The 288,358-nt window shown below is 42.5% G+C and overlaps 1 protein-coding gene and 1 long non-coding RNA gene across 3 annotated transcripts; one reads left to right on the forward strand and one right to left on the reverse strand.

The window, feature by feature from the left end:
• Positions 1–53,793: 53,793 nt before the first annotated feature.
• On the reverse strand, positions 53,794–102,927 carry LOC125630582 (uncharacterized). Its single transcript, XR_007354706.2, has 3 exons — positions 102,771–102,927; positions 98,497–98,558; positions 53,794–54,233 (listed from the first exon to the last, which is right to left on the reverse strand). It is a non-coding gene; the product is annotated as an uncharacterized LOC125630582 (long non-coding RNA).
• A 36-nt stretch (positions 102,928–102,963) lies between these two features.
• Positions 102,964–191,536, forward strand: KITLG (KIT ligand). 2 transcript variants are annotated; one of them, XM_048835630.2, is made up of 10 exons: positions 102,969–103,403; positions 133,331–133,444; positions 152,417–152,479; positions 162,119–162,289; positions 165,301–165,463; positions 167,583–167,666; positions 176,655–176,764; positions 182,502–182,578; positions 185,701–185,781; positions 186,902–191,536. In XM_048835630.2, the coding sequence occupies exons 1-9, from the start codon at positions 103,389–103,391 to the stop codon at positions 185,738–185,740; spliced, it is 837 nt and encodes a 278-aa protein (XP_048691587.2). In that variant the 5' UTR covers positions 102,969–103,388; the 3' UTR covers positions 185,741–185,781; positions 186,902–191,536. The 2 variants fall into 2 exon arrangements, with proteins under 2 accessions (XP_074980398.1, XP_048691587.2); XM_075124297.1 differs by lacking the exons at positions 185,701–185,781; positions 186,902–191,536 and adding an exon at positions 184,310–185,220 and having other exon boundaries at positions 102,964–103,403.
• The last annotated feature ends 96,822 nt before the right edge of the window (positions 191,537–288,358 follow it).

Raw genomic sequence — 288,358 nt, forward strand, 5'->3', positions numbered from 1 at the left:
AATGCAGTAATTTACAAATATTCCATACAGTCTAAACACTAAATATATTCTTATAATTCTAAAACCTATTTTAACCATATTAACACACAGGTGAGCCAGACTGAGTCCAGCTATGTATTTGTCAGTATTCAATTGAGGCATGGGGGCCTTGCCTGAGCTAACAACTGGTTTCTTCCGTATGCTTTTTCCAGGGTTCTGTCAGATACCTTTACAAGAGGATATATTATTCTCACAACGCAGTCAATGTCAGTGAATTATTTTGGAGTTTCCAAAACTATTTCAATTTTTCAATCTATGCCTTATCCTTACGGAAATAATAATATTGCTAGGTTCCCCCAGAAAAGCTGTGTAATTATGGAGAAGAAGAATGGGCTGAATCTGGAGAACAAGTGCTAGTGGTGAAGAGTTTGGCTTACCAGATATGGGTCTGGAATTGTGATGAGGACTTGTCATTTTCTGAATGTTTACAAATGCCATTCTGGTATGAGAAACCTGCAACTTCACAGGTAAGAAATTTAAAGTGTCAGTTTTGTACAAATCATGGTCCCTAAGAACACAAATATCTGCACAATTGTACTAACATAAGTAGTGCCCCTGGAGTCAGACGATTCATGTAAGTAAAGTTATGCAAGTGCACAAATGTTTGTGGGATCATTGCCATAGAGATTTTGTAACCACCACTTGTGCATTTAATTAGCAGGGAGTTACTCTGAGTCATATTTTGGTCCCTACTTCTCCCTTACTTTTTTCTTATTTTGTCTGCACACAGCTCACTTCTCCATTTGAGTTGACCTGATCTTAATTTGCTCCTCACCTGTGTGGAAAGGGGAGCAGCAGCCCTTTAACAGAGGCTGCTCTCCTCTCTATGCACCGGTTGGCAACATGAGTAACCCAGGCAGGGAAGTAAGGGTGCACGCTGATCCCCTGCATGAGCGCGTAAGGTTGTTCACAGTTGAGCACTGCATTTCAAGGTAGATAAACACAATACAATTTTAGGGCCTACTCCTGCTGCTACTGACTTCAAGAGGGGCAAGATTTGGGACCTTTTTTTGTATTGCATCTTCATAGTGTTTTCAGATGAGATTTGAAAATTGATGGAGAGCTTGGTGAGACAGAGTATTCACAAGGTGGCTAGCCACAGTAAATGAAGCAGGTCAAGACCTCCTGTGCAGGAAAAGCTGCTCTGATCTGGCCAATTAAGAGGGTGATGCGGGGCAGCATGTGTCTTTCGACTATAAAAGATCAGGGAGCGTGTGAATAGGATAGAGTCATTGAGAGACAGAGAGCTGGGGTGGATGAAAATGAAAGTGAGACTAAGACCTGGAGCATAGCGACCTCCCCACCTCTGGTGAGATAGGGCTGCCACAGACTAGAGGAGGTCTCTGAGAAAAGCTGCCAAGAACAGAAAGTTTTCCACAGGCGCTTCATAGAAAGAGGACGGAGTTATCAGGAAGCTAGTGGAGAGGTTAATCTGATGATTTTCAGAAGCCAAAGCCAATGCTGGGAGGTGAGAAAGGGATGAGAGTTCGGAAGCTAGTAGAAGGGCTACACAGCTGTCCTTCCAGAGCCAGGGGACCATAGCTGGAGATGTCTGAAGGCTGAAGAGCCTGGATGTAGCAAGGGATGCTGGGGCCGTGCTGGACTATTGCTATGGGACTTGACATTGGGACTTATTTCTTATGGTTTATGTGCAGGGGGACTTTATTTTGTAATAAACTGTTTGTACTCAGACTCTTTGGACTATTTCGGGGGACTATGAAGAAGGGAAACTGAGGCAGATATACCTATCGTGCTGCAGCCTGCCACAGGTTGGTAGTCCAGCCGGGCTACCGTATGGCAGTTATATAAGAAGGGAGAGACAACAGTTGGGGACTTATTTGTTAGCCACTTATTTGTAAATCTACACTTTTCAGTGAATCCAGCTCATAGCTGGCATTGTTAGAATTGCCTATTCCTCTTAAGTGCCTGTCAAGGTTCCTCCCCCACTCTGAACTCTAGGGTACAGATGTGGGGACCTGCATGAAAAACCTCCTAAGCTTATCTTTACCAGCTTAGGTCAAAACTTCCCCAAGGTACAAAATATTCCACCCGTTGTCCTTGGACTGGCCGCTACCACCACCAAACTAATACTGGTTACTGGGGAAGAGCTGTTTGGACGCGTCCTTCCCCCCAAAATACTTCCCAAAACCTTGCACCCCACTTCCTGGACAAGGTTTGGTAAAAAGCCTCACCAATTTGCCTAGGTGACTACAGACCCAGACCCTTGGATCTTAAGAACAATGAATAATCCTCCCAACACTTGCACCCCCCTTTCCTGGGAAATGTTGGATAAAAAGCCTCACCAATTTGCATAGGTGACCACAGACCCAAACCCTTGGATCTGAGAACAATGAAAAAGCATTCAGTTTCTTACAAGAAGACTTTTAATAAAAATAGAAGTAAATAGAAATGAAGAAATCCCCCCTGTAAAATCAGGATGGTAGATATCTTACAGGGTAATTAGATTCAAAAACATAGAGAACCCCTCTAGGCAAAACCTTAAGTTACAAAAAAGATACACAGACAGAAATAGTTATTCTATTCAGCACAATTCTTTTCTCAGCCATTTAAAGAAATCATAATCTAACACGTACCTAGCTAGATTACTTACTAAAAGTTCTAAGAGTCCATTCCTGGTCTATCCCCGACAAAGACCAGCATATAGACAGACACACAGGCCCTTTGTTTCTCTCCCTCCTCCCAGCTTTTGAAAGTATCTTGTCTCCTCATTGGTCATTTTGGTCAGGTGCCAGCGAGGTTACCTTTAGCTTCTTAACCCTTTACAGGTGAGAGGAGCTTTCCCCTGGCCAGGAGGGATTTCAAAGGGGTTTACCCTTCCCTTTATATTTATGACAGTGCCAATGCTCCTTTATGGAAGACAAGCTGTATTTTGAAATGTCTAATTATTTTCAGTGAAGCTGAAGGTTTTTTGTGTTTTTTTAACATGCACGTTAATTTCATTTTAAATTTACAGTGCTTTTTTAAAACAAATCAGGAAAAACTGATAAATACCAGAACACTTGGCAGGCAAAGAACAGGCAGAAGTTTTCTTCTAAGGAGAAGCAGTGACAGCCTGTTTTCCTATTGATCAAATTATCATTTAGAACACAGACTTTGAACTATTCCATAGACTTTGTAAATGTGTAGTATGGGGGTGGGGGGTAATAGGTGCCTATATAAGAAAAAGCCCCAAATATCAGGACTGTCCCTATAAAATTGGGACATCTGGTCACCCTCGCTTCTGTAGACAGTGGTAATAATTCCTAGAGGCTACTATTACTATTTAACAGTTATAGGGTGGTAGCATGTAAGTGCCACAGCCTGGTTGGGCCCCTTTGTATGAAGAACTCTACAAACATACAAAATCAGTCCCTGCCTCAACGAGCTTAGAGCTCAGAGCTCCTTACTCACAATACTGACGTCAAAGGGGTTACTCATACGAGTACCTGTTGGTCAGTGTCAGCAGGGGAAGATTGAGTCACAATCTGGCCCCAAATGTTATGGTAACTCATCCGTTTCCAGAGAAAGATTGTTTTGTTTATTCTTAATTCTTGAAGACTTTCAATCTAGAAAGCAGAATCCTCTGGGAAAAATAGTATGCAGTCATGTAATTAAAAACTCTATCATAATGTATATGCAGAAAGGAGAGAGTTAAACTGCATGCGCAATCTTAACTCTGGGATTTCCTAACTTTTTGAGAACTTGACTTTGCAACCTTGCAGTTATCTTAACACAGTTTTTATTTAATTATTAATACAACTGAAACCCAACAGCCACGGCAAACAACAGAAATGATCTGTGAGCAATTAATAGTTTTTTCAGGCATGACTAAGTGGCCTTTAAAAAAAGACCATTGCTTCCTGTGTACACAAGGAAGACTTGTTAAGGCGCTCATCTTCTTTGTTGTTGCCATGCATCACTGCTCTGGTTTCCTTAACATCTACATTGCCATTCAAAACACAGCTGCTAAGATAAATTTCATGACATTTTGACCATGCCATACCTGTTCTAAATCCCTCCACTGATTCCTCCTTTACTACTGTACAGTATAAAATTCAGGCTTCTTGTCCTGACCATTAAGGCCTTTCCAGTTCTTCTCCCTACTTATCCTCTCAGCTCAGGGCACCCTCCTTCTGCTCTGTCAACAATGCTACCTTTGACTACAACTGTCTTTGCACCTTCTTCCATCTGATCTTCTATGCATGGAGCACCCTCCTGAATTGACAGGTAAAGCCACTACCCACTCCTCCTTTGAATCCCTGTGTAAGATCCCCTTCTATGACACCTACAAGAAACTGATCAGCTACTAAGGGAGGGAAGGAAGGGTACTCAATTACAGTTCATGTATTTTTAAAATGCATACCATGTAATAATGTATGTAATGTACACTATCCATTGTACAGAAGTGTAAATACAAGTATACATATATTTAGTGTGAGTCTTTTCCCTAGCTTTTGTATATTGCTTGTCTTCTGGATTGCAAATGTCTGAAGACAGACTATGCATGTAGACTCCAGCTACCTACCAGAATACAAGTAAAATATAAGTATTTGACTGTAGGAATAGACAGCACATAGGAATAGACAGCATAGTCATGGTTGCTATGTTTGCTATGTCTGAACTACAGAGTTTTGTCGACAAAAGTTATGCCACTTTAATTAAACCACTGTTGCATGTCCACACTATACTCCTTGTGTGGGCAGAGTGTATCCGCACTAGCAGCTCTTGCATTGACACAGAAAGCAGGGCACGGTGGGTAGCTATCCCACTATGCAATTGGCCACAGGATGCTTTGGCAAGGGTTTGCAATGCCTCATGGGGCAGGTACAGCATCACATGATGCAGGTTTCTCAATCACATCATTCTAGATTGCCAGTTGCTTTTCAACTGAAGTGGGAGTGCAGGGGGGAGAGTGTGTGACACGGAGAGTGTGTGTGGGGGGAGAGACAGAAACAGTGTGTGTATTGGAGAAGTGTGTGTGTTGTGGGAGACTGTGTCAACATGCTGTCTCTTTAAGTTCAGGCAGCAGCTTGAGCAGTCTCTCCACCCACCCCACCGGCACAGCAGCAGCTGGCTCTGTCTGCCTGCCGGGAAGAGCAACATTCCACATTAATGGTTCTGATTCCCTCCGAATTCTCCCACAGCCTCAGCTGCCTGGAGAAGCATTCTCAGCAGCTCCACGTGAAAGTTTCCCAGAGCTTTGAAAGGGGAGGGCCACATGCTTGAGTTGCTAGATGTAGGGCTGTTAAGTTCAAAACAGTGAACAGAGCAGTGAGCATTGTGGGATACTGTGGGAGGCCGGTTATGTCGACATAACGAATGGCAGCGTGTACATTGACACTTTGTCACTTTAACTTTGCTGCAAAAAGGTTTATGCCTCTCGTCGAGGTGGTTTTATTTTGTTGGCAAAACAGTAGAGTTTTGCTACCAAAAGTAGCTTTCTAGTGTGTATACCTCCCCTGTTTTGTTGGCAAAGGCATTTGCCGACAAAACTGTGTAGTGTAGACAGGGCCTTAGTCTCAAAGTATGCTCCTTCCAATACATGTCAGGGTACAAGAAACTAGCCCTGCTATTCTGGTGAAAGTTGCATGCTGGTACATAGCACTTAATAACAGCACAGTGCTTTACGAAATAACATTTTAAATGACCATCTATTTTTGTTTGTGTAAATGCCAGAGCACATTTCCTGTGGTATTTATATTTTGAAATATAAAATAGGCATCAAGTAAGCAACATTTATGCAGTGTTTTTATTTTACAGCCTAAAAATACTCTTCTAACTGAATCTCATAATCCTAAAAATTAAGCACACAGAGATATTTTAGATGATCATAGAATCATGGAATCATAGACTTTAAGGTCAGAAGGGCCCATTATTATTGTCTAGTCTGACTTCCTGCACAATGCAGGCCACAGAATCTCACCCACCCACTCCTCTAACAAACCCCTAACATATGTCTGAGCTATTGAAGTCCTCAAATCATGGTTTAAAGACTTTGAGGTGGAGAGAATCCTCCAACAAGTGACCCATGCCCCACATTACAGAGGAAGGCGAAAACCCCCCAGGGCCTCTGCCAATCTGCTCTGGAGGAAAATTCCTTCCCGACCCCAGATATGGCAATCAGCTAAACCCTGAGCATGTGGGCAAGACTCACCAGTCAGACACCCAGGAAAGAATTCTCTGTAGTAACTCAGATCCCACCCCATCTAACATCCCATCACAGGCCATTGGGCATACCTACCGTTAATAGTTGAAGATCTATCCCATCATATCATCCCTTCCATAAATTTATCAAGCTTAGTCTTGAAGCCAGATATGTCTTTTGCCCCCACTGCTTCCCTTGGAAGGCTGTTCCAGAACTTCATGCCTCTGATGGTTAGAAACCTTCATCTAATTTTAAGTCTAAACTTTCTGATGGCCAGTTTATATCCATTTGTGCTTGTGTCCACATTGGTACTGAGCTTAAATAATTCATCTTCCTCCGTGGTATTTATCCTTCTGATATATTTATAGAGAGCAATCATATCTCCTCTCAGCCTTCTTTTAGTTAGGCTAAACAAGCCGAGCTCTTTGAGTCTCCTTTCATAAGACAGGTTTTTCATTCCTTGAATCATCCTAGTAGCCCTTCTCTGTACCTGTTCCAGTTTGAATTCATCTTTCTTAAACATGGGAGACCAGAACTGCACACAATATTCCAGATGAGGTCTCACCAGTGCCTTGTATAACGGTACTAACACCTCCTTATCTCTACTGGAAATACCTCTCCTGATGCATCCCAAGACCTCATTAGCTTTTTTCACGGCCATATCACATTGGTGGCTCATAATCATCCTGTGATCAACCAATACTCCGAGGTCCTTCTCCTCCTCTGTTACTTCCAAGTGATGCATCCCCCGTTTGTTATTAATCCCTAAATGCATGACCTTGCACTTTTCACTATTAAATTTCATACTATTACTAAAAAGAAAAGGAGTACTTGTGGCACCTTAGAGACTAACCAATTTAAATTGGTTAGTCTCTAAGGTGCCACAAGTACTCCTTTTCTTTTTGCGAATACAGACTAACACGGCTGTTCCTCTGAAACCATACTATTACTATTACTCCAGTTTACAAGGTCATCCAGATCTTCCCATATGATATCCCGGTCCTTCTCTGTATTGGCAATACTTCCCATCTTTGTGTCATCCGCAAACTTTATTAGCACATTCCCACTTTTTGTGCCAAGGTCAGTAATAAAAAGATTAAATAAGATTGGTCCCAAAACCGATCCCTGAGGAACTCCACTAGTAACCTCCTTCCAGCCTGACAGTTCACCTTTCAGTGTGACCCGTTGTAGTCTCCCCTTTAACCAGTTCCTTATCCACCTTTCAATTTTCATATTGTTCCCATCTTTTCCAATTTAGCTAATAATTCCACATGTGGAACTGTACCAAATGCCTTACTGAAATCAAGGTAAATTAGATCCACTGTGTTTCCTTTGTCTAAAAAATCTGTTACCTTCTCAAAGAAGGAGATCAGGTTGGTTTGACACGATCTACCTTTTCTAAAACCATGTTGTATTTTGTCCCAATTACCATTAACCTCAATGTCCTTAACTACTTTCTCCTTCAAATTTTTTTCCAAGACCTTGCATACTACAGATGTCAAACTAACTGACCTGTAGTTACCTGGATCACTTTTTTTTTCTTTTCTTAAAAATAGGAACTATGTTAGCAATTCTCCAGTCCATACAGATTCATTAAACATTTTTGCTTATGGGCTTGCAACTTCATGTGCCAGTTCCTTTAATATTCTTGGATGAAGATTGTCTGGGTCCCCCAATTTAGTCCCATTAAGCTGTTCACGTTTAGCTTCTACCTTGGATGTGGTAATATCTACCTCCATATCCTCATTCCCATTTGTCGTCCTACCATTATCCCTAAGCTCCTCATTAGCCTCATTAAAGACTGAGGCAAAGTATTTGTTTAGATATTAGGCCATGCCTAGATTATCGTTAACCTCCACTCCATCCTCCACTCCATCCCTCTCTGTCAATGCAGGTTTATTCTGTACAATGCATCTTCTAATGATTTGTTTCTGCTAGTTTCCATGGTCCCTAGCAATGGGGTTTCCACTGGTTCTCTTGGGAGACTTTTCAACTATTTAACAGTTTCTACCATTATTCTCTGATATTAAATTTCCCTTTTTCCTTTTCACTTTATTACTCATAATTATAGAATATCAGGGTTGGAAGGGACCTCAGGAGATCATCTAGTCCAACCCCCCTGCTCAAAGCAGGCACAATCCCCAATTTTTTTTTTTTTTTGCCCCAGATCCCTAAATGGCCCCCTCAAGGATTGAACTCACAACCCTGGGTTTAGCAGGCCAATGCTCAAACCACTGAGCTATTATGTCCCCTTGTAAATAATTTCTTTCCATTTTTGTAGCTGAATCCTCTACTGATATAAATCAGCATAGAATCATAGAATTGTAGGACTAGCAGGGACCCCAAAAGGTCATCTAGTCCAGTCCCCTGCACTCAAGGCAGGACTAAGTATTATCTAGACCATCCCTGAAAGGTGTTTATCTAATCTGCTCTTAAAAATCTCCAGTGATGCAGATTCCACAGTCTCCCTAGGCAATTTGTTCCAGTGCTTAACCACTCTAACAGTTAGGAAATTTTTCCTAATGTCCATCCTAAACCACTCTTGCTGAAATTTAAGCCCATTGCTTCTTGTCCTATCATCCAAGGTCAAGGAGAATAATTTTTCTCCCTCCTCCTTGTAACCTTTTATGTATTTGAAAACTGTTATCATTTTCCCTCTCAGTCTTTTCTTTTCCAGACTAAACAAACACAATTTTTTCAATCTTCCCTCCTAGGTCACCTTTTCTAGACATTTAATCATTTTTGTTGCTCTTCTCTGGATTTTCTCCTATTTGGCCACATCTTTCCTGAAATGTGGAGCCCAGAACTGGCCACAATACTCCAGTTGAGGCCAAAGCAGCACGGAGTAGAGCGGAAGAATTACTTCTCCTCTCTTGCTTACAACACTCCTGCTAATACATCTCAGAATGATGTTTGCTTTTTTTGCAACAGTGTTATACTGTTCACTCATATTTAGCTTGTGATCCATCATGACCATCAAATCCATTTCTGCAGTACTTCTTCCTAGACAGTCATTTCCCATTTTGTTTGTGTGCAACTGATTGTTCCTTCCTAAACTGAGTACTTTGCATTTGTCCATATTGAATTTCATCCTATTTACTTCAGACCATTTCTCCAATTTGTCCAGATCATTTTGAATTTTAATCCTATTCTCCAAAGCATGTGCAACCCCTCTCAGCTTGGTATTGTTCAAAAACTTTATAAGTGTATCTCTATGCCATTATTTAAATCATTGATGAAGATATTGAACACAACCAGACCTGATCCCTGCAAGACTCCTTTTGTTATGCCCTTCCAGCATGACTTTGAACCACTAATAACTACTCTGGGAATGGTTTTCAAGCCAGTTTTGCACCCATCTTATAGTAGCTCCTTCTTGGTTGTATTTCTCTAGGTTTTTTTATGAGAAGGTCATGTGAGAGAGTATCAAAAGCCTAGCTAAAGTCAATATATACCACATCTACTATTCCTCCCATCCCATCCTCAAGGCTTGTTACCGTGTCAAAGAAAGCTATCAGGCTGGTTTGCCATGATTTGTCCTTGACAAATCCATGCTGACTGTTATTTATCACCTTATTATCTTCTATGTGTTTACAAATTGATTGCTTAATTATTTGCTCCATTATCTTTATAGGCACTGAGGTTAAGATGACTAGTCTCTGTCATAAATATAAAGGGACAGGTAACCACCTTTCTGTATACAGTGCTATAAAATCCCTCCTGGCCAGAGGCAAAATCCTTTCACCTGTAAAGCGTTAAGAAGCTAAGGTAACACCTGACCCAAAATGGCACCTGACCCAAAATGACCAATGAGGGGACAAGATACTTTCAAATCTGGAGGGGGGAAAAAGGCTTTTGTCTGTCAGTGTGTATACCTTTGCCGGAATAGAGCAAGGATGCAAGCCCTCCAACTCCTGTAAAGTTAGTAAGTAATCTAGCTAGAAAATGCATTAGGTTTTCTTTGTTTTGGCTTGTAAATTCACTGTGCTGGAGGGAATGTATATTCCTGGTTTTGTGTCTTTTTGTAACTTAAGGTTTTGCCTTGAGGGATTCTCTGTGTTTTGAATCTGACTGCCTTGTGAGATTATCTTCCACGCTAATCTTACAGAGTGTTTCTTTTATCTTTGTTTTGTTTTTGTAATAAAGTTCTGTTTTTTAAGAATCTGATTGGGTTCTTAGGATCCTAAGAAACCCAAGCTGGTCTGTGCTCAACTTGTTTATTCTCAAGCCTCCCCAGGAAAGGGGGTGTAAGGGCTTGGGGGGATAGCTGGGGGGAAAGGAACTTCAAGTGGTCCTTTTCCCTGGTTCTTTGTTTAAAGTGCTTGGTGGTGGCAGCATACCCTACTCCAAGGGAAAAAAATTGTGCCTTGGGGAAGTTTTTAACCTAAGTTGGTAGAAATAAGCTTAGGGGTCTTTCATACGGGTCCCCACATCTGTACCCCAGAGTTCAGAGTGGGGAAGGAACCTTGACAGTCTGTAATTCCCTGGGTTGTTCTTATTCCGTTTTTTATTGATTGGTGCTATGTTTGCCCTTTTCCTGTCCTCTGGACACTCCCCCATCTTCCATGACATTTTGAAGATAATTGCTAATGACTCTGATATCTCCTCAGTAAATCTCTGAATATTCTAGGATGCATTCTTCAGGCCCATGTGACTACTTAGACAAGTTAGATGTCTTCAAATTTTTAAGTTGTGCTTTCCCTATTTTAGCCTCTTTTGATCCTACCTCATTTTCACTGGCATCTATGAAGGTAGATGTCGTATCGCTACTAAACTTTTTGGTGAAAACTGAAACCAAAATGTCATTTAGCAATTTGGCCATTTATACATTTTCTATTATTGTTCCCCCCTACACACCTTTGAGTAATGGGCCTACTCTGTCCTTGGTGTTCCTCTTGCTTCCAATCTATTTGTAGAATGTTTTCTTGTTACCCTTTATGTCTCTAGCTAGTTTAATCTCATTTTGTGCCTTGGCCTTTCTAATTTTGACCCTACATAATTGTGTTATTTGTTTATATTCATCCTTTGTAATTTGAGCTTGTTTCTACTTTTTGTCTACTCTTTTTTGAGTTTCAGATCACTGACGATCTCCTGGTTAAGCCAGGGTGGTCTCTTGCCATAGTTCCTATCTTTCCTACGCATTGGGATAGTTTGCTTTTATGCCCCTTAATAATGTCTCTCTGAAAAACTGCTAACTCTCTTAAACTGTTTTTTCCCCTCAGACTTGCTTTCCATGGGATCTTACCTACCAACTCCCTGAGTTTGCTAAAGTCTGCCTTCTTGAAATCCATTATCTTTAGAGTGGTATTTTCCCTCCTACCATTCCTTAGAACAGAGGTGGGCAAACTACGGCCAGTGAGCCACATCCGGCCCGTGGACCATCCTGGCTGGCCCCTGAGCTACTAGCTGGGGAGGCTAGACCCCAGCCCCTCCTCTGCTTTCCCCCCCTCCCCTGCAGCCATGCAGGCAGTGCTCTGGCCCTCCGCTCCTACCAGGCAGCACAGGGAGCGCAGCTGGCTCCAGCTGGGCAGCATGGCTGCAAGCTCCTGCTGCTCTGAGCAGCATGGTAAGGGGGCGCGGGATTCCAGGGGGCAGTCAGGGAGCAGGGGGAAGTTGGATGGGGCAGAGGTTCTGCAGGGGCAGTCAGGGGATGGGGAACAGGGAGGGTTGGGAGTGGGAGTCCCGGAGAGCCTGTCGGGGGCAGGGGTGTGGATAGGGGTCTGGGCAATCAGGGGACAGGGAGCAGGGGGGGTTGGATAAGGGGGTGGGATCCTGGGGGGAAGTTAGGGACAGAGGGCCCTGGGAGGGGGCAGTCATGGGACGAGGAGCAGAGGGCAGTTGGATAGGGGGTGGGAGTCATGGGGGGGCTGTCAGGGGGTGGGGGTGTGGATAGGGGTCAGGGCAGTCAGGGAACAGGGAGTGGGGAGGGGTTGGATGGGGGTGGGGTCCTGGGGGGTGGTTAGGGGACAAGGGGAAGGGGTGGTTGGATGGGTTGGAGGTTCTGAGGGGGGCAGTCAGGGGGAGAGAAGTGGGAGGGGGTGGATAGGGGGCAGGGGCCAGGCTGTTTAGGGAAGCACAGCCTTCCCTACCTGGCCCTCCATACAGTTTTGCAACCCTGATGTGGCCCTCAGGCCAAAAAGCTTGCCCACCCCTGCCTTAGAATCATGAACTTTGCCATTTCATGATCACTTTCACCTAAACTGCATTCTTCTTTCCAAATCTCAACCAGTTCCTCCCTATTTGTCTAAATCAAATCAGGGGACCGCAAACGGGAGTTTGAGAGGGAGAGAAGGCGATTCCCCACTGAACAAACATTGTACAAATACTAATCTAGGGGTGAGTGAGTTTGTTTGTGAAGGGTTCATGCAGGGTTCATGCACCTGAAAACATTCAGGGCACACCCTGAGTGTTGTGTAGGAGCCGTGCACACACTGCTCCTTCCAAGGACATGGACCATGGGAAGTCGCCCAGAGGACATGAACCATGGGAAGCTTCCTTGGACTGGGCTCAAGGCCTGAGAGCAAGGACTGTAGTAGATAGAGGCTGGTAAATAAGAATATTAATCAAAGTCATATTATTTCCTTTGTTGTTTCCTTTTGCGGGTGGAGTATGTAATGCGCAGGGGGGAGAGAAATAAAAGAGAGGGTGGAAAGCTGACAGGCAGCAGCCCGTCAGCAGACCAGCCTGCTTGCTTGCTTAAAGCCTTGTCCTGTCTTGTATTTGAACAGCAACAACTGGTGCCCAAACGTGGGGCCCTCAGCACTCACCTCGCCCAGCAAGGGTTTCAGACGCGTCACTCATCTGCCTCGCGGATCCCGGTGAGTATTTTTCATTGTGGTAAGTATGGGAAGCTCCCTCTCTGCTTTGCAAGTGCAACACCGCAATGAGCTACAGTATTTGCTGCGTAAGGCTCAGCATGACTGCCCCACTTGAGAACTCACTCTCCTGCTACAGGAGGTGAGTGCCCAGTGCCCGTGGTACCCTGAAGCTGGAACCCTTAAGCTAGCGGACTGGGAGCGGTTGGGCCAGACATTGCACAAAGAGCCTCTGGCGCCCGTGCAGGCTTTACATGCCTGGCACCTCAGCCGCGATGCGATACAGTGTGTCGCCTCGGAAAGACCCTCTCCCGCACCAATAGAGGGGCTGCTGATCTCGCCACCCCCGTCTGCTCCTGCAGCCATCCCTCCCTCTGCTTCGCCCCCAGCGCCTCAATTACCACCGCCTCCCCTGTCTTCCCCACTGGAGCCGGTGTGTGATCCCCTTCCCCCCGTGGGGCCCCATGCTCCGGGGCCCCCCGGGGGGTCGTCCGCGTCTGCTCAGGGGCTTTCGCTGGTGCAACAAATGGTTCACAAAGCGAAGACTCGCTCAGATCTTACAGCAGAGGAGCTGGCTGATCTGGTCTCAGTTTGTCCGGTGACCTGGCAGGATAATGGCCAGGGCAACCAGCTTGCAAACTGGGTCAGTTTCCCTTACTCGGTGATCCGAGAGGTAAAGAAAGCGATTCGCGAGTTCGGCCTGACTAGCACGTATGTACGTGGTCTCATTGAAGGGCTCGGTACTGGGTACACCCTGGTCCCTGAAGACTGGAAAGCGCTGTTGCGCATGATGCTGACACCCAGTCAGTATGTTATTTAGCTTAGTGAGTATCGGCAGATGGCAGAACGCCAAGCCCAGGTATATAGAGAGCAAGGTGTCTTTATGAGCACTTGGCAGGGAGGGCCAGTTTGCTACCGTTCAGATGCAGTCTCAACTCCCTCAGGCCGTCTTCCCTATTATTTCCACCTGCGCTCAGCATGCCTTCCGGAAGGTCCCGGATTCAGGCAGGCCTACTAAAAGTTTTGCCAGTATCCGTCAGGGTGCATCAGAGTCCTTTATGGATTTTACCAACAGATTGCAGGAGGCTATCCTCCGACAGGTGGATAGCTCTGCAGCAGCTCAGGAGATCCTGTTAAAAATGGCAGTTGAGAATGCGAACGAGGATTGCCGCCGTGCTCTCCAGGCGGCACAAGCCTCTGGAATTCTAGAGCTGTTGGACATGCTGCGGGCGTGCCAAAACTTCGGAACCCAAGCACATAAAGCTGGAGTTCTGGCCGCCACCCTGCGGAAAAGGCAGAAAGGAGGGGAAGCGTTGTTACCGCTGTGGTAAGGAGGGTCACTTTCAGTGGGAGTGCCGCTCCTCGACGGCGCGCACTCGCCCCTCAAAGAAGTGCCCCAAGTGTTGGAAGGGCTATCACTGGGCTAATCAGTGTCGTAGCGGGTCGGGAAACCACATGACAGGTTCCCCCCGAACCCAGGGCCAAACGGGGGTGTTTCCCACTCAGAAAACTGTTCCTCTGCCTTAAAATCCATAGACTCCATGAGGGCGGCGACTGCCGGAAGTGCAGGGCTTGATTTGATTATGCAGGAGGACACTGATATTCGGTTGCCGGGGGAGGTTTGCGCCATACCTACACAGGTGACAGGACCTCTCCCTGCCGGATTTGTGAGTCTGGTTCTCCCTCGCTCACATGCTGGGAAACAGGGTTTTTTTGTCATCCCAGGGGTCATTGACGCCGATTACACCGGCGTTATTAAGGTTCAGGTGTGGACCCATCTTCCGCAGTCGCTCCCGTGTGGATGGTCAATTGCACAATTGATTTTAGTCCCCTATCAGGTGCCAGCCGCAGAGGATCAAGCCCGGGGCGGAGGCAGCTTTGGATAAACGCTGTCTCAGTTAACATCTCACAACACGTCCTCTCCACTTGTTGCTCTAACAATGTCAGTCTGCCCCTCGAAACCTCAGTTAACACTTCTCTTAAATAATGTTCCTTTTACAGGGCTGGTGGACACTGGAGCTGACGTATCGGTGATTCGTGATCTGGAGTGGCCGGTCAGTTGGCCAACAGTTCCCTCTTAAGAGTTGTGGGGGATCGGGGGTAGCAAACCCGGGCGCCAAAGCGTGGGGAAGCCACTCCCAAAGTTATTCACCATTTGCTAGCCTGTTTTGCTGTTATGGGTCGCCCGAGCCAAATAAAAATGGATAATGCCCCAGCCTATTGCTCCACAGCCCTCTCCACCTTTTGTGCCCAATGGGACATCCGTCTCAAACACGGGATCCCTTATAATTCCACGGGCCAAGCCATTGTTGAACGTGCAAATCGCACGCTAAAAACCTTGCTCAACAAACAATTAAAACAAGGGGAGCTGCGTCTCTGAACCCTAGGAGACATTCAGAAACAATTGCATATCCTTTTGTTTACTTTAAATAATTTAACGCTGAACGCAGATCAGCAGACCCGCGCGGATCGGCATTTTCACAAATCCGAGGTACTGGAAAGTCCGTGTGACTATTACTGTCAGCTGCCCGATCCGCAATGGCTTGTCCCAGTGCCTTTAATCACATGGGGTCGGGGATATGCCGCTGTGTATCTCCCTGCAGGACCATTGTGGGTTCTGGCCCGATGTGTGTGACCAGCACTGAAACAGCATGGCATGGCACCAGGGGCTATTGAACCCCATACCGGAGTTTCAGCTGACCTTGGAGGAGAACGCAGTGCCTCCCGGGTCGACAACGGCGGGACGGAAACGGAGGAGGCGTAGCGTCCCAAGTCAGCCCGTGACATGGGGAGCAGTAAAAGCATTGGTCGCCGCGGCTCAATGAAGACTGGCAGCAAACCAACAGCCAGAGACTCCTGAGACTCTGTTTGTGGCGATTCTCGCCCAAATTACTGCTAATTCTGTATTGATTGTATGCCTTTTGTGCCTGCTATTTCCTGTAGGGGTTGGCTCGGGAGCGCTTCCTCCGTTACGGGCCCGAATGACATATAACCTATGGGAAAGATTGGCTTCAATAGCAAATGTTACCCGCTTTTGTTTATCTGATTCTGTAGCAGCCGGAGAACTGTTAGGTACATGCCTCATTCCAGTATGTCATCACCCTGAGGAAATAGGGAATGAGACGATGCTCGCTGCTTACGCAAATCTCTCTTCCCTGTATTCTGGCATGGCTAATTGGGGCCCGGCCAACTATACTTTGCCTCAAACGGCCGTATCCTTCCACACACCATATCCGGCTGGGGCCAACAATGTCACCTGTGCGCGTGTGGTCAATTGCACTAGTACAAAGGTGCCCTTAGGCTGTCGGCAAATTTCTCAACCTTTTTTAAATTGTTCCCATGCCGTGAATGTTTCGTACAATTATGACCATATCATCCTACCATCAGGGTGGTTTTTTACTTGCGGCTCACATTCCTTTAGTTATATTCCCGCAAATTTAAGCGATGGCATCTTTTGTTGCCTCAGTAGAATGACACTCATTTTGCCTTTTGCCGGCCAAAAGCTCAGTAAAAGAAGTACACCCCTTTCAGAAGATTGTGTCGCAGATGTCAATCTTCTCAGAGTATACCGCCTTAGCGGCCTCTATTGTTGGGGTCCCCAGGCTCGCCACTTATACAGCAAGAACTTTAAATGCCCTGGCGTGTTTTGCGGCAAAGGCAATTAATACAACATCCCAGGCAATTGCCCTACTTAACACAGAGCAACACGAATTAAGGGATGCGATTTTGGATAACAGAGCAGCCATTGATTTTCTGCTCTTGAAACATCATCTAGGCTGTTCCACGTTTCAGCATATGTGTTGTTTTAATTTAACTGATAATAGTCATTCCATAGAAACTAGACTGGCCGAATTGGCCAATCTTACGGCACACATACGCCAGGATCTGGGGTTTGAGGGCTTTTGGAATTGGCTTACAGGTTGGCTGCCCTCTCTAGGATGGCTGCAACAATTTTTTGGTTATGCTGTATTTGTGATTGTTGGGCTTATTTTTTGCTGCTTCTGTGTACAATGTATTCCCTCTTTGTTAAGGCTTTGTAGAGACCCGCCCTGGCAGGCTCCCCGAGTTATGTCCTTGTCTGTCCGGGAGTTAAATTGCTTGCAAAAGCAAATTGAAGGCTACCATGAGATGGCCGAGCACAAATAAACAAAAAAGGAGGGGATGAAGGGTTCATGCAGGGTTCATGCCCGTGGAAACATTCAGGGCACGCCCTGAGTGTTGTGTAGGAGCCATGCACACACTGCTCCTTCCAAGGACATGGACCATGGGAAGTTGCCCAGAGGACATGAACCATGGGAAGCTTCCTTGGACTGGGCTCAAGGCCTAAGAGCAAGGACTGTAGTAGATAGAGGCTGGTAAATAAGAATATTAATCAAAGTCATATTATTTCCTTTGTTGTTTCCTTTTGTGGGTGGAGTATGTAATGCGCAGGGGGAGAGAAATAAAAGAGAGGGTGGAAAGCTGACAGGCAGCAGCCCGTCGGCAGACCAGCCTGCTTGCTTGCTTAAAGCCTGGTCCTGTCTTGTATTTGAACAGCAACATGTTTGGCTGTTTGGTTTTTGGCTGTTTGTGTTTTCTTTCTCTTCCAAGTTATTTAAAGGTACAGGGTCAGTTGGGATTGTGTGTTTGGGGACTGTTTGAGCCTTTGTTCCCTGGATCATCTTGGATCATCTTTGATCACCCTTAATCAGCCTTGTGAGCATCCTCCCCATTTGTGATTAACAAGGGGGTAGGGCTGACCAAGGAGAGAAGCATAGCTACACTGATTTCAAGGGAGCTACAATGACTGTACATCGCTGAGGGTCTGTTTCTTCATGTTTACACCGTTCACATAGATTATTATAATTTTGTGTCTTAGCCATCTCTTAAGTAGGCTCATTGAGTCTTTTCTCATGTGTGTCCCTCCAACCGCCTAATCATGTGTGTGGGGGGGGTGATCCCTGAATTCCCTCCAATTTCTCTGCTTTTCTGTTTGTGAAGTGCTGCTTTGTCTCTACAAAGTGCAAATTGGTCTCCATATTGGAAGAGAAGTTTCAAGGTCTGGAGAAACAAGTATTGACCCTGCATTGCATAAGAGAAACTGAAGACTAGTGACAGAGGATGTGGAAAAAGCTAATGTACTCAATGCTTTTTTTGCCTCTGTCTTCACAAACAAGGGCAGCTCCCAGACTCCTGCACTGGGCAGCACAGCATGGGGAGGAGGTGACCAGCCCTCTGTGGAGAAAGAAGTGGTTCGGGACTATTTAGAAAAGCTGGATGAGCACAAGTCCATGGGGCCGGATGCGCTGCATCTGAGAGTGCTAAAGCAGTTGGCGGATGTGAAAACTCATGGCAATCGGTGGAAGTCCCGGAAGACTGGAAAAAGGCTAATGTAGTGCCCATCTTTAAAAAAGGGAAGAAGGAGGATCCTGGGAATGACAGGCCAGTCAGCCTTGCCTCAGACCCTGGAAAAATCATGGAGCAGGTCCTCAAGGAATCAATTCTGAAGCACTTAGAGGAGAGGAAAGTGATCAGGAACAGTGAGCATGGATTCACGAAGGGCAAGTCATGCCTGACTAATCTAATTGCCTTCTATGATGAGATAACTGGCTCTGTGGATGAGGGGAAAGCAGTGGACGTTTTGTTCCTTGACTTTAGCAAAGCTTTTGACACGGTCTCCCACAGTATTCTTGCCAGCAAGTTAAAGAAGTATGGGCTAGATCAATGGACTACAAGGTAGATAGAAAGCTGGCTAGATTGTCGAGCTCAACGGGTAGTGATCAATGGCTTCATGTCTAGTTGGCAGCCGGTATCAAGTGGAGTGCACAAAAGGTCGGTCCTCGGGCTGGTTTTCTTCAATATCTTCATAAATGATCTGGAGGATGGTGTGGATTGCACCCTCAGCAAGTTTGCAGATGACACTAAACTGGGAGGAGAGGTAGATACACTGGAGAGTAGGGATAGGATACAGAGGGACTTAAACAAATTAGAGGATTGGGCCAAAAGAAATCTGATGAGGTTCAACAAGGACCAGTGCAGAGTCCTGCACTTAGGACAGAAGAATCCCATGCACCGCTACAGACTAGGGACCGAATGGCCAGGCAGCAGTTCCGCAGAAAAGGACCTGGGGTTACAGTGGACAGGAAGCTGGATATGAGTCTACAGTGTGCCCTTGTTGCCAAGAAGGCCAATGGTATTTTGGGATGTATATGTAGGGGCACTGCCAGCAGATCGAGGGACGTGATCTTTCCCCTCTATTCGACATTGGTGAGGCCTCATCTGGAGTACTGTGTCCAGTTTTGGACTCCACACTACAAGAAGGATGTGGAAAAATTGGAAAATGTGCAGCGGAGGGCAACAACAATGATTAGGGGACTGAAACGCATGACTTATGAGGAGAGGCTGAGGGAACTGGGATTGTTTAGTCTGCGGAAGAGAAGAATGAGGGGGGATTTGATGGCTGCTTTCAACTACCTGAAAGGGGGTTCCAAAGAGGATGGATCTAGATTGTTCTCAGTGGTAGCTGATGACAGAACAAGGATCAATGGTCTCAAGTTGCAGTGGGGGAGGTTTAGGTTGGATATTAGGAAAAACTTTTTCACTAGGAGGGTGGTGAAACACTGGAATGCATTATCTAGGGAGGTGGTGGAATCTCCTTCCTTAGATATTTTTAAGGTCAGGCTTGACAAAGCCCTGGCTGGGATGATTTAGTTGGGGATTGGTCCTGCTTTGAGCAGGGGGTTGGACTAGATGACCTTCTGGGGACCTTTCCAACCCTGATATTCTATGATTCTATGATTCTAAGATTTCCTGGACAGATGTCAGGATATGCTTCTATGGACACAATGTTCTGAAGATTCAGAGTAGGCTGCGCAGCGGGGACAGAAGAACAGTGAAGAAATTTGGCAGCATGTGACCTCCAGAAGAAGAAAGGGGAGCGTCCATGTACCAGCAACGCAGATACAGATAAGCAACCGTTTTCGTGTTCTCTCCACAGGTACTAATGTGGAGAGTGGACGAGATGATACATCTGAGGGATGGGAACAGAAGGAGACTCTGCCGATTGGAAGGATGAGATGCACTGTCATAGGGATGCCCCGGGGGTTCCATGACCTCCCCTCCCAAGAGAAGGAGGCAGGTGGTGGTGGTTGGCGATGCTCTCCTCAGGGGGACTAAGTCATCTATCTGCCACCCCGACCGGGAAAACCGAGACGTCTGCTGCTTGACCAGGAGCTAGGATTCACAATGTAACGGAGAGACTGCCGAGACTCATCAAGCCCTCGGATCGCTACCCCTTCCTGCTTCTCCACGTGGGCATCAATGATACTGCCAAGAATGACCTTCAGCGGATCACTGCAGACTACGTGGCTCTGGGAAGAAGGATAAAGGAGTTTGAGGTGCAAGTGGTGTTCTCGTCCATCCTCACCGTGGAAGGAAAAGGCCTGGGTAGAGACTGTCGAATCGTGGAAGTCAACGAATGGCTACGGAGGTGGTGTCGGATAGAAGGCTTTGGATTCTTTGACCATGGGATGGTGTTCCAAGAAGAAGGATTGCTAGGCAGAGATGGACTCCACCTAACAAAGAGAGGGAAGAGCATCTTCACAAGCAGGCTGGCTAACCTAGTGAGGAGGGCTTTAAACTAGGTTCACCGGGGGATTGAGACCAAAGACCTGAGGTACGTGGGGACGTGGGATACCGGGAGGAAGCACGAGCAGGAGAGTACGAGAGGGGAGAGCTCCTGCCTCATACTAAGAAAGCAGGACAAACAGCAAGTTATCTCAAGTGCCTGTACACAAATGCAAGAAGCCTGGGAAACAAGCAGGGAGAACTGGAAGTCCTGGCACAGTCAAGGAATTATGATGTGATTGGAATAACGGAGACTTGGTGGGATAACTCACATGACTGAAGTACTGTCATGGATGGATATAAACTGTTCAGGAAGGACAGGCAGGGCAGAAAAGGTGGGGGAGTTGCATTGTATGTAAGAGAGCAGTATGACTGCTCAGAGCTCCGGTATGAAACTGCAGAAAAACCTGAGAGTCTCTGGATTAAGTTTAGAAGTGTGAGCAACAAGGGTGATGTCGTGATGGGAGTCTGCTATAGACCACCAGACAAGGGGGATGAGGTGGACAAGGCTTTTTTCCAGCAACTCACGGAAGTTACTAGATCGCAGGCCCTGGTTCTCATGGGAGACTTCAATCACCCTGATATCTGCTGGAAGAGCAATACACCGGTGCACAGACAAGCCAGGAAGTTTTTGGAAAGTGTAGGGGACAATTTCCTGGTGGAAGTGCTGGAGGAACCAACTAGGGGCAGAGCTCTTCTTGAACCTGCTGCTCAGAAACCAGGAAGAATTAGTAGGGGAAGCAAAAGTGGATGGGAACTTGGGAGGCAGTGACCATGAGATGATCGATTTCAGGATCCTGACACAAGGAAGAAAAGAGAGCAGCAGAATACGGACCCTGGACTTTAGAAAAGCAGACTTTGACTCCCTCCGGGAACTGATGGGCAGGATCCCCTGGGAGAATAACTTGAGGGGGAAAGGAGTCCAGGAGAGCTGGCTATATTTTAAAGAATCCTTATTCAGGTTACAGGGACAAACCATCCCAATGTGTAGAAAGAATAGTAAATATGGCAGGCGACCAGCTTGCTTAACAATGAAATCCTTGCTGATCTTAAATACAAAAAAGAAGCTCACAAGGAGTGGAAGACTGGACAAATGACCAGGGAGGAGTATAAAAATATTGCTCGGGGATGCAGGAGTGCCCAAATGGTCGGTCCTCGGGCTGGTTTTGTTCAATATCTTCACTAATGATCTGGAGGATGGCGTGGATTGCACTCTCAGCAAGTTTGCAGATGACACTAAACTGGGAGGAGAGGTAGATATGCTGGAGGGTAGGGATAGGAAACAGAGGGACTTAGACAAATTAGAGGATTGGGCCAAAAGAAATCTGATGAGGTTCAACAAGGACAAGTGCAAAGTCCTACACTTAGGACAGAAGAATCCCATGCACCGCTACAGACTAGGGACTGAATGGCCAGGCAGCAGTTCCGCAGAAAAGGTCCTGGGGTTACAGTGGACGAGAAGCTGGATATGAGTCAACAGTGTGCCCTTGTTGCCAAGAAGGCCAATGGCATTTTGGGATGTATATGTAGGGGCACTGCCAGCAGACCGAGGGACGTGATTGTTCCCCTCTATTCGACATTGGTGAGGCCTCATCTGGAGTACTGTGTCCAGTTTTGGGCTCCACACTACAAGAAGGATGTGGAAAAATTAGAAAACGTCCACCGGAGGGCAACAACAATGATTAGGGTACTGGAAGACATGACTTACGAGGAGAGGCTGAGGGAACTGGGATTGTTTAGCTTGCAGAAGAGAAGAATGAGGGGGGATTTGATAGCTGCTTTCAACTACCTGAGAGGTGGTTCCAGAGAAGATGGTTCTAGACTATTCTCAGTGGTAGAAGAGGACAGGACAAGGAGTAATGGTCTCAAGTTGCAGTGGGGGAGGTTTAGGTTGGATATTAGGAAAAACTTTTTCACTAGGAGGGTAGTGAAGCACTGGAATGCGTTACCTAGGGAGGTGGTGGAATCTCCTTCCTTAGAAGTTTTAAAGTCAGGCTTGACAAAGCCCTGGCTGGGATGATTTAGTTGGGGATTGGTCCTGCTTTGAGCAGGGGGTTGGACTAGATGACCTCCTGAGATCGCTTCCAACCCTGATATTCTATGATTCTAAGAACTGAACACTCTTCCAGATGTAGTTTCACGAGAATCATAAAGAAAGGCACTATTACCTCCCTGCTGGGTCAATAAATTCTTTTCTGTTTGCTGACCATCTTTGTTGCCAAATTTTTCATGTTTAACTTGTTGTTCCAGGTGTCTTTCAGCATTACTGCCTCCCAGGTTTCTGCTTCCTGTTGATTATCTATTATTTAGATTGTTTCCCCCTAGATTTATTATAGTAGCTTGCATTTTTCCAGACTGAGCCTCATTTCAAACCAGATTTCAATATCCTTACTCAGGCTGAGTAGAATCTTACTCCATGAATAGTTCCATTGACTATAATGGGGACACTTGTAGAGTAAGATGCTATTCAATGCAAGTATCCAAATCTGGCCTTTTGTTATATTATCTCCACATATCTAGCCTTTCTAGCTCCTTGTGTTCTTCCACTCTCCTCATTTCCGTGTGCAGCACCTCCCAAATTATTGCAGAAATTGGAAGGTTCATAGTTAATGAGGCAGGGGACTGCAGGAAGATAGAAGTCTCATGGTTAAGGCAGCTGAATGCTGCCCTGGAGAACTGGATTCTATCCCTGCCTCTGCTGCAGAGCTTCTCTGTGATGGTAGTCAAGTCTCTTAAACTAAACATTTCACAGGCAGTCACTAACTATGTGTTTCTCATTTTCTGACTGCCTAATTTGATACCCCAGGGTCAGATTTACAGAAGTTGAGTGCTCAGAAGTGAATTCAATGGGAAGTTTGCTCAAAATACAAGCAACCTTACTTCTGGCATTTTCTAATTGTTGAGTGTATGACACCCTTAATATTTTAGCATAAATTTTGTGTGTAATATACATGTTTTCTACAATCTTAGATACACATTTATAAAATCTTGTGTAAGCCACATAATCAGAATCATCAACAGATGATTAAAACAGACTGTTGCTGAACTGTCTTCACTGAACTCTTGGCCAGAGTACGAAAAAAGTATATGAAATGATTTCTATTTTGGCTTACTTGTAGCAGCACAATATATTTCCTCCCCTGCCTTGGTGGGCATAAATATTAGTATTTCTCCACAAGATCTCCGATAGGGTTGCTTTATAGTGCACAGCTGTATATGAACAAAGAGAAATATACTAACAAAGGTGGAACTATAAATTATAGTAATCTCTTTTAGGATTGGGAAAGAGTTCCACACAACTGTACATTGTCTGACCACCAAAGTAATTTCCAGGATGGGAAAACTGAAAACAAATATGTTTCCCTTCACTCTTCTAATAGGTGTAACTTCCTTCTCCCCTGATTAGCTGGAGGGATATGCACTATATTTATCATTCCTCTACTTCCCCCAACTTAGGAGGAAGGAACTGAAGTAATTCCTTACACTGATGACATCAACAGTCTCACAGAGCCCACCCCCACCAAAAGAGAATTGGGAGAGTAGCTATTAAAATCCTCCTTGAACAGTTAATGCTAAGATAACACTGTAGAGATTTAAATATGGGGAAATAAGGAGCTTTGCTCTCAGAAGTAAGTTTCCTCCCTGGAAAGCCAGTATAAAAATGGTATCATGGGGTTTCCATTTTATTCTCTCATATTTGTTCAGTTTACAAGTAATAAGATGGTTTTTCTAACTGCCAGTCCTGCAAACTCACCCGTAGATTTGGAAATCATATTCCTTCACACATCAAGGAACTGTTTTAAAGCCATTTGATGTCAACAGACCAGTCCAGTCCATCCACTTCAGTAGGTTTTCACCAGGTCTCAACACCAGCAGAAAAGATTCTGATGGCTAAATTTAAAACTGCACAACTTTAATTAATAGCAGAATTTGGCTGTGTTGCTTGAACAGAATGCAAATGTTTATTGATGCTTAAGACAAATATTAAATATTTATGTAACTGTAGTGCCCAAATCAGAATAAAGGTCCCACTGTGCTAGGCAATGTATGAGCACTTCAGTTCTTGTCCTGAAGTGTTTATAATCTAAACTAAGGCATGAATATGAAAGGTAATGGGAAAGGGAGACAAATCTATGCATACTTCATATTTTCACCTTTGTGTTTTTAGAATCCAGCTGCTAATCCAGCATCTTTAGTACAATATATGATCAACCCTCCTGTATGGATGTGAGAGCTGGACACTTAAAAAATATGACTTGAACACTCAAAGTTTTGGTGTTACAAAGGAATGTTAAAAATTAGCTGGATAACCAAAACTAAGAATGATGAGGTGATAAGGATGAATTTTAAAAGAGCACAATTACTTGAGATCCTAGGTAAGAGAATAACATCTCTCTGCGGACACATTGCTAATTGACTAAGTGCTGAAATGGAGTTGTTTCGAATGCGATCAGACAAGATCACAGGCAAACTAGTAAGAGGAAGAAAGAGAGCCAGCTATGTTGGAAACATCAGCAGATGTATTGGTATCCAAAGGTGGAGTAGAAGTTCTACCACTCTATTGCAACTGTGAAAGATGGAAAGTGGTGGTTGACAACCACAGTACCAGAGATGTCACTTGAAGTGTGAACAAAATTATAAAAGGAAAAAAACACAGTAAAATCTTGTTTTGCCACTAAAGTAAAGAAAGGAATACACACAGAGGTCAGATGTCATGAGTAAAAAGGTGACATTTCAGTTCCAATCTGAATATAAATCCTTCCAACTACCTGGATGGTTTCCCAACCTGTTTAGTGCAACTTTAAGATTAAGAAATCATGTACTCCGAAGTCAGGAAATGCAGAACTAATGTTTCAAGCGCAACCACAGCTATGTCCTGTAGATGTATATTTGTAAAATACAACACATTTACATATTATTTACATTTGAGTTTTATTTTCACATTGCTTTGTATGTTCATGTTTATTCAGTGTCATGTAATATTTAATAAAAGGTGCAAAGATAAAGACTTTGTCAAAACAGTTTTTGATGGAAAATTGAGTTTGACTTTTCATGAAAAGTGTGTGCTTTCTGCAGAAAACACTGCCTTTGTCAAAAAGTTAAACAGCCAAAAACATGTTTGGCTGAAAACGAAAAGTGAATTAGAAATACTGCCATATTAGTGGGACTGGTAGTTGAGGTGCCTCACGCTCCTGTTCACCTCTTCAGGGGTAGGATCACCAGCTTAACTATATCTTCCTGGAACTCCTGTGAGGCACTATAAGGGGGTCTATGGTGCAATCATCAGAGATGTAGCCAATCAAGGGGCCTGCCTGACTTGGAGCAGGGACTTGGAATACAGGTGTCCCACAATTGTGAGCGAGTGCTCTCACCACCATGGGTGAGGCTTACTTAATCTCTCCTGTTTGAGTTGTTCTACTATGTATAAATAATTACAAATTTATTAGTGCTGGAATTTGAATTTAGGTCTCCCCCATCCCAAGTGAGTTCCCAAACCACTAAGCCCGTGGTTCTCAAACTTCTTTTTTTGTGGACCACTTGAAAATTGCTGAGGGTCTCAGTGGACCACATAATGATCTTTCCAAATGTTGTTTGTACTGTTAGCTAACTATTGTAATGTGCTTTGGATAAAAGCGCTATATTAAAAAAAATTTTTTTGTTCAACAAATAAAAGCACACAACTCATTTTAATATCAGTAGTCTTACCTTTTTAATGCAATGTATGTGCCTTCTCTCCCACACCGTGGCAGCTGGGGCTGGGAAGGAGGGGGGTCTCTCCCCAGCAGCCGCAGACCTGGAGCTGGGGAAAGTCACCTCTTTCTCTGGCCTCTGCAGCCCTGCACATCCCAAATTCCCCCACCCTATCTTCTCACCCCACTGCCCCGCTCCCACCTAACTCCTATCCCCCCAAGGCCACCACCTCACCTTACCTGTGCATCTTCTCAGGGGCCAGGCACCTAATTAGTGGAGCCATGCCTGTGCAGCTCCACTAATTAGGTAGGTGGACCTTCATTCTCTCGTGCGTGGCCACCCAGGTGCGCACTGAAACACCTGTGCATCTTTTGGAATCAAACCCTTGGTCCTCACACAGATCTTTCATTGCATGAATGGAAGTTTTGCCAGAGTAAGGACTAAGTGAAAGTTGAGTAAGGACTTCAAGGGTTTGTCCTATTTAAGTTTGCATTTGAAACTGACACGGAAACTCCTTTGAAGTCAAGAGACTCATGAATTGCCTTCTAAAGATCAGTGCTAAGCCTCCCCAAACCTCCACTAATACTCCCCGTGCTGCAGCCCCAGGGCCAGGCCATGGCGGGGCTCACAGCTCCTCTTGGTGCCCTGGTATCAGGGCTCATCCCTGGCTGGCCAGCTGGGGCTCAAGGCTCCTCTGGAATACTCCAGGCACCAGTGGGCCAGCCAGGGTTTGGGGGTGTTCTGGGTGCTGGCAGGCCTGCTGGGAATTGAGGCTACTCTTGGCATTGGGGGGCTGGCCGGGGCTGCTTTCTTGGGGGAATGAGTTAGATACATGCCTTGTTCCATAATTACAGCAGGAGGAGGAAGCGGTGCTGCCACCCATCTTATAACTTTTAGTTGTTAGAGCTCTTGCCTAGAATGTGAGAGACCCAGGTTCAATAGCATGGGGGAGAAGGGTCAACATAAAGCAAGGTTTTCAAAAGTGCCTTGAATTCAGTTGTGTGTGTGTTACTTATTTGCTTAGTAATATTAAAATTTAAATTTCTCCAAAGCCTAGCTAGAACTAATACACTTAGTGAGGCCAATGTTCTCTCCCATGCTGGTGCTGCCATATTGGAGGAGACATTTTAGATATTTCTGGGTGAAGAAGCTGACAGTGCATTCATTTACTTTATGATATTTTTACCAAAAAAAAAAAAAAAATTAAATGAAAGCTCAGGATCTCTGAGAACCACCAAAAACTGCACAGTTCCTATGATAGTGGGAGCTTCAATTTTTTGCCAATGATATATCCAGTATGCCAGGTCAGGCCCATTTCACCATATTATAGCTCCCATATTCATCATGGAGTATGGTCTCTAATTAATTTCAGGTAATGAAGAAACACCTAGGCATTAGGATAACTAGCATTTCAGAAATGCTGATAGATAAGATACTAAGACTTAACAGGTAAGAACTTAACAAGAGCAATTCTCCTTTACTTCTATCCTCTTCTCCACATGGGCACCAAATGATACTGCCAAGAATGACCTTGAGTGGATCACTGCAGACTACGTGGCTCTGGGAAGAAGGATAAAGGAGTTTGAGGAGCAAGTGGTGTTCTCGTCCATCCTCACCGTGGAAGGAAAAGGCCTCAGTAGAGACCGTCGAATCATCGAAGTCAATGAATGGCTATGCAGCTGGTGTCGGAGAGAAAGCTTTGGATTCTTTGACCATGGGATGGTGTTCCAAGAAGAAGGATTGCTAGGCAGAGACGGGCTCCACCTAACAAAGAGAGGGAAGAGCATCTTCGCAAGCAGGCTGGCTAACCTAGTGAGGAGGGCTTTAAACTAGGTTCACCGGGGGAAGGAGACCAAAGACCTGAGGTACGTGGGGACGTGGGATACCGGGAGGAAGCACGAGCAGGAGAGTACGAGAGGGGAGAGCTCCTGCCTCATACTAAGAAAGCAGGACAAACAGCAAGTTATCTCAAGTGCCTGTACACAAATGCAAGAAGCCTGGGAAACAAGCAGGGAGAACTGGAAGTCCTGGCACAGTCAAGGAATTATGATGTGATTGGAATAACGGAGACTTGGTGGGATAACTCACATGATTGAAGTACTGTCATGGATGGATATAAACTGTTCAGGAAGGACAGGCAGGGCAGAAAAGGTGGGGGAGTTGCATTGTATGTAAGAGAGCAATATGACTGCTCAGAGCTCCGGTATGAAACTGCAGAAAAACCTGAGAGTCTCTGGATTAAGTTTAGAAGTGTGAGCAACAAGGGTGATGTCGTGGTGGGAGTCTGCTATGGACCACCAGACAAGGGGGATGAGGTGGACAAGGCTTTTTTCCAGCAACTCACGGAAGTTACTAGATCGCAGGCCCTGGTTCTCATGGGAGACTTCAATCACCCTGATATCTGCTGGGACAGCAATAGAGTGGTGCACAGACAATCCAGAAAGTTTTTGGAAAGTGTAGGGGACAATTTCCTGGTGGAAGTGCTGGAGGAACCAACTAGGGGCAGAGCTCTTCTTGACCTGCTGCTCAGAAACCAGGAAGAATTAGTAGGGGAAGCAAAAGTGGATGGGAACTTGGGAGGCAGTGACCATGAGATGATCGATTTCAGGATCCTGACACAAGGAAGAAAAGAGAGCAGCAGAATACAGACCCTGAACTTCAGAAAAGCAGACTTTGACTCCCTCCGGGAACTGATGGGCAGGATCCCCTGGGAGAATAACTTGAGGGGGAAAGGAGTCCAGGAGAGCTGGCTATATTTTAAAGAATCCTTATTCAGGTTACAGGAACAAACCATCCCGATGTGTAGAAAGAATATTAAATATGGCAGGTGACCAGCTTGGCTTAACAGTAAAATCCTTGCTGATCTTAAACACAAAAAAGAAGCTTACAAGGAGTGGAAGACTGGACAAATGACCAGAGAAGAGTATAAAAATATTGCTCAGGGATGCAGGAGTGAAATCAGGAAGGCCAAATCACACCTGGAGTTGCAGCTAGCAAGAGATGTTAAGAGTAACAAGAAGGGTTTCTTCAGGTATGTTAGCAACAAGAAGAAAGTCAAGGAAAGTGTGGGCCCCTTACTGAATGAGGGAGGCAACCTAGTGACAGAGGATGTGGAAAAAGCTAATGTACTCAATGCTTTTTTTGCCTCTGCCTTCACGACCAAGGGCAGCTCTCAGCCTACTGCCCTGTGCAGCACAGCATGGGGAGGAGGTGACCAGCCCTCTGTGGAGAAAGAAGTGGTTTGGGACTATTTAGAAAAGCTGGACGTGCACAAGTCCATGGGGCCGGATGTGCTGCATCCGAGAGTGCTAAAGGAGTTGGTGGATGTGATTGCAGAGCCATTGGCCATTATCTTTGAAAACTCATGGCGATCGGGGGAGGTCCCGGATGACTGGAAAAAGGCTAATGTAGTGCCCATCTTTAAAAAAGGGAAGAAGGAGGATCCTGGGAATGACAGGCCAGTCAGCCTTGCCTCAGACCCTGGAAAAATCATGGAGCAGGTCCTCAAGGAATCAATTCTGAAGCACTTAGAGGAGAGGAAAATGATTAGGAACAGTGAGCATGGATTCACGAAGGGCAAGTCATGCCTGACTAATCTAATTGCCTTCTATGATGAGATAACTGGCTCTGTGGATGAGGGGAAAGCAGTGGACGTGTTGTTCCTTGACTTTAGCAAAGCTTTTGACACTGTCTCCCACAGTATTGTTGCCAGCAAGTTAAAGAAGTATGGGCCAGATCAATGGACTATTAGGTGGATAGAAAGCTGGCTAGATTGTCGGGCTCAATGGGTAGTGATCAATGGCTCCATGTCTAGTTGGCAGCCGGTATGAAGTGGAGTGTCCAAAGGGTCGGTCCTCGGGCTGGTTTTGTTCAATATCTTCACTAATGATCTGGAGGATGGCGTGGATTGCACCCTCAGCAAGTTTGCAGATGACACTTGTCATAAATATAAAGGGAAGGGTAAACACCTTTAAAATCTCTCCTGGCCAGAGGAAAAATCCTTTCACCTGTAAAGGGTTAAGAAGCTAGGATAACCTCGGTGGCACCTGACCAAAATGACCAATGAGGAGACAAGATACTTTCAAAAGCTGGGAATGAGGGAGAAAAACAAAGGGTCTATGTCTGTCTGTGTGATGCTTTTGCCGGGGACAGAACAGGAATGGAGTCTTAGAATTTAGTAAGTAATCTAGCTAGATATGCGTTAGATTATGATTTCTTTAAATGGCTGAGAAATTAAACTGTGCTGAATAGAAGGGATATTCCTGTGTGTGTGTCGTTTTGTAACTTAAGGTTTTGCCTAGAGGGATTCTCTATGTTTTGAATCTAGTTACCCTGTAAGGTATTTACCATCCTGATTTTACAGAGGTGATTCTTTTTTACTTTTTACTTCTATTAAAATCCTTCTTTTCAGAAACTGAATGCTTATTCATTGTTCTTAAGATCCAAGCGTTTGGATCTGTGTTCACCTCTGCAAATTGGTGAGGATTTTTACCAAATCTTCCCCAGGAAGTGGGGTGCAAGGGTTGGGAGGATTTTGCGGGGCAAGACGTTTCCAAACAACGCTTTCCTAATAAATAAACCCAGATAAACGTTTGGTGGTGGTAGTGGAACTCCAAGGGCAAAGGGTAAAATAGTTTGTACCTTGGGGAAGTTTTAACCTAAGCTGGTAAAAGTAAGCTTAGGAGGTTTTCATACAGGACCCCACATCTGTACCCTAGAGTTCAGAGTGGGGAAGGAACCTTGACAACACTGAACTAGGAGGACAGGTAGATACGCTGGAGGGTAGGGATAGGATACAGAGGGACCTAGACAAATTAGAGGATTGGGCCAAAAGAAATATGATGAGGTTCAACAAGGACAAGTGCAGAGTCCTGGACTTAGGATGGACGAATCCCATGCACCGCTACAGACTAGGGACCGAATGGCCGGGCAGCAGTTCCGCAGAAACGGACCTGGGGTTACAGTGGACAGGAAGCTGGATATGAGTCAACAGTGTGCCCTTGTTGCCAAGAAGGCCAATGGCATTTTGGGATGTATATGTAGGGGCACTGCCAGCAAATTGAGGGATGTGATTGTTCCCCTCTATTCGACATTGGTGAGGCCTCATCTGGAGTACTGTGTCCAGTTTTGGGCCCCACACTACAAGAAGGATGTGGAAAAACTGGAAAATGTGCAGCGGAGGGCAACAAAAATGATTAGGGGACTGGAAGACATGACTTATGAGGAGAGGCTGAGGGAACTGGGATTGTTTAGTCTGCGGAAGAGAAGAATGAGGGGGGATTTGATAGCTGCTTTCAACTACCTGAAAGGGCGTTCCAAAGAGGATGGATCTAGACTGTTCTCCATGGTAGCAGATGACAGAATGAGGAGTAATGGTCTCAAGTTGCAGTGGGAGAGGTTTAGATTGGATATTAGGAAAAACTTTTTCACTACGAGGGTGGTGAAGCACTGGAATGCGTTACCTAGGGAGGTGGTGGAATCTCCTTCCTTAGAAGTTTTTAAGGTCAAGCTTGACAAAGCCCTGGCTGGGATGATTTAGTTGGGGATTGGTCCTGCTTTGAGCAGGGGGTTGGACTAGATGACCTCCTGAGGTCCCTTCCAACCCTGATATTCTATGATTCTATGATATTAATCATTATTATTGGGACAGGCAAACTTTGCATTCCACCTCATTTTTAGTTCTTATGAAAGTCCTTCACTTCCCCCACCACTTTTTTTAACAAACAAAACAAAATAAGTAACCAAACATTTCACATCCCCACTTCTAGTGACTAAGACACAAAGATGATTAGAGCCTACTGCTGCTACTACCCAACATTTGTTATTTTTTAGCTCAAGTGGTGCTTTGGTGATGAAAGTCATAGGTTCATCCCCGATGATGAGCCTTGGAGGGCATCAATAAGCTTTCACCAATGGAAAGCCTGAAAGCTATCTGTGTAGAACATAATAGATGGATAATTTGGGCAGACAAACAAATTTAATAATTGAATATCATATGATGATGCGTAACAAAGGGAAAAGGAGGTGGAGTAGTACAAGGGGTAGTTGAATAGATAAATGATTTGGATGTGAAATAGACTTTTAGGAAAAGAAATGGAAGGAGGAAGAGGCCTGGAAACAAAATCTTTACTCTGAAGCGCTAATCTTTCAAAACAGAGCAGGAGTTAAATGTGTAGGTAGTAAGTTTTGTGTCAACAAGATGTAGATTGAAGCTATGCTTCCACTGGGTTTCAGCAATGCGTTCAAGCTTAGCAAGGGGATAGTCTGAAAAATGATTTGGTCTTATCATGATTCATTATCTCTGTTCACTACCACAACCTAAGACATTTCCAGAAGAGCATGGTGGAGTCATTAAGTGTTCTGTTGGATCAGAGAATTTATGAAGCAAGGTGCATGAACCTTGCCTCACTAAAGACCATATTCTGATTCTCTTACTCACAGTGAATAGTACCTTGCATCTAAATGGTCCTGTTGAGATCAGTGGAACCATTCCTGGAATAAAGTGTTATTCGATGAGTAATGGTATCAAAATATGGCCTTCAGTAACCATATTGTATGACACAACATTCCAGTGTGGACTACCAAAGCAAATTTTTATTTACTTGTAACCTCAGAAATTCCATCCAAAATCTATTTAAGAGAAAGTTAAAGCTTCACATTTAAACGCAATGCAAGTAAAAAAACTCCCCCAATTATGGTTGTATATGCAACTTTAGCTTTGTCCTAGAGCTAGGCAAAAATTTTCAGATGAATAGTTTATTCCATAAAAAGTGCAATTTCAGATGGCCCAGAACTATTCATAATTTGCCAAGGCTATAGAGATGTTTTCACACTCTTGCCCAGTGAACATTGAAGTATTTCATACAAAGAGGGCTGGGAGCTGAGGAGCAAATTCAACCCCAGGCATGAGAAGCAGAAGGGGAAATGCCACAGCTGCCCACTCCATGGCACCACCAGCCAGAGGAGCAGCTGCCCCTCACTGCCTGGCTGTGTCTTCCTGCCTAGGATCTGGCCAGAGGGTAGGACCTTAGGGGGGCTGAGGGAGAAGAGGAAGTGGGGGGAGGGGAGAGTTGCCCCCAGGACTACCCCACTCTAGATAAGACCATGCAGTTTGGGGAACAACATCCTTGTACCCCCTCAACTCTGCCCATGGGCTCAAGGTTTCTGGCTTCAGGGGGACGATGGTGGGGAGCCTCAGCCCCGCACAGCTACCGGTTGCAGGGAGGTTGGGAGGCTGGGGTTTTAGCCCCACTCTGCTCCTGGTTTCAGACCCATAGGGGGGTACAGGGGCTTGCGGCTTTAGCCCTGCACTGCTCCCCACTTCAGCCCCATGCAAAGGGAGGGGGGTACGCGGGCACTGGGTTTCAGCAGCAGGGCTCCGAGGACCCCTGAAGGGGTCCTGCAGGGGGATGCGGATCCCTGGTTGAGAACTGCTGCTCTAGTCTATCACACACTTTTCTGCTTCACTTAGGGCTGGGTCTTATGTTCGCTTTTTCCCCTTTTCCCTGCTGCCATAACTCCTTGAAAAGGTGAGGGAAAACTGAGGGAACATAATCTTGACAGGCCTAATTTAGTCTCAATAGATGTGGTATTCAGATTTTCTTCCTCTGACAAAACTGCTTCTCCTATTTTTCCAGCATCATCATCCTTCTCAGCAGGGGAGATCAAATTTGTAGCCGGATTAACAACTGCTTTACCTAGCAGCCTGTATCTTGAAAATTTAACTGATGAAGATTTTAGTTCATTGGACAAAGTCAAGCAGGTCATGCTGGAGATGTTCAATCTGCTCATTAGGAAATCTCATGGCTTGAAGTGGAAATATGTTCTGTAGAGGAATATGGCATCTACAGTTTGCCTGGTTCCTATAATTTTAGAATACTTGCTATACTTTGTGAAATCTGGCTTGTCTTTTTCCACCATTAATATGCTGCTCATTGTCAATTTACAAGTTTTTTTCATAAATTCAAGGTGGCGTTTCTTCCTCAAGCAAATCCTTAAGATACTGTTGGAATTCCCTCTAAACTGACCTCTCTGAAGGCTTGTAGTGTGCCTTATGAGACCTGATTACTTAAAATGGCCACAAAAAGAGCCATTAGCTATGACCTGAATAGAATCAAGCCCATTTTGAAACCATCCTGGTTTTCCATTTCATTTGGGAACAAATCCAAAGGGGCAAGGGATTCACTGATATCTGGGGTGGTAAATTTCAGCTGGCCTGGCCAGTTCAGTGTACCACAACCCCCACTTTCATAATCTGTATCAGAAAAGTTTCAGAGTAGCAGCCGTGTTAGTCTGTATCCACAAAAAGAAAAGGAGTACTTGTGGCACCTTAGACACTACATCTGATGAAGTGAGCTGTAGCTCACGAAAGCTTATGCTCAAATAAATTTGTTAGTCTCTAAGGTGCCACAAGTACTCCTTTTCTTTTTGTATCAGAAAAGTGTCATGTAAGATATCAATGGAAAGCTAGCAACATATGGATCATTAATATTATTGTCTGGGTGTACGCATGGAGGACAAATTCGAAACAGATATCACAATTTCCAATATGTTTGTAAAGTGTGTCTGCCAGACAGGATTAAAGTTAATCCAACCTAGATAAAGGAATGTGGTTTGGAAATCTGGAAGGTATTTCCAAGGAACATTAAGAGACAATTGGAATGCAAATTATATGGGAAGTAAACAGGACCATCAACCCAAAAAGGGAAGGAGATTGCAGGAAACAGATCAGTTTGCATTTTAGCAAACACCAGGAGGGAAGAAACAGCATGAAAATTCTTTCACCAGAAGGTTCTATATTGCCTTCCTCATAGCTTCAATTAACTTTTCTTTGGCGGGTAACCTTCAGAGGAATCCATTTCAAAGGTTCACTGGACTATAAAGAGAGGAGCATAGATCCCCAATTTATCTTTCACCTAAGAACACAAAGGAACTGAGTACTTTGAACTCTGTGGGAGATCCTGACCAGAGGGACTGGTCAGCCATCTGGCTGGAAGGTAGATTGATAAATTCACCAAGGGCAAGTCATGCCTGACCAAACTGATTGCCTTCCATGATGAGATAACTGGCTCTGTGGATATGTGAAAGCAGTGGACGTGATATATCTTGACTTTAGCAAAGTTTTGATACAGTCTCCCACAGTATTCTTGCCAGCAAGTTAAAAAAGCATGGATTGGATGAATGACTATAAAGTGGATAGAAAGCTAGCTAGATCGTCGGGCATCAACGGCTCGATTTCTAATTGGCAGATGGTATCAAGCAGAGTGCCCCAGGGGTCTGTCCTGGGGCCGGTTTTGTTCAACATCTTCATTAATGATCTGGATGATGGGATGGATTGCACCCTCAGCCAGTTCGCAGATGAGACTAAACTGGGGGGAGAGGTAGATATGTTGGAGGGTAGGGATAAGGTCCAGAGTGACCTAGACAAATTGGAGGATTGGACCAAAAGAAATCTGATGAGGATCAACAACAAGTGCAGAGTCCTGTACTTAGGACAGAAGAATCCCATGCACTGCTACAGGCTGGGGACTGACTGGCTAGGCAGCAGTTCTGCAGACCTGGGGATTACAGTGGATGAGAACCTGGATCTGAGTCAACAGTGTGCCCTTGTTGCCAAGAAGGCTAATGGCATATTGGGCTGCAGTAGTAGGAGCGTTGCCAGCAGATCAAGGGAAGTGATTATTCCCCTCTATTTGGCACTGGTGACGCCACATCTGGAGTATTGTGTCCAGTTTTGGGCTCCCCACTACAGAAAGGATGTGGTCAAAATTGGAGCAAGTACAGCGTAGGGCAACGAAAATGTTTAGGGACTGAGGCACATGACTTATGAGGAGAGGCTGAGGGAACTGGGCTTATTTAGTCTGCAGAAGAGAAGAGTGAGGGGGGATTTGATAGCAGCCTTCAACTACCTGAAACGGGGTTCCAAAGAGGATCGAGCTAATCTGTTCAAAGTGGTGGCAGATGACAGAACAAGGAGAAATGGTCTCAAGTTGCAGTGGGGGAGGTCTAGGTTGGATATTAGGAAACACTATTTCACTAGGAGGGTGGTGAAGCAATGGAATGGGTTACCTAGGGAGGTGGTGGAATCTCCATCCTTAGAGGTTTTCAAGGCCCGGCTACACAAAGCCCTGGCTGGGATGATTTAGTTGGAGTTGGTCCTGCTTTGAGCAGGGGGTTGGACTAGATGACCTGCTGAGGTGTCTTCCAACCTTAATCTTCTATGATTCTATGGAAATGACCTTGAACAAAGGCTGTAGCCTGTTAAGCTTTAGCCTCTATAACGTGTTTTTCGTTTGTATTTGCTTGTAAGCATTTCTAACCTTTATACCTGAACTCACTTAAGATCCTATCTCCTTTTGTTAATAAACTTGCCTTATTTTTAATCTAAATCGAATACAGCACTGGGCTAGTTTAAAATGAATGTTAACTCCAGTTCATGTGGCAAGCTGCTGGGTGTTATATCTTTAATGGAACAAATGAATCTGATATCTCTCTGAATGGTCCAGAAGCGAGCTGAACATTACGGAGCACACCGTTTTGGGGAAATTGGGAGTAGGGAGCAAAAGGATCATCTTACCAGGTATAACCAGAGGGCTGTTGTGTGGTAGGCAGGCTGCCGGCGTCAGAGCTCGGAACCAGGGCTTACACCCAGACACTCAGTGCATTTTTATATGATGGCTGGAAGCCTCCAGTCAAGAGCATTGCAGCAGCAGAGCATTTTGAGGCACCCAGGGTTACAAGGCATGAAGTGGCTGTACCTCTTACAGGTCTGGATTGCACACTAGAACATGGCAGAAGTGAACTGTTCAGAGACTGTCTAATCAGATTGTACAATGTACTTGAACCTCCAATAAAAAGCAGGGCTCCAATACCAGAGTAACTCAGGATTTGTTCTACAGGAGCCATAACACCTTCTAATTTGTCTCTGTGTGGTTCTATCCCCCAAATTTCCTGTAAAAATACAATACAGTATTTCAAAATAATAGTACAAAATATTACATCTCACAGTATCAGAGAGTGGGTAATGAGTATAGTATTTTATACGAGTTGTAAGGCTGCTATGTGAGTTTCATATAAACAGATTTACTCAGCACAACTCTATTGTGGAGTAAGATCAGATGCTCCATTCACGACACAGCCCTGACATCAGGGTCAATCAATCAGTATAAAATTGAAATTGCCTTTACTTTATTTGCACACTGTAGTCTTATTGGTCAAAAAGATGTAATTCATATCAGTACCATCAGAGCCACGTAATAAGATCTTTAGTGGTAATCACTAAGATGAGACTTATTTCATTAACTGACAGGGGATTTTTGTTCATATATGTTTTACTTAAATATAGTATTTGTTAAAATACCAAATGTCTTCTATATGTATAATTGACTACTACTGTGTTTCAGTTTGTAGAGTTTATAGTCTATGAAATTATTTGCCCTGATTACATTTGCCAGGTAAGGCGTAAACACTGTAAGTACTTGTAATAAACCCTTAAGTGGAAAACAAGAAAAAACTTATCTCACCGATGTCAGGCAAGTACTGATCTGATTGGTTTCAGAGTAACAGCCGTGTTAGTCTGTATTCGCAAAAAGAAAAGGAGGACTTGTGGCACCTTAGAGACTAACCAATTTATTTGATCATGAGTTTTCGTGAGCTACAGCTCACTTCATCGGATTGTAACTCAACTTATGTAACTCAACTGAACTCAATAGGAATGGAAAGCACTCAGCATCTCCTAGCGTAGAGCCCAACCTGTAAGGTTTTCATACTTGATCTCCGATCCTGCACCACTGAAATCAATAAAAACAATGAGGAGTCCTTGTAGTACCTTAGAGACTAACAAATTTATTTGGGCATAAGCTTTCGTGAGCTAAAACCCACTTCATCAGATGCATGGAGTTGAAAATACAGTAGAGAGGTATAAATACACAGCATATGAAAAGATGGGAGTTGCCTTATCAAGTGGGTGGGGGGTCAATGCTAATGAGCCAATTGAATTAAGGTGGAAGTGGGCTATTCTCAACAGTTGAAAAGAAGGGAGGAAAAATCACTTTTGTAATGCTAATGAGTTCAGTGTAATCAATGTGGCCCATTTTAAACAGCTGACAAGAAGTGTGAGTATCAGCAGGGGGAAAATTAGTTTTTGTAATAACCCATCCACTCCCAGTCTTTATTCAGGCCTAATTTGGTGGTGTCCAGTTTTGCAAATTAATTCCAGTTCAACAGTTTCTCGTTGGAGTCTGTTTTTGAAGTTTTTTTGTTGAAGAATTGCCACTTTTAAGTCTGTTATTGAGTGTCCAGGGAGACTGAAGTGTTCTCCTACTGGTTTTTGAATGTTATAATTCTTGATGTCAGATTTGTGTCCATTTATTCTTTTATGTAGAGACTGTCTGGTTTGGCCAATGTACATGGCAGAGGGATATTGCTGGCACATGAATGCATATATCACATTGGTAGATGTGCAGGTGAATGAGCCCCTGATGGTGTGGCTGATGTGGTTAGGTCCTATGATGGTGTCCCTTGAATAGATATATGGTCAGAGTTGGCAACGGGGTTTGTTGCAGGGTTTGGTTCCTGGGTTATTGTTTTTGTTGTGTAGTGTGTAGTTGCTGGTGAGTATTTGCTTCAGACTGGGGGGCTGTTTGTAAGCAAGGACTGGCCTGTCTTCCAACGTCTGTGAGAGGGAGGGATCGTCCTTCAGAATAGGTTGTAGATCCTTGATGATGAGCTGGAGAGGTTTTAGTGGGGGGGGGGGGCTGTAATAGATGGCTAGTGGCGTTCTGTTACTGTCTTTGTTGGGCCTGTCCTGTAGTAGGTGACTTCTGGGTACCCTTCCGGCTCTGTCAATGTTTCTTCACTTCACCAGGTGGGTATTGTAGTTTTAAGAACACTTTATAGAGATCCTGTAGATGTCTCTGTCTGAGGGATTGGATCAAATGCAGTTGTATCTTAGGGCTTAGCTGTGGTGGGGCGAGGACTCACCGGTGCAGGGCCTCCTACTGGTTGTCCAGGGAATTAGCTCTTTCCAGCCCTGGAGCGCCCTCTGCCGGCTGATGTTTTGCCTGCTGCTGGCCCCCGTATCCCTCCCGGACCCTGGTGCCCTTTACCCAGGGGTTCTGCCCACCACAGCAACCCACAATCTGGGTCTCCCCACTCCGGGGAACCCCCAAACCCCTAATCCCACCTCGCCTCAGTGGCTACTGCCAGTCATAATCTAGCCCCCACTCACTGGGGCACACCGCAGTCTGTAAAGGCCACTCATCATTGGCGAGGGGGGTTTGGACCTGCTGCCTCTGCCTATCTCTGGGCTGCACCTCTGCAGCCCCAGTACCCTTTGTGGGCCCTTATCTCAGTCTGCAGCCTGGGGTTTTGCTAGGCTGGAGCTTCCAGCTCCCTCTGCCCTTCCCCAGCACTACTCCACACTAGGTACCCTTCTCTGCTTCCCAGGCAGCCAGGTCCTTCCCTCTCTAGAGCCAGAGAGAGAGTGTCTAAGTCCTTCTGGCCCACCGCCCTCTTATAAGGGTCAGCTGGGCCCTGATGGCACTGGCTACAGCTGTGGCTGCTTTCCCAATTAGCCCAGCTTTCCTCGCTGCAGCCCTCTCCGAGCTGCTTTATCCCCTTCTGGCAGGAGCGGGGTTATCACCCCACTACATTGGCTATAGACAATGGATTGTGTGATGTGGTCTGAATGAAAGCTGGAGGTCTGGAGGTAAGTATAGTTGTCAGTGGGTTTCCAGTATAGGGTGGTGTTTATGTGGCCATCGCTTATTAGCACTGTAGTGTCCAGGAAGTGGATCTCTTGTGTGTACTGGTCTAGGCTGAGGTTGATGGTGGGATGGAAATTGTTGAAATCATGGTGGAATTCCTCAAGGGCCTCCTTCCCATGGGTCCAGATGATGAAGATGTCATCAATGTAGCGCAAGTAGAGTAGGGACGTTAGGGACAAGAGCTGAGGAAGCGTTGTTCTAAGTCATCCATAAAAAATGTTGGCATACTGTGGGGCCATGCGGGTACCCATAGCAGTCCCACTGACTTGAAGGTATAAATTTTCCCCAAATCTGAAATAGTTGTGAGTGAGGACAAAGTTCAGCCAAAAAGGCTAACAAAGGAGGTGCTGTAGTTATCATGAATAGGTCGGAATATGAACAAGAGGCTGCTAGGCAACTCTCTGACACCACATTCTACAGGCCATTACCCTCTAATCCCACTGAGGGTTACCAAAAGAAACTACACCATCTGCTCAAGAAACTCCCTGAAGAAGCACAGGAACAAATCCACACAGACACATCCCTAGAGCCCCAACGGGGGGTATTCTATCTGTTACCCAAGATTCATAAACCTGGAAATCCTGGATGCCCCATCATCTCAGGCATTGGCACCCTGACAGCAGATTGTCTGGCTATGTAGACTCCCTCCTCAGGCCCTAATCAGCCAGCACTCCCAGCTATCTTCGAGACACCACTGACTTCCTGAGGAAACTACAATCCATTGGCAATATTCCAGAAAACACCATCCTAGCCACTATGGATATAGAAGCTCTCTGCACTAACATTCCACACAAAGATGAACTACAAGCTGTGAGGAAATTGGCAGTGTCTGTTGTGCACAGAAACCTGACATCTTTAGCTTTACCATTTCCCCCGTCAAAAATGAATGATAGTCTCTTAGAGTCAGTCATGCATCTAGAGTCTACAGCTGTATCATACATTCAAGTATATTATTAAATTTAACCATATATAAAATCTCATATTTAAACCTACACATGGGAAAAATAAATGATTACATGCTCTGAAGAAAATTATGGAGAAGAAAGGTTGAATCACACACACACACACGTGTGATATTAAATCCTTATTATCCTCTGTATACTGACAGAAGAAGTGACTCTGAACCAAAATATCAGATGCCCCAATATTCAGATTAATTTTTAATCGCAGAAAACACAAATTTTAGAAAGAAACAACCCCTTAAGAACACTGAGGGCCAGATTAGGACATTCTTACTTATGTTGAATAACACCAAGAGTAGTCCTAATGAAGTCAAAGGGAACACTCATGAAATAAGATGCTATTCAACGCAAGTAAGGGTATCACAACCTGGACCTAAATTAATTAATTTGAACCCAGCCACAGAAAATAAGCATAATCATAGAATGGCTGGAAGATGAAGTTAGCAAAGTTCAAACTGGAAAAAGATGCAATTATTTAATTCTAAAAGTAATTAACCATTGGAAAAGATTACAAAATTTTCCATCAATTATAATTTTTTAATTAATATCTGACATCTTTCTTCAAGAGATGCTTTAGTGCAAGCACAGATTAGGCTAGATACATTTCATTGGGTTAAATTCAATGTTGTGTTACACAAAAGATCAGATTAGGGATCAGCAACCTTTAGCACACATCTCGCCAGGGTAGGTGCCCTAGCAGGCCGGGCTGGTTTGTTTACCTGCCAAGTCCACAGGTTCGGCCGATCGTGGCTCCCACTGCCCGCAGTTTGTCGCGGCCTGCCAGGGGGCTTACCCTGGCAGGCCATGGGCCAAAGGTTGCTGATCCCTGGATCAGATAATCCATTCTGGCCTCAAGAATCTATACAATCTATTAAAATACTAGACATTAGAAACCTAGGGCAGAGATAGAGATAAAATAACAATCAAATATAGCAAAGATATGCCTAAAAAAAGTACAAAACTATATGGGAAACAAGCAAGAAGATTCTGATAATATCTGGAATGCATTTACTTGAACGCAGTGGAAAATAACATACACAACAACACAAACAAATTAAAACTAAAAATAATTAGGCATACTGGTTTATTTTTCTTTTTATCTGGTTTTCTTCATTATGTAGGATATGAAAGTTGCATTTTATGAAATACTTACCCTGTGCACATGGCGAAACAAAAATTTGTACAAAAGCACAATTTGCACAGAAGAAATTTTTTGCACACACGGCCTGTCAAAAATTAGAGGGAACATTGGTCTGCATCTATTTTATAATTCTTCAATGATAAAATACATATGGAAAGGAAAAGAGCACTAGTGTTATTACAATACATACCCAGAACTGGATTTGATCAAGCACTAGAATTTTGTTAGCCAGACAGTCCAAATTAAGATTTTCTTCTTAGAATTTCTTTCTCTCCTTTATTCTCTGAAAACTGGATCACTACAACATCATCATGCTGAGCTCAGTCTTGAAATGAGGTTAAAAGGAACATTGTCTTTACCCCTTAGCTCTTTATGCCCCTGGACACCACAAGGACTGATCAAGACTAAGCCTACTAGTGATGTTAGCCAAAGCAGTGTGCCCAGGAGAGGACAAAGCCATAGCCCCAATCCAAATAAGCTAACAGAGCTCTCCCCATATAAGGGGAGTACTTGTGGTACCCTGTGGGCTAACTCCCTCTAAATTACTGGAAGCACTGTGCATGCGCAAAACACAACCTCTCTGGAAGTTTCCACTAAGGGAGTCACAGGCTGCCACTGTCACAGACTATTCACCTTTTTCTTCCTGCAGCCATCTTGATGAGTGTTACTACAGGCTGCTGCTAGAGATGCAATGAAGACTAGATTGTGGGCATGGTTAAACATTAAGGCAGGTCTGCTAACAGGAGAGACATCAGATAAGATAAAAACTAGGGGAGGGAAATATTTCTGGGTTATGGGGCAATTTATAGGGCAGTTAATTTCTCATGGTGGAAGAAACATACAGTAGTCACACATTTTGATTAAAATCTAAAATTTTATTTAAAAATAATTGCTGCGATTAAACTAATTATTTTTCCATACCAACTGTGCCTTATTTAGACACTAATAGGAAGAGTAACTCTGCAAACTCCTTACACAAAACTGGCATAACATTAGACTTACTCTATTTTCCAAGATAAAAAATAACTTCATACCCCCATCAAAGTGCTTAACACTAACTATTTTGAAAGCAAAAAGAAAAGGAGGACTTGTGGAACCTTAGAGACTAACAAATTTATTTGAGCATGCACTTTTGTGAGCTACAGCTCACTTCATCTCATAAAGCTTATGCTCAAATAAATTTGTTAGTCTCTAAGGTGCCACAAGTACTCCTTTTCTTTTTGCGAATACAGACTAACATGGCTGCTACTCTGAAACCGATTTTTAAAGCAGTTAAGTATGAGACTAATAAGGGATTAAGAACAAACACGGGCATTTTACTTCATCCTTGTGTGAACATAATTTGAAAGGTCAACTGCAAAAAAATGTGGTCCCTCAAAAAGCTTTATGTTTTTGAAAGTTAAAGATTTTGGACCAGACCCCCAGGTTGTGTAAATCATCATACATCCATTACAGGCGATGGAGCCTGCCAATTTACAGTAGCTGAGGGTCTGGCCCCTTGATTACAAAATTCCAAAAGAGGAAGAAAGCATATGGCTGTTTCTTTTTTAAAGAACATCTGGAAATAAGAGCTTCAGATTTCCTGGTTAGAGTCTTTCAGAGTAACAGCCGTGTTAGTCTGTATTCGCAAAAAGAAAAGGAGTACTTGTGGCACCTTAGAGACTAACCAATTTATTTGAGCATAAGCTTTCGTGAGCTACAGCTCACTTCATCGGATGCATACCGTGGAAAATACAGAAGATGTTCTTATACATACAAACCATGAAAAAATGGATGTTTACCACTACAAAAGGTTTTCTCTCCCCCCACCCCACTCTCCTGCTGGTAATAGCTTATCTAAAGTGATCACTCTCCTTACAATGTGTATGATAATCAAGTTGGGCCATTTCCAGCACAAATCCAGGTTTTCTCCCCACCCTCCCCAACAAAGCCACTCTCCTGTTGGTAATAGCTTATCTAAAGTGATCACTCTCCTTACAATGTGTATGATAATCAAGGTGGGCCATTTCCAGCACAAATCCAGGGTTTAACAAGAACGTCTGAGGACCGGGGGGGTGGGGGGGTAGGAAAAAACAAGGGGAAATAGGTTACCTTGCATAATGACTTAGCCACTCCCAGTCTCTATTCAAGCCTAGGTTAATTGTATCCAATTTGCAAATGAATTCCAATTCAACAGTCTCTTGCTGGAGTCTGGTTTTGAAGTTTTTCTGTTGTAATATCGCAACTTTCATGTCTGTAATCGCATGACCAGAGAGATCGAAGTGTTCTCCGACTGGTTTATGAATGTTATAATTCTTGACATCTGATTTGTGTCCATTTATTCTTTTACGTAGAGACTGTCCAGTTTGACCAATGTACATGGCAGAGGGGCATTGCTGGCACATGAAGGCATATATCACATTGGTAGATGTGCAGGTGAACGAGCCTCTGATAGTGTGGCTGATGTTATTAGGCCCTGTCATTATGCAAGGTAACCTATTTCCCCTTGTTTTTTCCTACCCCCCCTCCCCCTCCCCGTTCCTCAGACGTTCTTGTTAAACCCTGGATTTGTGCTGGAAATGGCCCACCTTGATTATCATACACATTGTAAGGAGAGTGATCACTTTAGATAAGCTATTACCAACAGGAGAGGGGGTGCGGGGAGAGAAAACCTTTTGTAGTGGTAAACACCCATTTTTTCATGGTTTGTATGTATAAGAACATCTTCTGTATTTTCCACAGTATGCATCCAATGAAGTGAGCTGTAGCTCACGAAAGCTTATGCTCAAATAAATTGGTTAGTCTCTAAGGTGCCACAAGTACTCCTTTTCTTTTTGGTTAGAGTCTGACTCACCAGAGTGAGTGAAGTCACAAGTACCATAAAATAAGGCAATTACAATAGGCAATTAGAATGAAACAGTTCTTTTCAGGGTATGTGCTCAGTCCCTTTATGTCTGAAGCAGGAAGCTCAGCTATGAATGACTCTGGGCAGCGGCTTTAGGAGTACAATAGATTTAGGGATAATACTGCTTTGTTTATTCCAATAAAGTTCCTTGTTTATTGTTAAAAGAAAGTGAATCTTACCCTGTCATGAGAGTTCTTTTAAATAACCTTTAACAGTCCTTGTGATGTCACTTTGACAGAGAAACTAGGAAGTCTGCAGTTCAGAATTCTCAGCCACTTAAGGAGGAGGTAATTGTTTAAAACTGGGATTAAAATACAATGCCAATTACATAAGAACATAAGAGCTGCCACATTGGGTCAGACTATGATCCATCTTGCCCAATATCACGTCTCTGACAATGGCCTGAACCAGAGCTTCAGGGAAAGTGCACAGAACAGGTCAATTATTCCATGATCCATCCGTCTTCCTCTCCCTGCTTCTGGCCACTCTGAACATGGAGTTGAGTCCCTGGCCATCTTGGCTAATAGCCATTGATGGATTTATCCTCCATGAATGTATTCAGTTCTTTTTTTAACCGAGTTATACTTTTGACCACCACAACAACCCATGAAAATGAGTTCCACAGGTTAGCTGTGTATTGTGTGAAAAAGTATCTCCTCTTGTTCATATTAAATCTGCTGCCTAGTAATTTCATCAGGTGTCCCCTGATTTTTGTATTACATTTTTTAAACAATGAGTATAAACATTTTTCCTCTTTTAGAATCTTACAAAAGAATTTTATGGATTTAAAAAACTTACAGGCCACCTTTAAAATTTGAAATTGTCTCTTTTTTTCAATGTTCAGGTTTTATTTGTTTTTATTTTAATATGCATAAAATGTAAATGTTTCAAACACATTATTCAACATATACATGCTTTGGACAAAGAGAAAAAGTACCATTTATCTCAGAATTATGAAGTGGTTATCAAGCACTAAAGGGATGAAATTCAGCTAACCCCTTCATGATGAGTAGTTGCTGCACACTTAGTCTCATTGATTTACCACTATAAAAACAAGTCTAGCACCAACTATCCATATATTCATAGTTTTTTTAAATGAATTTGTCATTTTCTATTTTAGTCTCACCAAAAAACAACTAGCTTCCAGTGTTCTCACTTGTGTAAATGCACTCATTCTTTTACGCTCTTGTGGTGTGGGGTGAGGCACTCTAGTGATTACAGCAAAGGACTAGAGACAGATTCTTGAGGTCTGTTCCCAGATCTGCAATTGACTTGCTGTAAGGCTTGTGCCAAAGCCCGATGAAAACCCTTAATATATTTTATGCATGAGGAAACTAAATCAATGAGGTTATCAGCCTAATCCTGCTCCCATTGAGGTCAATGGTCAATTTGCCACTGATTTCAGTAGGAGCATGATTAGGCCATTGGGCTTTGGCTCAGCTGCTAACAGGAAAACTTCCATTCACTTTAGTGGGAGCAGCATTCAGCCAATGAGCTCTTAATTTAGGATATATCTACATTGCTTTACAGTGTGTTTGTTTGCAGCACGTGTAGACATACTTGAGCTAGCTAGTTTGGGTGCCAACAGCAGCGAAGCTGCAGCCGTACAGACTTCAGCACAGGCTAAATCCCTAAGTACTCAAGGGTCCCAGGTGGTTGTACAGCCAGTGTTGCTGCAACTTCACTGCTGTTAGTACACATGCTACCTAGATTAAATCTAGCTTGCATATGTCTACGCATTCTATAATCACACATCCAATTGCAGTGTAGACATTGTAACAGAAATTGCCATCGCATGTAGTATTTTGGGGGGAACATACTGTATTATGTTTATGTATCACTGTAGGCCAGGAATTGTATGCAACTCCAGGAGAGGAGGCTTTAGTTTTTGGCAGAGATTTGGCAAAGCAGTGTGTGGGGGGTGACTAAGGTGAATCAGCTAGATTATAAACTCCCAAGAGGTACTGAGAGGCTTGCATATACTGGTTCAAACTGCTGGTTTTTTTCCTCCAGAAGCCAACAAAGAAAGGACCTTTGTAGTTCAAAGGCTGGATTTTAACTGAGTCAGGGCCTTTTTTCTGAGCCAGCAAAAACAGGACCCTCTCTCCAAGAGGGAGGGAACCCAACCCTTGTGGAAGGATTAGAAAGGCTTTGTCCTAGTAGGACCTCGTAACACTGATGACTCCTGGTATATTCAGTGAATTTAAATCTATTTACTGTTTTCATTACGTTTTCTCTAATGCTTTTACCTCAAAAATAAATGTGCTTGCTTAGAAAGAGTTGCATGGTAACTTAACTGCTGGTGAGACACGGTTCATAGCACTCAGAGAGAATGCAAAGCACAGGCACTGGCCTTTAGGCAGACTGGCTTGCTGGGAATACCAGAGTGGAAAGCAGAGAGCCGTGCAGTCCTAAAACTACCAGTCTGAAGGGAGAGATACGTGGATAGAGACCCCTGAGAGCTGACAGCTGGGGCCAGAAACCTTCCAGGACTGCCCTTGAGGGAGCACAGAGGGATGATACAGGTTCAGTTATTCTAAAACTGTGACAGACATACCCTTAATTTTCTCATGCATAAAATGTCTGACAAGACTTAATTATCATCAAGGTGACTTGCATCTTACTCCATAAACTGTGCCATAGGAAGTCATTTGTGGATCTGGGAACAGAATCCAAAGCTATGATCCCTTTCCCACCTTCCAATCTGGTGCTGTAATCAGTGCACTACATTATACAACACCACAAGAGATTGAGAAAAGAAGTGCATTGATGCAAGTGAGAACATTGAACACAAATGCTGTCTGGGGAAACCAAATAGAAAATGTCAAATTTGTTGCAATAAAAGCTCTCTCCTTTCTAAATACAGACAAGTAGGCTTGTTGGAATCTAATTGTATGGCAAATTTTAGGAAAGTAAAAGGATTATGGTGAAAAGATCAAGAGTCGTGGAACTAAAGTAAAAAAAAAAAGTAATGTGCATTCTCATTTATAAGAAGACAGAAGACAGAAAATATCATATTGCCTCTATATAAATCCATGGTACGCCTACAACTTGAATAATGTGTGCAGTTGTGGTCACCCCATCTCAAAAAAGATATATTGGAAAGGGTTCAGAAAAGGGAAACAAAAATGATTAGGGGTATGGAACGGCTTCTGTATGAGGAGAGATTAATAACGCCAGGACTTTTCAGCTTGGAAAAGAGACGACTAAGGGGGGATATGGTAGAGGTCTATAAAATCATGACTGGTGTGGAGAAAGTAAATAAGAAGGTATTATTTATTCCTTCTGATAACACAAGAACTAGGGGGTCACCAAATGAAATTAATAGGCAGCAGGTTTAAAACAAAGAAAAGGAAGTATTTTTTCACACAACACACAGTCAACCTGTGGAATTCCTTGCCAGAGGATGTTGTGAAGGCCAAGACTATAACAGGGTTCAAAAAAGAACTAGATAAATTCATGGAGGATAGGTCCAACAATCGCTATTAGCCAGGATGGGCAGGGATGGTGTCCCTAGCCTCTGTTTGCCAGAAGCTAGGAATGAGCAACAGAGAATGGATCACTTTATGATTACCTGTTCATTCGCTCTGGGGCACCTGGCATTGGCCACTGTTGGAAGACAGGATACTGGGCTAGATGGACCTTTGGTCTGACCCAGTATGGCCGTTCTTATGTTATTTCTCAAATAACTTTTAGTGCTACATTTCAATGAAAATCATTAATAGTTGGGTTGTGCTGGGATGACAGTAAATATTTTAACATACTTCTATACCAGAGATGATCTTTGTCAACCCAACCTAAAGGCTGTATGCTGCAAACACTTATGCAAATAACCCATTGAACTCAGTGGACATACTTGTGTAAATAAAGATTACGTCCATGACTAAAGGTCAGAAGAACTGGGATGTAAGGCCAATATTTAAAATCTGGGTGCCTGGTAGGTTCCTAAATCCATGTCTAAGCAGAGAAGTGACCTGATTTTTAAAAATGCCAGTTGACTTCATTGTGACCATTATTTTATGCTCTGCACTTCTAAAAAGCAGCTTACTTCTATACAGGAATCTAAATATGGATTTAAGAGGCAAATTTTAGACCCTCCAATTTGAATATTTTGGCCTAAGAGGAAGAATCCTTACCATCCTTTGACAAAATTTTAACTAATTGGTCTGCTACTGCTTTTAATTACCCTCCCATTCAATTAGGTGTTATCTTGTAAATTTTCAAGGTCCTCAGTGAAAATGATTCAACTGTTTACTGCAGTGTCCCTTCATTTCCTCACAAAAATCCCCAAACACTTTTTTTTAAAACATGAAAATCATGAAATAAGACAGCAGTGCCAAAAATGCAGTCCTAAAATGCATAAGTCCAGTCTTTGTGCATAATAAAATAGCATCCCCCAGGACCAGCCTCAAGTGCCTCTGCAGAGACATCACTCCGAAGACTTGAAATGCATGTGGTTTTCATATCTTCCACAGGCTGACTCTTTTGATAAGACTTAATGGTTATAACCTATTTAGGAAGGATCAAATAGGCAAAAGGGGAGGAGTGACGCTCTATGTCAAAAATGGCATTACTTGTTTCCCAGCCACAGATAACTCAGAAGAAAGTGATCTTGAATGCATATGGATCAATATCCTAACAGATAAAGCACTCAATGGGGGTGCTATTTGGTGTCTCCTTCAGACCACCAAATCACACAAGGGAATGGGATATATAATGTGTAGGAGGAAAAAAAGCTGCGTGAGCATGGAGGTCCTCAATTAGAGAGACATATGCTAGAGATTGCATGTGGCCAGTACTAAAACATCCTTGGAATTTCTAAACAGAATAGATAGGTTTGGCAGGATTAATTTTTGGTTGCTGTTTTGTTTTGAGAGAAACTTTCTTTTTAAAGCATTTTTTCAATTTTTATCAATTAAAATGTTCAGAGTCACAGATTATGGGAGCTCAGACAATTATTTAATGACAATAGTCGATGCTGATTTCAAAAAGTTTAAGCTTTATTACAGTTAACACAAATTGTAAACTTATCAAAATATACAAATTAAGCATTCTTAAATCAAACTCTATTAAGTTCTCAAGCAGGATTTTTCTTACTTGCTGATCTGTAAATTTTTATCATAATCGATAGAAAAGATTTTTTTCCAATTGGTTTGTGCTTGTACAATGAAATTGATATTTATCTACATTTACGAATAAAAAATTCTAATCCTTCCAATTACATATTATATTTTCCTAACTCAAAATGTTGCGTCCAACAATGAATTCTATTTTAGACCTTGTCTTGACAGATGAAGAGGAAGATCAGAGAACTAAAAATTATTGGTAACTTAGTTACAAGTGATCATGACGATCACATTTATAACACGGAAACAAAATCAAATCCACTTCAGTGAGAAAATATATATTGTTAAAAGGGACAATTTTACAATGCTGAAAACAATTATGAGTCAAATCAGCTGTGAGGAAGAATTTAAGCAGAAAAATTTGAATGATAATTGGGAATTCTTTAAGAACTCTTTTCTTTTAGCTGAGGACCTTGCTGGGCCGTTAATGTTGATTTGTATTATAGATCCTGAAACACTGGGAAACATCCTGAAGACCGAAAGAAAGTCAATGTTGTGCCAATATTTAAAAAGGGTAAACAGGATCAACTGGACAATTATAGGCCTGTCATTCTGACATCGATCCTGGGCAAGTCAATGGAGAGGATGACCCAGGATTTGATTAATAAAGAATTAAAGGAGGGAAATATAATTAATGCCAATCAATATGGGTTTATGGAAAATAGATCCTGTCAAACTAACTTTTTTTTTATATGAGATTAGACGTTTGGATGATAAAGGTAATTGTGTTGATGTAATATACTTCAACTAGAAACTAGAAAAATAAAAAAATAACAGTACACCCCTAAATGGATTAAACCCCTAAATGGATTACATGATGACTAACTGATAGGTCTCAAGATGCAATTGTAAACAGGGAATCATCAAGTGGGTGTGTTTTAGGGGTCCACACAGGGGTTGGTTGTTGGCCTTATGCTGGATAATATTTTTATTAATGATCTGGAAGAAAATAAAAATAATCACTGAAAGTTTGCAGATGACACAAAATATGGGGGAGTGGTAAATAATGAAGAGGGCAAGTCACTGATACAGAGTGATATGGATCACTTGGTAAATGGGGTACAAGCAAATAATACATGTTTTAATATGTTTAAATGGAAATGTATACATCTAGGAACTAAACGTAGGCCATATTTACACACGCAGGGACTATCCTGGGAAGCAATGTATCCGGAAAAAAACCTGGGGGGGTAGTGGTGAATAATCAGCTGAATATGAGCTCCCACTGAGTTGTCATGGTCCAAAAGGGCTAGTGCAATCCTTGGATGCATAAACTGGGGAATCTCAAGATGGAATAGAAAGGTTATTTTACCTCTGTATTTAGCACCGGTGTGAACACAGGTGGAATACTGTGTCTGGTTCTGGTGCCTACAATTCAAGAAGAATGTTGATCATTTGGAGAGGATTCAGAGAAAAGGCATGAGAACAACTGAAATATTAGAAAACATGCCTCATGAGACTTGAGTAGCTGAGTTTATTTATCTTAACAAAGAGAAGGTTAAGATATTACTTGATTACAGGCTATAGGTACCTATGTGGGGAACAAATATTTAATAATGGGCACTTCAATCTAACAGAGAAAGGTAATAACATGATCCAATGGCTCAAAGTTGAAGCTAGACAAATTCAGACTGGAAATAAGGTGAAAACTTTTGGCAGTGAGAGTAATTAACCATAGACACACCTTACATAGGTTCACGGTAGATTCTCCATCACTGACAATTATTAAATCAAGATTGTATATTTTTATTTTTCTAAAAAGATATGCTCCAGAAATTATTCTGGAGAAGTTCTATGACCTGTGTTATACACAAGGTTTAGACTAGATGATCAAAGGTCTCTTCTGGCCTTGGAATCTATGTATCGATGATGTTCAGAAGGGGGTCATAAACAATTACAGAAGCCCTGGAACCCATTTTGGTCCAATGAGCCTCTATCACCTTCTACCTTGTAATAATACATCTGGGAAGTATGCTGCTTTTTGCAAACCTAATAAAATGCTGAATCCTAGCTCTGCTTCCTAAATAATGCCCATTTAAAAAAATATTATTCTCTTCTCCTCCTTTTCCTTTATGCAGTGACATGAATAACTCACTTGTGTGATTTTTATTTTGCTTTTATGCCATTTTTAGTGAGTGATTCCCAGGTCTATAAGTGGGTATTTTGGGGGAGGGGATTGTTTTTTTCTTTACTATGTATTTATTTTGCAAAATATGTATTATTTCAGCTCTCACACAACACAGGAATAATCAGGCATTATTTATGAAAGACCAAGGAGCATGCGTTGTTAAGTCATTTTTGCAGACCATGGAGTTGCAATGACATCCCTTCAGGGCAGGGCTGTCCCTACCCATATGCAAACTACGCAGCTGCGTAGGGCACCAGGAAATTTGGGGCACCATGTTTAGGGCAGCTACATATTGCTCCAGCGGCCAGCTCGATCCCACGACCAGCTGAGCCGGTCAGGAAAGCTGCCCCCGCTCCCGCCCACTCCACTCCTTCCCTAAAGCCCCCACCCCTGCTCCATCCCCTCCCCACCTCTTCCCAAACCTGCTCTATCCCAGCCCTGCCCCCACCCCACCCCCTGAGCTACATCCCGGGGGACTGCAGCAGGAGTCGGGTGCGCCCTGCACTCACCGGGCAACAGGAAGTGGAGTGACCCAGCCCGCTCCCAGCCGTGCCACTGGCTTGTGCTGGGGGGGGCAGTTTCCCCTTGCCCCCCAAGTCCCAAGGCTGGGTTTAGGTAGCAAAGGCAAGCACTGAAGTGTTAGGAAATGCCAAATTTACAGTTGGTCATGCAACCTTAATTCTACCCTCGTGCATCCATCCTGTGCACTGAATGAATCAGGTTGTTTGAGGAAAAAACTAGTATGTGATCATGTAATTAATTACAGATTGTACTTAATGCATGTGCACAAGGGAGCAAAATAGATTACACAGGAAAATAATCCGGAATTTCTTCACTTTCAAGTGCTTGACTTTATGACAATGTTCTTTTTACAGTTTAATAGGTAATTTCCTAATTTTTTTCTAAAAGAAGAATAAACGTCTATTATATCTAAGTGTAACAGCAGCTGCATTACAAACAATGTTTGAACCCAAACCTTCAGCACAGCTCACAGACTTCTACCACTTGCACTACAGGACTTATTTCTTATTACATTGCCTGCCAGCAGGAGAAGGCTAATATCTTAGAACAGAGGTGTAACGACGTGGCCTGTGGCGGGACACTACTGAGAGTATCAATTCAGGACAATTACTTAGAGCAGGGCAGTCACAGCCCAAGGCTGGGTGTCCTTTGCACACCAAACCAACCAAACAGAGAGGACTTTGGTTTTACCGCACTGGCGAACCAGAAGTCATACAAGCAATTCCCGTTGACACTCCAGTTTCCCAGTATCACCACCAGCACCACTCCTTATGGGGATGAATGATTATGAAAACCAATACCCCAGTACAAGCAAAAAGGTTCTCCCAATCCCAAAGGGCCAAGCCCCAGACCCAGGTCAATATACCAGTTAGATCTTACCCACAAATCACGCTGTTGCCAATCCTTTAGAATCTAAAAATCTAAAAGTTTATTTATAAAAAGAAAGAAATATAGATGAGTTAAAATTGGTCGAAGTAATCAATTACATACAGCAATGGCAAAGTTCTTGGTTCAGACTTGTAGCAGTGATGGAATAAACTGCAGGCTCAAATCAAGTCTCTGGACTACATCCACAGCTTGGATGGGTCATTCAGTCCTTTGTTCAGAGCTTCAGTTTGTAGCAAAGTGACTCCAGAGGTAAGAAGCAGGACTGAAGACAAGATGGAGGAGATGCAGCTGCCTTTTATAGTCTCTTGCTATGTGGCCTGTGCTTCCTTTGTTCCAAATACAAGCTTCCAGCACATGGCTTGAAAGCCTTAGAGTCCTCTTCGTAGGCATGCCCCTGCATGCCTTGCTGGATCATAAGGTGTATCTGCTTTCTCTCAGTGGGTCAGTTGTACAGCTGATGGTCCTTAATGGGCCATCAAGCAGGCTAGGCAGTGCTGATGCCAAACTGTCTGGGGTGTCACCTAGAAGCATAGCACAAGTTTGATATACATACAGTATTATAAGCCAATACTTATAACTTTAAATACAAAAATGATGCATGCATACAGATAGCATAGTCATAACCAACAAATCACAACCTTTTCATAGATACCCAACTTGACCTCCTTTGTACAAGATTTGGTGCCACTATAGGACCTTGGTTGTGGCAGCAGCATGGATATAATCTTAAAATGTTCATGTTCAGTTATTCTGGCTGTCAGTCAATTTCATGAGATGAAGAAAAGTCACTTCTATAGCTTGAAGCCTTTCTTCTTGCTGTATTTCAAAGGGTTGTTACAAACAATGAATACGGCTGTAAGAGGTTGACAGTTTTTTGATTCAAAAGTTGCGGCCACAGTTAACACTGCAGTTCCATTTTTGCAGCATGTGGCATTGCAATACCAAATTTGGGGCAGCCACCTCTCTGTCATGATGGCAATTTGCAGCAACTACAAGTTGCAGCATGTATTAAACGTTGCAGTTTCCACAACACAATTGTGTCCTTTCCCCCATGGGTGGCAGGTATAATAGGCCAGGGGAGGCTCAGCGTCCCCTGGCACTGCTGCCGGACCCCCGCTGCCGGGTTTGGTAGGGGGGAGTTTTTGCTTTATTATGCCCCATGCAGGTTCCAGGGCAGCTGAGGAGGCACTATGTACTATTCAGCTTCCTGGGTTCATCAGTAATCACTCTGAATTCCAGGGAGATTACTGATGAACCCAGGAAGCTGAGTAGCAAATACCACCTCTTCATCCGCCCCGGAACCTGCATGGGGCATATCAAAAGCTTCTTCCAGATCAGAGGTTTTCCCCCCAAGGCGGCTTGGGGTCTGGGGAGGGGAGAAACAGCTGCAGCTGACCTGGGGCACCTCCGCGGGGGCGGGGAGGTGCTTCGGCCTCCGGCTAGCCTGGGGCTCCTCTGGCTGAGGGGGTGGGTGGGGGGAAGCACTCGGGGTTCCTCCGGGTGTGGGGAGGGGCGCATGGCTCCAGTCATGGGAGGAGGGGAGGGGCCTGGGCAGAAAGGGCAGAGCCAGGGGCTAGCCTTGCTGAAGGGGGGTTCCACCCACCACCCATGCTCTTCCCCCCCCCCCAAAAAGCAAAGAAAGTGTTAGGCAACCTAAATATAAGGGCAGCTAGCACCTGCACCTATAAATTATGCATAAAGCTGTTCCCACTCACGTCCCTACCTTCAACCTATTTGGAAACAGAGTGGAGCCTCCTAGAATAGCCCACCCCTGCTTATTCTTTTTCCTCACCAGGAGAATAGCAGGGGTTTATGAGGCCCACCACACTTTGGTGAATGTTATCTTTTGTCTCTTTCTAATTATCATGCATTTTTCCTTTGTGCTTTGAATGGAGGGAAGATTAACAGCTTTTTTGTTTAAAAATCAACTCCATAGCACTGTTACTAGCAACAAACATAACAGCTAATTTTATCATACTCTGATCTTTACTTGTGTTCCGGAATCATCTGCTAACATCAGCAGGGCTCTTGAAACAACATACATGTTACATTGTTTATAGAATCAGGAGACGAAAAGCTAAACAGTGGACTGGATTCTGACTGTTCACATTTGTGTAACTCAAGAATATCTCAATTGACTAAAATTATATTAATCAGGATTTGCCCCTGGATGACCAAAACCAGAATCTGGTCCTTTGCTTATCATGGCACCCCCAGATGCAGTGACTAACTTAAAAAAAAAGTTTCCTATTGATAAAACAGACTTTTTAAAAAGAAAGGAAAGGGAAACAGAATACACAGGCATACTCCCATCAAATCATTATTGTACCATACAGCAGAATCCAATATACAGCCTAAACTATTTGAACGTTCTGTTAAAACCCCACACAAAAAATTAAGCATTGTTTTCTCTACAGTTAATAAAAACAAAACCACAAAATATCTGCATGTTCAAAAACAAGATGGCACAACACTTTGTTGAAAGTTTACTAAAGACTTTAAGAATTAAATCATTCTCACTGTATGTTAAATTTAATATTATTCATGGGGGCAATAAAGTCTAACAGCACACTCAGAAATGTTACCTGAAGCTACAGTCTGAAGAGAATTTATTGACAAAGGAAATATAATTTTTTTTTACATATTTTCTATGGCAGACTTGCTGTCTGGCCAAACTGGCACCATTACTATTCTAATGGCTGTAAACAATGTGAGATAGGAATTAGCTTAGTAGGGAAGCTTATTAAAATACTGTTTTTGTTTTATTTATTTAAGAAGTGTACAAAGTGATAATCTGTGTTTTAACTTGTTTTGTGACTGCATCTACTACTACTTTGGTGTTTTATGAGTTTTAAGACTACATATTCTCATTGACTTCAGTGGGCTTTGGATCAGGCCCTCATTGCAGAAATTAAACAAAAATACATATAGGGACACATTTTAAAGCAGGCCTCAAATTTTGTGTCCACAGTCACATGATCAGGTTTAGATCGCTGATTGTGACCATTAGTCAGGTAGCTAGTTTTTTTAATCCTATCATTTGTACCTGCAATCAATTGTAGGTTCAAGATAGTGAACAAAAAGCAGGCTGAGATGAGGACCATTTAAAAATCTGGCCCATAATATTTTCCCATCTCATAATGTTTTTGATTCAAAAATAGGATGTAGTCCCAAGAGCATACTCAGATTCCTATTTCCAATATCCTTCCACCCACTCAGTGGCTTGAAATAAGGCAAAGCTCCCAGGGAATTGCTGAACAAAGACATCCTATATCTGAGACTTGTCATTGTTCACTGAAACCAAAGCACAGAGGAAATGGGTTTTAAACTGTTAAGGATCTGGCTTAGTTCACAGCACCACTGAAGGATCAGTTTGTGTGTAAAATATATATTTCACCTTGGAAGCACACAGGACAGCTGACAGTTGGACATTATACTTTCCTTTACTTCAGACATTCAAGTGGGCAAGAGAAGCATAGAGATGGGGTTGCTACACCAATTGTGAACTAGAGAACAATTACTTCAGTGAACAGGCTGGAAACTGGTCTCTGAGTAGATTGTAAGAGCAAGATTTATTACTGCCTATCATATATGGATAACTGATCTGCTGTTGTGCACCAACAGAAATAGGAGATTTTTATCAAAGCATCAGGATAGAATTGTAGATTAGATTCCTGATAACGAAATGATTGTGATCATGGGAGATATAAATGCAAAGGTCAGTAGCAGACATAGTAAGCAAATGATTTGTGTTGGACCACGTGGCATCAGGATGGCATAATAATAGTGGGGAAAGCTTAAGAATTAGTGAGATGCACAATCTGATTATTAGCGGTTCTTGGTTTCCTCACAAAAACATTCACAAGGTTACATGGAACTCAGAGGGTCAGACTAAACACCAGATTGACTACATTAATCAAAAGACAGTCACTGCTGGCTTTTATAGTCTATAGAAGTTCCAGATGTGCTAGTGATCATGAACTACTAATGGGAAAGATTAAAAACCAAGAAAAAAAATGGGTGCAACTGGAGCCACATTTGACCCTGATAAGGTAAAGGATTGCTCTGTCAGAGAGGCAAACAAACAGAGTGATGCTTGGAGGGTGTTTCAGGCCATTAATTTGTGACGATGAATAAATATCACTCCAAACCAGATGGGAAATATTCAAGGAAGTGATCCAATAGTTTCCTCAACTGTGCTTATGCCTTACAAAGTAAACAAGGGCAAGCAATGAAACAAGAATGTTACAGGAAAAGTGTAAACAAACTGAGACTAAATGTTACTGGGAAAGCAGAAAAATAAAAGCATTACACAAAGTGGTGAAGAAAAAAAATCTCAAAGATTGGACATACAAATGTTTTGGAAAGAAGAGGCTCAACAACTAGAAGAGGCATCAAGAAAAGATATACAAAAAGGTTAAGTTGTATGAACACAAAATCAGGCCAATTACGCAAGCGGTAAAAATGGCTTTTGGTGAACTGACAAATGCCAAAGAGGTGTTGGAAACATGGAAGTGGCATTTTACAAAGTGCTAAGCCCTGAAGTTCATCCAGGTGCAAGCACTCTGGACACGCTAGACAAACAGAGCAGTTTTAAAAGTAAAATGAATGACCATCTGAAGAAATCACCATCAGAAGAAACAAAGAGCAGAGATGCACTTAAAAAATGGGAAAGCTACAGAAATACACAATATAGCAGATGAGCTGCTAAAAGACAGCAGGACTGTCACTAAGCACTGTCAGAGCATTAGAAAAAATATACAAGAAGCTCTGGGAGCAAGAGTAGATACCAGACTGGCTAAAGAAAATAGTTATATCAGTCTTGAAGAAAGGAGAGCCTGCCAATCTCTGAATAATTATAGAAGTATAAGCTCAGTGCCAGGAAAAATCATGATGAAAGTAAACAACAGATTAAGGCCAGTTTTAGAGGAAGTAGTTGGTGAGGAACTGTGCAACTTCAGGCCAAAGTTGCATTAATCAGACATTCATGCTCCAACAGGTGATTCACAAAAAGTGAGAATGGGGACTAAAGAGGTTTCCAGTTTTCATCAACATTATGGTTTGTAGTGGTTCCTCTCTCTCAAGTGAGGAGGGAAGCCACTCCGCCTTGCTGTGTCAGGTAACAGCATTCAGGCTCAGGTCCCGCTGGTGGGGCCAAGCACTAAGTAGTCTATAGCTCTGTAGCCACCTAGCAGAGGCAAAACAACCAGTAACAGTCTGGTGCTCTAGCCCTCTCAGGCGGGGCAGAGCAGTAAGCAGTCTTTAGCCTAAGCCTCCTGACTAAGGCAGCCAGAAAACACACAGTCTAGGGCTAACCATCTCCTGATGGGGGAAAGCCACAAGCCAAGTACAGGCATTCTGACCTAGGAGTGCACAGGCTGCCACCCCAGGGGTGGAGTTGGCAGCTGGGTGGCTAGGAAGACCCAGGCCCACCCGACTCCACTGGGTCCAAGCCCTGGGCCCTAACTTTGGTGGAGTGTTCCACCACTGAGTCAGTGGGGAATCTAGCTGCAACATACTGACCTCTGCTCTGGCAACATAACCAGACTAAAGTCTGGTTTCCCTGGGCTACTTCCTACCACAGTCTGGGGGGGGGGGGGTTCCATAGTCCAAGAGTCCTCTTTCTCCTCAGTGTATACTGCGGATGTGTAGTGAGGAGATGTGGCCTCCCTCAGAGGCGGAAGCGGAGAAGATGCGGAGGTGGGTGGAACCAGGAAGACCACACCCCGCATGCTGGAAGCAGAGGGGCAGGACAGCAAGGGGAAGTATAAAAGGCTGGCCTAGCAGCTCAGAACAGGGGGAGCTGCCAAAGGAGACAAATGCTCCTTCTCTGCTGCTGGAATGGGAAGCCAGGGAGAACTGCTTCCGCCCTGAAGACCAGCCTGAGCTTCCAGAATGCCAAGGATAGTGGTAGCAGTTCCTCAGTGTCGGAAATGGCAAGGCTGAGTATCCCGGGGAGACTGAGGATGACACCCGGATGCAGGTACACCCGAGGGGGAGAACAGAATATGTACCTCAGCCTCTATAGTGCTAGTTCACATAAAAGGATGACAACTGTGGAGGTACTACTGTGGAGCAGGATTTGGAAGAGCCCTCTGAGGGAAGGTATCAGAAGGAGACCCCAATCGGCCAGAAGGCATGGAATGCATTGTCCTAGGGATGGGGGTTCCATGACAACCACTCCCAAGAGGAGGAGATGAGTGGTGGTGGTCGGGGACTCCCTCTTAAGGGGGATGGAGTCATCCATCTGCCGACCAGACCGGGGGACTTGAGAAGTGGGCTGCTTGCCTGGAGTTAGAATCCAGGGATTTAACAGGAGTGTTTGCCAAGATTGATCAAGACCTCAGACTGCTACCCTTCCTACTTCTCCATGTGGGCAGCAATGATACTGTCAAGAATGACCGAGCAGATAACTGCAGACTATACAGCTCTGGGAAGAAGGATAAAGGAGTTTGAGGCGCAAGTCATGTTCTCATCCATCCTCCCTGTTGAAGGAAAAGGCCCAGGTAGGGACTGTCAAATTGTGGAGGTGAATCCGTGGTTATGCAGGTGGTGTCGGAGAGAGGACTTTGGATTCTTCAACCATGGGATGTTGTTCCGGGAAGAAGGATTGCTAGGAAGAGATGGGATCCACGTAACAAAAGAGAGGGAAGAGCATCTTCACATGCAGGCTTGCTAACCTAGTGAGGAGGGCTTTGAACTAGGTTCACTGTGGGATGGTGACCTAAACCCAGAGGTAAGTGGGGGAGTGGGATACCAGGAGGACCACCAGGAGGAGGGTACAAGATGGGAAGCCTTCTGATTCATACTGAGAAAGTAGGGCAATAGGCTAGTTATCTTAGGTGCATGTACATGAACACAAGAAGCCTGGGAAATAAGCAGGAAGAATTGGAAGTCCTGGTACAATCAAGGAACTATGACGTGATTGGAACAACAGAAACTTGGTGGGGCAGTTCACATGACTGGAGCACTGTCATGGATGGATAAAAACTGTTCAGGAAGGACAGGTATGGTAGAAAAAGTGGAGAAGTTGCATTGTACGTAAGAGAGCGGTATGATTGCTCAGAGCTCCAGTTTGAAACTGGAGAAAAACCTGTTGAGAGTCTTTGGGTTGAGTTTAGAGGTAAGAGCAACAAGGGTGATGTTGTGGTGAGCATGTGCTATAGACCACCAGATCAGAAGGATGAGGCTTTCTTCGGACAATTAACTGAAGTGTCCAGATCACAGGCATGGAGGCATTCAGTGTTAGAGGCTAGGAAAGCATTAAGTGAGGGCAAAGAGCAGAGGCAGAAGCACGAAGAGCAGAGGCAGGTGGTTATGTTAAGGCTAATGGGGGAGCAAACTGACATGATGAAGCATCTGGTGCAGCTGCAGGAAAGCCAACAAGAGCACAGGCCCCCGCTGCATCCATTGTACAACAGCGTGACCTCCTCCCCAAGTTCCATATCCTCCTCACCCAGACACCCAAGAACGCGGGTGGGGGAGGCTCCGGGCACCCAGCCACTCCACTCCAGAGGATGGCCCAAGCAACAGAAGGCTGTCATTCAAACAGTTTGATTTGTAGTGTGGCTACAATAAGCAATGTGGCCTTGTCCTTCCCTCCTCCCCCACCCCACCCCACCCCACCCAGGCTACCTTGTTAGTTATCTCCTTTTTAAAAAAAAAAAAAATAAGAAAGAAGGCATGGTTTCAAAACAATAGTTACTTTATTTCAAAGGGAGGGGGAGGATAGTTGGCTTACAGGGAATTAAAATAAACTAAGGGGGAGGGTTTGCATCAAGGAGAAATACACACAACTGTCATACCAAAGCCTGGTCAGTAGGGAAACTGGTTTTCAAAGCTTCTGATGCGCAGCACGCCTTTCTGTGCTCTTCTAATCGCCCTGGTGTCTGGCTGCTCAAAAATCAGACGCCAGGCGATTTGCCTCAATCTCCCATCCCACCATAAATGTCTCCCATAATATCTGTGAGAGTAAGAGGAGCACACAGCAAGCAGCAATAACAATGGGAATGTTGGTTCCACTGAAGTTTGACCTAGTCAGCAAACAGCACCAGCGAGCTTTTAAACATTCAAAGACACAGTCTACCACCATACTGCACTTGCTCAACCTATAGTTGAACTGCTCCTCACTACTGTCCAGGCTACCTTTGTATGGCTTCATGAGCCATGGGAGCAAGAGGTAGGCTGGGTTATCCTTGGGGACAACTATTGGCATTTCAACATCCCGAATGGTAATTTTCTGGTCTGGGAAATAAGTCCCTTCTTGCAGCAGCTTGAACAGCCCAGAGTTTCTAAAGATGCGGGCATCATGCACCTTTCTTGGCATCACACGTTGATGTCGGTGAAACGTCCCTTGTGATCCACCAGTGCTTGCAGCATCGAGACGTACCCCTTGCGGTTTACAGTACTGGTTGGCAAGGTGGTCTGGTGCCAAGATAGGGATATGCGTCCTATCGCCCCACCACAGTTAGGGAAACCCACTGCAGCAAAGCCATCCACTACGACCTGCACATTTCCCAGAGTCACTATCCTTGATAACAGAACTTCAATGATTGCATTGGGTACCTGGATCACAGCAGCCCCCACCAGTAGATTTGCCCACTCCAAATTGATTCCCAACTGACCGGTAGCAGTCAGGCCTAGCAAGCTTCCACGGGGCTATTGCCACTTGCTTCTCAACTCTCAGGGCAGCTCTCATCCTGGTATTCCTGTGCTTCAGGGTGGGGGAAGGCAACTCAGAGTTCCAGGAAAGTGGCCTTGTGCATGCGAAAGTTTAGCAGTCACTGTGAATCATCCCATACCTGCAACACTATGCGGTCCCACCAGTCTGTGCTTGTTTGCTGGGCTCAGAATCAGTGTTCCACTCCATCAATGAACCCCACTGCCACCATGATGTCCCAATTGCCACAGCCTGTGCTTTCAGCAACGTCTGTGTCCATGTCCTCAACAAAATAGTCCTCGTGCTGGCGTCTCTTAGCCCAGTTCTGCATATACTCCAGGATAACGCGTGAGGAGTTTACAATGCTCACAACAGCAGTGGTGAGCTGAGCAGGCTCCATGCTTGCCATGGTATGCCATCTGCAGGAGATCAGAGTTGCAGCGGAAGCGGTGGATGACGACAACATGGAGAAATTTGCTATTGAGACTGAGCTCATTTACAAGAGCAGAAGAGCAGAGTTGCAGTGGAAGTGGTGGATGGTGACCGTTAGCAGTCGTACTGCACCATCTGCTGACAGCAGCAGCCAGGACAGCAGCAGTGATGGTGAGCTGAGCTGAGCGGGTTCCATGCTTGTCGTGGTATGACGTCTGCACGGAAAAAAGGCGCAAAACGATTGTCTGTTGTTGCTTTCATGGAGGGATGGGCGACTGACGACATGTACCCAAAACTACCCACGACAAGGTTTTTGCCCCATCAGGCATTGGGAGCTTAACTTAGAATTTCAATGGGCAGCAGAGACTGAGGGAACTGTGGGATAGCTACCCATGGTGCACCATTCCGTAAGTAAATGTTAGCCATGGTAGTGAGGACACACTCTTCCAATTTAATGCGTTTAGTGTGGATATACGCAATCAACTGTATAAAATCGATTTCTAAAAATTGACTTCTATAAAATTGACCTAATTTCATAGTGTAGACATACCCCTAGACTCCTTTAGGAAACTGAGGGGCAGGATTCCCTGGGAAGCTAATATGAGGGGACAAGGAGTCCAGGAGAGCAGGCTGTATTTTAAAGAAGCCTTATTGAGGGAGCAGGAACAAACCATCCCGAAGTGCAGAAATAATAGCAAATATGGTAGGCAACCAGCTTGGCTTAACAGGGAAATCTTTGGTAAGCTTAAACTCAAACAGGAAGCTTACAAGAAGTGGAAATTTGGACAGATGACTTAGGAGGAGTATAAAAATATTGCTAGAGCATGCAAGGGTGTAATCAGGAAGGACAAGGCACAATTGGAGTTGCAGCTAGCAAGGGATGTGAAGGGTAACAAGAAGGGTTTCTACAGGTACGTTAGCAACAAGAAGGTGGTCAGGGAAAGTGTGGGACCCTTACTGAATGGGGGAGGCAACACAGTGACAGATGATGTGGAAAAAGCTGAAGTACTCAATGCTTTTTTTGCCTCCGTCTTCACAGACAAGGTCAGCTTCCACACTGCTGCACTAGGCAACAGTAGGGGGAGGAAGTGAGCAGACCTCAGTGGTGAAAGAGCAGGTTAAGGACTATTTAGAAAAGCTGGATGTGCACAGGTCCATGGGTCCAGCTTTAATGCATCCAAGGGTGCTGAGGGAGTTGGCTGATGTGATTGCAGAGACACTGGCCATTATCTTTGAAAATTCATGGCAATCAGGGGAGGTCCCAGATGATTGGAAAACAGCAAATATAGTGCCCATATTTTAAAAAGAGAAGAAGAGAACCTGGGGAACTACAGACTAGTCAGCCTCACTTCATTCCCCAGCAAAATCAAGGAATCCATTTTGAAGCATTTGGAGAAGAGGAAGGTGATCAGAAACAGTCAACATGGATTCACCAAGGGCAAGTCACGCCTGACCAACCTGATTGCCTTCTATGGTGAGATAATGGGCTCTGTGGATATGGGGAAAGCGGTAGATATGATATATCTTGATTTTAGCAAAGCTTTTGATATGGTCTCCCACAGTATTCTTGCCAGCAAGTTTAAAAGGTATAGATTGGATGAATGGACTCTAAAGTGGACAGAAAGCTGGCTAGATTGTTGGGCTCAATGGGTAGTGCCCCAGGGGTCGGTCCTGTGGCCAGTTTTGTTCAACATCTTTATCAATGATCGGGATGATGGGATGGATTGCACCCTCAGAAAGTTTGAGGATGACACTAAGATGGGGGAAGAGGTAGATACATTGGAGGGTAGGGTTAGGGTTCAGAGTGACCGAGACAAATTGGAGGATTGGGCCAAAAGAAATCTGATGAGGTTCAACAAGGACAAGTGCAGAGTCTTGCACTTAGGAAGGAAGAATCCCATACACAGCTACAGGCTGGGGCCCAACTGGTTGAGCAGCAGTTCTGCAGAAAAGGACCTGGGGATTACAGTGGACGAGAAGCTGGATATAAGTCAACAGTGTGTCCTTGAAGGCTAACGGCATATCGGGCTGCATTAGTAGGAGCATTACCAGCAGATCAAGGGAAGTGATTATTCCTCTCTATTCGGCACTGGTGAGGCCACACCTGGAGTATTGTGTCCAGTTTTGGTCCCCCCACTACAGAAGGGATGTGGACAAATTGGAGAGAGTCCAGCGGAGGGCAACAAAAATGATTCGAGGGCTGGGGCACATGACTTATGAGGAGAGGCTGAGGGAATTCGGCTTATTTAGTCTGCAAGATAGAAGAATGAGAGGGGATTTGATAGCAGCCTTCAACTACCTGAAGGGAGGTTAAGAGGATGGAGCTTGGCTGTTCTCAGTGGTGGCAGACAACAGAACAAGGAGCAATGGTCTCAAGTTGCAGTGGAGGAGGTTTAGGTTGGATATTAGGAAACACTATTTCACTAGGAGGGTAGTGAAACCCTTGGAAGGGTAACAGATTTGGTAGACCAGCCAGGAGTGATTGAGAGGAAGAGTATGATTGATACTACCAGAATCCAGCAGTAAGTGGAAGGATAGGAACTAGGGTCACCACCTTAGGTGTATTACCTGGCTCAGTGGACAAAATAAGGAAGGATAACACAAAAGGGAGAGTTAAGTAGTGATGACACTTGGGAAATGATGCTGGGAGAAGGGTTAGAGGAGTTTGTTTTAAAAATTGGAATGAGTCCTTGGAATCCCCTGATACCTTTGTTGGACTTGGTGCAGCATATAGATAATTGTGTAACCAAATGGGATCAGTGGGTGAAGCCTGAGAAAACAGGGATCCTTTCAGGAGCTCCACACAAGAAGATGAAAAGAAAGAGCTGCTCTACAGGGCTCACAAATGGTAGTTGTGATCCTAGATGAAGTACTGGAGAGCCTGAGGATGCAGATACAGGAATTAGAAGTGGAAAAATTAGTAAGAGAAAAGAAATCAGAAGAGGAAAAGTTAGTGAAAGAAAAGGAGTTGATTAACTTGAAGGTAGAGGCTGACACTCTGAGAACCACTGCCTTGCCACAATCAGCTCAAATTGTAGTCATGCAGAAAGAGGCAAGTGATGCACAGATAAACCAAAGCAAGTTGAGGCAGGAAGAGGCAGAGTAGAAAAATAAAGCGTTAGGTGGGCAAGCCGCAGTGAGAGCTGTGCTCAGAGATGTAGGGGGAAAAAATGAAGTCATCCACGAGGCCTGTCAGCGCAAGATATGTGCTCTGATAAGTGAATTGAGAGCAAGAAAAGGGGTGATAGCAGCAATAACAGGGCCAGAGGGGAGAAACTGGAATGCTGATTTCTCTGATTTGTACTATGAGAGGGATAGCCCTGAGTTGCTCCCCCAGAGACCTTACAATCTTCTTAGAGAGTCATAGCAAAACTGCAGTGACCCCCTTCCATGGCTCCAATAATAACCATCACTGTCACCTAACACAGTTGTGCAGGGTAATCACAGTGGACAGGAGGAAAGACTCTACATTCCAAAACAAATTGGGTAAATCTATGGGTCCCTTAAATAAGTGACTAAGGCATCTAGTATGCCTGGGATAACAGGGACAGAGAGTGTATGGGTTCAGAAATTTTCTGGACTCCCCTATTGAGACAACATTAATAACGCAGAAAGGGAAGCGTAGCGGTGCAGGACTCACCCCTGTGGCGCTTCCTGCTGGTCTCTCAGGGAATTAGCTCATCCAACCTCCGGAGCGCCCTCTGCAGGCCGGTGTCCTGCTTGCCCCCGTGTCCCTCCCAGACCCTGGTGCCCCTTTTACCCAGGGTGCTACCCCCTGGCAGTACCTCCACAGTATCTGGGTCTCCCCTCCCCGGGGAACCCACACCCACTCTCCCCACCTCACCTCAGTATATGGCTACTGCCCAGTCACCATCTAGCCCTCGTTCACTAGGGCAGACTGCAGTATATAAGCCAATCATCACAGGCAAGGGGGGTTTGGACCTGCTGCCACTGCCTACCCGTAGGCTGCCCTCTGCAATCTGAGTACCTATCTTAGGCCATCTGCTAGGCCTGTAAGCTGGATCCTCCCAGCTCCTTTGGCCTTCCCCAGCCCTGTTTCACCTTAGGTACCCAGGTACACTCCCCAGCAGCCAGGCCCTTCTCCCTCTAAAGGCAGAGAGAGACTCTCTGCTCCTAGCCCACTGCCCTCTTATAAGGGCCAGCTAAGCCCTGATTGGGGCATGGCCACAGCTGAGCCTGCTTCCCCCAATCAGCCCAGGAACTGCTTGCTCCCAGCCACAGTCCTCTCCTGGGGTGTTTTAAGCCCTTTAAGGCCAGAGTGGGTGACCACCCCTGTCAAGGTTCCTCCCCCACTCTGAACCCTAGGGTACAGATGTGGGGACCTGCATGAAAAACCTCCTAAGCTTATCTTTACCAGCTTAGGTCAAAACTTCCCCAAGGTACAAAATATTCCACCCGTTGTCCTTGGACTGGCCGCTACCACCACCAAACTAATACTGGTTACTGGGGAAGAGCTGTTTGGACGCGTCCTTCCCCCCAAAATACTTCCCAAAACCTTGCACCCCACTTCCTGGACAAGGTTTGGTAAAAAGCCTCACCAATTTGCCTAGGTGACTACAGACCCAGACCCTTGGATCTTAAGAACAATGAATAATCCTCCCAACACTTGCACCCCCCCTTTCCTGGGAAATGTTGGATAAAAAGCCTCACCAATTTGCATAGGTGACCACAGACCCAAACCCTTGGATCTGAGAACAATGAAAAAACATTCAGTTTCTTACAAGAAGACTTTTAATAAAAATAGAAGTAAATAGAAATGAAGAAATCCCCCCTGTAAAATCAGGATGGTAGATATCTTACAGGGTAATTAGATTCAAAAACATAGAGAAACCCTCTAGGCAAAACCTTAAGTTACAAAAAAGATACACAGACAGAAATAGTTATTCTATTCAGCACAATTCTTTTCTCAGCCATTTAAAGAAATCATAATCTAACACATACCTAGCTAGATTACTTACTAAAAGTTCTAAGACTCCATTCCTGGTCTATCCCCGACAGACACACAGACCCTTTGTTTCTCTCCCTCATTCCCAGCTTTTGAAAGTATCTTGTCTCCTCATTGGTCATTTTGGTCAGGTGCCAGCGAGGTTACCTTTAGCTTCTTAACCCTTTACAGGTGAGAGGAGCTTTCCCCTGGCCAGGAGGGATTTCAAAGGGGTTTACCCTTCCCTTTATATTTATGACAACCCCCGCTACAGGAAGTGTTGAAGTTTTTCTTTCTAAATGAAGGTCTTCTAATTTGGTTTCACAGAGAACAACAGCATCTAGGGGAAAGACCAGACTGTACATGAGATACAAAAAGATACATTTCCACCCTCAAGATAAAAAAAGCCTGAGAAGGTATTGGTGGTAACCTTCTCTGATAATGGTCCTCGGGAAGCTATTGAGGTCGACAAGATGGGGAGGGTGGTAGGAATAAAGTACAGAGGAGGATTCCCAAGCTATAGAGAAATTGGCAAACCATGCAAGGAATCTATTTCCTCCTCTCAAGAAGAATATGTGCAAGCACAAAATCTCGCTGGCTTGGTGGCACATTGAACACAAGATACTTGTGGGAGACCCACAGTGTATGTGGTTTTTGAATGAGGGGTGTTTGGTCAAAATATTCTAATAGACACAGGTGCCACCTATTCATTGATCAGTACTAATAATCAGGATTTAATGAGGCAGAGAGTGAAGGCCCATTTAGCTCTTTGCTTCAATTTCAGGTAGAAACAAAAAGGGTACAGAAAATACAGATAGGAAAAGTAAAGTCTCATAAGCACAATAAAAATAGCCTTAAGGAAGATAGTAAACCAATAGGATAAGGACTGGGATCAAAAACTCTGGCTGATTTTAATGGCTATTAATGGAGCAGTGACATCACATGGAATAACCCCTTTTTAAGCCATGACCAGGGGGAACATGTGCTTACCTCAGCAATGGTGGTCAGGAGTACCCCCAGATGGCCTGCAACCCTGGGTAATAACAGACCAATGGATGCAGCAGCTTCTAAAATCAGTTTCTAGTACGCAAAGACAGATGCCTCTTGTGCTAAAAGCCAATATTAAGAGACTGGATGAGAGTGGACCAATTCTATACCCATAAGAATGGCAAATGGGTGAAATACTCAGAGAAAAAGCTCATGTCCTTAGTCCAGTGTGGGTGGGACCTGTCTGGATTGTAAATAAAGCCAGCCCCACTGTGTATCAGTTAAATACCCAACAAGGAAAAAGGAGAATCTCAAAATGGTTCCACTCTTTACAACTGAAACAATGGAAGGAGGATCCAGAAAAAGGGTTGCAAAAATAAATCATGTATATAGTTGTTTAATACTCCCGCTATAAAGGGGAAAAAGGTTTTTCTGTTGTTTATAGAGATAAAGAAAACATGACCCAGATGACTGAAGATAAGGTCCTATTCATTCTGGCTCTTTTGGGCATCTGTACCTACTGGATTCTGGTATGGTGGTGTGAGTTCGGAAGCTGTTGTGCTAACAAGGAAGACCCAAACAAAAATACAATGGAAGGAATCTATTTTGACTGCTTTTGTCTATAACAACATCAGCTGCCTCTTTTCTTTCACTAAACTTTCACTAAACTTGACAGACAAAATGTATAGAAACTGGGTCATTGAGGCCACAATGGACATTAGGGCTCAATATTAATAATAGCATCATGCAGCCAATAGAGCATAGGCTATGGGCCATGAGCAAAACCTCTATGTGGAAAACAGTAGAACTTTAAGCTAGCGTGGAAGAATGTGGGGTTGGGTACATTTGTAATAATGATGCTGTACAACTATATGATAGTTGCTTGAATTCAGAAAAAGGAAAATGCCACCATCAGTTGAATCTTTTTTTGTATAATGGGTCTGTGGTCATGTATATAGGTAACAAGTGTGTGTATATTAGAAGTTGGTGTAACTCTTTATTCTAATGAGAACCAATGTTTGTGTCAAGAAATTGCAGTAAACTGGTGTGATTTTAACTTTGAGTTACCTAGCATAACAAAAGAAGAACTTAAAATTCAATATCAAATGTATAAAAGTATTAACCCAGTGCCACTGGGAATGAATGTAAGCTTAGTCAAACAATTGTTACAGCATGCTAATTTCAAAAGTAACTGCAAAAAGCTCAGGAAAATGCACACAGAGTCATGATCACTGTACATCAATCAGCTAATGAAATTGAACAAGTTGTGGAGCGAGTGAAAAGGGATTCAGAACATAAATGGTGGAAAGTGTTTTTGGGATGGTCACCTATAGTAACAGGATTCTTTAATATAATTCTGCATCCTGCCGTGGTGATCTTGGTATTCTAGGTACTGGTGGTAATCATGATTGTTCTTTGGTCTGCTGGATCAAAAGCAAGTTTAAGCAGTTCCAGCATATGCATTTTAAATGCACTGGAGTAACTTGCAAAGAAGAATATGCAGCCCTGATAGGGCAAGGTTGGGGGTAGTGAGGTATCGTGCCGACAAGAAGAAATATCTGCTCGGTCCCTATGAGAGCCTTGAGCCAATGCTGGACAAAGCCAAACACCCACTGAACTCACTAGTAGGTGATGGTTGAGTAAATGTAAATATAATCAACCATCAAGAAGGGGACTGATAGAGGAAAGCAAGAGTTATTCCATTTTTAAACCCTTACCACCATTAACTAAAAGCGGGCAGATCATATAGACATCAAGTTGGAGCAGAAAAACAACAATTTCTGCGAAAAATAACGGTGATAAGGCAGCAGGTCATGAAATTGAGTGCAGCAGCAAGTGCTTAACCACAGTGTTGGCACACGTCCAAAGTCTTATCTATAAAGATAAACAAGAGCAAGGAAACGAGAGAGAGAGAGAGAGAGAGAGAGAGAGAAGATGCAGTTTAAGAACTGCTAGCAAGAGCTGCTGTCACAAATCATTCTCCCAAGATGATCCATGGACGATTGGCCATTGGAAGTGGAATGGTCATGCTGCCCATTCAGCATCACCTCTGATTGTATATAATTGTGATTTGCTTCTAGCTTACTGCAATAAGGATTCTTGTGTTAATAAAAGGCATTGTGTGTTTGAACTACTTGTGGCAATCACTTATCAGATGGAGATGCCCTTCCCACAGGGAATTCCTGAGAACACCCTACCATAGTGAATCCCTTGGAAGGGTAACAGTTGTGTTGTGTGTACTTTGTTATTGCTACCAAAATAGCAGCAATTTTATTTTGATTAACTTTTTGTTTCAATCTATAAGTCAACAGTTTGCTGACTTTTCACACGATTCCCAATAATCCTTCTTTAAGCAAAATAGGGGAAATTTTGCCCTCTCCATCTGATGCTTATTGACCTTGTATTTTAAGGAGTAAGGGTCTGCAGTTCCTCTGGGGAGGATACTCCTCAAGAGCTTTGATTTCTGCTGCTAAGGAATCTTTAAAAAATGAAGATATGCAATAATACATCCATGAATGGTGGTATTCCACAGAAGAGAAAGTTACTCCCCCCATACAGTAACTGAGGTTCTTTGAGATGGGTGTCCCTGTGGGTGCTCCACTTCAGGTGAATGTGCGTCCTTGCACCTTTGATTGGAGAATTTCAGCAGCAGTGCTCGTATGGGTTGCGCATGCACTCTCCTCGGGTCTTGCACTGCGTGACCAGACCCACCTCAGTTCCTTCTCTATGACAGAGTCTGTAGACTGAACTCCAAAGTAGAAAGGAGGAGGCTGGGTAGTGGAGCACCCACAGGGACACCCATCTTGAAGAATCTCAGTTACTACACAGGGTGAGTAACCTTCTCTTCTTTGAGGAGTGTTCCTGTGGGCACTCCGCTTTAAGTGACTAGAACAGTGCCCCTTGGTGGACGGAAGAGGCTTTGGAGGTTGCATGAATGACTGATGATAATACCGTTTGTCCTAACAACAGGTCCAATCTTGAGCCCCAGACAATTGCCTGTGTTCTGTGAACATGTGTGCTGACGCCCAGGTAGCAACTTTGCATATGTCCATGATCAGTACTTTGTTTAGAAAGGCTATTGAAGTTTACAAGGGTCTGGTGGAGTGGGTTCAAATCCCTGTTGGGGGTTGTAGATCCTTCTGATGGTAACAAAGGTTGATGCACCCAGAAATCTATTTAGATAGTCTGTTTGGATATAGCGGAACCATTAAATCATTCAGAGGTTGAAATAAAGAGCCTTGGTGACTTCCTGAAGGGTTTAGTTCTTTCAAGGTAGAACACTAGTGTATGTCTGATGTCTAGAGCATGTAGTATTGAGTCCCATTTTCTCCCATGAGGTTTAGGGAAGAACAAGGGAAGGGGGATTGGTTGGTTCAAGTGGAAAGAAGGTATTTTGGATAAAAATTTAGGATGAGGTCTTAGGGTGACCTTGTTCTTGAAAAAGATGGTATATGGTGGATGTGACATAAGGGCCTCTAGCTCGCCCATTCGGCAGGCAGACATGATAGTGACGAGGAAGGCCACCTTTACTGAGAGATATATCAGAGAGCAGTTGCTAATAGTTCGAATGGAGGCCTAGTAAAACAGTGTAGTACCAGGTTCAAGTCCCAAGGTAAGGGACTTGTATTTTGGGATAGATGTTTCTGATACCCTTAAGAAAGTGTTTCATGATATGATGGGCAAATATAGATATTCCATCCACCTTGTGATGAAAAGTGGTAATAGCTGTTTAGTGGACTCTGATTGAGCTAAGTGATAGGCTAGATTTCTTCAACTCCAAAATGTATTCTAATATTATTGGTAAGTAGGCGGTAATGGCCCTGGCTTGTTTGTTCTAGCAGTGAATCTCTTCCATTTATGCAATGTGACAAAGTTCCTCCTCTGCCTTGGTGTGTCCTGCACTTATTGGCGGATTTGCTCGCCTCAGAGATTAACAGCAGCCCTCAGTTTGGCCACTTTGGCTAGTGGCTCAAACCTGCTCTTCACTCAGCTAATCTCATCACTGGCCAGCATGGGGAGAAGAGAAGAGAACAATCCCTGCAGTCTCTGTTGATCCACCTAGTGGGTCGGGGACATGGCAGGAACCTTCCCCTCTGGTGCAACCCACAGTCCAGGTCAACTCCTCTTGTACCCAATGAGGGGGCGGGATGGGGGGAACCTGGGTCTGCCCTCTACTCCGGGTTCCAGCCCAGGGCCCTGTGGATCAGAGCTGTCTACAGTGTTTCCTGTAACAGCTGTGTAACAGCTACAACTCCCTGGGCTACTTTCTCATGGCCTCCTCACAACACCTTCTTTATCCTCACCACAGGACCTTCCTCCTGATGCCAGATAGCATTTGTATTCCTCAGTCCTCCAGCAGCACACACTCTCACTTCCCACTCCTTGCGCGCCCCTCACTGACTGAAGTGAGGTCCTTTTTAAACCAGGTGCACTGATTAGCCTGCCTGTCTTAATTGATTCTAGCAGCTTCTTAATTGGTTCCAGGTGTCCTAATTAGTCTGCCTGCCTTAATTGGTTCCAGCAAGTTCCTGATTGTTCTGGAACCACCTGTTACTTTACCCAGGGAAAAGGGACCTGCTTAATCTGGGGCTAATATATCTGCCTTCCATCACTCTCCTGTAGCCATCTGGCCTGACCCTGTCACAGCAAGCAAGCATTATGTGTGGTTGTCCTTCTGCTGTTTAATAATATGTCTTTCACATCTTCCGAGCAGGTCATTTTGTCATGATGGAACCATGGTGGAGCCATGCTCTCAGGTGAAGCCTCTCCAGGTTTGGGTGTTAAACCTCTCTGGCATCCTATGACAGAAGGTTTGGCAGAAGGGGAAGAATGCACAGTGTACATACCACCATCCTCAACAGGTACGAGTACCAAGTTAGCCTGGGCCACGTGGGGCTACCAAGATGACTTAGAACACAAGAACAGCCATGCTGGGTCAGACTAAAGGTACATCTAGCCCAGTATCCCGTCTTCTGACAGTGGCCAAAGCCAGGTGCTTCAGAGGGAATGAACAGAACAGATAAGCATCAAGTGATCCATCCTCTGTTGCCCATTCCCAGATTTTGGCAAACAGAGACAAGGAACACCATGCCAGCCTGAATGCAGCACATGTGAAGCCTTGTATGTCATACCACTATATGATCTAACAGTTGCAGACAGGTCCTTGCAGATATCTGTGAGCTGTTCAGTACTGTTGAGATCAGATTGACTACTGTGATTAATCTGTTTGGTGGTAGTGATGCTTTGGCCTCCAGGGCATCGAGCTGGACCCCAATGAAGTCCAGTTTCATATGGGTGTCAGCGTTTATTTTTGTACATTTATTTGCAGTCCCAGCCATGAAAATATGGAGATTGGCTTGTGAGTAATATCCAGGGCATCTTCCTGGGTGGGGACCTTTAGTAGATAATCATCCAGATAGGGAAATATTATTACCCCCTGCTTGTGGAGGTATGTTGTCCCTACTGCAAAAATATTGGAGAACATCTGCAGTGCTGTCAAAAAACTGAAATGTTCTGTCCCCAGAGTAAATCTGAGGAAGCTCCTGTGAGCGGGATGTATGGTTACATGGAAATAGGTATCTTGAAGATCGAGGGCCTAGAACCAGTCTCCCCTGTTCCAGTGCTGGTATTTTTGTTGCTAATGTGACCATCCTGAACCACTGGACTCTTATGAATTTATTGAGTTTTCTGAGGTTGAGAATAGGTCTCCCATCCTCCATACTTTTTCTGGGTTCAGAAGCAGTGAGAATAAAAACCCTTCCCTCTGTGTTGTGATGGTACAGGTTCCAAAGCGCTCAAATGTAAGAAGTGGTTTACTTCTTGCTGTAGAAGGTGCTCATGAGAGGGGTCCCTGAAGAGGGACAGGGAGGGAGGATGGAGGTGAACGGTATCAAAGAACCCATTTGTCCATGGTGATGGTCTTCCACATTGAGTAGAAAAGGGTCAGATGGTGTCCAAAATGGGGGATGATCAGTAATGGTGTCAGCATTGAGGAATGGGGGAGGTCTCTTGGGTCTTTGATGAAACCCTCAAAATTGTTGCTTTGCAGAGGGTTGCTGGGATGCCAGTGATTGAGCCGAAAGTGGTTGATGCCTTGGAGGTCTCTGTCTGTGCTTTGTGTATCATATTGTCTCTATTGTTGGGCATATGGAACAGATCTTGCACACTGGGTTGAAGAGTATTTCTGTTTTTTTCTCTGTGCAGGTGTGAATATGACAAGGGAGCGAAGGGTCGCCCTAGAGGCCTTCAAGGTGTAAAGGGACTTGTTGGTCTTGACAGCAAACAACTTCTGAGAGTTAAAGGGGAGATCCTCCACAGTCGATTGTACCTCTCTTGGGGAGCTGGATAGGTGAAGCCACGAAGCCCGACACATAACTATGGCTGTAGCCGGGGAACATTCCGCCATGTCTGCCGCATCTAGAGATGCCTGTAAGGCAGTTCTAGCTAGGAGATGGCCCTCCACGATGATCTCTTTGAATTGTTCCCTTTTGTCCTCTGGTATGTGTTCAATAAAGTCTGACAGTTTAGAATAATTTATATAGTCATATTTCACCATCAGTGCAGCATAAATGGGAATCAGAAATTGAAAAGCATCCGATGAATAGGCTTTGCAGCCAAAGAGGGCTAACCATTTCCACTCTTTGTCATAGGGGGTGGATCTGGAGTGGTGTTGTCTGCCTTGTTCACTGATGGTGTCAACCACTAATACGTTTGGTGCAGGGTAAGAAAATAAAAAGTCCATCCCCTTTGAGGAGATGTAATATTTTTTTGTCTGCTCTCTTGCAAGTAAGTGGCTCAGTCTAGCTACTGCCAGGATCTGCCATATGTTTTTAGCCAGTTCCATAAGTGGTTTATTTACTGGAAGTGCCATCTTTGATGAAGATGATGTTTGCAGATTTTCAGAATGTCTAGTAATTTATGTTGGGACTCTGGAACCTCCTCTAGGGAATCAGCAATTCTTTTGAACAGCTCCTGGAAGTGTTTGAAATCATTTGCAATTGTGGGTGGTGGAGGCATTATGGCCTCATCTGGGGAAGAAGAGGAAATGTTGTTTGCTGGGGTAGTTTCTTGTACCAGGGTCTCTTTCTGTTCTTCAAAACTCTCCTCAGGGGGCTTTGATGGTGCAGCCACAGAGGGTGGTGGGAGAGATCTATTCCTCACTCTGTAGGAGCTCAGGGGCCTGGGTATTGTCTCCTGTATGCCCTCCAGGGGTCCCAGTAGGGAATGGTGTAATCCATAGTTGCCCATACCATGTCAGGGTGTCAGCCCTGTGGTGATATTTGGGCTGTACAGGTGGACCTAATGTCCAACTAGTTTGGATGGGAGAGAAGTGGTGTGGTGAGTAAGCACCCTCCTTGTCATCATCTTCATCCTTGCTGGAAATGGAGGGGACAGAGACAAGGTGGGTTGACATGGTACTGTGCATACTGGAATAACACTGGTGCCGAAGAGTGGTGAGTCTGGTGTTGATGACACAAGTAAGTCTTTGTGGTGAAGGAACTGGAGGCGATCAGTGCTGATGGTGCCGTTGTAATTGTAGGCATTGGTGCTAACGTCTGAGCACTCTCAGCTATGAGAGCTGAAGGTGGCGTTGTAGCCTGTGGAGAGTCCATCAGTGCCACATGTTTAGGTGGCTCCGTCAGTACCGTGGTGGAGATAGGCTTCCCTTTGGCTCTCAACTCCAAGCCTGCCTGCTTGGGGTCATTAGCTTTCTCGGTACGCATGGTACCGGAGGATCCCGGTGCCTTGTATGTACTTCGTGTGGCACAGTTGGTACCAAGGACATAGAATGAGCTGGAGACATTCTTTTTTGGTGGCTCTTTCAGAGGAGAAGGTGATGCCCATTTCCTTGCTGCTTTTCTAGAGGATGGAGCCTTCCTCTGTGAGGAGGGGAAATCTGTTTTTCAGAAGGGGTCATCGGAGACCAGTGTCCAGAGGAAGTTGGCTGTCTGGGGTCGGATGCCAAGTGCAATGATTTCTCCATTAGAAGACGTCTGAGTTTCAGTTCTCTGACTTTCCTGGCACGGGCCTTTAAGTTGCGGCAGTGAGAGAAATTTTGTGGGACGCGTATCTCACCAAGGAACCGGACACACTGGGAGTGTCCATCAAAGATAGGACCAGACCCTTCTCTGTTCCTTCTCAACTGTCTTTGGCCTGAGATGGAGCTCCCAGCAGCGTTACACTTGATAGTTAGCTTTAGTGTTAGAATAGCCTATTTAGTACTCTTGTTAGATTTAGTTAATCCTTTCTCCTCTTAATTTTTTCCCTGCTCTTTACCCACATTTGATTACCATTTAGATAGTGTCTGTTCACCCTTATGGCAGACTCGCTACAGTTCAAACCATGGCCAGTTCACCAGGCTTTAAGCGCTGCCTTTCCTGCTGGGAGGTGATCCGTGTAGTGCTAGATAGGCACTGACAACGGCTTGAGATGGGGAGAGCGCATGCGTGACCCAGACGAGCACTGCTACTGAAATTCTCCAATTAAAGGCACTGGGACACACATTCACCTGAAGTGGAGCACTCACAGGAACACTCCTTGAAGGAGAACTGAGACATGGGGAATAGTTGGAGCATTAGTCTCAAAATTTTCAAGTTCTTTTTTGTAGGTATGCTAAAAATGCAGGATCAGAGAGTAAAGAGGTACTTAACTTGGTAAGAGGAGTATGCCCAATGAGGGCCAAAGAAATAAGTACATGTGCATGATCTTGCAGCAGTTCTTCCAATGCTGTAATCCAAATTAATCATGGGTTACTATAAAGCAACCTAGTTGAGACCAGCTGGACTATACTGTAGAAAAGAAAGAATAATCTCTGGCTGTGGGATTACACAGCATGCAAATTTCATGCAGACTCAAATCTGGATCACCTGACACATTCTGGAATTCCTACCGTGAGAGAGAGAGGGAAATGTATGCTGATTGGTCCAGAATTGGATCCACTACTTCACTGAAATCAACAGCAATGACAAAGGTGCAATGTCCCACATCATTCAGGTCAGCAAGACAGACATGGAAAGTATTAGGTTTGTCACAATTAGGGCGTATAGGTAATAGCTAAAACAACTGTTGAATTCTCAGTTCAGTCTTCAATATTAGATCTACCATTTTATCTGTCCTAGTATCAGTATCCTTGGAGTTATATCAGCTAGGGGCTGTTGCCCAACCTAGTCTCTTTGCAGTTTAGCAACCTCAGTCTCTATCAAATGTGTCTCTGCTGGGAGCATGACCAATTCAATCTGATCTCTTTTAAGCATCAAGTATATTTTTACCCCTCTCTTAAATGGACTATTTAGTCCCCTCTCATTCCAGAAGACACGCTTAATTGTCAGAATAATTGACTACTTAGCACTAGAACAGACTGTGCACAAGGGTATTTTATACAGTTAAAAAGTTATAAGAGAACAGTGGAAAGATAACCTTCACCAGTCCTCCCCCTCCACAGCACCCCTGAGACGAAAATAACCCCAAGATTCAGTTGTAATGTTCAAGTATTAGTCCAACAACCAGGGTACTTGAAGGTTGACAATCTTAATATTTTGCCTGGGCCAGCCCACTGATATACACCATAGTATCAAGCACAACAAGTCCTCAGCCAGGTAGGCAAGGATTGAGACAACAATACCTGCAGGGTATCCTTTAACAGAGAGAAGTTCAGCAGATACATGGACCAGGCCATATACACAATCCCAACTATACGCAAACCAAACTATAACACTTATTAAAAAAGATTCAGTGGATATACTTGCAGTTCTTTGAGTCCAGTGTATACCTCATACATATTTTGTTAACATCTGACATTTTATCAACACTGGCTTGTAAGCAACTCAATGGGGGAAGGAAGAAAGGAGAGGTGGGTGATACAGGGGAAAGCGGTCAAGTTTAAATACCATGCAGAGCATAGAAGACAGACATTCAGCTGTATGCACAGAAAGTCACTGAATGCATTCTACATTATGACTAGTTGATCAAACCATTTCAAACAGCACTGTCAGGAAATAAGTATACCCAAAGAATCTGTTCTTTCAACCAATGTGACCACACCAGAGTTTCACTGCAACCCTCTGTATTGGCCAGGGAATGGGGCTGTGGCTATAGCACCAATGAAGAAAGATCAGACACTAATAATCCATTATGTTCACAATGTGCACAATCCATTTAAAAAACCTTACTCCAGGATCCTGGTAGTACTCAGTCTAGCTACTGCGAAATTCCGGCATAATCTGTGTTGGATTTTACATTGCGGGAGCTGGGCTTCCTGACAATGATGAAGCAGCTGAAGATCAAGAATCTCAAATCTTCCTCCTTAGGTAGCGAGCCAATATAATTTAAACAGGGTGTTTTAGCCACTGAGGAGTACTCAAAGGGTAAGATGTCTTGAATTGGATTATGGCACCTAATGGATTGTCCCTGAAGAGAGCTAGAAAAGAACAGGATGCAATCTTGGCCAGATGTTGATCTGCTGTGCTCTCTCTTTGGTAAGGTAAATTGCAGTACTTTCCCCCCATGGGTTGGCAAATTAGAGCACATTAGACATTTAGAATTCTAGGAGCCCAACAGAAAAAAGGAAATAGGGAGAGAAATTGAATCCACAGGCCATTAGTTCCAGATAGTTAAATTTGTTAGGAGTTCATTAGAGATCACAAATGTAGTTTGTTTGTTTTAAACACAAGCATGTAGTGAGAAGAGGCTGCTAATCTTGTTGTAGCCCATTAAACAAGTTTTCTACCTTTTGAGACTTTTACCAATCATGGTCTCCTCTCAGTGCTTTACATGAGACATAGTTGAAAACTCCATATAATAAGTATTTAAGGCCTTTTTGCCATGTTTCTTGAATTATTAAAGGCAGTCCTGCACTCAACATCTCTAGTGAGAGTCTGAAAAATCATGATCTTAGCATTCAAAGCACCCCACAGTGTTTTCCCCAGGAATTGAAATTAGGAGGGGGGGTGTTCAAATTTACAAGGGGGGGGGGTCAAGCCGATGCGGGGTGAGACCGTGAGGGTGAAGGTGGGCTGTATGGCACCATAGTAAAAACTGAAAAATGTTTCATGACCATTTTATTAGATTTTAAAATCATCACAAATTAAAGTTGGCTACTTAAGCCTTCTATGAAGCACTACATCTACATCCTTCTTGGTTTCTTGTTATAATTTTGCGCAACTCTGTTAATGAACTTCTTGAATGCAATGCATTCATCTTTGGTGGCTTCTCATGTGTCCGGTACTTCCATTCCTTCAACTGATATGCTCATTAGTTCGTTCACATGATCAGGCAGAAGGCAACTTCTTTCAAAACACAAAATTCTATTCAATGATGAAAAAGAACGCTCAACTGTAGCTGTTGTGACTGGGAGTAGCAAGAGATGAATTCCAACTTCTTTCATTTCAGCCCAGGAAACATAGCATAAAGATCGGGTTGAGCCACTGGTGATGATAAAAAATAAGTTGAAGTCAAACCTTCATTCATTCGTCGTATGATATTCCACTCTGTGTTCAAATTCTCTATTCTGTCCTGAGCACATGGCAGTCCCATTGCTGATAGTACCTCACTCCACTCAACTGTCGGTGTTTTATAAAAGACAGGCATCTGTAAAAGCTACGTAGAGGTTGAGTAGAATCTAGAAGTCAGTGTTGTAGATTTTTAAGAATCAAGTCTGTGTACTTTTTCAGTTGTCTTAACAAACACTTCTTGTCCTCTTCACTTAAGGATTCAATATAAATGCCTTCATTAGTCAACTTCTGGACTGAAGTCTTTGCTTCTTCCAGTACTTTTTCAATGGATAGCTCTCTGATTGATCCAAATGTAGCTTCTATTGCTGGACAAAGATCTACTACTGTTGTAGCAGATGCCTAGATGGTATTGTTTAATGACCCAAGTGGTTTCAACAGTAGACTTACAAGACAGAGGTTGGCAATAGTCTTTTCTGAATGTAGTAGCAAAAGTAATCCACCAGCCTCACTACTTAGATCCATCCCATCTTGGTAAAAAAAAAAGGAGTTATTGTGGCAACTTGAGACTAACAAATTTATTTGAGAATAAGCTTTCGAATGCATCCGATGAAGTGAGCTGTAGCTCATGAAAGCTTATGCTCAAATAAATTTGTTCATCTCTAAGGTGCCACAAGTACTCCTTTTCTTTTTGCGGATACAGACTAACATGGCTGCTTCTCTGAAACCCATCTTGGTAGATACTTTCCAAAGCCAGTAATAATGGCTGGAATAATTTTAAGAAAACAGCCAAGGATCGCTCATGAGAAAGTCAAAGGGTTTTCCCAGGTTGAACTACTTTGAACTTCAGTCCCAGTGTATCTTCTATATTTTCCAAGATATTCAGTCTTTTTTGACTCTTGCTGAAAAAAGAATATAATAAAGACATTACATTTATAGCTTTTTAAATGTCTTTTGAAGAGTCTGCAGCTCGTACTAGCGCTAGTTGGAGTAGATGGCCTCTGCAGTGTGTATAGGAGAGATTAAGGTTACACTTTTCTCTGAGCAAAGCTTGTGCTCCACCATGTCTTCCGGAGAAGTTTGCAGCTCCATCAAATGCACAAGCAACCATCTGTTTGGGGTCCAATTGACAAGCATTTAACTCTTCTAAGATGTGGGTTGTCACAGATGCAATCAATCTGTCTTCTATAACTTGAACATCTAGAAATGCATGTACTGGCCTACCACTGACATCAAGATAGCATACACAATGGCTTAATACTTTATGACCATTTGCACTGGTGCATTCATCAGCCATGTATGCAAATTTTCTGAATGCGGTGAGAGAGCTCTTCACTTTTTCAACTGTTGAGTCTTTCACTGTTGCACCACATGCTTGTAGCCAGTCAGTTGAGTTTCTTGCAGTGACAGTGAGCATTTGCTGGTTCGGAACCAGTGTCCAGTGTTCAACTTCAGGATGAACAAGTGACAATGCACTTAACATTGGCCTCCAGTTTGTAATGTGTGGTATTTCTTGCCTAAATAGAAAGGATAATGCCACAGCCATGTTTGTTCGCATGAACTGTGTTGTGTAACAGCTTCATTAACACTCACCGGTGTAGTCCTTGGTCAGTGGAGACCCAGAGTTCAGAGATGTTTTCACATAAGTTCACCTCCCAGGTGGGGAGCAAGAAGACACCCTGTTCGTTCCTCCAGCTGCTCACTGTTCATTCTGGCCACTGTTGTTTGTGGTGCCACCGTTCACTCCATCGCTCTGTTGCCAATGGCCCTGCGCCGTCACCTTCTGCTGCCACCTGCCACTGTGACCTCTGCGAGTTGGTCTCTTGAGGTTCCACCCAGCTCTCAGTGATTTCAGCTGAGTGGAGGAACCTGGCTGCTAGTGCAGGCTGGGCCGTCTCTTCCACAGAAACACTGTCCCACAGCAGGTCTAAGCACTTAGACCTGATTTCAGCTGTAGTGGTCACTTAACAGAACAAAAGACTATTCACGAAGCCTAACCAGTTTTGTCTTTAAACAGTGGAGAGGGGCAGGTCAAATAGTATCTGTGACTCAGGCAGACCATCAAGCAAAACACCTGTCCCCACCCTCTCTCTTGATGCCCTCAATTAGCACACTAAGTACAATTCTACTGCCCTTTACTCATACAATAAGAATAACAACATTTCATTACCCCCCACATTCAAGTGATTTGTAAGCCAACCCCAGCCAAAATCTATCACTTGGGCAACACAGCTCTATTTGCTGGATACCTAGGTAGATTAGGTGTGAATGTAAATACAATCTGGTCCTGAAGGCTTTCCCCCCAGCCCATCACTGGCTGTCAGGGAGAGCTCATTTAGACTTTGCTTACAAATCATAATTTGAAATTATTAGGTTGGCCAACATTACCAAAATGAATGCATTGACATGGTCATAAAAACAACAGCTGTATAAGGAAGCTAGTCTATGTTCATACTTTTAAAATCTATTATACTTTTTCAGATACACGTATTTTATGGTACACTTTATATGCTTTTAAAGTGTGTATTAATGTTTCAATTTCAATTCAAATTTCCAAACAATCACTAAATTGGCAACACTGCATGTAACTAGTTCACAAAACTGGGGGGGGGGGGGGTTTGGGGGAAATTCAGGGGGGATAAACACACCCATAGGAGGGGTGTAGGAAAATCCCTGCCCACCACAGTTCTCTCCTCTCTCTAGCTTTCTGCGTAACAAGCTCACTAACAATAAATTTCAGGAAATTGACAATACTAGCTCTTGGTTTATCCCCGGGGCACACCTACAGGCATAATCTACAATTCTACAAAGGCATAATCCTCTGGAAAGTCCAGAATCCCTGTGAGAAACCAGGGTGTGAATTCCAGGGGTTTGCCCCTCTCAGCTCCCACCAGAAACCCCAAATTCTCAGATTATTATGACAATCTTTTTTCAAAGTTCGCACTCTTGCAGAATTAGGCCTAACAGTCTACCTGCTTGTTCCCTGAGGTCATTCTCTATTGGTCTTCTGACATGTACTACTTTTAAACTGAAATTCTAGAGAAGCCGTGTTTGGAGTGGTTTTGTTCTTTGAATTAGAAGCTGGCAAGCCTCTGAAAGTAATGAGTCTTGTTCCCTCACTGTCATTCCTGATGCTCTATGAGGAAATTCCTAAATAGCACTGAACTCCCTCAACTTCCACTGATGTTAATGGGCCAAACTTTGAGGTGCTGAGTATCTTCAACTCCCATTGACTTTACTGAGAGTTGATGATGCTAAAGACCTTGTGTAGATTTGAAAGATCAAATATGCAACATCTAGGCTGAATTAAATGGGAAAACCAGAAGTGTATACCCTGAGTGACCACTGTCTTTTTTAACTTAAAAAACATTTGAAGCTCCTCATCAAGTTGACATATTAGCCTGTGAGCCTAGTTGGGGCCACAGCTGAACACGAGCACTCTGAAAAAAGAGCCTTGCTTCATCCTTGGGACAATTCACTCGTGTTAATTTCTTTCTCTGTTTGCTGACAACCCCCAAAGGAGTAGACTGTTCAGCCTCTTATGACTGCACCGGCCTGGTGGAACACCTGGACATCGCAGAGCAGATGTCTAGGTGAGTGCAAGGGCCTAGCCCGGGAACACCCTTGGAAAAGAATCCAGTGACTGAGGCATCTGCAGAAAGTTTCAACTTTTGCAAGGTCAGGCATTAGTCCATTTCAGGGTGGATAAAAATCAATGATTTAAAAAAAAAATCAGATGTTTTAAATTTAAATTGGATTTTTTTTGATAAAATGCTTTTTGAGGAAAAAAACTATCTAAAGATAGCTTTAATTAAGATACATTGCAACTCAAAGATATCTGATCATGGAATAGGGGTTATAAATTCTAATTCTATATTATGAGACAATATATTCATGTAATGTTTAAGAAAAGTTTTGTAAATGAGTTCCAATAGTTTACGGATCAGAGACCCAATCTTATGGGGTTCCAGGGGCTTCTGTATAGATTATTTAGGTTAATCTGTCTATCTACCCATTGGGACTCAGTGCTTAGTCTAGAAGATATCATCAGAGATGTTTAGTTTTGCAGTTCTCAAACTGTGGATTTGTGTCTCCAGAGATGACAAGCCTGTTAACAGCATACATGTTTTTAAATAAATAAATAAATAAATAAATAATATGTAGAGGTGAGAAATAACAGACCTCAGCCCTATAGTCCCTCTGCAAATTTGTGTACACAGAGTCAATCCCTTACCTCTCTCTAAAAGTGCAAAGTTTCAATAAGTTCAATTAATAGAAGATTGTTGGGGGTGGAATACATACAGGGAGAATACAGGGAATACAGACAGGGAGAAGAAGTCTGGAGATAAATGTGAGAAGGGAGGGACAGGCAGTAGAAACAAAAGTGAAACTGTTTGAGCAGCATATTCCAAAAGTCTTGAGGTCTTTCTGAGTATAGCCTTCATTGATTTGAGATCTACCATACCATTCTCTCACTGGAAGGGAAAACCTATAATGGCAGCAGGCCATAAAAGAGACCTAGTTTGGAAATATTTTAATGAAGTTCCTCTACCTCTGGGTAAAACAGGGATGTGTGCAAAATGCAAACAGTGCAACAAAGAAATGCAAGGCCTGATTGACCGAATGAAACAACATCATGAGAAGTGTTCCTTGTCAGGAGGAAGCTACATTGAAGATGATGAAAGGAACATGTCTGAACATGCAGGATCTTCAGGTTAGTAAACTTTTTTATTTCATACTTCTTTCTTAAGGATTGCCTGTCTTCCTTCTGGACTATTCTTGAATTCTCATGTTTGAGCAAAAAATATAGTTGTTACTCTATAGTACTATCATTTTAGATGCAGTTGTGATAATAAATAGCTAAATTAGCAGATCTTCCTTTTACAATTTCACCTTTGAAGTAGTACTGAGTGTCAATGAGTAATACTAAATGATACTAAATACTAAACTATTGTGGTAATAATAATTAAATAACTGCATTGACTTATTTTGTTTAGGAGAAATCATCCTCAACATCCAGGATTCGGAAGACTATCCACCCTCAAGATCACCATCATTTTCTATAGTTTCAGAGTTATCTGCCAATGATAGTGTTTCAGTCACATCATGTATAGCCACGGGATATCACCTGTAGCAAAAAGAAAAAAAAATCTCCATCATCCAGAAACAACCATAATTAAGTTTGTGATAAGAACCAGCAGATAACAAAAAACGGTACCTGATGAAAAAATTGCCCAGTTTGTTTATGCAACAAACTCTCCTTTCCATATGATTGAGAAACCACACTTCATTAACATGGTTCAGTCATTAATACCAGGATTCAGCCCACCCAACAGAGCAGATGTCACAGGCAAATTGCTGGATAAAGTGTATGAAAGAGACATTGAGCAGTGTGCAAAAGGTCTAGAGGGTAAAATTGTTAACCTGAGTTTTGATGGGTGGAGCAATGTCCACAATGATCCTGTTGTATGTGCTTGTGTGACAGAAGAAGGAGGAAATGTCTTTCTTACAGAAACAATTGATACATCAGAAAATGCATACACAGCAGAATACTTACAAGCAGTAGCAGTAAAAGCTATAACAAAATGTGAAAAAAAATTCAAATGTCTAGTACGCAGCTTGGTCACAGGCAATGCTGCAAATGTATCCAAGATGAGAAGAAATTATTTAGAAGAGAGTGAAGAGAGTCCCAAGCTAATAACATACAGCTGCAGTGCTCATTTGATGCATCTCCTAGCAAAAGACTTTAGTGTTCCAGAAATAAAGGTTAATGTTGTTGAAATTGCAAAATACTTCTGTAACAAGCACTTTACAGCAGCTGCTCTGACAAAAGTGGGAGGAACCAAGCTAACTTTCCCACAAGACGTGCGATGGAACTCAGTAGTGAACTGTTTTGAGCACTATATCAGGAACTGGCCTAATCTAATGACAGTTTGTGAACAAAATTGTGAAAAAATATATGGCACTGTCACAGCCAAAGTTCTCAACATTGGGCTTAAGAGAAACGTTGAACACATGCTGAGTACCCTAAAGCTTATTTCTGTAGTCTTGAACAAAATGTGGGGAGCAGAGGGTTGGACTAGATGATTTGCTGAGGTCCTTTCCAACTCTGATATCCTATGATTCTATGATTCTAAATAGCTGTTTTATTGCTGACACTGTTGAAATTTGGAAGGAACTGAGTGAGATCTTAAAAAGAGAAATATGCAATGACAGAGTTAAATTACGAGCATTAAAAAAACAAATGGGACAAGCACTATCTCCAGCTCATTTTCTTGCAAATATTCTCAATACTTGGTACCAGGGTCAAACCTTAACTGCTGAAGAAGAAGAGTTGGCTATGAAATGGACATCCAGCAATCAGCCCTCCATAATGCCAACTATAATAAAATTCAGAGCTAAGGGTGAACCATTCAAGAAATATATGTTTGCTGCTGATGTTTTAAAGAAAGTCACACCAGTGAAGTGGTGGAAGTCACTTAAGCACTTGGATTCAGAGACTGTTGAAGTGATAATCTCACTTTTAACAGCAGAAGCTTCTTCTGCCGATGTAGAAAGAATATTTTCTTCCTTTGGACTAATTCATTCCAAATTGAGAAATTGTTTGGGACCTGAAAAAGCAGGAAAGCTTGTTTTTCTTTTCCAAATTATGAATAAACAGAAAAATGAAGGTGAAGACCACTGAGTTAGCTGCAGAAGCCAATATTTTAAAGTTTCACATATTGACCTGGCTGACATAGTTGATTTAATTTTTTTTTAATATTTCATTTAATGATTTTAGTTAAAAATAATTTTAACAAAAACAAACCTGTTTTTAAAAAACTTGAACGTTTAACTAAATTCAAAAATGCATATGCTTGTTTTGTTAAAATATTATACGTTTGCTGTTGAAGAAAAAAATCCAGAATACATAACATTGTTGTTTTAGTTAAATAAAACAATTTAAATGTCTGTCTGGTGATGTTCTCCTCCTAATACAGCATGGCCAGAAATTCCTCCAAATATTAATGATTAACCTGTTGAACTGGAGATGGTTCATCTCCCAATGACTTCATAAATATCTGCTTCAATTACCTTTGGTAAAAGAAATAACCAAACAATCATTCATTTTCTGATATACTTGTTAAACTAATTTGAAACATTTTCAAAATAAATCACTTTAAAAATGTCTAGTGTGTACCTTCTAAAAATAAAACCTACATCTATCTCTGAGTTATGAAGAATATGCATTAAGGTTATAACAGCCAACAAGAATGCACTTTTATGTAGAAATCTATGATTAAACTGAGTCTTCCTGGTTAGTGATTTAAATCATGACTTAAATAATTTTGATTTAAATCAAATCCATCCTGGTCCATTTAATCTCTCTTTTATGCTTTCAATATCATTTAATAGCTTTGTTAGGTAGAGACCACTCTTTAGCAGCCACCTATCGCTGAATATCACTCCTGAGTTATAGCTACAAACTCTGGGAGCAGATGATCGTACAAAGATCTACACCCATGACAGAATCACTTTTGAGTGATATGCAGGCAGGTTTTCAACCAAACTGAAGCACCTGTGATCAAATGTTAACACTTACTACATACACTGAGAATGGATTTCAAAAGAAGAAAATTGGAGCTGTCATTTTTGACTTTTCAGCAGCCTTTGACAACATCTGGAATACTGGCACGCTGTATAAGATGTCAAGAGTTTTTCTTAAATGAGTTGTCGTGGCAACTGGACTGCTGCTCTGAGGTAGGCGTTTTCAGGTGGCTCTGGGCCAAAAACCAGCACCTGGAGATTCCAGGAAAACAGACTCCCACAAGACTCGGTTCTGGCACCAATTTTATTTCATATATTCATCAATGACTTACCGAACAGCATCCGCAAGTGGTTCATGTGATAGCTGCTTGACCTCAACGGACTGACTTCCAAAAGGCTGAAGAGAACCAGAACAATGATACGACTGCCTTCTGTGACTGTTTCAAGAAAGGGAGACTGAAACCAAGTGCATCAAAGATCATATCAACATCCTTCCACTTACATCATGCTCAGAGCCAACCTGAGAATAACGTCTTTTTGAATGGTCAGTGGGCTAGCACATGATTCAAAGCCAGTATATCTAGATTGCATCCTCACATACAAATACTATCTCATTAAAGGTTTCAGAGTAGCAGCCGTGTTAGTCTGTGTTCGCAAAAAGAAAAGGAGTACTTGTGACACCTTAGAGACTCACCAATTTATTTGAGCATAAGCTTTCGTGAGCTACAGCTCACTTCATCCGATGCATCCGATGAAGTGAGCTGTAGCTCACGAAAGCTTATGCTCAAATAAATTGGTTAGTCTCTAAGGTGCCACAAGTACTCCTTTTCTTTTTATCTCATTAAAGTATCCCAAGAGATCAAGAACTGAAACTGTCTCCTGAACAAACTGTTCTTATGCTCCTGGGGACCCAGTGAGCAAACACTGAGTAGTTTGGGACTCTTTCTGATACGCAGTGGCAAATACAGTGTCCCAGTTAGGTTAAACTCTGCCCACATTGGACTAGTAGACACAGCTTAATCATACCATGAGAATCATTGAAGAATTGAAGCCATCAGAACTTGTAGTTACCAGTCCTAGCCAATATTTCTCCACCTAACATCCAGCATCAGAATGCAGCCAACAAACAGATCTTTAAGGTACAACAATTGTCACAATTGCCACTGTTCAGAAATACATAGAATGCATTCCACCACTGACTGTGTAGCAGAAATCTTAACTGAACAGTGCTGCACACTGTCCATCCAGCTGATACTATCAGACCACTATGGCAGAGAGAATGGGAAGAGCCTCTGCCACTACCTGGAACTCCTACATCATCATCAGGTTGGATGAACAGCTCCCTGGCTTTGGGCTCCCATGCCACCTCTGAATCCAGTTTAACAGATTCAGGTGTGGTGTGGTGGGCTGTACTAAGGCCAGCCATGCCTGGGGCATCCAGGGCAATCCACTGTGCATCTGTGGGGCTGTGGAAGATGCTACATACAAACTGGATGGTTGCTCTTTTTGTAGTGAGCTCCCCAGAGATCTTCTAAAGTTGAACACTGCTGATTCAGAGGCCATTTATTAGCTTGAGATCATTTAAGCTGTTTGTTTGCGTTTGTTGTGCCCACATAGAATCACTAGATATAATAAATTTAAGAGTATTCCCTTTTTATCCACAATTGTTTGCTCACTGCGGTGAGGTCTACAGTAAGCCAGCAGCTAGAGTCGTCAGAATTTTAAAATCAAACAGACTTAGAAAAATTACAAAAATAAGTTGACTGTATTGGAGTGCTATAGTTTTACTTGGATATGAAAAGAAAAAATGCTTGTAAGATGAGCAGCGTGGATTCAACAATATCTCATTTTGCTGTGAGTTGGGACCATTGCCAAGGGACAAAGATTAAGTGTTGTAAAACTACTGAAAACTGACATCATTAACATTCAATATAAAAATATTGCAGTAAATTAAGTGACACTCATACACTGAAGCTCCAGTTTAATTAAACTTAATAGCAAACAAATAATTTGGCCAACCTGTACAAATCGAGATGTTTACTGGTCCTGAAACCAAGCACTGGTCTTAGAAATATATTTTTTCTGATGATTTGTCCATCTCCAAGTTTCAACCCCATCAACCAACCTGATCCTAGCAACTGAAAGCCACAACTGTGCCAATCATCCCCTCCTCCCCCATCAGTATCTGAAGCCTATGCTTGCAGCATGTCATCTTGGCTTGTGGCCTAGCTTATCTACCTCCCTGGTTCTCTGACTAGTAGATCAAGTGCTCTCTGGATGTGCTTTCACTCACTGTACTACTCCTGATAATGTTAAAGCACCGGGGTGGGATAAAAATCAATGATTTTTTTAAAAATGTGTTTGGTTATTTTTGTTTAAAATAAAATTGGTTTTAATTTAATACAGGTTCACTTTTTCAAACTAAAGCCATTTAAAATTCAATTTGAAAGTGACAACCTATAGTATGACCGAAACTTATTATAATCTATTAAAGTCATTTAAATGCAGCAATTATATACTGATTAATATATTTTTGTAAGTTTTAAAGAAAGTCAAACAACTGAACTGCTGGAAGTCACTGGCTAAGCACCTGCAACCAGAGTTTGAAGTGCTTAACCAGCTTTTGACAGCAATAGCCTTTTCTGAAGGTACAGAAAGAATATTTTCTTCATTTCAGTTTATTCAGCTACAGTAGAACCTCAGAGTTATGAACACTAGAGTTACGAACTGACCAGTCAACCACACACATCATTTGGAACCGAAACCGAAAGTACACAAGCAGGCAGCAGCAACAGAGGAGGGGAAAAAAGCAAATACAGTATGTGTACTGTGCTATATGTAAACTACTAAACAAATAAAGGGAAAGCAGCATTTTTCTTAGTTAAGTTTCAAAGCTGTACTAAGTCAATGTTCAGTTGTAAACTTTTGACAGAACCATACAATTTTGTTCAGAGTTATGAACATTTCAAAGTTACAACCAACCTCCATTCCCAAGGTGTTTGTAACTCTGAGGTTCTACTGTAGTTCAATATAATAACTGGTACATTCAAAGTTAAGAAACCAACCGGTAGTTGAAAAAGCAGGCAAGTTTGTTTCCTACTTCTAACCTTTGAACAAAAATTAGGTGTGAGGATCAGACCTACTAATTCTAGAGTTTTGATGGACACGGTGACCAGAAATAATTAGTTCACTTCATTAATCAAAGAAAATGCTTCATTTGTTTAATAAATGGGTTAGTTTTAAATGTAACATGTTTTGATAAACTTTTTTATTAAGTATCTAGCACTTTTAGGGACAGTTTATTAATAAAATTAAAATGCTGGTTTTGTTTATTTAATTGAATTTTAATCCAAACAGCACTTGACACAAAGAACAAGTAAAAATTGATCATTTAGTAAGAAATGCATCTGTAAGTAGTATCTGAATGAACTACCCCTGACAGCTAGTTCAGGAGGGGAAAGACTTCAGGAGCAAACTGTATTTACATGAACACACCTACTCTTCATAAGTATCTAGCAGACAGGAATTGTGTAGCTCCAAGTGATCAACTTTGGCTGGTGTTGGGTTACAAATCATTTTAGTATTGAATGCACGGGGAGTAAAATGTTGTTATCTTCACTGTATGACTAAAGAGGAGCAGAACTGTGCTGACCTTGTCCCAATTGAGGGGTCACCCGAAGCTGAAAGGAACTTGCTAAGCCAAGGGCTCGAATGCCAGACCCCTGTGAAAGTGTGGGGCAGGGCAGGACAGGTGCCCCAGGAGGTGTGGACTCTCCCCAAGGGTCCCCAGTCTGGTTTGACCTGTTCCTCCCCACTGTTCAAAGACAGAGATAAATAGGCTTCATTAGGAGCCTTTTGTTATGTTAAAGTGTTCAAATGAGAGCTGAAATGACTTGTGGTAGGGCAGTGTTTCTGCCCAGTCTACAAAGAGCTGAAAATCACTAAGAGATTGATGTGCAGCGGTCACAGCAGAGAGGCAGGTGGCAGCAGAAGATGACTGACAGTCGGCTGGCGAACGAGTGACTGACGAGGTGGTAAGCAAAATGAGCAGCTGGCCAGCAGAGAGGAATTGCGGCTAGCGGGGGTGGTCAGCGGAGAGGAACCATGGGTGGTGGGGTAGACAGACAGAGCAAGTGCTCAAGCAAGGTGCCTTCTTCTCCGGGTGGGAGGAAAACTCACACAGATGCACCTCTGAACCCCAGGTCCTCACAGACCAAGGACAACCACTCTGAGTGGGGTATGGTGAGGGAGCAGAAAGGGGCACAGAATAGGAACTGTTGGTTGTAGAGCTCAAGAAGATGAGGCAGAAGGCACTGCCCCACACGTTGGGGTGGGTGTCCTGCTCACAGTTTTATGATTATGAATCCCACTTGTGGCATTTTCTCTAATTGGGTGACTTCCCTCCTTTCCTTAAAAGTTTCTTTTCTACACTCAGATTCTGTATTTGTGAGTGGGGAAGTATTGCCTCTCAGAGGCGCCCAGGGATGGTGTGTAATTTTCCAAGGTCACTGGATGGGGGCTTGAGCTCGTTCTGTGTTGTATTGTTGAAAAGGAACCCCTACATATTGAACCCGGCCCTGGTTGCTGTCGGCTCCATCGGGCAGAAGGGTTACACATCATTCACCATTTGCTAAGATAATTTAAAAAGTAAAAATTAAGAATCTGAATAAATGCAAGCAAAGCTACAGAACTGCTTAAATCTATGTGTATAAATATATTGTATCCTCTATATTAGCTAAAAGAAGCAAAAAAATGTAAAGACTGTATTTAGTTACAAACATGTTTTATTGGTTACTCATGAATGAGAATCAATTTTTCTTTAGGAAAGTAACTAAAAAGTACAAATACAAAACATTATCAAAACTGACAATTTGAATCAAGGTTTCCTGCTTACTGATTTAAACCAGGATTAAAAACAGTGATTTAAATAGCTGATTTAAACCAATCCACTCTGTAAAGCACTCTGAGAAGGAGCAGAAATGGCTTTTCCCCTGACTGCAGTCAAACTTTAAACACAGCCGAACAGTGCTACTAAAGTAAAGGTCACTCACACTAATGTGTTTTAACCCTATCAGGAGTGGCACTGTACAGCACAAAGCTATAGAAACCACATATAGAAAAAAATACCTCTTCCAGTGCTTATACTTCTTTCCCATGTGTTCAGCAACAGGATGTTAGAAAGGAATGGAAGATGAGACAGAAAAAAAAGAGAGAGGAATAATGCATATAAATTGTCCAACAAGCCCCCACCTCCACCCAATCTCCCTATCCCTCCCCCCCACCCCACCCCACACCAGTATTTGAATTATGCTCAGTAAATGTTAGATCATATCACTTGCAACACTGTCAGGCAACACAAATCCTCCAGTTCAAACTCATAAATTATAACCAATCCTCAACAATAGATGTTTCTGTCTGGAGTTTTACTGATTAGCCTTTATTATAATTTATGAGTCTGGCCTGGAGGTTTTGTGGCCTGACCTTTATTTTGCTGGTTTGGTTTAGTCTTTTTATCTGGGATTATTAAATCATGTACATATTTAATCTGAATACTGTATTTAGTAGAAAGTAAACACAGAATCAGTTATTTTCAGTGAAATCAAAATTGAGGATGTGATAATGTGCATGGTCCTGCATAATTATGTATAACAAAAATAATACTTAGCACTCATATAGCACCTGAGGAACTCAAACCAATGTATAAAATGGACTAGTACTATTAACTTTATTTTACAAGTGAGGAAACAGTCACAGAAAAGCTGTGTTCAAAGTCATGCCTCAAGTAAGTGTCAGTGTCTGTGGAATTAAGCATTATGCTCAGCACTATTCCCATTAATAACAATTTTTTCAGGATTTGTCCCTACGTATGTAATACAGAGTGTATTGCAGAAAACGTAATATAAACTCTGTTGCATATGTTCATTTAAATATAATGTGAATCAGAAATCATTCTGAGGGACAGAAACTATTCAAATCACAGAATCTAATTACACATTTTAAAAGACACTACTTCAAGTGAGACCACTATGTGTTACAGTAATTTAGAATGAAGTTCAATTCTGTCATGTAAAAGGAGGCTGGATTGGGCTGAAGAGGATATAGGGCGATCTTTTCTCCCCCACCCCCATAATTTAGCTATTTTTTTACATGTGTAAGACCACAAGATATGTCCCACCTTCCATTCCTTGCAGCCTTGATAATGAATTAAAAACACCACTAATATAAACCAGAGAAGGAGCAGCAGCAGCAATCCCATAAAATACAATAAAAATTAAATGAGCCACAAATTGCAGCAAAAATACCCCACCTGTTGTTAAACATCGCCGTACAAACAGCCTTTCCCTCCCTAAAAGGTCCCTTAAAAGATGAGCCTTGCAGTATACCCTCAAGGTCAACACATTCAGGCTATTTCAGACAGGGGATGCCATGCGGGGAACAGCACATTCCAAAGGACAGGCATCCTAGCAGAGAACACTGCCAGCAGCCCCCTTCTGTTTTCAGTTTGAGCCCCTCAGTTCTCAGCTGCAGCAATATGACACCAGGAGAGAGGCAGTCTTTCAAGTAGATAGATAAACCATCTACAGATTGTATAGGTCAATACCAGCACTGTAAACTCAACCTGGAAATTCATAGGCAGGTAGTATAGATCCTGCAGCAGGGATGCTGGAACAATTTGTATAGTGGGGATGCTGAGACCCATTGAACCAAACTGTAAACCCTGTATTGATGAAAAGCACTCCTACTTCTAACACCTATGTCCTAGTGCAGGGGTGGGCACATACGGCCCGAGGGACCGTCCTGCCTAGCCCTTGTGCTCCCGGCTGGGGAGGCTAGCCCCGGCCCCTCCCCTGCTATCCCCCCACCCCCACAGCCTCAGCTTGCCGTGCCACCAGCGCTCTGGGCGGTGGGGCTGCAAGCTCCTGCCAGGCAGCGCGGCTGCGAGAGCCGCCAGCCTGCCCAGTGCTCTAGACTGCGTGGCGGTGTGGCTGAGGACATTCCATACCCTGTCCCCATGAGGGACAACCGGTTCTAAAAGGGCTTCTAAATTTAACAACTGGCCAAAAGTGGCACCATAGCGCTGACTCTTTGGGTGCTCCGGGGCTGGAGCACCCATGGGGAAAATTTGGTGGGTGCAGAGCACCCATCGGCAGCTCCTCGCCCCGCGCCCGGCCCCAGCTTACCTCTGCTCCGCCTCCGCCTCCGCCTCCTCCCCTGAACATGCTGCCCCACTCTGCTTCCCCCCCCTCCCAGGTTTCCTGCAAATCAGCTGTTCGTGCGGGAAGCCTGGGAGGGCTGAGAAGCAAGCTGCGGCTTCGCACTCAGGCCCAGGGAGGCGGAGGAGGAGCAGAGGTGAGCTCGGGCCAGGCGCAGGGCGGGGAGCTGCTGGTGGGTGCTCTGCACCCACCAAATTTTCCCTGTCAGTGCTCCAGGGCTTGAGTACTCACAGAGTCAGCACCTAAGGCGCCACTTTTGATGTGATCAGTGGAGGGAGCAGCCGCTCCCCCTGCTCCTCCGCTAGCTACGCTACCCCGTCCCTAGGAGCCAGAGGAACCTGCCGGATGCTTCCTGGGAGCTGCCCCAGGTAAGCACCACCGGGACTCCCCACCTCGCCCCCTGGCAGGTCCCTCTGGCTCTTAGGGTAAGGGTGGGCACCCACTACGGTGGCCCACAAGACCCTCCTGCCCAGTTCTGGGGGCAGTCAGGGGACAGGGGAGGGGGATGGATGGGGCTCTAGCCGGAGCATGCACCACAGGACTGGGGCTGGGAGCAAGGGAAGTACCTGGACCTAGTATTGCCTTTTAAACCCTTCAGGCCCAGTATGAAGTTTGTGTATTCCATCACACTCCCCACCCTTGAGACCTCAGACCACCAGGGACTGCTGTTTTATCAACAATACCTGATGGCCAATGGTATCAAAGGCAATTGAAAGACTCATCATAATCAGTCACGGTAGTTTTTTATTATCCATTAGTATATGGAGGTCAATCACTACATTAAGGCTGTTTCAGTATCATGAGACAGTCTAAAGACTGACTGAAATGTTTCAGAATAAACTGATAAGTCCAGAGCCATAGGATTGTTTTGTGACTATCAATCATAGATATTCAAAAGTATTCATAGATTCACAGGCCAGAAGAGTTCATGGTTATCATCTGGTCTGACCTCCTTTATAACATAGTCCACAGAACTTCCTCAAAATAATTCCTGGAGCATATCTTTTTAGAAAACTATCCAATCTTGTATAATAATAGTCAGTGATGGAGAATCCATTGTGAACCTTGGTAAGTTGTCTCAATGCTTAATTACTCTCACTGCTAAAAGTTTTCACCTTATTTACAGTCTGAATTTGTCTAGCTTTAACTTCCAGCCATTGGGTCATGTTATACCTTTTTCTGATAGACTGAAGAATATAGGTTCCTATATAGATACTTAGAGATTGTAAGGTCACCCCTTAACCCTCTCTATCTTAAGCTAAATAGACTGGTTTCTTGAGTCTATCACTATAAGGCAGGTTTTCTAATACTTTAAGCATTATAGTGGCTCTTCTCTGAATCTTCTCCTATTTTTCAACATCCTTCTTGAATTGTGGTCCCCAGACCTGGACACAGTATTCCAGGAGTGGTCGCACCAGTGCCAAATACAGAGGCAAAATAACCTCTCTACTCAAACTCAAGATTCTCCTGTTTTTGTAACTAAGGATTGCATTAGTTCTTTGGGGCACACCATCCCACTGCAAGGTCATGTTCAGCTGATGATCCACCATGACCCCCAAATCCTTTTCAGAGTCACTGCTTCCCAGGATAATGTCCCCCGTAGTGCAAGGGCTTGTCTACATTTACAGTGCTGTAGCTCCATCGGTGTGGCTGCTCCACTGTAGTGCTGTCAAGGTTCCTCCCCCACTCTGAACTCTAGGGTACAGATGTGGGGACCTGCATGAAAAACCTCCTAAGCTTATCTTTACCAGCTTAGGTCAAAACTTCCCCAAGGTACAAAATATTCCACCCGTTGTCCTTGGACTGGCCGCTACCACCACCAAACTAATACTGGTTACTGGGGAAGAGCTGTTTGGACGCGTCCTTCCCCCCAAAATACTTCCCAAAACCTTGCACCCCACTTCCTGGACAAGGTTTGGTAAAAAGCCTCACCAATTTGCCTAGGTGACTACAGACCCAGACCCTTGGATCTTAAGAACAATGAATAATCCTCCCAACACTTGCACCCCCCCTTTCCTGGGAAATGTTGGATAAAAAGCCTCACCAATTTGCATAGGTGACCACAGACCCAAACCCTTGGATCTGAGAACAATGAAAAAGCATTCAGTTTCTTACAAGAAGACTTTTAATAAAAATAGAAGTAAATAGAAATGAAGAAATCCCCCCTGTAAAATCAGGATGGTAGATATCTTACAGGGTAATTAGATTCAAAAACATAGAGAATCCCTCTAGGCAAAACCTTAAGTTACAAAAAAGATACACAGACAGAAATAGTTATTCTATTCAGCACAATTCTTTTCTCAGCCATTTAAAGAAATCATAATCTAACACATACCTAGCTAGATTACTTACTAAAAGTTCTAAGACTCCATTCCTGGTCTATCCCCGGCAGAAACCAGCATATAGACAGACACACAGACCCTTTGTTTCTCTCCCTCCTCCCAGCTTTTGAAAGTATCTTGTCTCCTCATTGGTCATTTTGGTCAGGTGCCAGCGAGGTTACCTTTAGCTTCTTAACCCTTTACAGGTGAGAGGAGCTTTCCCCTGGCCAGGAGGGATTTCAAAGGGGTTTACCCTTCCCTTTATATTTATGACAAGTGCTTAGTGAAGACATTGCCTACGCTAATGTGAAAGCTTCTCCCATTGGCATAGACGCACCACCTCCCGAAGAGGCAGCAGTTATGTTGATGGGAGAAGCCTTTCTGTTGACATAGCTCTGCCTACACCGGGGTGATTGGGGGGGGGGGGGTTAATCTGATATGATTATGTTGCTCAGGGTGTGGATTTCAAAACCCCTCAGTGACATAGTTACACCAACATAAGATTATAGTGGAGCCCAAGGCTCAGTATGGCCTACACTCTTTGTTCCTAGATATAGAGATTAATCTACTCAACAGATATAGAGATTAGATCTACTCAACAGAAGAAAGGCTTCAGATTTTGAAGAGTGGTTTTTTTTTCAAGACTTTTCACACCATGGTATCATTCTGGAACATTCAACTTCTTCACTGATTTCCAGTTTCTTAGTATAGCCCTTTGTCCACTTCAGGAATTTGTTTTTTTATCAGATAGCATGACATGAACTATTAGCAATGTGTTCACTGAAAAATTTTGCTTTATCTCTCCACTTTTGCCTTCACAAAACAAGAAGAAAAATGACATTACTTTACATTGTCTTTAGTGCTGATTTTCCCCCAGGGAGATCTGAATAAAGCGTAAATAGACAATTATAGTGACTCTTACAATTATTATAATGGTTAAGTGAAAATTAAATATCAAAATGGAAAAGTGTAGACTGCTGCACTTCAGCTGCCAAGGTGCCTGGCTACCTAGCCAAACAAATATTAGCATATATGTTATTTTACAAACACTTAAGGATTACAATCCTAAATACCCACAGCTTGCCACAACCTTAAAACTACTGCACTGACAATCCCAGGATTTCAAGATGAAAAAAATCCTATATTCCTGGTCCCCAAATCTGCAATCCCACAATGAGAGTAATGAATTTCAGATAGTTGAATTGGGGATCCAGAAATTGTGAGGCTGAAGAATTGTTTAGGGGTCGCTTACCTTAACCCAGATGGTGTTCATGTATGCTATGTCCATTAAGAGTCTGTTCTGAAAAACGAGTTCTGCAGGGGTCAAAAGAACAAGATTGAAATCTGATAACATGTTATAAGGTAATCATTATGGTTAACCTACCCAGCTTTAATGAGGAGTATCATGCTGTTCACTCACAAATAGATGACAGTTAGTATTACATTTCATTTTTCCTACACAGTGGAGGTCTGGGTCAAAGAAAACACAGCTGATTTTAGTTTTTTCTTATAATTTCATAATGTAAATGCATTCATAGGTTCATAGAGTTTAAGGACAGAAGGGGCCATGACATCATCTAGTCTGCCCTGCAGTATATCACAGTCCTTTAAATTTCACCCAGTTACAACTGTATTGAACCCAGTAACTTGTTTTTGACTAAATATATCTTTCTAAAAGGCAGAAGGGATGGAGTGGTGAGAAGTGACAAGGACAGGAGGGCAACAGTGCAAGGGGAGAGGCCCTAGGACCACCAGGTCCTCACTACCCCCTGTCTAAATCTAGAATCCTTTCCCTCCCCCCCAGTGCACAAAATCAATGTTGTTATAGAGTTGTAAAGCTGGTGTGGAAGCAAAGTTTGGCCAGTTGTCTCCAAAGGGCAAGGTTTGAATTTACACCCATAGAAAATTTGGCCCACAAAAATTCTAAGTGGGAAAGATCTGCCCTTCTCCTTGTGGGCAGGATTGGTCTTTAAACATATTGTCAACTGCTTCTCTTGGGCTGCTTTTGAAATGACTTCCTGACAGAGCTGAGTAGCCCCAATTTTCATAGCTCTATCTGGGTACTTATATAGCTCCCGTCACCACAGTGCTCAGGGAAGCTGCACGAACATTAATGAATGTATCCTTGCAATACTTTTCAGGTGGGAAACAAAAGTTACACAGGGAGTTTGTGGAATAGATAGAGTTCTCCTGAGTTCCAGGCCAGTACCTGAACCACAAGATGCGGAAGGCACACAAAATAAATACAGTACAGCAGAACATGTTTTTCCTAACCTTGTCAGCTCAGAATCACCTGGGAGCATGTGGATGACTCCACTGCAACATGGTAGTTCATGGTTTTTCCTCCTTTAGTAGCTCTATCTAGGTACTGACAAGGTCCCCATCATCACAGACTCATACATTCCAAGGCCAGAAGAGACCATTGTGATAACACAGGCCATAGAACTTCCCCGAAATAGTTCCTAGAGCATCTTTTTTTGAAAAACCTCTAATCTTGATCTAAAAATGGTCAGTGATGGAGAATCCACCATGATGCGTGGCAAACTGTTCTTACCGTTGAAATACTTTCTCTGTTAAAAAATGTACGCCTTATTTCCATTCCGAACTTGTCTAGCTTCAGCTTTCAGCCAGTGGATCATATTATACCTTCTCTGCTAGATTAATGAGCCCATTATTAAATATTTGTTCCCATGTAGATACTTATAGATTGTAATCGAGTCACCCCTTACCCTTCTCTTCATTATGTTTAACAGACTGGGCAACTTGAGTTTATCACTGTAAGGCAGGTAACACCATACTATCCCAGTGCCTCCCAGGTATTTTGAAACAACCCTGCCAGGTAAGAGAAACATCTTGATTAATTTAGAAGGGAGGAGGTGTTATATGTTTTGTGTAAGAGATCTATGTTGTTTACACTGAAATCTTGGAGAGTGGTGTCTTCACCACACTTTTGTTTTTTAATCCCAACCTCTAGTTCTAAAAACTAAATTATGCCCTCTGATATACTGATGGAGCTTTCATTGGTTTCAATGGGAGCAACATCTGAGTAAATCTCCCCTGAAACATTTCCTGCACAGTCACACACACATTCTCTCTCTCTCTCTCTCTCTCTCCCTCTCTCTCTCTCTCTCTCCTTGGGTATGTCTACATTTTAAGCTGAGGGTGTAGCCATGACAGCATGAGTGGCGAGATGAGCTAGCTACCCTGAGTACATGTCTAGGGTCTCAGATGGGCTAGCCCATCCCTCTACTCATGGTACACACTATTTTTAGCGTACTAGGTTGATCAGAGCTAGTATGGGTATGTCTCCTCAAGCTGGGACTTACATCCCCAACTCAAAGTGTAGACATACCCTTAAAAACTGAAATCCTGCCGACATGGAAGTTAATGGCAAAACTCCTGTCAACTTCAGTGGGGCCAGAATTTCTCCCTAAGTGTTTCAAAAAGAACAAAACTACTATAGTAAGAGCTAATCTAACACTCAAAGGTCATTCAGGTCATCTTAATTACTCCCTTTCTTCTGTCCTAAGTCTGAAATGTAGTAATTTTCCTGCCTTCCACTCTTCCAACTTCCCGGCTTGCAACATGCAATTCTAGGTTGTTTGTTCCTCTCACCATGTCACTCTGGTCAATCTTAGCTCATTCACCTGTCTGCTGTGCATCTGGTACAATACTGTAGCTGAAGCTCACAAACTTGCCATTTCCAGAAGTGACAGCTAAGGATCTTATAGCCTTTGTTTCTCTCCTTCTCTGGCTTCCGGAACTCCACATACAAGAATTGTTTTTTCCTGTGTAGAAATACAGTAACACCACAATCCAAAAGTTTGTCCTTTCTAATTATTTTTTCTTTGCAGTTCTCTATAAGGTCTTAGTGCTAGATTTCTCTGTACCAAATCCCCAGGGTTTTTAATTCTTTTTTTAATTTTTTACAAGTGTGCAGTTCATGGGTTTTAAGGTTACATGTTATGCTACGACCTTAAGGAAGAAGCACTGGCAACTATTTCTCAAGATGCAGGTATATTATTTTCCCCTTCTTTTGCCTGACCCCTTGGCTGAAATGGAACTCTTCTTAGCACCACTGAGGCAAGGGAGGAAAGAGGGCAACTATGACTATAAGCGATCTTTGCACTCCCTCACTCTTCAGGGCTGCCTGGGGCTGCTTCAGCCGACAGCATGATTTAAAGGAGCCTTAGGGTTGCTCTAATTTATACTAACTTGTAACAGCTTCTCAGCACCAATAAGCCACATGGCGACTGCCAGAGTGTAGTAAAGACCCTGTTTATCGTTGCCCCCAAACCCTGTGTGCAAAAGTGGACGTAAAAGGCTCCCACTCTGATCTGTCAGCACCCTGCACTGACTGTCAGCACCCTGCACTGCACCAAGCACAGCACAACAGTACACACCCACTGCTGGAACATAGGGGCTGGAACAATTTGGATAGTGGGGGTGCTGAGAGCCACTGAACCAAACTATAAACCCTGAACAGGATGGAAAGCATGTTGGATCATATTAAAGAAGTTCTGTACTAAAATCACAAATAAGTTTGATTCCCCATAGTTTAAATTCCAGGGTATTACTATTTAAGAGGTCTCTTGGTTTTTGGTACTGTTTCTCTCCCTCTCTGTGTGAAACTTGCAAGCTGCTAATTGTGTTAGTACATTCTAAGACAGAGTCTGCTCTCAGAGCAATTCTTTGTAACAACAACTACTCACACAGAGAGAGACTCAAAGCAATACTCTGTAACAATAGAAACAGCACCCAGACACTCCCTGCCCTTTTGTTGTATTCATCTCGCTTTGTTAACAATTGTGATTAAAATAGAGATAGAAGATGTATGTGGATGGATGCTTGGTGTGGCTAACAACTGAATGATCAGGGAGGTGCCAGCCTAAGAATCCAGTGTCCATCGGCTGAAGAAGGCGTCAAGTGGAAATAACCAGAGGACCCCCGGAGGGCAGACTGGAATCCACCCAACAGCCTCAAGAATGGGAGAACCAAAGAACAAGATAACATCTGGCAGCACAGAGCCATCAGGAATGTGCCATCTGCTGATTGATTCAGCAACAGCATGGTGAAGCAATTCCCATAGACTGGCATAAGAAGAAATTCCTATAAAAATGGACTCTAGAAAGTGAGAACTTTGGGGGTCTGATTCTGCAAACCAACTTCCAGGAGCATCAGATGAGCATCTGACAAGGCCCTGCTCCCTCCTCATGTCCAGGCCACCTGGCCAGTGGCTTGGCATGAGCAGCTCTAAGGCTGTTAACTATGATAACAACCTTGCAGAACCTGTGTGTGTGTATGAATGAATATGAGACTGAATGGAATGTTATAGCTATAACTAACTGCTTACTATGATTCTTTCTGTATTCACAATAAATGTGGTATTTTGCCTTTTCCTCTTTAATAAGATCCTGCTGGTTTTTATTTTATTGGTATAACAAGCACATCAGGCCAGCACCTAGGTCTGGGAATTAAACCCAACCCCCACTCCCTTTGCCCCATATGCTTGAGTCTCTCTCTTACTTGGCCTGCGCCAGCACCGTGGTGGGGCTTCGGGCAGGCCACAGCCCAGGGCAGGGCAGGACGCAGCCGCAGCCCCCAGCTTTGCTTCCTGAGGTGCTGCTTCCAGAGGCTTGGCACACACTCCCCAGGGGGCAGCCTGCGAGCCGGCCCAGCTCTCCCCAGGGCACGGACCGGCAGGGTCGGCTGCCCCCAAGGGGAGGTCGGATTTCCCGCCCGTGGTGGGAGCGGGCAAGCCCGGCGTGTTAAACTTCGCTCCCTGTTGGCGCTGCCTCTGCTCCCCATTCCCGGAGGCTGTGGGAGGAGAGGGAGGGGAAAGGCGTGTCTCGCCCCGGCTCAGCGGCTGCCGCGGCTCTCACTGCGCCTGCTGCCGGAGACACGGCGGCGCTATAAAAGAGCTGGCCCCGCGCCGGCTCCGGCCTCAGTCAGCGGCTCGCCTCACGCCGTGGAGACAGCGAGCAGCGCGGCTTGCGAGCCAAGGGGACGGGGAGAGAGTGGGCGCTCGCTCTGGGCAACCCCAATGCGTGGACTATCCGCCGCTGCACTATGCTGGAGCCACAGTGCCGCTGAACGGAGACTGCACGCGGCCGGCTGGGCTGGATTGCAGCGCTGTCTTTCCTTATGAAGAAGACACAAGTGAGTACATAGACCCCGCGCACGTCAGGAGGCAGGGAGCGTCCGAGGTGCTGGGGGGGATGCCGAGCTGAAGGAGGCGCACCGCTCAGTGGGAACTTTTCTAAAAATCATCATCATAATCATGTTGCATGCTGGGGACGAATCTGTTCACTGGCCAGATGCACGCAAAGAAAAGCGTTCAAGATGCAGGGGCTAGAGGTGGTTTGGGAGCCAGCTTGCCTTACCTGCCTGTGTAAATGGCTTTAGGTTAGACCAGCTGCTGTCCGGTAAGATCTGCTTCAGGCTCTGGAGTATTAAAGGACGTAGTTTATTAAAGTCTGGGTAATTGGAGAGACTCCTAGCTTCTGACACATGGATTTGGGTGGAATAGAAATGTAAACCCCTTTTCCACCACCTAAGCCTCAGCAGGTTGGCTGCTTCAGTTTCAGCTGTCAGTTTCAGCTAGCATGGGAGGCCGGAGGTTCTGGACGCCTTGCAAGGGCAGATCGGTTCCAATGATTAATAATAACATTGCTATTTTACTGGGGTCGGGGGTTTGAAGAATTCCTTCCTACTAGCATTGTCCCATATACCAAGCAATTTGTGGAAAAGTTCCAAGATAGGTCTGAAGTAAAGATCTAATCATAACAGTTCTCAGAAGTCAGCTGGGAAAATGACCTCAATAAATAAGTTACATATGGTCACTAGCTTCATTCAAGTAGCTTGTACTATATAGCATGTCAGATACATTTTAGATGGCTATTTGGCATTCTTCCCCTTGCCCTTTCCCACCCCAGTAATAAAGAATTGCTCTGTACATTTGGTGGATTATGTGCCATTATTTCTCCAAATTCTATGTGAGATTACAATTACTGTACTGTTTACATTTTAAAAGGGGATGAGGGAAGGCACGGTTGGTCAGAAGGCAGCAGGAAAATAATCTAATTTAAAAATCACCAGAAACTGTTTGTTAAAGGCAAGAGTTTAGGGCCTGATCCTGCAAGGTGCTGAATACCCTCAACTCCCACTGACATCAGAGAGAGCCAAGGGTACCTCAGAAGATCCTGCTGTTGGAGAGGGGGAAGGAATAGTGGAACTCATGCCCTACTCTCACTGCTCTCTTTGGCGAGCAGCTGCTACCCTTCTGGTGACTGCTGGTTCCCCCTTCTCCTTTTCTGGAGTCTCCCCACCCACTTTGCTACTCTCTTCTCTCTCGGTGACTGCTGCATACACGTGGTCCCTTTCCCTGATAGATCATTTAGAGTCTTGGTGTACATCTAGGACTAATGGGCTACAGTTAAAATAAAAATTAAAAAATTCTCGTTGAAAAAAATCAGGAAAAATTTCCTACCTGTGATCTACTAAGCGGCTAATAGTCTCCCAAGAGAAGTGGTGGAACAGGAAGCCCCCATCACTTGGAATGTTTAAAACTGGCCCGGAGATGGCTGTAGAAAATATATTGTGTAGGGAACTTCCCTGCAGTAGCTCTAGGTGTCAGCACTAATTAATCTTTTCCATCTTTAATTTCAGTGAAATCTAACCACATGTTTATACTAAAATGATCAACTTTGTAAATTGTCATGTCCAACATTCACTTGAGCTGAATGGCGGTGGCTGACACCTCCAAACTATTGTTTCAAAGCTTGTGAGCAAACAATGCAGCAGTGAACATATTATTCACTAGTGTTGCTTTGCTATAATCTTTGTTTATACTTTCGTTTAAAATGGGTTGGATGCCAGAAGAGAGCCAGCATGTTGTGCTAACCCATACCAGCTTACTTTTAAACTTGTTTATGCGGAAGAGAATGAAATTGTTCAGGAAGTAGTTAAGAATTATGCTAAAGTAACTTACAGTCCTAGTGAAAGGAAATGTTCAACTTTTTTAAATATCAAAACATTTTTCCAAATTCACAAATACAGAGCAAAGCAGGCATAATGGATCCCACCCATTCAGCTAGGAAAAGAAGGAAGGCATAGCATATGGCTTAGCTGCGGGGTTTTCAAATTGTGGTTTAATTTTGTGGAACTGCTTCTGTCACTGCTGTGCAGCAACTTGTCAGCCTTCAAGCAGTTGTGCTCCCCCTCCCCCTAACAAGCCACCAAACCACACAATAATTTGCATCCTGCAGAGCTTTTGTGTGTTCTTTTCTGAATTCAACCTGTTATCTAAGGTGATAGGTTAGCAAATAGACAGGAGGACAAAAGCAAACCAATAATCATCCTGAAGAGATCAAAGCAGAGGGAACTGTAAGCTGAAAGATTTGTTCACTACAAATATCCATTTCTACATACAGAGAAAGAAAACTAATAACAGATACAAAAATGGGATGTTTAACCAAATAGTGGAATTGCATAGAAGTGAGTTAGTGTTGCCTTGTTACTCCTTTTTTACATAAACATCCCTTATGATTGCTGCAGAGAAAAGGAGGGGGATTGGAAGGCTGGGAAGGAAGTTGTTCGCTAGATCTGTGTTAAGAAAGGTCAAGCTGGGCAGGATCAAACTGCCTTGAAAAACTACTTTAATAGGAAAAAAAAAATCTCGGTTTCTTACGTTTAAGATAATGTTATACAAGATAAGGTGTTTAACCATTTCAGATAAGGGGCTAGTTGAGGGATACGACTACAAGTAAAGTGCTGATGGACAGTGGAAAAAAATGTGCTGTTAAAAACTAAACTTGGTACAATAGAACATGATCAAGTTTATCATTTTATTTGCAGCAGTCATATAGTCTGTGACCTGACAAAATTAGAGATATTGCAAAGAATTGGTTCATCAATAATTTAAATGCTGAAACTACTTCTTCAAAAACTCTGCATTTTGGTTAAAAAAAAAAAACTTTTTTAAACGCACCAACAGCTCCTGGCTATGTCAAAAAATGATGATAGTAATTCTATTTTTAACATATGATTTAACATTTAGGGTCCAATCCTGCAAATTTTTACTATGTGAATAGTCCTATTGAAGTAATCTAATTGAAGGATTACTCTCATGAGAGGATTTACAGGATTATGCCCTTAGTAATTAAACATTAATACTGGAAGTGAGTCTATATTCTATTGCATACTAATATTAAAACAAACAAAATATCACTTATAGCAAGACAACCTTTTAAATGTGAGGAAATATGGTGAGTAATGATGCTATAATACAGTTTACTAGAATATTTAGTAAATCTCTTGACTTTCTTATTCTTTGTTTAATTAAAGGATAATCTAAATTGGTTCAAATTCATTTAAGAAACAGTACAGAAAGGGATCATCACACAGAGCTAACTAGAAAAACTGGAGCTAGTGATAGTGGCACCATTATTGAAATGGCTAAATGTTTCAGAATTTTGACCTGCAGCATCAGGCTAGACACAACCTCTTGGAGACCTTAGTAGTGGAAAAGAGCTTAAGGCAAAATGAAGCTTTTCACTGTTGAATGGGTGCATTCATTGCCAGTGGTTACATGACCTTCTGGGCTCCGTTCAAGGGACAGTCCTAGCTTTACTACATTCTTTGCCACTGGAGAGGAAGCCTGTGTATTAGTATGAAGTACAATCAAACTATATAAGAAGGAAGCTGGCAGAAAGCAGAGAAGCAAATTATATATTTCTATCTTGAATAATAGCATGCTAAAAAGCAAAAACAAAAAAAAGGAAAATATGGATCCAGTGCAAAACAATGCATTGTGAGAGCATTCAGAGGCATTCCCAACAAACAAAGGCTGAACTTCTGCTAAGTCTCTCCTGCCCTGCACAGTTGTTCAAGAGGAGAAAGAGAGCTATACACTGCCGGCGATTTGAGGTCCACACAAGTAAAGTATGGATCTCCACAAGTTCTGCTTGGGAGACAGAACAAGAATGTCTAGGAGCTAGGAGGATGCCATACCATAACCAGTCCTCAAAGAACTGAGCTGATAGACCAGATAGGGTTCTCTCCCCATCCAGTTTTGATTCTTTCTCTAGAAGACCAGTTTATCTAGTTTGTTGTGAACAATGCACTATGAACACTCTGAAGGAAGGCTGATGAAGAAACATCTGTGGGATGGTCTAAAAGACTGCTGTCTTTCTGGGTGTGCTTTTGGAGATTAATATGATGATTTGCTCTGCCTGCTTGCATTTCATGTCCATGGGTTTGTGTGCCTGTAATCTGTGATCCAGCATAGGGGGCAATTTCTTGTATAATATGAAATATGTCCCAATAATCTACTTCTGACACGTAAGTCTGACTTTATTACTGAAATTCATGTTGTCCTCTTGTTCAACAAATTAAAATTTAGATGCTAGCTAAAGTTACCGCTGTCCTATCAGTTTGATGTTATGTGGCTTAATGGTACACTGGCTCATGTAATCACTGTATGGTGTGAAAGTTCAGTGTTGGCAAAATGTTCACTTTGGCTTAGAGAAGGCAATGCTAAGTATGTAGCATGTAAACATAGCACCCATTTATTTAAAGCAAAGCATGAAAAATATCCCTCTACGCAATTCCATTTGAGTGGTGTGGGAGCTGACAGATGAAAATGGAAGAGTTTATTCTATATTTGGTCTTTGGTATGCCAAACACCAGATTAGTTAACCTTCCAAATACACTGCAAACCGATCTGTTTTTCCTGGGATTTGGGATGAGGGAGATGGAAGAATATAACATGAATGGAGAGAGGAAGGTTCACTTTTTTAACTTTTATTTGCTGGTAATTATCTGAGCTGCGGCAGTGTATTTAATTGTATTCATGAATTTTTATTTTGTGAGTTTTTAATATATGAACACACATTTAATTAGTAAATAAATTCTTGTATACAGCATATATTGATTGTGGTGGGAGGTTTTAATTATTATTACCAGACATAAGTGTAAATATTATCAGATGTTTATCTGTTTAAGAATGCACATGGAAAACATAATACACTTAGGAGCTGCCAGGAAAAAATAAAATTCTGAGTCAAGTGTTTTAATCATAGATTCATAGATTCATAGATATTTAGGCCAGAAGGGACCATTATGATCATCTAGTCTGACCTCCTGCACAATGCAGGCCACAGAATTTCACCCACCACTCCTAAAAAATATCAAAAATATTTGACCCAGAATTTTATTCTTCCTGGCACCTCCTAAGTGTTTCCTCACAGTTTCTGGACATGCAAGAACTATAAGATTTGGCTCCTTCTCTCTGACCCCATCTACTTTTCAGAAACTACTTGAGTCTCCTGACATAATTAAAGCAAAGTTCATACTTGGAAATGCATACAGTGGGGACAGGGGGAGGGATAGCTCAGTGGTTTGAGCATTGGCCTGTTAAACCCAGGGTTGTGAGTTCAATCCTTGAGGGGGCCATTTAGGGATCTGGGCCAAAAATTGGGGATTGGTCCTGGGTTGGACTAGATGACCTCCTGAGGTCCCTTTCAACTCTGATATTCTATGATTCTATGACTAAACTGTGTTGCCAGATCATTCTATCTGCTGAAGTCAAGACTCTGTAGCATAGATCAGGAACATGGTTTTTGTTCTATTGACAGTGCAAGACTGACCATATTTTAACCCTGTTAATGAGCAATCATCACTGTAGTATCTGAGCATTTTACAATCTTTTACTGTATGGATCCTCACAAGGTCTTGTGAGGGATGGAAATACTATTATTATATTACACATGGGAAACTGAGTCACAGAGAGACTAAGGCCCAGAATTGTAAAGGCATTGCAAGGCCTAAGTGACTTAGAGTGTAATCCCATTTTCAGTAGTGACTTAGGCACTTAGGCTCTTAAGTCTCATTGAAAGTCAATTACTTATCTCTAAAATGGGAGCCTAAGTGAATCACACAGGGTATGCAGTGGAGCAGGGAATTAAACCCTTATCTCCTGGATTACAGGCTAGCGCCCCAAACATTGAACCATCTTTCCCCACTATTGAGGAAACTCCTGTAGTTTCTTCAGTATGAAAAAGACCTCTTACTTATTAAGTTAATGTTGCATACACCGGAATAGTTAAAATGTTGTATTTTTTAACTTGATTCAAATTAAGGGCCTGATTTCGCCACCCTTACTCACATCTAGTAGTACTTCACTCCAAGAGTAGTCTCATTGATTTTTAGTAAGATATTGCACATTGTGAGTAAGGGTAGCAGAATCTGTCTCTAATAATTTAGATATGTTAGACCTATGACTTTTTTTTTTTAATTTGAGAGTTTTCTGTTACAGTTTAATTGAACAGTAATTTAAATGTGTTGCCTAAAGAACATACTGTTTCTTCCAAATATAATTTTAATTGTTTTTAAATTATGTGACCTAACATAGTAACTTCCCCAGATATATATTTAATTGAAATGTATATAACTGGTGTTAATGATGGATATCTCTAAAGGTTTGGAAACTTGTAATAGATGCTTATCTAATTATCTGATTAGTTTGTGAATTTTTCTAGCTCCCTTTATTTTACAATCTCACTTCTTGTCTCCAACATTCCTTACTTGTTATATTGATCTCTTATTAGGAGAATGGACCCAGATCAATACCCAGTGTCCTCTCCAGAAATTATTCTTCCAATTGTGGGCTTATAGATCTCGCTGTTTGTGAAAGTTTGAAGGTCTTTACAACTTATATCCTTATAAAAATTAGGGCTGTCAAGTGATTAAAAAAATTAACTGTGATTAATTGCGCAATTTAAAAAATTAATCTCGAAATTAAAAAAATTAATCACGATTAATCACGCCATTAAACGCACTGTTAAACAATAATAGAATACCATTTATTTAAATATTTTTGAATGTTTTCTACATTTTCAATATATTGATTTCAATTATAACACGGAATACAAATGCTCACTTTATGTTTATTTTTTATTACAAATATTTGCACCGTAAAAAACAAAAGAAATAGTATTTTTCAATTCACCTAATACAAGTACTATAGTGCAATCACTTTATCACGAAAGTTGAACTTATAAATGTAGAATTAAGTACAAAAAAATAACGACATTCAAAAATAAAACAATATAAAACTTTAGACCAGTGGTGGGCAACCTGTGGCCCATGGGTCTCATGCGTTTCATCAGGGTAATCCACTGGCGGGCCACGGGACAGTTTCTTTACATTGACCGTCTGCAGTGACCGCGATTCGCCATTCCCGGCCAATTGAAGCTGCGGGCGGCCATGTCTGCGGACGGTCAATGTAAACAAACTGCCTCGTGGCCCTCCAGGAGATTACCCTGACAGGCCGTGTGTGGCCAGTGGGCCGCAGATTGCCCACCACTGCTTTAGAGGCTACAAGTCTACTCAGTCCTATTTCTTATTCAGCCAGTTGCTCAGACAGACAAGGTTGTTTACATTTGCAGGAGATAATGCTGCCCACTTCTTGTTTACAATGTCACCTGAAAGTGAGAATGGGTGTTCACATGGCACGGTTGTAGCCGGTGTCGCAAGATATTTACGTGCAAGTTGCGCTAAAGATTCATATGTCCCTTCATGCTTCAACCACCATTCCAGAGGACATGCGTCCATGCCAATTACAGGTTCTGCTCGATAACGATCTAAAGCAGAGCGGACGAACGCATGTTCATTTTCATCATCTGAGTCAGATGCCACCAGCAGAAGGTTGATTTTCTTTTTTGGTGGTTCAGGTTCTGTAGTTTCCACATCAGAGTGTTGCTCTTTTAAGACTTCTGAAAGCATGCTCCACACCTCATCCCTCTGATATTTTGGAAGGCACTTCAGATTCTTAAATCTTGGGTCGAGTGCTGTAGCTATCTTTAGAAAATCTCACATTGGTGCCTTCTTTGTGTTTTGTCAAATCTGCAGTGAAAGTGCTCTTAAAATGAACATATGCTGAGTCCTTATCTGAGACTACTATAACATGAAATATATGGCAGAATGCGGGTAAAATAGAGCCAGAGCCATACAATTCTCCCTCAAGGAGTTCAGTCACAAATTTAATTAACACTTTTTTTTTTTTAACGAGCATCATCAGCATGGAAGCATGTCCTCTGGAATGGTGTCCGAAACATGAAGGGACATATGAATGTTGAGCATATCTGGCACATACATACCTTGCAATGCCAGTTACAAAAGTCCCATTCGAATGCCTGTTCTCACTTTCTGGTGACATTGTAAATAAAAAGTGGGCAGCATTATCTCCCGTAAATGTAAACAAACTTGTTTGTCTTAGCGTTTGGCTGAACGAGAAGCAGGACTGAGTGGACTTGTGGACTCTAAAGTTTTGCATTGTTTTGTTTTTGAGTGCAGTTATGTAACAAAAAATCTACATTTGTAAGTTGCACTTTCAGGATAAAGAGATTGCACTACAGTACTTGTATGAGGTGAACTGAAAAGTACTGTTTCTCTTGTTTATCATTTTTACAGTGCAAATGTTTGTAATAAAAATAATATAAAGTGAGCACTGTACACTTTATATTCTGTGTTGTAATTGAAATCAATATATTTGAAAATGTAGAAAAACGTCCGAATATTTAATACATTTCAATTGGTATTCTGTTGTTTAACAGTGTGATTAAAACTGAAAATAATTTTTTGAGTTAATCATATGAGTTAACTGTGATTAATTGACAGCCCTAATAAAAATTTCAAAGGGTGTTAGATCACTGCCTTCACGTGAACCATTTTTTGAGATATGAAGAAAGGATCTCCATACCCTTGAATTTTACAATCCTGTGGCTCAGTGAAGAGCCTTTTAAAGTATATGAGATAAGCCTGTCTGACAGAGATTTTCCTGCAATGGGTCATACCTAAAGAGACTCTCACATGGAGAAACACAAGAAAGCAGGATGCTGGGCCATTATTTATTGCCTGCCTTTACATTACTGTTCAGTAGCAATATCTTTCACTTCTGAAGATGTCATTGTCAAAGAACTGATACCGATTTTATTTTTGGCATATATTTCAGGTAATCTTTCTTGCTTCTCCACTTACGATTTTTCCAACTATTCTGAATTAAGGAGTGTTTGCTGCATTGGAAAGAAGCGTCGCAACGCTTCTCAGCAGCATTTTGGCGGCGGGGTGTCCTGCGGGCGCACAAAAATGCTCCTGCAGGCACCATGGCACCCATGGGTACCGCATTGGGGACACCTGCATTACGAACTCTACACAAATTGTGTCAAAAACCACTTTGTGACAGTAGTTAAGTACAAATAGGAGGGAATTACACTAGTGTAAAACAGGAATAATGCACTGGTGCATCAGGCCCAGTGTTTCAAACTGTAGGTGCCATGAGTATGGAGATTTCCGTGTGTGTGTGTTTGTGACTTGTGCAGAGCTCATTTTTATGTTTAAAATAGGACTAAGATGTCATGATGTCATCATAAGATGTCATCATAAGATGTCATCAACTAACACTGACTTTTATGGCCTAACTTTAATGGACTGTGGTAACATTGATGGGTCAGGTTTGATCTATTTAAATTAATAATGTGCTGCATATCTTCAAAGTAATTCAACAGGTGAAGAGAGGTGCTTGGAAACTTACAGGAGCTAAAATTGAAACATGTGAATGGTTTATTTTTTCTATGCCTTAAATTCCATTCCCTAGTCACTAATTATAAATTAAAGGATGGTTTGTGTCATGCATTCAGTTATGCCATTATTTAATGCAAGTTTATTCACCAATCCTTTTTAAACAGTTACAGATCTGGATGTCCACTCCCATTTGAACTGAAGTGCAAGCGGACAGATTTTATTTTTTTTTTAAATTCAAGTTTGAGTCATGTGGGATTATAAACAATAGGCAACCAATTTAATTTAGAAAACTTGTATAATGCTACTTGGCACTCTCCTCTGGGTAATATCTAAGCTTCCAATACGTAATACTGGACAGAATTCCTAGGTTTGGACAATTTTAGAAAGACAAATAGTATCCCTAACCTTCAGAATTGCTACCTATTTCAAATGATTAAATTTGAGTCATATATAGCAGTCCTTTCTCCAGCACAAAAACTGCCAGCACAAATTAGACCCAAATCTAATTGAGTCATAAAAATAGTGTTTTCTTGTACATGCATGCTTGGCTCTTTTATGGTCAAGGATATGTGGGCCAAAGCCTGTCTATGCTTTTAAACGGAGCATATTTATATTTGGTTTGGTCCTGTCCTAATCACAATAAAATAACATGCCCCAGGTTTGACTTCTAGCCATTAAAGCTCAGAGGTTTTCAACCTGGCTATACCATGATTTGTCCCAAACATTGTTGACTGGCTGTTTCCAAATTGATATAATGCTGGACACTGAAGCTCCAATCTTGATTCAATTAGCCCATGAAACTCTTGCAGTTGTCTTCAATGAGAGCAGGACTGGGCCCTCCAATCATAGTTAATCTTGTATTTAGCAACTGCTAGCAATTCTCTTCTTTTCCCAGCATATCTTGTCTATTACTAGCTCCTTTTGCTTTTTTCTTTTATAATATCACTAAAATTCCTTCATTCTCTATCCCCATGGTGTAAGCCTTTGTCTCAGATTGATCATCTCTCATTCAATTGCTAGAACATTCTTCTTCCTGGCATCTCCCTATCCATTTATACAAAAAAGCCATTACAAAAATTATTTTCCTCTCTTGCTGTTCCTACACTATCACCCCCAGCTTTCTTGAATCCTTTCTCTGGCTTCTACCACATCCAGTACAAGTTTCTCATCTTCACTTGCATCTCTGCACCTCTTCTGGCAAATACTCTTTATTATTCTCTTCATTCCTCTCACTTTTAGCTTTATGCCTTTATTTGTGCTGCCTACTATACTTACAGTAGTCTGCCAATGACTTTCTCTCCTTCAAATTCCTCCTTTCAATCCCAATTCCATGAATTGCTCCTATACTGATTTCTTTATCAATGAACTCTCAATATGTACATCAACAGAATTGTTGTCTTTCCTGTGTAAAATTAAGCTCTTCAGGGCAGGAATGATTCCTATGTTTTGTAGAACACTGCACATTACAGAACCATGTGCGTAATAAATAATGTATTATTTAGTGCACTTATATTGTGCTCATTACATAGTATCTGGATGCTATTTCAGTAGCTGACTTATTTCTTATCTTTATTTTTTACATAATACCGCATGCTACATTCCAAAGAGTCAATCATTTGCTAACGAAACACAAAAGTCTTCTAAGAGTATTGTATCATCCTGCTGTATGTTATACAGTGAAGCTCAGAGATTCTACAAACGATGGATTCATTTTTTTTTCACACTATGGTTGAATCTACTAGAGTTAATTGCTTATTTTCCTAAGGCTAACTTTTCCTCACCATATTCTTTAAAATCTCTTCTCACAAACTAGCTCTAGTGATGTCTTGGAAACTTACCAGTAGTAACCAGACTGCAGCCTATACTTCTGAACATTTCTGACTATGCACAGGACACATAGGTGAGTAAAAGACAGACACTGGAATGGATTTTAAGTGACAGGCTGCAACTTTATTATCATTAGGTAGGAGCGATATACCCACCCCATCACACATATCAGGCATTTAACTGAGTCCAATTTGGGATTACAGGGCTCTGAATTTATAACTGATAACTCAGAGTAAAACCCTCAGCCTACCCCCAGGATTCAGCTCAATTCAAAGTCCTCTCCTCCTCTCCCACCCCCGCTTCAAAGTAGGTAGAGAGAACCAATGGGGGAGCTCAATCTGCAAAGACTTCAGGCCTTTCCTGTAGGCTCCCAGACCGTCAGCAAAAATCCTGCGTCTTATTTACCTCTGGGAGCTGGCCTTTTTAGCCTTTATCCACATTGGACACTGGCTGCAAGTAATGACAAACTATACATTCCTATGTTATCTCTTAATATCAGACTTCTAAATCATATCCTTCCTTACCCCAGCTGCACCTCCACAATGCAGTGAGAAAGGTGAAAACCCACCGGATCGCCAGTAACTTGGTCCAATGGGAAAAAATCCTCTCTGATCCCAAAAAACATGCTTGTCTATAGATCAGATCTGAAGCATCTTGGAAATGCAACTCTCTCCCTACACTACAGGGAGGGAAGGCAGGGCAGCTGAAGAGGCAAGAGGCTTAAGTGGCTTCCCCACCTCCACCACCAATTTAAACTAATCAGTTATCCCCTCTGGTTGGCCGGCCAGTCAGTTGCATAGAAGCTGAGGAGGGGGAGGGAGCATGGCCAGGCTCTGCATGTGCTCTTCTCCCTTCCCTCTGGGAGCGACTTAACCCCTTTTTTGGTCAACCAGCAACATGCCCCTGATCCAAAGAGGCTGGGAGGAGGCATTTTCTGGGCATGGGCTCTTCCCTCCACTTCCCTTCTGGAGACCGTGCTTTCTCCATGCAGTCCAAATAAATGTCCTCCCCACTAAAACAGGGTTGGGGGGCGGGATTTTTACAAATGGTCCTGACACGTATGTAAACTTAATCCAATTCATAGTTTACCGATTTATTTCTATTACTGCAGGGATCCAAACACTCTTAACTTGGTATGCCACCATCCAAGAACAATATCCCACCTAAAGCTGAATGCTCTATATGTTTAAAAAGAACAGGAGTACTTGTGGCACCTTAGAGACTAACATTTATTAGAGCATAAGCTTTCGTGGGCTACAGCTGACTTCATCGGATGCATAGAATAGAACATATAGTAAGAAGATAGATAAATATATACACACACACATACAGAGAAGGTGGAAGTTGCCATACAAACTGTAAGAGGCTAATTAATTAAGATGAGCTATTATCAGCAGGAGAAAAAAACTTTTGTAGTGATAATCAAGATGGCCCATGTAGACAGTTGACAAGAAGGTGTGAGGTTACTTAACATGGGGAAATAGATTCAATCCATTCTATGCATCCGATGAAGTGGGCTGTAGCCCACGAAAGCTTATGCTCTAATAAATTTGTTAGTCTCTAAGGTGCCACAAGTACTCCTGTTCTTTTTGTAGATACAGACTAACACGGCTGCTACTCTGAAACCTGTCTATATACTTAAATTACTAAACTGTGCTAAGTAAATGTCACAGTGTGAAGCTTCACATCAGCACTGAACAGGTTGACTCACTGTAACCTCTTCTTAACACAAAGGTTTCCAATGCAGCAAGCACTTCTTAATTCAGAATAGTGGGAAAAATCATAAGTTTAGAACCAGGAAAATTATTTTTTCTTATGGCATTTACCATCTTGCAGTTGAGTAAATGCAACTAGAAATTATTTCCTAATGAAAATATCTTAGTAACAGCTTTTGAAATCTTACAGCATGTACATTGAAAAGTGCATTACATTCATATATTCAATGCATCTCAGTAGGTTTGCACCAGCCTTTTATACTACAGCATAGGCTCTCTCTAAGGCTATTCATGGGAGCCAAGGAAACTGCATGTTTTTGCAAGGCACTTGTTCTAAAAAGGCAATTATAGTTGAATTGTGGGAACCAGGGCTCAATAGTCCCATGGTAGGCCACCTTACAACATGGAAAGCTACTGTTAAAACAAGATTTCGAGCCTGGGTTTTACACCAGTGGGTCTGTAACAAGGGTAGCTCAGAGAACTGACTTCAGTACATCTGGTAGCTGTTCTTTCAAGGTGTGATATGAATACATCCGATTAGATGGAAACCTTATAAGAAGTTAGATCAGTAAAAGTTAGATCAGTATCTCTATTACCTTCTGTATATACAGAACAAGTAAAAAAATTGGTAAAATTTGAAGAAAAATGCCAATTTTTGCAGGTATTTTTTACTCTTGATACAAATTGTGATGACCATGCACCTCCTTTCTTAGTTACTTACCAAACTCAAGTTGCTGTCGTGTTAATACTCTAGAATGGCATAAAGGTAGATGCACTAAAAACAAGGAGCTGAGAAAAGGAGCAGCTACATGTTTCTGTAGCCACATCAAGCATCAAAGTGAGAGACTCGGACTTGGAGCTGAACTCCTATTTCAGTATATCTGCTCTACAACTTTTATCCTTAGCTTCACTCAAAATTATTTGTCTTTACTGCAGAGTTAACTCAAGCTATCTATACTCTGATTACTTCTGTCAAGTTTGCCTAGCTCAAGGAAGAAAAACCAGACGGCGAAATAACACTTGAGCTGCAGTGTCTGCACTGGTGCTGTACTCACTTCTGTTTGGCACTAAAACTTTTGGGGTCTTCCCCGGGGTTCTTTCCATGAATTCTTTCCACATTAATTGTTGGGGAACTTGTCTGTCCTTTCTAGGCATGTGAAGGGAATTGTAGGAAGGCACTGGATAAGTAACTACCTTTAGTGGAGGTAGCCTGTGGCCACACTACCGAGTGATCGTATTGGCAACTGAGGAGTTGTGCGAGCTCCAGGTTTAGCCTCAGCCTCCTGACAAGTCCCCCAACTCCAAGTTAAATGTACCATCACGCTTGGATTAATGGATTTCATGTGTGGACAGTACTTGAGTAAGGAGCATCACTTGAGTTATAACTTGAGTTAACCTTGCAGTGAAGACAAGCCGTTAGTAAAAATGGGTTATCTTGGTTTGTGACCCCATTCATGGTTTGTTAAACAATTTAATAATCTTTATGATAATGATCCTTGTCTATAGATTCATAGAATATGGGCTATGCTTTTTTAAAAACGTTATACTTTTTTTGCTATTGTTGTATTACCAATAAATCTTGCTCAATTTGTATCACAGTTAATGGAAGGAACATGGGAGAGAGCACAATAAGAATCAATTATGGAAATAAACAAGCACAGCTTCTTGAAAAGAAAATAATGTGTCCCTAATGTACTAGAATTATTTAAGTATATCAAGAAAATAGTTAATAAGGAGAAACTGCTGAAAACTAATTTGGATTTTTCAAAAGACTTTGGTAAAGTCCTTCAAAAGAATCTAGTAAGGTAACTAAGTAGTGAAATTATAGAATAGAAGTAGACAAAAGCAATACATTGAGTGTAAATTGGCCATTCTCTTTATACAAGAACAATCTCTTTTAATCCAATAACAAAAGGACATTCAAAGAAAGTGAAAGATAGCAAATTTAAAATAGTTAATACTTTTCTTATTGTTTTGTGGTTTCTGGATAAATGCACCACAAAACCAAAGATATACCTGAGATACATCAATGATATTTTCATCATCTGGACAGACAACATAAACTCCCTCATAGATTTCCATCATAACTTCAACAACCACCACCTATCCATTAAACTCTCTCTGGAACACACTCACACTCGCATCAACTTCCTGGACACCACAATCAGCTTCAGCAATGGAACTCTACAGCCAACTATATACAAGAAATCAATGGAGCACCACACCTATCTTTATAGATCCAGTAACTACCACAAACGCACCAAGAAATCTGTTATCTACAGCCAGGCACTCAGATACCCCAGAATATGCTCCGAAGAGAGAGTCTCAGATATACACCGTAACACTTAAAACCGCTTTCACCGAATAAGGACACTCCACAAGAGAAATAGATTGCATCGTGGAGTGGGACACTCAAATGCCTTGAGACAATCTGATTCAATAAAACCCCTTCCAACCGCACACCCCTATGTGTTACCTACTAACCCACACTGAAACCCATAAGGGGTACCATTAAACAACTACAACCTATATTTGATGGGGACCCTATCCTGAAAGAAATCTTTCTTGAACCCCCTCTTCTGGCCTTCAAACAGTCCCACAACCTTTCCAAGCTCATCATCAGAAGCAAGCTCCCCACAGACCAGGACACACCAACTCAAAGAGCCATCAGACCCTGCCAGAACAACAGATGCAAAATCTAAAGACACATCTCCACTGCTGCAATGATTAACACACCCAACAACACATCTTTCGAGATCCGTGGGTCCAACACATGCCTATCACAACACTAAATGCTCCAATAACAACTTTGTGGGTGAAACCAGACAATCACTACACTCTTGAATGAACTCGCACAGGAAAATCAGTCAAAAACACTGTATTACTTGTGGGTGAATATTTTTCACAAAAGGTCAGAAATAGAGTGATCAATCTGTCCTCTTACTCAAAGGAAACCTGCACAACACTTTCAAAAGACAAGCCTGTATGCTCAAATTCATAACTTTGCTAGACACTAAGGCCTTGTCTACAACTACACATTTTTTTTGTCTGCAAAAGGCAGCTTTTATGGATAAAACAGTGGAGGGGTACACACTCCAATGCTCCTGCTGCCAACAAAACTCTCCTGCTTTGCCAACAAAATAAAACCATCTTGACGAGGGGTAGAGCAAAGTTAGATCGACAAAGCATCAGTGTAGACACTGCGTTCATTACGTTGCTGTAACTGGGCTACAAGAGTTATCCCACAATTACCCCCCGTGACCACTCGCTCTGCTCACTGTTCTGAACTCCACTGGCCTGCATCCAGCTAGACAGCTACACATGCACCCCTCCTCTTTCAAAGACCCAGGAAGTTTTTGAAACTGCTAAGCTGAGGATGGCAAGTCCCGACAACAAATGCACTCCTGGCTGGACTACGGAAGGAGGAGGAGGTGATCTCCTTGGTCTGTGGGGAGGGGAAGCTGTGGGAGAACTCGGAGGGAATTGCAAAATCAAAACATTAACACGGAATCCTGCTCTCCCAGGCACTAGGAATACAGCAGCAGGCAGGGCAGGCTGCTGCTGGGTGGGTTGGGGTAGGGGAAAGAGACTGGTGCTGTACTGTGCTATGCAGAACCAGGGAGGGAGGTGGGAGCTGATGTCGGGCTGTCCCTCTCTCCCTGCTTGTGTACTGGTCAGCTTCTGCCTCAGGATTGGTTGCTTCCAGCTGCATGCAACAGAGATTTAATTATAGCAGTGGCTTTTTGTCAGAGTAACTTGCATTGACAAAACTCTGTAGTGTAGACAAGGCCTACAAATCGGAGACTGAACAGACACTGGATTTACAGCTTATTACAACGAACTGATCTGTAACCCACTATTTCTCCTTTTTGTCCTATGACTACAGGGGTATTAATAAGCCGTTTCACCCGGAATGTTCCCTTAGAATATGTGCTAGCTACTTATGCTCAACTATCTGTTCATTTTTGTATTTAGCTGTGACACTCTTAGTACCTTTCCCAGACCTGAGGAAGAGCTCTGTGTAGCTCAGAAGCTTGTCTCTCTCACCAACAGAAGTTGGTCCAATAAAAGATATTGTGTCACCCACCTTGTCTCTCTAATATCCTGGGACTGACTTGGCTATAAAACTGCATAGTTCTCCTATGACATGCGGCTTAGAAGAAATCTAAAAATAATTGGATGTTTATTAGATAATGAAAATACCGATAGTTACGTTAGATATCTCTCTCTGTTTCTTTCTTTTTTTTTTAATAGAAGGAATTTAATCCTTCATTTTTCAGGACATAAGGTAACCTCTAACTCATGGAGTCAGGATCAAATTTTCCCCTATGGGCAAGTTAGTCTATAACTGTCAGTTACTGGGTTTCTTGCACCTTTCTCTGAAGCAAAGGATACCAACCAGGAGCAGACTGGTAATGGGTATAGCAATTCTTATGTTCCTGATCCTACTTGTCTTAATTGCATAAATGAGATTTGTCCTATAATTCTAAGATCAGTTTCATATACTACCCTCTTCAAAAATTACCATCAGTAGCAATTCAGTGTTTGGTGTGAGACAGGGAAAACCCTTAGAATAATATTTCAGTCTGATCTATTAAACTTTAAAATAAATCTGAGGTGTGACACTGAAAGTTCAATTTAAAGTGTGTGTAAATAAATAAATAAAACCCCACGATATAGCTCCCACACTTCTAATGGGACACTGACAGCTTGTTTAGGGTCAACCATTTAAAGAAAAGGAAATACTTCATGGTACATCCCTGGGAAATGTTCACACATACAACTCTTTAAAATAACATTTGGGGGAAATACAATTTTTAAAAAATCTTTTGAAAAAAGATATGTATTCTCCTCCTGGGATACTGAATGGGCAGTTGAGCTCAATGGGCTGCCCTCTATCTAATGAAATAGAACAGTAAGTGGCTTCTCATGTAACAGGGACTTTTTCTGATTTGTCCCATCCCCACCCATTTCCTATTGTCCTTTTTAAATTTACCATTCTGTGCCAATTTGCACAATGTTTTAAATTCCCCAGAGAGCTGCTCTACCAGTTTGCTTTCTTCAGGAGGAAAAGAATTGATACTTCTTTGAAAAGTAATCTTTTCTATAAAGGTCTTAAACAGTTTAGTCCCCAGTCTGCTGGAATGCAGAATGGTATGGTACAAATTAGTAAATTTCCCCTGAACAAAAGTGTTTATTTTTTTTCTTTCTGTGGTGTGGTAGTATAAATAGTTGGCATGGCTGGGGAGTAGGTTTTGTTCTGAAAGAAAATATAATTTTTAGACAGGAAACTTTTTTAAAAATTGCAGTTGAGCCATTCTTCCTAACATACAAGCTAAACTGCGGTAAAACATGGCATAATTTATTGGCAGCTCCAGGCACTGAGATAAGGGGCTTACTGCCAGTCCAGCACTTGTATTCTTGCTAGTAAGATTTGACGATTAGCCTAACCTTCAAGTGCCAATTACCTGGATTTCTGTGCTTGTCTGCATGCTCCAGCTTTATGGCATCTGAGATTATTCTCATCTATCAGTGTATCACTTCAGCTAAATACTCTTTTCCCAGACTATTAAAGGCAAGCACTTTATAATATCAATAAAAATGGAAAATCGTTTATACTTCTATCTTCATACTGTTACCCTAATAAACCATAAACAGACTAAATTGTCTCCTGTAGCTCTCCCTCTTCATAGGAACATTGACCTAAATTATACAATGCATAAAAGGCTATTTGAGAACTAAAGTTACGTACAGCAAGTACAACTATTGCCTAGTTTTCTTCTATCAAATATATAATATTGATAATTAATTCAAAATCTGAAATAATTAAAAGGATCTATTTGTTCAGCCAGAAAATTAAGTTACAAATCCTATTTTGCTTTCATTTGTTTCATTTGGAAGCAGCTGAGCTTAATTTTGCATGAAACACTATTACTTAGTGCACACCTAGCATGTAGTGTAAATGGTTGGATATTATGAAACGAAAAAAGGAAAGAACCAAAATACATTGAAGTCTTAAAGGTTAGTAGTCCATCTTCTCCATAGTGCGATGTAAAACTTGGCAGTATCACTTCTCAGAGGCTCATTCAAACATTTCCGTTGGTTTTGAAACATTGTGGGTTGGTATACTCCCAAGTCTTGGGTTTAAACAACCCCGAAAAATCTGAGTAAAACTCTGTCAAACCTGCTGAGTTTCACTTGACTAGCTACAGTTCTATAAAAAGTTGCAGAGAATAACTGAGAACGTAAGTTTTGCATTATTTTGACTAAATTGCAAATCAGTTCAACTTGATTGAAATTTTCATGGTCTTTCCCACATCTTTTAACTATACAGTATCTCTGGCTTTCAAGTGAGTACCTAAACTCGAAGCCAGAAGAGTTCCATGTGGCTTTAGATTTTTGTTGCAAACATCCATAACTTCAGTTATCCATAATGTGCTTGTTTTTTTAAATTGGCTGGCTTCAGGGTACTTAGCCTCCTGTCCAACAGGTTTCACGAAGGGAATTGTGTAGCAAGTGGCTATAAATAATGACCTTGAATGGCTGAACACAAGGCATTCTACTTTGCAAGCTCAATGCTGTCTAATCAGGGTTCTTTTACAAAGCTTTTTTGCCATCTTAGATTGGCTATGGAAGACTAGAATCATTGTCCTGTAAAACTTTTCCTCTTCACATTCACAGCTGGCAAAGGGTGGGCATTTTTTTGCTTACTAAGATTTGAATGTTTGAGCTATTAGGTAAACAAAGGCTTAAGCAGGAAAGCAATTCTAGTTACACAAGATGATACAAATGCTCTTGCACTAGCTGTGTCTTCACTAGCAAATTTCATCGCAGTAATTTATCACCAGTGCAGCTCCACTGGTGGCAATAATGGGAAACAGGAGGTGGGCATTTTTCATTTTCAGGAGAAACGGCGATGAAAGTCTGTAGAGATGACACACTACAACTTCTGTGATTCTATGAGGTGAATCATGGTTACAGAGTTTTTTAGCATAGGAAATGTTTTGGGCCACAGTGGTAAAAACATAGGCACCAAGGGAACTTTTGCTGCAAAAATTTAGGGGCAAAATGAGTTTAGGTGCCTACAGAGTGAGGCAGCAGCTGAGCGGGGGTTTTATGGATCTCAGTGGTGCCTAAAAATGGGACTTGGGTGCCTAAAACTGGAGGTTAGGTGCTTAGGTACCTTTGTGGATCCAAGCCTAGTGTTTACATCACTGGGTGATGCCTAGCATCTTATCCATTGCTTTTTGTAAAGTTACAACTACAGCTGATATAGCCAGAGGGCATCCATGTTCTATTATTACCTAACCAAAAAAGTCAGTGTGTTGTTAGATAATATAGTGCTTTGCAAATTAGGTACTGTAGTTGGCTCCAGTCAGTTGTCCAGATCCTTAGGGTCTCTATCTGGTACTGGTTCCAATGACCATAATAGTTTTGGTGCCAGATCAGAGGATTTGGCTACTGGAAGCTCAGTTGTCTTGGAACTGGAGCTTTGTGCCAAGGCCAGAGTTTTCGTAACTGATACTTTCTTGACAGGTTTCAGAGTAGCAGCCATGTTAGTCTGTATCCGCAAAAAGAAAAGGATGAAGTGAGCTGTAGCTCACGAAAGCTTATGCTCAAATAAATTGGTTAGTCTCTAAGGTGCCACAAGTGATACATTCTTAGATCCACAAGGGCCCGGAGCCAGTTCAGGTCTCCTATCCTTCCTTTTGCATCTATTAAAATTATTGCATCACAGAGACTTGACTGACGAGGCCTCTTGTAACAGAAGGGTCTGAAGTCTGTTCTGTCTCTCCTTCCGGGTTCGAGGAGTACATGTGCTGCAGATAGCACAACATGCCAGAGAATGAGTCTCATTTAGGCCTTTCAGGCAGTGAACATGCACCTCAGATGCTGGGAGCACACCTGGGCACAACATGCATCTCTTAAATCCATACTGCTTTGTGCTAGAATGTACCATGTCGGTACCGGTCAGTATTCCTACTTAAAGCTAAAATGCTCATCTGAACTATCCTAAAAACGAACTATAAAACTTCCTAATGATAACTAGTCTAAAAGGTAAAATGGCACTCTAGCTATGGAGCTGGGAGATCCGGAGAGGTTCACATCCTTTCACTGCTGCATTTGGAAGGAACTGAGGGGACGACAGGCACAAGCCCCCTTCTAATGCCTTGCCCTCAGAATGTGATCGTATACTGGGCATAGGGATGGGAAGGATGTGTGAGCACTCTAACAGGCCCTGCTACCAGAAGATTCCACAGTCATTGCTGCACTGGTTGGTGCATCCCAAGAGTAGGAATGTGCAGAGGAGACTCAAAGAACTCTTAGTTCCTAACAGAATCAGAATGCTATTTGATGGATTAAAATCAGTAAATATTTAAATGGATATAGTTAACATGACCTCAAGAGACCAGCACCCAGGCCGAAGTACCTGTTTCTTGGTAACTAAGTTTCCCAGTGTTTGAAAGCTAAGCTTACTGGCTGTCATCCAAAACACATTAAGGGACACAAGGAAACTGCCTGCCTCACAGATTGGCATGCAAGATTAAAGAGCGGACAGAGTGTTTTTGGCAACAGTGTTTTTGTAGAGGACAGTCTAATATTTTGTATTCGTATCCCTACAGAAAAATGACAAATTAAACTGAGCAAAAACATAGTATTGTAATAAATTTAATGAAAAATTACTAGACTATTGAAAATTCTCTCTATTTCAAGCTAAACTCAGTCTTGTGCATGATGTATTATAAGAGTAAATCTTATATGCCACTAGAGACGCATACACTGTACTGCAGTGCACAGGTACAATTCTGTATATTACTGAGTGCAGCAGTAACAGATTGGCTGGTGCTGCCCACTGCTGCTGCATCTGTCAAGGGGAGCAGAAAGTGTAGCATGCCGCAGCAGTTCTACTGAGGCAGCATGATGTGAACCTGGAAGTGCAGAAGAGCACAGTGATTATCCTGAGATCCTGAACTATGTGGAGAAGACGAAAGGTGCAATACAGTGTTGTTCCACTGACAGAGCGATGTGTCGCTATGATGCCCATTATGGGGAAAGGTCAGAGTCGGAGGGGGGATGTCTCTATCTGTATAGACGTAGAGAAGCTAATTGGAACAGTGAAGAGGGAAAGGTATTCCACAATGGAATATGTCATTTTCTATTTCCACTTAACTATTTTTAGACTATTGTAATGCATTGACTTGAAATTCGTTACTCCTGATTTACTACAAGTGTAATTGAGAGGAGACTAAGCCCCATAATCACCAAGTTCATTGGGGCAACAGTATTTTCCTCACTACGTTCAGCTAGTGGATTCTGGCAAGTTCCACTCCAACGTCACAGATCACTGAATTGCCAAACAGATAAACCATTCAAAATACACTGCTTTTGTCCTCTCCCATTAACCCTAAGCACCTCAGAAATCTTCCAAAGGAAAATGAGTGAGATTCGACAAGGATAGAGGGAACAGTTTATGTGGATGTGAAGTTTATGGGAAGTCCGAGGAAGAAAGCTACATAAGGCTAAAACAACTAGTATAGGCGAAAGAGCCTTCTGAACTAAAATTAGATACAGATTAGTTGCACCCCTCCCACTCTTAAATTTGTAACATTAGTTGACTAATTCCCACCACCACCACACACAAACATTAAATATATTTGTGTGTTAACTATTTTAGATATCACCCAAAGATACTATGGATATAAAAGTAACTTGTGAAATATTTATGTGTGTTTGTTTACAGAATGCATGTGAGTACCATAACAAGATGACACAGCTTAATGAATACTTCTGTAGTCCTGCTATTTGTCAGAGTTCTAAATAAATCTTATTATTTCATGATAAATTATTTAAATCTGTTTTGTTATCCTTATCTGCACTCCCCACCCACGTTAAAATATACCAAAATAAAAGCAGTATCAGTTGCTATGGAAGTGTGTATTTGCTTTTGAAATCAGCAATAACAGAGGATTTAAGGATACATGTGCTTACTGAATACAGTGGAATTAGGAAAGGGTTCTATCAAATAGGCATCTTCTTCTTCCTTTTTTTTTTTAAGTCTTCAAGGCTGATTATAATTTCCTTAGTTAAAGAAATTACTTCAGTATAAGTAATTCACATTTTCTGCAGTAAGCATGGTCTACAGAGGGATTTATCAGATGACTGGGGATGTCCTGGAAGTGGGTCACAAGGGGTATTTATTAGGTTGCATCCCTTTCTTGAGAAAATAAAAAAACTTGTAAAATCCCACAGTTGTTAAGGCTCATCAGGAGCAGAGGCAAGGAGGAGCTTGCTCCTTCCTGCTGATTCTGTAGCTGTCCTGCTCCTGCCTTGCCACCTCCCTACTCTTACCCAGACTTACTGCAGCTTCTGCCTCTTCTTTCCTACATCTCACTAGACAAAGACATGGTTCTGCTCTGGTGTAAGGAAGCGGTGCTTCAGGAGACCGTGGACGCTTGAAGTAGTCCTGTATTTGCTGGTGAATCTGGTTGGGTGAGAAGATGGGAGAAGCCCCGATTAAGCACCTGGCACACACTCACTGTGCCAAACAACTTGCAACTTATTGCTATGATTCCAGTCTCTCTATCATTTGTGGCCTGTATTGACTCTGGAGAACTGTATGCTTTGCTGCAAGGAACTTTGATGGTTTTGGGATCACAGGAAGGAGAAATGGTGGAGGACCCCGCATCTACATAATATTGTCAATGCAGTTCAACCATTGGTGTGGAGCAGTGCTTGAAGGGCAGGAGTTAGGATATCAAATATGGCTCCTTCTCTACAGAATACACAGTCTCAGGAGCTTATTCTAAATTGGTTAAACCAGTGGTTCCCACTGCAGTGTTCCAAAGTCCCTCATTTTGTTTTTTGGACTGAGATTGGGTTTCTTACCCTTTTCTGCTTTGGGGTAAACAGATTACCTATCCACCACACTCATCCCATTTGGATGACTTAATAAAACCACCTCAACCAGCAGTGGTAGCTATGTTGGCAAGAGAAGCTGTTCACATGAACGCTAATGCCAAAGAAACTTATGTCGTTCAGGGGTGTGTGGCTTTTTTTCTCACACCCCTGAGTAATATAAGTTTTGCCAACATAAGTGCTAGTGTAGATGTGGCCTTTGTTTGAACACTATACAATTTTGTAATGTAGAACAGCAGCTCTCTGTATTTTTATTTTGTTGCTATTTTTATCTGGCTTCTTTTGCCTTGCCAGGTGGTTGCTACCTCTTTTCTTTGTAAGTAATTTATTACTGAGCAGCAACAGCTTCTCCATAGTTACAGTTGGAACCACGCTATCACTACAAGCTAGACTTTTGGAAAATATCCAAGCTTTCTAGTGTGGTGTTGTTGTTTTTTAAAAACTTTGGTGTTCCCCTAATTTTTTTCCCCTTATGAAATTGCTACATATTAACCAGCATAACTAATATGTTACACTGTGAGACGGAAGTCTGCTGCATTTTAGACCTTTAGCCAAGTCTCTCAAATACTGTAGACTAGTTGAAAATGCAGATGCTTTATAGCCTGAGAGCAATCAAATTATCCATTTTTGAAATTTGCTCTGAACTAATCTCTCCTAGTCCAGTTTCAGCCTCTCCCCTTTTCCTGGCATTGTTTACATTTTCACAATTCAGAAGGCTTCAGAATAAGGGAATAGATGAGTACACCCCCTATTCATAAAATAAAAATAGGGCAAGGCTAGCTAACCATGCGCAAAAGAAAGCAAGGGAGGCAGCAATGTTGAAAGTGGTTTTCTTTGATGTATATGTTTGTCCTTTCAGAATATTTTTCTGGCAAAAAATTGTAGTTAAGAAAATATTTTTTCCAGACAGTTTGTGGTATTTATTCATGCTTCTCCTGACATACACACCTTTCATTTATTCCTGTGGCATTCTTTCCACTATGAAATTGTCAACAGGTGCCATGTAGCTTACGAAGCAGGCAAGTGGAGATTCTGCAAGTAGTGCAGGTGATTTGTCACACATCTTCAGTTACTTTTGACTTTAGTCGAATATGTGTGGCTAAATCCCATGCTCTGCTTTGAAAGTATCACCCTCAGACTGTGTGTGGAAATCTGTAAGCTTTTCCAGTATACATTAAAATGTACTGTACTAGTAACTTTCTTTATACCTGTTTAAATGTAAAGCTGGAAACAATTTTTATAAATTTATGAAGTTCACAATGGCTCATGTTACGCTATCCTTGATTGATGCTGGCAGGCCAGATGCCGCTCTTGTCAAGACTGCAAACGTTAGCGAAGAACTAACAAAATCATAGCTGGAGACCAGACCAGTTCACCTGTATGTTAATTTTGCTAACAATAGGTATTTCTCATATAAGAATGTATGTAGCGTTTAGACTCTATGAAATGCTTGTAAGTTTCTGCATGCATTAATCTCACTTGCAATGTCTGTATTCTGTGCTATAGGAAAATATGTAAATTTTGCTTTATAACTTCGAAAACCCAGGTATGGGAATCGTCCTTCCCCCACCCCCACCCATCCAGAAGCACTGTCAAAATCAGATGGGCCATCAACAAATATCTCAATATAAATGATGGGTTAATGGCCCTATCTCATCTTGGAAATTCTATGTGCAAGGAAGCTCGTCCTATGGATTTGGAAGCTGAGTGAAGGAAATAAAACAAGTCATAGGAAAAATTTCCATCTTTTTTGGCTGTTTGAACTCTGAAAGGGCCAGACACTCTGAGGCAGAGATCCCCAGGGGTTACCCCTAGGTCTGCCCTCAATGACATTTTGAATTGATAGATACAGCTCTGTCACTCTTAGGATTTAGATGATAACTCATTTGTGTGTGTATGTTTGCTTGCTTTAACCTGTAAATAATGCTTATTCCTTTTTTCCTGGTTAATAAACCTTTAGATAGTTTATTACAGGATTGGCTACAGAATTGTCTTTGGTGTAAGAGGTAGGGTACCAGTTGATCTAGGGGCAAGTGACTCGTCTCTTAGGACTGGGAGCAACGTGACCATTTATCACTAAATCCATTTTGTCTGCGTGGTAATTTAGACTGGAGAGTCAAGGGGACTGCCTGTGACTCTGTAGTAAGACTGTTACAGTGACCCAGGAGTTCACATTTCTTACTGGCTTGGTGAAATCTAATTATAGAACACATCACCAGTTTGGGGTGTCTGCCCTGTTTTCTGATGGTTTGCCCTGAGGTAGGCACTCACAGTTGTGAGGCACTCCAGACAGCGTGACAGTTCACAGTGGCTCATGTTATGCCATCCTCGATTTAACAAAACTCGTATTGATGAAACTAGAAAGTTGGATCCAGATGAAGAGCATATAACACAAATATCCTTTAGCTCTCTAGTCTATGCAGTTGTGTGTGTGTGTGCATGCATGTGCACACGTGATATCAATATGTACATATAAATAATCAAAGTATTTTGATAACTTGTTCAGAGCAGCAATAATTTTGCAGCTTCTCAGCTGCTGTGGGATGGGATTAAGTTTAAATTTCCCAGATCACCTACAATAGGAAATAAATGGACAAGAAAACTTTCATTTGATACTTCAAAATCCACAAAGCATATGTATTTTATAAAAGTTATAAATGAACCACAACTTTCTATCTGATTACTTACATTAGATATATAATTGTATATTTTAACTGTTGCATATGAGTAAAGTTATTTTTGTTGTTCTCAAAATTTATGTATGGCCTACACCTTTAAGGTATTACCATATGAGGTACAATAACTAACAAGAGGTCTCAAAGTCCAGTTTGTTGTCTAACATGTGGTACTACTTTTATTGGAGCTGCTAATTTGGTTCAGGTCTGCTTGGCACTTGGGATAGCAAAACACCCTTCTATATAAGGATTCAATTACTTCCCTGCTCATTAGACATGTGAGGTGAAATTCTTCCCTTAGTACACTGGTATGACTCATTGTTATATGTAAAGCAGAACAGAATTTGGTGCAGTGAGCAGGTGAGTAAATAAAACAGTACTTCAACAGTCTGCCTCTCCGAAGAACGTGTTTGGAAACAGCCCTGAATCTTAGTTTGTCTACATAGAGATTGTTTCTTATTAGCTATTTTTTGTCTTAAGTGTATTCAGCTAATTTAGTTTACAGCACTCTTATTCCAGGATAGGGAGTATTCACGCATGGAGTTAATCAGGAATAATTAATTTTAAAGTCACACCCTACATTATTCAGGATTAGTTTTCATGTGTAAAGCTCTTGGTAACTGCAATGGGCATTGTACTAGTGTAACTTTGAGAGTAGAATTGGCCCTTTTACTTTGAGAGTAGAAGAGGTGCATTTTGAAGCCAAATGCCACCTATTGCCTGTTTGCAGTGTTATCATATTTACTGCATTTTTTAAATTACAATCTGGTGCCATATCCTGCTGTCCCATGGGAAAAATCCACAGGAACAGCCCTATTGAGAGAGAATCAGAGGCTCTCCTCGGTTTCCTCCAAGTTCTTCAGTTTTGGGGGCAAGATAATTCTCACTCATAGGAAACATAATGCCTAGCCCTTATATAGTATTTTTCATCAGTAGATCTCAATGTGCTTTCCAAAGAGGATTAGTATCCTTATCCCCATATTACAGATGGGGAAACTGAAGTACAAAGAGGGAAAGGGCTACATCCTCAAAGAGACTTAGGTGTGGCAACAATGAGTGTTGCAATACCCAACTTTTAAGCACACAGTAGACTCCTCAACCTGCCCAGGTTTGGTGATTAGGCTCCCTATACAATGGACAGGGAGAGAGAGGTGCCTAAAAAAGGGGTTCACAGAAGCTAGCAAGCAGAGCAGGGAGCAGCTTGAGCTAGCCAGTAGGAAATGTTGGAGAAGGGTGCGGCCAAGTCCAGCACTTCAGAGGTAGTTAGGCGCCTAATTTAACACTGAGGGAGGGAGCCTTCCCAAAGGGGGGGTTCCCTCGCTGCCCATGAATGAATGGTCAGTTAATGTTCACTTGAAAGCTAGGATGATTGATTTTAACAGCTGTTTATAAAATAGTTGCCATTATGATCTGTTCTGTTTAGATTCTTATACTGCACGCATCTTCACCATGGTATCTGAGTGCCTTCCAATAATGAAGTAAATTGGTGCTTAATATCTCTCATGTATCACTCCTCCCTATTCAGCTCCCTAGAGAAAATTTTCATGTTCTGGATTTTTTTTAAGCTAATGTGCTCTATACTGTTTGAACAAAAGGCTGAAAGAAGAAATGAGCTTTTCATTTGGGCTAGAAAGTGGAAAGGTTTGAGGGAAATCTTAGTTCCTGGAGGAACAAGTTCCACAGTCCCAATGGAGGTTCAGTCTCCTGCACAAATAGATTTTGCCCTTACAAACAGTTTTTGCCCTTGCCTTTGTCTGTGACTAGATAGACAATTGTGCCAGGAGTGAGGTTGTTAACAGCAAAGTCCCAGAGTTTGAGGCAGTCTTTTGAGTTCTGAGCTCAGATCATCTAGCACACTGAAAATAAAGATCTACAGCTTAAACTTGTCATGGTGTTCTACAGGAAGCCAGCGGCATGAACAGAGTACTGGGATGATTTGCTTATCACAGGTGTTGCTGAAGATGCAATTTGCTGCATTCTGCACCAGTTGGGAGTTTCCTCAGGACTGAGTCTCTCAAACCTAGGTATATTGCATTGATGTATTACAGATGGGAGGGAACAAAGGCATGTACTACTGAAGCCAGGTCATCCTCTGCCTTGCTGTGACAGTCTTCTAGCCAGCTGGAGAGGATAAAGTATTGTATGGACACTGCCGCATGAGAGCTCAGCGTTGATGAAGGGTCCAGAAGTACTCCTAAGCTGCATGTTGATTTGATGTGGTATGATTGTGTCTCCAACTGGTGGAGTCTATACCATGGATGTAACCTTTTCAGAGTGTTTCCTTCTGCCAGTCTGTGTCATCTTTTGTCTTGCTAGGGTTTAACATCAATCTGCTCCTCCTCATTCATCTGCACATTGCAGACAGTTATCTGAATGGTACTGGCGTTATCAGTGTTATTTGAGTCCATGAAGTCCAACCATTTCTTCCAGCAAGTGCATTTAATGTTGAATAAGTTTGCATGGGGAATCAAGCTGTGCAAAAGAAAGATCTGATGGCTGAGAAACAATTTTCCCATTACTACTTTCTAAGCACATCCTTCCTGGAAAAAGTCTAATCATTTAAGTGTATTTCATATGACCCCTGCCATGTGGACGGTGAATAAAGTAAACTCTGGCTGACTCTATAGTAGGCTTAGTATCCAGGTTGTTTACTGGCCTGTTGAAGATGTTGCATCTAATCTTCACATATGAAAGCCACTATTGCCAAAACACTTGATTCTGTCACACAAGAATCTGTTCAAGATACTGTTGCACAAAAATCTGTTTGTCACTTAAAGCAATAATTTTTGTCTGTTTTTTCCATGCTAAATGCTAACTTCTCAGTTAACATGTTCATAGTTTTTTCCTTTTTGAAACTGGTCAGTATTACGCATATTTTCTGCACTTTAGATGAACCTATATGTAATTATTGAGTATATATGAAGGTGTATTATGTTTTGCTGCATTTTGACTTCCATAGGAGTGTTTTCTAGAGATTTCAGTTCTAGTATGGCTAGTTACGACTGGAATTTATCTGCTGGAATGGAATATACTGTACATACATTTTAATAATCAGGGATGACATTTAATGAAAGATCTGACTAGTCAGCAATAACCTGATTATGCTGCTAATTTTGTTAAACTTTGACTATCACAATCAAAGTTTTTGTTCGTGTGTGTTCTTGAAGCACGAAAGCCACTGTACTACCATAAAGAGCTACTGTCATCCTTGTTTAAAAACAAAAGTTTAAACAATGAGGCCAGTAGTCTTTTCTTCCCATCTTTATAGCCAAGGCAATGTTTTGAAATCATCTTGGTTTTCACATGTTACTGTCTGTAATCAGTATGATTTTGAAGACGTTTATCAGATCAATATTCTCTTTTTATATAGACTTGGATTATCACTTGCTTTTATCTTCAACTGCTCCTACTTAATCCTCTTGTCAAAGCCGAAAGTCCCTGTGGGAATCCAGTGACAGATGATGTGAATGACATTACAAAACTGGTAAGTGACTTTTAAAAAAAATCCTCTTCTTAAAATATTAAACAATGGAAGGAAGTAAGGACACCTAAGTTTTAAGGAGAGATTAAAGTAAATATTCTGATACCTTTTGGATAACTCCATTCTGGAGACCAGAATGGTAAACCAGATTGGTGACCAAAAGTGTTTAGAACTGAAGGATATTTGGCCCACCTGAAATCAATTGTTGGTATTGGCCCAGTTTCTACAATATTCACATAATTAAAAAAACACCTTTACATTAAATGCTTTTGTTAGCAGGCTTAGCAGATAGTTTCAATAAGGATTCCCTCTTTACCCTTAGATTTGATCCAGGTCACAACTGAAGCAGAATAGGGAAGAGTGATCATGTAGGATAACTTGTACTATCCTTTTATACCAGTTTGTGTTTAATAGGACTTCATTCTTCAGGGTTGTCAGACTGGCACCTGTTTATTAGAATTAAATTCAATTCAACATAAAAAAATATTTCTTAACTGTTAATCACATGAGTGCAATGTTCAGCTAAGTATAGATATAAGGCCTTATCCTTGACTGGTTTCATCTGGTGCAGCTCTATGAGGTGTAGTTCATTGACTGGAACTACGCTGATTTCGAGCAGCTGAGGATCTGGTCCATAGCTCTTAATTGTTCAGCAGTAAATATCCCCTAACAAGCCCTATCATCCAGAACCTCCCTTCAGCCCAAATTGTTGCTCTGATGTGGTGAAATGGTTGCTATTGTTAAGGTTGCATTAAAGACTTCAGTTTCTAGACTTCAGTGTTATGTTGCTTACATTTAGTGCCAGCACATCTCAGATGTCCTTATCCTGTTTAATTTGGGCAGTTCTCATGTCCATCAGGCACACAGTGTATTCTCCTAATTCCTCAGTTTGTTTTCTGTGTTCTTTCTCAAACACTTAGTGCTTCACCGCAGTCCCCTTCAGCTTAATTCCAAATTATTTAAATGTTCATTCAGGATAATAGTTTCTGTTTGAAGAACATTCTGTTTTGTTTCCTCAAATGTTGTAAGAGTAACTTTAAATAACAGAACTGATTGTGAGGGTTAGCTAAATAAAGGACAAACTATTCTGAAAGAAGATCATCACCAATTTTTATGAATTGTCATATTTTCAGATGGAATAAATCTGTTAGCTCTTCCAATTTAACAATATATGGCTTAAAACTGAATAAGATGTAAACGTAGGGAGCAATACATTTGCATGCAATATGAGCATTCACACTGTTTTCCTGTGATAGCTCATCTTAATAGGATGATTAGCTTAAAAAACTTCACTCCTATATGAATTTTGTTACCTACATCCGTTACAAGAGCTAGCACCTAAGGGCTAGACCCTGCAGGTGGATCCATGTGGCAGATGACTGTGCCCGTGTGGTGAGTAGAATTTAGGCCTGGGAATAATACAGAGACTAGAAGAGAAATTTTTTCTATTTTTTCCAGTTCACTTACTTGTGTATTCTCTCTCCCCTGTATGGTCAGTTTATGTGAGTGTGTCACACACAAGTCATCACTATAAAACCACAAAAATTGGGAGCAGGACTTGGAGATAGGTGTCGTACCTTAAACTACTTTAACTCTTTTTAAAAATTAGACTATTACAAGTTGATGGTGCCCTTTTAAGTATACTGCACTATTGAGAGCTTGTCACTGGGAATGGCATAGGGAGAATATGTATTATGGGTCTTAAACTACAGTGGTTTTAGAGCCTAAAGTCTTGTCAACACTACCGGGGTAAGTTGACGTAAGTTACGCTATTCCAGCTATGTGAATAACATAACCGGAGTTGATGTAGCTTAAGTCAACTTACCGTGGTGTCTTTGCTGTGCTGTGTCTATGGGAGACTTACATTACTCTTCTCTGGGAGCTGGAGTATGGAGTCGACTGTAGAGCGCTCTGCCGTCGATTTAGCGGATCTTCACTAGACCTGCTAAATTGACCCCTGATGCGTCAAACACACCTGTATACAAGGGTGGAGAGTAATTCATATCAAGCACTGATTGTTCAGACTACAGCAATAGCAAAGTACAGTATTACACAGAATACTTCAAAACTGAATTGGTTCGGCAGGGTTTTCAGGTTTCTGTAACAATGGACTATGGATGAAATCATGGCTCCACTGAAGGCAATGAAAGTTGTGCTACTAATTTCAGGATGTCAGGATTAAATGCTCTTCATACATGCTATTCCCTTCCTCTCCAAAGAAACCTTTTAATACTTAAATTCAAAGGAGGTATTGCCTTTATTTTGGAAATGGCTGGGTAGTGAAATGATAGCAGTGTATTTGGAAACATGAGCTTTTATGTTGATTTGTTGCATTTCTTTTATATTCATTAACATTTTATGATCTAGAGATAGTGTATCATTAATGCATACAAATGTAGATACTCCAAAGAGTTAAGTGATCAAACATTCAGTTTGGGCATCATTTAAAATATATAAATCTTTTAACTTTAAGCATTTTGGCAACATTTATGCACTTCAAAGCAAAATATCTGAATTGAAATGAAAAATGCCTCTGGTTATCACTGGTTGCAGGAGATTGAGTTACAAGGATCAATCATGTGTAAATGGGGAGCATAATAAAGTCTGTTGTTTATTATTTTTATTGCTGAAGCACCTAGAAGCCCCCAGATATGGAGCAGGGACCCATTGTGCTAGAAGTCTACATAGTGAGTTTCAGTTCTGGTGGTATAGATTTGCCTTATTTCTCCATTAACCCAAGGAACTTGTTTCAAAGTTCCACATTATATACCTTAACTGTTCCTTTCTCACTAAAACAGACTATAGTTCCAGGGATGCCACAGGAGCTAATGCTAAATGCACAATTATATCGTTTTGCCTTGAGTTACTTTAATGTTTGTGTACAAGGGCCAAATTCTACCTTTAGTTACACTTACTGATAGGTAAATTTGTTAGTCTTGAAGGTGCCAGAAGTACTCCTTTTTCTTTTTGCAAATACAGACTAACACAGCTGCTACTCTGAAACCTTACATTTAATGTAACTCAGTTTGTCTTTATGCTGATAGTGCCTCCGTACAGAGGTTGATTTGTAAGTCATCTTACATCATCCAGTCTAGTATCTTGACCTGTCGTTCTCACCTCTCATCATGAATGTCCGGACATCAAATTAAACTCAATATGGCCAAAACTGAGTTCTTGATTTCTCCCACCCGCCAAACTCTCTCCTCTCCCCTTTATTCTCACTCACTGTGGAGAACATTGCCTGGATGTCATCTTTGACTCTGTCCTCTCACTGAATCCTTATATTCAGGCCATAAATCTTGCCATTTTTTCCTAACATAGCACCTCTATAATCTGTATTTTTCCCCTCTCTGTTCACACAGCCCAAGCTCTCATCCAACCCCTCATGTCACACCTTGACTACTGCAACCTCTTCTTTCCTGGACTTAACTACTGTAATCTCTCTGCTCAAGTCTATTCAGAATTCTGCTGCTAAAATAATCTTGGCTTAATGTCCTGACCACATCAGCTCCCTCCTGGAGTCTCTCACCTGACTCACCTTCATCTCCAAATCAAATATACACTTGTTGGCTTTGCCTAGAGCCCTTCATAACTTAACCCCACCCAGCCTATTTGTTCTAATAACCTATTGTGATGTCAACCCCTGCCTTTGCTCTGCCAGCATTCTCAGACTTTACCACCCACCAGTCAGTTTCTCCCATAATCATCTCCAGGGTTTCTTTCATGCTGCCCCTTATGCGTGGTAAAAATGCCCTGTTAAAATCTAAACAAGCTCTCTTCTCTTCCTTCTGCTCTCGCCCTAAGACTTATCTCTGCTGTGATGACTACAAATGATCATCATGGCTAGGCAGTTGATGAACTATGGCTATTCCTCTTCTCCTTTCTTTTTCCTACTCCCAACCTCTACCTCAATTAGATGGAATACAAATATAACTAAGATGTGCCAGTTCTTCACCAGATTAATTTGCTTGTATGTTGCTTCCCCATCCTGTACTGTTCATAAACTTCTGTTAGATTCTAAACCCTTCTGGGCAGGGATTCAGTCTTTTCTGTGTTTGTAAAGAGACCAGCATAATGGGGACCCAGTCCCAAATGTGGTCTTTGGGCATTATCATTACATAAAGATTTAGTAGTAATAATTTGGAAGACAATGGAGTTGCTCAGGTGTAAAGGGAGTCAAAATGCATGTATAAAGTGCCTTGAGCTTAGCTGTTGTTCTATAAAACATTGTTCTAGTCTATTAAACCATATTTTATTCTATTAACATAAAAATATAGCATGCAGTTTGGAAATCAGCATTTTAGTATATATGCTATACGCCAGCACTCTACTATCAAAGTAAGGAATGAGGAACTTCCAGTAATCTCTGACTATGCGGAATGTTGGACCGTAATCAAGTTTATATTGAGTAATAGACTGAGGATCACATTTTGCTGTTATAAAGTGATGCAAGTATTGGTTTCAGTGGTGTTAGTCTGGATTTACACTAGCATATCAGAGCAGAATTAAGCCCCCCCCCTTTTTTTCTTTAGTCTATAAATATTTGCATGGGGAACATTTACCAAAATTTAGGATTTGAAAGAACTAGTTCCTGTAATATACTGAGGTCAGTGGGCATATATCACCATTGACTTCAGTAACAGCAGGCTCAAGTCAAAAGAGATTTAGAAATTATAAAGATTACAGAAATTATATATTTGTCTAAATAGATAGTGATTCTTCTGATTTATATATATTCTGAAGTCGCTATAATCTAATATTGCAACATAAAGAAATACTCTATAAAATGCTCCTAAAAAGCACAGAATTTAAATGAGCAAAAGTGGTTTCTTTTTAGAGAAATCTTATCTACAGAACTTTTAATCTTTTTATTTAAATAAAGTTTTCTCTGAGATTTGAGTGACAATTTTAATGTAATATTCAAAATTTAATCCGTGGGAGGAGAAGTGGGTATTAGAACCGGTTCAGTCAGCCCTTTTTTAAGGGCATTTGGAAGCCATAATTTCATGGCTATAGAAGTAATTTTTTTTAGAGCGCATTCTTTCTACACCGCCAATCATCTGGGCTTTTATTTTTTTGTATTAAGGCATCTTAAGGGAAATGCACTCTGTTCGTGGAGCAAATATTCCATGTTTCAAAACTAATTGCAGCACCTGTCAATAGTAGTTGTGTCACTGTTGCTATGGTAATTTTTTTTTTTTCAAAAGCAAGTCAACAGAGCTATCACACTGACCTTTTTAGAAAAAAGGTGCTAAATCTCCAGAATTGAGAACCTGCTGAGTGTACTTTCTATGATGGTCAAATGCCACCTCCAGGTCTCAATAAAATTTTCATCAAGGTCATTATACAGCACAAATAAAATAAAAGGCTCCTTCTGTTAGGAATATAAATCTTACATTTTCTTGTCTTATGTATTCTACCTATTTAAAAAGTTTTTCTTTAGACAGTTGGAGGCACAAGTAATATCTGGTATTTACAAGACTCCAACCATTTAAACAAGTGGCTTCAAGCACCTCACCTATGGACTCTGTTTTTTCTGTTTGATATATTTATGAGCTCTGCATGGAGTTTTCAGACTCTGCAGCATCTGAGCTTTCATATTTAAAAAAATGTTTCTGAGGCCTGGTTGATGTAAGGCAGCTTACAGCGTTGGGTCAATGTAAGGCAGCTTACGTCAATCTAATTATGTCAGTGTATGCACTACAGCCTTGCTCCCACCAATGTAAGTGCCCTACTACACCATCATAACTCCACCTTCACAAGAGGTGTAGGGCTTACGTTGGTGTAGTTAGGGCAACGCAGTGTTACTTACATCTATTAACTGCCTTTCATCAATTTCAGGGCTCTGCCAGAGTTGTGAAATTGACAAGAAAGCTGGCTCCCCAGCTGGGCTGCTGCTCTTTCTCAGCTCCAAGCTGGGCTCCATCCAGGACCCCAGCTCAGGCTGCCACCTGGGTTCTCTGTGCCCAGGCTCCCGGCTCCCTGCCAGGAGCACAGCAGTTGACTAGACTCTGGTCACGGATCTCCCGCTGGGAGCTCAGCTGCCCCCCACTCCTCTTGGCTCTTGGCTCCCCACTGGGAGCATGGCTGCACCCGGCAGGGAGCTCTGCACCCAGAGTCAAATGCAGCTGACCCATTCCTGGCAGGGAGCCAAGAAGCCCATTGCAGCTGCCCTGTTCTTGGTGGGGAGCCGAGAAGCCTGGTGCAGCTGCCCCATTTCCGGCGGAGAGCCAGGCTCCTGGCAGGGAGCTGCATTCAGAGCTGAGCCCTGGCTTTCTGCCCCTCAAACTGTCCCACTTAAGTCTGTGGAAGTGCTCCTGCTCAGGACACGAATCACCGACAGAAGGGCAGTGTGGATATGAATCAGTGCAGTCATTACTGCGATTACTGTAAGTCAACCTAAAATAGGCTGACTTAAGTTTATACTGTAGAGATGTCCTAAGTCCTCATGAGTGAGAATAGTATAACTAATCTAGTATTGTCTTCCTGAATCTTTAGACAGCCATAAACTCTGAAAAGTGTAAACTTCCCAGCTAACATTAATTTAATTGGGATGTTATTTTAAGTCTAATGATGAGGTTTTAAAAATGTCCACATTAACTATTTCATTGCTGATCATTTTTGCAGCTAGAATGCAGAAGGTGGCAGGAATAAAGCCCCAGGGGGTGGAAAGTAAAAGCTGCTCTAGGGAAGGAAATGCAGAAGGAAGCAAGGAGCAGAGTTCCAAAGGCAGGAAAGCAAGGAGGATGGGGTAGGAAATAGGAACAAAGGGCAGAAATGGTGTCCTAAAGGGGAGTATATTTTCCCATTGAATGAGACAATAAGGTACTGATCAAATGATGACTAAGTTACTACTTCAATGACCTATTTTACCTTTTATCTTTCTGAAAACCTTGCTTTGATGTCTGTGGGTTGTTCTTCAGTGAATTCTGAATATTAAAATCCTAAACGTATACCTTACCCCGTGGACTGAAAAAAATGGAATTTGACAATCTGAGACAAATGAATTTGATACCCTGGACTTAAACCATTCTCATTCATTAAACTAATTTTGTTAGGACTGCCCTATTATAAATCCTTAGTGTGGTACAGTATGTTGTTCTGTGATTACAAGTTATATTAAGGTTACTGAAACTATTTCATTTTTGCCTTTTTGATTAACAGGGCTGCAGATGAAATCATTTATAATGCACCATGAGACTGTTCGCATATTATCTAAGGATTTCTCAAGGGTCAAGGAAATGTGTCTTGGAAATTCACAAAGAAACTAAAGTTCTTGGCTTTTTACAGAGATTAACATCTTATAGATAAGGCTGGTCACTTGTCACAGAATTCTGCCCCTCCAAAAATAGTCAGATGAGTCATAACAAACTTTAATAAAATCAAGGGGTTAAATCCTGGGCCCACTGAAGTCCATGGCAAAACTCTCATGGACTTCAATGGGACCAAAATTTCACCAAGGATTCTTGACTCCTCTATGATCTTTACAAAATTATATGTACTCCCACCCCGCATCCCCCTCACTGACTTGGGCTTCTGTGTCCCAGATAGTTAGGAAGAAGAGGCAGCTCTTGAGCTCTCTGCAGAGGGCTCAGGTAGCATTTCCGGTATTTGCAAGGGACCCAGACAGCAAGGCAGGGTGCTCTAAAAACGGGAAATTCTGGAACTGGTGACTTCACTGACCTCTGACAAACAATCACCCCAATTCTAGAGCTTGAGCTGAATTCTTTTTTGCATCATTCTTATTCCAAGATGTTTCCAACGTGTACAAACAGTGGGTGATCTATAAATGCCTTGTATTGCAAAAGATACTCCACGTGCATCAGGATTATATATCAAAGGAGTTTCACCGTAAACCAGGGATCGGCAACCTTTGGCACGCGGCCCATCAGGGAAATCCGCTGGCGGGCCGGGACGGTTTGTTTACCTGCAGTGTCCACGGGTTCGGCTGATCGCAGCTCCCACTGGCCGCGGTTTGCCGTTCCAGGCCAATGGGGACTGCGGAAAGCGGTGGCCAGCACATCCCTCAGCCCACACCACTTCCCACAGCCCCCATTGGCCTTGAATAGCGAACCACAGCCAATGGAAGCTGCGATCAGCCGAACCTGCGGATGCTGCAGGTAAACAAACCGTACTGGCCCGCCAGTGGATTTCCCTGACGGGCGGCATGCCAAAGTTTGCTGATCCCTCCCCTAAACCCTGAATTTCCTGTGTTATATTATTAACATTATTTCAACAAAGTTACTGTGTTTCCTTTGAGTTTTTCGCACAAAGAATCATGGAAATGTATGAGCTATACTTCCCAATTTTATGGACCAGTCATTTGCAAACAATTTTTTTTTTAAATTAAAGTAATTTTAAAACTGGAGCTAAGCAGCTAATACATGTTTCTCATTTAGAATTTGTTATAAAATCACTTTAGCCTTCTAATGAGTCCCAAGATGAAAAACTTCCAAGTTCTTTCCCAAAATGAACTTGAATCACAATGTTTATTATTCCATTTTCTTGCCTAAAGCAATACCACTGCAGAGCATAAATTCATTAGTCTGATAATTTAGTGACAGAGCTAGATCTCACTTTATTTTCCTGTAGATTTTGATAAATCTAATTATAGAAATAAATTAATATGAGAAGGTTGACCTTCTGGAAAGGAGGCTTCCAGCACAAGTGGACAGCATGGTTTCTGCCAACTTAAAGGGGTGGTACAGGAGTGTCTAAACTAGAGTAGGATTAAAAAGCAGAAAACAAATATGCTTGCATATTGAACTTTAGCTGTTTACTTATCACAGCCATAACTTCTGTGGGGAAAAAATGATTTTTTTCAGGCCTTTGTAAGGAGTCATAGTTGTCAGTCCAGCCAACTTGCTGCTCAGCAGGACTACCATTAATATATACACATTTTGCTTTAAATCCAGTCCAAAATAGTGGATTGTGGGGGAGTGACAAGTTTTAAAATGGTTTTAATTATTTTTGGAATGGATAATATACTTTATCAAACAAGATACATTAGCTAGAGTTTTATTAAAATGTTCATGTTTATATTTGGTGATTTGTGATCTCTTTCTGCTTTTAAACTATGGCTAATGGCTATTTAATACTTTTCTAATATAAAATCAACTTAAACTGTGGTGTGTTTTGACTTCTGTTTTATTTAAAAAGGAAATGTCACATTTTTAATTTTTGCCATGAACAACCACCACCCTTAAGTATGAGCAGTAAGACTGCTGCTCTTGATAATCTATGTGGCCACTAGAAAACAACAGCTGGGTTTTCAGGTATAATTGCAGTATGAGGTGATAAAAATTCTTGGAAGATGGTTCTGCAGTATCAGCACTGTCAGTTGAAATCACTGAGGAGGGGTGTAGATATGTCTAAACTATAGAAGTGTGAATTTACAGAGAAATGCAATAGGTACTATGTAATTATCAGATGTCTAAAAAGTTGCCATTTAGTTCCGTTCATGGTTTTCTTTTTCTTTGACTTTCAAAATTCTCAAAATAGCTCATGATAAAAGGACTTTTCAAAACCAAAGCTCTAATATTGGATCATTTCATTGCAGAGATGCACATAACATTCCATCCTTCTTGTACAGTACTGTTTTTCTGCTCTGTGTGATAAGGGCAGGGTACTGGAATTTGTATCACTTGTGAAGCATTTCAATGGGGATTCATCCCTTTTTCCTATATTTTTTTTAAACTATATTTAAGTCAACTTTTTGCGTGTCATTCTTGACAGCATTCAACTGAATATTGAGACTCCCTATGTGACCTGATAGTGTCCATCACAACTGCCAACAGATGGTGTCTTTACTTGCTTCATTTTTATAAATAGGAAACTTGGGGCAGGTATTACAACCTGGTCCTGTATCCACTGTATGGCCACTAATCTATAGTGAGCTGACCCCCATTGCTGTGCTTAGAAGCCAACTGCGTTTGGCCTAGCTCTGGGTCCCACTGTCACACTCAGACCTCTTGCCTACTGTCCTCCTTTCGGATGTGCAGTGCTGCTGCCCAGTCACCTTATATCTCAAAATCTGCCTGAGTCTCCTGCATCCTCCAATAGCTTTCACATGCACCCCTAGAGCTCCACCATTCTGGGCTTCTCGTTTAACTCCTTCGGGACAACATGGCAGGAAAGCAAGGAACACAAGCTTAGTAAAGGAGTTTCTTAACCAGTGAGTACTTTTTAAAAGCACTTGAGTGTTACACAACACAAATCTTGAAATGCACCCCCCACCCCTGGTCTGATCTCATCCCTTCTCTGAGTCTGAGGTTTGTCACCATTTCAAGATAGCCAAAGTCACTTCTGCAGGTCCTCCTTACATGTGATGATAGTTGCCTTCCCCCTACCACACACCTGCCAGAGCAACACCCTGCTCTTAATTAAGATCTATCTCAGGGTAGGTCTACACTACAAATTTACAGCAAGGTAGCTGCACCGATGCAGCTGCGTCACTGTAGCGCTTCTGGTGAAGATGCTGTAAGCCGACGGGAGAGGCAGTAGCTATGTCTACGCTGGTGCTTAGTTATACTGACCTGTGTTGCCCAGGGGTGTGGATTATTCACATCCCTGAAAGACATAGTTGTACCGAAGTAATTTTGTAGTGTAGACCAGGGCTCAGTTTCCTCGGGATGTGCTCCACTGGGATGCTCCAGCCCCTCCGCCAATCATGCTCACCCTGCCTTTGGATCCCTGTGTGTTTTTTAAAAAACGTCTCTTGGGAGTGGGTCAGCAGTTCAGAGGCAATCAAGTTGCTGGCTCCTCATTGACAGTCTTTCAGTGAGGTATCAAACACCTTTCCGAGACAGGGCAGCTGTCTGGAATGCAATTCCATAGGCTTGCCTTGGGCAAGTTTAGACAGATGTTCAATACATAATACAAAATGGAATTAATAATTTGATAGACATATCTTACTCTATTTTAGCAGGGAGCTCATCTTCCCATATATCTGTAAAGTACCATGCCAACCTGGGCCAGAGCATAGCTCCATTGGCTTCAACTGTGCTATGCCATTTTAGACCTGTGAAAGATCTGGCCTAGGATGTTTAATAAATACATCTTAGTAAAAGCTCTTTCTGGTCAGAGTGAGAATGTATGCTCTGATTTGGCCATCCCCAAATTCCCTTTTTTTAGTTACAAATTCTACAATTGATCATAGAGAAAAATGTCTAATGATAATCTGGTATCTCTAGGGGGTGTTTTAAGGATGTTAATTCTCAGTAAATCTGTAATCTTGGCCTTTATTTTTTTTAACTGTGCATGAAAAGTGCTTGACAGGCTTTATGCCAGTAAAGTAGACCGTATACATAATGCATGCCCGTTCTTGTAGTGTTCATTGACGTGGAACAAATTTAATCTTGAACTGACCTTTCTTAAAATAATATACTATTGCTGACAGTGCTAAGTATCGAATCCCTGTAGATTATGTATGGGGAATTTTGCGCCAGCAGAAGTGTCTTCAGTGTCTTTGCTGTTTAAAATGCTGTATCCCTGAGCATAGCAAATAAACTGGAAAGGCAACCAGAATATCTGTTAATGTGGCATGATGTGTGGGTGTCCTATTGGAAAGGAAAGCATAAGATTGCAAAAAAAAAAAAAAAGAGTGGGAGAGGGTTCAGATTAAATAAACCAATTTAAAGAGGAAATAAAAGTACCAACATTTTCTTTAAAAATAAATCAAGGACAAATATACTGCAACAGTATTTTTCTAAAGTTCTACTTTCTACTGAGTCAGCACTTCAGAATCAAGAAGCAAAGGGCAATAGATATAGAAATACGCATGGTGAATTCAGTGACACCTTTTCAACCTCTACTTTTGGAAGGTGCATGTGCAAAAAAAGTAAAAAGCATAAACTATACAGATTATATAAGGGTCAAATTATATAAATATATAAGAGCATGAAGGTGACTATTCATGCACATATTCTTATATAATATGACCTTTTTAACTCCCTTTAGGAGAATGATGGAGGTCATCAAAGTGAGAGTCTCATGGTTCACCCCATGATATGAATGCAATAACATTTTGAACTTATTTAGGCATAAGTATTGCGGCTGACCAGAACTATGTGTATACAGTGACTGCTTTGAAATTTTGTATATTAGAGCGGTTGCTAGTGCAAATGATTCAGTGAGTGAGAGTGTGGGAAATTAAATGGTATTGCTACAGCAGCACGCAGAAAAGGAAACTTTTCTAAGTAAAAGTGCCCATAACAGAATGTCCCTTGTTCACAAGAACTGGGGATGCTTTTCTGAACAAGGTTTAGGCCACAGTTAAAGCACTTGAGCAGGTGTTTCAAGCCATTAAGTCTATTGGATGTAAACACATGCTCAAAAATAAACCTGCTTTGCTGAACTGGAGCATTAGTGAGCAGGATGCAGGCAATTGCTTGTTTCGGGTTTTTTTTAACTGGTTCCCCCCCCCAGGAAAATTTCTCATCCAGGGTCTACCTGTTTGGGGCATTACAGGTTACTTAAAGAATGACTGTTTCACTTTCCACATATAGATTTCAGATGTTTCCAGAAGTTCAGTTAAAATATGGAAATGTAAACATGCTCCTCCATTAACTAATAACTCAGACTCTTCTGAAGGATAGTGCTGATACCAGTCAGGTGATACTGACAGTAGAATTCCTGTACCAAATCGGATGAGGAATGTGGGCAAAGACAAGTTAAGATGTTTGTACACCAATGCAAGGAGGCTGGGTAACAAAATGGAGGAACTAGAACTACTTCTGCAGGAAGTGAAACCACATATTCTAGGGATAACTGAAATATGGTGGAATATTAGTCATGACTGGAGTACAGGTATTGAAGGATATGTGTTGTTCAAGAAAGACAGATGGTGGAGTAGCAAAAGATGGTGGAGTAGCATTGTATATTGAGGATGAGGTAGACAGCAAAGAAATTAGAAGTGATGGAATGGATTAGACAAAGTCTGTTTGGGCCAAAATCACTTAGGGGAAGAAAGCTATTAGAGGTTCCTCTGACATAGTGCTTGGGGTGCATTATCGACTACCAAGATCCAATTTGGATATGGATAGAGACCTCTTTTAATCAAATAAATACTACTTGGAATTGTGTGATTATGGGGCCTTCATTTCAAGAACATCATAAGAACGACCATATTGGATCAGACCAAAGGTCCATCTAGCCCAGTATCCTGTCTTCCAACAGTGACCAATGCCTCAAGTGCCCCAGAGGGAATGAACAGAACAGGTAATCAGCAAGTGATCCATTTTCTGTCACCCATTCCCAGCTTCTGGAAAACAGAGGCTAGGGACACCATCCCTGCCCATCCCGGTTAATAGCCATTGATGGACCTATCCTCCATGAACTTACCTAGTTCTTTTTTGAACCCTGTTATAGGCTTGGCCTTCACAACATCCTCTGACAAAGAGTTCCACAGGCTGACTGTGCGTTGTGTGAAAAAATACTTCCTTTTATTTGTTTTAAACCTGCTGCCTGTTAATGTCATTTGGGGACCCCTAGTTCTTGTGTTATGAGAAGCAGTAAATAACACTTCCTTATTTACTTTCTCCATACCAGTCAAGATTTTGTAAACCTCTATCATATCTCCTCTTAGTAGTCTCTTTTCAAAGCTGAAACGTCCCAGTCTTATTAATCTCTCCTCATATGGAAGCTGTTCCATACCCCTAATCATTTTTGTTGCCCTCTTCTGTACCTTTTCCAATTCCAATATAACTTTTTTGATGCACCATATCTGCATGCAGTATTCAAGATGTGGGCGTACCATGGATTTATGTAGAGGCAATTTGTTATTTTCTGTCTTATTATCTATCTCTTTCTTAATGATTCTCAACATTCTGTTCGCTTTTTTGACTGCTGCTGCACATTGAGTGGATGTTTTCAGAGAACTATCCACAATGACTCCAAGACCTCTTTATTAAGTGGTAACAGCTAATTTAGATTCCATCATTTTATATGTATAGTTGGGATTATGTTTTCCAATGTGCATTACTTTCCATTTATCAACATTGAATTTCATCTGCCATTTTGTTGCCCAGTCACCCAGTTTTGTGAGGTCCTTTTGTAGCTCTTCGCAGTCTGCCTGGAACTTAACTATCTTGAGTAGTTTTGTATCATCCGCAAATTTTGGCACCTCACTATTTACCCCTTTTTTTCAGATCATTTATGAATATGTTGAATAGAACTCGTCCCAGTACAGACCCCTGGGGGACACCACTATTTCTCTCTCCATTCTGAGAACTGACCATTTATTCCTACCCTTTGTTTCCTATCTTTTAATCAGTTACTGACCCATGAGATGACCTTCCTTGACATATCCCATGACAGCTTGCTTTGCTGAAGAGCCTTTGTTAGGGGAGCTTGTCAGTCTTTCTGAAAATTTAAGTACACTATATCCACTGGATTTCCCTTGTCCCCATGCTTGTTGGCCCCCTTAGCAAATTCTAGTGAATTTGGAATGATTTCCCTTTACAAAACACATGTTGACTCTTCCCGAACACATTGTTAATTTATGTGTCTGACAGTTTTGTTCTTTACTATAGTTTCAACCAGTTTATCGATACTGAAGTCAGGCTTACTGGCCTGTAGTTGCTAGGATCACCTCTGGAGCCCTTTTTAAAAATTGGTGTCAAATTAGCTATCCTCCAGCCATTTGGTACAGAATCTGATTTAAATGATAGGTTACAAACTACTGTTATTAGTTGTGCAATTTCACATTTGAATTCCTTCAGAACTTTTGGGTGAATACCATCTGTTCCTTGTGATTTATTACGGTTTAGTTTATCAATTTGTTCCAAAACCTCCTCTAATGACACCTCAATCTGGGACAGTTCCTCAGATCTATCATTTAAAAAGAATGGCTCAGGTTTGGGAATCTCCCTCACATCCTCAGCCGTGAAGACGGATGCAAAGCATTCATTTAGTTTTTCCCCAATGGCCTTATGATCCTTGTGTGCTCCTTGACCAGATATAGATTGGAGGACAAGTGCTAATAATAGGAGGGCCAGATATTCCTGGATGTGATAGCTGACAGATTTCTTCAACAAATAGTTGCTGAACGAACAAGAGGTGACACCATTTTGGATTTGGTATTAGTGAGTAATGAGGACCTCATAGAAGAGCTGGTTCTAAAGGACAATCTTCGTTCGAGCTATCATGAGTGAATTCAATTTAAACTAAGTGGAAGGATAAACAAAAACAGATCTGCAACAAGGGTCCCTGTTTCAAAAGAGCTAACTTTAAAAAATGAAGGGAATTAGTTAAGGAAGTGGACTGGACCAAAGAACTCAAGGATATGAATGTGGAGGACGCTTGGAATTACTTTATGTGAAAGTTGCAGAAGCTATCTGAAACCTGCACCCCAAGCACGGGGAAAAAATTCATAGGCAAAGGTTGCACACCAAGCTGGATGAGCAAGCATCTCAAATAGGTGATTAAGAGAAAATACAAAGCCTACAAGGAATGGAAGATAGGAGGGATCAGCAAGGAAAGCTACCTCTTGGCAGTCAAAGTGTAGGTATAAAGAGAGAACTGCCAAAAGCCAAGCAGAGTTGAACCTTGCAAAGGGAATTAAGACCAATAGTAAAACATTCTATAGCCATATAAATAGAAAACAAGGAAAGAAGAAGTGGGACCCCTAAGCACTGAGGATAAAATGGAGATTAAAGATAATCTAAGCATGGCCCAACACCTAAACACATACTTTCCCTCAGTTTTTAATGAGGCTAATAAAGAGCTTAGGGGTAGTGGCAGGGTAACTAATGGCAACGAAGATATGGAGGTATAAATTACCTCATCCAAGGTGGAAATCAAACTCAAACAGTTTAATGGGACTAAATTAGGGAGCCTGGATAATTTTCATCCAAGAATATTAAAGGAATTGGCACATGAAATTGCAAGCCCAATAGCAAGGATTTTTAATCAATCTGTAATTTTGAGGGTGGTACCCTATCACTGGAGAATTGCAAATATAGTACCTATATTTAGGAAAGGGAAAAAAGTAGTCCAGGAAACTACAGACCTGTTTGACCTCAATTGTATGCAAGGTCTTGGAACATATTTTGAAAGAGGAAGTAGTTAAGGACATAGATGTGGACAGTAAATGGGATAAAATGCAACATAGTCTTACAGAAGATATTGTGCCATACCAACATGATCTTTTTCTTTGAGAGGATGACTGATTTTTTTTTTTTTAGAGAAAGGAAATGCAGCAGACCTAATCTTCTTGGATTTCAGTAAGGCCTTTGGATACAGTTCCACATGGGAAATGATTAGTTAAACTAGAGAAAATGGGGATTGATATGAGAATTGACAGGTGGATACGGAATTGGTTAAAGGGATGACTACGACGGGTCATACTGAAAGGTGACCTGTCAGGCTAGAGGGAGATTACTAGTGGAGTACCTCAGGGATCAGTCTTTGGACAAATCATCTTTAACATTTTTATTAAATAACCTTGGCACAAAAAGTGAGAGGGTGCTAATAAAGTTTGCAGACGACACAAAGTTGGGATGTATAGCCAATACAGAGGAGGGCCGGAATATCATACAAGAAGATCTGGATGACCTTGTAAACTGGAGTAATAGAAATGGGATAAAATTTAATAGTGCAAAGTGCATTCAGGGACTAACAAGAAGAATTTTTGCTATAAGATGGGGACTTATCAGTTGGCAGCAACAGAGGAAGAGAAAGACCTGCATATATTGGTTGATCACATAATGACAATGAGTTGTCAATGTGATGGGACCATGAAAAAAGCTAATGAAGTCCTAGGATGCATCAAGTGAGGTATTTCGAGTAGAGACAGGCAAGTGTTAGAACCATTATACAAGGCACTGGTGAAACCTTAGCGGGAATACTGTGTGCAATTCTGGTCTTCGATGTTTAAGAAGGATTAATTCAAACTGGAACAGGTGCAGAGAAGGGCTACCAGGATGATTCGAGGAATGGAAAACCTACTTTATGAGAGGAGACTCAAAGAGCTTGGCTTGTTTAGCCTAACCAAAAGAGGGCTTAAGGGAGATATGATTGGTTTCTATAAATACATCAGAGGGATAAATACAAGAGAGGGAGAGGTGTTATTTAAGGTAACCACCAATGTGGACACAAGAACAAATGAATATAAACTGGCCATCAACAAGTTTAGGCTTGAAATTAGGCAAAGGCTTCTAACCATCGGAGAAATGAAGTTCTGCAACAGCCTTTCAAGGGGAGCAATGGTGGGGAAAAAACCTAACTGGCTTCAAGACTGAGGTTGATAAGTTTATGGAGGGGATGAAATGATGAGATTGCCTATAATGGCATGTGGCCCATTGGAGACTGCCAGTAGCAAAAATCCCTAACTGCTGGAGACAGGACACCAGATGGGGAGGGCACTGAGTTACTACAGATAATTCTTTCCCAGTTATCTGCCTGGCGGATCTGGCCCACATGCTCAGGGTCTAACTGATCACCATATTCGGGGTCAGGAAAGAATTTTCCCTGGGTCAGATTGGCAGAGACCCTGTGGGGTTTTCACCTTGCCCTGCAGCATGGGGCACGGGTCACTTACCTGTTTAAACTAGTGTAAATGGTGACAGGTTTCAGAGTAGCAGTCATGTTAGTCTGTATCCATAAAAAGAAAAGGAGTGCTTTTGGCACCTTAGAGACTAACAAATTTATTTGAGCATAAGCTTTCGTGAGCTACAGCTGACTTCATCGGATGCATACCTTATCTAGTTTTTGTAAAGTCCAGCCACGAGGAAGCTTGTGTGGAAGGTTGTTTTTTAATCCAGTTTTGAGAGCTCATTCTTAATCTTTCCCTGTTTGCTGTAGACTATGTTGATCAAGTGGTTCCGCAGCTTCTTTGAGAGTGTGTGGCACAAGCTGTCAGCATAGTCTGTGTGGTATGTTGATTGTAATGGATTTTTTACCTTCAGTCCTTTTGGTATGATGTCCATTTGTTTGCATTTGGAAAGGAAGCTCATGTCTGTCTGTATCTGTACAAGTTTTTTCATAAAGTTGATAGATTTCCACTCTATATGGCTAAATTCAGTGCCTTGCATAATGACAGGTTTCAGAGTAGCAGCTGTGTTAGTCTGTGTCTGCAAAAAGAAAAGGAGTACTTGTGGCACCTTAGAGACTAACAAATTTATTTGAGCATAAGCTTTCATGAGCTACAGCTCACTTCTTCAGATGCATGGTGAAGTCTTTAAAACATGATTTGAGGACTTCAGAAACTCGGAGAGAGGTTGGGGTCTATTTCAGGAGTGAATGAGGTTCTGTGGCCTGCAATATGCAGGAAGTCAGACTAGATCATAATGGTCCATTCTCACCTTGAAGCCTGAGTCTTAAACTGTCTGCTCTTTGACAGTATTACCATCTTAGATTCTGCCTTGAGATGACCACTGAATAAGGTCAACATGGGTCTGTGAAGAGTAGGGAGATAATGGAAAAGCAAACCAGGGGTCACCAAATGAAATTAACAGGTAGCAGGTTTAAAACAAACAAAAGGAAGTATTTTTTTTTTTACCTAATGCACAGTCAACCTGTGGAACTCTTTTCCAGAGGATTTTCTGAAAGCCAAGACACTAACAGGGTTCAAAAAAGAACTAGATAGATTCAAAAAGGATAGCTCCATCAATGGTTATTAACCGAGATGGGTAGAGATGGTGTCCCTAACCTCTGTTTTCCAGAAGCTGGGAATGGGCGACAGGAAACGGATCATTTGAAGATTACCTCTTCTGTTGATTCCCTCTGAAGCACCTGGCATTGGCCACTGTCAGAAGACAGGATACTGGGCTAGATGGATCTTTGGTCTGACACAGTATAGCCACTCTTATGTACACAATCCCTAAACACGGACTTAAGTTATTTGCAACTGATCAGTAATTTCTAGAAATTGTGTTAATTACTTTATAAAATGTATATTAACTACAGTGACTAAAATAAAGCCTTCATTTTCTTACCAAAACACTAATATATTCTTTACCTGTTTGTTTGTTTTAGGTTGGAAATCTTCCAAATGATTATAGGATAGCCCTTAGGTATGTTCAGAAGATGGATACTCTGGTATGTACAATTACTTGAAATCAATCCCAATAAAATAGCCAGGCAATGATGGCTGCAGCTCTATATGTCTTGGACCTCAGTGCTTCAGTCACATAAAATCTTGCTAATTACAGAAATCTTGCAAAAACTTTCAATTTTTTTAGGCCTTTTCTTTGGGAAATAGTTTTCAATCATTTTCCACTTTATTGAGTGGGAATGGGGAACATACTGTTTATTTGGATAAATAACTTGTTTTTATCTATGTTGGAGAAGACACTGTACAATGTTTTGTGGCAAGCGCATGTCCACCATATGTACGTAGGAGGCTGCTAAAAAAATAGAAAATACAGAGACTGATAGTTACTGAAACTATTTCCTTAATGAAGCTTCTGAGGGATTAGGACAATATTGTATTTCACTCACGTAATGATTTGCATCACTCTTTTTCCTGCATAATACTGTAGTTTATAACCACTCTTAAAATATGCTTTTTAAAAACTTTACAAATCATGTGATGATCTAAAGAATACACACTTGCAAATATTGTCTTTGGGTGATCTGATATTAGTTCTGGTTTTAAAGTTTCCCTCAAATTCATTTTATGAAGGATTACATTTGAAAGATTGCTACACTGACATAAGCTCAAAATTTAAAAAAAATAAATATAATGATTTGGGAAAGCCCTGGTATAGACCTCTTTAGAGTGGAAGAAGTGCCAAAAGTGTAAGTTACTTTGAGCAATATACCAAACTAATGCCTGGCTAATGATAGCCCAATGACCATATGATCTAAGCCATTACTTGCATTAAAAGAAGATCTAGCAATGCAGAAAGGAACAAGAGAGTATAGGAGAATGAACAACAAGAGGAACGATAGCATAAGTACCACTGACAGTCACGGCAGTCACGTAGGCAATACTGGCAGTAAAATGATTGTACCTAATTAGGCAAGAGATCTGGATGAAGCCAAGCAGAAACAACTAAGATGTCTGTGCACCAATGCAAGGAGCCTGGGTAACAAAAAAGAGGAAACAGAACTACTGTTGCAGGAAGTGAAACCGAATATTATAGGGATAACAGAAATATGTATGGTGGAATAATAGTCATGACTGGAATACAGAAATTGAAGGGTATGTGCTGTCCAGGAAAGACAGAAATAAAGGTACAGGGGGAGGAGTACATAGTATATTATGACAAGGTAGATTATTAAGAAATTAGAAGTGATGTATAAAACAATCTGTTGGACAAAATCACTTTGGGGAACAAAGGTAACTGAGGCTCCAATAGAATAGTGCTTGGGGTCTGCTACAGACCCCCGGGATCTGATCTGGATATGGATAGAGACCTCTTTAATGTTTTTAATGAGATAAATACTACTGGGAACTGTATGATTATGAGGCTTTTATTTCCCAGCTATATATCAGAGAACAAGGACTACTCACAAAGGTAGGGTCAGATATTCCTGGATCTGATAGCTGACAGATTTCTTCACTAAATAGTCACTGAACCAACAAGAGGTGATGCCATTTTAAATTTAGTATTGGTAAGAAGCAAAGACCTCGTAGAAGAACTGGTTGTAAAGAACAGCTTTGATTTGAGTGATGAGTTAATTCATTTTAAACTAAATGAAAAAATAAACAAATACCTCTGCAACTAGGATCCTTGATTTCAAAAGGGCAGACTTAAAAAAAAAATTACAGATTTAGGGAAGTGGACTGGACTGAAGAACTCCAGGATCTGAATGTGGAGAAGGCTTGGAATTACTTTAAGTGAAAGTTACAGAAGCTATTTGAAGCTTGAATCTCAAACAAGGTGAAAAAAATGTAGGTAATGGTTGCAAACCAAACTGGATGAACAAGCATTGCAGATTGCTTATTAAGAGAAAGCAGAAGACCTGCAAGGAGTGGAAGAAGAGAGAGATCAGCATGGAAAGCCACCTGTTGGAGATCGGAAAGCATCAGGAAAAAGTGAGAGCTACCAAGAGACCTGCAGAGCTGGACCTTGCAAAGGAAATTAAACCAAAATTGAAAGGTTCTTTAGCCATATAAATAAAAAGAAACCAAGGAAAGAAGGACCACTAAGCACTGATGATGGGGCTGAAATTAAAGATAATTTAGGTATGGACCAACACCTAAATGAGTATTTTGCCTCAGTTTTTAGTAAGGGTAATGAGGAGCTTGGGTTCCATGACAGGGTGACTAATGGGAACAAGGATATGGAAGTAGAAATTACCACATCCGAGGTAGAAGTCAAACTCAAACAGAGTAATTGAACCCAATTGCAGGGCCTGGATAATCTCCATCCAAGAATATTAAAGGAACACACAAATGAATTTAAGCCCAATAGCAAGGATTTTTAATCATCTGTAAACTCGGGGGTCATATTCTGACAGGAGAATTGCAAATACAGTACCTCTATTTAGGAAAGGGAACAAAGGTGATCCAGGAAACTATAGACCTGTTAGTTTGACCTGAATTGTATGCAAGGTCTTAGAACAAATTGTGAAAGAGAGAGTAGTTAGTGATATAGAAGTAAATGGTAATTGGGGGAGAATACAACATATTTTTACAAAAGGTAGATTGTCAGCCCAATCTGATCTCTTCCTTTGAGAAGATAATCAATTTTCTACCCAAAGAAAAATGCAGGTGGTCTAAACTTCTTGGATTTCAGTAAAGTATTTGATAGAGTTCCTTGTGGGAAATTATTAACTAAATTGGAGAAGAGGGGGATTAATATGAGAATCAAAAGGAGGGTAAGGAACTGATTAAAGGGGAGGCTATAACGGGTCATGCTGAAAGGAGAACTGTCACGCTGGAGGGAGGTTACTACTGGAATTCCTCAAGGATCAGTCTTGGGTCAAATCTTATTCAATGTTTTTGTTAATGACATTGGCATGAGAAGTGGGAGCGTGCTAATAAAATTTGTGGATGACAGAACGTTGGGAAGTATTGCCAATATGGAGCAGGACTGGATCATCATACAAGACTATTTGGATTACCTTGAAAACCAGAGTAATAGAAATAGAAATGTAACAGTGCAAAGTGCAAGGTTTTTTGTTATAAATTGGGGATGTATCAGTTGGAAGTGACCAAGGAGGAGAAAGTCGTTTTGTGATCGACCAATACACCCAAATCTATGAGCCATCAATTTGATGTGAGTGTGTAGAAGACTAATGCAATCCTTGGATGCACCCAGTAAGGTATTTCAGTAGAGACAGGGAAGTGTTAGAACCATTATACAAGGCACTGGTGAGATTCATCTGAAGTACTGTGTGCAATTAAGAAAGATGAATTCAAACTTGAACAAGTGGAGAGAAGGGCTAGTAGGAGGATCTGAGGATTGGAGAACCTGCTTTACAGGAGGAGTCTTAATGTAATCAGCTTGTTTAGACTAACAAAATGAAGGCTGAGGGAAGATATAATTGTCTATAAATACATCACAGAGATAAATAATTCCTCTTCCTCCCTGGTATTTAAGTTAAGGAACAAGTTGACACAAGAACAAATGTCTATAATCTGGCCATCAGTAAGTTTAGGCTTGAAATTGATTAAAGATTTCTAATAATCAGAGGAGTGAAGTTCTGGGGAGAAAAAACTTAACTGTCTTCAAGATTGCGCTTGTTAAATTTGTAGAGGGTATGATATGAAACTGTTTACAATGTAACCGATCTGTGACTGCTAGTAGCAGATATTCCCCAGCGGCCAGTGATGGGACAGAAGGGGAAGGGCTCTGCGTTACTATAGAGAATTCTTTACCAGGTGTCTGGCTGATGGGTTTTGCCCACATGCCCAGTGTCTAACTGGTCCCCATATTTGGGGTCAGGAGAGAATTTCCGCCCAGGTCAGATTGGAAGAGACCCTGAGGAGGAGGGGATTTGCCCTCCTCTGCAGTGTGGGGCATGAGTCAGTTGCTAGTTTGAACGAGAGTAAATGGTGGATTTTCTGTAATTAGAATTCTTTAAATCAAGGTTTGAGGACTTCAGTAACTCAGCCAGAGGTTAGGGGTCTATTACAGGAGTGGTTTGTGAGATTCTGTGGCCTGCAATGTGCACAAGGTCAGAGTAGATGATCATGATGGTCCCTTCTGGCCTTAAAGTCTCAAGTCTCTAAATAACTGTGCACATTATATAATATATAAATAGAACATAAGAATGGCCATACTGGGTCAGATCAAAGGTCCATCTAGCCCAGTAGCCTCTCCTCTGATAGTGGCCGATGCCAGGTGCCCCAGAGGGAATGAACAGAACAGGCAATCATCAACTGATCCACCCCGTCGCTCATTCCCAGCCTCTGGCAAACAGAGGCTATGGACAGCGTCCCCGCCCATCCTGGCTAATAGCCATTGATGAACCTATCTTTCTTGAACTTATCTAGCTCTTTTTTGAACCCTGCTATAGTCCTGTATTAGCTGTGTATTATTCAACAGATGTAAAAAGTAACGTTGTTGGCTATCATACTTGTAACTAGAGCTGTGTGAAATTTTCATTATGAAAACCAAAATCATGCACAGTGGACATAGTTCAGTAAATTCTCATTATTGCCAATCTCAAGAGATCAAAAAATCACGTGACTTGCTCAACAATCCATGAGGGCTTGGGGGCTTTTGTTTTTTTGGGGGGGTTTATACCCCAAAAATACAATAGTCTGTCTTATTTTTGAACGCCCGTGCCGACCCTCAATGTGTGTGGCATCAGTGTTGCACTGGGGCAGAATAGATGGTTATGAGTTCTATTGAAGCTTGGAGGTTTGCACGAACCAAAAATCCCAAGTTAACCTCAAGGAGTGCAAATTATACCGGATATCGTAGGCTAATTAAACTCAGCTGAACAAAATATTTTCTTTGCATCATTTGTTATTGTGAGTCCTTTCTGAATCCTATATGGTCTAATATATATTATAGATTACAATTTTTGATGAGTCCCAAACAGCAGTCATCCAAAAACAAGGAAATAGTAACAGGCTGCTGTAGCTGCACATAACATGCTTTCAAATCACAGATATCTGATATCTATCTTCCATGTCTCAAAGATTTACATCGGGGTGGTCTTTAAAAGTTCAAAAGTTAGACTCAACTCTAGCCTCTTATCCTTCCAGATCAGTGAAGTAAACTGACAGAACTATGTGGGAAGTAAACATTAATAGAGAAAACAGTGCAAATAGTGATAGTTTCCAGTTCATCCCATCTGGTACCTCTCATGAAATATGTATTTTAAAAAAAAATCAATACTCTAAGGTTTTTTAAACATTCAATTTAAGATCTTATTACTTTGTCTGTAACTGAAGAGTTTTAAGATCAATTCAGACCAGAAAGTTTTCTTTAATGCCCTGCAGGACTGATTGATTTATATGAAAGTGATTTAAATCACTGATTTTAATCATGTTTTACATTTGTACTTTTCAGTAACTTTGCTAAAGAGAGGATAAGATATTAATTAGTAACTATTTAAAACTTGTTCATTTACCCTAAATTAGGTGTTTTGTTTTTTTTGCTAACTAGGAGTATATCCTATATCTATATATATTTATTTAACAATTATACAGCTTAATTTACATTTATTCAGATAAATAAAAATTGTAAAAATTAACTAAGTTACAAAATAGTGAACAATGCATTTATTATTTACTAGGATTTCTTTGTTTTTTACTTGTGATTTGTGTCAAGCTCTATTTGGAAATTCAAATTCCATTAAAATGCACAAAATAGCATTTAAAAAAAATTAACAAAAGCTACCTTAAAGGTGCTGGATGCATCAAAAACATTATCAAAACATGTTTGTCATTTAAAACTGATTTATTAAATGAAGTAAAAAGTAGAGTTCATGAATTGAACTCATTGTTTCTGGTCACTGGTTCCTTCATGATTTTAGAGCTAGTAGATCTCATCCTCTCATACCCAGTTTTATTCATAGATTGGAAGAAGAAAACAAGGTTTCCTGCTTTTTCAGTCCCATTGGTTTTTACTTTTAATGAACTGAATTGAAGAAAATATTCTCTCTGCATCTGCAGAAGAGGCTACTGCTGTTAAAAAACTGGTGTAGCACTTCAGCAAACTCTAGTTTCAAGTTCTTAACCAATGGCTTCCACAAATTTAGTGCTCTGAGTTTCTCTAAAACTTTGCAGAAAACATGTACTGCTTAATATTATTTTTCATTTAATGCAAAGTTTTAATTTAAGACCTAAATTTAATTTGTAAATTTCACATTTAATTTTAAATAGGTTTATTTAAAAGAACTGTGTATTTAATTTTTTTATCTGATTTTTTTAATTGAAAAAATATTGGTTTTTATCCATCCTGATTCCCTGATTTATAAAGTGAACAAGAATGTGACTTTTGTAATCACCAAAACATCATATAATACTATGACCGCCTATAATAGGTAGTAATCTGATTGTTAGTCCAGTTTGCATCCTACATTGATTAGTTAAATATAGTTTAGATGTAATGGTGTTTTGTTTTGGCCCAACAAGTTTCCTTTCAGCAGTATTGCCTTTAGGAATTGGTGGCTATAATACATGCAAACTTTGGCTGTACAATGTATTTCATTAAGTACAGTGCTTTCATGGCCATGGCATCTGGCTGCATCACATCTAAAAACTAACATCCATATGTATTCACAATGAGCAGCAATACTAACTCACCAAGACACAAATAGGAAGAGACAATGCCTCAGTTTAGAGACTTTTGGCAAAGGGTTGGCTGAATAAATGCCCTTTGATTTGGGTTCTGACAGATTCCTGCAAGCAAAGAAACCCATAGCTGGAGCCTCTCCGGCAAATGTTCTGCCTTCAGTCCTGAAAAGTGCACATCTAGGGACTGAGGAAAGTGCCTTACTTTATCAGACACTTTGTATGGTGCATGAAGTGGGAAATGGTATCTATTGTAGCAGCTCCAAAGCTTTATAGATTAAAAGTAGAAAGGTAAATTGCATAGAAAGCAGATGGGAAACCAGTGCAGTGCATGTAACGTGTTCAAACTGACCAACTCCATTAAGCAGAAGGGTTCTTGCATTATGCACTAGCTGAGTAGCTCTCAGAGTAGATCCAAATAGAGTGCATTGCGGAAGTCTAACCTGGAGGTAAAAGGCAAGGTCTGAACCAATGAAAAGAAACTGCAATCTCTTAGCTAAATGCAGAAAGATAAAAGCTTCTACTGCTACTTCCTGGGAGCATAAGAGCAGTCAGGTAAAAAGTACCCAGAAATGTAAATCTCTTTGTCGGGGGCAGAAATAACTAGTACAGATAGAGCAGTGGTAAATTTCTCAGTTCCATTAACTATTTCTCTCTGTCAACTATTATCACATCTGTGCTTTTGAACACACTTCAGCCAGCTTATTCTCATCCCTATCTTTGATCTTTCCCTACTGAGAAAGCAAGGAAAGTGCACAGCTTGTCTCTGATGAGAAGGAAATTTAGAGCTGAATATCATCAGTCTGCTGACAGCATTAGAAGTCAGAGCCCTTCATGACTCTCCTAGAGATCTCACTTATTGAGCAAAAAGGGCAACAAATTAGAATCATGCTGGAAACACAGAATTTTTGTATTCTACATTACAAGATATTGTTTGTAGTGCTGCTCTAGTGGTAGCAGAGTCAGTGCAGGTGATGAGCTGTCTGGACCATTAGGGGTGTGTGGAAGGGCACAGTATCAGACCTGTCCCTACTACAGAATAAAGGTCAACAAGGCTTCTACTCTTTGCTCTTTCTAATGCCCTCCTGTTAGTGCTCCTATACAAATGGAGCGGAGAGGCAAGGCCAGGCATTGTCAATTGCACAATGCCCAAAATGTCACTGTTCGTTACACATTTCCCCATTCCCAGACCTGAAGGAAGAGCTCTGTGTAAGCTCAAAACTTCTCTCACCAACAGAAGCTGGTCCAATAAAAGATATTTCCTCACCCACCTTGTCTAATACCCTGGGGCCAACACAACAACATTACATACTGCTTGTTACATCATTGCATGGGGACTCATACCAGGAGGTATACTGCTTTATGGTTTCTTTTACACAAAAATGACAAAGTTAGTGAAGACTGTAAGGTAAAGCTAAACTGTAAATGTGAACCTGTTCACTAAACATAAAGATTGCTCAATAGTTTATTTAGTCTTAGAAGGTATGCATGTCTCTCCCCCATAAAAATGCAGAAAGGTGAACTTTGTCCATAAATGGTAATGAATAGGAGGTAAACTAGACTAGAAAAGCATTCAGCCCCAAGTGATGCTGATTGAACACAACATATAAGGAATACCAAATTTAACACTTAGTATTGTGATCAATCTCACAAGGTGAAGAAAACCCGGGCATGTCAGTATTTGGATGGAAGAACTCCACATATCATGCAAGGTACTGCAAGAAGTGTTAGAGACAGGCACTGTGCTACTGAAGGCATATCTTCCATATGAGATGCAAAACAAAATCTTGACCACTTGTCACTAAAGATGCCATGGCAACTTTCTCAAGAGCTGGGATAATAGCTTAGTGTACTAGACAAATTCCAGTGTTTTACTTACGGTACTGATATCTACATTATTCTTCACCTTTTAAAAAATCTTTCCTACAATGTGTAATAGAGCATTGTATGGTGAAGGCACAGCTTGTTGTGAAGAGATTTCTATATATAAAGTTGTCAGTATATAAACCTGGCCCCTTCTTATTGAAGAGATCTACTGCCTGTGTGTATTTAGGCATAATGACTTAGGTTTTCTCTCCTTTTTTTACTCATGTTAGTCCTGCTGAGCCAACATAGCTAAGTAAAAGTGTGCTGTATTTTATTACTTCCTGTACATCAACAGAATGATTTACTAGGTTCCAATTACAGAAGCAATAAGCTAAATCTGTGCAAATCCACTGACTTGTGGTTGCACAGGTATCACTTGGGGCATGATTTGAAGACCATGTCACTGCACAGGTGTAATTGAGGTCATAACTTGGCCTCTTGATTCTTTTTATTGGTAAGGGTACATGAGAAGGAAAAACCTCAGGTTGACTTTCATACCCAGGGTGAATTTGTAGGGCTGGCATTTAGTAAAAAAAAGACTGGAGGGGGAAGCAGTTTCTTGTAAACTATGCAGAGTTGCTCAGAAATTAAGAAAACAATCATGGAATCCCATAATGCCAAGTTTAGAAACTTATTTTTCAGAACAGAACCTTAACTCAAAGATCCTCCTGGATTTAAGGTGCTATAAAAGTGTAGGGTAGCAACAGTAGTGAAATGAAGATGAGGAGTATTTTGAAGATTGTCTGGAAAACAATTGTCCAAGAAATAGTCTTTAAAAAAAACAAAAGTAGGTATGATATGGAAGAGTCGGAATAAATGGCCAGTTTCGGCATGGAAAGAGGTAATACTGGAATAGCCCGCAGATCAGATGCTCAAACTGAAGTTTGACATTTATTCCCAAACTGGAAGAAGGGGTAACATTATGCCGACAACTTTGCAGAGAACATAATTAAGTCAGCCAAGATCAAGGAGGATTGTAAGATGCACCAAAAGGACTCAAGAGAACAGCAGGCAACATAATGTTAGTTGAATTTCAATTTAGACAAGTGCAAGATGATGCAAATTGGAAGGAACAATTTAATCTACTTTTACACTCTGTGTTACTTATGCAAAAATTGGTTAAGTGTGGTGTTTAATCTGCCTCTCTTCTTTTTTATCTTCCCTGACAGCCTAATCACTGTTGGTTACATTTGATGGTGCCTGAGTTTTCAAAGAGTCTGCATAATCTTCTGCAAAAATTTTCAGATATGTCTGATGTTTTAAGCAACTATTCAATCATCAATAATCTCACGAGGATAATCAATGATATTATGTCATGTCTAGATTCTGAGAAAAATAAGGTAATCTTCTCAAAGAGCATTTTCCCCTTTATACTGCACAATTATATCTGAATTTTTGTAGCAGAGTACATGACATGTACAAAAAAAGAAAACAACCCTACAACCAAGGCTACTTTAGGTTCTATATTCTTTGTTTCAATTCCTGTTCAATGCAACTACTACTTCCCCTTTAAAGATGTACTGAGTACAATGGAGAGATGTTAGCTATTGGCTACATCAAGTGAGAGAAAAGGTATAAGATAAGGCTAGGATTTTGTCACGGAGATCACAAAGTCATGGAATCTGTGACTTCCAGAGACCTCTGTGACATCAGCCCTGGGGCAGCAGAGCTGGAGCTGTCAGCGCAGTGGGATGCTCTGAGAGGAGTTCCAGGCCTCTGCGGGTCATGGGGTCCCCTCCAGGCTCCAAGCTGAGGCCCCTGCAGCTGCTCCGCTGCCGCTGCCATGGGCGGCGTGGGGACCTTAGAGCCCCAGCAGCGTTGTGTGTTGGATCCTACCCTATCCTTCTCCCTACCCATTTTGTTATGGATATTTTTAGTAAAATCACGTACAGATCACAGGCTTCTGTGAATTTTTGTTTATTGTCCATGACTTGTCTGTCCCTTTTTTGCTAAAAATATCCCTGACAAAATCTTAGCTTTAGGTATAATCACTTAAAAAGCCTCAGAGGGATTACAACGTATAGGATGACCAAATAAACAGATATATTCAATATGTTGTCAGTGCATAGTCCAAACATTTAACTCTCATTCTCAAGGTAAATCAAACTGGTCTATATCAAACAAGCATGAATCATTTTGCATCTAACTTACACTGGAATCCTGAGCATAATTACTAATTTCAATCTAAAAATATCTGAAAAAGACTGCGATAAACTAGTAAGATTATATTAATCAGTCAATTTCAGAAACCTTCATATTGAATTAATGGACCTTTAACCAAGGACAATTATACATGATAGTGGACCTCCCTGATTCCAGTAGTTGCTGGAAGTGCTCCAGGAATCTCACTCCAGGAGTCTGATTCTAGCCTTATTAGGAATGAGAGTAATAAGACTTATTTTTGTTAATAACTTTTATGTGTAAGCCCTGATATATCTAATTGTATTCTGAGTAACATTGCCCTGCTTTGAGTACTCTGTGTATGAGTAAATGGTTTTGTTAATAATTACTTAATTAAAAGTACTAAGTGTGAGATCCAGGCCCTGTTGAAGTCAAGGATTTCACCCTATAGTTACCTTCCATCAGTAGATCTTAAACCACTTACAAAGGTGGGCAAGTGCAATTATTTCTATTTTACAGAGAGAAACAGATGCACAGAGAGGTGAAATGACTTGCCCAGTATCATACAGCAAGTCTATGGCAAACCTCAGAGTAGAACCTGATCTCCTGACCTGCAGTCAGGTGCATTATTTAGTTGCTGTGATGATGATTGCATGTTAGGGTTTTAGTTACCTTTCCATTACAATCCTAATTTTGTCCTTTAGCACACACCCAAATGTATCTATCTCAGCAAATTCAATCTATGAATTTGCCATGGTCTGCTGGTACAAGATACTTTTTTTTTTTTTAATTAAATGTGATTTTACTTAATTTTTTTTGTCTTAAAAGAAAGGCTTTTAGATAAATGGAAATGAGGATAGTAATCTCTGTAATTTGAAGGAACTACTAGGTAATTTTGTTTCCTGGAAGAAAAATGAACCTAGATCTATCCTTGTAACAAAAAGAAAACAAACTGAAGAACTACCCACTAGGAAGTTTTCTTGGTGCATGATTTAAAGATACTCTTGTCCCTGCCACACTTATTAGGACCAAAAACTAGCCCCTGGCCAAACTTGAATTGCTGGGATAAGTAACAGCTGTTATTAAAGATAAGGGTAGGTTTAAAAAAATAGCATTAACATGGATCTCAGAGTCTTCAGTTAGTTTGGCACAACATATTATCCATCAGGCTTCACAATTATGGAGTCCCTCTCTTATTTTTAGATGCACTCCAGAGAGGCAGGCTGACACCAATAGTGGAACTTGGACCACAGTTACTTGTTTCAATATCCAAAACACTTATGCTGGTAACGCTGAATGTATTGTGTTCCTGTTTCACATTATAATGGTCAAGCAAAGCCTTATAAAATTCCACACACCCAGGAACAAACAACTTTTTTTAAAAAAAGAAAAGGAGTACTTGTGGCACCTTAGAGACTAACCAATTTATTTGAGCATGAGCTTTCGTGAGCTACAGCTCACTTCATCAGATGTATAACGTGGAAACTGCAGCAGACTTTATATACACACAGAGATCATGAAACAATACCTCCTCCCATGGGCTAGCACCAGCAGGAGAGTGAATTTGTGTGTGGGGGGGTGGAGGGTGAGAAAACCTGGATTTGTGCTGGAAATGGCCCACCTGCTGATCACTTTAGATAAGCTATTACCAGCAGGACAGTGGGGTGGGAGGAGGTATTGTTTCATATTCTCTGTGTGTATATAAAGTCTGCTGCAGTTTCCATGGTATACATCTGATGAAGTGAGCTGTAGCTCACGAAAGCTCATGCTCAAATAAATTGGTTAGTCTCTAAGGTGCCACAAGTCCTCCTTTTCTTTTTGCGAATACAGACTAACACGGCTGTTCCTCTGAAACTTTTTTTAAAATTAAGAATTAAAATCTCATGGGTGGTTGTTTTTTTCCCCCCATCATTAGGGTAAGATGGGTGAGGAGATTTCAAGCCTAGGCTGTACATTTTTGTGACAATTTTTCAAGAGTGGATTAACAGTGCTAACTTTGCAAAGTGAAATAAATTAATTCAAAAATCCTGGGATCAGAGCTTTTGGTATTTTTAAGGTTGAGATCTCCTGAAGTAAAGCAGAACTCTGCATCTTAAATGTTAACTTAATTTCTGTGTCACCTGTTGGTATTCCTTGGTAAAGTACCCATTGTCTATCTCTTAGGCCAGATTTACCAAAATGAGTATTTGTCTGGACTTTTAAAAAATAGAATTCTGTATTTTTTCCCTAGAATTTTAGAAAAGAAAATCTTCATCTTTATGAAGAAGGCAGGTTCATTCCTGAAGAATTCTTTAGGTACTTTAACAGCACCATTGAAGTCTACAAGGATTTTGCAGAAACATCAGATCATAGTGACTGTGTTCTGCCGTCAACAACAGAAACACCAGAGAACAGTAAGATCATAAAATTGTTCCCATTTTTGTTGAGCCAGATCCTCAACTGGTGTAAATTGGTGTAACTCCTTTGAAGTCAATAAAGTTATGTCAGTTCAGAGCGTCTGAGGATCTGATCAGTTAGCTTCATGTTTTTTACTATCTGTGACAGCGACTAATAATGCCAAGGCTGAAGTCCCACTGCTAGTACTATAGAACTAAGCCTGATAGCAAAACTGGCATCATTACAGACCATCGTTTATTAACACAGCCTGCAGTTATTTCAGTGCATGTGCTCAGACTGTTTTCACATCAACAAAAATATCCTGGGTTGTTCTTTTACAGTGTTCTTAGTGCTGCATTTTATCTTGCACTTGACTTTTTCTTAACTGTGACAGTTTGATCTTTTTGAAAATGTCTTTGTGGATACTGGGCCAATTCAGAGGCGATATGTAAGGTGGTATAGGTTAAGCATTGGTAAGCAGGTCTAAAGGAATTTAAGGTGGCATAGTTTATAGGCTGAGTGTCTGGAACGAAGTGTAAATAGCACCAGTTGAAAATCATCTCTGAATTTGGCCCATTCCCACTAAAGAGTATCATGGATTTATGATATAGAGTCTTAACAAGCTCAGGTTAGATTCCTGTGGTTTCATATACTTGTTCCCATTGCAGTCCTTAATGAATGGATGTTTTGAATTTCTTAAATTTTGTTGCCACAGTGAGGATTCTTAATTAATTGTTTTAATTAGGGCAACATATCCAGTTGCACAGTTACACCAATAAGAACTGGAAGTACTTTAGGCCTGGATACACACAGAGGCTGAAGTGTTGCAACACCTAACATTTTTAGACACCTAGAAAATCACAGGAACAACAATGCAATCTACAAAGCCCGAGTTTGCTACTAGGTTCCCTATACAATGAATGGGGAGAGACAGACACCTAAGAATAGGACCCTCAAAAGTCAGTAGGAAGGAGCTGCATACACTAACCAATGGGAGATGCTGACAAGCAGGGTGTGTCCTAAACCCTGCCCCTTTCATGGACTTAGGCACATATCTCTGCTAGTGATCCATAACTGGGAACCCCTCATCTGGAGTAGGTGGCTTTGGCGCCTAGGTTGTTTCTTGTGAGAATGAATTAGGCACCTGCCTCACTCCATGCAAAGTAGCCCGAGGTGTTGGTGCCCACACTGTAACTTTTAGTCATTAGAGTATTCATCTGGGATGTGAGAGACATGCAGGTTCAATTCCACCCTCAGGTAGAGGGGGAGAAAGGATTTGAAGAGGGCTCTTCCATGATTCTCAGTGATTACAGCACTTTCCTGAGAGGTGGAAGATATGGAAGTGGGTAGGGTTCCCATTGCCCCTGACCCCTGTTGCCTCCCCCAGCCCACTACCCAGCCCCTCACTGCACCCTTGACCCACTGCCTTGCCCCTTCCCCCCATTGCCTCAAGCTCTCTTCCACAGCCTTGCACCCCAGGGCTGCCCCACTCCTTGCCTCTTGACCACAATGCTCTGGGCAGTCTTCCTCCATAAAGCCAGCCTTGGATAGGACATTGCTGTTCAAAACCTCTCTCTCCCCCTGTATGTGAGGAGGTGAAATGGAACCTCGGTTTCCCACATCCCAAGTGAGTGTTCTAACCACTGGACTAAATATTATAAGGTCACAACCGCCACCTCCTCGTCCAGACAGATTTTGAATGGGACCCAATCCAGTAGTTGGCCTCTGAGCACACCTACTAGATCAGGCTCCTCAGGGGAGATAGGTTCACTCTGAGAATCAGGCAGGAGATAGCCATCCAGGTGCTTAATCAAGGCAGCAGTGTGCAAGCCCAGAAGCAGAAACTTAGTTACCTAGGGAACTCTTACTTCAAAAACTTAGGTGCCAGGTGTGTTTAGGTGCTACAGGGTAAGGCAGCAGCCAGGCAAGGGTTTAGTGAATCACAGTGACATCTAAAATGGGATTTAAGCACCTAAATCTGGTGTTTAGGTGCCTTAATACCTTTGTGGATCCAGCCCCTATAGCCATAATCTAATATCATATGTTAACTGATCAGAGTAGCCCTCTTGCCAAGTGCCTTACGTAAGGGGAACTGTATTTTAAGTTGCATAATACTGACACTCATTTTCTATTTAGATCCAAGAGTCAGTGTAACAAAACCATTTTTGTTACCTCCTGTTGCTGCCAGCTCCCTTAGGAATGATAGCAGTGACAATAACAGTAAGTACAAATTTATATATATATATATATATATATATATATATAATGGACTGATATGATATATGTATATGAACTGATATGTATATTTCCATTTAACACTTTTTTTATGAGCACTTAGAGGAAAGTAGCCTTAACCATGCAAAGCAATTGGATCATTATAATGTCTGATGGTACATCGTATTATCTGTAATTACACCAAAATGAAATGACCTGATTCAGTCAGACTCCAGGGATGCCATACAATTACAACTATGTGGTGACTTTCAAAAATGACAGAATGCAAATCTCTGCACTCTGATTTTTTTAGTGCCTTTAAGACTCACAAACCATGTGACCTCAACCAACATGCTTTCCCCAACATTTGATTTTAATGGACAGAAAATGAAACCGTTCGAAACTACTACTGAAGTTTTCTTAAATTGGCATCATGACACTAACACTGTTGCTTTACTATGTCAATTTTGATAATACTGAACTAGTGATTTGGATACAGCATATTCTAATAGGCCACGTTCAGATGGACTCTTTTTCCCGTCTTCCCAATCTTTGTACAACTCCCAGTTTAATGGGTGTATTTTTAAGGGGTGAAGTTACACCCCATTACCTAGGGAGGTGGTAGAATCTCCTTCCTTAGAGGTTTTTAAGGTCAGGCTTGACAAAGCCCTGGCTGGGATGATTTAACTGGGAATTGGTCCTGCTTCGAGCAGGGGGTTGGACTAGATGACCTTCTGGGGTCCCTTCCAACCCTGATATTCTATGATTCTACACATATTTAAATATAGATGTTCTGTAGTTTAACTTCGTTAAAATTACTGCAGACTTAGAGAGTGTTTTTTAGTCTTTACAGCAACTTAAACAAAATAAATTTTAGATCTAGTAAATCCTGAGCTGAGGGGATTAACACAAAACCAACAAACTCTTAGTATGTTATTTAAATCAAGCATTTGATTTCTTACCTCCGGAGAGTGAGGGGTCTGTCAGAGCCTGATGGAGACTGAGGTGTTGCTCTAATATTTGTTGCAGAAGTTAGAGCAGTACCTGGGTGGACATCCAGAGCCCTGATTTCAGTGTCCTGCCTGTAGGAGAGAAAGAGGTTTCCCATCTTCTGCCCTAATAAATATCTGTGGAAGGCATTGGGAACATCACTGAATCTGCCGACTGCTGCATTGGAATGAAAAGAAAAGTCATCAGGTATTTGCAGGAACTGCAGTGAGACTGGAAATGGGAAGGAGAGTTTACACTGGGGAACAAAAGTAACTCTCCATTAGTAACTTCTGGCTTGATACCAGGAACTACTACTTTCTTGCCAGCATCCCAGGTTGTAACAGTATTATTTCCCTAGCTCTTTTTCTGCACCAACAGCTGTGACATGCTGTATGTCTCTTTCCAGCTCTTTCCATATACTTCCCATGTAACTGGGGTGACTAAATATGTGGTATGGTGGGATGAATGGTGCTGCTCCTGCTGAGGAACGCACAGGGAGAGAGAAGCCTGTGGCAGCCTGCCTTGCTGATGAGCAAGAAAGCAACTCCTGCCCACGAGACAGGAGAAGTTACTAAGAGAAAGGCACTTCCCCCCCACTCCCTAGGGGCCCTTACGCAAACTGACTCTTGGCTGCCTACATTTCTGCTCCCTGCTTGGCTTGTGGCTCTGCACACCAGCCCCTAGTTTCCAGAAAGAAAAGGAGTACTTGTGGCACCTTAGAGACTAACAAATTTATTTGAGCATAAGCTTTCGTGAGCTACAGCTCGCTTCATCGGATTCAACCGATGAAGTGAGCTGTAGCTCACGAAAGCTTATGCTCAGATAAATTTGTTAGTCTCTAAGGTGCCACAAATACTCCTTTTCTTTTTGCGAATACAGATGAACACGGCTGCTACTCTGAAACCTAGTTTCCAGAAGATTCTCACCCTCACCCACCATTGCCACTTTCAGATATTAGGCTCTCCCTGCCCTGTTGCTGTCTCTTTAGGAGGTGTGTTTGGGGGAGATTTAGGGTAGGTCTGCACTTCAAGTGTAATTCCCAGCTCGAGGAGACATGTCTGCACTAGTTCTCATTGAGCTAACTGACTAAAAATAGAAGTGTAGCTGCTGCAGCACAAGTGATGGAAGGAACTCCCTGCCCTGAGTACAGTTCCATCCCAGACACCAGACACACAATCAGATGGCTAGCTCCTCCTGCCACTCATGTCTATGCTCTATTTTTAGCTGCTAGTGCATTCTGTGATAGCGTAGAATCATAGAATATCAGGGTTGGAAGGGACCTCAGGAGGTCATCTAGTCCAACCCCCTGCTCAAAGCAGGGCCAATCCCCATTTTTTTCCCCAGATCCCTAAATGGCCCCCCTTAAGGATTGAACTCACAACCCTGGATTTAGCATGCAAATGCTCAAACCACTGAGCTATTCCTCCCCCAGGTATGCATGTCTCCTCAGCCTGGGAATCAAAACCCTAGCTCCAACTGTAGACAAACCCATTGTGTAGAGCCTTCATTCCCTAGATCTGCAGTTAAGTAGGATTGGGACAAAATCCTACCCCTGACTTCCAGCAGCCAGACCACCTCTCTTTGGAAGAGAGGAATGTCACTCCAGGACAGGATAATTAATTTCCCCCACAAAACTCAATATGAGAGGCATCTCTGAAAATGAATTTAGCACCCCATTTGGGGAGGTTACTAAAACTAAAGTTTTACACCTTTTAAAGTACTGTGATCAAAATATTCACACCCACAACTTAATCTAAAGGTTCATTGTATTCAAACTTTGTACAGTGAAACACCCATAAAGGAGAGGTTGTCAAAAAACTGCAAACCGTTTCCATTAAAATTATTTAGTTGGGGGAAAAAATGGCCAAAATTTTGATCATCTCCATCTGTGGTAATTTTTTAAATTAAATATTGAAAGTAATTATTTTTGGATTCATGTTTATAGAACCTCTGTTTACAATTATATCCTCCCAGATGAATGTCTGACAAATGATGAATACTGCATTGTTAATGAATCTGTTCACAGGAAAAGATGACTTTGTAACTGCTTTGAATTCCAAAGAGCATATAGTGAAAATCTGAAATGTATTATAAAAGCTCTGTTGAAAAAGGATGATTGTAATATAGAATTCTGCATATATTATAAGGAAGTGATATTAAACTTTTTACAGTTTGAATGGATGTTTATTTCAACAGTCATGCCTGAGGATCTCTGGACATTTTAATAAAATGAAATAAAATTGCAAAAATAGAGCAGCATGTCCTGAGTAGTTCCCATAACAAGAAAACAGGGAAAAACAGCTTGTCAGTCTGTTTAATCTCACCTCCTTTCCCCTTTCTGACAAAATCCTACCCAAACCAACTGAATAGTAAACTGGAAGCCACTGGAAGGACTGATTCCATTCTCATTTTGCCTTGATGGCAGTAGTGCAGTACCAATCATATGATATTGAATACGGAGCTGTCACATGTTCCAAACCAATTTTTTCCCCTACTAACATGATTGCTCTACTGAAAACAACTGACAGCTTCTTCTGTCTGGTGCTTCACCTTTCCATTTTTATACAGTAACTCCACACTTAACGTTGTAGTTATGTTCCTGAAAAATGCAACTTTAAGTGAAACGATGTTAAACAAATCCAATTTTCCCATAAGATTTAATGGGAATGCGGGGAATTAGGTTCCAAGAAACTTTTGCGGGGGGCAGACAAAAGGCATTATGTACTGTACTGTGGTTGGGAAGTGCCCATGGCTTACCCCACACAGGCACAGCCAGCTGCAGGCAAGAATGCTAGGAAGCACCTTCGCAGGAGCAGTGGCAGCTTACCCGGAGAAGAACAGACGCCAACTTTGCCAGGGGATGGTCCAGGCCCGCCTCTTCCTGTACCCACTCCACTCCAGGCCCACCTCTTCCCACTCCACCTCCTCTCCGGAGCACACCGCATCCATGCTCCTTCCCCCTCCGCCCCCAGAAAGTCCTAAGCACCGCCAAACAAACAAACTAACTGTTTGGCGGTGCTTAGGACTTTCTGGGGGCGGAGGGGGAGGAGCAGAGATGCGGTACTTCCCTGCTCTTCCCCCTCCCTCCCAGCGCTTCCATGCCACCAAAGAGCTGTTTGGCGGCGCTTAGGATTTTCTGGGAGGGTGGGGGAGAAGTGGAGATGCAGTGCTTTCTCGCTCCTCCCCCTCCCTCCCAGAAAGTCCTAAGCACTACTGAACAGCTGTTTGGTGGTGGGGGAAGCAGTGGGAGGGAGGGGGAGGAGGCGGAGAAGAGGAACTTGTGCAAAGCTCCCTTGTAAAGTCTTGCCTGCTCTTCCACAAAATCTGATATGCAGTGGACAGAGCAGGCAGCCAAACGATGTTATAAGGGAGCATTACAAAACTTTAAATGAGCATGTTCACTAATTGAGCAGTGATGTAACTTTGAAACAACGTTAAGCAGGAGGATGTTAAGTGAGGAGTTACTGTACCCTATCCTATTTTTAAATTCTAAGTAATGATTTTGGTCACATTCTTGCGGTTTGTTCTGCATAGGTGGACTGCTGTGCTATGCAGAGTCCCCGTGAAGTCCAATAAGGGTCTTCAACACAGAAAAAGTTGCAGGGTTGGTGCCTTGAGTCCTAATGATGCCTGTTCTTTCAACAGATTAAACCAAGATGAATTGTCAAAGTTAGTCTTGTTATCCAGGTTGGGTAGCCTCCTGTTCCCCTGTTTAAAATTCAAAAAGTCTGACTTTTACTTATTTTTCACTTCTAGCTCAGTAGTGCTGTTTGTACTTTCATGGAAAGTTCAGTGCTGCATTCTGCCATTTTGCCTGCTGTTTCTTTGCAAGAGTTTGACTCATTTCTTCAGTACTGTGCAGCTCAAAGAATATCCAGGCATGCCCTGTGTGTATCCATAACAATCCCTAAGTTTTTCCAGGTAGAATTTGGATCTTTTTAATTAAGAAAATATTATTTAACAAATATCTTCAAAAGGCATTAACCTGCTTTGTTTCCAGTTCATGAAATTCATATTGCATTCCATTTCTTTGACCCCTTCTTTTTAATTACAAAAGATTTACCAAACAGGTGGGAAATATTGAAGTTGAAGTGATAAAATAGTGTGATAATTACTTTGGAGATGAGTAGATATCTAGGGCAAATCCCTTTGAGACAGATATGGCAACAAAACGTGATGTCTGGCCTGAATTGTAATTTCTTGCTGAACCTACATACATGGTGTAAGATGTATTTACCAGTTCAGATAGCTTTGTCAACAGAGATTGTAAGCTACCAGAGGCCAATAACTACAGTGCCTGGATCTTGTGTGATCAGTGATGCATCTGACTTTTTTTTTTTTTTAAGTTCAGAGGAACAAACAGCTTATTTCATGGCAATTAGCCAAGTATTTTGAAAAACCAATTATTGTTCATGATGCTACAGAGGCCCCCTGCAGAGGTTGCAAGCTGTCAGGTTCCAGAAATAGCTTGTAACTCTTCCTGAGTGTCCACGAAATTTACAACATATACTATTTTCAGTTTGCTGACCATTGCACTCTGCCATACAGCAGCTCCCAGATGTACTCACTAATAAAAGGTAAACCTGGCTCCTCAGAGGAGGAGCCTGCTCCCAGATTCTCTTTAATGAGTGAGGGAAAGCTCCCTTCCTCTCCGGCTTGGCGAGAATGATCAGCTGACTGCCCCTAGAAACACTAAAAACATGGAGAAAGGCAGATCATTAGACATTTCCACACCACAAAATATCAGTAGACTGTGGGAGTCTGAGCCTGTTAGGAATTTTTAAATGGAGGGTGGGTGTTGCCCAAAACCTGCTGAAACTCAAGTGTTGTTTGGGTGACTTACCATATTTGGGTTTGAAATTTCTATTGTAAGGAAGTAAAATGAGGCAGAACATTTTTTCAAAGTGAAGTTGGACAAGATTTACTATGATGTCAATTCCCCTCTCTCATTCTGTGGTGCCCTCTTCTCCCACGGTGAGCTTTGTCAGCTTCCCACACAAATGCTTCTGCTTTCCTCCATAGCATCCCCTATCAACTGAACACTCTTCCTGAGTGCATCTGTAAGGCCACTAACTTCTTTGGCATAGATTCCCTCTTAAAATCTCTCTGTGCTGTGATTCCAACAGAAAACGAACCGACTGAGAAGCTTGAGGAGCCCTATGAGAACAGTGTAAATATAATCTATTTTGAATATAAACATCTGAACCTAATTGCATATATTGTACCAATTCCCCATATCTTCTCTCCAGGAGGGGCAGGGATCATGTGGTAGGGTTTTACATTTTGTTTTTGGAAGTACCTACCCCTCTGCAGACGTTACTAGAAATAAAGCCACCACCTTCTATAAACTCAAAAGGATCTTAAACAAATTTACAAAAGAGTTAAAATTTTTCATGACCTGACATGTATTTAGAAGACAGTGTCCCATATGCCCTGCCTCCCCAGGTACAAACCTAATTGAGTATTCCTTTCAAGTTTGTGTCAATGCTAAATGAAGGCAAAACTGAATGTTGAGGCCTTCTTATCAGAAATGAGACTTTCCAATCAGTAGTGTCTAATTTTAAGTCAAGCTAGTTTATGGTCCAAAGACTCATTGAAATATGTACATTAACAAATGTGAAAATGTAGCAATTAACTAGATATCTGTGTATCTAGCTGAATACTTTGAATAACTTTTGTTAAAAGTGTTTTACGTAAAAGTCTACACACTTGCCCTTGCGTGCTGAGACTGGCATTGTAGAGTAGGTGAAGAATTTGTGGTAGGTTATATATGGTAACTAAGGTAACACGTTATCAAATAACTTCTCTGCTCTCTGAGATCTGCAACAACATACATACCTTCCTTTGAAGATTATTCATTTTTCCTGGAGTATACAGAGTGTGACAGACCCAGACCAGTGAGTTACAGGAGTTTGGTATAAGGCATATATACTGGCTACTGGCTGAATAGTGTTCTGTTCCCTGAGTGACCAGAGCAGGGGCTGCACTAGAGCAATCAAGAACCTGCTAGAACCAATTAAGACAGGCAAGCAAATTAAGACACCTGGAGCCAATTAAGAACATACTAGAATCAATTATGGCAGGCAGACTAATCAGGACACCTGGTTAAAAAGGATCTCCCATCAGTTAGGGGAGGAGGTGCAAGGAGTGAGAAGGCATGCTGCTGGGGGGTTGAGGAGTACAAGCATGATCAGGCTTCAGGAGGAAGATCCTGCAGTGAGGATAAAGAAGGTGTTGGGAGGAGGCTATGGGGAAGTAGCCAAGGGAGTTGAGCTGTCTTGTAGCTGTTACAAGAGACACTGTAGACAGTTGCAATCCACAGGGCCCTGGGCTGGAACCTGGAGTAGAGGGCAGGCCTGGGTTCCCCCATCCCCCCTCAACTCCATATTTGAGACAAGAGGAGGTGACCTGAACTGTGGGTCCCACCAAAGGGGAAGGTCCCTGGCCTATCCCCTGACCCACTAGGTGGGTCAGCAGAGACCGCGGGGATTGTTCTCCTCCCTTTCCCCATGCTGGCCAGTGATGAGGTTAGCTGAGAGAATGGCAGGTTTGGCCACTAGCAAAAGCGACCAAACTGAGGGCTGCTGTGAATCTCTGAGGGAAGCAAATCTGCCAATAAGCGCAGGACCCACCAAGGCAGTGGAGGAACTTTGTCAAAAGAGTAAGGTGTTTACAAATGGGAATGCCCATAGCTTTGCGTAGTTATATACTCTAGTTGTATAACTGTAAAGTGTCCAAGAAGGAAATATGGCTAATGAACAAAATATGGATTTCTTTCCCTGGGCAGAAGCAAGTCTGCATTCTTCCTGAGTAAACCACAAGAACCATGTTGGAATTACTTCTAAAAATAAGATCTGTGTGTAATCAGCAATATGAATTATTTTCATGTGTATTCAAGAGGTCTAGTTCTAGTTCCAAACCGCCTCAGGTCTAGTACTAGATATGGGGTTAAGTTATTAGTTGAGTCATGGCCCTAAATCTCTGAAATGCACATGAGCAAACCCATCCCAAATCCAGATTCTTACATAAACTCTGTGAATTGTGGGAGGGCTTGATAAAAGATGTGCACAGGGAGTAGAGACTTACTGGAAGACTAAGCTAGCAGAAACTGCAATTCTTTGGAGGGAAAACCGCCACAGACCTCAGATTAACCAGTTTGTTCTGTGTTCAGTGTTCCCACTCTGTTCCACATAACTGTGTCTGCTGCATCTACCTGTCTTCCTTTCTCCAGAGAATCTCTACTCTTTCAGTAATGTAATAATTGAGTATCTGTTCTGCTTGATTAAAATTTCCCTTTAGTATTTACTCACCTGCAGGGTTCTAGTAGAGTTCAGTCTTGATCAGAATCATGATTAAACACAGGACTTATATTTTATAAACTGCATATTATTGTTATCTAACCACAGCATTTCTTTTCCAATACTCAGTCTAAGGTTTTTAATGTATCCTGATAATGCACCATTTGAGCTGCAGTTCCTGATACTAAGTAAAGCTAGGTTAAAGCTGTTTAAATCAAGTGTCCTGTAGCTCAATTTGCAGTTTAGAAGGTGGAATCCTAGGCTACCCCCACAGGATTTTTCATATCCTGCCTTAACTAACTAACCAAGGGTCCAAATTCTGGCCTCAGCCTACACATAACTCCTGCTGAGATCAGTGGAAATTGCTTGTGTGCATGAAGGATAGGACTTGTGCAGTAGCAACAAAAAATTTCCTCAAAAAGAAAAGGAGTACTTGTAGCACCTTAGAGACTAACATTTATTTGAGCATAAGCTTTCGTGACTACAGCTCACTTCAAATTTTCTGTAAGTTTTTGGCATGAATATCACCGCCAACAAAAAAACCAACCAACCAGAAAAAAACTTTGAAGGAAGTATTTATCTCAGTTACCTGGAATGCTGAGAGTTGTCATTTTATGTACATAAATTAGCTATTGTTAACAATGCTGCTCTGAAGAGAAATTTTTTCCATAAAATCTGTCTTCACTTACCCTGCTTTTAATTACAGAAGAGGCACTCGACTTCATTAGCAGCTCCAGCCTGAAAGGGATAAGCATAGCATTGCCGTCATTGTTTTCTCTTCTTATCGGCTTTACTTTGGGAGCCGTCTGCTGGAAGGTGAGAAATTTCAAACTTACCTGGGTAGGTAGAGACCGGTTACATTTTATCCCTAAGCAAACAAGTATCCTGATTTTAAAAACTAGGGGCATATCATTTGAACTTCACTGAATTGTGTAACTCTCAAACATATATAATCAGTGAATCTCTGTTTTTAATTCCTAACTCACTCCTGCCCTTCCTTCCAAATAATAATAATAATAATAATAATAAAAAAATGCCTGTTGGTGTGCTAACACAATAACTCTAGGCCTGAAATTTAGGAACTAGAATTCCCACAACTTTCCAGTTGTCCCAATTTATGTCTTGATGTGGTAGTGCTTTTCCATTTATTGAGATCTTGTCTGCACTAGAAAGGGTTTACTCTTCTTCAACACTTAGCTGAATAGTCCGCAGTAGCAATTGTTAGCCCTTTTTTGGTCTGTTCCTGTGTGGCCACAAGGGCTTGATGGCCCAAGAGTCCTACATCAGAACAGACTTGATGAACCCATGTAATAAGGGGGCTGCCTCTGGGCTGTCTCCACCCCTCATTGGTGGAATTTTATCCCAGATATTACAAGCCACGCTGAGAACTTCATTTGTTGTAACATCTTATGGCATTCTTGTGATATGTTTGAAAAGCATAAGACACTGTCTGTGGACAATGGTTCCAGTAGACAAATGAAGTCATTCCACTTTATTCCCAATATACGACATTGGCATTTTTTTTATGGAAAGCCTCCAGCTTTGCCCAGTCTGAGTAGCATACTGTCCATGTTTCACAGCCGTACAACAGTACGGAGAGGATACAGCTCCAATAGATCCTGAATTTTGTGGTCATCCTGAGATGATCTTGATTCCATATTTGTAGTAAACGACACATGGCAAGTGCTGCAATACCAATCCAATGGAGAACCTCTGTGTGAGAGTTGGAGGAACTGGTGAGTATAGAACCCAAATAGCAAAAGCTGGAGACAGCTTTGACAGTTTCATTATTCAAAGAGATTGGTGGACCTGGTCCTAGATTTTGCAGCTTTGTCTTTGACCATGAAACATGGAAGCCAACCTTAGCGAACTCTTTTCCATTTTCTGGAGTGCCTCGTAAAACCTGTTGAGGCTCTGTTCTAGAAGAACAACATCATCAGCATAGTCAAAGTCTGAGAGCAAGAGATCGCCAAGCTTATTGCCTATTGACCTGATGGAATGTTGCATTATGAAATCCATTGCCTGACAAAAGAGTGCAGGGGTCAAGACGCAGCCCTGCCTGACACCAGATACTGATTTAAAAGATGCCAACATCCAATTCCCCAGAGGTACATTGGCAGTGGTTCCATTATGCAGCTCTCTGATCAAGTCCAGCAGAGTGGTAGGAACACGTACACCTTTTAAGGCCTTCCATAGTGTGACTTGGTCAGCTGAATCAAATGCAGCCTTAAGATCAATACGCGTGATGTGCGTGGGCTTCTTGAAGTCGTGGTGTAGCTCTGACAACAAGCAGAGGGCCAAAATGATGTCTATTGTGGACCTGTTCCTCGTAAAGCCTGACTGTTGGAGGCAATGCTTCTGATGTAGCAGGGGCTCCGAATGCACCAGCAGAACATACACACATTCCCTGGCATGGACAACAAGATGATCAGCCTGTGGCTCTTACATTCACTGCGCGGTCCCTTGCCCTTACAAAAGTGAGATCACAATACTGTCCTTCCAGGTAGCTGGCAAGGTTCCATATCTCCACACCAGAGAAAAGATGGCCAGAAGTGATTCTGCTACAGGGTCAATAGCACAATTTAGCATCTCTGGGGGGGATGCCATCAGCGCTGGCTGCGTGTCCGTTTTTCAGTTTACAGATGGCATTCTTCACTTCATCCAACATTGGTGCAAGTGTCTCAGTCCCAAATCACAATGGTTGCCAGATTTCCTAGCTCTAAACAAGCAGCAGCTGGAGGGTGGTTCAGGGTGCTGTGAAAATGTTCCATGCAGCGTGAGAGGATGTCATCATCCGATTTACATGGGTGGTTTTGGCTGTCCCTCAGGATGCCGTTTGTAGCGATTACCTCTTGACCACTGAGGTTGCAGATTGCACAGAATGCCAGCTTTAAGTTGAATTGGGCTTAGCCAGGGGAGACATCATCCGCCACTTGGTTATAATATGCCTCATGATTGCAGTGTGACAGGGTGTTAAACTTTCGCTTCAGCTGAATACAAGTGTGCTTATTGCCATGCTGGCAGGCTGTGGCCTTCAATTTGATTGTCTGGAAGGCCTGCTCTGATAGCCAGAGTCAGCGTGCTGAGTGCCTATAGCTAGATGTCCCACTTTTAAAGGGACAGTCCCGTTTTTAAGCCCTCCTACAGGTGTCCTGACTTTTTTTAGAAAACAGGCAAATTGTCCCATATTTTCTGTCCCCCACCCATCAGTACTGGTGGGTTCTGCTGCTGGCTGGTTCATGCTCGCTAGCTGCTCGCCCACCAGCGGTGAGTGGAGGGGTCCACTGGCCGACATTGGGGGGGTGAGTGTGCAAGGCTGGGAACGGGGCAAAGCCGCAATGTGCGGGGCTGCAATGTGCGGGCTCCCCCTGCTGGTCCGTCAGCACAGCCCCCAGGACACCACCCCACATACTGTTTCCGACCAGTACTGGCTCTGTGCTGTAAACTGTGGTGGCTGGTGAGTGTGGGCAGGTGCCAGGCAGGGGCTGGTTACATGTCGTCTCTGCTGCCCACTATTGACTCTTTACGTGCTTCCCCTCTTGCTGTCCTCTCACTGCTTTGCCCCTTCAACCACCAGCTCTGCTGCTGCTCCATATCCCCCCCCCTTCCCCCCAGGCAGGGTGTGTCTCACTCCCAGCACTGTGCAGAGAACCAGCCCCTGGTTGGAGCACTCAGCTCACCAACAGCCCGGCTGGCAGGCTCCTTCCTTCCCCCACTGCCTCTGGTTGGGCAGGCACTCTGAGAAAGCCCAAGACCCTTCAGCCTGGGGCGCTGACCAGGAGGACCAAAGCCCTGCATGTGCCAAAGCCCCACACAGCGCTGGTATGGGGAAGCCTCTCCACCTCTCAGCTAAGCTCTGGAGGGGCAGGGGGAAGCAATTTCCAGACTGTTCGTGCCCCAAATCTGCAGGCTCCACAGCAGCCCCCGAGGCAGGATTTTAGCACCCTCTTCACCTCCCCCCCCCCAGCCTAGGTCTTACCCCCAGGAAGCGTGGGGCTGCTCTGTCCCCTAGGCACCCTCCCCTGATGAGCCACCTCTCTGGCCATATTCGCTGAAGCCCCTGCAGTCAGGTTCCCTGGGCACTGGAGCACTGTGCATCCTTGGGGCTTAACCTTTTCCTGCCTGCACTGTAGCCTGTGGGACAGGAGGCAGCTGGGTTATGTCAGTGGCCAGCAGCAGCCTGGTGGTGTTAGCTGCCTTTCGACATTCTGTGGGCAGGAAGAGACAAGCTGCTTCCAGCCACATGGGAGAGGGAGGGGAGGAGGAAAGAAGAGATGAGCTCTGCAAAGACACGGACCAGGTCATCCCTCCCCCAGCACAGTGCTGAAAGGCTGCTGCTGGCCACATTCTGGTGTGAACCCAGGCAGAAATCTGGGGCGGGGGAGCATGTGACCCTGTGTGCCCCCCACCCCATGCCGCCTCAGGAAGATGCGGCTACAGGTACCAGGAGAGGCTGGTCCATTCTGGGGGGCCCAGCCAGGCATGGAGGGTGGGGAGCACCAGGAAGGGAGGCTCAGGTCAGTCAATCCCCCTGTGTGTGAAAGAGAGATGTATGGGGGGGGGTGTCACCTCTTCCTGTGTGAACCCTAAAGCCTTAGAGATAAGAAGGTAAATTAAAAGAATCCAGCTACGCAGCATTTCTTTTTAATGTGCACAAGCAACTTGATGTTAATTTGAACGTTTGTACTGTATAGTTCTGATTGATTGCCGTTGAACTCGGTGGGCAAGTAATTTTACGAGGTGTCCCATATTCAGCATAGGGAAATACGGTCATCCTACCTATAGCTAATCGTCGGCTTAGCAGATTGGTGGAGGATGGAGGTGAGCAGAGACCAGGCAACCTCGATATTGTCTGGCAGGTCAGCTAAAGAAGAGAATCTATTGCTGACGTCGCTGCAAAACCTGTTGGCTAAACCGGCACATGGAGAAGTGCATCAATGTCAAATTTCTTCATCATCGCAGAGGGCTTACCTGCTTGTCGGAGAGTCAGTGCCATGCGGGCAACCACTGGGTGGTGGTCTGTGTTCATAGCATATTATGCACCACCAAATACTCTACAGGAGGTGAAGAGACACCTGTCACACGTGGGATGATGTCATCCAACTACTTCTGAGAGATGCCATAGTGAGAGATCCATGACATCTGGTATATGCATCACCACTTGAACCATGACCCAAGAATGGAAAGGTTCTGAGAGGCGCAGAATGTGAGCAAGCGGCAAGAGTTATCACTGGGTGTACATGAACCGTAAAGACCAATAACCCATTCAAGCCCAATTCGCAGGGAGCCAATAACTGCATTTAGGTTTCCCAGGATCATGAGATTATTATGTGGAGGGACGGTGTGTACTAGAGATTCCAACTGATTGTAGAAATGACCTTTGACTGAATCAACAGATTCCTCTGTCGGTGCACAGACGACTATGACAGCGAGGTGACCATGCCGATGTTTAAGATGTGCAATAAGTAATCGAGATGACACAGGCATCCAGGTTATCAAGGAGGACATGGTCTCGCCTCGCAGTAGTAGTGCTACCCCATGTAAGTGGTTGGGGCTGCCGGAATACAGAAATAAAGAATCTTCCACCTCATGGCTTCCATGATCTATCAGCCTTGCTTCCATTAGGCCTGTGATTGATATGCCAAGATGATTGATTTCACCTGAGACAGTGACCTGATGACCACACCTGTAAAGAGTTGCAACATTCCAGATTGCAATTTTGATGAATTACTGCAGATCCCCGCTACAATTGAATACACTGTCACGGTATATTGCAGATATGCCTGCCGACATCGGAGGATGCATGCCCACTAGGGGGCTTTGGCACAAGCCCGTCATATTTGCACCAAAAGAGGATGGCACCGGCAAGGCCATCTATAGCTGGGAGTAGAGCAGGGGCTGTAACTGGTGCTGAGTGCCAGGTTATTCAAGTTGGTCAAAAAGTTATACCAGCAAACCCACCTAGCAGATGCACAAAATTATTTTACTGGTATAGATTATAACAGTTCCCAAATTATGTAAACTATACTGGCAAAAGAACATTTTTGCCAGCATCACTGTGTCTTACTGGGGATTTTGCCAGCATAGCCCCATCAGTTAGGGGTATGATTTTTATCACACTCCTAATGACATAGCTGTCCCAGCAAAACATTTAACAGTAGATCAGATTTAAGTTTCTATAGGTTCCAATCCTGCACAGCTTTAGAGGAGTAATCTTGCTCACACAAGGAGTCCCAGTTGATTTTGTAGGACTGGTTCTCACACTCTAACAATTAGGAGCTATTAACCTGGTATTGTACTTGGTTAAAAACATAACACTTCATTGAATATAAAATACATATAAATTCTGCTATCACACTTGCATGCATAACTCTGCTTGACTTCAGTGGGATGCATGTGAGCATCTGAAAGCTAGATTTGATTTATCTGGTACAAGAACATATTGATACTGAAAATAGAAAGGGAGACTTAAATGAATAATTATCATTTGTTTTGGTTATTTTTTTTAAAGTGTCACTATACAGTAATTATATCTGATGCACTTCCCTCGTAGAAAACACATCGCACACCCAGACCAGAAAGTGATGAAACAACACAGTGTAATAACTGTCAAGAGGATAATGAGATAAGGTATTTTGCTTCACTGAAGTCTTTACATACTTGATTTTTCAAAGATGAGATGTATCATTTTTCTGTTTCTTAATGGTTTCTCTTGTTGTCTGAAAGGTGCACTTGGAAACAAAAAAAAAGTGCATATTACCAAGATTCTTGTCATAAAAATGCATTGGATAGAATTTGTGCCCAGAGTATGTCCCTTAAAGTGTGCTTCTACTCTAAATGTACATATGTTTTTTCTGGATACAAAAAAACTCCATTAGGAGAACATTATTGTTGAAAGGTTAATCATTCAGAAGCCAGGGAGAAGTTCCATACTTGTAATGTCAAGGGAGGGAGTTCAGCTACTGAATTCTCAGCAAATGGCAAAATCTGCTTCCTGTGGTAGCAATTTCCCTTCAAAGGGGATCTTTTGCGGAGTAAGATGGATTTAATATTCCTTCTGTAGCAGATTAAAAATGAAAGACTTGTAGGCCCAAGGGAGACCACCTGGGATCACATCCCTTCATCATATATGATTATCCTTCATCTTCACCTCTAGTTTTCAGTACTGAGACAGAAAAGGCTCATCTCTTCAGACTAACTTCCCCTTCTTCTATCAATAATTTTCCCTCTATGTAGTAGAAGACGGTGGAGAAAAGATACTGTCTGCATGTCAGCTTTCCCCTGGGGGAGGAGAGATGACACTCTCCTTTCTGAGTAGCAGCCGTGTTAGTCTGTATCCGCAAACAGAAAAGGAGTACTTGTGGCATCTAAGAGACTATCAAATGTATTTGAGCATAAGCTTTCATGAGCTACAGCTCACTTCATCGGATGCATGCAGTGGAAAATACAGTGGGGAGATTTTGTATACACAGAGAACATGAAACAATGGGTGTTACCATACACGCTGTAATGAGTGATCAGGTAAGGTGAGCTATTACCAGCAGGAGAGGGAAAAAAAACCTTCTGTAGTGATAATCAAGGTGGGCCATTTCCAGCAGTTGACAAGAACGTGTGAGGAACAGTAGGGGGGAAAAATAAACGTGGGGAAATAGTTTCTCCGACTGGTTTTTGAATGTTATAATTCCTGACATCTAATTTGTGTCCATTTATTCTTTTACGCGGAAACTGTCTGGTTTGGCCAATGTACATAGCAGAGGGGCATTGCTGGCACATGATGCAATATATCACATTGGTAGATGTGCAGGTGAACGAGCCTCTGATAGTGTGGCTGATGTGATTAGGCCCTATGATGGTGTCCCGTGAATAGATATGTGGACACAGTTGGCAACGGGCTTTGTCCTCACCTATAACCCAGTTGGAGAACACTTCAATCTCTCTGGTCACTCAATTACAGACCTAAAAGTTGCAATTCTTCAACAAAAGAAACTGCAAAAACAGACTTCAATGAGAGCCTTCTGAATTGGAATTAATTTGCAAACTCTGGACACCATTACATTAGCCTTGAATAAAGACTGGGAGTGCATGTGTCGTTACACAATGGAAATGGCCCACCTTGATTATCACTACAAAAAATATTTTTTTTTCTCTCCTGCTGGTAATAGCTCACCTTAGCTGATCACTCTCATTACAGTGTGTACGGTAACACCCAGTGTTTCATGTTCTCTGTGTATATAAAATCTCCCCACTGTATTTTCCACTGCATGTATCCCATGAAGTGAGCTGTAGCTCGCGAAAGCTTATGCTCAAATAAATTTGTTAGTCTCTAAGGTGCCACAAGTACTCCTATCCTTTCTGTTACAGACGGAGACCGTGGTGCACTCCTCACAACTTCCTGCCCTCCTGCTGCTTGAATGAAGGACCCAGATGTTCCAGTGTTTCTTAGTATGGGGAAAGGGAAGGCAGGTCATGATGGCCTCTCTTCCCCTGGGGAGTTTTGGTAGCAGCAACAGCTGTAAGGGGAGGTTGGTAGATAGCAGCAGATGACTTTATTTCTTCCTTCTGTGCTTACTCCACAAGGGAGGTGGAATTTGCTAATGAAGGGGGAAATGATCAGTCCTATGAGATAAAACAGTGCTGAAAGACTGCCATACAGGAAGGGGAGCAGCTGGGTGGTATCTAGCCAATCCCAAAATATGATTGGATTTATGTAGCGACCAGCAATTGGAAATCGATTTTGCCATTCACTGTGCTATGAAGCACGGATTAATATTGTGAAAATTCACATGAACCAACTTCAAATTTAACATTCATGTGAATATTCAGGTAGGTGTGTTCATCTTGAAATCTTTACCCTCTTCCTTAACTATTTTTTTTTATTCAATCAGTGAGAAGAAACAATTCCACAGACTTAGATGACCAATCATACTTTATGAACCCAAAGACTGAAATTTTCGGAGTGTTCAAACAATTTAGAATGGCTAACAAATTCATAAACATCAGCCTATGCATGGAGGATTAGTTAACATATTAAGGCTTACATTAATATAGATATCATTCGCAACAAAAAACTCATCCCACTTTAGTACAGTGACTAATAAAGCTGAACATCTTCCCCTTGACAACACAGGTAGAATGAAAAAAATTTGAGACACAGTTCAATGCAAGAGACTACCTCTCCAAAAAATTCAAATTGGCTGTTTTCCCCATCAAGTCTTTTTAAACATATACAATATTTTCTCCTAAAAAGAAAAGGAGTACTTGTAGCACCTTAGAGACTAACCAATTTATTTGAGCATAAGTTTTCGTGAGCTACAGCTCACTTCATCGGATGCATACTGTGGAAATTGCAGAAGACATTATATACACAGAGACCATGAAACAATACCTCCTCCCACCCCACTCTCCTGCTGGTAATAGCTTATCTAAAGTGAGCTGTAGCTCACGAAAGCTTATGCTCAAATAAATTGGTTAGTCTCTAAGGTGCCACAAGTACTCCTTTTCTTTTTGTGAATACAGACTAACATGGCTGTTACTCTGAAACCTGTCAATATTTTCTCCTACCATCCCATCACAAAGTTTTGATCTTCTACTGTAATTAAGTAGCACTTATTAGTGCTCAAACACTATTTGACCGCAAACACTGTGGTGATGCTTGATAATGTATTTATTTTAACTAGCAGAAGCAGCAATTAATTGCCACCATTCCCTGAAATTTTAGCACAATGGAAATAAATTTATTTTATGTCTTCCAGTATGTTGCAGCAAAAAGAAAAAGAGCTCTTACAAGTGTAACTGTTGCTTTTTTCCAACACTGTTACTGTTTTCATGTACTGGTAAGTCCTTAAACATGACAGTATGACAGATTCCTACCACAAACTTCATAAATTTTGTCAGCTGAAATTTACGGTGTCTATTCTGTGAAGCCACATCTAAAGCTAACTTTGTATTAGTCAGCTTAGCCTACTTGTAAGACAGTTTTATTGCACATATAATTATCCTGTGTTCTGAATTTAGTTATTTAACTTGCAGCCAGCCCTCTCAATATCACAGTGGGAGACAAAGATCCCAAAATGAGGGACAGCTCTCACTTCCTCCTTTGGTGTGACAGCCAATTGAAGAGTCATAGGCCCTTCATTGAAAATTTCCAACCCTCACTCCCCAAGTCCCTCTTCAGCTGCAGTGCTATATCATGAAGAGACAGGCTGTCTCAGAATAGTTTATAATATAAATATATTATCCTGAATGCAATAGATGAGTGGGGGAAATAACAGAAAGTAGGGAAAACGTTCCACAGGGGAAGAATATTTACAGAATATACTGATGTGATTCCAGATATGAAATACTATACTGCTAAGCTATTGGACTGTTCTGCATCATTGTCAAACTCTATATTTATCCAGGACCTTCATTCATGAAGCATTAGTATCATATTGGTATTAACTTGGCCACCTAGTTGTGTGGGAGAAAAAAGCACATGGATTTTATTTTCAAACAATACTGTAAAAGAAAATGCCAAAATATTTTGCTTTGACTACATGCTTTCCATAACCAATTAATTTACTCTAGAAGACCAGCTTGCCTTTCATTTTAACTTTTTTTAAAAGCTCTATTGTTAAGGCTTCCCTGTACTGCAATTGTACAACAATCCTGCAAATACACATATGAGCAGTCCCTTTAAATTCAACAGGACTACTCGTGTGTGTATGCAGGAACAGGGTCTAAATGCATTCTGTGCCCAGGATTGGGAAGCTAGAGGAATTGTACATTAACTCTAATTGGGGCCCCTTTAAAAATGTTTGGCAATGTGCTTTGGGATGAAAGAATGTACATACAAGTTATTTCATTATTTATTTCTATAAAGAAAGTATTATATTTCTCTGCTAGGCTTCTACTACTTAGTAATGAGTATGAGAAACCAGCAAAAATACAATTTTCTTTCCCCCCCACCCCCAGGCAGCCAACAGTTCCATGTTTGCTTCATAAATGAAGCAACTTTAAGCATATTCATATTCCTTCTGGAGTGACAGACTGAGTCTGCATTGGTTGCTGCCTAGGATCCATATCGATTCAAAGAGATGAGGGCGAAGTGTGTGTGTGTGTGTTACTGTGAAACCAACACTGAATTGAATAGCATCAAGAAGAGTATGCTGTGAGCAAGACTGTATGTTATTCAAATACCTACCTTGTGTGGAATTGTAACTGTATAGTCCTTACAGCTGATTCTGGCAAAGGAAGTACATGGCCTGAACAAAAGACATCTTTCTTTCAAATGCCTCCAGATACATGTAATCTTTGAAAGTCATAAGGAAGTTTGTATTCTTAATTTACATCCTGTGTCCTCTTGCTTACCCTGATGCCTACAAATGGAGTACTCTGAATTGAAAAAGAAAATGCAGAAATGGATACAAAAACATACTCTGCAGTACTGTTGTAAAAAACTTGCCAGTCAGGTGGTGCAATGGACCAGTGTGCTACCCTTTCACTTCTAAGAAACTGGTTTAATATCTAGCAAAGGTCATATGTAAAATGAGAGGTGGTCTCTGTCTTGTGCCAGGTGGATGTATGTCCATCTCAAAAATCCTCCACAGAACTTGTTTGGGCTGGTGGTCTCCATTTAGGAGAAGCAAAGAATGGATCAAAAAGAAGTAAAGCGGAAGTGACGGTAGCAGGATGGAGCTTTGACAGCATTAGAAGAAACTGTTGGATGTGTGAAGACTCCAGTTAAAATTCCAGCCATAGAATGGGGAGGGGAAACAAAGAATTTGAATTGCATTCAACATCTGAAATAACACTAAACGCAAGAAACCTTTTCTAAATATTGATGATGCATGCCACTGATTCCTTGGCTTGTATAAGATGTAGGAAATGTGGAAGATACTGAGAATGAATTTATTAATTACTGCTGACATACAGTAAAAGCTATTTGTATTGTGTTTTAAATTACTAATAATGTTTTATTTTTTAATCTGGCATTCTCCTTTTCTTTTCTTTCTTTTTTTTTTTTTTAAGATGAAATCTGGTCAAGGTATGAAAGCTTTATTTCTGGTTGTCCTCAGTGTCTACTGCTATTATTAAATACATGGACTACAGAAACAAAACTGATAAAAAATTAAGACTTTGTCAGGCATGCATTTTTAAGGAGGCACTAAAAATACTATACTGAAACTTGCAATATGCGTTTTATGCATCCCATTTGTACAGGCTCTTTCCAGATAAACTACTTATTTATCTATTTTAAAGTTGTCTGCTGCAGAAAGTAGGAATGTCTCACCCCAAATGACAAACTGCCTAACAGCTGACTATTAACCCAATAACAGTTTTAATTCAAATATGTCTAAAATATTTTGTTTTAATGTCTTCATAAAGCTCACTATATCTTAGATGTACTTTTATTTAAACTTTTAAAAGAACTCATGGATGCTTTAGTTATTTCCTTAATCTGCTATGAACTATATGTCAAAGGAATTTGCTATATATAGGGTCAAGTAATTATTAAGACATTTGAGTGCCACAATGTACAAAAAGTATTATGGTCAATGATGGAGATTACAGACATGTAGAGACACTTTGGATGGAAACTTGGCAAGTCAGTGGCAAACTCCTATTGATTTCAGTGGGGTCAATATTTGCCCGTTAGGTCTAGTTTTCATTTACACTAAGTCCAGTTTTCAGTGTTTTAGCAGTGATCCTCAGCCGGTGTAAACTGTCATAGCTCTATTAAAGTCAATGGAGCTATGATAATTTACAACAGCTGAGGATCTGTCCTTACAGCAGGTCAAAGAGGCTTTTGTGTAAGTCAGAATTGGGCCCTAATATCCTGACTTTCATTAGGTGCTGGAGCACCACTTCAATTGAAATAAATGGGAGAAGTTCAGCACCTCTAAAAATCAAACCCTTAGCAACTTTTAGCACTACGGAAAACCAAGCAGTAGAATTCTCCATCTGTAGCAGCTTAGTGTGACACAATAATGTATGTGCCTGTATTTACTGGTCCCTTAGACTAGTAGTTGATGCCTACTTTAAAAGTTCCACTTTTTGAATCTTAGCATGACCGAATGTTTGTTTGGGAACTTGCACCTAGAGCCCCGCAGCGGGACTAGGATCCTGCAGAACCCGCTGCCATAATAGCAGGAGTGGGTAAAATGTCCTTTGTTGCTGGAAGGATTGGGTGGGCAAAAAAAAAAAAAAAAGACTGTCATAATTTGTGGGAAAACACTAAATATCTCGTCAGTTTGGAATAAATAGAATTTCAGCAATGTAAAGCAAGTTTCTTTTTATTTTAAATAAAGGTTTTAATGCTTAAATTTAAGCAAGGGATAGAAAGATTTGATGTCTATTATAACAGGAGTTAAATGTATTTTCACATGGTTTAAGCAAGCTTTGTTTTATTCTTTTAGTGGTTAAAAATTGTCTGAATTTTGTGTGTGTGTGTTAACCGACTGTTGTTTGTTTTTGTTTGTTTGTTTTAATAGCATGGAGGGAATCTCTCTCACACAAGATTTGCAGAATCTAAGGTTTTTGAGGGTGGGAGTGGAATAAAAAATGCAAGAAACAATGCGGGAGCAGGTGAGAGTGGGTCCTGCAGAAGCAGGATTAAAAAAATAACCGCATTCAGGGCTCTGCTTGCCCCTTACTGGTTGTGTTGAGATAGAGGAAATGTGCCCATAATAAATGGCAACAAATATCACTGAACACTTGACAAAAATGTTAGACAATAAACATTTCCCAGTTGCTGCAATCTACAGTATTTTCTCAAGAAAACTGAATGCATTTGGAATCTTGTAGCGGTTTTCTTAGCTTCTGTAATGGAACAAAACCCGATGTTGTTCAACTACCTTAATTGTTCATAAAGATGCTATTTTTCCAAACTGAATATTTGAGGAAAATTAACAGTAATAAAACATGAAGCATTTGGAGTAATACATCTTGATGTGTCTCAAATTAGGCTTTGAAGTTCAAATTACAGTTTTTTGTTGAGTTCATTTTACCCTTGATAACAATGAATAGTGCATTTATAAATTGATATAAAATTTGCCTCCAAATGCAATGCTACTAAACAGTAACAGTCTTAAAGCTTAGTTATAAGACGGGGTTTATAACAATGCCACACACATTCATCTTTGCCACAGAACAAGGTAAATTTGAGGCTGAATGACATTCATGTATCTCCCTGAAACAGCACCCATGTACAATCCTTCTGACAACACAAAGTTTACACAATCATAATTGTTCTCATTTGGAATGGAAACATCCATTAGCACAAAGTGCAATAGCATCACATGAAGCATTTGAGCTGGATAATCAATTTGACAGCTCATGGCTTTTCCTTCATTTTTATCCGACTTACCAGGTGTTTGGGCCTTCTTAGAGGAGTATCACAAACCTGAATAAATTTAAATATTTCTAAATAGGGTAGATTGTTTGGCATTTGGAAATCTAATAAGATATATATGTAAATTGTTATAAAGGGCCTGATTCTGCTACCTGTTGTGTAGAATTTACTCCATGCATGGTGTCAGTCATCTGCCAATTTACAAAAAGCAGTTGATATCACTGGGACCACTGCTGGAGTAAGTTGCTACTCAGTGGGATTAATGGTGGCAGAAGGAGGCCCTTAATTACTTTTGCCTATCTTGTAAGTAGTTGTGCAATTCCTGAGTACAAATAAATGTTAAAATCCTTCATTTTTAGGAAGGGTCAGACCTTGTCTTGTTGTGATTAGAAAATGAGTGTCCATTTATTAAAATGGAGTGCTTTGTTGTATTAAAGTCAACCTAAATTATTCTTAGATCTCAGTGGATTTTGTAAGGAAGAAACATTTGGAAGTTTCCTTGGGAGAAGCTGAACTTTGCATGCTATTAATAGCAGCTTTGTGAGAATAAAAAGCAGCTAATGGTATACTGCAAAATTCAATGTGCTCTTTTAGAAGTGTGTTTACTTGAATAAATTAATGGTACTTATTTAGTCATGAAGTCATTTTATAAGAGCTTTTAAAAACTAATGTGCTCTTCCATGGGACATGTATAAAAACATCTTAAACTTGCACATTTTCTAGACTCTGATCTTCACCACCTGTGTATTTTCTGTTGCTATCCATTTGTAATAGTGAAACTGCTCAGCACACACAACACAACTGTTAATTTGAAAAGTTAACAGTGTACTACTCTAGCTATTTTCAATGAGATTTGCATTTAAGAATTATCCAGAAATTTTCTCCAGATCGAAGTTGATTCAACTATGTATTTAAAATAGATGTACAGTAATAGTGGCATGTTGCTATTATATTAGCAAATAGTTGGGATGTGGAGATTTCAGACTCTTTAGAGACAGAGGCACAGACATTGGTGGTTGCGTCATGTGAGAGAGTTTGTATATTTTGGTGTAAATAACAACACAATCTTGCATAGTTACATTCTGACTGAAAGGTTAAGCAACAAGGTTTATAAAATGTGATATGTGTGTGTATATATATATATGTCCTCTTAAAAATAGATGTATGCCCTGATCCTTTTTTATACTGGTTTGAAAATGGAATTACATTATATACATATACTTTATTGTTCTAAATAAAGATTTTATGCACTGCCATGATATGAGTACATTGTCTTCACTCAGTCATATTCATGATCTCTCATAAATCCTGGCATATTCTTAAATGGATTTAATGGTATTCTAGACCCCTTTGCATGGAGACTCTATTAAGTAATGTGCAGATATTTCAGAAATAAAATTCTATGAAGTCTTAAGACGCGTTATACCCATTATCAAGCTTCTAGTGCCAACACACATTTTTATTTGTGATTCAGGACACTACACGCAGACCTCAGATTAAAAATTATTGTAGCTCCTTAAGGGTATGTCTACAAAGCAATTAAAAACCTGCAGCTGGCCTGGGTCAGTTGGCTCAGTCTCATGGCTTTTGGCTGTGGTAAATTGTGTAAAATTGTGGTGTAAACATTCAGGCTTAGGCTGGAGCCTGGACTCTGGGGTCCTCCCCTCTCACTGGGTCCCAGAGCTTGGGCTCCATCTTCAGCCTGAACGTCTACACCACAATTTTACAGCCACACAGCCCAAGCCCTGTGAGCCTTATTCAGCTGACCCAGGCCAGCTGTGGGTGTTCAATTGCTGTGTAGACATACCCAGAAGAGGACAAATACAAATCTCAGCCACTTAGGGTAACTTTCCAAGTCGCATATAGATATTCATCATTGGGTCAAATGCTGGTACTTTGGTTTCAATTGCTATGGAAAAAAAATTGTGAACGCAAGGTGTTTTACAATGTCTATTTTTGGAAAGAGGTAATTTATAGTCTAAAACCTGAAATGTTCTATAGAGTTGAGAGAATCCCTTATTTGCTGTATTTTGTACTTTATTTTACATAATTGTGGGTCTCCAAAAAGATGTAAGTCATATTATATTCAAAGATGAATAAGAAATCATTTGTTTGTTCCTTTCCCTCAGAGGAAGGATTTCTCCCCAGAATCAAAGGCCACTTAGTGTAGTGTCCCCAGCTTATAGCTAGCAGAAAAGTAACACTTAGCATTATAACAATATGAATTGCATTACAGCAATGTAGTTTAACAGTTTAGCGCCAAATGGAGCTACACTGATTTACACCAGCTGAGATTGTGACCCACTGGCTCCAAGATCATTTTAGTGTATGTTAGCATAGAATTGTTTTCTGCAGGAACTACTTACTTTATATTTTTGCAGAAAGTTCCTGAATGATAACCATTGACAATTTTTATTTTTAATGAAGATGGGTTGGTTCAGGATTTCACATTTTACTGCAGCTTATAAAGTTCCAGCTTCTTACCCCTTTCATGTAACTATTGGTGGTAGAAATTCTTCCAAAGTTCAAAACTATTCTAAAAGAGCTGAAGTTTCCCCACTAGCGGCACTGGCCATGTGCTAACACAATCAAAATTTTAGATTGTAAAATGCATAAAAGAAATTCACATGCGCTGCTGAATCCCAGAGGTATGAAGAGTAAGGGCCTCCACCATACTCCCAAAAAGATTATTTCAACACAATACAGGAGCATTTACCATAAGAAATTACTGCTCTCCTGATTTGTGGCCTTTTCTGCACAATCCCATGACAAGAAAACAGGAATTAAAAATACAGACATGATTTTCTCCGGGCTTGGGCTTCCAGCCAAATTCAGGGCAATTATCTTTCTTTTTTTGTCACAATGTGACATATTTCTTGAGCTCATGGAATAATATTCCATTGAGATCACAGAAGCTTCTTTGTTTATTTGTTGTGTATTGTGCTTTTCAGAATAGTAAAATATGCCAAATTGAAGTTAAGAAGCTGGAAGGCAACCTGTAGCTTTTATCAGTTTAACTATTACAAGTATCAAAATGTCATGTTACAAATTTCTCCTTATCATCACTTATATTGTGACTGATCATTATTAGGACTCATTGGCTATTTAATCTGTCATGTCCCTGAAGTTAAATATTTAGACTACCCTTCTATTAGACAATGCTGTCAGCATGAACAAGACAGGAAACAACCTTCACCTTTGTAGACAACAAAGCCAATTAACAGCATCAACTAAGGCAGAGAGGAAGTGTCTAAATTCTTGAATGACTCCCTGAGAACAATACTGCAAACTTTCTTGGGCAGTTGCCCCTTTGCCAAAGCTTGGGTGAAAAGCATCCCAGTGAAGTAGTTAAATCGCTCTGTAGCACGTGGACATAGATTACTACTTGTTTTGTACCGTTCCACAATTTTCTGGCACTGTAAAACTTGCAAATGTTTTCTAGACTTATTTATAATGCTGTACCATAAGTATCAGACAGGTGATTGATCAACTTCACTCCAGTACAGCCGGTGGCTATTTAATTCTATAAGTAGCTGATGGGGGGGAAATATTTAATAACACACTCTTCAATCTAGCAGAGAAAGGTTTAACACAATCCAATGGCTGGAAGTTGAAGCTAGACATATTCAGAGTGAAAATAAGGTGTAATTTTTTAACAGTGAGAGTAATTAATCATCAGAACAATTCACCAAGGATCATGTCAATATTTAAATGGAGATTGCATGTTTTTCTAACAGAGAAGCTCTAGGGATTATTTGGGGGAAATTCTATAGCCTGTGTTATACAGGAGGTCAGACTACATGATCAGAATGGTCACTACTGGCCTTGGAATCCATGAAACCTATGAGAAAAGGTATTAAAAAACCGGGGCATGTTAAGAAAAGAAGACTGAGGGGAGACTAGATGACAGTCTTTAAATATGTTAAGGGCTGTTATAAAGAGGACGGTGATCAATTGTTTTCCATGTCCACGAGAAGTAATGGGCTAAATCTGCAGCAAGAGCGATTCAGGTTATATATTAGGATAAACTTTCGAACTATAGGAATAGTTAAATAGTGGAATAGGCTTCCAAAAGAGGTTGTGGAATCCCCATCAATGGAGATTTTTTAAGAACAAGGTTAGGCAAATGCAAATGGGATGGTTTAGGTTAACTTGGTCCTGCCTCAGCACAGGGGTCTGGACTTGACTTCTTGAGGTCCCTTCCAGCCCTATATTTCAATGATTCTACAACTTATTAAGCTTTCAGATAAAATCACTGATACCCACAAAAACATAAAACCAAGAAATATGGATACAAGAAGGTGTGCTTTGGTTTAGCCAGGTTAAAAGAAAACTACCTTTGATTTTGAATGCATGGCCCAGAGAAAAGTGAAAAAAATCACCAAACCTCTTTAGGCAAGTACTAAACTACGGGTTCATAAACTTCTATTACATGGAAAACATCTTAATAGCAAGATTGTTCTGTCAACTGACTTTCCATTAACCATTGCTAAGGCTCCGTGTTGGTCACAGATTCTGTGACTTCCCCTGACTTCTGCAGCAGCCGGTGTGCCTGAGCAGCTCGGGCAGCCCCTGGGCCAGGCACACCGGCCACTGCTGGGGCAGTCTCGGGCCCCCTGCACCCCAACAGCAGGAGTTTGGGTGCGTGGGGGCTCAGGGCTGGTGGTTGGGGTGTGGGGTGGTGCTTACCTGTGGGGGGACTCCGGGGCAGGGAGACAGCAATGCCCCTCCCTCCGTTCCTAGTTCCATGTGCTGCCTCTGCCTGCAGGCACTGCCCCTGGAGCTCCCATTGGCCACAGTTCCCAGCCAATGGGAACTGCAGAACCAGGGCTTGGGGTGGAGTGGAGGCAGCACAGTGGAGAATCTGCACTATGTGGCCAACCACTTCTCTGCAAGCTGCCAGCAGTGCTTTCAGACCACAATTTTATAACATAATCAGTGCTCTAAAGAGGGTGTTGAACTTAGAGGAATGTATTTAAATAAAGAATACTAAAGGACTGCACACTTTGTTGATTATGTAAGCTGAACTGTACACCGAGCTAGAACCCACAACCCCAGTATAAACTGGGGGAGGTTGAAAACCGGACCCCTGGCAATCCTACCCCCTGCCCCTGCTGCTCACACCTCTTTGCCTCCTCCGCCAAGCTGACAAGATCCCCAGTGGGTGAAGGTGCTGGCCAGAGTGGGAGGGGTGAGAAGTTTCCAGCAGCCTCATTTCCACAAAAAAAAAAACAGGTCGACAGAATGCCCATTGGGTGCTCCAGGCAGAGGAGGTTCTCTGACCCCCCTAAGCCTCACTCCTCTCTTCAGAATGACTCTGCTCCCAGGTTCCACGGGCCTCTGTGAGGTCACTGCCTCACTCTTGTATCCAGAGCCTGGATAATCCTAACACCATGGGCGACGCGTGACTCCTCCGTTTGAGGAGGCTGGGCGTGCCTGGACTGTGGCCCTGTCCCAAGGCCCATCCATGCTCAGCTCCCTCCCCCGAGGCCCCCCACCCGCTTCTCGTGCCTCTTCCCCCAAGATCCCCCAAGGGTTGCCAACTTTCTAATTGCTGAAAACCAAAGGCCCTTTCCCCGTCCCCTGCCCAGACTCTTCCCCCAAAGCCCTGCCCCCGCTCACTCTCTCCCCCATCTCCATCACTCACGCCCCCCTCCATCTCTGCCAGCCCCACCTCCTCTGCCAGCCTTCCCCCTCACCCCACTGCCCCTCCAACCCCTCTCCCCAGCCCCGGCCCCTCGGGGCACCTGGGGCATGGTGGGGCAGAAGGGGGATGGATGGGATCTCCCCCCAGCAGCGGCAGCACCTACCTCTTGGAGCCTGGTCCAGAAGCCAGCCACTGGCATCAGCAGCTGAGCAGAGAGCAGCTCCTCCATGTGGCTTCAGCCTCAGCTGCTGCTCTTTCCGCCCCCAGGGACAGAGGCCAATTACTGAAGCTAACTGGACTTTTAGTATCAGGTCAGCTGTGCTGATTGGACACTGCCAGGTTCCCTTTTTGACCACATGTTCTGGTTGAAAACCAGACCCCTGGCAATCCTACCCCCTGCTACTGCTGCTCACGCCTCCTTGCCCCCTCCACCAAGGCCTTCCCCCCCTGCCCCGCCCCCACCTGCCCCTTCCCCCAAGGCCTTCCGTCCACTGCTCACGCTTCTTCTCCCCCTCCCCCAAGACACCCACCCGCCCACTGCTTCCTCCTCTTCGTCCCCCGCCCCCAAGACCCTCATACGAGCGGAGCAGGGACGGGAAGATGCAGAGCAAGGGTGGGGAGTTTGGGAGAAGATGACGAGTGGGGCCTCGGGATGAACCGTGGGCAGGGCCATGGTCAGGGCCCCTTTCGGCAGCAGTGTGTTCCAAATGTGGTGGGCCAGTTGTTTGGGCAGATTTAGCCTCCCCAGGCCTTTTATCCCCACCTCCATGCATAACACTCAGATTAGTGGAAATCAAAAACAGTGGGAAAACGATAGGATTCTGCCCATTGAACATTCCCCCAAAATTGTGTAATTGGTCAGATGTGGTTTTCAAAAGTTATTGCATTATTGACAGAAAAATGCCATTGAGTTGAGTGTTAGGCCTCATAATCCGAAGTGTGACTGAACTGCAGGGAGTGTGAAGACTGAGAAGAAAAGAACACCGTAAAGGTTAGTTATATAGAACTAAGGGATCAGAAGGAGGAAAAGTAAAGCACTGACAAACAGGCCCAGCAGCAGTGTTTACTGAAGTGACAATGGGCTAGATCCACAAAGGGATTTAGCCATTACAATGCTCAATGTAGCAATGCCTAACTTATAGGTACCTTACCACACACTGGAATCCACAGACCCAAGATGAGTGCCTAGGTTCCTACACAAAGCCTGGGGAGAGAGAGATGTCTAAGAATAGAATCCACAAAAGCCAGTAGGCTGAGCAGTGAGTCATCTAAGATAGTCAATAGGAAAGAGACGGGCTCCACCTAACGAAGAGAGGGAAGACCATCTTCGCGAGCAGGCTGGCTAACCTACTGAGGAGGGCTTTAAACTAGGTTCACCGGGGGAAGGAGATCAAAGCCCTGAGGTAGGTGGGGAAGCGGGATACCGGGAGGAAGCACGAGCAGGAGCATGTGAGAGGGGAGAGTTCCTGCCACATACTGAGAATGAGGGGCGATCAGCGGGTTATCTCAAGTGCCTATATACAAATGCACAAAGCCTGGGAAACAAGCAGGGAGAACTGGAGGTCCTGGCAAAGTCAGGGAATTATGATGTGATTGGAATAACAGAGACTTGGTGGGATAACTTGCATGACTGGAGTACTGTCATGGATGGGTATAAACACTTCAGGAAGGACAGGGAGGCCAGAAAAGGTGGCGGAGTTGCACTGTATGTAAGGAAGCAGTATGACTGCTCAGAGCTCAAGTATGAAACTGCAGAAAAACCTGAGAGTCTCCCTACCTACATGCCTCCAGCTTTCACCCTGACCACACCACACGATCCATTGTCCACAGCCAAGCTCTGCGATACAACCGCATTTGCTCCAATCCCTCAGACAGAGACAAACACCTACAAGATCTCTATCAAGCATTCTTACAACTACAGTACCCACCTGCAGAAGTGAAGAAACAGATTGATAGAGCCAGAAGAGTTCCCAGAAGTCACCTACTACAGGACAGGCCTAACAAAGAAAATAACAGAACGCCACTAGCCGTCACCTTCAGCCCCCAACTAAAACCCCTCCAGCACATTATCAAGGATCTACAACCTATCCTGAAGGATGACCCAACACTCTCACAAATCTTGGGAGACAGGCCAGTCCTTGCCTACAGACAGCCCCCCAACCTGAAGCAAACACTCACCAGCAACCACATACCACACAACAGAACCACTAACCCAGGAACCTATCCTTGCAACAAAGCCCGTTGCCAACTGTGCACACATATCTATTCAGGGAACACCATCACAGGGCCTAATAACATCAGCCACACTATCAGAGGCTCATTCACCTGCACATCTACCAATGTGATATATGCCATCATGTGCCAGCAACGCCCCTCTGCCATGTACATTGGTCAAACTGAACAGTCTCTGCGTAAAAGAATAAATGGACACAAATCAGACCTCAAGAATTATAACATTCATAAACCAGTCGGAGAACACTTCAATCTCTCTGGTCACGCGATTACAGACATGAAAGTTGCGATATTACAACAGAAAAACTTCAAATCCAGACTCCAGTGAGAGACTGCTGAATTGGAATTCATTTGCAAATTGGATACAATTAACTTAGGCTTGAATAGAGACTGGGAGTGGTTAAGTTATTATGCAAGGTAACCTATTTCCCCTAGTTTTTTCCTCCCCCCCCCCCCCCCGCCTCCTCAGACGTTCTTGTTAAACCCTGGATTTGTGCTAGAAATGGCCCACCTTGATTATCATACACATTGTAAGGAGAGTCATCATTTTAGATAAGCTATTACCAACAGGAGAGTGGGTTTGTGTGTGTGTGTTGCGGGGGCGGGGGGGGGGAGAAGAAAACCTGGATTTGTGCTGGAAATGGCCACCTTGATTATCATACGCATTGTAAGGAGAGTGATCCCTTTAGATAATCTATTACCAATAGGAGAGTGTTTTTTGGGAGCAGTGTTGGGGGGGGAGAAAACCTAGATTTGTGCTGGAAATGGCCCACCTTGATTATCATACACATTGTAAGGAGAGTGATCACTTTAGATAAGCTATTATCAGCAGGAGAGTGGGGTGGGGGGAGAGAAAACCTTTTGTAGTGATAATCACCCATTTATTCATGGTTTGTGTGTATAAAAACGTCTTCTGTACTTTCCACAGTATGCATCCGATGAAGTGAGCTGTAGCTCACGAAAGCTTATGCTCAAATAAATTGGTTAGTCTCTAAGGTGCCACAAGTACTCCTTTTCTTTTTGGATTAAGTTTAGAAGCGTGAGCAACAAGGGTGATGTCGTGGTGGGAGTCTGCTATAGACCACCAGACCAGAGGGATGAGGTGGACGAGGCTTTCTTCCGCCAACTCACGGAAGCTACTAGATCGCACGCACTGGTTCTCATGGGCGACTTCAATCATCCTGGTATCTGCTGGGAGAGCAATACAACGGTTCACAGACAATCCAGGAAGTTTTTGGAAAGTGTAGGGGACAATTTCCTGGTGCAAGTGCTGGAGGAACCAACTAGGGGCGGAGCTCTTCTTGACCTGCTGCTCACAAACCGGGAAGAATTAGTAGACAAAGCAAAAGTGGATGGGAACCTGGGAGGCGGTGACCATGAGATGGTCGAGTTCAGGATCCTGACACAAGGAAGAAAGGAAAGCAGCAGAATACGGACCCTGGACTTCAGAAAAGCAGACATTGACTCCCTCCGGGAACTGATGGGCAGGATCCCCTGGGAGAATAAACATGAGGGGGAAAGGAGTCCAGGAGAGCTGGCTGTATTTTAAAGAATCCTTATTGCGGTTACAGGGACAAACCATCTCGACGTGTAGAAAGAATAGTAAATATGGCAGGCGACCAGCTTGGCTTAACAGTGAAATCCTTGCTGATCTTAAACACAAAAAAGAGGCTTACAAGAAGTGGAAGATTGGACAAATGACCAGGGATGAGTATAAAAATATTGCTCGGGCATGTAGGAGTGAAATCAGGAAGGCCAAATCACACCTGGAGTTGCAGCTAGCAAGAGATGTTAAGAGTAACAAGAAGGGTTTCTTCAGGTATGTTGGCAACAAGAAGAAAGCCATGGAAAGTGTGGGCCCCTTACTGAATGAGGGAGGCAACCTAGTGACAGAGGATGTGGAAAAAGCTAATGTACTCAATGCTTTTTTTGCCTCTGACTTCACGAACAAGGGCAGCTCCCAGACTACTGCACCTGGCAGCACAGCATGGGGAGAAGGTGGCCAGCCCTCTCTGAAGAAAGAAGTGGTTCAGGACTATTTAGAAAAGCTGGACGTGCACAAGTCCATGGGGCCAGATGCGTTGCATGCGAGAGTGCTAAAGGAATTGGCGGATGTGATTGCAGAGCCATTGGCCATTATCTTTGAAAACTCATGGCGATCAGGGGAAGTCAAAGAAGACTGGAAAAAGGCTAATATAGTGCCAATCTTTAAAAAAGTGAAGAAGGAGGATCCTGGGAACGACAGGCCAGTCAGCTTCACCTCAGTCCCTGGAAAAATCATGGAGCATGTCCTCAAAGAATCAATTCTGAAGCACTTAGAGGAGAGGAAAGTGATCAGGAACAGTCAGCATGGATTCACCAAGGGAAAGTCATGCCTGACTAATCTAACTGTCTTTTATGATGAGATAACAGGTTCTGTGGATGAAGGGAAAACAGTGGACATGTTTCCTTGACTTTAGCAAAGCTTTTGACATGGTCTCCCACAGTATTCTTGTCAGCAAGTTAAAGAAGTATGGGCTGGATGGATGCACTACAAGGTGGACAGAAAGTTGGCTAGATTGTCGGGCTCAACGGGTAGTGATCAATAGCTCCATGTCTAGTTGGCAGCCGGTATCTAGCAGAGTGCCCCAAGGGTCGGTCCTGGGTCCGGTTTTGTTCAATATCTTCATTAATGATCTGGACGATGGTGTGGATTGCACCCTCAGCAAGTTTGCAGATGACACTAAACTGGGAGGAGTGGTAGAAACGCTGGAGGGTAGGGATAGGATACAGAGGGACCTAGACAAATTGGAGGATTGGGCCAAAAGAAATCTGATGAGGTTCAACAAGGACAAGTGCAGAGTCCTGCACTTAGGTCGGAAGCATCCAATGCACTGCTACAAACTAGGGACCGAATGGCTAGGCAGCAGTTCTGCAGAGAAGGACCTAGGGGTGACAGTGGACGAGAAGCTGGATATGGGTCAACAGTGTGCCCTTATTGCCAAGAAGGCCAATGGCATTTTGGGGTGTATAAGTAGGGGCATTGCCAGCACATCGAGAGATGTGATCGTTCCCCTCTATTCAACATTGGTGAGGCCTCATCTGGAGTACTGTGTCCAGTTTTGGGCCCCACACTACAAGAAGGATGTGGAAAAATTGGAGAGAGTCCAGCGAAGGGCAACAAAAATGATTAGCAAAAAGAAAAGGAGTACTTGTGGCACCTTAGAGACTAACCAATTTATTTGAGCATGAGCTTTCGTGAGCTGTAGCTCACGAAAGCTCATGCTCAAATAAATTGGTTAGTCTCTAAGGTGCCACAAGTACTCCTTTTCTTTTTGCGAATACAGACTAACACGGCTGTTCCTCTGAAAAATGATTAGGGGTCTGGAACATATGACTTATGAGGAGAGGCTGAGGGAATTGGGATTGTTTAGTCTACGGAAGAGAAGAATGAGGGGAGATTTGATAGCTGCTTTTAGCTACCTGAAAGGTGGATCCAAAAAGGATGGATCTAGACTATTCTCAGTGATAGCAGATGACAGGACAAGGAGTAATGGTCTCAAGTTGCAGTGGAGGAGATTTAGGTTGGATATTAGGAAAAACTTTTTCACTAAGAGGGTGGTGAAACACTGAATGTATTACCTAGGAAGGTGGTGGAATCCCTTTCCTTAGAAGTTTTTAAGGTCAGGCTTGACAAAGCCCTGGCTGGAATGATTTAGTTGGGGATTGGTCCTGCTCTGGGCAGGGGGTTGAACTAGATGACCTCCAGAGGTCCCTTCCAACTCTGATATTCTATGATTCTATGAAATGCTGAGGAGATGGATGGGTCCTAAATCCTGCCACTCAAAGGGACTTGGGTGCCTAAATCCAGACCAGAGGCTGGTACCTGTCTCTGCCTAGGATTCATAGCCATGAACCCTGTCTTTGAGTTAGGCCTAAACTGGGGTTTTTGTTTTGTTTTTTCTGGGTTATTGTTTTTGTTGTTGGGATGGCTGGGTTTTTTTTTTTTTTTTTTTTTTGCAAGAAATGCAAGAAGAGTAGAAGTAGGCAGAGACCACTGGACGGTAAGATATTCTCATGTGGATCTCTTTCAGTCTCTCCTGAAGCTGTTCCATTGGGCAAAAAATACTTAAATATGTATTGGGCCAAACAGAACATAAGAATGATCCTATAGCCAAGTAATTAAGGCCCCCACCTAAGCAGTGGGAGATCCAATTTCAAATCCCTTCTTCATTTCATGCATAAAAGAGACTTGAACTGCTGTCTTCTATAGCTTGAGTGAGTAACCTGACTACTGGGCTAAAAGTTATAAGATAGTCTTCTTCTCCTCACCTCCCTCTCTGCTTTGAGTGAATTTAGGCATGAGCCACCACCTTTCTTGGAAGAAACACCTTAGGCCCCTAACTCCAGGGGAGGGACAAGGCTTAGGCCGCATCTAGCCCATCACTTAAGGTTGAACTCAGTATATCTTGTTAACACTTTTTAAATATCCAAGCCTGATTTTTTTAAAATGTGTTCGAGAATTTGCCATGTAATGTGGAAATCTTTTCCAGTGGTTTATTAGCCTCACTATTAAAAATTTGCATTTCATTTCCCACTTTGAACATTCTGCCTTCAACTTCCAGCTGCTGATAAATGATCTGGATGTGAAAAAAGTGGTCAAATAAGGGAAGAGTTCAACAGTAGAGCAAACAGAGGCAGCCACCTTGACAAGTCGCTAAAATATTTGAGCTAACACGGTACTCTGCTACTTGGTGTGATTTTTACTCATGCCAAGAAACAGAGGACTCTGCTTGAGGAAGGAGTAATAAAATAAAAACACAGATTTCCCCCAGGAGAGTAAATGATAATAGCTTTTTCTTTGTTCAACTGCCAGCATTTCTCTGACTACAAATAAGATTCCTTCAATAACAGCAATATTTTTTCATTATGGAACAACTTGCTTTCAAAACCACCATAATATGTTGCTAAACTGAGCTGTGTACTTGATTGATTCTCCCTGCGCTGTTTCCCATAGTACACGTAACATTCCCAGTTACTTAAGACGTGTTTTGGAATTGTGGATGTTCAGCACCTCTGAAAATCAGGGCCCTTGATACCATAGGTTACCATGAACAAGGAGTATAAAATGAAGACAGACCAAGCAAACAGGCCAGCATGTATAGCTGGGATACTTACCTCCCATCTACACAACATGTATGTGTCTCCAGTACTCCAGAACAAAAATGACGCTTGGTAGGCTATACCATGGCATCTCCAGGACACTCGGGAGGTATAAGCAGTAGTTCAGAGGCTGCTGACTGAAAACCAGATTTACCACAATAAACAACAGTTCCCCCAAGTCTTCTCTTCCTGCTTACATCCCATCACTTCAGGAGCAAATTTGATTCTTCAGTCACTCCAGGTAGCATTTTACAATGGTATTATAATTGGGAAACATTTTTCTAAGTAGTTACTTCTGTCAACTGAGCCAGTTATCATGGTTGGTTTGGTGCAAACACTGATTCCCTGAATTCTCCTCTAATCCCTTTCTTTCATCCTTGAGGATATTGAATCAATTCTCCAACTTTGAAAAGTCACACCAGTTGCACTTCATCCTGCAATGCAAGCATTTGCTCACACATGTGCCACGGTGATCAGTCTCTGTGAGAATTCTTCTGTGAGAGCACTGCCAAAGACAGAGTCAGCTTGGCCTGCTCTTGGGAGGGCTGTGCTTTCCTTATTTCTTAGGAATTTTGAAGTCTCTCAAATGTTTTCACTAGCTGTTAGATATCTGCTTACCTACCTCAGAGCTCAAGCTTTTGTTGGAATCTTTCTTAATGGCTGTGTGTGCTGATGAATATGGAAATTTGAAACACTTCACCTTCTCCACACAATTTCAAAAATGTTTTGCAAAGATGTTCACCATTTTGGGCCAGCTCTAGTAATAACCCTTACCTGATTGTAATATACTATGGATCTACTATACTGAGGATCAGGCAAACGCCTACCCCTAATTATTACAAAAGGGAGATTCCAGCATCCTGAACTTTCAGCCTGTGTGGGATTATTTATTTGTTCTTCTCCACTTTCAGCCAGCTGGAAGCTCTCTTCTTCTACTTGACCTCTAGGAGTACACCCAAAGTGTTTTATCAGAAGCCCATCCTAGGCTGCAGGCCTTTGAAACTTCTGGTAAAGAAAGGACAATCTATGAGTTAGCAGTTCTTTCTTGAACCTGTTGGTGTTTGCAATAGGATTAAAGGGTCTCTATACTTAACACTAGATCAATAGGTTTTCAAAGACATAAAATAAATAAAGTTACTTGTTTCAACATCTCAAACATTTCACTTGTCCTCTGATACAATATGGTTAAGTTGACATTGCTTTTGTGATTTCTGTGTCAAGGGTTCTTTCTTTGAACCATATCACCTTTTAAAAATGTATAGCAATATTAAATCCTGTTTACCTGTACTATTCAATGGTTTGAAGCTTTTATGCTTACAAGTAGCTGACAGCCCAGCACAAAACAATCCAGGCCTTTAACAGAAGCTGATGGGAACAGAAGAGGTGTTGAGAAATGATAGCCTTTGGGGAGAGGCAAAGCCAGGGAAAAGCTATGGTGAAGGAGGATTGAGTGGGGACAACAGGTGCTTGAGGAAGTGGGTGACAGTAAGAGTTTTAGTGGGGCAGGGAGATACAAAAATTGGCTTTTTGAGATGGATTGAAATTTGGTCATTCCCAAACTCAAAGTTACATAAAAATGAACAAAATCCTCAGCCCTCACTTGGAAAATGATAGAACTCCTATCGCGTTGTGGAAAGCTGGAAGCATGAAGTGACCCACAAAGAAGGGAGCAGTCTGCATCCAGTTAGAAAAGATCCACACAATAAAGAGCCCATAGAAAAAGAAAGTGTACTTTGTATTCATTCTCTTTAATCACTGCAAATCCATGAGGTAGGAGCATTTTACTATTTTAAAATATTCTCTCTTCTTTAAAGGTAGGAAATAATAAGGTAGGAGACAATTTGATTTATTTTAGTCTGAAGAGGGGAGAGAAGCAGCAGGGAGAAGACATGGATTTTTGATAAATCCTCTGTGTATCTGCACATGTGCAGAGGGCAGTACAGGGAACTTTTTAGGCTAACTCCACAAAGAGACTTAGGCACTGCAATGCTGAGCATTGCAGTGCTGAGCTTTTTAATGCCTACCCACCTCACGGAATCCATGGCCCTGAATTAGGCATATAGGCTCCATATACAATGCATGGGGAGAAATAGGCACCTACAAGTGGGATCCACAAAAATCTGCAGGTTTAAGCCTGACTTCAGTACCAGGCAAACTGGTTGAAACTATACTAAAGAACAAAACTGTCAGACACATAGACAAACATAATGTGTTGGGGAAGAGTCAACATGTTTTTTGTAAAGGGAAATCATGCCTCACAATGTACTAGAATTCTTTGAGGGGGTCAACAAGCATGTGGACAAGGGGGATCCAGTGGATATATTGTACTTAGATTTCCAGAAAGCCTTTGACAAGGTCACTCACCAAAGGCTCTTAAGCAAAGTAAGCTGTCATGGGATAAGAGGGAAGGTCCTCTCATGGATTCGTAACTGGTTAAAAGATAGGGAATAAAGGGTAGGAATAAATTGTCAGTGTTCAGAATGGAGAGAGGTAAATAGTGGTGTCCCTTGGGACCAGTACTGTTCAACATATTCATAAATGATCTGGGAAAAGGGGTAAACAGTGAGGTGGCAAAATTTGCAGATGATACAAAACTACTCAAGATAGCTAAGTCCCAGGCAGACTGCAAAGATCTACAAAAGGATCTAACAAAACTGAGTGACTGGCAACAGAATGGCAGATGAAATTCAGTGTTGCTAAATGCAAAGTAATGCACATTGGAAAACATAATCCCAACTATACATATAAAATGATGGGGTCTAAATTAACTGTTACCACTCATGAAAGAGATCATGGAGTCATTGTGGATAGCTCTCTAAAAACATCCACTCAATGTGCAGCGGCAGTCAAAAAAGCGAACAGAATGTTGAGAATCATTAAGAAAGGGATAGATAATAAGACAGAAGATATCATATTGCGACTATATAAATCCATGGTACTCCCACATCTTGAATACTGTGTACAGATAGGGTTGCCCCATCTCAATAAAGATATATTTGAATTGGAAAAGGTTCAGAAATGGGCAACAAAAATTATTAGAATTATGGAACAGCTTCTGTATGAGGAGAGATTAATAAGACTGGGACTTTTCAGCTTGGAAAAGAAACAACTAAGGGGGGATTTGATTGAGGTCTATAAAATCATGACTGGTGTAGAGAAAGTAAATAAGGAAGTGCTATTTACTCCTTCTCATAACACAAGAACTAGGGGTCACCAAATGAAATTAATAGGCAGCAGGTTTAAAACAAATGAAAGGAAGTATTTCTTCACACAATGCAGAGTCAACCTGTAGAACCCTTCACCAAAGGATGTTGTGAAGGCCAAGACTATAACAGGGTTCAAAAAAGAACTAGATAAATTCATGGAGGATAGGTCCATCAATGGCTATTAACCAGGATGAGCAGGGATGGTGTCGCTAGCCTCTCTTTGCCAGAAGCTGGGAATGAGTGTCAGGGAATGGATCACTTGATGATTATCTGTTCTGTTCATTCCCTCTGGGGCATGTGGCAATTGGCCACTGTTGGAAGACAGGATACTGGCTAGATGGATCTTTGGTCTGACCCAGTATGGCCGTTCTTATATTCTAAACTAGTTGACAGCAGAAGCTGTGGAGAGGGTTGTGGCCTAAGCCCTATCCTTCTCCTGGAGTTAGGCCCCTAAACCATTTCTTCCTAGAAAGACGCACACAAAACAGCCAAGAAAAAGGTGAACTCCCTTATATTATTTATTCCACTCATTAGGATACTTGTTCATGTCAATTCATCACCACTCCCAGTGTGGAGATGGGATTTTAATTTGGATCTCCCACCTCTCAGATGAATGCCTTACCCACTAGACTACAGAATTATTTTTCACTCCTTATCTGGCCCAATGGATATTTAATTATTTATACACAGTGGAACAGCTTCAACAGGAGAGACTGAAAAAGATCCACAACAGAATATCCTGCACGGCAGTGGTTGGAGCCAGTCCTGTGGGCTCAGCGGCTGAACAATGCAAGCCTAGGGTTTGTTTGCTGGGGGGCGTTGTGTCTCAGAGCCTGTGCCACTTTGTATCTAGACTACAGACTCTCTGGATGCTGAGGATGTGTGCAACTATTGATGCTAAGACTGGAACTGCTGCTGTCCAAGGGGATTTCTGGACTGCTTCTGCTGAGGAGTTTGAAAGAGAAATGTGGGACTGTCATTTCCCTCTGCTCTGATGACACACATGCACAGGCTGAGGGCTTGGCTACACTTGCGAGTTACAGCGCAAGAAAGGAGCCCTGGGCGCCCTAGCTCACTCCCTGTCCACACTGATAAGGCATGTAGGGCACTCTGTCTCCACGGCTACAACGCTGCTGGTACTCCACCTCGGCAAGTGGAATAAGGTTTGCTGCACCACCGCTGGAGCGCCATGGCACCAGTGTGGACACCCTGGTCTGTTATTGCACTGTGATTGGCCTCCAGAAGTGTCCCACAATGCCTGTTCTAGCCATTCTGGTCATCACTTTGAACTCTACTCCCCTGCCCTCAGGTGACCAACCGTCAGACCTGCCCTTTAAATTCTCTGGGAATTTTGAAAATCCCCTTCCTGTTTGCTCAGCCAGGCATGGAGTGCTCTCAGCGTATCTTTCCAGGTGACCATGCCTCCATGCACCAGGAGATCCCCAGTATGGAACAGTGGCGAGGTACTGGACCTCATCAGTGTTTGGGGGGAGGAAGCTGTCCAGTCCCAGTTGTGCTCCAGCCACAGTAATTTCAATATCTTCGGGCAGATATCAAGAGCCATGCTGGAAAGGGGCCATGACCGAGACGCACTGCAGTGCAAGGTTAAAGTGAAGGAGCTGTGGAATGCCTACATTCTCACAAATTCCGTGAGGCAAACAGCCGCTCCGGTGCTGCCCCCTCAACCTGCCATTTCTACAAAGAGCTGGACGCGATACTTGGGGGCGACCCCACTTCCATGCCGAGTACCACCATGGACACCTCAGAGCCCAGTTCAACAAGGCTGGAGGAGGAGGAGGAGCAAAGCGGGAGTGAGGGTGCTGAGGAAGACACCCCGGAATCCCTAGATTCACGCAGCCAGGAGCTATTCTCAAGCCAGGAGGAAGATAGCCAGTCGCGGCGGCCGGTGCTTGGGGAAGGACAAAAACCAGAAGAGGTTCCCAGTAAGCAGCTTTTATTTTGGGAAGGAAGTTATTTGGTGCAGGCTCTTGGGGCAAGGAGGGTTAGGGCTGCATGCATGCCTAGATGCGGAATAGGGCATTGATGTGCTCTCTCACATCGTGGTAATCGGCCTCAGTGATCTCTTCAAAGGTCTCATCCAGAACTTGGGCAATGCGCTTGCGCAGGTTTTTCGGGAGAGCCACTGTTGTCCTTACCCCAATCAGGCTAACTTGTTCATGCCACTGTGCCGTGAGGGGCAGGGGGACCATTGCTGCACACAGGCAAGCTGCATAGGGGCCAGGGCAGAAGCCACATTGCAGTAGAAGACACTCCCTTGCTTCCCTGGTCACCCTGAGCAGCAAGATATCTTTCAGGATGAACTCCTGTGGAAAATGTGGGGACAGTGTTCAGTATAGGGGCCCCCTGCCGCTGTTGGCTCTCCCCAAGGCACAGAAACTCAGAGGACATTACAGCTGTGAAACAGTCACGCTTGACCCTGTGCTTACTCACCATTTTGGGGCTCCCATGGGTTATGTGCGCTCGCTTTGGGACAGGCAAATTATGCTACTGTGTAGACTGTGCTTGTCCTGGAGTATGGGGGAATCATTGCTCTGTCTGGTGTGAACAATGCTGCCTCTGTTAAGTGTTTCATTTTGCCTTTACAGATACAACCTTGAGGTCTCAGCCGTCTGTGTTATCAATGGCCAAGAGGCTGCAAAGGATCAGGAAGAGACCACGTAGAAGCAAAGAGGATATGCTGCATGAAGTCATGCAGCATTCAACTCATGAAAATAAAAAAGTGCAGGAGTGGTGGGAGAGTGAAAGGAGGGTCCGCCAGGAGAATGCGGCTCGCTGGCACCAAAGCACAGAGCAGCTGATAAGTATCATGGAGCACCAAGCGGACTCGATCCAGGTGCTCGTAGCCATGCAGGTGGAGCACTACTGCGCCCACCCCCACCCTGCAGCCCTCGTCCCAAAACTGTTTCCCTTGTGCCACCATGTCACCTCCAAACCACTTTCCCCAACATCTGTGTTCTTACTGCCACCCGCTGCCTCCAACACCTGTAGGTTCACCACCCAGCCCTGAAAACTACAACCCTTGCCCACTGCAGGGTAGGGCTTGGGGGGATATTTTGCGGGGAAGACGTCTCCAAGTGGGCTCTTTCCCTGTTCTTTGTTTAACATGCTTGGTGGTGGCAGCATAGGGTTCAAGGACAAGGCAAAGTTTGTACCTTGAGGAAGTTTTTAACCTAAGCTGTAAGAATAAGCTTAGGGGGTCTTTCATGCAGGTCCCCACATCTGTACCCTAGAGTTCAGAGTGGGGAAGGAACCTTGACAGGGAGTTTATTAATTATACATATAACTTAGCCCCACAACCCATTACAACAACATTCCTGTTTTCCTTTCCTCAGTCAATGTTCAAACAATTAAACAGAAGAACCCAGCAATTTCCATCAAGTAGTAATTGCGGTATTAAGATGTTCTCTTCTTATAGTACAATATAAAGAAACTAAATATAGCTATTTAGGATTCTTCACAGCCATAAAATCATTGCAGGCCTCATCAGTCACATGGCTGACCTTGTATTTGACTTCTATCATAAACAGTCTTCAGATAGGACAGCATTTCCCTAATACAAGGGGACAAGGGCTGTGCCTCTGAAGGCAGCTAAGTAACCATCACACCAGGTAGTTGTACATTTCTACTGAAAGCATCATGCCATACTGAATAGTCAGAGAACTAGATCAGTATGTAAAATTTCTACCTTGAGGAAACAAATATATAAAGGATGACTCAGCCTCTGCTACTTGCAGAGACTATCTTTACACCGGTTTCAGAGTAGCAGCCGTGTTAGTCTGTATTCGCAAAAAGAAAAGGAGTACTTGTGGCACCTTAGAGACTAACCAATTTATTTGAGCATGAGCTTTCGTGAGCTACAGCTCACTTCATCGGATTAACCATTACCCTAAACTTGGATCCCTAGTATTCTCCATGAAACAGTGTAATACAGTCTCCCATATTGCCACAGTGCTCTCTAGCTGGGCCAGCTGCAAGAGTTAAATAGTTTGTTCTTTAAAGGACAGAGGAATGTGTGAAATGTAATTAGGTTTCAGGGTGAGGGTTTTTAATAAAATAGAATATTCCTGTTTAAATGTTACATTTCTAGTGCAAGAGTAAATTCTAGTAATGCCCAAATAACGGGGAAAATGGATTATGTTATACAAACTTTGTGAAGCTGACATAACAAGTTATTTGATAAATATATTTGCAATTTATTTACCCATCACTGCAAAGTGGTTGTATAATGAAAAGGCTATAAAAAAAAAATCCTGTCCCAAATTATTCAGTGGATATTATTCCATCATCTTCAGTAAATTCACATATAGATTTTATTTTACATTTTTCAGTTTTATGAATAAGTGTCTTTAAATAAAACTGAACATTAATATTTGAGTTCTAGACTCTAAAATGATGTTAAGCCATCTGGCTTTAGATTTGAGAACAAAGCTCTATGAATCATCCCTGAATGTGTTGAATAAGTACTGGGAGTAGAACAGCTGAGATCTGGGGAGAGACCTGAATTTTTTAAGGCTCATCTTCAAACTCTTTATAACTGAGTTTTCCTCATGCTTAAGCCCAGTTTAAATTTAAGTGTGACAAGATCAGGTTCTAACATAGCTTGGATGAGCAACTTAGAATGGTCAAATTATGTTAGAACTATATTTAGAAATCATGTTCTACCCTTCTGATGGATTTACAATCTACTTAGGATGGGACCTGCTTTTTGAATACATTTCTAACCACTTCCATACTGGCCAGTCAAACCATCTTAGAATCTGCTTTTGACCACAACAGAATTTAAGCCAGGCCTAGATATGGTTGTATATCTGAAAAATCTGCCATTTCATAGGACAAGATGCAAATGAAACAGGTTTAAGAAGGAGGGGATTTTTCACACTTACTTACCCATCTCTTTCTAAACTATATTGTATTTATTTGTTCATCCTCTGCCAGCCACCTACCATGGACCCCAGACAGATATAGGAGTAACTTGAAGGCAGGCAGCCAAGTGGAGGAAGTGTTCAACAGCTATGTGTACTTCTCAGCTCAGGAGGTCTTGAACAAAGGCCAATCACAGGCCCCATTAGAGCCAATCACTTCTCAGCTGCTGGCCACCTGGAAAGTGTAACGAGTGTGGCCAAACCTAGGCACTGGGAGAGTTCACACCTCCCTCCCTCCTATCCCACTTGTCACCTCTAGTCTGGGATGATCTGTTTCCCATAGGCCCTGTTCTTGTATGGGAAGGCTGTCAGATAAGAGAAAGGGACCGATTAAGAGAGAGAAAGATTAAATGGAGCAAGCAATGGAGCTATAGAAGTAGACAATGGAAGATTTGGGAATAAGGATGGAAGGAGTTAAGACTGGGGGAGAAACAGAGGGACAATGAAGAGATAATATCTACATTTTGTTACTCCTTTTGGAATCCATGTCCCCCTTTGTCCACATTTTGTGGGCCTACGTCCCTCACTGCAGTGTTGGGATATTGAAATAACCTCAGTAATTGATTTCAGTTTTCAGGCCTGTTTAAATGGTGCTTTACATAAAACTCTGCATTGGATAACTACCACTGCTCCACCATCTGGTGGAAGGGCAAGAAAGCTTAGCTCAGGTGCATCATTTAGTCTTTATGGTTCTTTCTTTCTTTCTTTTTAAATCAGGATTTCCATCTTGACTGACTGAGTCACTAGAAGGTACTTGTTATGATCCCACTCTCAGATTGAGCAATTTAAGAGTGCTAAATCATTTCAAAAGCTAATTGATTTGGCCATGGGTGGCAGGTCAACCGCCCATTCGGGGAGGCTAGGTCCCGCCCCACCCTGCCTTCATGTCGCCCGCCAGAGCCAGAGTATCCCTGAAACCCCCACTGTGCCCCCTGCCAAGCCATCCCTGGCCACCGACCGACCTGAGCCAAGCCCCTGCTGACTTTGGGAGAGAGGCGGAGTGAGGGCACGGCCTCTGGGTGGAGTGTGGACAGGACCACTTCCTGGGTTTGAGGAGGCTTAACTCCCGTGGCCTATTATACCTGCCTCCCCATTATACCTGCCCCCACATAGTACAAAGTGTTCTGCTATCTGTGACCAATATGTGACAGACTGTGAATCAGAAGCTGAAATAGGAGAGACTAGCATTTTTCCAGGTGTCATATTTCCTTGTGGTACACTGCAGTATAGAAAGCATGAACAACGCTCAACCCTTCATTCTTCAAATAGGGAATGGGTGAATTTGTTTCATCTAATTCTGAATCTACTCAGATATTGTGGATTCAATATCTTGAGTCAAATTTGGATAGTTTTTAGTTTCCATTCCACAATTGAATAAAGTGCATGCAGACTGTAAAGCAAATAGAAAGACTGAAAAAGGAGAGGGGAGAGAGAAAAAAAGGAGTCACAATGTACAGAAATCTACTGGCTTCCAAGAAGCAAGAAGGGTTGAACTTCTTGAGCTGGCTAATTCCTTGTTGGAAGGAAAATGAGAGAATTTAAGGCTTGTCTAAATGAGGAATTTGATCAGAATAATGTTTGAGGAATAAACTATTTCACAATAAGTATTCTGGAATAGCTCCCTGTGTGGACACTTTATTCTGGAATAAGTCTCTTTATTTCAGAACAACTAGGAAGATCACAAAGCACACTAATTATTCCATAATAAAGTGACTTTTATTCTGGAATAGAATGTCCACACAGGAAGCTATTCTTGAATAGCTATACTGGTCAGTTTCCCTGTGTACACAATCCCTGATACACAGTGGCAGATTAATGCATGGGCCCATGGGATCTATGTAGAAGTGGAGGGGCCACCAGCGCTGGAACTCTGGCCCTGCCCCCTGCTCCTCCTCTTCCTCTGTGGCCCCACCTCCGATCCTTCTCTTCCCCCAGACCAGAAGCTGGAGTCGGGTTATAGTAAGAGCTGCCCTTGGAGCTTGGGCCGCTGTGGAAAGATGTGGGGCAGGGACACAGACTGGGGGATGCTTTTGGAAACCCTGTCACTCTGTACAGGGCAAGTGGAAGGTCTGGGACTCCCCACAGTGGCCTGGGCTCTCTGATAGGTTCTTACCATGGTCTGGCTCCAGCTTCCAGCCTGACCAGGGGGTGGGGCCTCTTGGAGGAAGAGGAGGAGCAGGGGGTGGGTCCCTGTGGTAAGGGGAGGAGGGAGACAGGATTCGCAGGGTGCAAGCTGGGACTCTGGGACTGCTATGCCCCCTTTATTCACTCTTCTGGATCGTCTCTCACAATGCCTTACTGGTGGAAAGCAGCAAACTCCTCCAGGTGTGTTCCACTCAGTACAACCGCATGTGGAGCCCCACACCCACCTAGATTGCATGAATGCTCCCAGAGCCATTCATGAATCACACGGAGAAAGGCACCAGCCAAATCCCACCAGCTTCCAGCCTTGTACCTTAGGAATATATTGTCTTGCACTGCTCAAGACCCTTTTTTGAGCAATGCAAGTCTATTAATTGGTTCATCACTTCATCAGTGGAAAGTGGACATGCACCAGCCTTTGTGAGCTGAGTAGATTTACTGAACCTTTAGGCAAACTCGCTGGTAAAGGTAAACAGTAAAACAAGTGTATTGATGACAAAAGATAGATTTTAAGTGATTATAAGTGATTGGTAACTATCTCTAACTTTTTTCCCTAAGAAAACAAAATAAGCACACAATCTAAATCCTAAACCTGCAAAACACTAGGCAGTATTTAGATCAAGCAGTTTTCTCACCCCACTAGATGTTACAGTTCATAATACACAGGTTTCACCCTTGAAACCTGGGCCAGTCTCTTTTGCTGGAGTCTTCAGTCTTCTGAGCATCCTTGTTTCTTGAAGCATAAGTGGGGAGAAGAGAAAAGGCAAAGCATGGGACCACTGTGTTGTGTTTTATACCCTTAGTCCATGTCCTTGGAGAACACAAATCCAGGCATGTCTGGTGGGCATTTCTGATTGCCCAGACAATGTTAAGCAATTCCCCTAGTGTCACTTTATGCAAGTGAGTCATTGCATTGTCGTTCCCTTGCTGGACAATGGTTGGTGATGTTTGTTTGGCACCCACCTGGCCATTGGTTATCCTTCTTAGCAGTATAAGGGGCCTACCATCAATCAAACTTAGGCCCCTCCCTGACTCATCAGGCCCCGCCTACCTGTCACCCTAAGACCCACCCCCTGGGGGTATTACTTCCGGGTCAAGATGGACACATACTGGAAGCCAAGGGTGTCATGTGACCCCTCTAAGAACTCCTCCTGCCACCCTCTACCAAACAGGATCGGTTTCACCCCCCCACCCCGTAGGACTGCCCCGAGAGGAGATTTGACCAATCGGGAGAGTTCTGGGGAGTGGGTGACCAGGCCAGAAAAGGGTCATGTGACCCCCCTAAGAACTCCTCCCACTGCCCTCTACCAATTAGGATGGGTTTCAGACATAGAGGACCTCATAAGTGATATCCTACCAGATCAACACCTCACCAAGTTTATGTCAGCTGGCCCAAAAACATATGGGTATAAGCTGTCAGGAGGAAAGGCCTATATGAAAGTCAAAGGGATTACCCTGAACGTAGCAAACTGTGAAAAGATCACCTTTGACAGTTTGAAAGATCTAGTCCTGGACTATAGTGCGGCCCTGGGAGAGAACACCCCAAAAAAGATAGAGGTGCAGCAGCCCTCTATCATAAGGAACAAAAATCAGGGGCAAATAGAGACAAAGACCCTTAAAAATGCAAAAAAAAATGCAACAAGAGGGTCCTTGGAGAACAGTTTAAAACCCTGCCATATGGCTTTTGAAAATGGATACAAGGTGGAGACAGCCCTTTTGTGTAATTCTTGCAGGGCCTAGAAACTGTGGGAAAAGTTATTTTATTAAAAACATGTTGGATAATGCCAACCAAATGTTGTCTGTTATGCCTGAGAACATTGTTTGGTGTAACAGTTGCTGGCAACCTCTGTATAAAGAATTGCTCAGTAAATATCTCTTTATCAATTTTGTGGAGGGGCTGCCCGATGCTTTTGACACTGACCGTTTGTTTCCTATTAATAAAGTAAATATGATTATCGTAGACGATCTCATAAACTCTTCTTGTGAAAGCATGAAATCAAGAAAGCCTTTACCAAGTACGTGCATCACAGGAACTTGAGCCTTATGTAATAGTTCAGAACATATTTTGTCAGGGAAAAAAGAGTCGCACAGTTAATCTAAACACAAAGTACATGGTTTTGTTCAAAACCCGCAGGGATAAATTACAAATTGCTCAGCAAATGTACCCTGGCAAAGCACAATTCTTTCTAGAAGTTTTTGAGGATGCTCCCAAAAGAACGTATGCTACCTGGTGATGGATTTAAATGCTTCCACACCAGAAGCTTATAGACTAAGAACTGGTCTTTTCCCTCCAGACTGGCCAGCGGTTTATACTTTGAAAAGAACAACAGCCGGGTATAAAAAGAGATGAATTATCGGCAGGCCCTTTTTAACTGCCAGGGTTGCTGACCAAAAACATGTCTTGCTGCGTGAAGAGAAATCCCCGCAGAAAGGAGGGCTATACTGTGTTCGGCCTCTGATGATTTAGTAGCAGCCATCTCAGAAATAGCACTCAATACCTTAAAAGGAAACCTACTTTTGGCATGAATCAAGTGCACATGCTGAAAAAGAGATGCACACTTATAAAAACTTTGTGTAATAAAAGGGTTTCACTTAAAAGAAAGAAGCATCTGGTGAAGCAGTCTGGGGGGTTTGTCGGACCTCTGTTAAGTTTTGCTACCCCTCTGATAACGGGGCTTTTGACTAATCGATAATGGAGTATGCCAAAAAAATGCACCTGGTGCCCAGCCACCAGCTGGAGCAATTAAGGGCTCCCCCTCCAGCAGAGGAAAATATCAGAATGACCACAACTCGCTTATGGGATGCTGAAATGAAGTCTGTTCTTCAAAGGACTGACTTAGCCGAATTTATGAAAAGGCTAAACTTTACAGCTCTGTGCTTCAAAGGTACCTAACGTACATGAAGCAGAGTGATGCGGCTAAAGGGTCTTTCTACCGGAACTGGAACAGAGTGTGACTGCCAAACTCCCAGAAACACCAAAGACCTCAGACTCTGTTGCTCAGGAGGTGCTGGATAACGTGAATAAGCGTTATAAGAAAAATGCATTAGTATTGCTAAATAAGCAGGGCCAGGATAAAAATATCTCTTCATGGAACAATAAAGGGGCTTTTGTGTACAAAGGCTCTGTGTTTAACGGTTCTAACATGCTCAACTTAGTCAGGGCCATCATCCAGACTCGCTCTGTTCCTAGCAGACACGTACCTAATGGGTGGGATGTGTTTATGAATGCCATGGTGGAACTGAACGTACCATCTTCCGTCATGGGCAACTCGGCCAACAGAGATCTTCTGGAATGCCTGAAGGCCTCAACCACTGATACCGGGGCTGATTGAGAAACACTGACCCGATTTTTGCCGTCTAAATAACGAAAATTGGCTAAAAGACCAGTATGTAATTTTTTCATGTTCTAAAAAGAAAATTAAAACTGGTAATGTTTTGCTTTAAATAAAACATTTTTATACTTCTCAAAAAATATTAATATCTACGTGTTCTTTTTCTGAATTGGTTATTGGGTTGGTTTTTTTTAAAAGAACAAAAACCCACCAAACATCAATTGTCTTTAAACCCCTCACCTGGGGTGCTTTATTGGGTAACATGGCTATGAAAATCTTGTAAGATACTCACATCTGGGTTTGTTGAACCATGTTTTGAGTGAGGCTAGATATGCCCGAGTATCTACATTTTATATTTTTTACAAAATTCATCACCATTTGGTAATTTTGCACTAAGTCGTTAGAATTCAATTTTAAAATCTGGTCAAAAGATAAACCCTTGCTATGATGATGTAAGAAAAACATGCACTGATAGCTGCAGGTGGTGGAGCGGGGGTCTTGTAATCATGTAGTGTGAAACATGATGTCAGTGGCATTTTTGTTTAAAAATTTCATAATGCTTCTAGGAAACAACGCTGTTCTGGGGATGCCCATATGAGTCAAAAAACTCTCCACGGTTACACTCTGCCAGATACAAGGCGAGCCAGTGTTCACACAGTTGTTTGTGCGGATGCGTGTTGACCACAAAACCTAGGGGTCTCTGAGACAGCTTGCTGCCAGGGAGCCAATCGCAAGGGAACACATCTAAGAAATTCTTTTTTGTGTAAGGGTTGGCTGATAAGAAACGTGAGAGCTGCACGGTGTCCATATTCACATGTAGTCAAACGAACGTTTCTCCTCCGATTTATTTCTATGACGTTGTCAAAAACCCCATACACAATAATCAAAGCCTTCCCAAAATGTATTTCTGCTCTCAGGTTCCCAGTTTTAATCAGGGAATAGTGATTGGTGCATTCCTGGTCAGGAGACAGGTCAAGGGCAAACAAGGTGTAACCCTGTGCAAACTGCTCATGGTCGATTAACAGAGAACGATCTTTCATGTGTTTACCAGCCGTCTGTACCAGATTCATGTATTCTCTCACACAGCGTCCAGCCTCGAAGTCTGGTTGCAGAGGCTTAGTTGGTATGTCTTCACCATTCACATACTAGACCACAAAATTAATATTGCAATGTTTAAAATGAAAGGGGTTTTTACCGTAACTTCCGTTAAAGGCATCATTATTCACAAACCCTAGGACAAGCATTTTGGGTAACTGTCCCAAGAACAGGTTCTCCTGGTTACTGGCCCTGCTGCCCATGGGGACGCTAAACACTTTCATTCCCACATGGCCCACGGGGTATTTAGCATTAGTGGTAAGCAGGGCCTCTGCATGCCCCATATGGACATTCAGGGCCACCCATACTTTCTTCACAAAAAGGGATGCTGATACAATGTGCAGTTTAAAGCCTTTGGCTGCACTGCCCATTAAACAGAAGGTGTCTTTACTGTGCATCAGTGTAATTTTCACATCCACTCTGTTCAACAAAAGTTTTTCTAGAAAAAACAGGTTGCTGTGTAGATGACCCAACAGCTCTATGGTCCTGCTCAGGGCCATCAGCTTTGCCCGCCTCACAAACCCTAGATTTCCGCCATCCAGTTCTGTTTCTTTGTGTTGTCCGGGAGTGTTTTTGTAAAACAGGCCAGCAGAAAATTGCATGGCGAGGGTGTCATCACTGTAATTGAGCACCAATTCTATAAAGGCCCTGTAAGAGTAATGGTTGTTGCTTTGGCTTATGAGGCAATCTCCCTGAGAGACATCCAACTGACTGAAAATAGAGGCAATTCACCAGGCCCACTTCTGCGTCCCTGGTGAGTTCAGTTCTGTCTCTTTTTACAGTCTTGCCACATAGGTACAACAGCGTGTTGTTCAAATCCATATAATCCATGCCATTCCCTGCTATAAAAAAGTTGATGGGGGCAGCCTCTGTAATGGCCAATAGAGGCAGTACTTCAATGTAGATGCTTTTCTTAGTGCTGGTCTGCATAAGGGCTATTTGGAACAAGCCTAGTTCAGACTTGGTGCACTCTTCAGAACTGCTGTAAACAAAAGCCATGTTGATTAAAATATATCTCTTTTACCAGATAGAGAGTGTCTCCTCTTTCACCCAGGCTTCCTCTTGGACTTTTGCTTATGGCCGGCACTGAGCATCAAAGCCCTTCTTTTAAAGGGTTTTGGGGGACCCATTTCTCTTCCTCCTTTTAATGTACATCAGCCCCAATCCCTCCTGTGCAGCTGGATTCCCCACCTTCTCCAGAACAGCATGGGAGATGTGGTAGCTATGTTTTGAGTGGCGGTTTTTACGGGGGGTTTAATCATCTCTAGCCCCCTCCTCAAAAGCGGTATGGCTTTTAGAAAGAAGCTATGGAATATTCCGCCCATGTCAGCCCTGGACATCATGGCGGCTCCATGATATCCAGGAAGGGGTATCCAGCCTGGGCTTTGTAATAGTTCCTGTAGACGGTGGAGTTGCCATAATTTTTTAGGGTCACCATACCGCTTTGCTTTTTAGAAACCTCACTGTCTTCGGGGACGCAAATGCAGCTTGATGATCACCTTGCCGAAACGAAGTGAGCCGTGTCTGTTCTGATCTGTCTTTATTTCAGTGATGATAGTGTCAATGTGGTGTTTACTGACAGGGACGTAATGAGGTTTATCGTAGGTGATGGTGACAAACTCATTGTTACTTCCTTGGATGGGGATGCAGCGTAACAGGGGAATGAAAAGTCCCCCACAGACTGGTGTTTTATGATATCCATGTATAGATACAAAGAGTTGAAACCCTCTGTGATGTCTGCTGAGAAGGGGATGTTTTGGATGCTGCACTTGGGGCCCAAACCCAGATTGTTAGCTAGCTCCCCGCTGGTAGAAAACATACAAGTAAAATAGGTGGATTTAAGTCTAACTTTTCTACCCACAGGGTCATAGTTCATGAGCACCTCAGGCAGTCCGGGATGACGAGCCATGGTACTGTTCATATGATCCAGTAATTCAGGTATGGACGAGTAATAACCTCATCGTAGGTCAAAACTCCACTCCATAGATCCAAAGGTGATTTTGAAATGGGTGTCTTTGTTTATAGTGTTCCAGCTGTGTGGGTATTGTATTTCCACTAATCACACCTCCCAGACAGCCAGGACATCCAAGGGCTTAATTTGACATATTGTAAAGTTCGAGATGGTGTTTTGGGGAAAAACACGGGGCAAAGTAATGTAAAACCCACCGTCACTCATTTCTCTCTCTCTCTCTTCGCAGGAGGAATTGTTTTTGTTTGTGTCTAAATGTCACATAGTTGAGAAGCTGTTAAACTTATCTGGCCACCCCAACCATTTCACCAGTAGCTGCTTTTTTCTCCCTTTTCCTTTCTCCGCTAGAACTTTTTCAATCCTGTAAATCCTGTCTCGTTTGGGGTTTACTTTTTGTAATTCTTAAGAATTAAAAGATCGAGTAACTATCTCACCCTTGTAATCTTTTAATTTGTATACAGGTTTCTGACCCCTGGTTAAGGCTTCATCCACTGTGAATATCTCATTGGTAAACATTTGTTCATAACCTTTTTCAAAAGCTCCTTTGGTTTTAGATAGTTTCATGTGGTCGCCTTTTCTAAAAGGGGTAACAACTGGTTTTATTTTAAAACTGTCTCCGTAAACTGGTTTCCATACCTTCAGAGAATTTGAAGGGTTAACATCAGTGGGTCTGGTAGGTATAGTTCTGTGAAAGCTCCAGTTGTCACTCTTTATAAAGTCAGTAACACCTTGATGTAGCGAAAGGTGTTATGGGCTCTAAAATATCTCCACATCCTAGTTTTTAAAGTTCTGTTAAATTGCTCCATAACCCCTGCTTTGACTTCATCATTAGTAACAAAATGGTGAATGCCATGCTGCTTTAACACTCTGCTTAAAGGTTTGTTTAAAAATTCTTTCCCCCTATTGGTTTGTAATTTTTGAGGCACGTGACCTTCACTGAAAATAGCTTTAAAGGCTTTGGACACCTCACCACTCATCTTATCTTTTAGGCCTAAGGCCCAGGCATATTTGGATATGGTGTCTATCACTGGTAAGATGTACTTAAAACTGCTATTGTGTTTGGAGAACCAATGCATATCCACCAAATCTGCCTGCCATTGCGTATGTGCATCTGAAACAATGGTCTTGTTTCTTTTAAAATGTATTCAAACTGGTTTGTGTAAAGCGTAAGTGTACTGGTCTGAAAGGTAAGCTGTTACCTGTCTTCTATTTAAAGATTTACTATGCTTTTTGGCCACTTGAAAAAGAGGGTTCACCCCATCGAAGCTCCCAACTTCCCTGGAGGTGTAATATATTTTCTTTAACAGAGCCATCTGCATAGACATGACTGTTACCTGTACCGTCTTTTACTAACATGAGTATGGAGGGGACACGTTCTTATTGACAAATTTAAGCAAGTTTTATTAATCACCTGGTTTAACATGAACTTTTACAGCTGCCTGTGAAAATGGGTGCCATGACCCCACCATGAGCTGGTTCATTCTTCCATTTTGTCCTGTGTGGGTGGTCGAAGGTCACCCCACCCCAGAACACCCCAATTGGTCAAATCTCCTCTCAGGGCGGTCCTATGGGGATGAAACCCATCCTGACTGGTAGAGGGCAGTGGGAGGAGTTATTAGAGGGTTCACATGACACCCTTTGCTTCTGGTCATGTGTCATTCATGACTCTGGAAGTAATACCCCCAGGGGGCGGGTCTTAAGGATACAGATGGGCGTGGCCTGATGGATACGGGGCGAAGCCTACGTTTGATTGATGATAGGCCCCTTATACTACTGTAGTCTCTTCAAATGCAAGTCAGATGATTAATTCTTCCTGTCTATTCAGTGTTGAAAATGTGCACCCCAGCACAATAACCTGTCCTTATTATTTTTAGAGCTGGTTGAAACTTTTAAATGTTCACAATTCTGACTAAATTTGTAATAAAAATATCAACATTTTTGATCACCTCTAGCTCTTTATAATTTTTTAGATCTCCATTAATAACAATGTATTTATAAACTGATAAAATAGCCCTATAGAGAACAGAAGGGAAAGTATATAAATATCCAACATGTCATCCAAATTGTCCTCTAAACTACTAAGGAATTGTTAAGAAGATAGCCAAAGAAAACAGAGTACCTCTATACAATATATATCTTGTATTCTGGAATGTGGGTTTCAGTTGACCAAAAAATACCCAAGAAACCTCTGCCACTGCCCCAAATAAATATGTTCTTACTGAAGACATATTTATTCAGCTACCATATCTTCTTCTGACCCATTCAAGTTTTCAAAAACTTGATCTTCTTGTTCACAAACTGGATCATTCAATTATAATCAGAAAGGATACAGAGGTTGTACTGGAGTTACTAAATTGCACAAGCTTTTGTCTGACATTATAAAAATTCCTTAGCATCATCATAATCAAAGATGTTTCTTATCAGTCCTAATTAAATGAAACTTGGCATGGAAACGCCCTGAAGCAACATATTCCAAAAATTCACTTAGCATATAAAATTAACAATCTGTCCTAACTTGTCTAGTTCGAGATATGAAAGGAAAAAATGTACACCCTGTTATAAAGGTCATATCTACTTTAGAAAGTTTTACCAGTAACATTTTTGCCAGAATACAGCTACCAACATTGTAATATCTCTAGAGCATGTGCACACTTGTCTGTCTTTGCTGGTGCTGTGCATCTTCAACACAAGAGATTTTATTGGAAAAATATGTGCTGTACTGTTGGTAGGCATCCCAGTGTCCACTAGACTCAGTATGCTGCCTTGTAGGACATTTTTGCAGTGCATTGTGGGATATGAACACTCCTTTTGGGGAAGTATGGGAGCTTGGAGTCAAGTTCCCACAATTGCCTTTGCTCCATCCCATAACTGGCACCAGCTCGTCGAGTAAAGAATTGGGATGGCAGTATCAGCCAGTCTGGAAGAACAGTTGTGTTGATGAGAAGATCATTTCAAGATGCTTCTCTTATCCCTATTTAAAACGCCCAGAGAAATAAATAGTGATGAAACCAATAGAGTTCTACAAAGATTACAGTAAAAAATTGAAAAAATCATAAAAAGAAAAGGAGTACTTGTGGCACCTTAGAGACTAACGAATTTATCTGAGCATAAGCTTTCGTGAGCTACAGCTCACTTCATCGGATGCATACTGTGGAAAGTGTAGAAGATCTTTTTCCACAGTATGCATTCGATGAAGTGAGCTGTAGCTCACGAAAGCTTATGCTCAAATAAATTGGTTAGTCTCTAAGGTGCCACAACTACTCCTTTTCTTTTTGCGAATACAGACTAACACAGCTGTTACTCTGAAACTTGAAAAAATCATGTCTCTAGAATAAGGAAATATATCCCTTTTAGAGAATTTTATTTACAAACTATTTAAAATTCTATCGAAAGAGTCTAATAATCTGTTATATTTTATTCTACAATAACTCATCTCTTAACATTGTAGTTATGTTCCTGAAAAATGTGACTTTAACCAAAACGATGTTAAGCAAATGCAATTTCCCCATAAGAATTAATGTAAATGGTGGTGGGGGGGGGGTTATGTTCTAGGGAAACTTTTTTCACAAGACAAAAACTATATTACATATATACACATACACAGTATAAGATTTAAACAAACAATTTAATACTGTACACCAATGGTTCTCAAAGCCGGTCCACCACTTGTTCAGGGAAAACCCCTGGTGGGCCGGACCGGTTTGTTTACCTGCTGCATCCACAGGTTCAGCCAATTGCGGCTCCCAGTGGCTGTGGTTTGCCAATGGGGGCTGCAGCACGGTACAAGGGACATGCTGGCCGCCCTTCCCGCAGCCCGCATTGGCCTGAAACAGTGAACCGCGGCCAGTGGGAGCCGCGATTGGCCGAACTTGCGGATGCGGCTGGTAAACAAACCGATCTGGCCCACCAGGGGCTTTCCCCAAACAAGCGGCGGACCGGCTTTGAGAACCACTGATGTACACAGTAATGATGATTGTGAAGCTTAGTTGAGGTGGTGAAATTAGAGAGTGGAAGAGGGTAGGATATTTCCCAGGGAATGCCTTACTGCTAAATGATGAACTAGCATTCGGCTGAGCCCACAAAGGTTAACACATTGTTGTTAATGTAGCCTCACACTCTACCAGGCAGCATGAATGGAGGGAGGGAGACAGCATGGCAGAAAGAGAAAGAGACACACATCCCATGTGAAAGAGAGAAATGCGCATTGACCCTTTAACTATGCTGACACCACTCTAAGTACACTGCCTTTTTAAGTAGATGAGGAAGTTGAGACAGCAGCTGTGGCCTGCAAACTCCCTCCGTCCTGAGACCTGTTGTGTCCCCACCCTGTTCTATATGGAGAAGGGGTAAGCGGGAGGCAGGAGCAGGGGGGACGGGGCACCCTGACATTAGCCCCTCTTTCCTCCCCCCGCACAGCAAACAGGAGGCTCCTGGGAGCAGCTCCAAGGCAGAAGGCAGGAGCAGCACATGGCAGTGGGGGGAGGGACAGCTGAACTGCCGGCAATTGATAGCCTGCTGGGCGGCTGTCGCACAGGGAACTTAGGGGAACAGGGAGCTGATGGGGGGCTGCGGGTCCACCCTGGTTCCAAGCCCCCACCAGCTAGCTGCAAAGGGCTGCTCTTCCTGCAAGCAGTGGACAAAGCAGGAGGCTGCCAAACGACGTTATGCGGGAGCATTGCACAACTTTAAACGAGCATGTTCTCTAATAGATCAGCAGCATAACAACAAAACAAGGTTAACAGGGAGGACTTTAAGTGCAGAGTTACTGTATAAGGTAGCTCTTTTCCAAGGCAACCAGCTGTTGGGGATTGTCTAAACATAATACAAACTGAAGAAAAGCTCTGTATCGCTCAAAAGCTTGTACCTTCCACCAGCTGAAGTTGGTCCAATAAAAGATACTACCTCACTCACCTTGTCTCTCTGCTAGAAAATCTAATTGTCAGTTGCCAAGCTGCAACAGAGCCAGTCTCCTGGCAACCAAAGGAGTGCAGCTGGCCCTAACAGAAGCCATCTGATTGACTGAGACACCAGAAGTCAGCAGGCTTATACTTAAGCTCAATAGCAGTGTTGTATTGACTGCTCTTTGTCTGTGGTTGTGCTTGTCCCAGCCCTGCCTTCTGACTGTGATTTTGGCTTTTGACTCTGACATGTAGCCTTGTTGTAGGACCTGGACCTGGCTGGATTCATTTCTAACTGATAGGCTGGACTACTGCTCCATGCTCTAAGCAAGACTCCCCTTGACTTGGTTCCTGATTGTAACTTTTAATTGAATCACCATTGTGGGAAAAAGATTTAAATTACAAAACCAAGACTGGCTTTCTAATCTCAGAGTATAGTTTGCTTGTGGAGGCTTGCCAGAATCTGACAGTGAAAAGCAGCCAATGGGGGCAAGAGGATGGGAAAAAGATGTGGAGTGCACCAAACCCACACTGGACTCAGTCAGTTCTGCCTTGCTTCACTGGTGAGAACTAGGTCAGTTGAGGAGAGCAGATTTCTCACGCTAGCTCCCTGAAGAAGGATCTGAGTGGGGTCAGAACCTACTGACAGATGCTAGAGCTTCCCTGAGAGAAGGTAGGCCTGGAGCAGGACTACTGTGTTTACTTTATTACCTCAGACTATTTATTGTGGTTGCTTTTCAGGCTAGGTTATTGTGCTTACTGTTACTACCCAGGACCTTCTTTGGTCTGAATGGGACTACTGAAGTTGACATGCCCCACCACCATCCTCAAAGCATATGACTGTCTGCAATAAGCCTCTGCTGGTTTGCCCCCCGATGGAGTCCATTCAGTGGACAAACTTGCTCGTGGCTGGACATTACAAAAACTAGACAAGCCATTTACAACACACACTTTGCTTCTCTAAAGAGGAAAAAGGACACTAAACTATCTAAACTCCTACATACCACAAGGGAGCCACAACAGTGGTACCCTTAACTCGCCCAACAATATTGTTAATCTATCCAGCTATACCCTTAACCCTGCAGAAGAGTCTGTCCTATCTCGGGCCTCTCCTTCTGCCCCACCACCCCCACAAACATGATATAGTTCTGCGGTAACCTGGAATCCTACTTTCGCCGTCTCCAACTCAAGGAATATTTCCACCACACCACTGAACAGCACACTAACCCAGAGCAACCTTCCTACCAACTCTACAAGAAGGATTCTGCATGGAATCCTCCTGACAGTCGAAACAACAGACTACATAGAGTGTTTCCACCGACGTGCATGGGCTGAAATTGTGAAAAAGCAGCATCACTTGCCCCTTAACCTCAGATGTGTAGAACACAATGCCATCCACACCCTCAGAAACAACTCTGACATTATAATCAAAAAGGCTGACAAAGGAGGTGCTGTAGTCATCATGAATAGGTTAGAGTATGAACGAGAGACTGCTCGGCAACTCTCTGACTCCACATTCTATAGTCCATTACCCTCTGATCCCACTGAGGGGTACCAAAAGAAACTACACCATCTGCTCAAGAAACTCCCTGAAGAAGCACAGGAACAAATCTACACAGACACACCCCTAGAGCCCCGACCAGGGGTATTCTATCTGCTACCCAAGATCCATAAACCTGAGAATCCTGGGATTGGCATCCTGACAGCAGGATTGTCTGGCTATGTGGACTCTCTCCTCAGGTCCTGTGCTACCAGCACTCCCAGCTATCTTTGAATCACCACTGACTTCCTGAGGAAAATATAGTCCATTGGTGATCTTCTTGAAAACACCATCCTGGCCACTATGGATGTAGAAGCCCTCTATACCAACATTCCGCACAAAGATGGACTACAAGCTGTCAGGAACAGTATCCCCGATAATGTCACAGCAGAGCTGTTTCAGAGTAGCAGCCTTGTTAGTCTGTATTCGCAAAAAGAAAAGGAGGATTTGTGGCACCTTAGAGACTAACAACTTTATTTGAGCATAAGCTTTCGTGAGCTACAGCTCACTTCATCAGATGCAGACCTGGTGGCTGAGCTTTGTGACTTTGTCCTCACCCACAACTATTTCAGATTTGGGGACGATTTACACCTTCAAGTCAGCAACACTGCTATGGGTACCCACATGACCGCACAGTATGCCAACATTTTTATGGCTGACTTAGAACAATGCTTCCTCAGCTCTCATCCCCTAGCATCCCTACTCTACTTGCACTATATTGATGACATCTTCATCATCTGAACCCATGGGAAGGAGGCTCTTGAGGAATTCCATCAGGAACAGTTTTCCACTCTGGATGCTCCAGGCTTCTAGTTTAACCCCTTTGGGGATAAGGTGGTGGGAAAGCAAAGAACATAGGCTTAACAAAGGAATTTCTTAAGCACAGAAATTTCTCTTAACGTACTTAAGAATTAAGTTTTTTGAAAACAAAAGTACTGACACGCACCCTCCTCTGGTCTGCTTTCAACCGTTCTTGTGATCTAAGGTTTGTCAGTGCTTCAGGCTAGGCAGAGTATCCCCAGCTCAACCTTTCCTGTAAATCCTTTCTGTGTTTGTGGTGATCGTCAGCCCCCTTTACAGAGCAAAATTCTGATCTTGAGGAGGGTCTCGTCTCCCTATCATGTGACCAATCTGAGATGCTCCAGGCTCCCCCACTCACGCTTGCTTCACCCACAGGTGGGCTCTGTGTAGAAAGTGTTATGTGGGGATGCATTGGTATTTGAAAGCCCATCAAAGTTGAGGGCCCATGATTGCATCTAGATGATAGTCCTTAAGTGAGATGTCATGCATGCTTCCCAAGTAGGGCAGCTGTCTGTTAATGTATTACAGTAGATTGTCTTTGTGCATGCCAAGGCTTGTGCAGCCACAGTGTTCAACATTTCCACAAAGAACAAGATAGAGTTAAAAAACAATGCAGACATATCTTACTGTCACTTTTTTCTATATAGCATTTTTCAGAAAACAAGGTAATTCATATTTGGCAGGAGGGGTCTGTTAATAAAAAGACTTTTCAAGTTGAAAAAGAATTGGATTCAGTTTCCAGTCCCAGCAGAGATTATGGGATGTGAGGTCCGTATGTGCCATTTTCACCACTGTTTCCATCTATTAGTACTTCCCTACAATACCTCAAATTAGTGGTGTGAGAATCAATGGAAAATGCTTTCAAATCCTCAAATGGAAATGACTATAGAAGTGCAAAGTATTTATTTTTAAATGTCACTTTTCTTAAAGCAAAAGATTAGTGTTGGTTTTAGTTTTTTGCAGGGTCATTTGTGGAGAAGGGATTTTACTCATACTACAATTTTGTTTTTGGAAGGTTGAAGCCAAAAAGAACTACCTAAATTCACATTTTAAAGGGATGGGGATTAAAAGTAAGGGTTGTCAAATTAACTTGAAAGTACCTCCTTTGAAATGAACTGGCACTATTCATAAGTATTATGTCACTTGAGAGTTCCACTATGTAGAAAACAAACTCTACAGAGACAGTTTTCATAGTTCTGTCATGTGTGTCTGAACACAGCATCATTGTTTATGGTCAGATCTTTCCAAATGCCTGATGCACTGACAGCACCAATAATGTATAGTGATTCAGCAACAATATTATAAACAACTGTCAGTTTTACAAAAATAAAGGAAAGCCCTGTTTGTTTGCTTTTTATGCTCTGCTGTATAGTACAATGGTAGGAACCCATTTATTACAATTTTTCCCACACATCTTCCCTAGGAAATAACACTATGAAATCCTGTACTTGTGGCTCTACAGAAATAGAATCTAGTGCCTTATTTTAATTTAAAAATTTAAACCAACGCATTTATTGTAAAATAAATAAAACTGTCATGTAGCATAACAGTAGTTCCAGTTATATCAGTCCATAATAGAAGATTTGGGGAAAGTTACCCACCCCAAAACATAAATCCCCATTATTCACACAGAGAATAATGAGATAAATCATTCTCTTCACTGATGTTCTTTAAAAGTCACTAGATGGGGTGAACAGTTAAAAAACAATGTATTTGATGTGGGCTCACTGATAAGGACTTTCACAAAGCACTGCTGTTCAGACACAGAAAGATCATTCTCCACCTGTAATGTTTAACATAATGCGCAAAAAGTAAGAAAATATTTATAGCTTCACAAAAGATCCATCAACATACTGGCACTAAGTGTATACAATCCACAGAGCAGATTGCAAAGAACACAAGGCCTAGCCAAATCCTGGAGGCACTAATGTAGATTCCTTAGGATTCTGTAGATTGTCTCCTGAAACTACAGAAGTGCTAGCTGCGGTTGCTTTTGGATGACATAAGCAGTTTTTCAGATTTTGTTAGATAACGTATTCACTGTGATTTATCACTGTAAGGTTTCTATAGCCTCCTAAGACATTCAGAGTAATCCCCACAAATCCCAGCTTTTCTAATCATTTAACTAAGAAAGATAACCAAATTGTACCCCTCTGGCTAAAATGACACTATATTTGCATGAAAACAAGGCGGGGTTTTGTTGGGTTTTTACCCACGAAAGCTTATGCCCAAATAAATCTGTTAGTCTTTAAGGTGCCACCAGATTCCTCGTTGTGGATACAGACTAAAATGGCTACCCCTCTGATACTTTGTATGTATGCATGAACTCATTTGCAAATTGCTTCCTCCTTAAGAGAGACAAGGTATGTTAGGCAACATCTTTCATTGGAGCAACTTCTGTTGGTGAGAGAGACAAGGTTTTGAGCTACACAGAGCCTTCCTCAGGTCTTTATCAGCATAAATAGTTAGCACATATTGTAAAGGACCATTCAAGATGAAGTGGCCCATTAACCCCCCTGCAGTCATAGGACAAAAATGGGGGTTAGTGGGTTACAGATTGTTGTAACATGCCATAAAACCTGTGTGTGAACACTTTTCACAAAGCCATCACTCTATAGCTGACCTATCTGTCCTCATCCTCAAACGAAACCTGCACAATGCTTTCAAAAGACAAGCCTGGGAGCTTAAATTCATAACTTTGCTAGACACTAAAAATCATGGTTTCAATAAAGACACTGGATTTATGGCTTGTTACAACAATCTGTAACCCACTAGCCCCTGCCCCCTTTTTGTCCTGTGACTGCAGGGGTGTTAACAGGCCACTTCATCTTGAATGGTCCCTTAAAGTCTGTTAGTCTATAAGGTGCCACAGGACTCTTTGCCACTTATGCTAAACTATCTGTTTGATCTTGTATTTATCTGTGACACTCTAAGGCCTGGTCTACGCTACAGAGTTCGACCTAACTCTGTAAGCATCTACACGACAGTGATGCTCCCACTGATTATTTGCCCGCTACACTGTCATAATAACTCCACCTCCACGAGAGGTGTAGCGCTTGGCTTGATGTAGTTAGGTCAACGCACAGACACTGCGTTGCTTACATCGACTGTAGCTGCCTTTTACAGCTCTGGCAGTCAGCCTGGGGTGGCACAGCTCCAGGAGTCAGCCCAGGACAGCAGGGCTCCAGCGGTCAGCCCCAGGGTGGTGGGGCTCCAGTGGTCAACCCTGTGCAGAGCTGACACCTCTGGCTGTCAGCCCAGGTCAGCAGAGGTCTAGCAGTCAGCATGGGGTAGCAGGGCTCCAGCGGTCAGTCCCACGCATGCTGTCAGCCTCTCTTCATGTTCCACTTAAGTCGGTGCAAGCGCTCCCGGGGAGGATGTGCACCACCGGCAGAAGGAGGGTAGTGTGGACATGAACAGCCGATTTAATTACTGCAGTGGCTGTAGGTCAACCTAACTTAAGTCGACTTAATTTTGTAGTGTAGACAAGCCTTACGTAACTTTTCCAGACCTGAGGAAGAGATTGGTGTGTGTAGTTCAAAAGCTTGTTTCTCTCACCAACAGACCTTTGTCCAGTGAAAGATATTACCTCACCCACCTTGTCTCTTTAATAGCCTGGGATTGACACGGCTATAACAACACTTCTTCTTTAAGGTCTCTTAGGACCTAATGACCTTGATAAAAGAAGTTGGAAGGAACAAAACTACAGGTGTAATTTTTAGAGAGGAAGTTACTCCTTCCCTGCTCTCCACAGCACAGTTTATAAGTCTTTGCATATGGCACACGGGCCCAGTGATGCTCTCAAATACACAGGTGCAATCCTTAGCGGTGTAGAGATGGTGTATTTGTATAGCCAGAAGCAGACTGTAAAAAATGGAATCTGAAAATTTTCAGTTCAGTGATGCTTCTGATGTTTTGGCATCATTGAGTTACTTCCAGACCCTGCCTGCCACACCACCACGCTCATTCCATATGCAGAGGGACAGCTGCTCAGCTGCTCTAAACTCTGTCCTGACAGTTCCACTGCAAGAAGGCCCTTCGTTTGTGTAGGAATATGTAGGATATGGCCATGTCTCCACTATGGGTTGTATAGTGGCACAGCTACAGTGCTGCACCCACGCTGCTGCAGCACTGTAGTGTAGATGCTTCCTACAGCAGAAGAAGGGGTTCTTCTGTTGATGTAGATAATGCACCTCCTCAAGCAGGTGTAGCATGTCTACAAACTGGATTAGGTCGCCTCCGAGTGATGTGACTTTTTCACAGTTCTGTGCAACCTAGCTATGTCAATCTAACTATTGAGTGTAGACCAGGCCTAAGACCCTATATGTGCCATTTCAATACAACTGGGATTGCACTTTGGGCATAATAATGCATTGAACCTATGCAAGGAGTTAATTTAGCTTATTAAAACCAAGTGGATTGACTTTACATACAAAGCGACTTTGACATATTATTATTTTAAACTTCAAAGTAAAATGTGGCACAGTCCTCATATTTTATGGAGTATATTGATTTCAACAGGACTAGGCATAAAGTATTTGACTGACAGTATGTATCGCACAGATCCTGTATGATGGTGTTAATATCATAATGAGAATTGTGTTAAGCCCATAACCTCAGCCATGCGGAACACAATGCCATCCACAGCCTCAGAAACAACTCTCAGGTTTCAGAGTAACAGCCGTGTTAGTCTGTATTCGCAAAAAGAAAAGGAGTACTTGTGGCACCTTAGAGACTAACCAATTTATTTGAGCATGAGCTTTCGTGAGCTACAGCTCACTTCATCGGATGCATACTGTGGAAACTGCAGCAGACTTTATATACACACAGAGAATATGAAACAATACCTCCTCCCACCCCACTGTCCTGCTGGTAAACAACTCTGACATCATAATCAAAAAGGCTGACAAAGGAGGTGCTGTTGTCATCATGAATAGGTCGGAATATGAACAAGAGGCTGCTCGGCAGCTCTCCAACACCACTTTCTACAAGCCATTACCCTCTGATCCCACTGAGAGTTACCAAAAGCAACTACAGCATTTGCTCAAGAAACTCCCTGAAAAAGCACAAGATCAAATCCGCACAGACACACCCCTGGAACCCTGACCTGGGATATTCTATCTACTACCCAAGATCCATAAGCCTGGAAATCCTGGGCACCCCATCATCTCAGACATTGGCACCCTGACAGCGGGATTGTCTGGCTATGTAGACTCCCTCCTCAGGCCCTACACTACCAGCACTCCCAGCTACCATGTTGGGCTCAGGATATTGGAGAGACAAGGTGAACGAGATAATGTCTTTTATTGGACTAATTTCTCTTGGTGAGGGAGATAAGCTTTTGAGCTTACATAGAGCTCTTCTTCAGGTCCTAAGGACATGACCTTAGCATGAATATAAAAACTGGTTTAGTGCATTTTTGGAAGTGTTCTAATTATTTTTATTTACATTTTTGTCTCCCAGTGAGTTACCCATAGTTGGGGTTTGGTTTTAAATTCTCTACAACATTTGTAAGGTAGTTTTTCTGTAACAAGCTTTAAAATGCAAGAATCATTGTTGATGCATGTTTTGCTCTATTATTTGATTATATGGCAAACAAAATTAAATTGTATGATACTTTGATTGCAATCAAACTGCATTTCCATTTATAGCCAAAATATTTTCCATGAGTTAATGTTTGAATTTGAAATGTATACAAGATTTCTTCAGATTGGGAGAGTGAGGGAATGAAGAGCTGGTCTGAAATTTTTCAATTTTTTTTTTTTTTTTGGTCAGAAAATACTAATTCGTTGAAACCAAAATTGTTCGTGGGGATATATGTTTCTATGAAACTTTTATGGGGAAGTAATTTCTGGTCAAAACCAGAGAGAGAATCCTATCCAAAAATATTCAATACCCTTGTGGTTAGAGTACTCACAAGGCTCAAGCCCCTTCATCTCCCGTGTCCTACTGAAATGCCCTAATCAGCAGGCTATATAATTAATCATTCGTATACTCTATCCCATGAATATTTACTTATATATACAAAGTGAAGCAGCTCCAACAGAAGAGATTGAGGGAGCCCCATTCTTGAATAGCAATAGCCTGCTGGTTAGGGCATTGTTAGGACTTGCAGGGGTGTAATCAGGAAGGCCAAAACGCAAGAGTTGCAGCTAGCAAGGGATGTGAAGGGTAACAAGAAGAGTTTCTACAGGGATGTTAGCAACAAGAAGAAGGTCAGGGAAAGCGTGGGACCCTTACTGAATGGGGGAGGCAATCTAGTGACAGATGATGTGAAAAAAGCTGAAGTACTCAATGCTTTTTTTGCCTCGGTCTTCACAGACAAGGTCAGCTCCCAGACTACTGTCCTGGGCAACACAGTGTGGGGAGGAGGTGAGCAGCCCTCAGTGGTGAAAGAACAGGTTAAGGGCTATTTAGAAAAGCTGGACATGCAAAAGTCCATGGGGCCAGATCTAATGCATCTGAGGGTGCTGAGGGAATTGGCTGATGTGATTGCAGAGCCATTGGCCATTATCTTTGAAAACTCGTGGGGATCGGGGGAAGTCCCAGACAACTGGAAAAACGCAAATATAGTGCCCATCTTTAAAAAGGGGAAGAAGGAAAACCTGGGGAACTACAGGCCAGTCAGTCTGGAAAAATCATGGAGCAGGTCCTCAAGGAAACCATTTTGAAGCACTTGGAGGAGAGGAAGGTGATCAGGAAGAGTCAGCATGGATTCACCAAGGTCAAGTCATGCCTGACCAACCTGATTGCCTTCTATGATGGGATAACTGGCTCTGTGGATATGGGGAAAGCAGTGGACATGATATATCTTAACTTTAGCAAAGCTTTTGCTACCATCTCCCACAGTATTCTTGCCAGCAAGTTTAAAAAGTATGGATTGGATGAACGGACTATAAGGGGGATAGAAAGCTGGCCAGATTGTTGGGCTCAAAGGGTAGTGATCAACGGCTTGATGTGTAGTTGCAGTCGGTATCAAGCAGAGTGCCCCAGGGGTCGGTCCTGGGGACAGTTTTGTTCAACATCTTTATTAATGATCTGAATGATGGAAGGATTGAACCCTCAGAAAGTTTGCAGATGACACTAAGATGGGGGGAGAGGTAGATAAGCTGGAGGGTAGGGATAGGGTCCAGAGTGACCTAGACAAATTGGAGGATTGGGCCAAAAGAAATCTGATGAGGTTCAACAAGGACAAGTGCAAAGTCCTGCACTTAGGAAGGAAGAATCCCATGCATGGCTACAGACTGGGGACCAACTGGCTAAGCAGCAGTTCTGCAGAAAAGGACCTGAGGATTACAGTGGATGAGAAGCTGGATATGAGTCAACAGTGTGCCCTTGTAGCGAAGAAGGTTAACGGCATATTGGGCTGTATTAGTAGGAGCATTGCCAGCAGATTGAGGGAAGTGATTATTCCCCTCTATTTGGCACTGGTGAAGCCACAACTGGAGTATTGTGTCCAGTTTTGGGCCCCCCATTACTGAAAGGATGTGTACAAATTGGAGAGAGTCCAGCTGAAGGCAATGAAAACAATTAGGGGGCTGGGGCACATGACTTATGAGGAGAGGCTGAGGGAACTGGGCTTGTTTAGTCTGCAGAAGAGAAGAGTGAGGGGAGATTTGATAGCAGCCTTCTACCTGAAGGGGGGTTCCAAAGAGGATGGAGCTAGGGTGTTCTCAGTGGTGGCAGATGACAGAACAAGGAGTAATGATCTCAAGTTGCAGTGAGGGAGGTCTAGGTTGGATATTAGGAAACACTATTTCACTAGGAGGGTGGTGAAGCTCTGGAATGGGTTACCTAGGGAGGTGATGGAATCTCCATCCTTAGAGGTTTTTAAGGCCCAGCTTGACAAAGCCCTGGCTGGGATGATTCAGTTAGTGTTGGTCCTGCTTTGAGCAGGGGGTTAGAATCATAGAATCATAGAATCATAGAATATAAGGGTTGGAAGGGACCCCAGAAGGTCATCTAGTCCAACCCCCTGCTCAAAGCAGGACCAATTCCCAGTTAAATCATCCCAGCCAGGGCTTTGTCAAGCCTGACCTTAAAAACCTCTAAGGAAGGAGATTCTACCACCTCCCTAGGTAACGCATTCCAGTGTTTCACCACCCTCCTAGTGAAAAAGTTTTTCCTAATATCCAATCTAAACCTCCCCCACTGTAACTTGAGACCATTACTCCTCGTTCTGTCATCTGATACCATTGAGAACAGTCTAGAGCCATCCTCTTTGGAACCCCCTTTCAGGTAGTTGAAAACAGCTATCAAATCCCCCCTCATTCTTCTCTTCTGCAGGCTAAACAATCCCAGCTCCCTCAGCCTCTCCTCATAACTCATATGTTCCAGACCCCTAATCATTTTTGTTGCCCTTCGCTGGACTCTCTCCAATTTATCCACATCCTTCTTGAAGTGTGGGGCCCAAAACTGGACACAGTACTCCAGATGAGGCCTCACCAATGTCGAATAGAGGGGAACGATCACGTCCCTCGATCTGCTCGCTATGCCCCTACTTATACACACTGACCTCCTGAGGTCTCTTCCAACCCTAATCTTCTATGATTCTATAATTGTTACACTCTGGCTGGCCCTTTCAGGCAAGCTGGGCTCAGCCTTGCCCATGACTTGGCTGTGGTGGTGAAGCAGGACATGTACTTCTTAAACAGAGCTTGGAACTCAGTAGAGGGAGGAACAATGGGAGTTCTTCTAGGGGAAGAGCCACTGGATGTGGGGTAGATTCCTGTTAGGGCGGGAAGCCCTCAGTTAGGACCTGCAACAGGAGAAAGAGACTCTCAGGGAGTAAAGTAGGTTGCTTTGGTGGAGGCCTGACATAGGGCTTACAAGGAACAGGGAGATTCTTAGAGGCAAGCTGCTGACATCCCTGGTGAAGAGAAGCAGTGGGAGAATCCTGCTGAGGAAGAAGCAGTTCAAGGGAATGAATCTCTGCAGAGGCAAGGAAGCAGAAGATTTCAGTTGAGACTGAGAGAGGCAGAAAAAGTATAAGTATAGACACTGTGAACTTTAAGATGGGCCTTTATTAACCCTGAAGGAGAATTGATTGTTATGTGACTTGGCCAGAGAGCTGAGCCACAGAAGACCCAGAGAAGGAGTTGGGAGAAGATGCTAACTGGAACTGGCCATTGTGAGGCTGAGGAAGTGGCCACCAAAAGGGGCGTAAGAGATTAAATAATCTACAGTGCCATGTCTGGGCTTGAGGCTGTGCCCTAGAGGTGAGAAACCACACTTACAGGCTCTCATGACAGCTGTGAGAGATGCAGGTTCAAACCCCTATTTTGCTTGAGTCTGAAGTGAGTGCCCTGACCACCAAACTATAGAGTCAGTCTCTCTAGCCCAGTTTCTGAAATCTTGAAAATTTGCAAATGACAGGAAAACTGTTTCCAGCCCAACTCTTGAGGTAATTTATATGCTCATTTCCACTCTATTCCAAGGACACAAGCCAATCATTGTTTTTTCTTCTGCTGTGGCTGTAACTAACAAATAAATTAAAGCAAGACTGATCCAGATGGGGGTCTTATGTATCTCATCTTTATAGTGTGTCAAACACCTTTTTTATATTAAATTGCTTTCCTCTAGGTAATAAAGAGAATTATTTTCATTGTCGAGGAGGGATGCTAAACAGCACCCACTCCTCAAAGGCCAATATCTGTGAACGGGAGCTCCACAATGGTTTTGCATTAGAGGATGTTCATAGTTAGCAGCTTTCCTCCTGTACCATAAAATGTAATTGGCTATATCATCTTTATAACATTCTGTGGAATGAAAAACCTGTAGGTTATGCCTGAAGCTGTGGCCAGTAATGCTATTCTGCCTTTTCCAAGCCATATGTCATGGAAATGAAGTGTGAAATATAGTTCATCTTTTTATTTTCTGCTTCTGGTAATAACACACTATAAAAAGGGATCAAGCCATACTGTGCTTAGTCAGAATTCCCACTGGGGAACATGGGAATGTTGACTGAATGAGGATTGTAGCATTAGGCCCAAGAAATTATCATGTACTTCACTGTCAGTCTGAAGTTCAAATTGAGGATGAGATGATCTACTGTAATTTCCAAGAAGAACTAGGAGATAATATAAAGTATTAGTTTTCAGAGGTTCATGGGAATATTTTCTTCAGTTTTGACCCTATGTAGTGCCCAACATCTCCTTTGTGTTTGAATGAATTCAAAGTATCAGCCTGAAACTCAGTTGAAAGCACTAAAGTTTACCAGGCTTTGGCAGAACCACACAAAGTACAGAAGTGATCGGATTTCAGTGCATACATTTGTGAATTTTAGCAAAACTTTAAATGGCCCAAGTTTGAATTTGTAGTGAAATTAGAGGAGTTTCCTGCAGCTTTGAGCTCTGTTGTCACACAACTCAGCTGCTAAAGTAAGTACTAATTTTAACACTAAGTACATGGTAGCGCCCAGCTGCAAGAGGTATCTCCAATATGGATTAGCACAAATTTATAGAGATAACACATGTATAATTGTAGTCATATGATTTCATTTGATGGGAGTCAAGTCAGATCAGGAAATCCATTTTCCCCTATTGTATTTACCAATATAGACAACCAATGTTGGAAAGATGCATAGATATATAGAATAGGTTTCTACTGAGTCGAACCCTGTGCTCAGCTGTATGCTGTGCCAAGATATTTAGCTCCTACAGCTTACTCAGGATTTTTCAAGTTTACTGCCTATGGACCAAGTATCCACTGATTCTATGTAACGTTCCTGATATACTACTTGTGCTGTACTTTGCAAAGAAGCAGAAATAAAAGATGCAGAATATTTGGATGCAGCAGGACCTTTACTAGCACAAAAATGATGGAACTGTTACCAGAGAGACAGCAGCCAGGGTTTAAGAGATTGATTTAGTGCTAAACTAATCTCCAAACTAATCTGACTGATCTTGCAAAATGCCAATTCAAGTGTGTTCGCTTCCAAATTGTATTAGCAACAGAGCTGTTTTTTCCTCCAGATAGAGAGAGGTAGAAAATTAAAAATGTCACATCATTTTACTTACTATCCATTGACTAGTTACACAAATAATCTTAATCATAATTGCTGGCTCACACAGTTTGAGGCAGGTAACTCATTTTCAAAGTATCACAAAGCTGTAGCATTGTCCTGGTTGAAAGAGACTGTTCAGAGTAGAAAGTAGAAATATTGTGTTGCTAATATTTAGCAAGAGGCTTACAAAAAACACTCATGGTCTATAATCTAAGCTTATTTCATCTTTGTTTTTCCAGTAATATGTTTATTTGATTTAGAAGGGATCCTGATTCAATTATGTTTACATCAAAGTCATCTACACAGCTTCACCTACAGACTTCTTACCAAAAAGCTGATAATGATACTTACAAACTAGAGAGGATGAGTTTGCAAATCCCCCTTAGTTACACTGGCAAAGATTCTGCATTTTGGCTCAAAAAGGTCAGGGATCCAATCACGTGGTCATTTCTTAGGCTTTGTCTACACTAGCACTTTTGTTGGCAAAACTTTTGTCGGTCAGGAATGTGAAAAACACACCCCTGGCCGACATAAGCTTCCCCGACAAAAGCATCAGTACAGACAGCGCTATGTTGGCAGAAGATGCTCTCCCACCAACATAGCAACTTCCCCTCATTGGGGTGGTTTAATTATGCTGATGGATGAGCTCTCTCTTGCCAGCATAGAGCATCTGCACAGGAGACCTTACAGGGGTGCAGCTGCAGCGGTACAGCTGTGTTGCTGTAAGGTCCATAGTATAGACATAGCGTTAGGTAGAACTCCCATTAACTTCAATGAGATTACATGGGATAGAAGTGAGGGCAACTTAGTGTTTCAGACTAGTAGGGGATAGTACAGTAATTGAAGGTAATGCTATTAATTATTCATTTTGATTAATAGACTTCTTACAGCAAAGGGGATAACTGCAGGTTCCTTAATCTGATTAGAATAAGTATTTTGTCTGGTCATCGAGTAGTTAGATAGAAATGAAAGCATTATACCTTTGTCTAGAAGTGTTCATGAAGTTATCTCTTGTACTACATATAACCCATCTGAATAAAGAGTCACTTCAGAAATAGTCATCAGAATTCTCCATCAGATGGTTGTTTTTCTAAAGTACAGATGCGTGGCTTGCAATATTTTACATAGTCCTGAGATGTTAAAGCAACATGTCAGGTCATCCTAAAATGTAATAGTAAAATTACATATTTTACAGCATGGGGAATCAACTTAAGTGAGACAGGGTTGACTGTCTCCTCCACTTGAAAAGAAACAGGAGGCAAAAAATGTCAGTAGCTGTGAGAGAAAAGCCAAACACTACCTTTATGTTTGGGGATTCCTTTGGCACATTTCTTTGACTGGGCTGTGGATCAGATTAATACCAGACATGTTATGTTGTTACACTTCTGTCGGATCAGCTGGAGAATTCTCAGAATCTCAAGGTGCCTTGTTGTTAACAAATGAGTTTTGTAAATGTATGTATGAAATGAAGAGCCAGATCCTCAGCTGGTGTAAAATGGTGTAGCTCCATTGAAGGCAAAAGAGCTTTGCTGACTCACATCAGCTGAGGATCAGGATCAACGTGTGCAAAAGTTATAAGCACAGGACTCTCTGAAGAAACACAGGCTTGAGGCCACCATCAGGAAAGCCTTTATCCTTGTTATTTGTTTGACATTCCAGAACACAAGCCCTCCATAATATTTTGAAAGACTTCAGAACGTCTCTGTAGCCCCAATGCTATTTTGCGGGGTTGACATATACAGCTCATAAAGACAGAGAGCAGTGCAGAGGCTGCAGAAACTGGAACTGCCTGTGTTTTGGACCGCAACCAGTGCTGGGGGCTGAGACAGAGGAAAGAAGGATGAGTCACTGGGCCAGAGGTCTAACAGGCATGCTAGAACAACCAACTGTGGCCCTCAACTGCCTGCACATATCTGAGGCTGCCCAGAAACATGCACTGCACTTGGACATGTACAGTGTTTGGGGGAAAGGGAGTCAGCCATGGGGCATCAGCTTAGAGCAACAGAATGAGACACAGTTCCTAAGTAGTTCTCTGCCAAATATGGGAGACAACCCCATTTTCCTGAGCCCAGCCAACTGGAACTACGCAGTAAAAGAACTGTCTCTGAAACAGCTTGCCTGTTGAAAGCATTGGGCAGGGAGAGAAGCCAGTCCTTCTACTCATATGATCACAGGCCAGACCCGGAGGGAGAGAAGGAGCCCTCAAACTCCATTTTCAGAGGGAAAGAATCAGCTGCCAGCCTCACTTGTTAGGTCTCTGATTTCTCTTCAGCCATCCCTGTAGTGCTCCAACATAAGAACAGTGTTTGCACCTACTACCTGGGACCCTATGAGCAGACTCTGGGGTGGCAGAAATTTGATTTAGTAGTCTGCGTGGGATTTTGACTATATTTAATTATTAGAAGGATGGTCCCTCTAATATTGTTGCGGAATTTAACATGTTTGTTCCTCTTGGTTCCTCTTTTCCCTCTCTCAAATACCTATCCTTACCTGCTTTTGACTAAACTCTGTCCTTTCCCATAATGAAGTGTTTGTTCCTGTTAAATTTGTTTGGTCCTCTATTGCTTTTGATTTGTAATGTCCTAGAGGTCATAGGGACTGCCTATTAATTTATTCACCTGACCACTACGTGAAGGCACCACACATTGAGAATCCAGGTTAGCTCCAGCAAGCTGAGTACTGACAGCTGCCATCAGCCTAAGAAGCACAGAAAACCTAGGGCCCACTGGTCCTAAGATGGGACACAGAACCATTTAGGAAGGAGGAACAAGTGGGTTCTACCACAACTGGGGTGCAGGGGTATCCCAGGATGTGGCTGCGTCTCAGATACAGAACCTTTGTTTTAGGTTCTGTTTAAGCCTACTAAAAAACAAATTTTCAATTTAATTATCTTTGATAAAGCAGGACATGCAGACACAATGCAATTTTCCCCACACTGCTCCATAAATGTGAGCTAACCCTATTACAAAGGAACATCTCTCGGGCTATTAACTTTTCCTACCCATTTTCTCCTTGGTCTCTCTTCTGAGACTACCAGGACACAAAGTGTAGTGGTGGTATTTTGTTTTGTATGTGGGGTTTTTGTTTGTTTATGATTTGGGCTCTTGATGCCAAGTTCTGCCCTGACTTCCATACACATACTTCAGCTCAACACCACATAGGTAAGTAAGGGCTGCATTTGCTTCCTATCCAGTAAAAATTGGATCAAATCCACCAAATTATTTCATAGTCCACCAAACAACTATCACATATTAACAACTTTTAGTCACTCATAACCTGGCCTGATTTTTTTATTAAGCAGCTTAGAAGGCTATGTATTCCACAGCTACCAATCCCCTGAACTATCCAGACTACTATGCCTTAATCAAAAAATTAGTAGAGACACTTTCTTTAAAGTGTTGACAGACATAAACTTCTATCAGATCTAAACACACATTTTCACAGCTGTACTGTAATATGTACTGTAATATGAGCTTTAAGTGATACTGCCTCACCTTTCCACGAGGTTGCTGCAGGAAAAATGCTGATATGGAATAACATGCCTTGGTATTTTTCCTATATTTCAAAAGCAATATATCAAAATGAACACAAGTCTCTGGGCACGTAGATGAGAATTACCTGATGGGGTTCTCTTTATATTTAACTAAGAATACCCTTAGAAAGACAGCACTCTACCATCTCTGCTGCCTATTCTACTGCATAAATACAAGATACCCAGAGGTTTGCCTTTTAGTGCCTTTTACCAAATAATTGGCTCTTCAGCAAACGTGGTTTTGGTTTGCTTTTCAAAGAAAGTTTCAGCGATTGGCAAGACCTGCCGAGGCTTTGGTTTGACAAAACCCATGTCATCTTTTGTTTAATACAAAGCCAGAACCAGTAATGCCCAAGCTCTGGGCCCCTCCCACCTTGCAGGGTCCTAAAGCCTGACTCCCAGCCCAAGCCCGAAAGTCTACACTGCAGCTAAACAGCCTCTTATCCCGAGCCTGCGTCAGCTGGCATGGGCCAGCCATGGGTTTTTAATTGCAGTGTAGACATACTCTTAGTCCAGCAGCGTTTTTTAAAATGGCTGTTTGCTAGAATAGTAGTACAAGCAACAACTTGTGCATTGCCAAACCTTAAGTAAAATGTTATTTATGATTGCTAATGACACTCAATATTTCCTTACATATTAAATTCTATATCTGTTTGAAGACTATAAATCTCACTTAACTGTGTGAAAGTAAACTGACTGAGTTACTTTATTTTATTGTTAATGTTGTCAGTTACATATTTGAAAGACTTAAAAGTTTCTTCCCTATATTAAAAGCAAGCTTCAACAACGCTAATTATATATCATGTAGGACAATTTTCCTGTTTTCATTTTTGTATTTTAGCCTTGTAAATAGTTTAAATGTCATTTATCTGTAATCCTCCTGACTGCAATGTTTCAAGGGAGTTCACCGTTGGCACACATCTTGAAGGTACATTGCCAATGCATATCTATTGTAGACAGATCTGCTAGTTCTCATTAGCTGGTGACAAACAAAGAGCTTGTTAAAACTCAAGCGTCAGCACCTAACTGTTCCTTTTGTTTTAAGGAGGGAATTTGCACTGTTATGTTGTAATAATGCGTGATCATTCAGAAAACCGACTGTATCAGAACATAATGAACTGACATGGAGTGAAATTCTGGCCTTGTTTAAATCAATGGCAAAATTTCCATTGTTTCACTATGGCCAGGATCTCAATTGTGGAGCTCAGACATCTGTGAGAGGAATCTGTGAAAAATATGTTATTTTGCACTTTTTAAAATTTTATAAACTTTTTACAAACTAGCAATTTTGAGTGCCTCCGTTTTTTGTTTGCTCGGCTTGTTGAGACATCTTTAAAAAACTGAGCATGTGTCTCTGAAAATCAAGCCCTTAAAGGTGATTCAATAGGGCAACCAAAAGTGGAGGCACTCAAAGTCACCAGCTACTTTTGAAAATTTAGGCCTAAGGATACTTGTGTTAAGTATACTGTTAGTTGCAACAGTTCAATGGAAATAGAAAACAGCTGGTCAAATTAAGCAGGTATTGTTAATGCCATTTCATTAATATTTTACTACTGATTGCAATGTCAAAAATTGTATTGGCCATTAGAATCCTACTGTGTGTGTTTTGCATAAACACTGTTTGCAAAAATTGTGTCTGCTTCTCTAGTGTTGTTGTTCTGACTTATCCCTGGAGGAGCATGTGGGGGCGATGGGGGGAAGGGAATAAAGAATCGCATCATGAGAGTGGGAACATTTTGCTGCATCCTGTAAGAACAGCTGAATCACACAGCGATGAAGACAGACTCCCCAGACAATACTTATTGAAGTTCAAATCAAAATGGTTTTGCTTAAATTCAACTTGTTGCTCCAATAGAAAACACAACCGTGAAGGGGTAGAAAGTAAATATTGCCAAAGCAGCTAATAATGTTAAGTTTTGCTGCAAGCTAAAATGTTCAAAAATTATATCAGATATGGGAATATAACTAAGACAGGACTAGGAGTCATCTCCATTAAGATTTGTTTTCTTTTTGATGGAAACGTAAAGGTAATTGTCTCTACTGGGACTGCAATATGGTGAAACTAGGGACCGAATGGCTAGGCAGCAGTTCTGCGGAAAAGGACCTAGGGGTGACAGTGGACGAGAAGCTGGATATGAGTCAGCAGTGTGCCCTTGTTGCCAAGAAGGCCAATGGCATTTTGGGATGTATAAGTAGGGGCATAGCGAGCAGATCGAGGGAAATGATCGTCCCCCTCTATTCGACATTGGTGAGGCCTCATCTGGAGTACTGTGTCCAGTTTTGGACTCCACCCTACAAGAAGGATGTGGATAAATTGGAGAGAGTCCAGCGAAGGGCAACAAAAATGATTAGGGGTCTGGAACATATGACTTATGAGGAGAGGCTGAGGGAGCTGGGATTGTTTAGCCTGCAGAAGAGAAGAATGAGGGGGGATTTGATAGCTGCTTTCAACTACCTGAGAGGTGGTTCCAGAGAAGATGGTTCTAGACTATTCTCAGTGGTAGAAGAGGACAGGACAAGGAGTAATGGTCTCAAGTTGCAGTGGGGGAGGTTTAGGTTGGATATTAGGAAAAACTTTTTCACTAGGAGGGTGGTGAAACACTGGAATGCGTTACCTAGGGAGGTGGTAGAATCTCCTTCCTTAGAAGTTTTTAAGGTCAGGCTTGACAAAGCCCTGGCTGGGATGATTTAATTGGGGATTGGTCCTGCTTTGAGCAGGGGGTTGGACTAGATGACCTCCTGAGGTCCCTTCCAACCCTGATATTCTATGATTCTATGATTCTATGAAATTCTAATACTATGCAGCTACTTAACAGCCCCAAGGAGTGTTACTAAATAGTTGGATAGTACCTGCTCTTTGCTGCATAAGCCATGTTGTTTTATTGCCTCCTAGATGTTGCAAGAAGTTGGACTATAACATTTGTTAAAAATTATTTGTTAGTTCTCATTACAAACTGGGAATGCTCTAACTTAATCATTAAAAAGAAAAGGAGTACTTATGGCACCTTAGAGACTAACCAATTTATTTGAGCATAAGCTTTCGTGAGCTACAGCTCACTTCATCGGATGCATACTGTGGAAAGTGTAGAAGATCTTTTTATACACACAAAGCATGAAAAAATACCTCCCCCCACCCCACTCTCCTGCTGGTAATAGCTTATCTAAAGTGACCACTCTCCTTACAATGTGTATGATAATCAAGGTGGGCCATTTCCAGCACAAATCCAGGGTTTAACAAGAAAGTCTGGGGGGGGGGGGTAGAAAAAAACAAGGGGAAATAGGTTACCTTGCATAATGACTTAGCCACTCCCAGTCTCTATTCAAGCCTAAGTTAATTGTATCCAATTTGCAAATGAATTCCAATTCAGCAGTCTCTCGCTGGAGTCAGGATTTGAAGTTTTTCTGTTGTAATATCGCAACTTTCATGTCTGTAATCGCGTGACCAGAGAGATTGAAGTGTTTTCCGACTCGTTTATGAATGTTATAATTCTTGACATCAGATTTGTGTCCATTTATTCTTTTACGTAGAGACTGTCCAGTTTGACCAATGTAAATGGCAGAGGGGCATTGCTGGCACATGATGGCATATATCACATTGGTGGATGTGCAGGTGAACGAGCCTCTGATAGTGTGGCTGATGTGATTAGGCCCTGTGATGGTGTTCCCTGAATAGATATGTGGGCACAGTTGGCAATGGGCTTTGTTGCGAGGATAGGTTCCTGGGTTAGTGGTTCTGTTGTGTGGTATGTGGTTGCTGGTGTGTATTTGCTTCAGGTTGGGGGGATGTCTGTAGGCAAGGACTGGTCTGTCTCCCAAGATGTGTGAGAGTGTTGGGTCATCCTTCAGGATAGGTTATAGATCCTTAATAATGCGTTGGAGGGGTTTTAGTTGGGGGCTGAAGGTGACGGCTAGTGGCGTTCTGTTATTTTCTTTGTTAGGCCTGTCCTGTAGTAGGTGACTTCTGGGAACTCTTCTGGCTCTATCAATCTGTTTCTTCACTTCCGCAGGTGGGTATTGTAGTTGTAAGAATGCTTGATAGAAATCTTGTAGGTGTTTGTCTCTGTTTGAGGGGTTGGAGCAAATGCGGTTGTATCGCAGAGGTTGGCTGTAGGCGATGGATCGTGTGGTGTGGTCAGGGTGAAAGCTGGAGGCATGTAGGTAGGAATAGCGGTCAGTAGGTTTCCGGTATAGGGTGGTGTTTATTTGACCATCGTTTATTAGCACTGTAGTGTCCAGGAAGTGGATCTCTTGTGTGGACTGGACCAGGCTGAGGTTGATGGTGGGATGGAAATTGTTGAAATCATGGTGGAATTCCTCAAGGGCTTCTTTTCCATGGGTCCAGATGATGAACATGTCATCAGTATAGCGCAAGTAGAGTAGGGGTGTTAGGGGACGAGAGTGAGGAAGCGTTGTTCTAAGTCAGCCATAAAAATGTTGGCATACTGTGGGGCCATGCAGGTACCCATAGCAGTGCCGCTGATTTGAAGGTATACATTGTCCCCAAATGTAAAATAGTTATGGGTAAGGACAAAGTCACAAAGTTCAGCCACCAGATTAGCCGTGACATTATCGGGGATGGTGTTCTTGATGGCTTGTAGTCCATCTTTGTGTGGAATGTTGGTGTAGAGGGCTTCTACATCCATAGTGGCCAGGATGGTGTTATCAGGAAGATCACCGACGGATTGTAGTTTCCTCAGGAAGTCGGTGGTGTCTCAAAGGTAGCTGGGAGTGCTGGTAGCGTAAGCCTGAGGAGGGAGTCTACATAGCCAGACAATCCTGCTGTCAGGGTGCCAATGCCTGAGATTGTAAGGAGAGTGATCACTTTAGATAAGCTATTACCAGCAGGAGAGTGGGGTGGGGGGAGGTATTTTTCCATGCTTTGTGTGTATAAAAAGATCTTCTACACTTTCCACAGTATGCATCCGATGAAGTGAGCTGTAGCTCACGAAAGCTTATGCTCAAATAAATTGGTTAGTCTCTAAGGTGCCACAAGTACTCCTTTTCTTTTTGCGAATACAGACTAACACGGCTGTTACTCTGTAACTTAATCATTAACTCGCAAGGGAATCTGAAGATTGAAACTGCATTATTATATTTGGGAAAAGATTATTTGAAGACATATTAGGCTGAGTTGGGATATAATTAGCCACAAAATAATTAGGCCCTATGGAATTTTGGATTCATTAATTTAGGTCCATAAAACAAGTAAAATAAGTATTTCACAACAAACTAATGAGCTGTGAAGGGCTTAGTGCACAAGTATCAAGAAGGAAAGCTGGTAGCTGGAAGTTCAAGTCCCTGTTCCACATCAGGTAGAGGGGAGAATTGAATATGGGTCTCCCATATCTTAGCTGAGTGCCATACATTTTATCTCAGGGGTTATAAGTGAAATAGTTCCACCACCACCTGTGTGAATCCTTTGTTTACTTTTGTCAAAATGTCGGACAGTAATTGAAATATTTTGAGTTGAAGCAAAACAGTTCATTTTGACACTGTCAAAATGTGTTGATTTTTTTAGTTGAGACAAACTATTCAGCAAACTTGACAAATTTGCAAACTGTTTTGGTTGACCTCAAATTGCATTTTTTGGCAAATAAACTATTATCCAAATTTTTTTGTCCAGCTCTAGTTCCCTATACTTGCTGTAGGAAACACCTTGAATACTGCAAATATTCAGGTTATCTAACTTAAATATATTTATTTACTAATCAAAGGGATTGGGTAAGCTTTTAAGAGCTAATACTTGCTTAACCACTAAAACATAACTATGTTAGTCAATATGAAATAATAAGACAGCCTAAAAACAAATTAATCAAGAACAATCAAATATGCAAACTGCATTTAATTTTAAAAAGTATGTAGTATTCTCTCAGCCATAAAATCCCAATGGCTGGTTTGTCACCGGTCGTAATGATGTCTGGTGTACAAAATGTCCAGTACTGAGATATTATATTTAAACATTGTGCTACCATTCAAGCATGTGAAATCTAACAAAATTTCATAAAATATGAGGCAATGAGAGAAGACACAGATTTCTGCCTGAGACAGAAATCCTTGGCTTTATTTGCAGTATGAAATTTAGAATTGAAACATGCTTAATATACAGTTCAGATGCAATTATCTTGTATAATAACTTGCACCACTAACAATTCTTGAACAGTGTAAAATTAGTTATGACTTTTGATTTAGTAAAATCAAAACAAAAATTATGCTTAATGAATATTCATCTCAAAGGGACTATCTAAAGATGTTCTACAGATTTTTGTGAACACAAACGTTCACGGCTCCAGGCCAATGGGGGCTGCGGGAAGGGCGGCCAGCATGTCCCTTGGCCTGCGCCGCTTCCCCAGCCCCCATTGGCCAGCGGGAGCGGCGATCGACCGAACCTGCGGAAGCGGCAGGTAAACAAACCAGTCCAGCCCACCAGGGGCTTTGTCTGAACAAGCGGCGGACCGGCTTTGAGAACCACTGGACTATAAAGTGGATAGAAAGCTGGCCTTGTCGCCAAGAAGGCCAAAGACATATTGGGCTGTATTAGTAGAAGCATTGCCAGCAGATCGAGGGAAGTGATTATTCCCCTCTATTTGGCACTGGTGAGGCCACATCTGGAGTATTGTGTCCCGTTTTGGTCCCCCCACTACAGAAAAGATGTGGACAAATTAGAGAGAGTCCAGCTGAGGGCAACAAAAATGATTCGGGGGCTGGGGCACATGACTTATGAGGAGAGGCTGAGGGAACTGGGCTTATTTAGTCTGCAGAAGAGAAGAGGGAGGGGGGATCTGATAGCAGCCTTCAACTCCCTGAAGGGGGGTTCCAAAGAGGATGGAGCTAGGGTGTTCTCAGTGGTGGCAGATGACAGAACAGGGAGCAATGGTCTCAAGTTGCAGTGGGGGAGGTCTAGGTTGGATATTAGAAAACACTATTTCACTAGAAGGGTGGTGAAGCCCTGGAATGGGTTACCTAGGGAGATGGTGGAATCTCCATCCTTAAGGTTTTTAGGGTCTGGCTTGACAATGCCCTGGCTGGGATGATTTAATTGGGGATCGGTCCTGCTTTGAGCAGGGGGTTGGACTAGATGACCTCCTGAGGTCTCTTCCAACTCTAATATTCTATGACTGTATGATGTAGCTCTTGCACTGTTACTGCAAACTGGAGAGTGCAGGGAGGTACATGCCCTCCTAGTGCACTGTACCACCCTCTACACAGGCACCATGACTAAATGCCACATTTTAGCCCTTAGAATATTTTGCTCGATGGTCCAAATATAAAGGTCACAAGATTCTTTTATTTTTAGGTCTGCACTGAAACATTCATAAAGCAACCTGCTTAACTGTAGACTTTTCAGATTCTAAAAGATCAAGGCAATATAATAAGTGTAATGTATAGTCCCTAACAAAAGTATTCCTGTAGAAGTCCAAGGTGCTTGAAAATGTGTAGGAGATGATATCAAAAGGAACAGAGGTATAGCTAATGGCAGGCCTTTGAGACTGACTAGGCACTAGATGCCATGGTGAAGATTGTGGTTTCAAAGTTCAGGTACTAATACCTGAGTAGATAGCAGACCCTCCACTGAAAGTTCCTGGTCTAGCATCTGCCTCTGTGTTTGGGAGAATGTGGCAGTTGTGATTCTCAGAAAAGGTATCAGAACCACCTCGTCATTAAGTGCTTCAGCAGAGCATAGCTGATTGCATAAAGTTTTAAATTCTTTTGCAAATGCCTTCATGCTTGTCTACACTTGAAATGCTTGTCTCCACTGTAGACACTACATAGGCCCACAGGAGGGGTTATCCTGTCAGTGTAGGTAACTCACCTCCCTAGGAAGCCTCCATCAACCTAGCCCTGTCCACATCAGGGATTAGGTTGGTTTAGGTACATTGCTCAATGAACAATGTAGCTAAAAGAAAAGGAGTACTTGTGGCACTTTAGAGACTAACAAATTTATTTGAGCATAAGCTTTCATGAGCTACACCTCACTTCATCGGATGCATGCAGTGGAAAATACAGTGGGGAGATTTATATACATAGAGAACACGAAACAATGAGTGTTACCATACACACTGTAATGAGACTGATCACTTAAGATGAGCTATTACCAGCAGGAGAGCGGGGGCGGGAGGATGGGAAAAAACCTTTTGTAGTGATAATCAAGGTGGGTCATTTCCAGCAGTTGACAAGAACGTCTGAGTAACAGTTGGGTGTGGGATCGGGGAATAAACATGGGGAAATAGTTTTACTTTGTGTAATGACCCATCCACTCCCAGTCTTTATTGAAGCCTAAGTTAATTATATCCAGTTTGCAAATTAATTCCAATTCAGCATTCTCTCGTTGGAGTCTGTTTTTGAAGTTTTTTTGTTGAAGAATTGCAACTTTTAGGTCTCTAATCGAGTGACCAAAGAGATTGAAGTGTTCTCTGACTGCTTTTTGAATGTTATAATTCTTGATGTCTGATTTGTGTCCATTTATTCTTTTACATAGAGACTGTCGAGTTTGGCCAATGTACATGGCAGAGGGGCATTGCTGGCACATGATGGCATATATCACATTGGTAGATGTGCAGGTGAACAAGCCTCTGATAGTGTGGCTGATGTGATTAGGCCCTATGATGGTGTCCCCTGAATAGATATGTGGACACAGTTGGCAACGGGCTTTGTTGCAAGGATAGGTTCCTGGGTTAGTGTTTTTGTTGTGTGGTGTGTGTTTGCCGGTGAGTATTTGCTTCAGGTTGGGGGGCTGTCTGTAAGCAAGGACTGTCCTGTCTCCCAAGATCTGTGAGAGTGATGGGTCGTCCTTCAGGATAGGTTGTAGATCCTTGATGATGTGTTGGAGAGGTTTTAGTTGGGGGCTGACGGTGATGGCTTGTGGCGTTCTGTTATTTTCTTTGTTGGGCCTGTCCTGTAGTTGGTGACTTCTGGGTGCTCTTCTGGCTCTCTCAATCTGTTTCTTCACTTCAACAGGTGGGTATTGTAGTTGTAAGAATGCTTGATAGAGATCTTGTAGGTGTTTGTCTCTGTCTGAGGGATTGTATCATACAGCTTGGCTGTAGACAATGGATCGTGTGGTTTGGTCTGGATGAAAGCTGGAGGCATGTAGGTAGGAATAGCGGTCAGTAGGTTTCCGGTATAGATTGGTGTTTATGTGACCATTGCTTATTAGCACCATAGTGTCCAGGAAGTGGATCTCTTGTGTGGAATGGTGCAGGCTGAGGATGATGGTGGGATGGAAATTGTTGAAATCATGGTGGAATACCTCAAGGGCTTCTTTTCCATGGGTCCAGATGGCTAGTTTTTTGCCTACCGTTTCTTCTTCTATGCAAAACTCTAGCTTGGAGGACAGGAAATTAGTTGTATTTATGTAGCTTGAAACATCTTACTTTGACTGTAAGCTTTATTTTGTGTCTGGCATAGTGGTAAGTACATTTTCAGTGCTCAATAAACAATAAATAATTCTTATTTTTATTATCCAAATGAACAGTGGTTTTAGGATTTAAGGGGTAAATCTCTACATATTTTTTCACTTCTGTTTTTGATTGCCTGGTTTTCAGGAAGAGTTTGTTCAGTCTCCACTGTCAGAAGTTTGGATGCACAACATATTTGCAGATCATTTGGCAACAATCCAATATGGTTACTGGAGGTTGGGTGGAATCAAAGCACTAAGAAATTCAGAAATGATTAAAATAGAATCATCTTTGTGTATACATGATAAACTGCCACAGAAGTAACCATTGCTTGAGGGAATGAGAATCTTTCAAATATTTTGCAGTTCTATATTTTGCATAAATATTTGAGGATATGGACTGGCAGCAGTATAGGCAGTTGAAACCAGTCTGACACGTGGAGGAAAGATACATGTGCTCCCTTTAAAAAAAGAATAAAAATAAAAGTGCCTTTTCCAGAGTGGTAAACAAACAAATCAAAAAGAGATGGAGTAAAGTATGATTAGGATAGACATTTATGTAATGAGATTTTGAAAAGTTAATTGGTGACTTGATCAGTCTACTAGTACCTGTATGGGGAAGGGACTTCTGACAGATTTCTTTTTAATCTATAAAAAAGGCGTAACAAGATCCAAAGGTTGGAAGCTGGAGTTAGAAAGATTCAAGCTACAGATAAAGTGCAAATTCTTCAGTCAGGGTAATTAACCATTACCTTGGTGTGGTGGATTCTCTATCACATAAGTCTTTAAATCAAGACTGGGTTCTTTTTAAAAGATATACGAGCTCAAACAGAAGTTATGGGTTTAGCGCAGAAATTATTTGAGATTCTTTGGCCTCTGTTATGCAAGAGGTGAGAATAGATGATTATAATGGTCCCTTCTGGCCTTAAGTTCTATGAATCTATTAATACTTGAAGCTACTTTAGAGATAATAAGGAGATTCTAGAGCAGTGGCATAGTCATCCTGGACATGGGGGCCAACTCCATGGGTGTTCCAGGGCTGGAGCCCCCACAGAAAAAAATAGTGGGGCTCAGCATCCACCAGCCCCCTGCCGATCAGCTGTTTGGTGGCAGGCGGGAGGCACTGGGGAGGGAGAGGGCGGAGCAGGGGCGGGAAGAGGCTGAGTGAGGGATTGGGAGAGGGGGCGGAGCAGGGGTAGGAAGAGGCAGACTGAGGGTGGGGCACTGAGGGGAGAGGAGGAATGGGGGCAGGGCCTCAGGATGGAGAGGGGGTGGAGCCATGGGCACAGACTCCGTGGGTCTCCGTGCTCCATGGGGAGCACCCACGGGGAAAAATGGGTAGATGCTCTGCACCCACTGGCAGCCAAGCTCTCTGCCCCCTTGTTGGGAGTTGGGGCAGGGACTTTGGGGAAGGGGTTGGAATGGTGGCGGGACACAGGTAGAGTCGGGGCAGGGGAACAAACTGTTTAGCTTAAGTAGAAAACACATATTCTACGGGACCATTCAGAGAGAAGCGGTCTATTAATACCATGCAGTCATAGGCCTGAAAGGAGGGATAGTGGGTTACAGATTGTTGTAATAAGCCATAAATCCAGTGTCTTTATTAAGACCATGACTTTTAGTGTCTAACAAAGTTAAGAATTTAAGCTCCCAGGCTGAAACTGTTGTGCAGGTTTCCTTTTGAGGATGAGGATTGAGAGATCTGATATGGAGGGATCATTTTGTGAGAGATGTTCGCCACAAGTGATATGGTGGTTTTTTTCTGTGACATTGGCAAACCAGGTGCCAGCTTGTGCCAAGGTCCCCATGCCTCACTTGAATACTGACAAACACATAGCTGGAAGCAATCTGGTTCATCTGGGCATTACTATTGGTAAAACAGATATTAGTATAAAAATGATGCTTAGTGTTTAGGCTTTATGGAACACTTGTAAGTTGCTGCATACATTAATCTCACTTATAACATCTGCATCCCACATTGTTAGGTAATATTTGAGCATTTGCATTGTAAACCGCTGTAACTGTATAAATCACCAGACAGGGGAGAAGTATTAACTAGTGTGAAATAGCGGTCTCCGACAGAAGGTATTATGTCCTGCCTGAGAAAGAAGGCCTGTTGACACCAGACAAACTATTATGGAACATCAGAGGATAAAACACTGTTGGTTTTTTCTCCTTCACGCCCATGAAGAGGAGATGTGCAACTGAATTCCTCCCATTCGCTAAATTTGCAACTTGAAGCAGAAGGGGAGTGGATGGAGGAATAAAAAGCTCTAACAAGGAGGAACTATACCTTTATGCTGCTTGGACTTTGAGGGACAAGGATCACTGCTCCATGTGACTTGCCCTGCACTGGGGACGAAAGGGTTAAGACAGCACTCTTGGTGGTGGAAGCCACTCCCCCTTGCCCTTGTTGGGCATGCTCCAGCTGCTGCTGCAGTATAAAAGGGAGCAGCGTATCTCAGTCTGGGCTGATGGCCAAGGAGGAAGGATGTACCTTGCCATCTCCAGCCAAAGAGTAGCCAGGATCCCGGACGGCGGGAGTAGGAGATGCCGAGGCCCAGGCAGGCGCCCAGGTACCTGTGGATGCCCCAGGGAGATTGCAGTCATTGCCCGAGGAGCCTGGAGACTCCAAAGGCACCCTGACTTCAACTGCAGGAGTCATGGTAGGAAGTAGTCCAGGGTGGGACTAGCTGGTGTTCCTGCAGCTATTGGCATGCTGCGGATGGATTTCCTGCCAATTTAATGGCAAACCCATTCACCACTACGAGGGCCTGTGTTCCCCTACCTGGCAACCCCCTTTGGGGGGCGGCCCACCAAACCCCCTCCACTTAACTCTGGCCATTAGACTGCACTTCTTTGTACTCAAGGAGAGCCCTATTGACTCTGGCCATTGGACCACACTTAGAATCTTAGAATATAGAATCATGAGGTTCCTGCAGCTGGAGGAGGCTTGTGGAGGTGGATCTGATATCCCGCAGCTGCTGGGAGTGCACCAGCCAGGGGGGCTCCTAGCTCCAGCACGGCTGGAGAGGGACAGGACTTTTTCTTCCCCCGCGTGGCTACACTTGAGGGTAGATCAGACCAACCGCTGGGTGCCTCCCCCTGCTGTAGGAAGCTCTGGGGCTGGGCAGCAGCCCCAGAGGTTCCTGGAGGTAGCGGAGGCTTGTGGAGGTAGGTCTGAGCTTCCCTGTGGTGCTGGGAACACTCCAGCAGGGGGCTCCTAGCTGCTAGTCCGGGCTGGGGAAGGACACAACTTCCTCTTTTCCTGCAGGGCTGCTCTTGGGTACCTCTCCCAGCTGCAGATAGCTCTGCACCTCCTCCTCCCCACTTGCTTCCTGTCCCCCTCCCTTTGCAGCTGCCTGGGGAGGGGCCATTGTACAGGGAACTTCTCCCCCCCCCCCAGCCCTCCCATGCAATTATTAGCTTATTTCAATAAAAAGAAAAGAGAGGTGAGGAACTTGACAGAATTTTTTGATTGACACTTTACAGCAGCAAATCACACTCAGGGCTCAACTCACTTATTGGTAGATATGGTCATTAGGGAGGTTTTGTAGCATAGTGATCTCAATTGACTGCGTGCCAGAAGACAAGTGCAATTATTGTAAAATGAGTGTCCAAAGTAAATAAAAAAACCTCTAAAATTACTGCAGCGGATCATGTGAAAGAATTTGGAAGCCAAATTCTACATGCCAATGGTGACAAACTATTTTGCAGAAGCTCCAATGTTTTGTTGGATCACATGTCGGGCAATGATTCAGCACCACTTAGTCTCGGAAACCCTTCAAAGCAGAAAGAGGGCAGCAGATAGTGCATTGCTGGGAAACGAAAAGTTTAAAAAAACAAAAAACAATTAATTCTCTTTTTAAGAAGATGACAGAGAGCTCTGAGATCTGTCATTTAGGTAGAAGGGAACATGTGTATGTATTTGCAAGTGCTAATATACCATTGAAAAAACTTGTTTCAGAGTAACAGCCGTGTTAGTCAGTTATGTGAGTTCATTCAATGGAATGGTACAAAACGCCAGTTACTTTTAAGCTACAACAAGACTACCTTCCAAAGGTTTTTGCTACACATCTTGAGGAGATGAAGTTTCAAATTAACTCATGTGAGTCTTTTGTAATTATTTTGGATGAGTCCACATGTAACCCTTCTGCCCGTCAGAGTTGGCAGCAACAAGGGCCGGGTTCAATATCTAGGGGATCCATTCCAATAACACAATGCAAACCGGCTCGAGCCCCCACCCAGTGACCTGGGATAAATATATACCACCCCCCGCTGGGCGCCTCCAAGAGGCAATACTTCCCCTCTCGCAAGCACCTAGTCTGAGTGTAGCAAAAGCCTTTTATAGCAAAAGCCTTTTAGTAACAGAGAGAAACAATGTGGCATTATGTTTGGGAAACACCACCAACAGGATTCATAACACAACCCATGAGCAAAAAAAAACCCACCCCAAGCAAATTGGGGCATGCCCTTTTCCCTTTGGTTCTTGAATCCAGCAACCCCAAATCACCCAAAGTCCCAAAAGTCCAATGCCCCAAAAGTCTCTGTCCCTGGTCAGGGCAGCCCCAGAGTTCGAAAGTTTATCTGCGGAGCTTTACCTCCCAACCTGGGTGGAAATGGGACGGGGGTAAGAGGCACCTTACATGATCTGAAGCTGACCGCCCCACGAACTCCTTCGCTCAGCTGCGCTCCGCTCCGCCAGCCGCCCCACGAACTCCTCCGCTCTGCCAGCCGCCCCACGAACTCCTTCGCTCAGCTGCGCTCCGCTCTGCCAGCCGCCCCACGAACTCCTTCGCTCAGCTGCGCTCCGCTCTGCCAGCCGCCCCACGAACTCCTTCACTCAGCTGCGCTCCGCTATGCCAGCCGCCCCACGAACTCCTTCGCTCAGCTCCACAAGCAGCTCCTGCCATCCACAAACTGCTCCACCAGCCGGTCCGCAAGGCACTCCAGCCGGCCCGCCAACCGCTCCGCTCTGCCAGCCGCCCCACGAACTCCTTCGCTCAGCTGCGCTCCGCTATGCCAGCCGCCCCACGAACTCCTTCGCTCAGCTCCACAAGCAGCTCCTGCCATCCACAAACTGCTCCACCAGCCGGTCCGCAAGGCACTCCAGCCGGCCCGCCAACCGCTCCACAATATAGCTTCAGGCTCCCCCACTACTTAGCACAACACTCAGTGATTTCAGCTCTTAGGTGAATTCAGCTTATAGTAGGGGAGCCCCAGTGCTGGTGCACTGTCAGCCCAAAATGAGCTCAGCAGCCTATAGCTAGACTTCTAATAAAATCAAAATTAGCTCTGATATTCCACAGTGGAGAGAGGAGGAAGTGCAATTAGCATGTAGGGCCCTCACCAAGGGGCCCATGCCACCAAGTGTTAATACTTGTCCCCAGCCTCTCTCCATTCACACAGTTTTGGAACCCATGACCCTTGCCTAGCGAGTGCTACTTAGTTGATGGTGAATCCCTCCATCATAACAAAAGGCCACGTACAGTTCCAAGCACAGTTCCCATAATCAGGGTAATAACAATTTATTCTTCCTGCCCCAATAACAGAGACACTGGGGATCCCACAGCAGCCAAAGTGACCATTTGGGCAGCTATGGCCTCATTCTAGGCGTGGTGGGTGTGCCTATGCAAATGAGATCGGCCCCTGAAGTTCTTTTCCACAACTTGCCACACCTCACCACCAGATGTCAAGGTGGAGCTCATCCTGACACTGCTTATACACAGCTGAGCAAGACAACTATGTAGTGCGTGTTCTGTTTGCTTTTATTTCTGACAGGGCCAAAGATGTACAGATAGGAAAGCTAACAACAGTGCTTGCCAACTACAATTACTTGGATGCTGTTAACTACACTACAGTTTCTCAAGTGATAAGAAGGGGAGAGGGATAACTCAGTGGTTTGAGCATTGCCCTGCTAAACCCAGGGTTGTGAGTTCAATCCTTGAGGGGGCCATTTAGGGATCTGGGGCAAAAATTGGAGATTGGTCCTGCTTTCAGCAGGGGGTTGGACTAGATGATCTCCTGAAGTCCCTTCCAACCCTGATATTGTATAATTCTATGACTACCATGCACCTCACCTGAAGTATTACTCTGAGTTAGTCACAGAAGAACTGACACCAAAAATGTAGGTTTTAACAGAACTTTCAATCCTTCTGAATGATGATGAGCTGAATGAGGAACTTCAGTTTGTTGCCAAGAATGCTACAGGACTGATGGACTTAATCATTTGGTCTGAATCTCGACATGTCACAATCCACCCAACGTACAACAAAGTAATGGATGTACTGTTCTGGGCTGAAGCACAGTCAAATGAAAAATCACCCTGACAGTACTCAGTTGAATGCCAGTGCTCTGCAGGTGTTTTCTTGTATGGCAAAGAAGCTCAGACAATACTACAGCTATGGGGAAGATTCAAGTGATGTAGCAAAAATGGCTTGAAAGTTTCAACAACCTGCAGCAGGGGTCCTAAAAGCTGTGCGTATTTTTGACCCTGCAGAAATGCACTCGTGGATGGTGGATTTAACCTTGCTAAATGCAATTCCTGGCTTTGATAAGAATTGTAGGCTGGAGATGTCCGCTTACAAAAATATTGCAAAAGAAGTGGACTGTAGTTTGCCTGTGCTACAGTTTTGGAACTCAGTGGAAGGCAGAATCCTGCATCTTGCAAGGCTAGCTCAGCGCTGTCGGACAATTCCAACGAATTCCATGGATGCAGAGAGAGCTGTGTCTAAACACAGGTGTTTTCAGCACAGAGACAGAATGAAGAAAGGCAGCGTTGCTGGATGCTCCACGCTGACGTTCAATTAATTACATTTGAAACCAGAACTTTTTTTTCCACTTGTTTTTGTTAACTTAAGGCAATGGTTCTCAAGTTTGTGGCTACCAATTGAGATCACTACCATGCAAAACCGTCTCAGATGCCCATATCTACCAGTCAGAGAGTTGAGTGCGGAGCTTTCTGCAGCCACGAGAGGTACCCAAGAGCAGCCGTGCAGAGGAAGAGGAAGTCTTGGGGCGCCCCCAGCAGTACAGGGGAGATCAGACTCACTTGCACCTCTGGAAGCCTCCTGCTGCTGCAAGAACCTCCAGGGCTGATGCCCAGCCCTGGAACTTCCTGCAGCAGGGGGAGGTACCTGGAGGTGGGGCTGATATCCCCCCCGAGAGCAGCTGTGCAAGGGAAGACCAAGTCCTGCCAGTACTAGCGGCTAGCAGCCCTGGCTGGGGCGCTCCCAGCAGCAAGGTGGAGATCAGACCCACCTCCACCTCTGGGAACCTCCTGTGGTTGCTGCCTTCAGAGTCCAGCTCTGAAGGCAGCACAGAAGTGAGGATGGCAATCCTCTGACCCCCCCAAACAACAGGTTTGAGACCCTCCCACACACACTGTCCCCTTTTGGATCAGAACCCCCACAGTCACAACACAGTGAAATTTCAGATTTAAACATCTGAAAATGTGAAATTTACCAATTTTTAAATCCTGTGGCCGTGAAATTGACCATTAAGAAGTGTGAATTTGGTAGGGCCCTAGTTATAGTGTCTGAGGAGTTTACACTTGATATTGGCTGTTGAAATCTAACTATAGAACTCTCAACCAATTTGGGGTTTGTGCCCTGTTTCCTAACCATCTGCCCTGGGGTTGGTACCCCCACTCTTGAGCCACCCCAGACAGCTTGGCATTGTCTTCTATCATTTTTCCATATAAGTTCATTCAAAAGTGTAGTAATTGTCTGGTTTCAACGTTGTTGGTTTGGGGGCATTTAGTGCATTCGATGAGGTAAACCATATGTTGTGATAGGTATGTGGTTATACATTAGAGCAGCTCCAAGTCTGGTCTAGCACTTTTGACTGATCAGTTCCTGGATGGTCCTAGAATCAGCAAAAAATATACAAATGACTTAAAACTACTTTTCCCCCTGCATCTTTTCCCAGCATTGAGCACAGAGCAGCTGGACACAAGGATCTGAGCTCTTATTTTTACCCAGAAAGGAGAGAGAAAATTGGTTTTGTTAATTTTTTATTGTCTATTCAGTGTGTGTGCATGAGAATATTATGTAAAATCTTCAATTTTATAATACATTCAGTATCTAAAACCAGTCAGATTTGTGTATTTGTCAATCATGTTACTGTGCCAATTGATGTTTAACATTTCATTCCGTCATGAGTTCAGCATTTCACTCTGTTACTTCTGAATGATTAAAATGTATGTTAATACACTTAACAGGGTGGAATAGGGATCACTTAAGCGTATTTAATTCCTCACCATTTTACTTAATGTACCAAATTAATTTGATTAACCCAGAACCTAGTCACTATAATTGTTAAAGAAGCAGGTATTACAATTCCTATGTTTTCAAAGATCTTACCAGGTGCAATTTAATATGTCATAGTTTTTTAAAAATTATTTTTCACCTTTAGTTTCTGTTCTATGTGTAGCTGAAGAGGTAGAGCACAAGATAAAATAAAAACAGTTAAGGACAAAAGATTGTAGTTAGTAAAGTAAGCAAATCAGATTATATAAAAATATTTGGAAGTAACTTTCTTCAATCATGGCTAATTATAACATGTATCTGCAAAGTACAATTAATCTGGCTGTGGAGAGTGTTCCAACATGATATTAAATGCCCCCAGGAGAAGTAATCACTCCAACCAAACTTTGATAGATAATCTTTATTTAGGGTGACCAGACAGCAAGTCTGAAAAATTGGGACAGGGGGTGGGGGTTAATAGGAGCCTATATAAGAAAAAGACCCAAAAATCGGGACTGTCCCTATAAATTCAGGACATCTGGTCACCCTATCTTTATTTAGCAGTAAACCTGTTGTGATGTCCGAGAATAGAATGTGTGGTTACATACTTTCCTTTTACATATTTAGTGCACTAAACGCACACAAATTATGCCAAAAGTATCCTCCCTTGAAAATGGGACAAAACAAGAAAGCAGCCTGCATATAGGTAAAGAAGAAAGCAGAAACTGAGGAGAAAATACACTATAGGCTTGAGGATTTACAGGTGCTGAATACCTACAACTCCAGTTGAAGTCAACAGAAGATGTAGGTGTTCAACAGTTCTGCAAATCAAGCCCCGTAGAATTTGGGCAATTCAGGCATTTATTGGACAGATTTGAATGGTGGAGTTTGCTAGCATCCAGCAATCATAATGAAATGCAGTTGTGAAAAAGTTATTTTAATTAGGAAAGTGCATTCATTTGTCTATAGCATGAAGTTTAGATGGCCACTGTTGTGTTATAGTGGTCACCAGCTCTCATCAAGGCTGAAAAATAATGGTTACTTATGATACAGTAACTGTGGTTCTTTGAGATGCTGGATCCCACTGTAGGTGCACATGTGCCTCATACAGGTGAGACTGGATTTTTTTTGAATATCAGTGTCTGTCAGGGCTGTCCATGTGGTGTTTGCCTCCGCACTCTTCTGTGTGAGGACAAAGAGCAGAGTGGCCACAACCCTCCCCCGGTTCCCTTGAAATTCACAGCCCATGGTGACGGAGGAGTCAGAAAAGTGGGGATGGAGGGCAGGTAGTCAGTGTGGATTCCACAACATCATCTCAATGAACTTCACTTACTGTATGGTGAATAACCATTCTCTCCTCTTTGACTATTTGTCAGCATGGGTAGCACTGTAGGCGACAGACAGGCAGTATCCTCTCAAGATGTTGATAGGAATGATGAGCTCTAGCTGCATCAGTAGAAAAGTAATTGACATACCGCCCTCTTTAACTTGGGATCTGACATAGCAGCTGAGTCCAAGGCACAGTGTTTGACAAAGGTCAGTGGGTTACTATCGACCACCTGACCAGGCCAGTGAGAGAGGCTAAAAAATAGAAAACTCAATAATAATAATAATGGGAAAATAAATCGCTGGACCCCCAAGCCAGTTTTCTCCCTATTAACACTGGCCATTTGTGCAGAAGCCCAGGTTAAAGTCTCATCTTCCTTCTGTTCTTCAGCAAAATTAAAGAACCCGGCCAAGATATCATATTTGTGTAAGGGAATGACCCATGGATCAGGGTGAGACTGGAGTACTAAAAAAGCACGGGGTTGGGTAGAACACCCCTCATCCATCTCCCCTCTGCTGGAAAGGGTTACTGACACCCAAGCCTTCAGGCATGGGGAAGCTGGTGTTGGGGTTCTTTTGGATTCTTTGACCCTGGGATGGTGATCCACGAAGGAGGAGTGCTGGGCAGAGACGGGCTCCACCTAACGAAGAGAGGGAAGAGCATCTTCGCAAGCAGGCTGGCTAACCTAGTGCAGGCGGCTTTAAACTAGGTTCACCGGGGGAAGGAGATCAAAGCCCTGAGGTAGGTGGGGAAGCGGGACACCGGGAGGAAGCACGAGCAGGAGTGTGCGAGAGGGCAGGGTTCCTGCCTCATACTAAGAAAGCAGGACAAACAGCAAGTTATCTCAAGTGCCTGTACACAAATGCAAGAAGCCTGGGAAACAAGCAGGGAGAACTGGAAGTCCTGGCACAGTCAAGGAATTATGATGTGATTGGAATAACAGACTTGGTGGGATAACTCACATGACTGGAGTACTGTCATGGATGGATATAAACTGTTCAGGAAGGACAGGCGGGGCAGAAAAGGTGGGGGAGTTGCACTGTATGTTAGGGAGCAGTATGTCTGCTCAGAGCTCTGGTATGAAACTGCAGAAAAACCTGAGTGTCTCTGGATTAAGTTTAGAAGCGTGAGCAACAAGGGTGATGTCGTGGTGGGCGTCTGCTATAGACCACCGGACCAGGGGGATGAGGTGGACGAGGCTTTGTTCTGGCAACTCACGGAAGTTACTAGATCGCAGGCCCTGGTTCTCATGGGAGACTTCTATCAGCCTGATATCTGCTGGGAGAGCAATACAGCGATGCACAGACAATCCAGGAAGTTTTTGGAAAGTGTAGGGGACAACTTCCTGGTGCAAGTGCTGGAGGAATCAACTAGGGGCAGAGCTCTTCTTGACCTGCTTCTCACAAACCGGGAAGAATTAGTAGACGAAGCAAAAGTGGATGGGAACCTGGGAGGCAGTGACCATGAGATTGTTGAGTTCAGGATCCTGACACAGGGAAGAAAGAAGAGCAGCAGAATACGGTCCCTGGACTTCAGAAAAGCAGACTTTGACTCCCTCAGGGACCTGATGGGCCGGATCCCCTGGGAGAATAACTGAGGGGGAAAGGAGTCCAGGACAGCTGGCTATATTTTAAAGAACCCTTATTGAGGTTACAGGGACAAACCATCCCGATGTGTAGAAAGAATAGTAAATATGGCAGGTGACCAGCTTGTCTTAACAGTAAAATCCTTGCTGATCTTAAACACAAAAAAGAAGCTTACAAGAATTGGAAGATTGGACAAATGACCAGGGAAGAGTATAAAAATATTGCTCGGGCATGCAGGAGTGAAATCAGGAAGGCCAAATCACACCTGGAGTTGCAGCTAGCAAGAGATGTTAAGAGTAACAAGAAGGGTTTCTTCAGGTATGTTAGCAACAAGAAGAAAGTCAAGGAAAGTGTGGGCCCCTTACTGAATGAGGGAGGCAATCTAGTGACAGAGGATGTGGAAAAAGCTAATGTACTCAATGCTTTTTTTGCCTCTGCCTTCACGAACAAGGGCAGCTCCCAGACTACTGCACTGGGCAGCACAACATGAGGGAGAGAGACGTGAGTCTGCACCCAAGAGAGGTGACGGCTGGGAATCAGAAACTTTAAGTGGATGTCCTTGAGAGACCACAGTAGGGGGAATACAGGTGCAATTACTATAAAACTGTGATACCCAGGTCTTTGCACAATTGGAGTTTTGGGAAAAGGGCAGACTTGGAGCATCCAGTCTAGAGCTATCCTCTTTGGAACCCCCTTTCAGGTAGTTGAAAACAGCTATCAAATCCCCCCTCATTCTTCTCTTCCGCACACTAAACAATCCCAGTTCTCTCAATTCCTCATAAGTAATGTGTTCCGGTCCCCTAATCATTTTTGTTGCCTTCCGCTGGACGTTTTCCAATTTTTCCACCTCCTTCTTGTAGTGTGGGTCCCAAAACTGGACACAGTACTCCAGATGAGGCCTCACCAATGTCGAATAGAGGGGAATGATCACGTCCCTTGATCTGCTGGCATTGCCCCCACTTATACAGCCCAAAATGCCGTTAGCCTTCTTGGCTACAAGGGCACACTGACTGATATCCAGCTTCTCGTCAACTGTAACCCCTAGATCTTTTTCTGCAGAACTGCTGCCTAGCTATTCGGTCCCTGGTCTGTAGCAGTGCATGGGATTCTTCCGTCCTAAGTGCAGGACTCTGCACTTGTCTTTGTAGAACCTCATCAGATTTCTTTTGGCCCCAGTCCTCTAATTTGTCTAGGTCACGCTGTATCCTATACCTACCCTCCAGTGTATCTACCACTCCTCCCGATTTAGTGTCATCTGCAAACTTGCTGAGGGTGCAGTCCATGCCATCCTCCAGATCCTTAATGAAGATATTGAACAAAACCAGCCCCAGGACTGACCCTTGGGGCACTGTGCTTGATACTGACTGCAAACTAGATATGGAGCCATTGATCACTACCCCTTGAGCCTGATGATCTAGCCAGCTTTCTATCCACCTTAGTCTATTCATCCAGCCCATACTTCTTTAACTTGCTGGCGAGAATTCTGTGGAAGACCATATCAAAATCTTTGTTAAAGTCAAGGAATAACACGTCCACTGCTTTCCCCTCATCTATAGAGCCAGTTATCTCATCATTGTTAGGATATAGATATTCAGGCCTGTCTGTAAAGGCCTATACTCTAAGAATTTTATGCCTCTATCACTTAGCTAGTTATAGAGGCATAAAAGAAAGAATCAAAATCACTGTCTGCCGGTGTAAGGTCCTTCTCTTACTGTGACAGTCTGAGGCCCTGTGCTTAGGCTAAGGTCTTTGGCTAAGCAGCAGAGGCAGTCACATTAAAAGAAAGTGCTAGTGGGCTGTTAGGAATACAATCCTGTCCTGATAATGCCTATCGCCTCCAGAGAAAGGGAAGTGCCTAGAAGATGTAAAAGGAAACTTAGTTTAAGAGCATCCTGTCTGGCAAGTTTCAGAGTAGCAGCCGTGTTAGTCTGTATTCGCAAAAAGAAAAGGAGTACTTGTGGCACCTTAGAGACTAACAAATTTATTTGAGCGCAAGCTTTCGTGAGCTGCAGCTCACTTCATCGGTGCATCCAATGAAGTGAGCTGTAGCTCACGAAAGCTTATACTCGAATAAATTGATTTAGTCTCTAAGGTGCCACAAGTACTCCTTTTCTTTCTGTCTGGCAAGAACTCACTTATTAATAGCTGGGATGTGAAATCCTCACTTCTGTATTGTTTTGTCATTATAGTTCCCACTTTGCTATTGTTTGTCTGTATAATCTCTGTCTGGTTCTGTGATTGTTTCTGTCTGCTGTATAATTAATTTTGCTGGGTGTAAACTAATTAAGGTGGTAGGATATAATTGGTTACATAATCATGTTACAATATGTTAGGATTGGTTAGTTAAATTTCAGGAAAATGATTGGTTAAGGTATAGCTAAGCAGAACTCAAGTTTTACTATATCGTCTGCAGTCAATCAGGAAGTGAGGGTGTGTGGGGGAGTGGGAAATGGGAACAGCGAATGGAGGTGGGGAAATTGGAATCATGTTTGGCTAAGGGCAGGAATGGGAACAGGGACACAGGTAACAAGGCTCTGTGGTGTCAGAGCTGGGAAGGGGGACACTAAGGAAGGAAACTGGAATCATGCTTGCTGGAAGTTCACCGCAATAAACATTGAATTGTTTGTACCTTTGGACTTCAGGTATTGTTGCTCTCTGTTTATGTAAGAAGGACCAAGGAAGTAAGTGGGTGAAGGAATAAGCCCCCTAACAGTCATAGAAGGCAATTAGATTAGTCAGGCATGACTTGCCCTTGATGAATCCTTGCTGACTGTTCCTGATCACTTTCCTCTCCTCTAAGTGCTTCAGAATTGATTCCTTGAGGACCTGCTCCATGATTTTTCCAGGGACTGAGGTGAGGCTGACTGGCCTGTAGTTCCCTGGATCCTTCTTCCTTTTTTTAATGATGGGCACTACATTAGCCTTTTTCCAGTCATCCAGGACCTACCCCGATCGCCATGAGTTTTTAAAGATAATGGCCAATGGCTCTGTAATCACATCCGCCAACTCCTAGGGAAAAGTCTTCAGCACCAATGCATGAAGTATGCACACCTAGTGCAATGAACATACGCAAGTAATCTCAAGGAAGAACATTTACAAGAAGTGAGTAACCTTTTTTTACTTCCCAAAATGTTCGTCTGTAATGCTCTGACCATGAACCAGGGACTGCAAAAAGGAACTGAAGGACAGATTGGGTGGGTCTGCCCATTAAACCCTCTGCTTGGAACATGAGGGAATCAGGACACAGGTGCGGCCCTCCCTACAGGTACTGCTAGGGAAAAGTCTCCAACAGCAGTGCACGAGGCACATACACATGTAGTTCAAGGACTTATGTAAGCTCTTGAAGAAAATCTTTAGCTTCCTATGCATATCTAAATTTATTTATAGATCTTCCCAGCACAACCTACAGATGAAGGGGATGAGTTTGAAGGAAGAGGCTGTTATTTAAATCGGGTCTTTTAGTACAGGAAACACATTCTATGTTCCTTTCAATCCTTTGAAAAAAGATGCCTCCCAGCCAAAAACTGATTCCAGCTCAAGTTACTGTATTTTAGTTTATTACAGCAGATTTAAATATCAAAAGGACAGAAAAAATTGTGATATTGCAAAACCTTTTTAAAATTATTTTTTATTGCCAAAAAGCACTTTATAGAAAGCTAGCATACAGCTGTGGAAAGGCAAAGGGAATAGGACTGTATTTACATTGGCTGTGAATTATTCCAAGCTATCTAGTATCTAACGCACAAAAATAATTTTAATAGACAATAGTGAATAACCCAACAAGAGTAAAAATGAAGAGTGAAGTGTGAATGGATAAGCATCCCATCCTCTTCAGCATGGTTTGTGTTATGCAGGTCAGACTTGATGATCACAATGGTTCCTTTTGGCCTTAAAAATCTATGAATAATGTTATATTATGTACTATGATTAGAGGATAAGAGCTGCAACAGCTAAAATTCCCTTTATTCAGTATAAATCTAACCAAGGTTTGTACTCCAAATAATCATATTAGCATATCAACAAATAAACATGCTCTCAGTTACAAATGTATTTTGTGAGATTTTTCTTCCCAATTAATTTCTTAGCTTTGAAGAATTTATGCCTAAATTTGGAGAGAATATGTCCTCCATATGGCAAGAAAGCATTTCAAACTGGAATTTTACATACTGGTGACAAGTAGAGCTAGTCAAAATGTATCTAATGTTGAAATTTCACCAAAATTTAAAATTTTGAAAAATATTAAAAGAGAGGTAGAAATTTCAGTTAATTTTTCTCCATTTTTGTCACCAGTTCTAGTGGCAATAAATGCAGATAATTATTCACATTATCCTTGGAAATTTACTCCTTTGTTTTAAACAAAGTTGTATTATAGTGTTGGGCTCGGAATAGCCCCGCTTCTTCCCAGAAGTCAACAGGAGTGTTTCCATGGACTTTTATGTGAGCTCAGTCAGGCCCTATAATAATACAGACTGTATCACTCTTTTCCAATGTTTAATTAAATAGTATTAGGTTGAGTTTTAAAACACATCCTTAAAATTTTATTTAATGGCATGACATCCATTCAACATTGGATATACAGAAATGTTTGAATATAAGTGATTTATTATTTAAATCTAAAAGAGAAGACTTTCTTTTCAAATTTACAATAGCATTATTTAACAGTGATTTTTATAGTTATTATCACTAAGTAGAAACATTAATTATTTCTCTAACAAAGCATCTCACACCCAAGGCCTCTTCTGGGGTCCTCAGGTTTGGCTTACGTTTGTTGGGGTTCAGCTGCCCTGCTGGGCTCCTTTAGCTTGCCTCCTTCTTGACTGGGGGAAAAAAGTAAGTAGTGGTATCACCAAAGTCCACGCACTCATTGCACAAAAGTGAGCATTCACTGAAAGCAGATTGTGCAGATCTCCATAATATAATACTTTCTCTTCTTTCTTACAGCCTTTGATGAGCAGTGAAATGATAACATTTTAAAGTGTCATCACTGGTATCTGAGTTATCACCCAAACAAACAAATGGGGCAGCTCACACATCAGTCCCGTTGAGTCAGGCTCTCTGCAAAGTCAGGGAGACATCACTGCATTAGTTTACATTTCTGTACAAGCATAACAACTACAGACTTTCATTTTATACAAGTAAGTTGAGACTCTGGCAACAATTGAGAGGTCTATCTGTGTCCAGACTCTGGATACTCCTTCGTGCCCCCGGAGTGTGTGTGGGGACAGTGCTTCTCACACTTTGGGAAACACTGGATTAATTGACAAGGCAGAGACCAAAATAAACACTACTTTACCACTATTTTTTAATCTCTGTGAATATAACAGGTGCACCGCGTTTAGAGTACATACTATTAAATAGGATATACTGTATGGACAGATATTGATTTTTATCTTACATATCAACCAAGGTTTTTTTAACATTAACATGAATTCTTATGCTCATGAACGATGTCAGATTCATGATACTAGAGTGTGAAGTTCTCTGTCATAACAAAAGCAGAAGCACTGGAGAAATCTTTCATTTCCGATACCTGGGGTTCTGACAATATTAACCCCAGTGTCCCTTTTACTGTACTGTGATTTCAATCAGATCTAGAGAAGCTATACTCCACAAAATGCTGCCTTTGAATATATAGAATCAAAGATTTACCTTAGTGAATAGATACTCATGAATCCTTTTGTAAGCACCCTACAATGAGCCATGCTTTCTTTTGAGAACAAACTAATGTGGAATGTCTTTTTATATTTGCAAATTTTCTAGTGCTCTGGGTAGAGAAAAAAATGTGAACTTTTAGACAGTGAAGCTACTGAATAGCTCACGAGCTAATTTACAATTGGTAGATGGCTGGTGTTCTACCAAAAAAAAAAAAGAGAGAGAGATTGACTGTTTCTTCTTTTCTGCAGAGAACACAACTCTCGGACAGACCACTATTTTTATTTCACAAAGATTTAGACTTTTGGTAGAAGCATATGATTTGTTAACCAGAGTTTTCTCTGCTCACTCTGGCTATTCTCAGTCTCTAAACACAACAGCTTCCCCATACAAATACCAAAACATATGTTTAATTTATGACTGTTTACAGACTTGGAGTTTACTGGATTTATGAAATGGAAGAATAAGACCTCCTTTGTCATCCATATGGATGAAAGCATTTCTTTGCTAGCAGGATGGGTGTGAGGAACACCACCGGGGACACTACAGAAACTTCACAGGAAACCCTGTAGAGATTTAAATGGGGAAGAGTTGATTAAGAGTGCAACATTCAGTGGCTGGAACAACGATGCAGTAGGATTAAGAGCTTTGCTAATTTGGCTGAACTTCCCAAATTGAGAATAAAAATGAATTGGAAAGTAATAGATCATTTGGGATTTCCTCTTTAGCATTTTCATGCTGACCACTATGCACTGGTTTCCCGGGTCCTGGATATACTGTCTCACATGGGTGAGGAAATAACACCAAAGTAACCAAAAATGTAACGACAATGGAGCTTATCTGATATTTATGTTCCATGATTTTGATCAAACAAAACACATGTATTGTTGTTTTTTATTTATTAGATTGATGAAGCTTTGGGGCTTCATCCAAAACCCATGAAGTCAGTGAAAGTCTTTAGGGTTTGGATCAAGCCCTCAGTTTCTAAACATCCATCTTCTATGGTTGTCACATATATGCTCTTTCCATACTGAAACTCACTAAAACAGACTAATGCACTCCTCAAATGTCATCACTTTCCTCCCTATTCTGCAGATATGGAGAATAGACAATGTCCTAATGCAGTCATCACCAACTGGTAGATCGCAATCGGCTGGTCGATCCTGGAGTCTCTGACAGTCAATCATGATTTCCAGCCACTAAAAGTCCTACCAGGGAGCAGGGAACTGTGGCCAATGGGAGCTGTGGGGACAGTGCTTGCAGGCAGGAGCAGTGCGAAGAGACCCCTCCCGCCCAGGGGCAGCAGGGGCATGCTGGCGGCTTCCAGGAGCGGTGTGGGCCCGCGGCAGGCAGGGAGCCTGCCTTAGTCCCACTGCGTGGCCAACCGGGAGCCGACCGAAGTAACTGCCGCCCGGCAGGTGCCCGCATCTCTCCCACACCCCTGCCTCCAGCCCTGAGTCCCCTCCTGCACCCCAACACTTTGCCCCAGCCTGGAGCCCCCTCCTTCACCCAAACTTCCTCCCAGAGCTTGCACCCCTCACTCCCTCCTGCACCACAACCCCTCTCCCAGGCTCAGCCCGGAGCCTGCTCCCACACTCTGAATCCCTCAGCCCCAGCCTAGAGCCCACACCCCCTCCTGCACCCCAACCCTCTGCCCCAGCCCAGTGAAAGTGAGTGAGGGTGGAGGAGAGCAAGCAACAGAGGGAAGGGGGATGGAGTGAGTGGGGTGGGGCCTTGGGGAAGGTGCGGGTTAGATCCTGGGTTGCACTTAAATTCAAAAAGTGATCTTGTGCGTAAAAAAGGTTGAAGACCACTGTCTTAATGGAATAATTTTCTAATGAAACCCAGAGATACTTCTTGACCAGGCACAACACCCTTTTAGTTAAGGTCACGCACGAGAGATACAAGTTGAGTCCTACCATTGTTGGAGGATACAAATCATCATAAATGTTGTTCAGTTTATGGTTTGTGACTCAAATGGGAGCTGCTGGGTTCTCAGCCCTTCTTCTAAATCAGGCCAATGGTTGAGGTGCCTAAATAATGACCTGAGAGCCTAATTTAGGTACCAGTTTCTGGAAAGCTTGGCCTACGTCTTCAATGGAATTTCTACCATTTTGGTGTACAAGCTATATGTGCATCCTGGTGGCAGAGCTACATTTGAAATGGAGCTGCAACCTGGCCTCTTCATTAATGAAACTTTCGATATGCAATTATGGCTACATACAAAGGAAAGCATTTACACAAGCAAAACCCATTTCTGTTTTGTAAATATAGTAATATATTTTCAGCCAGGTCTCTACTCACTCTTCACCAGTATGTAAACCAACCTCCAGCTATATATGCTACCACTTGTGCGTAACCTTTAAATACTCTGATACTTGTGTCAGCACAAGTGATAGTATTCGCATTGGCAAAACTAATTGGCCTCAGAGGAATTTGCAGATGGAACTGCTAAGACTTATGCATGTGCACGTCACGGGTGGGTCACGTGCAGTCAGCCTAATTGCTAAAGCCAGAGTCAGCTGTCAGGAATACAGAGTTCTGGACCGATTCAGGGTCAGAAACCAGGAGCAGGAGGCTAAGCCAAGTCAGGAACTGGGTTTCAGAGCCAGAAGATAAAGCCAAGGTCAGGAAGCAGAAGAGACAAAGCTGAGTAAGAAACCAGGTATTAGAGCCACAAGCTAGAGCCAGGGTCAGGAAACAGAGTTCAGAAGCAGCATGAGGAAGTAGGCTCTGTTGCAGTAGCTCCCCCAATTTGCACAGACATGTTTCCTGAATCATCCCCAGGTTTAAATAGTATGCCCAGGCCAATCAGGAGTCGAGATGCCCTGTCAGTCGGGGACAGTGTGGGTGTCACATACTGTGTTGCGTGGTCCCTGAGGCTCATGACCCACTGAGTGTTTCTACTGGCCCAAGCTATTATGTGGCAGCGCAGAGACTATTCCCTCCTTTGGAAGTTGCAGGCACAGGTTCTAGACCCCTAGCTCCTTACATGGTAGTTCAGGGATCAGCAACCTTTGGCACGTGGAAGGTTTGTTTACCTGCTGCATCTGCAGGTTCGGCCGATCGCAGCTCCAGCTGGCCGCAGTTCACTGCTCCAGGCCAATGGGGGCTGTGGGAAGCGACGGCCAGCACATCCCTCAGCCCATGCCGCTTCCCGCAGTCCCCATTGGCCATGTGCCAAAGGTTGCTGATCCCTGGTCTAGGCTAAAAAGCCCAGCAAGCTTGCCACACCTAGCTTCTGGAAGGGGAATAAACATGGGGAAATAGTTTTACTTTGTGTAATGACACATCCACTCCCAGTCTTTATTCAAGCCGAAGTTAATTGTGTCCAGTTTGCAAATTAATTCCAATTCAGCAGTCTCTTGCTGGAGTCTGTTTTTGAAGATTTCTGGTTAAAACATTGCCACTTTTAGGTCTGTAATCGAGTGACCAAAGAGATTGAAGTGATCTCTTACTGGTTTTTGAATGTTATAATTCTTGATGTCTGATTTGTGTCCATTTATTCTTTTACGTAGAGACTGTCGAGTTTGGCCAATGTACATGGCAGAGGGGCATTGTTGGAACATGATGGCATATATCACATTCATAGATGTGCAGGTAAATGAGACTCTGATAGTGTGGCTGATGTGATTAGGCCCTGTGATGGTGTCCCCTGAATAGATATGTGGACACAGTTGGCAATGGGCTTTGTTGCAAGGATAGGTTCCTGGGTCAGTGTTTTTGTTGTGTGGTGTGTAGTTGCTGGTGAGTATTTGCTTCAGGTTGGGGGGCTGTCTGTAAGCAAGGACTGGCCTGTCTCCCAAGATCTGTGAGTGATGGGCCGTCCTTCAGGATAGGTTGTAGATCCTTGATAATGCGTTGGAGAGGTTTTAGTTGGGGGCTGAAGGTGGTGGCTAGTGGCGTTCTGTTATTTTCTTTGTTGGGCCTGTCCTGTAGTAGGTAACTTCTGGCTCTGTCAATCTGTTTCTTCACTTCAGCAGGTGGGTACTGTAGTTGTAAGAACGCTTGATAGAGATCTTGTAGGTATTTGTCTGTCTGAAGGGTTGGAGCAAATGCGTTTCCCCCGCCCCCTCTCCTGCTGGTAATAGTTCACCTTACCTGATCACTCTCGTTACAGTGTGTATGGTAACACCCATTGTTTCATGTTCTCTGTGTATATAAAATCTCCTCACTGTATTTTCTACTGCATGTATCCGATGAAGTGAGCTGTAGCTCACGAAAGCTTATGCTCAAATAAATTTGTTAGTCTCTAAGGTGCCACAAGTACTCCTTTTCTTTTTTCAGATACAGACTAACACGGCTGCTACTCTGAAACCTCCTAAGCCAAGAACTTCTATTCTGGTCAGCTATGCTACCTCATTCATTATTTCTGAAGTACCATATAGCTTACTTCTTTCTCTTGTCTAGCTCTGAGTAATATTTGCTTCAGGGAAAGATTTGCTTATTCAGATGTGCCCCAGAGTCTGGAAAGGTTTGATTCCTAACAAGTAACTGACCATTCTCTGGAACAGTTCTCTGCTTTAAAAAAAAAAGACTGTAACAAATGGCTTTCATAGCTGAAAACTGTCTAATGCATTTGCAATATTTTTCAACAATTGAGAAAGCATATTGAATGCAAAAATGCAGAATGATTGCACCTCAACAAGATGACAAATTGATAATTCCTTCCATTCAGTTGAAGGATATTTATTATCTCATCTAGGATTTTGTGCAGTTTTTTTACTGACCTTTTTATTTTGTACAGCTGTGTGGCATCAGAACCTGTTACTCAAAAAATATTGTAATGAACCTGCTGTCTAATTACTGTACACTGTTGCCCCAGCTCAAGATCCAGCCAGGAAAGGGCTAACCCCCAGAGTTCAGGAAATAAAGGACTTCTGAAGATCAGAAAAGACCAGTGTGGGACACTGAGAGTGTCAGCCAGAGGAAACATGAAAGCAGGAGCAGGAAAGAGACTGGTAGCAGCATCCTGATAGCTGGCTATAGAGCAACTGCCCTAGGAAATGACTGAAGAGCTATTGGTTTGATCATTTCTACAGCTATTAAAGCAGAAATGGTGACTAGGATATATGCATCTTTTTATTTCTGACAACTCTAATAAAAAAACCTTCATTTATTCAAAGTCCACGTATTTAGTGGGAAACTGCCAAGACCTAGAGCCTTTCAAATCTAGTGCTTGGAGCACCTACAGAGCTTTCCGTATGTAGAGCATGCTCGCAAACATGCCACAGTTTCTGAGGTACTTCTAATTACAGTGACATCCTGCAGCTGGGTCAATCATAATATGCAATACAATACTATTACTTTTTCTAACATCATGGTAGAAGTATTTGTTTGAATGACAGAATCCAAAAGTCAAATTTATTCTCAAGAAATCTTAGAAAATATAGCTCGTATTTCATGCTGTTGCCAGGAGTCATTTCCAGGGTGAAGAAATTTAGTGAGTACTATCCTCGCTACTTCACAATCAAGGGTATACCTATATAATGGGCCACATCCAAATTGGGAAGTCTATAGATACAAAGAACTGCACCCCTCCCCACTCCTGCCTAAAAAAATAAGCTTAATTCACTACTTTAACTCTTATAGCATTGTATTTATTATTTGTGTTACAGTAGTGCCTAGAGACTCCAATGAGATTGGGCCCCCATTATATTAAGCACTGCATAGACACAGTGAGAAACTGTCTCTGTCTGAATGAGCTTGAAATCTTAATAGACAAGGCAAATAAAGGCTAGGGGAAAACAGATGCACAGAAAGGTGAAGTGATTTATGTAAAGTAACACATTAAATTAATAGCAGAGCAAGGAATAGAACCCAAGTCTCCTGACACCCAGTGTAGCATCTCATTCACTTCCAGTCAGATTTTGAAAGGTATTTAGGAGCCTAAAGATACAGATAGGGACCTAGTGGAATTTTAAAACATGCCTAGGCATCTAATGTCCATTGATTTCAAAGGGAGTTATGCATCTAGGCACTTTTGAAAATCTCACAAGGGGTTAGAGTCACAAAAGGACTAAAGCACCTGACTGCCACTTTAGGCCTCTAAATGGCAGCGTCAGGCCCCACTGAGATTCACAAAACCCCTGCTCAGCTGCTGCCAAATCCTGGAGGTGCCTATACGCACTCAATGCCTAAATGTTTGCAGTCAAAATTCCCTAGGTGCCTATGTTTCTTCCTCCGCACATGTGCACTGCAGCCCCATGCCAGGTGTCCAGACACCTGAGGCCCAGAGAGATGCATGAACCAGGGGAAGATAGGCATTCCCCTGCCTAACTCACCTGCGGGGCTGAATCCAGTAAGTGTGGACAGAGCTTGAATAATGGATTGGGCCCCTATAAACAAGCTTACAAAAATGGCTGTGGGGGGAGGATCTCCCTCATAACTTTTATCCCAGTGGATAGGGTACTCACCTGGATGTGGGAGACCCCCAGTTCAAGTCCCCCCTCTACCTAAGGGATGATCTGCTACCTCTCGGATGCATACCCTAACCTTGGAGCTACAGGATATTCTGATACAGGATATGGAGATTTGGGATATTATGATACTCAGTCTCTGCTATTGAAGCTGTTCCCGTTTGGATAGATAGTGAAAGATCCATTGGGCCAGAGAATGTGAGACAGCAAGCATGAGGATGATTCTGAAGCTTAATGGTTAGAGCACTCATTTGGCAAGTGGAAGATCCAGAATCCAATGGCCCTGTTTTAGTCACTATTTTAAAATTATTTATTCATGGTGGAACAGCTTCAACAGGAGAGACCCCCACATCCAAATATCGCATAGCCAGCACACTCACCTGAAAGGGAGCAGATTCCAGTTCAAATCCCTTCTCTACCCCCCCTTTTAGGCAGAGGCAGTGCTTGAATTGTGGGTTTCCCACATCCTAGCTGAATACATAACCACTGGGCTAAAACTTATGAGGGAGCACCTTCTTCTTCTTCTTCCTAAAATGGCATTGGTGCCCATCCCCAAGAGCGGATTTGGAGCTGAGAATCTGAAGCAGAGGGAGGTGCCTCCCTGCAACTTGGACTTACGCACCTATCTCTGAGGGCAGGCCTACACTACCGCGTAAGTTGATCTAACTTGCATTGCCCACGGGTGATGCAAGTTTTGTGCTTTCCACACCACTGCTATGTCAGCATGAGAGCATCATCTGCTGACAGCTTCCACTTCTTCCGCTGAGGTGGAGTAATTATGACGATGGGAGAGTGCTCTCTCATTGGCATAGTGCATCTTCACCAGATGCACTACAGTGGAACAGCTGCAGTGTAGACTTGCCTTGAGAGAGGGGCAGGACATAGCACACACTCTCACCATGGCATATCCCATTGGCTAGCTTAAGTGAGGAGCCACCTAGCATGCTGGCTTTTGTGAATCCCATTCTGAGGTGCCTGCCTAAGCACCAAACTCAAGCTTTGTGAATCTCAATGATTTTCTATGCACCTAAAAGGCATGACAATGTTCAACGTCATCACGCCTAAGTTCCTTTGAGAATCTAGCCCTAGATGCCTATCTGCATTTTAGGCATCTAAATACCTTAAAAATCTGACCCTAAACCATTATTATTATCTATAGCAAAGTCAATTTTGAATTTAGGGGATCTAGTTCTGTTCTGATCTATGCTAGTGTAAAACTTAATTGACTCCAGATGTAAATCAGTATAATAAAGCAGAATTTCCCTGGAAGTATCCAAAGATAACTGCTCTCTACTTTTACTGTAACTTTTCTTGTCATACTTAAAGTATAAAAACAAAACAGATTAGCATCGTGAATGCTTGTTTTATCTTCCTCTTCTGTTCTATTTTTATTCATTAGAAGCAAAAACTCAGATAAGACAAATTTACTTTTACTTGGAGTTGAAAAGCCCTGTTTCCTGATTCAGTACATAGGATGGACTATTTCAACATTAACCAACTAATTCAGTCTCAAGAGTTAACTTTTGGGTATATGAAGAAATACAAATAAGCAGCTTTTCTGATTCCTTGTAACTATGAAATATTTCACTACTACGCTCTACATTATCTCTTAACCCTTCAATGCCAAAATTTGTCATAGTACATTTCTATCATTGGAAAAGCATGCTCCAGTTCCTCATCCTCAGTTAAATGGAGTCCTTTGGAATGTATGATTTGAGCCGGTAAAAAAGAGAACAAAGGCAGAATTACAACAAATCAGTAGTGGAAAAGAGGTTTTGCCCTGTAGTTTCCCTTTGATATTTGGGAGAACAATCCTTTATTTATACATATTCTGTCCTCTTTTCCCTTCCTTTGCATAAAGCAATGCAACATATTTTGGGATTTGTAAACAGGTTTCTTATCCCTGTTAACTAAAAGAAGAGCCTATCCCCTTTGCAATCAAAGGGCACCAAAATTTGTTTAAAAAAAATCTCTAATTTGTGCCTATATGTCAATTTTTTTCAGTCCCCCTTAATCATGTGGGTATTGTCATGCATATAATGGACATTGTCATCCTTTGACCTCTTCATTCCCTGTCTTGCTTTGTTGCTGATCAAAATGAATCATCAAACATTGTAACAAATTGGTAATATGCATTTACTTATTTGGATTAGAGTTGTCAAATCCATAAAAAGATTCAGAGTGAGGTTAAATTTCTACTAACACTTCCTCTCCAACCCTACACTTTACTACCTTCCTCTTCAAACTCCGGCCATGTTCAAGTGTATGGATTAACATCTGTCATCCTCAAAGTTTAAGAACTGTAGAATCAGGTGAAATTTCATCCTGTACTGTAGACTAGAAAGCTGTTTAAACTGCATTCTTAATTTTATTCTGATGTTAATAATGAAAATTATGAGCTGGATGCATATAAAAGTTTAGAGATCCTTTCCAGAATTTTCAAACTTTTTAATAACTGATTGAAATAAATTAATATTCTTGATTTTTTGTAACTTCTGGCTAAGATGAAGTGTTCATTACATGGGAGTCCAACAGTTAAGAATGGAAAGGAGTAACCATAGTTTATAAAAACATTTGATTAAATCTGATGTACATATCACTCGCAATTTAAATATTACCTTTCCTGCCACTTCATACCAAACCAATTCTGGACTTGCAGTAAATGACAATATTACAATATTACAAATAACCGACCACAATGATACCCTAATCATAACTATGGATTTAGGATGCTGCCACAACATAAATAATCAAACAGGTGTCTTCAAAACTCATTATAAAATGTGGGTGCAATCAATTGATGATGCATGTTTCTAAATTGAATAATACAGCAGAAGCAACAGCTTCCAAAAAGCTAGAAGAAGCTATAAAAATAGCCCACAATATTGTTAAGCACATCTGCTATTAAATATCTGCCAAACATGCATGAAATCAACAGTATTGTGAACAATGTAAAGCTGCTTTCTAATCTTATATTTATTAAATGGCAAAAAAAAAAAAAACTTAATTTAAAACAGGTGAAAACCAGGAAAAACACAGTTAAGGTAAATACCCATGGAACCTTGACTCTGCCCCCCAGTGGCATTCACTGTGTTAGATGTAGCTGTATTGAATGGTGGAGACATAAGCTGGACTAGCTTGGAAGAGCTCTGACTATGATATGAGGGGATCTGGGTCTGTGTTCCCCCTCCTCCTGCCATTGTTATCAAAAGAAAGAGGTGCATGTGTACCTTGAAGTCCTGGTCTGCATCATTTCACTATGGAATTGTGTAGGTTGTGAGAGCAGGGCACTGGGGTCTTCTTGCCATGGGTATTGTCAGTAGTGTGGTGGGATATGAAAGCAGTTGGTGGATTTAATGATGGGCAGGGGAAAGTATAGATGTAGGTGTATGGGGAGACTTTGGCAAACCAGTAAAGTGCCTGAAACCACTATGACTTATTGCTAAAAGCAGCCAAGTCAGCAGGTTGTAAACTGGCCAAGTCAGCAGGCTTAGCTTAACCAAGGCAGGAGGGGAGGGGGGTCTTTCGGTGCCACAGAGAGAGCAGCTTGACCCCGCATCCTTCCTGATAAGAATTGTGCTGAAATGGCTGATACATGCATTTTAGAAGAGCAGGATGTGCCCCAGGAATGTCTATTGGGGGCCTCAAGGCTGCAAACTCTGGAAAAACCCACACCTGGTTAATCGATAATCAGATGGAACCTCTTGCTTGATTATTGAAACTGCTTACTTAACAAGTTTTCTTTAAGGGACATGTCATTCTATTACTAATGTATAAATAAGGGGGAAAAGTTTGAGGTAGTTGGACTTTCCCTCTGGATACATCTTGCAATCCCCACCGGCAAATGGAAGATTTGTCTTGAGTGACAAACTTTCTAATTACACAAAACTGAACACCATTTCCCCTTCCTCGAGGCCCCACACTTCCCCGCCCCTTCTCTGAGTCCCCCCACTCACTCCAGCCCCCCTCCCTTCGTCGCTTGCTCTCCCCCACCCTCACTCACTTTTACTGGACTGGGGCAGGGGGTTGGAGTGTGGGAGAGGGTGAGGGTTCCAGCTGAGGGTGCAGGCTCTGGGATGGGACAGGGGATGAGGGTTTTGGGGTACAAGTGGAGGCCCGGGCTGGGGCCAAGGGGTTTGGAGTGTGGGAGTGAGCTCAGGGCTGGAGCAGAGGGTTGAGGTGTGGGAGGGAGTGTAGGCTCTGGCTGGGGGGGGTGGGCTTTGGGGTGTAGGAGGGGGCTCAGGGCTGGGATAGGGGGTTGGAGTGCGGCAGGGGGTGCGGACTCTGGGAGGGAGTTTGGGTGTGGGAGGGGGCTCAGGATTGGGGTAGGGGGGTTGGGTTCAAGAGGGGGTGCGGGGTGCAGGCTCCTGGAGGGAGCTCAGGGCTGGGTAGGGGGTTGACATGCAGGAGGGTGTGTGCTCTGGAAAGGAGTTTGGGTGCGGGAGGGGGTTCCGACCATGAGTGGTTATCCCAGCATGCAACTCACTCACTACCATCCAGCGCACTGTCTTTTGGGAAGTTTGGCATGGTGGGGCACAAATGAGTCACACAGGGGTGACTCAGACTGCGGGGTCAAGTAACTTCCTCTACTCAATAATGCCTCTATCCCATAATGTTTGCACCTATTTTGAAAATCCCACAAACCCATGTGGGACCTGTCACTGTCTCCCATCTCTGACAAGCTTGAATTGGTTTTGCTTTGTCCCACACCTTCCTGAACACCAGCCACCTCAACAGCACTCAGGAAAGATTCAGCTACGGTCTCAGCAGGTGCAGAACGACAGTTGAATGTGCTTTTGATAGATTGGTTGATTTGGTAGATTGAAGGGGCTTTGTTTACTCACAAGATTGGATCTCAATAAGAAAGATATCCTAATGGTTAGAGCTCCCTGCTGTGTCCTGCATAATATCTGTGAAGCAAAGGTGGAGAAGTTTGTCAGGGTGGAGGTAGAGCAGCTGTATGCTGAGTTTGAACAGCCAGACACAAGGGCTATCAGAAGAGCTCAATGCAAAGCTATATGGCTCAGGGAAGCTTTGAAAGAACCCTTCAACAGTGAGCCACGGTGATACATTGTGGTGTACTGTACTTTACTTGGCCCTGCAGTTCAGCAGCCTGTTAGGGATTGTGTGGTACACATCTATGAATATAACACTGACAATGCACTTATTAATTTTGTAGGGTTTGCTATACATTTATGTATACACTGTTTCTCACTGATCCTATGAGTTGTGTCACAGTGTACAATAACTAAGTTGGTGCTTTCATTCCTGCCAGGCATTCTGCAGCATATGTTGGGAACTAATAAAGATGCATTATTTTTGAAATAATAGAGTTTCATTGATTAATAAGAACACTTCAGAAACATTCTGTTCAAGTTTAAAGCAAATTCATTAAAACTTTAATACATTTTTGTAATGGAGCTTAGAGAAGGGAAAGTAACATGCATGTACATTTTAGATACACATACATGTGGCTCTCACAGGTCAGTGTATGTGAAGCTGAGGTTGTCCTTAATGTCCCCTGGTGTGGAGTGGTAGGGATACGGGGGTGGCCTCTGGTGCCATGTGGAATGTTGGGGGAAAGGTGTTGGCAAGTGCTATACTGGAATTCTCCATGGACTGCAAAGGGAGGCAAGCTCGCGATTGTTGAACCTGTAGGTCCACAAGAGTCTGCAGCATCTGTGTTTGCTCCAGAGAAGCTCCATTTTGTCCTGGGGTCTCTCCTTCTCCTTTTCCTGCTGAACTCCTGGGCCTTTCTCCTGTCTGCTCTTTCCCTCTCCATACTTTCTGCAATATTCATCCTCCAAGCCTGCTGTTCACAGTCTGATGCAGCACTGGCTTGCAGGATCTCGCTGAACATTTCATCCCGAGTCCTCTTCTTTCTCCTCATCTGGCTCAGGCATTTGGGGTGTGTGGAGAGCAAACCCCGCAAGGCTGCAATGGCAGCAACTACAGATAAAACACAGAGGTACCATTGTCAGTGCAGTCACAACTGAAAGTGAAAATTAAGGTTGAGAACTCCTGTCCCTTGCTCCTCTCGAATTTTAACCATGACGTGCTTATTGACACCTGCTTCAGAGTGCTTGTGCATGGTGCCTATGGCCCACCAGGGGTGAGGGAAATGAGGAGGGAATTGCTCAGTTTCATGAAACTATGAGTGTAGAGCAATGGCACTGATCACCAGCACCACTTTCTACAGGCAGTGGTGATTTTAGCTGATTTTTCGCTCCTGAGGGTAACAAAGGCACAGAGAGCACAGCTGCTGCTGGCATCCTGAAGCTTCCCGGGCCCATATGCTGCTAGGCTGTGTACTGCAATGCTGCCTGCTGAAGTTATCACAGACTGGCATGGGGAAGTGTCCTACCGCAGAGGAAGAAATAAAGCTGACATTCCTAGAAACCTTCAGGAGAGGATTGCAAAGTACCTCTATGAACATTTAATTGAGATCTCTCAGGAGGATTCAAGGGACATCCCTGTGTACATGAACGAACTGCTCCGCACGGCCCCCCTGCCGAACTCTACAGAGGAATGAAAAAACACACAACAACTCTACTTCTCTCTGTTGTACTGCTACAAGTAAATTAATGAAAAGTTGATAGCTGTGTTCTGCTAAGTTGGGGAAGCCATCACTGTAATGGGAAATACATTTACACACATACCCGAGGTTCATTCCCTTGCATGGGGCTCACCCGTGCTCAACTGCTGAGACTGACTGGACTGCAGTGGAGACTCAAACAGGTCCTGGTCTGCAGCATAGCTGGACCCCTCACTCACCTGGGTTGCATGTCCCACATCCTTACCCACCTCCTCCTTGCCTTCGCTGTTCACAGCAGGGGCCTGTGTGACTCAAGCTTCTTGGAAATATCCACTGGGGTGTGCAGGATCCTGGTGGGGTCTCCATCAAATATGACATCCAGCTCTTGTAAAACTGGCAGGTCTGCAGCTTGGCACTGAATTGGGTGTTGTCCTCCCTGGCCTTCTGATATGCCTTACGCAGTTCCTTTGCTTTTACATGGCAATGCTGTTGGTCCTGGTCATACCCCTTCTCCTGCATCCCCCATGTAATCTGCTCACAGATGTCCACGTTTCTATAGCTGGTACACATACATGTGGCTTGCACAGCCTCCTGTCCCCACAGGCCCAGGAGAGCCAGTATTTCCTGGATATTCCAGGTTGGAGCACATCTGGAGCCTCTAGCCAGCAGGGTCAGCTGCACTCAACAATGGAGAGCTCCTACGTGTGTTTGCCGAGATGGACAATAAGGAAAAGGCATTCCAAAAATGTGTGGGGTTTTAAAGCATGCATGGGAGGGGGGCTTCCAGAGTCCATGATCCCTAAGTAGTGGAGTTAACAATTGTGACCACAGCAGTCAGTGTCAAGTTTTGTGGGACAGCTGCTGGAGAACTGTTAGGGTTGACATAGGTAACAGTGTCTGCACTCATGCTGTGTGGACCTCAGTACACAGACTACGGCTCAACGCCGCTCAGAGAGGTGGTGTTACTATGTCAGCAATAATGGAGAGCTTATATCAGTGGGAGACAAACTGAAGTGTAGACATATGCACTGCTAGGTCAAAAGTGGCTTACATCAGCCTAATTTTGTAGTGTAGATCAGGCTTTAATGTTAATATAAAACATGGGGCTTGGTGGAAGAGCTGCACTTTATATAAGCTTGGTGGGCTGTAAAAAAACCTAGAGAGTTTTCTGTATAATTTTAATTCCCAAAAGTGAAGTTCAAAGGTGATTAACACTTGCTAGTCACCTTTTACAAGCTCAAGCCTCAGACTGGTATGTGGGCAAACTCTTGTGCCTTCATGGTGTCCCACTGAGGTCAGTAAGGTTTTGTACATGGGTCTCCTCCCCACAGATCTGATTGCAGTATTCGGGCTTAAAACAGCAACTCTTAAGAATTTTTTTTGGCCATTTTCAAATACCTTGTGGGGAGGAGAAAGGGAGGGAAAGGGGAGGAAGTGTAGCAAATTATTGTTTTAAATAGGGGATGTAAGAGCATGGCCCAGTTCTTCTATTGCCATGCCCTGTTAGCACTTCCACTGTATCATTGTGGCAGGTGTGGCTCACAACTGCACTTTGGATAAGGGGAGTAGAAATGTCTTTCTAGGAAGAGGGAAATGAAACATGAGAAAGGTGCAGTAGGGAAAACCTGAGCTCCCATGAGGGAGCCAGAAATGATGCTCACTCATAATATACAGGGAGCCATCAGCCCCTTCTATCATGTGTTTTTCATGTTGGAAACTGGGGCATATGAATATGGATTTGCCCTAGATATAGTTTGTCACTACAGGGAGATGGAGGGTTTGGCTGTGATCTTGAGGACTAGGGTACCCAACAAATGTATTGTGCCAATGTAGTAAGGGATGGGCGGGGGAACTGTGTCGGGCTTAGTGGACTTGAGGTGTGTCCATGTGTTTGCACAGGAGAAGCTCTTATATCCATTTTAGAGTTAATGAACTGCACCTATTCCAATGAGCCAGCAGCTTTATGCAGGCTTCCAGCACCTGCTCAAAGGATGAGGTCATCAGAAGAGTCCTGCCACCCAGCTATTGTGTGTATTTAACCACACTGACTTCAGAAACAGCTGAAAATATTTTAATCAAACTTTAAGAAGTATTCTCCTTTGACAGATGAAGTATGGAAAAGTTCAAGCAAAAGGTGAACTGTAAACATCACACCTGCAAGGGGCCCTAGAGTGCTGTATTACCAACACCGGTTCTGACATAGGTCCTGGTAGCTTGCTCTGCACAGGAAATGCTCTGGGCATTTCAGCTGCTAAGGTTCCCGCAGCTGATGTGTCCCAAACAGCACTCCAAATGCCATGCTCCTCCCAGAGTAACATGACACCCTGCCCCGGTATTGCCAACTCCAAATGTTTACAATAAATCATGAGGGTTTTTTTTAAAAATAGTCACTTTTGGGTTCCTTTTATTTACCTTCCAGTTCCCGAGCCTGTAGGTTACACTTACTTCATGCTTTCAAACTTTTCTCTGAAATCACAAGTGCTAGAAACTTGTTTTGAAATGAAAGCTGAGAATCGCCTGCAGTCTCCTGATTCCAGCATCTGAGGCTTTCAGAAAAAAAGCCAAATATCATGACAGTCAGCAACACTGCCGCCTCTGGGACTCACTCCCCAACCCCCTTCAACATCCACAGAACCTTCCACTGCTGGTGACCCACTGGAAATAAGCAGCAGCAGCAGATTCACCCTCAACACATTCACCACACTGCACTTGCTCACCCACCACTGCTCAGATGATTCATCACTGAATGTTTCAGAAAGGTATAAACAAAAAGTTTCAGCTCTGAATGACACAGACTGTTGAATAATCTTAATACAGCTAACTGTCAGATAACTACTGTAATGATGTCGAGTGTTGTCAGACTTAGAATTACTTGAGTACTGTTGGGCAGAGTCTGCTTTAGGCTGATTTCAGCTGGACTATTCACAGAATAAAGTATTACTCCACATGAGCAATATTTGCCAGAATTTGGCTTTAAGGGATGATAGTTCATTTGTTAAACATAATTTCTTTATGCATGATTCTGGAGGAGATGAGCCATAGCTCCAAGGCTCATATTCTATTTACAGCTTGGTCATTGTGAAAGCACCCAATAGTCATGTATTCATAGAAAGTAAGGCCAAAAGGGACCACAGGATCATCTAGTCTGACCACCTTTATACATAGGCCATTTAATTTCACAGTTACCCTTGTATTGAACCCAATATGCTTTAGTCAAACAATTTATCTTCCAGAAAGGCATCCAGTCTTGATTAGAAGACACCACTTCCCCTGTTTCAGGTTGTTCCAGTGGTTATTCAACCTCACTAAGTTTTTGTCTAATTTGATTTATTTCTGTAATTTTTAATTTAATACTGATTATTGGAAACCAGCATGATATATCTGTATATCATAGGTAACAAAACTTTTCCTCTCAGGAGCAAAAATGAATTTGTATTGTCATTCATTGTGCAAAATATATAATATTTAGATGCCACGCTTCTTTGTTAAATATATTTATTTTTAAGAAAACCTCATTCTTGCAGAGTGTGCTACTACGTGTCCTGCAGCGTGGCTATATCAGAAATACCAGACACCATCACATTTCTTTGAAATCTTTTTGATCTTTCAGTGCTTTATCTTCGTACTTTCTGAATGAACTTTCCCTTTCTTTAAGTATTGTATAAGTGTGTGCTTTGAAGTCACTGTCATTGTCTATGTCTTTGTGAGGAGCAAATAAGCCTGGCCCACAAGAAACTTGGATCTAGTAACAAGTATTGTAGGCTTATGACTACTGCAGCTGGATTTAAATATCAATATTTATAGACTCAGGAACTTACCTGATTCCTCAGAAATACAACCCAAACAGCCATTGAGACGGTGGAAAAATTCTGACTTCTGTGAAGCTGAATGAAGGCCATGATGCTTAAGTTGGAGGAAATAAGGCACAGTGTATATTGGACAGCACACAGTGTACAGTGTTTGAGTTAGTTCAAATTAACATGAGCTATCTACAATGGGTAGTAACTATACAACGTTATGTATTTAATAAATTAATTTGGCACACACGATCTTCAGAAGCCATAAGAGATAATATACACACTGCAAATGTGGATTTCATCTTATGCAGCTCCCCACCTCAGCTGCCATAAGAAAAGGGTCTACATTCTGTAACATAAATCTCCTTCTTTTAATACAGTTTACAACCCATTATTCATCAATACAAAGTACTATTGTAGGACCTTTAACAATTCCAGAAAGAAGATAATAAAAGGACCATCATATTATCTACATCTAGAAAAGAGCTTCTGCATATTGTCAGAAGTTACCCTGTGCAGTAACTGTGGTTCTTCAAGATGTGTCCCCCATGGGTGCTCCATTCTAGGTGTGTTAGCGCTCCCTGTTAGCTGTGCCTTTGATCGGAGATGGTCTCATAGCAAAAAGAAAAGGAGTACTTGTGGCACCTTAGAGACTAACCAATTTATTTGAGCATGAGCTTTCGTGAGCTACAGCTCAAGCTCACGAAAGCTCATGCTCAAATAAATTGGTTAGTCTCTAAGGTGCCACAAGTACTCCTTTTCTTTTTGCGAATACAGACTAACACGGCTGTTCCTCTGAAACCGGTCTCATAGCAGTGTCTGTTCAGCCTGCACATGTGTGCTAGTCAGCCTCGTGCCCTGTGTCATTGTTGCATAGCATTGCATGGGTGAACTGCCCTCCAATTCCTTCTCTACCACAAAGCATTTAGAACTCCAAAACAGAGGGAGAGGAGGGAAGGTAGTGGAGCACCCATAGGGATACACATGTTGAAGAATTACAGTTACTGCAGAGGGTGAGTAAGCATTTCTTCTTCAAGTAGTGTCCCTATGGATGCTCCACTCTACATGACTACTGAACAGTTCCATCTGAGAAGGGGAGCTTCAGAGTTGAGCCCAGTATGGAAGAAAGTACAGCTGAGCCAAATATAGTAACAGAAGCAAAGTCATGAGTTATTGCATAGTGATCAGTGAATGTTTGTACAGAAGCCCAAGTAGCAACTTTACATATTTCAATAATGGGCATGTTTTTGAGAAATGCCGTAGAGGTGGAAATGGACCTCATAGAGTGAGTACGTCTGTTCAAAGGTGCTATAATATTACAAGATTCATAGAAAAATTAATGCAGTCAGATATCCACTTTGATTAGAGATTGCAGACCCTGTTGATCTATCTATGAGCGAGACAATTTGGGTTTAGTCCTATTCAGATAGACGGCCAAGGTTCTCCTGATATTAAGGGTGTGCAACAGTGTCTCTTGTTTATCTGGGTGAGGTGTAGGGTGCAAGACTGGCAGGTGAATGGGTTGTTCTATATGGAACTCAGAGGAAAGTTTAGGCATAAATTTGGGGTGGGATCTCAATGTGACTTTGTCCTTAAAAAGTACTGTAAAAGAGGGCCATGCCATAAGGGCCTCTATTTCCCCAAGCCATTGCACTGACATAATGGCTATCAGGAATGCTGTTTTCATTAACAAATGGAGCAGTGAGTAGGTAGCCATCAGTTCAACTGGCGATTTTGTAAGGCGTTTAAGAACCAGATTGAAGTCCCAAACTGGAGTAGGCTGCTTGACTGGCAGATAGAGATTTCCGAACCCCCTGAGGAATCTCACTGTTGTTGGGTGGGCAAAAATGGAATAATCCTCTATTGGAGAATGGAAAGCAATGATGGCTTACAGGTTAACTCTAATGGAGCTTAGTGATAGCCCAAAACTTTTTAATATTAGGATATAGTCCATTTTGTATGGCAGCAATGAGGTCATCAGTGGAATATGTCTGAGGTCAAACCAACAGACGAATCTTGTCCATATTTGAAAGTATGTGTAGCGAGTAGACTCTTTTCTGCTGTATAATAGTACTCTTTTTACCTCCTCTGAGCAGGTTGTCTCTAATCCCGTGAACTACTGACCAACCATGCTTTGAGACGAAGCACTCTGAGACTGGGGGGAGGGATCTTCCCGCCTTCCTGGGAGAGGAGAGGAGATGAGATGTGACATGGAGCATGATCAGTGAGCAAATGGCTCACAGCTGTATTCGGTATGGAAACCATGTTTGTCTGGACCAGGTCAGAACTATTAGGATGACTATGGTTTTGTCCTTTTTTATTTTGAGCAGAACTTTGGCTATTAGAGGGATGCGTACAGTAGATCTGATGACTAATGAAGGTGAAAGGCATCCCCCAGAGATTGGTGACCCAGTCTGACTCTCACGCAAAACTGAGCACACTTCTTGTTTATCACTGCAGCAAACAAGTCTATCTGGAGGGTGCCCTGTTGCCAGAATATGTAGAGTAATATGCTGGAGTCTATTTCCCAATCATGTCTTGGAAGAAATTCCTGCTAAGTATATCCACAGTCACATTCTAGCCCCCTGGAAGATTGTCATCACAGCAGCCTATCCGATTGTGTACACATCAATTCCAAAGCTTGACAAACTCAGTCCACAGGGAAGGGGATCTTGCTCCTCCTTGCTGGTTGATATAAAAACATTCATGATATGTTGTTGTCCATCATGACCTTTATGTGCTTGCCCCTGAGTAGTGGTAAAAACTGGACACAGGCGTATCTGACTGTTTGAATTCCAGGAGCTTAATATGTAGCATGGTCTCTTGCAACATCCACTTGCCCTGGGCTGTGTGAGCATCCAGATGTGCTCCCCACCCCAGCAGGCTGCATCTGTTGCTATGACAATCCTTGGGGAAGGACATGCAAATGGGACTCCTGCACCCATGTTGTGATGGGCTTTCCACCAGCTGAGGGATTGCTTTATGCAGGTGGGTATGGAAAAAAGCATATTTAAACTGTGTCTGTTTGGTGAATAAACAGTCCTGAGCCACCACTGAAGGCAGTGCATTCGGAGTCTTGCATAGTCTGTGATGAAGGTATTGGCTGCCATGAGCCCCATCAACTGCAGACAGTCTTGACTGGAGTTTGGAGGCTGAACTGGATTGTATTGGCTATGTTGGAAATGGCCACAACCTGTGCAAAGAAAGGTAGGCTCTTGCCATTATTGAATCGAGATGAATTCCTATGAATTCTTTTTGCACAGGGGTCAAAATGGATTTTTGAATGTTCAGTTGCAGACCCAATTAGACAAAAAGATCTTTGACTTCAGAAGTTGCCTGTGACTTCAGTTCCAAGCATCCAGGTAAAGGAACACTAAAATACCTTTCCAGCATAGCTGCACTGCTATTACTGACATGACTTTCTAAAAGACCCTCGAGGCAGATGACAGGCCAAAAGGGAGCACCCAGTACTGAAAGTGTCCTGACTGATAGTGAAATGTAGAACTAGTTTGTGAGATGGGCAGATCGCAAAGTGAAAATATGCATCCTGAAGGTCAAGGCCTCAGAACCAATCCCCTTGAGCTAGTGACAGAATTATCACTTCAAGTGTCACCATTTTGAATTTTTGTGCCTTCACA

This window comes from Caretta caretta, chromosome 1, assembly GCF_965140235.1.
Source record: "Caretta caretta isolate rCarCar2 chromosome 1, rCarCar1.hap1, whole genome shotgun sequence".
NCBI lineage: Eukaryota > Metazoa > Chordata > Testudines > Cheloniidae > Caretta > Caretta caretta.

Coding starts and splice junctions, on each gene's coding strand:
- KITLG (XM_075124297.1), top strand. Junction 152,480..162,118: donor TTCAGAAGATGGATACTCTG/GTATGTACAATT, acceptor CTTCCCTGACAG/CCTAATCACTGTTGGTTACA. Junction 176,765..182,501: donor TGGGAGCCGTCTGCTGGAAG/GTGAGAAATTTC, acceptor CTTCCCTCGTAG/AAAACACATCGCACACCCAG.